Genomic DNA, 243,793 nt, shown 5'->3' with positions numbered 1-243,793 from the left:
TGATGGCGAAGTCATTTTGTGAATAATGGCCTTGAACTCTGGCTCTGCCAATGCAGCTGAAATGTTGTGGGCTGGGATTTGATGGAGTGAGTCGGGTCAACATCCAAGGGGTGGTACCGCCTGCTTGAGAGGGGGATGGGGCAGCGCCACGATGGGAAGTTTTCTGCACTAGCTTCTGGCTTTAAAATCAGAGGACAAATCACAGTGATGTCCTGTTGCTAATACAAAACAAGGGCCATAGATCCATTGCCAGGAGCCCTCTCTCACTGTGGATGTCCTCGGGGGACCAGCAGAAGTGATCATCCCTTTGTAGCCTGGTGAAGCTCTATCAATCAGGTACCTGACCAGTGCAGCAGGAATGCTGTGATTTAAGCCATTAACATGGGTGTAATAAAAAAAATATTTTTAAAAGTGTAATTTTACTTGGCTGGCTTGTTTTGCTTGCACTAAGTGGCTTGATCTGGTTGATGGAAAATAGAGTTTTGTTGATTCAGGCGTGCCAGCTGCAGGAGCCCTTTGCTGGGTTCGTTGATTCATACGCTGGTGCTGTAGACAGAGACACCTGGGATGAAGCTGGGAATGGAGAGGAAGCCGCCTCCTGCTTCGGAGCGTTGTCTGCCCAGACCTGAAAGGAAGACAGGCAGGAGAGGAGGCAGCAGGAACGATCTTGTTCTTCCCGTTTTATTTTAACCAAGAGCTTGCTTCTTGTTCTTTAGAGCTGTCAGCACCTAATCATTAGGATTAATGAACGTGCCCAGAAACATTAGGTTTCCATCATTGCTGTTTTCTTCTAAAGAAAAAGGGGAAGTATTCTTTCAGCTCCTGCTGATAGCATCAGATGTGTGCCGATCCTTTATTTTTTTCACCCAGAATTTAATTTTGCCTAGCTCAAGGTTAACAGCTAAGCCGGCATCGTGGATAGCTGCAGACTTGGCTTCCCAGCAACCAGATGGTATTCAAAGCATTTGAACTTGCAGCATTTCTAAACCAGTTGCTTTTAATGCAGCTTACTTGGTGTTTCACTGCAGTCCCCGTTCTTCCGTATTTAAACCCCAATCCGTCTCTTATTGAGGTCAGCGGGAATTTTACTACTGACTCCATGGGAGAAAGGGCTGGGCCACAAGTTTGCAGTGCTTGGCTTGACCTTCCTTTCCTTTGAAAAGCAATACCTTATAAACTGGGTTTTGCTCTGACTTTGTTTTGTTATGCTTTAGTAAGGCAAGATTCCTCAAGAATTTGGGTTTTAAATGATCGGTAGCACTGCCCGGAGCCAACTGTAACACGATCACAGCCCTGCAAACCAGCTTCTCTCCTGACCCGCAGCAAGCCCGGCCGTCTCCCCAACAGCCACGTCCCTTTTCCTTGAATTGTCTCACGGTTTTACGACGGGAACAAATACATTCACAGTACCGACAATGAGACCACGAACCTCCTCCAGTCTGCGATCCCGGGTGCAGGTTTAGTCGTTGTCCCCAGAGCGGGGGACGTGAGCTCCAGCCCACCCGGCACCTCCGGCCACGTTCACGCCGTTGTCTCCCCTGAGCTCCCCTTCTCATTGCCGAGCGTGCTGACCAGAAACCTCCCTCCTGCCATCCCCAAGTGTCCCCCGATCCATAAATGCTCTTATTTTGTACTGATGGCCTTGGCGGGAGGTGGAAAGGTGTGCTAACCGCACTGTGTGAGGTGGTAGGAGACCCTTTGGGGCCTGGTAATGGACCCAGGGCCCTGCTCTCGGGGGATTCCCTCTCCCGCCAGAAAGCCACGGCTTCCCCGCCCCATATCGGTTTTGCCTTGGAGATCTGAGCGAGGAGGGGGCTCCCCAAGCGTTTTCCTTCCATCAAACACGGCCTGAACAAGGGCCGGGGCGCTGCCCGCCTGCCCCTGCCCCTCCTCAGGCGGGAGCGCCGAGGGGGCGGCGGGCCTGGCTGGGAGGAGACCCGGCAGCGCCCGCCATGGCCGGCGGCGGCGAGTGAGGAAGGAGGGGACTGCGCGCTCTCCCCTGGGCGGGCGGTGGCGGCGGGGCCGGGCAGCCGAGGCCGCGGCCGCCGTTCCCCCTCCCCGCCCTTCCCCTCGCCGCGCCCGGGCCGGGGCCGCGCCTCGGGGGCGCGCGCGGCCGCCGGTTCCGCCTCCTCCGCCGCCTCCCCCCGGCCGCCGCCATGTTGGATGGTGCGTGTGGGTGTCAAACCCAGCCAGAGGCGGCAGCGGCGGCGGCCGGGCACCGGGACGCCCCCCTCCGCGCCTCCCGCGGCCCCTTCCCCGCTCCTCCCGCACCCTCCGCACGCAGCGCCAGGTCAGTCCGGGAGCGGCGGGGCGCTTAGGGCGGGAGGCGGGGGACGGGCGGCGGCGGAAGAGCCTCCCCCCGCCTTTCCCCTCAGCGTCGGGGTGCGGGGTGGGCGCGGGAAGGGCCCCCCGGGGCTCCGGGCCTCCCCGCGGGCAGGGAGCGGGTCCGCCGGCCGGTTGCGGGGCTGGGGCGGCGGCTGAGGCCGCGGGGCCGGGGCAGGTGGGGCGGGGCCGGGGGGCGCCGCGGGGTGTGGGGCGGCCGGCGGGGCAGCCCCGGCGGGGGCCCGGGGTGGCCTTTGTTGTCTCGGCGGGGTGGGCAGCAACAGTTCCTGCCCGTCACGGCAGCCCGGCGGCGGGGCCGCGGGAGCGGGGAACGCGCGTCTGGGCCCCGCCGGGTCGGTGCTGCCGGGGCTGGAGGGAGGGACGCGATCGCCCCGGCCCTTCGCCTCTCGGGGTGCTCCGGCCCGGCAGCCCCCGGAAGGGCTTTCGCTGCCGGCCGAAAGTTTGGCCTGCGGTGCCGAGCCGGGCGGTGGGACCGGCCGCGTCCCTGGATCCACCTGGGGATGGCGGCCTGTGCCGGGGGCTTGTCCCGGCTGCGGGGGCCGCTGCTTCGCCCTGTCCATCACCTCCCTGCCGCCTTACGAACCTTAATTCTGCTGGTGTGGGATTCATTTTATTTATTTTTTTCAGTAATGCAGTCCGTTTGGAAGATGTGTAGTAGTGCTTCAGTTATTCTTAATCGTTTATTTTATGCATACATATATATTTTTTTTTTTCCCCAGTCTTTGCCTGCGGTACCTTTGATGCTACAGATTGCTTTTGGGTAGTCAGTGTACTGCTTTACATTAAGCAGTATTGTTGCTGTGAGGTATATCAAAACGAGAATTATCGCAGCTACCCACAATGGAAGTTTCCTATTTTAAAGCCATATCGATAACATTTGGTCTCGGTTTTATTTGGCCAAGGGACGTTGTAATGCTTCCCCCCGCTTCTTAAGTATGGCTTCATCACTGATCTGAAAAGCTAAGTTATATTTAAAATTTACATCAATCAGATGTTTCTTTTTCTTAATCTACCAAGTATCCTGAATTATATGTGTACCTTTTCAACAGGAGGCCTAAAATGCTTGTTCAGATTGTCAAGGTGTCTTGTGGATGTTATGGACCGTAGAGGCTGACTTTAGGAGTTCAAAATGCAAATCAGGCCACAGGATTAAGTTTTATTATTCTCTCTGCTGAAATACATGTTTTATGGTAATATGGAACTCTTGCATAATTCCAGTGTGTTGCTGTGTTTTGTGAGAGACAAGGTCATAGAAAATGGGATTGTTAGGATGTAAAGTATGGGGGTCTTAGAATGATTTTTGATTATACATTGTAATGTTATCTTTAGCAAAATACAGCCTATTTAGGAAGTACTTTAAATATGTTTGTCTTGGCTGATTCTTGGATACATTATTTTGGACAAACTCATATATAGTGTTTTATTGTGAAGAATCAAAACTTTTGATAAATTTTCTTTTATAAACGCGAGGTAATGGCAAACTAGCTAGATAGAGTTTCAGAGATAATCTTCCATATATTAAATATTTAACTGTGTTATCGAAAATTATCAAGTACAAACTAACCATGAGTATGCATTCCTGGAGACGAATTCTGATAAGGCTGAATTGATGGCAAGTTTTACTTCAGGAAGTTTGACTTACAGGTGCTGATTGGAACTTCCTTGATGCCATCAAGTAACTGTGTGACATCATCCTGCTGCGAGGACGGTTCTTGACTTTTACATGTGCTGACAAATGGAGACTAATATCTGCCTTTAAAGAAATGAAATATAATGGCATACTAGCAGGGTGGGCCTCTCTCTTTAGAAAAAAAAATAATGGACCCGTTCTCTAGGTAAGAGTTAAGTAGCGTTGAATAATATTTGGGCAAGAAAAGTCCGATCTGCGAGTTACCTGGTGATCTTGTCCTAACAGGAGGAGAGATACCTGAGAGCTGGTTGTCAGGTAGCCCAGATGGTAACGCTCATGTTGTTTTTCATGTCCATTATTCCTACAGTCATTTTTAATGAATAGTTGACAAACATCTGATGTCCAGGGCAAACAGTGCTGTGTAATGCAATGAGCATAAATGAATTCAGCTCGTACTGACCGCATCATTATTTACATAACTGGTTAATCATGCTAATTTTGTTCCAGCTGTCAGCCGTTTGATTGCTTTAAAACTTGGAGCTTTTAAGAAGCCTCAAATCTTGGATCACTGCTGTGAAATGCCAAAGGCCTAATTTGCTACTTCATATAAATGCTGATAGTCTTTCTTGATAGAGAAATTGGTGTTTTGTTTTTGTGGTTTTCTTTTTGAGAGAGAAATCATTGAATGATAATCTGGTTTAGGAGAAATACAGAGTAGTTATGATATTCACGATCTTGTTTTTCTTATGTCTCGTATGTAGGATGGGGAAATGGCTGTCGGTTTTGCCTGGTCTAGAAGAATATGTTACTCTAAAATCTTTATTTAATGACGGTACTCAGGAAGCAACTTCCCAGTCTTCCAGTGCCATATTTGCAGAGCGCTAAACTGTCTCTTGGGATCTTGCTAATAGAAAATGAAAGGTGCTTGGTTTGTATAAACATCTGTAATGTGCTTTTTCCACTTTCCCTTGCTCTGATCTGTGCAGGGAAGGTATCGAAACGTACCAGTATCCTGCTGTCTTAAGTGCTTCAAAGAACAGCGGGTTTTTTTTGTGTATTCCAGTAGCCAGGCTGCTCATTAAGAAGGCATGAGACACCATGGAGGAGAACAACACGTATGCTGTCTTCTCGAATAAAACCTGCTAGCTCTAATTGTAGGTCTGTTAGCGCTGGTATTCTGCAGCTTGGTTACATACTGCTATGTGCTGAATAGTAGACCATAAAAAGTCCCAGAATTAATCAGTTTAGGTGGCTGTTACAGAATTGCTTTCCTGTTCTGGCAGGGGGAGGGGGCTGGAATTTAGAATGCTTGTATGTCAGAATAAGTGAATTCAGAAACTAAGCTCCAGGATGACTTTAGATCCAAGTGGTTGTCGCAGCTGAGCCTCTTGGTGAGTGGTGCAGGAGGCAGAAAGCTACAGAAAAGCTGGTATTGCTTATTTATCATTTTGCTGATATTGGGTTTGCCTTTGGTTTTCAAATTTGGGATTTGGTTGATTTTATGACAGTGTTCCAAACTAATGATAAAATTCAAAATAGATGGATCAAACAGTTCTAAGATGTGGGGTTTTTTAGGTAACTAGAGGTCAGGCACTTTTTAAGGAGAGAGTAGCTTAAATTACGGAGATTGAGTTCCTTCAAACTGTATTATATATGTGCAGAGTTACCACAAGAAGTTAAATGTGTGTAAATATCTAATAGTGAAGTTTATATGAAGGATTATACTAATTAGAAAACTGGTATAAAAGTATTTTGTGTTTTCATATGCAGGGACAGGAGTTGGACTCGATCCTTGTGGGTCCCTTCCAACTCAGGACATTCTGTGATTCTAGTTGCAATGTCACTGGCAACTGGCGATATTTACCAGAATTTGGTTTGTAATTCACTGTTGTGTGTTTTTACATGGAAATATTACTTTGAATCACTATGCTTAGTGAAATGCTTTTTTTTCTGCATAGATAATTTTTAGCTCTCTTTTTTATTATTTTTACAAAAATTTAGCTTAAAGATTGATCTTGGAACCAATGCCCTGTACTGCATTAATTGTTAATAGTGTGTATATCTGTTTTCGTGTCACCCAGGCCTGTTAACACAAATGCCTCTTACTAGTGCCTTGAGCTCGCATTCAAGGTCAGACCTGGTCCGTTCACGCTGCCTGTGCCTTGGCTCGCGCTCCGACTTGCAAAAGCCAGCTCTTTCCAGGTGGGAAACATGAGCCCGGAGCAGAGGAGAGCCCGGGCACGCGCTGGTCCCCGCGGGCAGTGCAGCACGGCCGGCTCCGGCAGCACCACTGGGTAAAACCAGTTCCAGCCCAGAACCCGACCCAGCTCTGCCTTGGAGGCTCTGCTTATCTGAGTTTTATGGTGGAGGTGGCTGGGTAAAGTTCTAACAGATCTCCAGCGCTGCATGTTTTGCTGTCCCGATGCACACCATTTATTTTCAGGTAGTTGTTCTTCTGTGGTTAGGAGTAGAACTCCCTGAGCTGCCTAAAGTAATTAGTTGAAATTTTTGCGTGAGACCTCTGCAGTTTTCTTCCACATTGCTGGCTGCTCCTGTCTTTCCTCCAAATGCTGTTATATTAATGTTGTCTACAGTTGCTGAGCCTTCTGTCATGTAACTCTATCATAAAAATGTACTAAATGTGCAAGGTATGAAAAGTAGAATAGTTTGGGGGGCTGACCCAGGCAGGAGAACACTTGCATACAATCTGCTTCTGCAGACACGGTCCAACCTGTCTTTTCTTTTTTTACATCTGGTTCAGTGCTTATTTGAATAGCAGTCCTGGTTCCTCTCCCCAGTTGGGTCATGTACGTGTTTCTTATGGCACAGATTTGATCACCTTTAGACCCAGTATTTTGGTGAATGTTCTTTTTCAATGGGAATTTCTGTTATTATCCCTTGCAGTAAAATATTAATCTGTGAATCATTTGCTCTTTTATGCTTACAGTGCTTGTAGTGCAGGACAATGAACAATACTTCTACAAATTAAGTAATTATTTTTTTTAAGTTCAGAACTGCTTATTAGTTTAAAAACATGCCAGACACCTTACCTGGAGATGTTTTATGGCCATCCTTCAAGATGGAAATCAGAAGACTTGTTTTTCAGAGTAGCAGTAGTTATGGCCAGTATTTGGGCCTGTTGTTCTAGAAGATACCTTGAAGATAGATGATGGAGTCTGAGGACTGGGGCTAAAATGTCACATCTGTTTCTCTAGGGAAATTCAACAGCCAGATGTTGCTGTAATCTCCGTGCAGTATAACCTGATAGAGACCTTCCTGCATCTCTGGATATGTCACATAATGAAATGCCTTCTAAAATTAAACTGATCATTTTCATTATTTAAAAAACAGAACTTGCTCTGCATTTCTGTTTCTTGGGTCTGTTTTCTTTGGTTGAGTTTTGCCACCAAGAAATGCTACAATATACGTTGTACCCATGCCAGGTAAAAATGTCGGCATGCAGCAAAGGTGCTAATGATGTCAGGGACGTTCTTTTACAGATTTTTCTTTGCTCGCTTAGAAATCATGTTCATTTCTAGACTTAATATCAATTTAGTAGTTTCTGAACCTTTACGAGGGCAATGGTCTTTTCATAGCTTTGCTAGAACAAAGACATTTTAAGAATCTTAATGGAGAATAATCTTATTACAACTGCTTCTGACTGTTTAAATCACTTCCTTCTACTTAAATAACAATCTGTCACCAGCTATTTTTTGATGGTAGCTTTTCTCAGATGCATTTTATCCCCCTCTGTGTTTTTGTTATATTTTTTTTCTGATTGTGCAACCCTTAGGTTGGCAAGCAATTTCTTTCTTAAACAGTTCTTCTGACTTCATTGGGACTAATCGCATGAGTAATTGCTCACTAGTGTGAGGATTGTACAGTTCACAAATAAGACCTTTGTTTGTAGGGCCTCATGGTCAAACCCCACTAAAATAACTGATATATGCAGTTCTAGTATTCCTTAGGGAAAAGCAAAACAAAGTATTTTTAAAGGCAACTTCCTCCCCTGAGATGCAGGCATGAGAGACTCCCTCAAACAGCTTTCCTTGTAGGTAGGAAATCTTTTCTCACGTGACTAATTCTGTGTTGCTAACTGGGTGAACAGGCCCCAAGCAGCATTTTAGTTTTGTCATTCTCCTGATTTTTATTTATTTTTTTTCCTTTTAGCAGAATTTCTTCAGCCAAATCCATTGACCCCATTGGTGTTGCAGCTGCCTTTGTACTAACTTTCCACTCTGCTTGGACAGGGGTAAGGCTTGTGACAACAGCAGGAAGGCACAGACGTGTGATCCAGCCTGTTCTCTAATGCCATGAAATCAGCCAAAATTGAAGATCATTAATTAATCCTCATCCTTCAGTTCTAAATAGAACTATTTCAATATGCCTGCCCGTTCTCTGATGGATGGTTAAGCAGAATGTACTCTGTCATGTGCTATATGTAAAGGAAAGCACTCGAATTATTATTTGAAAAACAGAAATTTAATCGTTTTAATTATTCAGTTAGCTAATTAATCAGTGAAACACCCTACCATTTTGTGACACTGCTGGAATGTGAATAGGAATGTCTGTTTAGAGAGAGATCTGAATTGTGCATTTCCAGCAATATTCAGATCCAGGGAAGATCTGGTGAAGCTTTAAAATGGCCCTGCCCAGGTATTTAATCATTTGATAAAAACCTCTCTCTGTAATGACCGTTTGGAAGCATAAGACTCGCATCTGTTCTGTTATCTCATGAAATATTTGCCTTCCGAGCCCATCCTGGCTTATTGCATGGTTTTATGATTGCTTCTTGTAATATTATTCAGCTTGCAGTGATTTTTTTTTTTAAGGGCTTGGAATGCTTATTACTGATGAGAAGTGTTGCTATTTTTTTGCTGCTGTCGTTGAGCAGAGTTCATTAAGTTAAACTTTGTCTACCAATTTAGGAGAGTGTTTCTCAGAAAGTAATGCGTCGTTGGAATGTTTTTAGATAAATAGCATAGGGTTGACACCAAGTACTTTTCTTAGAAGTATGCAAATGCAGATCAGAAATCAATATTTAATATTGTAATTGTTGTTTCGGGGAATCTCTAGAACTTTCTTGTGTATATTTTTAAAGCAGAAGTTTCTGCATGCTACTCAGAAGAACAGGAAGTCTGTTTTTGCACCGGACTATAATTATGCAGCCCATGTTTTTTTATACTTTTTCAGCAAAGCAACTGCTTTCTGAAGGTTTTAAAAGATTAGTACGTGGGTGGCTCCTCTGAAAGATATTTGTGTTTATGTGTTTGCTAATTCTCTTAGGAAGTAAGTAAAATAAAGGAATATTTAGAATTGGTTTTATTTACTTGGTTTTCAGAATTCTTGAATTTTAGAGATGCTGAATTATAAAAGGTTGTGTGACAGCAAAATCACTCTTAAACTGTTTTATTGCAGAGAAGCACTGAGGTATATCATCAAAGGATGTGAGGGGTTTTTTTAGTCTGCAAAACTGCTTAAGTGTTGCATTTAAAATTTACAAATCGCTGACCCCTTTGTGAAACACTGAGACGGACTGAAATGTCTGGTTTTTGGTTTTTTTTTTTTACATTTGACTACCTAGTGAATAATCTCCTTTTGCCTAACTGGCTGGTTTAAGCACACTGAATAGCATAATTGACATTTCGGTGTCTATCTGCCAAATAATAGTGTCTGCATATATTTAATTTCACAACAATACAAACGTATGATGTCTCCAAGAGAGTATTTCCATCGGCTTTAAAAGGCAGAACATGTTCTGTAATTGCAGATGTGCGATGCTGGGGAGGGCTCTGTGTGGTCGGAGCTCTCTTGTTCTCTCCATGTTCCAGGCTGCTGAAATGTTGAAGAGGTGAAGAACAGCAGGATACTTTTGTAGATTGTCTTCATTAGGCTGTTTTTAATATGCTTTATGAGAGGTTTTTTGTTCTGCAGCTTATGGCCTAGATGGAGCAAAGTATGGAAGCACGTACTTGACTTTGAACGTGGGAGGGATCTGGTGATCTGGGACTGGTCATTGACTTACAGTCAATGCCAAATACACCACGTCAGGTTTTAGTACTGTTAGTTTCCCAGGTGTAAATGCAAGAAACATGCTTGAACATCCGGAACGCTGAGGGAGTTTTGTTTATGTACGTGCTGCCACAAAATTGTGTCTGGATGCCTTGAGACAGAGCCAGTTTTTAAATTTTTTTAAGTCAGCTCGAATAGTGTATATAATACTATAGTGCTTTTCCTTGTCCATGGAAATGCTGATTTTTAGTTTTATTTTAAGAAGGGATTTCTTTTTCTTATTCAGAAGAAAAATAGACCTTAGAGGTGGATGAAAGTCTGTGCTTTATTTCTTTTTTTTTTTTTCCTTTTTTAGCTTATACTTTATAGAAAGGCCTGAAATATGCCATCGGAACTGTTTGTCTCACAAATTCAAAGTTTAGAAATGGAGCTGTGGAAGGTGGGGAGGTCTGGAGGTAGCGGGAGGAAGATAAGGGTAGAAACACGCTGGTGCAAGTTACCCTGGTTGTCAGCACAGTGTGCTCACAGTGCACTTTCACCAGGTAGCAGAACTGGTAAATTATAGATATGTGTGCCTGTCTGTGTAGATCATGTATCTATGAATTGGAGCTTTAGGTGACCCAATATATAGCGGTAATGCTGTTGGTACTGGCAAAGTCTACATTAAAAACATATTTTGTGCCTATCAAGCTTGTGCAACAGATGCATCTTTAAATGCTTCCATGAATCTCAACTCTCTTTTGTCAATACTCCTATTTTAACTATTCTAATAATGTGTGGTGACTTTTGCATTTTCTCCTTTCATGGGAAACCAGAGTAAAAGAAAATTAAGCCCCGCCTGCTGCTTGCATGCTAAACAGATGCAAATAAGAGCCCCGTCCCTCCCGATTGCATCCTCTCTCCTTCTGGCTTTCTACATTGTTTTGATTAAAGTGATTCTATTGCCAACTCCCAGCCCACAGGGCAGGTGAGAGGGGAAAAAAAAAAATCCCTGATTACAGCTCAGTGATTAACATATCTTTTGAGTTTGTAATGTCATCATTTCACAGAAAACAAAGTTCCAGGAGCTTCACAGAGTATAGGGTTGTCAGAAAGGCAAACATCAAAGCGGAAAGAAAAGAGGAGTTTATTTAAAATATAGTAGAAAGACTTAAAACATTTGTGCTAACCTATGAGAGCTATTAAAAATTAAAAAAAGCCTTTGAAGCTAAGCATTAAAGATTTAATAGTATTAATTGAATTAAGCCGTGGGAGTTAAGGATATGTAGACACATGTGTAAGTGTATGTATTCTGAGACATTTTCTATATTAAGGAAACTATGGTATTGAGAGTTGAGTTAATTGTACTTGGTTTGTAAAGGCTACCTTAACAACATCATTTTCATTCTTGGACTTAATTAGAGTAGGTACCATTATAACTGAAAGTGTAAACGAAAGTGCCATATACTTACTATTATTTTAAAGACTGCAATGAAACAGAGAAGACCAGACTAGACATACCTGAACACGGCAAAACAAGCAAAATAGTTTCTAATCTAGACTTTGGTAATAATTTTGTTTCTTTATTAAGTCTGATTTTTTTTTTTTTTTAAAGTAAGTACCTTTTTTTTTCACTGTTCTGAGAATAATAACTTAATATCGTTAAACTCCATATTATGGTTTCTTCACTCTCCTTTTTACCTCCGGTGCTCTGCCTGTATTCTCAACCACAGGTGTGGGCTTTTTTTGGTAGTTACACTGTAATCTTAGTCCATAATGTATTTTCTCTTAAGACTGACTGATTATGGTAGCTTTTAGCTTTTCTCATGTATAGAACTCAGCACTGTCAGGAAGACTTCTTGCTGGAAGAAGAAGATGGTCCCTCCGTAGTTCTGTAAATAGATAACAACAAAAAAATCAGAGTCAGGTGTGTGTCACTGTAACAATGGCAGTAACTTTGTTGAGAGAACAGCGTGTGGGGTTTCTTTTGTGTGTGGTTTTTTTTTTTCTTTGCAAATTGAAAACTTAAATTAAGACTTAACACATTTGACCTGGATGTTAACAAGCAGGGAAAAGTCAGGGTTTACAGAAAAATGAGCAGTGAAAGCTGCTTGCAAGTGGCGTGGGTAAGAAAGCTGATGTCCAGAGGGGACCAACATCAGACAGGATTTGATTGTCATGGAAATACTGGTGTGTAGGGACACCGCCAACCTCATCAAGAGGGATCAGAAAATTGAGGGTGATCTTAATACATTCATTTTTCCTCCTTCAGGAAGACGGTTGCTGACAGTGTAAGGCGAGTTGTTTGAGCTATTCTTGCTGCAGATGTAGTTACTAAATGATTCAGAATGATACTGTACCCACACGTTTTAGCAATACTGATGAATTCATAATGCTTCTGTTAGCTGATGGATGTTAATGGACTGGAATTTCTGTCCATTTGGACTAGATGGAATGCTCTTGAAAAAAAAATCAGAAAAATGGAGCGGGTGAGTTTTTAAGTCACTTTCTTGTTCTGTTTATAAATCTAAAGAGAGAGAATGTTTTTAGTGACTTGCATTAAAACAGTGGTTAAAGGAATAATCCACAGCACAGGGATACCAGGCAGCTACAGGAGGTACAGGTAGTAGTAGTACTACACATGGGATTTACTTGCCTTTGCTTTTTTTACATGTCTCAAGCTGTAATCAGCTGCTTCAGAAATATCAGTGTCTTGAGGTTTGGTGACACATGGTAGGTATTGTCTTCTCCAGCTGGACTCTTACAGGGTATGTGGAGTCCCAAGGACACAGACGGGGCTGCTGGTTGCGAAGTATCAAAGCCAAGAGGGTGAAACGTGTTCTCTGCAGGAGCCACCAGGAGGAAAATGACCTTTAATAACGGAACAAGCACAGATGCTTTTTACTAACGAGTCTTTGTCATCCTCTTTGAGAAGCGCAAGCTAACTCCCACTCAAATAGTCTTCCGTCTAAATATCCAGAATAGATAAGAGAGTAGGTAGAATATTACTGCTGAAGGATAGATTCAGAAAACCTGAGGAATTTTTACAATGACAGCTGAAAATGTCTGTGTATCTGCATGGGAGAACGTGAGATTCACTGGGATCTTCAAGCCAGGTTTTTTTTTTTCCCTAATTCCGCAAAAATCAACAAAATAATACTAAACCAAAATAATAACAAATCTTTTCATTTATGAATAGGGATGATTCTTATTAGTGCCTGAATGAAGGAATTAGAAAATTTTAGGTACATAATGAGGAAAAATGCTTATATCAGATGTGCTGATTTTTTTGTTTGTTTGTTTTGTTTTTTGTCTTTTAATGGTTTGCTTCCATCAAAGATGAGCTTAAGAATGTAGCTCAAAATCAGGCACCGGGGCAGCACAGCAGTAGACCAAAGTGACCAGCAGTGGTTCTGGATGCTGTTTCATGGGAAGTGTAACCCAGTCCAAATCGGGGCTGCTGGTGGCGGGGTTGGGGTGTCCTCTCCTCTGGGTGCACGTCCTGTCTGCCTGCAGCGCTCCTTGGGGTGGAATTGCTGTTCCTGCCAAGGCGGTGATGTGAGGAACGTTGGACGGCTCTGTTAGGAAGAGAGGAAAGAGGTAGGGTTGTTTGGAAAAGATTTTGGAAACTATGTGGTGTGTATAGTTCCAAAAGACAAAGATATGGAGGAATAATAGGAACAGCAAGTGTTACAGGACAGATGGCTAAAATCAGTGTGAAAGAGTTCAAGGTTTTAAGATGTTAGCCAGTTTTGAAAGACTAGAGGACCAAATTTCCTTTTTTCTATGCTGTCTTCAACATGTCACAAAATCAATGTGTTACTTTTCCTAGCAGATAGGCAGGAGTAGATTTCCCAGAAAACTCACTGCAGTTCTTGCGCTGTTACCTGCTGAAAACAAGCTCCAGGTCTGAACCATCATCTTTAACTTGACCACCAATTTGATCTTTCAAGGTGCAGCTTTATGTTTTGCACTGTGAAATGCAAATGTTGATGACTGTGGCCGTTGAAATGAACGTTACTTCCCTTATTTGTGGTGTACTTTAAAGTAATTAGAGCGACCTTGGGATTAATTGGTTTGGTGACCTCATCGGTCAGAAAGCCCAGCTATCCATCTCCTCCTCGCGTCCCCCGGTTTGTCAGGTCAGCTCACTGAACTGATTCTATCTCGAGATCTGGCATGAGGGACAGGGAGGTGACAGGTGACAGCATAGCAGGTAGGAGCAGGACATGTCCTTCCATAGCAGCCAGTTGAAGATGAAGTGTAATGTGAAGCCGCATCCTGGATTCCTCCCTAAGCCTGATTGCCGAGCAGTCGAGCCTAGTGTAAAACCCTGGCTTTGAGCCAAAATGCTTCTCCAGCGGGGTGCATGGAGGATTTTAGGATATACGTTTCCTGCTTTAGAATTTTATAGCAACTTAATTAGTCATGAGCACACAACCACATGTGGCTTCATTTCTGAGTGTTAAAGTAACCTTAACCTTACATTAATAGTTACCATTGATAGTTGAATTAAGACCATGTGGTGACTTTTCAAGATGAGTGTGCAAGTGTGGTGGGCAAGGAATGGTGCTCCAGGTTTTATGCCATGAATGTAGGTAGGATAATAAATCAGTCTCCTGTTTCTTTACAGGCTTGTAGTTTGTGTTAGCAGCCAGTACACTTAACAATTTAAATGGAAGAAAATAGTGGTTTGGATGTGTGGACAGATATGTCTTTGTTCCTTGAACAGTCCTTTTCATTAGAAATTCAGGTTGTAAAGTAAAAGTATTAATGAGTCTCTTAGCTTCTACCAGGAGTAACATGGAGAGTTAAAACTATTTTTTTTTTCACCTGATCTTTGTCATGATGAGCATTTGCCTTTGGCCTACTGAATTTATTAATGTGGTTGCCTGCCTGGGGTGTGTAGGTGGAGAGAAAACTGCTCCTGGTGACGTCTGCTTCATAATAATAAAGTGCAAAATGTATGTAGTTAATGAAATCGTTGGGTAATTCTAAGTAGCAGGTACATTCCCAACACATCAGGTCTGATACATGAGCATAGATATGTATGGGTATAGTAGCTCTTGTCAGTTTTGAATTTAAAAATTGCCATTGTATAAGAAAATGCTGTGGCTTAGAGAATGTAGTGAGTGTTTTGTAGTCTTGCAGGCTTTTAGGTTTTATTATTTGCAGTTCCCCCTGTGTTCAAGCTGATCTATTGGGGCTCTGAGCTGTTGGGAGATAAGATCTGATGACTTCCCTTTGGCGGTTGCCTGTCACCCAGTGAGCAGCCTAGGTGACAAGGCTGGATTTTTTCTAATTAGTAATAGATTTTAACATTCATTCTCTGGCAAGAATATCAGGTATCTTCCCCCCTTCCAAAATGAAAATATGGAAGGAGAGAAATGTCTCCTACTGTCTTTAATTCAGTGGAAAATGCTACTCAAATATACCTGGTAAACTGGATTTGTTTCAGATTATTACCTTTTTGTTAAGGCACACATTAGGTGACTATTTTTTTTTTTCTACTCTATTTGTGAGAATAAAAGACAAAGTACTTTCATTCAAGTAGGTAATCCCCAGAGAACAAATTCCTTTTGAGAGTTTGGGTAGGTATTTTCAGGGCCGTGTTGGATTAATTTGCATTTAGAATTTCTGGTTCAGCGCATAATGGCTTGACCTTACACTGTTTTGTAATTCTGCAATATTCTGTTGTGCATTACACACCCGGTACTTGCTGTATTACTAATGAAAAATAAACTGAGATCTGCGTGAAACGCAGGTAGTTCTGTCGATGACATTTGACCCAGCCATAGGAGGAACATGTTATTTTAAAAGAGGTGTTGTCAAAGCTCGTAATCCTAAAATTAGGCCTCCATAGTGGGTAGAATTTGGATGGTTTGCAGTGATCGGCATGGCTCCTACAGAGGTTGGCCCCTTTTGCAGCACTTCAGAGCGTATTTGCAGGTACTTCCCATGCTGTCGATAATTCCAGCTGCGTTAGGGGCTGCGAAGTCGAATGTGACTGCGAAAGTTGAAGCACCAGCAGCTCTGCTTGGTGGGTCCCCAAACCAAGTGGCCAGATGAAAGATTTGTGCTCCTTGCTCCCCCTTTCTGTAGGCTCTGTCAGTAATGGGAGAAACTCTCCACTGAGCTCAAATACTGCTCTGGTAATTTAAGTAGACACATAGTAAGCAAAGGTATTATAGAGAAAACTTAAGCAAATTTGTGTGTCTAAATCTATTTTATAGCTAAGTGGCTGTACAAGCTGGAGTTAGTTTTTCTCTGCGAGTCTTGAGGTATGACTGTAAAATCAGTGTAGAATCTAATCTTGGGATTCATGAATATGCATAAATTTGAAGAAGAATTATCTTTCAGTATTAACTCTTTAAATAAAGAAATAATTTGACCACCTGCTGTCTGTGAAAGCTGACCTTGTTCTCTCATTTGTAAAAGGGAGTGGAAAGCTTCCAAAACTTTAAATTTTGAACCATTTCCTCTTCTCAGAAATAACACTGAAGAAGACTAGCATTTAAGCTGTGAAAAATGGAAGTGAAACCTTTCTTCTGAAGTTAACCCTGTTCTTCAAACCATTTGCCAATCTGTATTTGTAACTCATTTCCTAAATAGCTTTGAAGGTTGAGGAAGGGCATTGATGGTAATTTCAGTGTCTTCGTTTTTCTGTTTTATACACATGAATTGCTGTTTTATCTGCCGTACAATAACGAGAGAGGGCTAATAAGTGTGCTACTTGTTGGCTTTTCTGTACAGTGCCAAGCTGCTTCGCTTCCCTGAGCGCTCTGCTCCAAGTGACCGCTCTGTACAGTCGCCCTTTTTCCTGTTTGGTTTTGGGAACAATGTTTGTATTACAGTAGGATATTATACCCTGGGCAGTGTAATGATATCCTCTGGTCATCCAGTTGTTCTGTAAGAATTATTTATGAATGGGAAAATATATGAAATAGATTTAATTAAGTTTGAAAATTTCTCTAGCAGTGTGGGGTCCAGTATAAGGAAAATGTCTTTGCTGGCATTTTTTTTTCTGGATTATTGTGTTCTTGACTTTTAAATAAAGACTTGTGCTCTGTATTTTTTGTCAAAGGTTTCTTGTTCCGGTTTGTGGAAAGTGAGACTTTCTCAAAGCATGGTGGGTTTGGGTTTGTACATGTAATGAGCTAGCACAAGAAAACTAGGATATGAATTGACAGCAGTAGGCAATAGGAATTGTGGGGTTTTGCCATAACTAACAGCTGACTTATTGTTAGGATTGGGGTTGTTGAGAGGGTGCTTTTTGCTCTATGCAGGTGTGTTCTCAGTGTCCATCTGTCTGGGGAATCTTCTTCCTTAGTCAGCATCTGGCAGCACTTTCCTCTTAGCCTGATTCTTTGCAGCCTGGCAAGAAGCACTTTCCAGGCCCCGGGTTCTTCGATTTACCCTGGAATACAGATCCCCAAGGATTGCCAGCCGCTGTCATTCCACCCTGGTAGCAAGGAGAGCAGATCCAGCTGTTTGTGTGGATTCACGTCTTAGGGTAAGGCACATGCTTCAGCGTTACGCGTTGGAACTTCTCACAGTGGCTGCTTCAGCACGTCTTGGGTAGGAGATGCTCTTGATGGCTCTTAAAGCTTTATATTTCACTTTTGTTCCTTCGAAATTGTCATGGGGTGCAAATATCCCAGATGTTGCTGTTTGGATCCCTTGATACTGAGGACGTGCTTTCGGAACATGAGGCTGTTTGGAAGCACAGCTGCCCGGTGTTGCAGGATTTTGGTCTCTCGGTCGCTGTTGAGGACGGTCCTGTGCACTGAATAAAGGAACCTGCTTGAGCTGTTGGAGTGTATCTTCTAGTGATGACCAGAAAAATCTCTTTGTAGTTGCAGTATGAATCTTTGGATGAAAACTCGTAGTTACCTTTCCATGTATTTCAAGAAAGGGGGGATATTTTTATGTAGATTAAGATGGCTGTAGCAACTGCCTGAATGACAGAATGATGGAATTAATAACTTTTCAAAAATTCAATTTTTATGTATGTTACTTACAGTAAATGCCTAATCTAACATACACTGTTAATTAAAATTTTATGCAAATTGTGGTGAACTTATGTTTAATGTTAAATTTCACAGTTTTTATTGTCCACTTGATATTAGAAACTTTTCATATATTTCTGGTCCATACTTAGCTGGCCTGTGTATATATTTACCTTCAGGCTTGATATGAAGAGCATTTTATCAGTGCAGACAAATCCTGGTTTGGGTTTTACATTCCAGAGGTCTGAATGGATTCTGCTGAAAGCCTGTCTAAAGGTGGATTTGCGTGGCTGTTTCTTTGAACTAAGTTTATTAAGGACTTTGTGGCTTGGCCTCCTTTCTGTGTTAGTCTGAGCAAATTAAAGATGGTTTCCTCATGTAGATTTCATTTGCTGAATTTAATCTCTTGAGAGAGAGCCGTTGAAAAGTTCAGTCAAGAATTCCTTCTGTCTGCACATAGTATCTAAAAAAGGACTACAAGAATTCTTCTATTTGTGTAATGATACTATTGGAATAGGAAAAAGGGAATGGGATGTTCCCCTCCAAGTTACCCTTGATAGCACAGGTAAGCTTCACCTTTTATTCTACGGAATTGTACGCTGCCTTTTCTATGTATTTAAAGTTCACAAACTACTAAACAAACAGAGAAAATGGCTTGTTAAGGACTAAGGGAGAGAAAATCAGGAAGGCTTGCCTAGACTGAACAAGAAAACAACTCTCTCTTCCCCTCTCTTTAACCTTTTAAAGAAATCTCTTCAAGCTGATCGCCTTTTTCCTGTTGTTAGCAAGGAATAGCAGCTTTAATCAACTGGTCTTACTTTCTGCTTTCTTTGCAATTGTACTGTTAAAAATGCAAACTCAGATTTGTGCTGAAGTTGCAAGTGCATTGTACTTCCTTGTGGTTTGTTGTGAGAAGTTAATTCACTGAGGTCTGTGGAAAAAAAAAATCTAAACTTTCTATGTAAGTATTTAATCATGCGTTAGAAATGGTTTCTCACTTTTATGCAGTAGGGATATTTGGCTTTTTTGATCTCTTTAACCATAAGGCAGGCTGTTAGGGTGTTCTACAGCCTGTAATAATAAAGTAAAATGCATCCTTGGTGTGGTGTAGAAGCAGAGTTTGTAAAGCTGACACTGAAAGGCACAGAGCTCTCGGGGAGAGTTATCTCCAATGTTGGTACAACCAGATTGGGAGGGGGAATAAAAAATCCATTGTCTTTCCACTCCAGTCATCCTTTGTGATTCTAATAGAGTAAAATGAAGTTTAGAGTAAATTATCTTCAATGGGAGGATTAGAAAACATCTTTCCATCAAGAAAAGAAAAAAAATAGACATCAATGTAATTAATGAAAACAAAGGCATTTAATGAGAAGCAAAGCTATGAAGGTAAAGAATCATGCCAGCGAAATCTTTAATTTTCTGGAAGAGTGAAAAATGCTCATTTCACTTCATCCGGTGTATTCTCTTCTTGAAATGTTTGCTCTGAGTTGGTTTTCCCAAAGCACCATCCAGACCCAGTCTCTGCTGGTGGGTTTCTTGAGGAGCTTCACCTTGGCCAGGCGTCCAGTTTGGGTGTCTCTGAGCCAGGTGTGCGGGTTCCTCGTGCCTGTGTGGTAGTTGGGCAGGAATGAAACTCTCCACTTGCTGCTGCTGGTTTTTGGAGCTTGGCAGCTTTATTTTACATTTATTCAACTCCTTCAAAAGTGAAGCTGGGTTTGGGTTGCTTTTACTCTTCTCACAGTCTGCCTTGCAGCAGAGCTTGTGACTGTGTCACTGCAGCCTCATCAGCTAAAAAGCTAATTTTCTGTGAGACCTTAAGTTGATTAGATTTTCTGTGCTGTTGTGCGATTGCCAGATTTGATGAAAGAGGAAGAAAGGGGAAGCGGTTGGAGGGTTGGAGGCCACTGGGTTTCGCGCTGGCCACAATTAGCTCGGGATGGCACGTGAAATTGCACCTTGACTGCCCGTGTGCCTGCTTGTCTTTTAATTGTGATTAATTCTGCAGGTATTTATTTCACTGGCCACAGTTGGTGTTACTTAGGACTAGTAGGTGTCCCCATGTACTGTAAAATTTACCTTTCCAAATATCATGTGTAGCATTGAAATGATTTTTTTCGAAAGCTTATGAAGTTGTAGCAAGTATTAAAATAAATTTTTCTCATTTCTTTACTTGGGGAGGCACAGGTAGGCAAGGCATTTGCTTCTTTACTGTACTTGGCTTTAAAAAATATTTTTAAAAGGACTCTCATCCCTGGCCTTTAAAGAAACAAGACTCTCATAAGACAATAATGTTTTTCATAGATTTACAGTGGGTTAAAAGACAGGAAACAGGGTTAGGAGTAAATGGTTGGTTCTCACAGTCCTGCCAGAAACTAGCGCTCTTGCAAGTACTCCCTTTTCCAGATAATTTCTAAATAATGAGTTGGCCAAATTGAACCAAATTAGTCAAATTTTAAATGAATCTTAGTTGAAAGGAATGGAGAAAGATTAAGATCTCATAAGTGATTAAATGGCAGATGAAATAGCCTCAGTGCCTTTGCAATGGGAGAAGAAACGTGCCTGAGTAGAGGCACAAATACCAAGAGGCAAACGGACTTCTATTTGATAAAGAATGGGAAATCCTAAGCAGCAAATGACTATGTTATGATGTGAACTTTTGTTACTGTCAAATCTGAAATGCAGAACGCTTGGAACTGTGAATATCTCAAGAAATGGCAGTGTAGTAGATGCATGGAAAGACATCAGGGATGATCAGAGGTGTGGAGCAGCTACTAAATGGAGGAGCTGAATTTCAGGAGATGGCCAATTTCTGTAGAATCATGAGTGACATAAAGAAGCCAAAGGCAACTTGTTCTTTGTTAAAAAGCACGCCCCCGGTCTACAGCATGGGGAATAAATGGCCAAATTTAAAATAAGCTGAAGTCCTTGTTTGTGTCACGTGGTCACTGTGCCGTTGTTGTGTTCTTGCTGAGGGTGCAACGGGAAATAAAAGTGGCTTCAAAAAAGGGGTTGGCAGAGACACAGTGTGCCCATTGCTGGCAGTGAAGCCTCCAGCACAGGTTGCATCTAAGGTGCCTAAGCTACTGATAATATAAGGCAAGGGAATATATATGTTCTTTTCTCATACTCTATACGTGAAGATTTGTGTCTGAGGATGCTGGGCTTGGTGGACTTTTTATTGGACTGGTTAAGGAGGTTTTATAGTCCTCATGGTTTTAATTTTTTGTATTGTTTACTGCTTTTCAGGCTGGGTGACAAGCTCAGCCCTTACGGGGGGGTGTCGCATTCTTCTGATCTGGGATCCATATTGTCAGGACGGTTGTGTTCATGCTCAGGCGGGCACTGGTTTCCTCTGCTGACTCCAGTTTGACCAGCTGAAGTTGTCACCTGCAGCCTGCTCTGAGCTCCTTGGGACCATCTTTCTATCAGACGCTGCCACTTCCTTGGATAACTTGTTTCAGCTTTGTCTGGGAACTTGCCTTAATCCATTATTGACAAAAAGTAATAGTTTAGGTTAAATAAGATGTGTGCGTTGTGAGATTATTATATTTTTTAATTGGTGCTTCACTTTTTGAGAGTAATTCATTAAAGAGTGATCACGAGGGCAGGGGAGCCAAGAGATTTGGACACCGTTACCCTCTGGAGCGAAGCAGCAGCAATGAGCACCTAGGAAGGCTTATACAGGCTCAGCCTTTTCGAATTCTGGGTTTATAATGCACAAACCTGTACCTGCTCCTGGAGATGCCCCTTTTTGTTTCTGTTGCTACTGTGCATCTGACAACAGATGGACATTCTTCTACAGCTTGTTTTAATTATTGGGGAAAACACCAGGATGATGCAGTTTCCCTCAAGTTTAGTGTTGGTCTCGTTTAGTTTTCCATGGTGTCATAATAGCTTTTTATTCTGCCAAAAATTAACTTTACTGGAACAAAATAAAATACAGTAACTCCTTGCAGCTGTTCTGCGCTACTTTAACTGGCCCAGAATGGTTTCTAGGAAAGGTAAATGCCGTTATTCTGAGAGGGTCATTATAGAGCTGTACGTTCTCCAAGCTGACACTTTAAATCTGCTTTCATTCTAAATGGCAGGGTAGTAATATGAAGAATGATAACAATGTTAGGCTTGAAATCTGTGCTTCTTTCTGTGTCTTTTGTAAGTGGTACTGTTGCTGCTTTGGAGTGTTTGGAGAAATGTTATTAGAGGATGTCTCGAAGGCACAATCGCTGTTAATGTGGCAAGTTCTGTCACAGAATCAATGCTTAGTGTTCAAGCAACTGATGAATAGCAAAATCTGCCAGTTTACTCAAGTAATGTATTTTAAAGCTTAATAGGCCTCTGTTTACATGAAACAGTGACCTTAAATAAATAACTGAAACAGCTTTCCAGCTTCAAAGCTTGTCCTTGGGTTTCCTTGCCAGTCACTTTGGTTTTCCAATTCCATTTTCATACAATTAAAAATTCTTCTGTGCTGTGCGACAGACACGTGGAGAAGAAACTGTGGATCTGATGAGTGTTGTCAAATGCACAAAGTAAATGCATTTGGAAAAAAAAATTAGATATATTCCTGTCTAATCTGCTTAGCATTAAAGGTCACCTTGAGTTGGAGTGTGTCGTTCTGGTGCTCGTTTCTCTTCCCCAGGCCTCAGCTGAGTGCAGACCACTATTCAAGATCTCTTCCCTGAAACCGAGGGTGCTTTAAACTTACCGGAGGTTTCAGAAATAGCTTGGTTAATTTTTAAGAGGTTTGCTTGTTCCCTGGGTATGCAGATTCCTACAGCGATGGCTGCAAACTGCAGTTGTCAACTGCCAGAGGGAAGCAAATGGCTGCTAAGCAGGGAATTTCTCCTGGGGTTTCACCTCAGCTCTGCAAGGTAGCACTGTAATTTCTAGCATTAAAAATTCTAGGTAGGTTTTACCTTGTTGGAAACTAAATCCATGAGTCGTTTCTTGGACTTTGTTTCTGTGTTGCTTTTCAGATTTTGCATTTGCATGAGCGTGGATATTTTCTTGCTTTTGTCTTGTTCAGCAGTCCAGGTTTTCAATCTTCAATGTTTAATACTACTTGTGAGAAGGGCAATTTGTTTTCAAAATCAGATGTCCTGGAGAAGTTCAGGGAGAAAATTCATCAGTTAACTCTAGCAAAACTTGTCAAAAGTGTATATAGATTGCCTGACATGTAGGAATAATTAGAGACACAACTAATGTGTTTTGTTTTCTTTCCTTATTCAGGTCATGATTTTTGTTTTCTTGTGTCATTCTCTTGAAGAGAGGAAATGGTTGTAGTGGAACGTGTTACAAATAAGCCACTGATACGGAGCCTTCGCAGTTCAGAAACGTTCATAGAAGAGCAGATATAGCCTGTTTTTGTTTGTGTTCTGGAATCTGTCTCATTAAAAAGGGAAATAAAAATGACGACTTCGTCTATTAGACGGCAGATGAAGAACATTGTGAACAATTATTCAGAGGCTGAAATAAAAGTTCGAGAAGCGACCTCTAATGACCCCTGGGGTCCCTCCAGTTCATTAATGACTGAAATAGCAGATCTGACTTACAACGTTGTGGCCTTTTCTGAAATTATGAGCATGATCTGGAAACGACTGAATGACCATGGCAAGAACTGGCGACACGTATACAAGGCCCTTACTCTGTTAGATTACCTGATTAAAACTGGTTCTGAGAGAGTGGCGCAGCAGTGTAAAGAGAATATTTTTGCCATCCAGACGTTGAAAGATTTTCAGTATATTGATCGAGACGGTAAAGACCAGGGCATCAATGTGAGGGAGAAATCCAAGCAGCTGGTGTCTCTTCTGAAGGATGACGAGCGACTCAAGACGGAGAGGGCCCAGGCCCTGAAGACCAAAGAACGGATGGCTCAGGTGGCCACTGGAGTGGGGAGCAACCAGATCACCTTTGGCCGAGGCTCCAGCCAGCCAAACCTCTCCACCAGCTACTCGGAGCAAGAATATGGGAAGTCTGGAGGATCCCCGGCATCTTACCATGGCTGTAAGTACAAGCAAATGCACAGAAAAGAAGTTTCTCTTCCTTTTCTTTCCAGAGATATTATATTCTGATTTGCTGTTAGATGCAAGAAGAAATGGTGCCTACTAAGAGGATGAATATTCTGACCACGAGGGGCTTTTTGCAATGGCTGAGTCTTTGTAGGTCTCCTCTGTGGCACTAATGTCTCTTCAAATGACCGGTTAAATGTTTGTTTTGGAGAGGATGTGTGTGTTGATATAAACCAATTTAAAAAGCAGTTGTTTACTGTCGGTTCCCAAAGGTAGCATTGTTGTGCAGCTTTTGTGACCATATTCCAATGTCTGATGTGATAAGCTCCCAATCTCAGTAGGGAGATTCTTAATCGATTTTTTTTGTTTGTTTCTAGTTTTAAAAGGAGTCCTTGAATATTTGTTGTGTTGAGGGTTTTTTTGTTAAGAATAATTCAAGAAAAAAAGGAGAAATACAGAGTATTTTGTGGATCCTTTTGCTAGATATTTTCTTTAGGTTGCTGCTATTTTATTTTTAGGAAAAATATTAGTATTTAATTTCCTTTATTGCTTGCTCAGCAGTTGTTAGAGTAGTAACTCTTTGAATATGTCAGTATTCGTTTAGACTGTCACATTTGGCATACAAGTATCAGTACTACATTTCATTCTTTAAAAAATTACAATGATGCGGAAAGAATGGATTCTTCATAGCGCTGCTTGGGGGAACTCCCTGCCATGTTAGGAAGAGCCCTGATTTGGCACTAAATCCTTCTTAATGTAAGTAATGGTCTGATGAAAGCTCCTTTGGCTGGAATGTCAGTGATTGTGGTCTAGTTCTGAAGGAAAAATATTTTCTTTGAATGAATGCTTATAGTCTGTGGAGGGCTGTAACTGAGCCAGGCTGGTGAATCCATTGAGCACCAGTTTTAAGAATCTGAAGTTTGTCATGTCCCGTCTTCCAAAGCGCTTCTCAAATTATAAATATATGGATAGTGTCACTAGCCCTGACGTGTACAGTTGTTTTCTATGTAAGGCAGTAGGAGGCAGCAGGACAAATCAAGCCAGGAGGAAGAAAATCTCTGTGCAATTAAAGCTATGGAAATGAGCAGGAAAATTTTTTTTTTTGAAAGGAAATGCTTTTAGGATGAGAGGTTCTAAAAAAGTGCATGAAGTTTCCAGGTATGAAGATTTTTGTCTCTTATTTAACAGTGGAATAACAAACATGTTAGTTTCTCTGTAATAACCATGCTTAAGCATTGATTCAAGTATGAATATTTAAAGAAGAACATGTATATTATTATCAGTACAATAACATTTCTTCTTTTGAGGTCTGTAGACTCTTGTCGCCTACAACAAAAATTCTTAATTTAGTCGATAGCTTGAAATATTGTTGGTTTAAATTTACGCTGATAGACTGAAATAATAGTCATTAAGGTATGCCAAGCGCACCGTTGGTTTGTTCCACAGGGTGATTTCTTCACCAGCTCTTAATTAGTGCAGGGCACTATTGTTTGTTGTGTCCAATACCACCGGTGTCCCTCACAGCAAGGGTTGAGCAGTGCAGGTGTATTTCTGAATTGTTGTCCCTTGGACATTTTAAGAATTTTTATGGGGGACTAGATGTCGAGAAACAAGTTCGGTTATTCTTTTGGTACGAAGGGTTGATTTACTGGATATTCTCATTTGCCTGCATCTGATTTTGCTGTATGTCTCTATTTGCAGGGTTGCTTTTGAGGTAATGATTTCTTAATCCTTTTTTCTCCTCCCCCATAAGCATGTACTTAAGAAGCTTTAGAAATATCAGGCTTGCTTTTTTTTTTCTTTAGATTCTTCCTCTGTTGTAGACTCTCTGGACTTGATTTTTGTCTATCAGCAAAAATACAGATGATTGTTAATTTTTATGATCTGTATCTTTTGCAATTTTAATATGTTTCTTGTATGGTTTAACTGAGTATAACAGAGCAAACCAGCACCTCACAAACAGCTGTGCTACGTGCTTCCTGTAACGGAAAACTTTGTGTAGAGCTTTGTCCTTTATCCTGGGAAACAGGGAAGGAGTTTCATCAAAATCCAGACATTTAGTGTTACATAAATGTAAGGTTATTCTTGTGTGTTCTAAATTTAATGAGAAAGATGCTTTTCATTATTTGAAGTGAAAGAGGTGGTATCCTTGGTGTTTTCTTTCATTCTGTAATGATACCCTCCTTTTGTTCTGAAAATACGGATTCAGTAAAATATATAAAAGGACTTAAGTTATGCTTAGCTCTTGGGAAATAGTCTCCTTATGACAGTTCTAAGATGCAGTTGCTGTGCTGTGTATTCTGGTAGAATTGTCTTTTGTTCCTCTGAGCCTTTGAAGAGGAGATCAGAGGCATGTAGATTTGCAACCTATAGCATGAAATTTGCCTATTAAAAATGTATGTCCACCCTCTCTGCTAAATATTTAGCATGTCTTATTAACATTCAAATATAAATAAAGTTTGGAACAATGTAACAGCCTTTTTACCAACATAGCTAAGTGAAATGTTTCATCTCTCAGTGATGAGAGATGAATCTCTATGATTCTGCGATCTCTCAGTGTTTTCTCAGCACACTTTACTTTTCCCTGCTAGATGGAATGGGTGGGGATTGCAGATTTTGAGAATTCTTAGCTGAATGCGTTCCACTAACTTGAAAAGATCGTGCTTCATTATGAAATATCCTCATTTAAAATACTTTCCTGCAGAAGAAAAGAAGCCTGAGCTGGCTGAAAGAGCTGAGTAGTTTCTCCAGCACAGATCACTAGGGGAACAAGTAACTTCCAGTGGATAATGTGTTGGGATTGTATGTGGAGGATCTCTTCCCCCTTCTGTCAGTTACTGAAAATGCAACATTGGATAAGTCAGGGGCCCTTTTTTGTTCCGTTTCTTCACAATGTTGAATTAGCTGCACAGTGTTGGCTGTAAACACTGCAGTGCTCAAACTGCTCCTCTTGCTGCTTCAGTGGATGTGCAGCCTCGTATCTGACAGTGGATGTAAGAATTGGGCTTTTGTGTTTAACACTGGGCCAGAAAGGTTTTTCTTGTAGAGCTGCTGGTCTTCATGTCCCAAATGTAACCTTTATGAAAAAATAAAAGCAGTATTGATAGCCTGTATAGTGTGGGAGATTTCAAGATGGAAAAGGATCTCTTGACTGCTGTGCCGTCATCTCTCACTGCTGCAGGCAAGACACAGCGGCAAATAAAGACATTTTCCCCGTTTCCTTGTAGGTATTTTCATCTCATCTCTAACAACCATTTAGAAACTGTGGAAAGTGAAATGGTGAAGCATGATAGCTTTTAATAAAATCCTTTCCCCCAAAGCTTTGCCTTAATGACTCTGTTGGACCTGAAGATCTCGGTGCTGTAAAGCTTGTATAATTCTAGGGAGTACGTTATGGCATGTGAATATTACTGACAGCTGAAGCAAACATTTGTGAAAGTATTAGTATGTTTTTGCTATCTAGTCCTGTAATCTGTAAATGGAAGCCAAGAGAGATACTATAAAGCTAAAAGCAAAAATAAAGCTCCTACCAACCTCCATCTTATCAACAATTTCTGCCAAACTGGGGACAACGGGCTATCTTCCAGCTTGAAGCCAGGGCCATTGATGTTCAGATTAAGAGCTATTCAATATTCCATGACAAAATACATCAAAGTTTTTATTTATTTTGGAAGATGTGTGAAGTCGTATGGAGTTGAATGAAATCTGATATCAGGTTTTATTTCACATTAAGGAAATGCTCTTGTGTAGTGCTGAAACAAAACCTACCGGGGAGAGGAAGCAATACAAGGTCAATATTTGAAATCTTTTGGAGCAATAGTTCCCCACCCCTAATCTGGCTTTGCATCTAAAGATTGTCTTTATGCTAGATGTTAGTCACCCAGTTTTGAAAACTTGAGCCTCTTGTTCCGAGCCTTGTTTCATCTACAGCTGCCAACGACCACTTAAATAGGATTCTGGATTTATGGCTGCATGGGGAAAAGTAGGGTGTTCTTAATATAGACCTCTTAAGTCTGAACTGCAGTGCTGTTTACAGCCTGGGAGTGCATTTGTTAGAGTTACTGGTCTTGATAAAGTCCTTCATCTAGTAACTATCTTTTAAAAATTTTCTTTCAGAAGTGGCTCCCACAGGAACATTACTCTGTTGGTACACTGAAGTCGTTAGCACGGCAGAAGTGTCACCCACGGGCGCTGCTGTGAGGCAGGCGGGTTAGACTCTAAACTTTGGAGTATCTGCAAAACGCTGTGCTCGAGCACATCGGGCCTGCAGAAGCTCTTAGGAGATGGGGCATGAGTGTAGGAACTTGGATTACAGGCTAGACATGAGGAGGAAATTGTTGCCCCTGAGGGTGGGGAGAGCCTGGCCCAGGTTCCCAGAGAGGTGGTGGATGAACCATCCCTGGAGACATCCCAGGCCAGGCTGGACGGGGCTCTGAGCAACCTGAGCTGGTGCAGATGTCCCTGCTCATGGCAGGGCTGGCACTGGGGGAGCTGGGAAGGTCCCTTCCAACCCAAACTATTCTATGATTCTATGATACGATTCCCTTGTTCTTTCTCAACCATCTTGGGGTGGGTTGTCTTGTCTTCAGAAGACCCGTCCAGGGTTGTCACAGTTGAGCTGTGGCTGCTCGGGAAGCGATGGCGGCTGCAGCTTCTTGTGGCTGGGATGGCTATGGGAGTCGGAAAAAGGGTGGAAAAATCCTCTACCTGGAGGGAAGTGACTAAGAAAGCCAATTCCTCGGCACCTCTGCCACCAGAAGATAGTGTGTTCGAGTTAGTTTCAACTTGGAAGGAACCCTGGACGATGCTGCTCCTCTCCCTGTACCGCCTCCATGTTTTAGAACCAAATTGACTGAAGCCTCGCTTTTCAAAGATATGCAGTCCTTTTATGCCTAAACCAGCACCTACCTGTGTTATTTTGAGTTGTACATGTGTCATTTTCCATGCCCATCTGCTGCTTTGGGTTTGGTTGCATTTAGAAATGTTGGCAGAGCGAGACCGGTGTGTGTTTTAATGCCCTGATTTCACGTACACAAACAGGGCAGAGTCGGGAACAACACAGCGTTACACAGTGTGACCTGATTTCCGAGAGCACTCTGGATGGGGGTGGGCGGCTTGCCTGAGAAATCACATTCCTTACCCGTACAGCCTATTCGAGAAAAGATTGGTGAGAGACTGAGAAGGGCTTTTATGGATCTTGTGAAATGCTAAGTCTGTTAACCTTACCTGTAAAGATTTCTGTGAGCAATTTCTTTTAGCTGAAATGATGAGTTTTTATATTGCAGTGATTTATTCATATTAAGTGGACTCATCATTTTAAAGCAGTTTCATGAAGCGTCAGCAAATTTGTGTTCACTCATCTGTTTCAGCTTTGTCTTTTTCTTGGAGTGGAAAACAATTCTGAGGAATTGCTAATTTGGGTTTGGCATTATAGGAAATTCAGGATGCTCCTGTTTTTAAAGTTTTCTTACCTGTTCTGCATCTTTGCAAGGTGGAATACATCTCTGGCCTTCCATCTTAGGGAATATATGACGTATCATCCAGCAATGAATCTGAATGAGCTGCATGGATAATTTCTGTAGTTTGAGGTGTAAAAGGAATTGGGTAGATTCCTGTGTTATCAGTCAGATGTCACTCGACAACTTGATTTAATCCTCTCATACTTTTCTTTTTCTGTTGCCCTGAGTAAAGGTGGGAGGTGCCAGTGGTTTAACCAGGCTTCTGTAGTTGCAATAAATTGTCTATTAAGATGAGTGTGGGGACCACTTGAGAGAAAAAAAACGTTCTTTAACCAAAACAAGCCTTAAGGATTTGTTCAGCAATAAATTAATTTCAAAAGTGCTCTGTCTGCTTCTGTGCAATTAGAAATCATGCAGTGAGGCTGATCAGCTCCACCTTGTCATATTAATAGGTGCTGTTAATTCTCCTCTTGTATTTGAAAGATCTCTTTAATTCCCAACAGAAAGGTGGATTACACAATTCCTTCTAGATTAAGCAGTTTGCACATGCCCTTTCATAGTTAGAGAGGTTAGATTGGCTTTTTGAAAGTATCCCACCTTTATTTGAATAGCCTGTCATTTCAAGACTAACAAATGAGATCTCTGCTTGGTTCCCAAGTGAATTGCTTTCAGTTTCTAAGTTCTTACTTTGATATTATTCTAATTTTTCAAGTCAGCTTTGTTTTTTGTCTGCTTTTGTAGGCATACTGATTGAGGAAGCAGCTTTTCTTTCTGAACAGATGTGACTAAGAACTGAAATCTGTTCTTAAGAATGCCACCTGCAAACTACAAAGCTGGGACTTATTGTCCATGGCACTCTGTGCCATTGCTTGGTGTAGGGTGACATTAAAAAAAAAAAAAAAAAAAAAAAGCAGCACCAAAAAATCAAGCACATGCTTCTGAGTGAAAATACCTGCTCTGATTTTTATGCCGGGACTGGTTTTTACCATTAATGTAGGCAACGACTCTGCTTTCTAGCTGTGCGCTGTATATACACTTTAACTCGCTCACCTAACCAAAGCTGTAGTGATCTATGGAGGCCTTTTCATAGAGCCAAAATATAGTAAATTACCAATAAATACATCTGAAAGATGTCGTAGCCTGGACTAGAGACAGATGGTGGAGCGGAATCCTGCTTTAGAGATTAACTGAGGTTGGAAATTATTTCCCTGCCCTGCAGCTCCAGTCTGGTTGAGGAGCCAGCCTGGTCCCCGATCCCAGCAGTCAATCCCACGCACTTGCTTCTGGGCAGCCTGGGGGAGTTGATCTCCAGATTCTCAAAGCAGCACCAAAGCAGGGCTGAACGGGTCCGAATGGATCTATTGAGTCCTATCTCACATAAACATCTGAGTTAACTGTCATGTGCTGTGGGATAAGAGATTCTTTGTGTGGCAGCTGTTCTAAGGCAATAAACTTTATGCCGCATCCTTGCAACTCAACCATTCATACAGGATGAGGCCAATATAGAAGGGCAGTGAAAATACTGCAGGAATTCAGGAGTGAAGTTGCTGGATAAAACATGTCAGATTACTACCAAAACCAGTTTGTTGTATTTCCCTTAATCCTTTTTCAAAAAATGTGCTGGCAGCTATTTAATATACATGGTTTTACAACAGCCACAGGAGTTTAAATGTAAAATAGCGACGTTTTTATAAATGTTTTTTAATGTGAGGCCTAAGGAAGAATTTCAAATTGACAATTCCTGCGCACCCCTACCCCCCCCTTTTTTTTTTTTGCAACAGGAACTCTGAGTTTCCATTTAGAGTTAGTAAAACCAAGTAGAATGAATTGCTGGAAAGCCCAAAAGTGAAAAGAAATAAACTGTATTTGTGAGATGCCTTATTATCCGTGTCCAGCCCCTGGGGCTGCTGAGTGCTGGTTGCTGTTTGGAGCTCGGCCAAAGCAAAACCTGTGGGGCTGGGGGTGAGGACCCCCCGTGGGAGGGCGAGGGAGATGCTTGGGGTGGGATCCGACCCCTGCTGCTGCTTAAATGCACAAAATGCTGTGTGCTGGCAGAAGCTGGAACTGGTGACTGCTTTCAGTAAGTACTTCTTCACGTGGGACATAGGAGAAAAACCGATGGTTAACCTATTTCACATAATTTTAAAGTCATTTTACCATCAGCTTCCTAGTTGTTATGGAATATAGCGATGTTAACAGAGATGGAAAAATGTGCAGGAAATGACAATTGCAGTTAGAGAAAAGGAAGAGCAGGAGGTACCTGCCTGATCGTGGTCCAGTCGCTGTCTGTTCTCAGGTGACTTTCGCTGTCCCATTTGTATGCGCAGCCACTTTCCTCCTATAATTCTTGCTGGAAAGCTGCTTCTGTTTATATCTCAAATTTATTCATGGTCAATTTATACCGTTGGTTCTTGCCCTTTTCTCTTATAGTTTTTCTCACTCCGTAGTATTTGCAAACCCAATGTATTTAGCAACCCTAAACTGCTCAGTGCTCATTTTGCAAAGATAAACACATAAAATATTCTTTGTGCTCAGAAGAAAAGCATTTCCACATTCATTCTGTTCAGAAATAACCTGTCTTGGGTTCGACCGCCTAGAATTGCATGTGGTATGTTAGATGAATTCCGACTGACACTTTGCAGTAGTGCTGATGGCAGTAGGAGCTGTACGAAGTTGGTGGCTGGAGTCGTGTGGTTTAGTACTAAAGAAAGTTCTTTTCATCTCTGTCACTTCCAGTCGATGCCCCCAATTAGTAAGAGATGGCCATCAAATTATTTTTCTTCCTCTTTATCATCCCGTTTCTATTGTTCCTGTCTCAGTCATCTCTTTTTCTGAATATTCCTGTTTTACCCTCTAGTTTGACAATTTTTCTTAGTGTTATCTTTGCGTTTTCGCATGACCTCTTGCATTTCTTTATTACATAAAGCCTTAAAGCCAATTCTTGAGAAGCTGTTCATAAGGCCCCTTGGTGACAGGCAGGGTGGTGTGATCTCTTCTTCAGCTGGTTCTCGACATGTTCCAGTTCTTACACGACCCCGTATTTAACAGTAACATCCTATTTAGCATCATCAAATGCTTTGGGTCCCGATAGATTAACTTTACTACTTTTCCTTTTGACTGAAAAATCAGAGAAGGATCTCAGTTTTCTGTCATGGGCTACCTTTTGGTAACCTCATGTTGAGGTTTATCCTGTGTTCTTTTTATTAATAATTCTCTTTATTTTCATATCTTAAGAATATTCATATTTTACAAACATTTTAAGGTGGTTTTCCATGCTGTCGGATATCCTCTTATCTGATGCCCCGTTTATTCCTACTTTAAGTCTGTAATACTCCATATAATATATTGGAGAGCATGTCTGTGGCTGTTGGAGCAAAAAGTACTCATGAAGTGGGCTAAATTTAGAGCAAGTTTGAAAAAGTAATAGAATTCAGATATGAGGAACATCTTTATATGAAGTTAAGGAGCTTGTCTGGTTGGCATGAAAACTTCAGGATCAGCACAATGTAGAAGGAATTGTTCTGGGTGATAAATTAATTTATTCCATTAGAAACGGAGTGGGATGGGACGGCATGTTGGGCGTGTGGTGGAAAGTAAAGGACATTTCTCATTTACCGAGAGTCACCTTCTGGCTGCTGGATTACAGAGAAGGTTGCGCTTTTTATTTTATGTCATTCTGGCCTAAAAGTTGGGAGGACACAAGACTGGGAAATATCCTTGAGGGTTGAAGTAGAGACTGAAAAAGTATTTTTAAAAATTACAGTTTGGCAATCTAATTTTTATACTCCTAGCTGAACTATTCAGAAGAAACATGATTTCTTTGAGCTTGACATCATAGTTTAAAAATATGGTTCCTTTTTATTAAATGTCAGTGTGTATTTTTGCCAAACTAATTATCGTTCCAACCATTCAATACAAACTTCCTTGCCAAGCTAAAATTTCTGTATAAATTATTTAGATGCTGGAGAATTATTGGATGGAGAGAGGGGGGACAAAAATTGTTTAATTACGGTATAGTGACAGAACTGGTAGTGTTCTCCCATTCAGATGGGAATTTCTGCATGCTACTGTAGTGAAGACATCAGTGAAAGAATATTTGTGGATTGAGCAATTGTGTATTTTAGCTGTCGAGCTTGATTGTTCTTCGGGGAGGAGCGGAGGAGATTACCAGCTGCTATTACACTGTTCTTCATCCAAAGAAAGACCAACCAACAACGAAAACCAAACCACCCCCTAACATATATACCAAACTTTTTTTTTTTTTTTTTAAACAGAATGACACTATTTTTGTGAATTTTGGGTATGAATTACTGGCTTGTTGCTCTCTGAGCCTGCCTGGCAGTTCAGAATAGTTCTTTATCTGCCCCATTAAGACTGTATTATTTTACAGAAGAGTGGGTGGTATCCAATTTTACCCTGGTATTGGCCAACTCCCAGCAAATTCTTACTGACATTGGAAGATGTAAGAAATACCAACAAATGTTTTCCGGAATGATCAGTTCTATAGTTTTTGAAGTCGATGTCTTGCCCCTGAAGCCCTGATACACTGACACAGGGTGTCCAGCGTTCGTTGGTGATACTCCTTGATATTACGACCCCACTAACACAGAAAGCCATTGTTTTCCAGGGACATTTTTGCTTTAAAGCTGTTGAACTGCCTTATATAGTTCTCCCTGCTTCATTGTTCTGACTTGTTAACCTCGGCCTTGCTACCAGTTTTATCTCGGACAGTCCATGGAGCTGCTGGTGGTCGGTGGCCCTGGCACCCAGGGGACCTGTCGCCATGCTGGGGTGCTCTGGTCAGAGAAATAATGAAACCCATGGTGTCTTTTTGTTGTTTGGTGTTAAATTTGCTGGGTTTTGTCTCCAACAGCTACATCCCCTCGAGTTTCCTCGGAGCTCGAGCAGGCCCGGCCCCAGACGAGCGGAGAAGAGGAGCTGCAGCTGCAGCTGGCGCTGGCCATGAGCCGGGAGGTGGCGGAGCAGGTCAGTGCCCGAGTAGGTTTGCCATAGTCTCCATGCTTTGATCATTCAGACTACAGTCCTTTTTTGGGGGTTTTTTCATTGTTTTTTTTTTGTTTGTTTCTAATGGCAGCTTGGCTTTGCTCCGGGTGGAATGGGGGGAGAGAAAGGCCATTTTGGGAGGTGTTGCTATTTTATTTTATTTTATCTCATCTCTTTTTAAAGTAATTGCAGCCTCTGAGCTGTTGAGACTAGTGGGAGACGACAGTCACTTTGCAAAGAGACTCGGTGTGGGAGGATGTTAATCATCACATTACTGAAGATGTTTTCAGTTAGGAAGAACTGAGAATGTGACTAGTCCTGAGAAACCTTCATTAATAGGGCGAGCATAGGAAATGTCAGTGAATTCTGATTACAGTGAAATTTTGAATGGTCTGCTCGTTTGGTGAGATAGTCTGGAACGGAAGGGTGACCTGACACAAAGTACTAGACTATATAAAGAACCTGGTTTAAAATAACTTGGCTCCTAATCTATCACAAGAGTTATATTACTCTGTTAATTTTTAGGAAGTTCATTCTGAATTTGCTGTAAATGATGTAATTGTGGATAAAGTTTAATGCATATTAATATATAACAAAGTTGTTGAACCTCAGCTATGAGTGAAAATTCAAGTCAGCCAGCTGAATGTCTATAACATTTTAGAGTTTCCTGTGACAATTTTAACTTGCTGTTCTATGTTAGACATTAGTATCACTGTGCTTGGAAAGGGAAACTATCACCCAGTAAGCTTTGTCATTATTGAGCAATGAAGTTAAAGAAAATAAAAATCGGAATCTAACAGTTGAAATAGCTTTAAAAATTGCAAGGGAAATACCAGCTAGGGAATTAGTCAACTTCTGACAGACATGATGCAAGCAAAGATACTTAAAGTAGTTGCATGTACCACAAACGTGGTATATTACAGATGTAATAACCTACAAAATATGCACGGAGTTGGCTGGATTAATTCACTTAGCATTCTTTATACCAGTTGTATCAGATGTAGAAGGAAGCTGACAAAAGCCAGGAAAAGTGAAGTTTAAATCACTGTATCCTTCAGTGATGATCTGAATGTTCAAAAATATTACAATAATTTAAAGACGGGATATTTACTTCTGTAGTGTTTCTAGTGTTGTAACTGAATTTTTGGCAAGAATGTTTCATTTATACCTTTCCCATTAGGAGCAAAACAACAAGAGGGTAAATTGCAGTCACCAAACCGGCTGTTGTTATGATCACACTGGTGTTACAGGCTCAGGGTGCTCCTGACCTCTATTTGAGACAAGAACCACAAGAAATATTTTTAACCCCAGCTTGCGTTAGGTACAAATTACATGAAATAATCCTGGCAATCCCACTGTGCGGTCTAGGCTCAGCGCAGTCTAGGCTCATGGTCTGTATCAACAGTGTTGATTTCCTTTGCAGGAGGAGCGCCTCAGACGCGGAGACGATCTGAGATTACAGATGGCTCTGGAGGAGAGTCGCAGAGACACAATTAAAATTCCCAAAAAGAAGGAGGTAGTGCCTTCGACTAAGAAATTCCTGGTTATGCTGCCAAAAGCTGAAATACAGTAACACAAAATAGCTTAATACTGAGCTCTTTAATGCTTTTGGGATTGCTTTGTTGTATAGCTTAAAGCTGCTTCTGTGTGGGTTAAATTTCAAACTACTAGTCAATGCAGGTGTGTAAAAGGAAAAAAAAATTGCTTCTTCACTCTCATGGGTTTGTACTTGAGATTGGTAATGCCTTTGATTAAAGCTCAGATGATTCCTGTCCTCAGCATACCACTCTGTTGGACCTAATGGATGCCCTGCCCTCCTCGGCACCGGCCCCGCAGAAAACGGAGCCTTGGGGACCTCCTGCTGTTGCAAACCAAACTGATCCCTGGGGAGGGTCCACAGTTGCAGCCACTGCCTCTGACCCCTGGCAATCATTTGGTAAGAACAAACTGCCAGAAGGAATGCTTGCTTAAAAGGTTTTACTATTTATTGTTGAGCTTTTCAGAGTTCCTCAATGTACAATGTCCTGCTTGATAAGGACAGTATATTAGTCCATTCTGATTGTTTTCCATACTCTAGAACTAATCTTCCCCAAACTCATTTCCAACCAGAAACAAATGGAAGTTGCACTCCACTGTGGTTTTGTGTGTGCATTTTGAATCTGAAGAGAGGGGAGAAGAGTGAAGCTTCTGTTGTCTTTGTGCTGCAAAAACAACTTGTCTCAGACCAGGCAGATGCTCCTGCTCTGACTGCAAGTCGTGTCCAGTGTCGTGGGTTTAGACTCTTTACCAGTATTTAATGTCGTACTTAGGCAGGGTGCTATACTTAGGAAGCCCATAGATCTGAATTACTGTGTCTTTAGTTGCTCCTAGTGAAATGTGATGCATATCCTGTCAAAACCAAATGGGTTAAATTGTTTAAATGGAGATTTTTATAGTAAAAAAATTGAAGTTACTCGCCGTGCTTCATAAGCTTTAGATGGTCAGTTTGTGGAAACTGTTTCTGAAGTGAAAGATCCAATGCTTCACATCTTAAATAGCAATTAAGTCCACTTTTTGGTGTTTGGGTGTGTGTTTTTCTGCCTGTGCCGTGTGCTGGTTTCTAGGTTGGCCAAAGCCTGTCCAAGGAGTTATTCCTTTGCATAAGAAAGTTGATGGTTCCTCACAGTGCACATTAAACTTGCGATGTCTGTGGAATGGGAACTGGATCTGCTTTTGCTGGATTTGGATTTTTTCTGGTTTGAGGGGACAGGGGGTTTCTGCGCAAACGGAAACTTTTTCATGAAGATGTAAACAGCGTAGTTCTGTCAGTTTTGCTTTAGGTTGGTGATTCTACAACCTCTGCTATAAAGTGCTTCAAAGTCATTTGTGTTTGTGTTCAGCACGCTGCCATCCACGTTCCTGATGAAAATTTTGAAGTTTAATAGGGAAGTGCCTTTTCTTTTTTTTCCCCATCATTAAAAGTGGCATTAAAGGCACCTACACAACTACTGGGCCGACTACAGTTCATTCATTAGTCTAAGTGTAATTGTTTCTTTTTTGGTGATAAACTGCAAGCATGACATCGGGAAAAACTCCAAATTTTGGACCCTAAGGCTGTTCACTGTATTTTTCTGTGGTTAAAAAACCAAACAAAATCCCCCATCGTTGTGCTCGATATACCATCCTCTGACAAGATTTTCCTTGCATCAGTTGCAGCTGTAGCGTTTCCTCTCAGTGGCTCCCAACTTGATTTAAATGCCACAGAACACCCCCTTGTTCCAGTTTGCTGGTTACTTGGCTTCCAAGGATGGTCTTGAAGATGTAAGATTTATGAATTTGCTAAAAAGAGTGACTCATTAAACTGTATTTCTCAAATCCTAGATGTGCTTTGGTATTTCAGTAGAGATAATGGAAGCTACGGGAAGGTATTGTCTCAAATGCTCTAATTTTGTGTGTTCTCTTTATGAAAGAAAAGACATTTTTGAAAGCTTCTGTTTGTGGGAAGTGCTGTCATTAGCATTTCTGGTGTGGCATTGCTCATAACTCAGCACTGAGCGTAGATAAAGGAAATGTAAGTACCGGTGTGGGGATAGCTGTGCTTATTTGGAGAATTTTAGCATTTCCTGGTCTGTCAGTTGTGGTGGCAATGTCTGTAACAAAAGTGAGTTTATTTTCTTGTTGGAACTGCAGATTTTTTTTTAATTCAGTTTCAAACAGGTTTGTTTTATTCATTTGTGTTGCACAGAATTTATTTGTGGTTTTTCAGTATGTATCACACAGATGCTGAGACTTAGCGGAATTCCTCATGTTGAACTGCTTCACCTATTTGTTTGGTATTAATTGGCGATAATGGCTCGTAAGAGGGATCAGTCTCCAAGGAAAGTTTTCCAAAGTAGAGCTGCATTGACGTGTGTTCCTGCCGGCTCTTTTTGCAGGTGCCAAACCAGCTGCTTCTGTTGACCCTTGGGCAGCACCAGCAGGATCCACAGCTCAGTCTCTGTCCAAAAATGTTGACCCTTGGGCTCCTGCTCAGCCATCTTCTACTGGAGCAAAACCTTCTGTGGATCCTTGGGGACCAGCACCTGCAAACAAACCTCTCTCTACTTCTGGTGAGAAACGATCTCATCCTGGATCCATATTATTTGAGTAATTAAGGTGAAATCTGAATGATTTTCTTGCATTACTTGGTTAAAAGAAGCTACGTGCTGAACAATTCGCAGTACTGGCCTGTAAAATAAAGGGGAGTTGTAGTAGCTAGCAGCACAAAGAACTTCAAATGTAATTATTCTGACTTAGAGCTCTGAATTCTTGTTGCTGCTTCATGCTCTGTCCCTTCTACATTCTTTTACTGGGATGTGTGGATGTGTGCTGAGCACTTAGGGCTGCTGCTGCTGTTGGGTTTTTAAATGGGTTTTTATCTTTAATCAGACGAGGACTTAATTTCTGGAAATGAACGATGCTATAATTTTACCTTTCATCATGATAAATAGCTCTGCAGGTGGATGTCTCTGCAGAAGCAGATTGACAGGTTGAGCAGCTCCTCGCTCTGCGGAGACGTTTAGAGGTGCAAATGAAGGTTTGTTCTTTCAGACGGAGGGTGTGAAACTGTCCCTCAGCCCTTGTGTAGCAAGATACAGCAGGTGCTGATGTAATTGTCTATTCATGCTCTGTAACTAATGCAACCTCGATGAGTCTTAATACCTGGTATTTGCATGTTGGCACCGTGGCTAAATGCATCCTAAATGCATTTCCTGCGAGCTGTTCATCTCGGTATATAATAAACAAAGGAGTCTGAGTACTGCAAGAAGTTGTCTAATCAGCTTTTCGCTGGGCAAAGGGCAAAAACTGGACCATTACAAGAATGGTTCTTTAACTATGGTGGGTCTTTTGTTCTTGAGAAGAAGTATTGTTCTTATACACAATCTTCACTCCTCTTGGGTTTTTGTCTTTTTATGCTCTTTATGGAGCTAAGTCCATATGTTGAAGTTTAAAACCAAGTTAGAAAAACATTAATACCAAAAAAAAAAAAAAAAAAGGCAAACTTTAAAGCTTTTCAGGAGTATGAGTACTGTTCATTCAGGTGTGGCTTTTCTTCCTTCATTTTGAGGTACAGGTGTATCCACATTTTGAAAGTGTTACATTCTCATTTGTTGCAAACTATGCGCAAGTTCTGGTGCTTTAGCTAACGGGGCCTTACCCTCTCTACCTGGCGTAGATAACCTTTGCTGTTGCATTCCTGCTCCTTTTAACTTGGGAAACGTAACTCAAATCATCATTTAATTTATAGCAATGATAGTTTTGTCTTTGGACCTGTGTTCAGAACTGTGTTTTACTTGAGGGCTGCTTAACACGCTTTATAGTTTAGGCTCCAAATTTGTCGCTGTTCTCCTTTTCCGCAGCAATATATTGTCTATCCACCTGTCTAGTGCAGACATGTAGTGAAAATCCAGCATGCTAAGATGATTCAAAAGCACATCACTCTGAATTAGTTGGCTAATTACTGTCAGAAAAGACAGTTTTGTGACATTATCCTGGTCCTGGGGAAGAGTAGGAGCACTAAAGCAGATCTGAACTGCTGCCCTGGAACCTGAAAGGGCGGCTTCTCTGTGACGTGAATGGATTAGAAATGACTTTCAGTAGGACCAGGTGTGTGATGCATCCGGAGATCTGTAAATGACGGACAAATGACAACAGTCTTGTTGTTTTGAACAGGAAGTACATCTTTTGACCTCTTCAGTAATTTGAATGGTACAGTTAAAGATGATTTTTCTGAATTTGACACACTTCGAACTTCCAAAAAGCCAGGTATGAATCAAATTCTTAGCATGCGGACAGTTGGGGTGATAGTCTTAGCAACAAATGTCTCTATTCTTAAATTTGATTAAAATAAATAAAATTGACTTTCACAAAGGAAAAGATTAAAGCTGGTGGTAACGCAGCAGTAAAAGCTTGTTGTTAAAATTTTGGCCCGTGCATGAACTTATGGGGAATGGGCCTTTTGCATTGTAAGCTATAGAATTTCACTCTGTAACCTTTCATGGCATTGATCCAGAAATTTGTTTGAGTTCTAAATTTACAACTCCAGCATGTTTGGAGTATGGCTCATGCTCAGAGAGTCAAACAGAACAATGTTGACTGCATTTCTCAAATGTGTACATTCTAGTGTATAACAACAATAGGAAGATGAGAAAATAATACACTTCTACAAATGCTTTATTTTTTATTTGGTTTTTAGTCTGGAAAATAAAAACTGCCAGACCTTAACCTATAAGTGCTTAGATATTGTGTGCTTTCAGGATGGTTCTGCCTGAAAGAGAGGTGACTAATTCAAAGCTGGGCTGGGCTGCTTTAACACAAAAGGGAAAACCTGGGCAGAATCTCACTAGGAAGGGTGCAGCAGTGGCACAGTGCAAGCGCAGGAGCCAAGGCTTTTGAATATTTTTTTCCTTGGAGACCCTTAATCCCATCGGTTGCAGCGTAGTTGTGAGAATATTCATCAGGGAAATTCAGGTAGTGCCTTCAGTAGAGCGCTGCAACTCTAACTGTAGCTTCTTCATGCTCTTCTAAAGAACATTTATCTGCTTGCGTGCTATAAGGGTGTAACATGTACTGAAACATTTAAATCTGACTAATACAAACATTAGATTTTAAAACATTTCCGCTGTCAGAGACTTCCGGGTTTTCTTTGCTTGACTATGTAGATTAATGAGATAAGTTTTGTTTTTCTCTTTGTGTTGTTTCAGCTGAATCAGGTTCCACTTTGCCATCTCAGCATAGCGGTACCACAAGTCCTGATCTCTTTGATTCCCAACACTCAAGCGCGACATCAGGCAAACAAAGTGCAGCTCGGAAAACCCCCGAGTCTTTTTTGGGCCCCAACGCTGCTTTGGTGAACCTGGATTCACTGGTGTCTAAGCCACCACAACCGGTTACTTCACTGAATCCATTCTTGGCGCCAGGTCTGTTTCTGCACGTTCCTGTGATTTTCTAGTTTAGCTTTCCCTTTCTATAGGAAAATTCTGCGTAACTCAGTCCTATTTGATGTAACACAAGCTGGTTTTGGCTTATTTTTCTTGATTACTTCAGCCAACAACAGATCATGACAGAGAGCATAGAATCATAGAATGTCCTCAGTTGGAAGGGACCCACAAGGATCATTGAGTCCAGCTCCTGTCCCTGCACAGGACAACCCCGCAGTTCACACCATGTGTCTGAGGACATTGTCCAGTCTCTTCTTGAACACTGTCGGGCTTGGGGCCGTGACACCTCCCTGGGGAGCCTGTTCCAGTGTCCAGCACCTTCTGGGTGAAGAACCTTTTCCTAATGTTCAACCTGAACCTCCCCTGAGAGCAGGAGGGGGAGGTCTCATGGTTTCAAGGCAAACTACCGACCCTGAACGCGCAGAGTTTCTTCTCTTGCGTCTGCAGCTGATCTGTTGGCTGAGCTTTGTTCAAGGAATTTTTCTTCAGCTTTTACATTTACTTTATTCAAATGATCTGTGTTAGAACGCTTTGGTTTATTCAGAATGGCTGAGGTAAAGCTGATTGATTGTCAGAACAGGTAAGATGTGAATGTGCGCCACCAGAAATCCCTTGAGGGAGGGTAATAGGGGGCAGGTTCTTGTGGGAGCGGGTGGGAATTGCCCTTTTGTTCGCGCTACAGCAGGCACAGCATCTGACAGCAGCCCAAGCTTCAGGTCGCAAACTCTGCAGTATCGTCTAGTGGGTTGCTGGTTAGGCTGTCTTGAGGCTACCATGATAAACTAGTTCTGATCAAAACACACTCTCAGTGTATTTTGGAAAAAAATAGGCTGTTGCAGTTCTCCTGTAAATTGGCCCCTGATAGAAGTGAGTCTTATAGTAGACTTGGATGGTGACACTAAATACGTGGAAGATATGTGTGTTTTTTAAAAGCTATTCATATGTAGTGAAACTTCTCTGTGAAGTGGTGAAATACTTTAAAATGCTATTCAGTATTTACTTTCTTCACTCTTCCAATGGAAAAAACCTGACAGTTTATTAAACTCCTTGGGTAGGAAAAAACCAGTAATTCTGAACAGCCTTGGCAGTGTTTAGCAAGAGGAAGTCTGTGTATCTGCCATTACCGGTTACTACAAAAAGTTTATAAGGGGTCACCGGGCCATCCGAATGACGCTATACATATATGGTAAAAGGAATTTGTAGTGTTGGCAGCAGCCCAGGGGACCTCAAACGCTGGGAAAGTTATTCGCTGCTTTTGCTAGCACCGCTGTAATTCGGAAACAACTTGTTTACTTTATGAATTATTGTCAAAACTCGGTGCCAGAAACATGTACAGCTTCTAAATGGAGTTGGCTGGGTGAGATCTTGAAGTAAACGCACGGATCTGCAGAAGCCAGATTGCAGTAAAGGAGTACGGAGAGCCTGCAGTTCTCTTCTGTAATGCAAATTTTAAGTAGCATTTAAAAAAAAAAAAGAATTAGTGATATGGATGTCACAGTTAGGCATGTTCCAGGTAACCAAATTTAGATCCTCTCTCTCTCCAGTGACTACTGTCAGGAGCAGAAACTTGGTCAGCAAAGGGGTGTTTTGTGGCCTTAGTAGGTTGAAGGAAACAGACTGTACGTGCGCACCAGCGCAGCCCCAGTTTGCTGAATGGCACTCACGCAGGTTTCTCCACAGGGTGTTTTGGGGCTGGGAGCACATGGGAATGTACAGAAGCTGCGTTCTTTGAGAGAAAAGACCATCTCCAACCCCTCATGTTCATGGAGATGCCATCTCTTTCCCCCTTCTCTCCAAACCAGGTGCCGCTACAGCACCGACTCCAATCAACCCCTTCCAGGTGAACCAGCCTCAGCCGCTCACTCTGAACCAGATGAGAGCGAGTCCCGTGATGGGAACCAGCCCTTCTTTCAGCGCCGTGCCGCCGATGAGCATGGAGCCAATACCTCTGTCTTCCATGGCCCCTGTGCCCGTGGGAATGGCGCCAATACCAGCGATGGGCACGCTAACGAGGATGGGCCAGGGGCTGAACGTGAGCATTGCAGGATCAATGACCCAACCTCTCCACAGTACGGGAATCCCACCGTCAGCCTCCCAGGCTACAAATACAACTAACCCTTTTCTCCTATAAAGACCCAATTAAAGGAACTTTTCTTTTCATAGTGTTTCCAGGCTGAAGTCTTTACAGCGCGATGAACGTGGCCTGTGTGGACTGAACGGTGTGTAAGAGACTTGGAAGTAGATTTGCAGTTTACAGTTATGATCTTTGAAGAGTTGTCTCTACTTACCAGTTAATCTAAATCTAGTCTTTGCTACAGATGGTACCTTACTTTGGCTTGTTGAGCATTACGTGAAATGTTCAGACTTTTCACCAAAGTTTAGATTCTGCCCATTTTGTTACTTTGTTAATCATTTCAATACACTTTCTAGGGAGAACCTGCCATTTTAAACTCCAGTTGGCTATTTTGTAGATGTCAGATGATGTGCTGGACCCTGAAATTATTCTATACCTGCATCTGTCACTTCCTATGCCCGTACAATAGACCTGAGATTCAGAGTGCTAGTGAATGTTTTGCACATAACTACACACAGTTCTAGACTGTTGGTTCACCCATAGTCCTTACTCTTAGAAGAGAACGATTCGGAGGGCCCAGGCGGCTGGTTTTTATGCATTAAACATTGCAACGCAAAAATCGCACTGCTTTCCTATCAGAGGTTTGACCGAGAAAGCAAGCTTGTCTCAAAAGGAAAAAAAAAAAAAAAAGAAAAAAAGAAAAAACAAAAAAAAAAGAAAAAACACAGATTTAAAAAAAACCCAAGAACATTCTCAAGTTGTCGAGTATAATGTGTGCTGTTGTATGCGGTGTTGAATTTGTACACTACTCTCTAAGGACTCCCGAGGAACTCTCTGTGAGTGGCATGCTGCACTCGTGCTGAGTGAGTGTCCTGCTCTGTGCTTGTCCAGTACCAGCTTCGTTTGGAAGTTTTCACGTGTATTTTGTTTTTATTTGACTTACAATGTGAGTTGAAAGAGGAGAGAAAAAAAAAAAATACAGCAAGACAACTTTGGATTCAGTTTCAACGGGGCAAGCTTTAAAACTAATTCAGGCTTAACCTTGCTATATGCAGTTATTCTTGTATACTTTTGCACATATTTTGTTTAGTACAGTTTCATATTTGAGTTTGCAGAGTTACCTAATAGTCCTTTTTTTGCTAATTTTTATAATGTGGTTCTTATTTAACTGTCTGGTTTTGATAGATTTATCCAGTCTGGCTGAAAAATTAAGATATTGGCAAATGTCATTTTTATGGTTTTAATGCCCTCTTATTTATGGTTTTAGCTCTTTGTTTCTGTAAAGAGAGTTTAAAAGGGAAGATTAACACTAAAATATTTACTTTTAAATGAAGTATTCATAATGCAAATCAAAACAAATTCTCGTGACTAATTATTTTTAGATGAATTGAATTTGAGCATAACGTGATTTAAGACTACATTAAAAAGAAAAAACACTAAAGTCGCCTTTCCCTTGATTTGTTCCCATTTTCTGACTGCCAAAACGGACAGACCTTCAGCCTTTATGAAGATCACAAGAGAGGCTGTTTTTTCCTTGTAATACTTCTTGAGATGTTAAAAATTCTCATGTACAAACACGACTCATTAATTTTCTTGACTAATTTTTCTTAATGAAAGGTGCGCTCCAGATTATTAACCGGTTCCACTTACAACTATTAATTGTACGCTTGACTTAAGACGGTTTTAACTTGCATGTCTGGACTCATCGGCACTAAACCGCGCTCAGGTTTCGGGCAGCGTTTCTGGGGGGAACTCGGTCTTTTCGGGGACGTCGGAGCAGCGTTGGAGCTCTACCCGCGGAAAGGGACGTCCCAGAGCTCGCTCCTGCCTCGGGAGCATCTCTTCAATGAACTGATGCATCTTGGTGGCCTTTCCCTGATTAGGAGGGGGGGAAGAAAAAAAAAAAAGCTGAAATAAATTGCCAGAGTTGTGTGTTGTGGTGAAATGATGCTGTGTGGGATGGTGCCTGTCGAGAGTTGTGTGCCACAGGAAAAGGGGCTGGTGAAGGTGGAAGGGACCAGGTTCTATCTTCTGGTGGGCAGGGGAGGCTGGAAGACTATCAAATCTAGGGTACAATCACAGGTTTGTAGCTGTGTAGGTCAGTGTAGCTCTGTTAGTACGCGGAATGCTAAACGTGTGGATGTTTCTATGCAGATTGTTCGATCCTCTTGACCGCTGTCGAACTCGCAAGTAGGATTCGGGATATTCATCTGCTCTTGTTTTTATATAGGAGGAAGGAGAATTGCTGTCCACACCCAGTATGTCTTTAAAAACAAAATAAAAAACCATTCATGTTGCCTTTCAGAGTAAGGAAAAATACTTTACTTTTTTTGTTGTTGTTGAAGTTATTGAGAAGCGTAGACCAGGAAGGGTGTGATTCTTGCAGGATGTGGGGGAAAGTGCTTTCCAATTGATCTGTGGCAAGATTTATCCTTCATTATTTTTTCAGTTTAATTTTATCAGCAGTGGAGTTGAAGTCACTTGATGTTTTTCCCTTAGTCTGTCACCTGAATGCGTTTGCAACAGTTAGATGGGGCATTGTCTGTTCAGCCAAAAAATTCTGACCACATCCTCTCGTTAAACACTAGAAAACTGTTTTTGGAGGCAAGATGGGGTTTGTTTAGTAAGTATTTAAAATGATAAAGTCATCTACAGTTCGGAGTCACCATGAATCGATATAAACATGCTGTAGGTCTGGTAGGGAGCCCGAGCTTAATGAAACTGCTGAATGGCAAATTGTTGCTTTTACCGAGCCACTTCTGTAAGAGCTGTATTACTTTGACGTTATAAATATATATATATATGTATATCGCACAATAAGCCATGACAAGGCACTCTGGAGAGCGATCAGCCCAGCCCGTGGCGCTGGGAAGCGTTAGGCTGGGGATTAACCGGGCCGAGATTCCCGGCCTAACCTGGGGTTTGCGGCAGGACCCGAGTATAAGAGGAGAAGCAGATGTTTTGGTAAATCCGCTGGGTTCCTGGGCTGGAGCCGCGGCAGCGACGCTGAGCGGTGGTTTCTGTCCTGGCCAGGAGGAGCTTCAGTTGTACCCAGAGTGGTTCATCTCTTTTTGTGATTATTTACCTGCTCTCCGGAATAATTCTTCCTCCCTCCTCGCCCTCCCGCTTCCTTTTGCGCGGAGGACGCGTGCGGATCCCATTGCGTCTGCTCTGGCGTATTTCTCCAAATGTGTTTCCCCTCTTTCCCCTTCTTTTCTCACTTGCAAATATTCAAAGTGCTTTTGATTTTTAAAAATGTTAGTATCCCGAAATAGCCTTACTGGTCAAATTGACCAAAGATAAAGTGTTAAATATTTTGTAAAAAAAAAAAATTAAAAAAAAAAATTCTTGGCATAATTTTAAACCCAAAATAAGCTCAGTTATTTATTCAGTTTTATACTATATAGAAACTAAACTACATTGAGGGGTCAGGGAAGGAAAACCGTGGTGGGTTGTGGTGTTTACAGTCTTTTTGAAGTCCCGTAGCTAAGACAACTATTGTTATCCATCCTCCCTTTTGCTGTTACAGTTTCTAATGTGTACTGTATGTATTAATATTGCACAAATTGTGGAGAAATCTATGGTTTATTTTTCACAGCAGAATCTCACAAGACTCGCTTCCTTTACAAGTGTTACAATTTAAATATTTACCAAACTGTTTTCATAATACTGGGAGCTGGCTGCTTTTTATGAATTTGTGCTGACTATTGACATTATTTACTGTATAAATAATTTATCATTTGTACTATTGTATCATAATGTCTGTATCTTTGTGTCATTTTTCCCAAGCGATGTCACAAACGTGATATTTAATAACGCCATCAGAACAGTGGAAAGACAAGGGGTTTGTAGGTGACTGGTCAGAATTAAAATTGTATTGCTTATATTCCAGCCGTGTTGCTTTTTCAAGACTCTGTGTAGCGTTTATATCCCACTCAAAAAACTGCCGCGGCCGTGCTTGAGTTAGTTTTCAAGAAAGCTGATGGGTTGATTGCCGTGATTTGAGGTTTGTGCTACGAGTCCGAGGTGCGAGGAGAAATCCGGCCGCTGCCGAGAGTGGTGCTGCTTGTACGTTAGCGATGTGATTTCTTCGCGTTCATCGCTTTCCTGGGGCAGGCCTTGCTCTTGCTGTGAGAAAGGAGAGTTTCTTATAAATCACTTATATCGGAATCCGTTGAGACCTTACTAACTCAATAAAAACGAAGACTTGTTGTGTTGCAGGTGGCTGAATTGCTTCTTTAAACCACATTATCCTTTTAAACGGCGCTTTTGGAGGGATGACGAAGCACCGTCTCAGTGGAGGCTTCCCTGGTTATGTCAAGACAGAAGTCTGGGCAAGGTCTGACTTCCAGAGCCGTCGGTTGTGGAATGAGGGTTGGGGGACTGTGACAAAACTGACTTTTTGAGTCTTCGTTCCCGTTTTTGCAGTAGTTGGGTCTTACCCTTCCCACAACTGTGGCTCTGCCCCATGGACCGAGCGGCTTCGCAGTGAGCCTGGCTCTGGCAGGGAAGCGATTGCAGCTACTAATTCTGGATGGTTTAATTGGAAGGTACTTCATTAGCAGGCTATTTCCAGAGCTACCTCTCCAGAGCCCATCCAGCTTTCCTGCAGTTATTGCTTTTTGCTGCCAATCAGACTCATCACGAATCAAACCCTTAATGCTGAAACTGCAGTGGTGCTCGAGGCCCGACTATCGGAAAGGCGGCCATGGGGAAAAAAAACCCCAAACCATCAGTTTTGGTTTCGGATGGGTGGTACAGAGCTGGCTGGGAGTGTTTGTAAACCCACCATCCTGGTTACACGAGGCCGACTCCACTCAGCTCTTTTGATTTATTTTGCTTCTGTGTTTGAGCTGGTAAGGAAAACAGAAAAACCTCCTTCGCTGTGCTGGTACCTGGTGCTTTTTGTCCCTCTCATTTTTACAGGTGATGCTGTCTGCTCCTGTGCTTTTCTCTGCGTGTTTATTGCTCCTCCGGACGGTCTCTCTTTTTCCGTGTGATCGGTACTTCTTCGCTGTCTCACTCTGGCCTCTTAAAATTGCCCATTATTAAAATAAAGCTGCTCGCTACAGGAAAGACTTAGGAAGGGAAACTTGTGCGATGACTCTGTGATGAAAAGGAGCTTGAACGCTGCAGACTGTTGAAGCCGAGGGGTTGCTGGAGGGAGCCTGAGCTGATAAAGCCTCTCATGAGAGATCTGAGCCTTCCTCTGCCATTGGGCCCGGGTTTCCTCTGGCTGAAGCGAGCTGGGATCTGCTTTTTGCGGAGGAAAGGGCCTGTCTGGATAAAGGGTTATCTAGAGGCTTGCGCTCATCCGCCCCGGTGTTGCCAAAGGATTTTTGCTGAACACGTACGTTGCCGTTGCCTCGTGTTTGCACTGGGCCAAGTGGTGCAATTCTGCTTTTCCGCTCGTTTTCATCGAACTGTGAGAAAATGGTTTGGCTTTGGCAAGACTTCTGCAACTGCCTGCAATCTGCATTTCGGAGAACAGACATGATTTATACAGCCCTTCACATTTAAAACTTCCTTTTTTCTTTTGAAGTTAGCTGGTATCTGCCTTCCACGTAATCTCCTCCCAAACTTGTGAGTTGGGACCCAAGTGAACGTGATTGTTGTAAAGGAAGGAGTTTGGTTGGGAGCTCAGGATTCTAAACAGCGGAGAGCTGGTGTTGTATGCAGCGGCAGCAACCCTGGCTCTTCATGTTTTCCTGGCGATTGATCGTACCCTGTAATTGTGGAGGACTCGAGGTTTCAGTGAGTGGAAGTTCCCTTTGGTGTTTGACATCCTGCCAATTACCCATTAGGGGGGTTCATTAGCAGCAGTCTGGAGATCGATAGGGGATTGGCATCCTACCAGTGCAACGCAACCCAGTGCTCTGCAGAGGCTGAAATAGTAAATTACGGATGGGGGAGCGGGGAGATACCTTTTGGGGAGCCTGGAGTGAGTAGTGAGACCCTCAGATATTTGGTAAATATATTTTTGAGGAGATTAGGGGAAAATCTGTCCTTTCCCCAGTGGGATGGGGCAGGGAAGTGGTGCAAACTGTAGTCCTGAGCAAACCGGTGACCAGCAGAATTGTTAGCTGTGATGTGTATTGAAATGCTGGTAAAAAAACCATTGGAGTGCAAAATATTTGCAAAGCACCTGAACATCTTCCCAACCACCAGAGCCGCTGTGGGTACTTGTAGCACATCCATCCCCAGGCCTGGGTGAAGTGCTGGGGGTGCAGGGAGCAGGTATTAAAAACTCATCTGTGGCTGTTTGGCAAACGCTTCTAAAAGCAGCCTGGACACGTTACCGATCTAATCTCAACACTTGTGCCACTGGTTTAGCAAGTGCGTTCCTGTTCTTGGGTGAAAGAAAATCGATGACATTTCAAATAGCAGGAACGCAGCAGTAGTAAAGGTGGAGTTTGTCTTCTCAGCTGCCTGCCTGCTGCTGCCTGATGTGAAATCTCTCTGGGACACGAGTGCTGCCTGCTTTGCGGTTCCGTTGCTGAAATACGTGCTGGGAGATCCTCACGAGCAGGTACAGCAGTGTAGGCTTAAGCCCTGTTTAAACAGATCAGATCTGAGCTCGATCCAGCCAGGCAGGGGCTAAAGTGGAAAATCACGAGACTCCTTCCTTGTGCATCCCCAGGATGGGAACATGGAACCCATGAAAATCAGGCCATGGGGTTCATGTTCTGTGTGAAGGGCTTTTTTCCTGGGGAATGACATTTTTCTTTTGGTTTAACCAAGCTGAAGGGAACCAGCTCTGCCTCGGTGTAACAGCACATATGGCCTAGGAGACCGTGGGCTGGCTGGGGTTGTGTTGGGTGACGGCGGTGGGTTTTTATTTCTTTTTTTAATGTCTTCAGTAGCAGGTCTGGCACTAAATGTAGTGATATTCTCCAAGGTGAATTTGGGTACTTAAGTATCTTGGCCTGAATAGAGGTATAAAAATAGAAGCCTACAGCAGTTTGATGCTTCTGCTGATCTTCCCTCTGAAGGAGGAGCCGCTGAATCACCCGCGCCCTCTTGGGAAGGGGGGTTGCGTTGCACCCTCGCTTCTCTGCAGCTCCCTCCTGGGGGTCAAGCCTGTATTTGGTGGCCAAAGGGTGATTTCTAAGAGGATTTGTGCCCCAATGATGGGCAGGCACTGGGAAGTTATCTCAAGCCCAGCGCTGGTAATCTGCTGTCCTTGTGTGAAATGGAGAAATAAACTCACAGTATACATTAATTTGGCAGCTTCTCTTCATGTGCTCCACAGCCTGTGTTAATGCTGCAGCGGAGGGTGCCGGCTGCTCTCTGCAGCCCGGCGGGAGCTGCGTGTTTGTGTCGGTTTTCTGTGTGCTGTGCTCCGAACGTGGAGGTTGTTTCTGGGTTTGCAACACCCATGAGTGGTGCAGCTCTGGGGGTTTGAGCTCCTCCGTGTTTGCTTCCCAGGGGACTCCCCAGCTGATGGGAAGAGCCTTGGGGATCCCCTGTGCAGCAAACACCCTGGGGATGAATGTCCCCTGCAGGGACACGGACCAGGCGGCCTTTGCTCAGCTCTTCGCCGTGTTCCTGCTCAGTTGTGTGGCCTGGAAGGCAGTAAGTGGCTGTTGGTGGCTTCTCCAGCCACGCCGCCGGCACAGCCTGGTGTGTCCTGGGCTCCGGGTGTCCAGCCAGGCTGGGTGGTGGCACAGGGCAGGGGTTCGTGGTGCTCTCATGGGGAGCTCAGTTCCAAGAGCATGTTCTAGGGCCACCCCGGAGGTGTCCTGTGTGGGCTCTGCTCGGTGCCATCTGCTGGCCCTGCTGGGCTGGACGGAAAGGACCCAGAGGTGGGTGGTTCTCAGGTGGTTCTTGTGGGTGCTCTGGGTCACTGGTGGTGCCTGGACAGTCGCACACATCGCAGCTGTGGGTACAGGCCTGGGTCTGTCGCTGCTTTTCCTTCTGCGTAGCCCCTACCTCCCACCCCTGCTGTCCTGTCCTACTGTCACCCCACAGACCCCTGGCCAGACCACAGATCCAGCCCTGTGTCCCCAGACAGCAGGTCCTGGCATGATGCTCCGGTGACTTTGGCACAAATGGGTCATCCTGGGGCTGGTTTGCAATGGGCTGAAATGCTGCTGGTGACAAGCCCAAGTAGAACTGGAGCTGAAGCTCCAATTGTCTTCAAATCTGGCTCTTCTGTGGTTTTGTATCTTATTTTGCCCCCCTCTTTTTTTTTTCTCTCTCCTTTGGAGTATTTTGCAGGCGGCTCCTGACCCGACACCGCTGCTGGGAGCAGTTGCTGTCAGCTTTAATCCATCTGCAAGACCTCTCATTTTCAGATGGAGACAAGTTCTGGCTGCTGTACTCCTGCTGTTGTAAAATAGCCTTGCCAGCCTCAGGACAAAGACAGTTTGCCAAGCGCTCGCTCATGCACAGATTCTAGTTTGGTCCCTCTCCCGATGTGGCAGCTCGTGGCCCAGGGAGAAGTTTGCCCCATGGTCTGGGGGCAAGGGGCAGCCATCACCATTGCATTGAGCAATTTTCCATGTAGAAACAGGAAAAACTTGGGTGTTTTTCATGCAGTCTCGTCAGCCAATTGTTGTTAGCAACCTCTAAAGGTTGAAAACTGCCACGAGAGGGCAGGAGCTGATGCTGCCGTTTCTAGTTTTGGCAGAAAGGGCTGCAAATCTCCGTTGCTAAGGGCCATCCAAACGTTTTTTTCTGGTTTGTGGAGGGTTTGATTCCCAAGCTGCTGCTCAGTCCATGTCCTTGTCTGTCTCCCTCCCAGGGTGACAGCAGGAAAACCCCCATGGGTGGGGGGTCCAGAGCTGCTCCCGACCACGTCCTCACAGGCTTCATTCCCCTCCAGCGGGTCTCACTCTGGTTTGGTGGCCTTGAAGCCTCCCCCTGTGTCAGGACACGTGTTGTGAATAAAAAGTTTTTTCCTGCCCGTCTTGAATTAGGAGGTTAATGGCCAATTTCACTGTCTGGGAGAGACTTAAGTGTAACGAAACAGGAGCTGCAGCACCAGCTGACATCCTCGTGCTGCCATCTGTGAGTGCTACACAGGGCTGGGAACTTAGTCCAGTTTTGAATAAAAGGGAGAATGATTAACTAATGAGCAGGGTGGTTCCAGCTGCCTGGAGAGTGGGCGAAGGGAAATTACTTTGAGCCTCGACTAGAGCAAGGCTGGGATTTGGCTGGTCTTAAAGCAAAGGCTCTTCTTAACCTTTAACACTGACTGCAAGGAACACTTACGGGTCATAAATCCCTTCCTTATTAATGTCACCCAGCAGCACAGCGTTGTGTCTGTCTTTAGTCCAGAGATTCTCTCCAGCGTGAAACAGCTGTAGACACTCTGCCGTGCCTGAGCACCAAAGACTTAAACCAGAGAGAGTTTTCCAGAAAATTAGAAAGGTAGCAGCAAAACTGTCTCTGGGAAGAGTGTGTGTTTGTGAGAGATATCAACAGTTCTCTCTTGGAACAAAGGAATGGCATTGAACTGAGGAAACGCTTAAAAACATCCCCGTGTCAGACCAAAAAGCTCCCACAAGCCAAACACAGGGAGGCCTTGAAGAAGGTACGTGAGGGTCTTAAAAACGTACTTGAAACACTGAGGGGGGAAAAAAAATGCCAAAACCCAACCCAGCCCAGAAAGAATAGGCAAAAAGCCCGAACAATGCAGGCAGCAGCATGGGATCTGCTTAGTCATGTATCTTAAAATACTGTTTTATGGAGTTCGGGATTATTTTTTTTCCCTCAAACCTTTGGTTTTCACGGTTTTCTTTCTTCTGAGTGTCCCCGCAGCTCGGCTGTGACTGGTGCCGCTGTGCAAACAGTCACTCTCGGTGCAGTGAACGTCCAACCACTCGTTTGAAACAGGAGCAATTCAGCAGATGGGCCGTAGCACCGCATGGCAAAGCCGCGTGTGAATAAACTCCCTGCGCCCCCACGGGCACAAAGTTTGGGCTTTATCTGGGTTTAACAAGATTCTCGTGACTAGAAACTCTGTTGTGCAGTTTTGCTCTAATTGGGGAGGCAGGTAACTGTGCTCAAGGGAAAAAAAGATATTTAAGCAGTTGTAGGTTTAATGTTTGCCTTTCAGGTATTTCAAACACAGTTATTTATCCTGCTACTGTAGCTGACTGCTTCCCAAATGCTTTTGAAAAGGAAACAAAATTCCTTGCATCTGCTCTGAGCCAACAGGAAATTCTTATTAGTTTGGATTCCAACGTGACTCAGTTCACAGATTACAACAGTTGCCAAAACAACTGGTGGAGGAGCTTACTGGAAGTGTCGAACCAACAAAAACAGGACGGGAAGAAAGTAAAAGACAAAAAAAATCAGCTGTGACCGTGTTTGGAAAAGTATTTGTAAATACTATAAAAGAAGCTAATGCTCACAGAAAAATTACAGTGATCACATTATCCTTTCAGAAATTATATTTATTCAATCACACTGCTCAGCATGAAATAACAACTGTCTCTGACTTTATTTGATACATGTCCTGGAGGCTCCGCAGTTCCTCTCCCTGTGTTATTACTTGTATTTCTACAGTTCCAAGGTCACTTACAGGGTGGTTTCACGCTAAGTCATTCTCACAGTCATCTCTTGGTACTTGCAGTCAAACACAAGAGATTACATGCCCAAATTTAAATATGACAGTGACTAAGCAATTAGTCATTTCATTGTAGCATACGCTGCTTTTGTACCTGTGAGAATTTCAGATCTGGGATGATTTAGGACTTAGAAACGTCTGCTCTGGTGCAAACAAATAAGAACCCAGCAGAACATCACTGTGCTGCTTTTTTACTGCTTTTCTTTTGATAAGAGAACCAGCTCAGGAAAGTCACGGTGCGTTATCTGTTATCTGTGTAATGTGCTGTCTGGACCGACTAAGCTGGGAGAAGCTCCTTTCTGCCCCTCCCTGCTCTCCTGTGCAGCTCAGTCCCTCTCCTACCTGATTTGGGGCTAAATGCTGCCTTACTGAAACTACTTTCTTTGCAGAAACTTTATTTTTAGTCAAGATCTGCAATTAAATGCTATTTGTCCTACCAGAATTTTTTTTTTAGTCTTCCTGAAGCTTGATGCAGAAAACCTGGAATGGAAAAGTCATCATCTTGTTCTAAATGCAAAAGCCCAGGTTGTTTCACTGAAAAAAAACCCCCAACAAACATGGAAAGGTTTGTTTTTACAGTGCCTGAGCTATTTTAATGAGTTGCACAAACTCTAAAGGACTATGTGGGGTTACAAAAACACCGTGCCGTTGCTTTTGCAGAGGCAAGCACATGGCACAGAGAAGTGTGTGTGCATTTCACTAGAATGTTTCCTGTTCCCTTCTTTTTGGAAGGTGTGGTAATTTCAATTTCCTATTTCTAACAAAAAAACAAACAAACAAATAAACAAATAACTTCACTAAAAAGAACTCAGTTTGCAATGGTGTTTTAAGCACAGGAAAACTGCTACAACTACAAACTTTCCTATTCTTTAAGTATATAAGTAGCACACAAAAGGCCGTTATAAAAAATATTTTGTTACAGATCTTATTTTGAGATAGTCTGATATTACTCATAAAAATGCTAAATCTTATCTGATGACATTAATTAACATAATACTTCAACCTGTATGCTTTCTGAAAGCATTATGCTCAGGTAATTATTCCAAAGCCTCACGGGCTTGTGTTTCTTTTGGAATAATGCTCTCAAGTGAAATTTTCTCAGTTTAGTCAACATAGTCATTTCCATTTGCCACAAAAAGCCCCTAAGTGTTTAACTTCTCTGTGAGCCATCGGACATCTCCGTTCCGAGTTCAATACTTGGGGATCCCTTCTGTGGGCACCAGGGAAGGGTTCTGCATGTCACTTGGGCTCATGTCGTAGCCCAACTTCTTCATATCTTTGGTCACCACGTTGAAGGAAATGGTCACAAAGCCTTGAGATCGCACCCTTGTTACTAGAAGAAGATGTAAATAAAGCTGGTTAAAGGAGGTTTTTGAATAGTTGTTGAACTCCTTACGTATCCAAGTAGGACTGTTCTCAACAGGAACAACTGGCCTTTTTTTCAACAGAAGTTAGATGGGCAAGTGCAGGTTCTGGTCAGGAGCTCCCAGGGACTCACCTTCTCTTCCTTCTCCCTGTGCCACCACTCTGGGGTCAGTGAATTCTGGACGTCTCCCTGTGAACCAACTTGGAGAAGAAAACAGAAAATAATTAATTGGATACATCCGCTAGTGTTTAGATTTGATACAGTTCATTATATGCATGTTAAAAAAAAAAAAAAAAACGGGAGGTGGTTAATGAGGCTCCAGCCTTTGTTTGCAGTAGGGTTTTGAAGACTGGTTCACTTTACTGCTGATCTACTTCGACCAAAGATAAGTTTTGTCTAAGGAAAATAAATGAAACCAATTTCATACACGTTATGTTAAATCCAAGAGCAAGAAGGACGTTTTTAAAAAAAAAAGTATTTAATTATTACCTTGTAAACTTCTGCAGCCTAGATGTGGACTCTGGAACAAACATGGCAATGGTTCTTGTGTGCCTAAAACAAACATGAGACACAGAGAACTTAAGAAGTGACCCAAACAGCACTGGCAAGATTTTTATATTTATAAAGGTACCAGAATTTCAGATACATCAGACCACTGAACATCTCAAAGTATAATACTTCACTTTCCACTAAGAAAGGGTTTGTTTGCATAGGAAGAGTGTATCTTCCTGAACTTCCAGTAGTGGGAATGAAAGCTTAGCACGTGCTGAGAGCGATGGGGAAGAGGTAATGTACCGTGCCTCACGTACCTGGGCTTTCTACATGCCCATTTTGACTTTACAGTTATCTACAGGATTACTGAAAATTATTTAATAACCAGGGGCTGCTGCTAAAAAATCTATGTTATTTGTACCAAACAGATAAGACATGATAAGGAGATATGGGAACATTTTTGTTTCTGAAACAACATAGTAACTGCAAAAAAAAAATCTGTTTCAGGCCTGGCCAGGTTGTCACCTCACCTGCCGGGTGTGAAGGGAACGTGAACAGCTCCATAGCCTCTGACCACATCGTTCCCAAAAAAGTCCGGTCCGTAGACGCTCACCACAATCTGTGGCCCTGCAAACAAAGTGGGTGTGAGAGAGGTGCCCGGTCTGCACGCCAGATCCCAGCTCCCAGAGCACTCACAGCCCGAGGGGTTGGTGCTCTTGAAGGTGATGTCGATGGGGAAGTTCCAGACGAGCGTGGTGGGCGAGACGTCGCTCGTGGAGGTGATCTGGGAGATTCCCTCCTCCAGGCCCTGCGGGGAAAGAGGGCACGAGCCAGGGGCTGCGCTGAGCCCGTGCACACACACTGCCAGAGGGTCTGGCTGGTTTCAGGGGCGCACGACAAGGTCTTACCGCTGTGGGGACCCAGTCCTGGCCATAGACGAAGCAGAACTTGCAGTAGAGATCGTCAAATCCGGGGAACTGCGGGAGAGAGTGAAACAGAGAAATAAACTTAACAGCAGAGTCAGTTATACTGTTAAGCAGCATTCTTTATTTCATCAGTGCTGGGGATCATCCTCCATAAGTGCTCCAAAGGCCGGATGCTCTTGCATTGCTTATATTCACATAATTATTATTTATGCATTACAATTTTTGAAAATTTTGACATACATCTATACTAAAAAAAATTTATTAATTTAGTTATAACTGTTTAGTTTCTTACTTACAATACATCTATTAATTACTAGTTAAATATAAACTAAGCACTCTGCTTCTAAACAGTGTATTACTTAATCTTCTGTCTCCCTCTTGTCATGCAGAAGGATCTAAAACTTGAAAAATATCCCCTCATTTTGCAGGTGGTCAGAAAGCATTTATCATGTCAATTGGCTAATGATGGGTATGTCTTTTGTAACTTAATCACAGTATACATTAATTTAGCAGCTTCTCTTCAAGAGGGGATGTGTTGGTGGGAGCTGGGGAAGGGGCTGGAGCACAAGTGTGATGGGAGCGGCTGAGGGACCCGGGGGTTCAGCTGGAGAACAGGAGCTGAGGGGAGACCTTCTGATCTCTGACCTGCCTGAAAGGAGCTTGGAGCCAGGGGGGGTCGGGCTCTGCTCCCCAGGAACAAGCGCCAGGACCAGAGGAAACGGCCTCAAGTTGCGCCAGGGGAGGTTGAGGTTGGATCTGGGGAACAATTTCTTCCCCAAAGGGCTGTGGGGCATTGGAACAGGCTGCCCAGGGCAGTGCTGGAGTCACCATCCCTGGAGGGGTTGGACAGACGGAGATGAGGTTCTCAGGGACATGGGGCAGTGCCAGGGCTGGGGCAGCGGTCAGACTCGATGATCTTCCAACCAAAACGATTCGATGACTCCGGCCGGGACCGGGCTCTCTTAGGGAACCGAGGCCCGGAGCAAGGCCGCGCTACAGGGCCCGCGCCGCTGAGGCCCCGGCCGGGCTGTGTCCCGGGGTACCGGGCTGTGTCCCGGGGTACCGGGGTACCGGGGTACCGGGGTACCGGGCTCCCCGCCCCTCCGGGGGCCCGCCGCCGCCGCCTCCCCGCCCCGCCGCGCTCACCTGCCCGCTCTCGATCTGCCCGTTCACCGCCAGCAGGAAGACGCTGGGGCCGCCGGCGGCCGCCATGGCGGGGCCGCGCCGCTGCGGGGGGCCGCGCTCGGCCGTTGCCATGGATACGGACGGGGCGGCGCCCGGGACACAATTCCTGGGCGGGCGGCGCTTCGCGGAGCGCCCGCTCTAACGGGCTTCCCAAACGCGGGCGAATCGCCCCAAAACGCGGGCGGACACCCCCGGCAGCAGCCGTAACCCCCTCCCCTGCGCCTCTCGAGCCCCTCCATGGCTGCCCCACCAGGCCACCCATGGCCACTCTCCGCGTTTATTCTTCATACTGAGGAGAAGCTGCTAAATTAATGTGTCCTGTGATTAAGTTGCAAAAGACACACCCATCATTAAATAATTGACCTGAGATAAATGCTTTCTGACCACCTGCAAAACGAGGGGATATTTTTCAAGTTTTAGATCCTCCTGCATGACCAGGGGGAGACAGAAGATTAAGTAATACACTGTTTAGAAGCAGAGTGCTTAGTTTATATTTAACTAGTAATTGATAGATGTATTTTAAGTAAGAAACTAAACAGTTATAACTAAAATAATTATTTTTTAGTATAGATGTATGTAAAAATTTTCAAAAATTGTAATGCATAAGTAATAATTATGTGAATATAAGCAACGCAAGAGCATCCGGCCTTTGGAGCACTTATGGAGGGTGATCCCCAGCGCTGATAAAATAAAGAATGCTGCTTAACGGTAGAACTGACTCTGCTGTTAAGTCTATTTCTTCGTTTCATACCACCTCATATTTTAACCTTTCCATATATATATATTTTCTTTTTTAATATTAAGAGCCCAACAAGCTCTTTTTAAAGCGCAGCCAGGGGCTGGGGCCTCCTCCAGGCCTTGGCCACTAGATGTTGCTGCCGGCCGGGCTGAAGCGGCTCCATCATCACCATAGGCTGTTTTCCAGGGAAATAAGGCATTTGGGATCGGGGAAAATGGGGCATTTTGTGCTTTCTGGGGAGTTGCCCTTGTGAGCAGAGGGAGAGGCTGGCGGGGCCCTTAGTGCCCCAGGTGATGGTTCCTCTGGGTGCACATCGTTTCTCGTTAAGTCTGGACGTGGCCACACATATGGTGGGAAGGTAAATGGGATGGTGTTGGCTTAATTAGCCTGCTCTAATTAAAAGGAGGGGGTGAGTTTTGTGAAACGGAGAAATTGCAGCAGAGTCAATTCTACCGTTAAGCAGCATTCTTTATTTTATCAGTGCTGGGGATCATCCTCCATAAGTGCTCCAAAGGCTGGATGCTCTTGTGTTGCTTATATTCACATAATTATTACTTATGCATTACAATTTTTGAAAATTTTTATGTACACCTATACTAAAAAGAAATTTATTAATTTAGTTATAACTGTTTAGTTTCTTACTTAAAATACATCTATTAATTACTAGTTAAATATAAACTAAGCACTCTGCTTCTAAACAGTGTATTACTTAATCTTCCGTCTCCCTCTTGTCATGCAGAAGGACCTAAAACTTGAAAAATATCCCCTCGTTTTGCAGGTGGTCAGAAAGCCTTTATCATGTCAACTGGCTAATGATGGGTATGTCTTTTGTAACCAAATCACAGTATACATTAATTTAGCAGCTTCTCTTCATTTGTGTGTAAAGAAGGCAGACGAACGCGCTGAGGCTCTGCAGAGCTGAAACTGCTGGGTTTTGCCGACCAGGTCTCGCCGTTTCCCCGCAGAGGTTCGATGTGATGGTGCTGGGCCACCAGCTTCATCCCTTCGCCTCCTTTCTGCATCTGAGACGATGCTCCCCTCGTTAGGAGCGACCTGAGGGGTATTTAATTACCCCCAAGATACAGCCTTGTGTGTTGAGAGGGATGTGTGTTTATAGTGGACTGAAGGTAAAGATCCATTACACTTTATGCTGAAAAATACCTCCTGTGTTCCACTAGATGTATTTTCTGGCAATATCTATTTCAACTAGATTTTTCGGGTGGTTTTTTTTGGTTGGTTGGTTGGTTGGTTTTGTTGTGTTTTTTTGTTTGTTTTTGTTTTTTTTATTGTTGTTGTTGGGTTTTTTTGAATGTTCAGCAAACAAATTGGCCAAGAGAAGCATGGGAGAAAATCAGGAGGGATAGGAGGGAATGGCTGAAACTTTATCCTTTCTCCCCCGCCCCTCAGAAATGCTTTGGAAAAAATAATTCGTTTGAACTGAAAATTATCGGGGGGGAAAATAAACCAGTTCTTGACCAGCTGTCCGATGCACCTAGCAAGGCTGTATAACTAACACTTTACTTGGCTACCAGCTACCTAAGAGCCAATTCTAGGGGGTTTTTCTTGCCTGGCAAGTGATATACAGGTGCTGGAGGAGTTGATATCAGCACCAGGAGACCTTGCCCATGACAGGGAGAGGTCAGGGTGGTTATTCGGCAGCAGTGAGTCATCTGTACCTGTCTCCTCCTGGTCATAACGAGACCTTTTTTCTCTCCTCCCTTGCGTGCCAGTCGTGTTCTAATTAGCTGCATTTTTAATCTTTATGAGTAGCATGAAATCCCAAGCAAGGAAGTGTTGGAAAACTTTATTAATGATGCATCAGAGAGTTTGATTTCCAAGCACAATGAAAACTCGCGGATCGCGGTGGCTCCACGGGTGTTATTTAATTATGTTGCTGTTGTTTCTCTTGGCCGTGTGAAATGCTCACCTTTTCTCTGGGACCTGCCCTGAGCCTGTGATATGTGAAGGGACGGAGGGGAATCCTCCCTGGGGTGTTCGGGGCTCTCCTCGTCCTGGGAAAAGCTGTCAGATGGTGACACAGCCGCTGGTGTGTCCCTGGTGCCCATCACCCCGTCTCTGGGCTCCTTTGGTGTAATTGCCATAACTGTAGAGCTCTTGATGCTGCTGTCGGGGACAGAGAGCGCTGGAAATTCCTGTGCTGCAGGGAAATACCAGAACTCAGGTACTTTGTCCCCGTTACGTCTTTAAGAATGATTAAACCAACCTCAGGGCTGATTTACAGTTTCTAACCAGCGCCCGGGGAAGTTGGGCGAGACAGAAGTGACAATGCCGTGGCACAGCGGAAAAGTTCATTTTTGATCCCAAATATTTACGATCAACACCTGCTCGATGGCCGGTGCGATACATTTTATGGTGTCGTTAATCAGCATTAAACCAGTTTTATTTTTGGACTGTTTGCACAGCGCTGCCTGACTCATCCTGGCCCTTGGAACAGCCTCGGCTTCTGTGGCCGGAGCAATTCCCTCCCGCTGCTCAAACCAAATCGGCCTGGAAGGACGATAATTCTCCTGACATCCAACGACACAGCGGCGGAGGATGTTCTTGCTGTAATTCTTGCTGAATATGTTTTCCCAGACACTTATTTTAGTGGGAAGGTAATCGGGCAAAGGCAGGTGGGGTGAATATCTGCATTATGTGTCTGAAGGCTGCGAGGCAGCGGGGAAACGAGGTGCGAGGTGGTGGCTGCACCAGGAGGGTCCCCGTCACCTCTGCCGGGACGGGGGGACACATCGTGCTTTGCAACCCAGGCGTGAACCCCAGGAGCTTCGCTCCGTCCTCAGCCCAAGCGCGTTTTACCAACGTCCCCCGAGAGCAGAAAAGCCGGGCAAAAACCCAAAGCGGACATTTCAATACTCGATATTCTGCTCCCCCCTGTTACGCTGGGTAATTAAGCAGGTTGGGGTCCAGCTCTGATGCCCCCGGCAGAGCCCCGCTGGGTACGGGCGGTGTCGCTGCCAACCTGCTGTGAAATGCCCGCTCTTCTATGAAAAATCAATTTGTATTGGCACTTGTTACCATTTGTGAGATTTTTTTTTTGTTGTTGTTGTTAATGAGGAAAATTAATTAGTGCCTCGGTCTGAGCCAGTCGGAATAAATTAATGTGCTGGCAGGAAGGGGGAGAGGGCGAGGAGGGCTGGGGGAGCTGGTGTCCGGTGGGGTGTGTGGAATAAAGGCAATAATCAGGCTCTGGGGGGGACAGGGGAAGGGAAGCTGCGTTTTTTTGGGGGTGACTGGGGCGGGAGGGCCCCGTTGTGCCCCGGCAGCTGCAGCAAACCCCGGAGCCGTCACCACGGGCCTTCGGCAGCTTGTGCCTCCGAGTGGGGCAAGGCAGGATAAAAAATAAGCTGTTTCAATCAAATATTCAAATAATTAATGTGGTTTCTTTCCTGCGGTGTGACCTGAGGGTCGCTGGCATTTCCTCCTTTATTCCTGGGCAGCAGAGAGACATGTGGAGATGCTTAAAAAAAACCCCAAAAAGACGCAGAGATTTCAGCCCCTCGGTCGGTGCTGCTGGTGTGTGGCTCTGGGAGGCTGCGCTAAAACTGCTAATTAAACCCCCTCGTACGGAAGACGCGATGGCCCCAGCCATTAAAACACAACCACGTATTTAAAGCGTAATAGAGAGGGTTTAATGGATAAAGTCAATTTAATTATTCATCCTAAGAAAGCTTGTACAAATATCGAATGCTTATTAGTATTCATGCGACCTGTATGATCTCGCGGCACTGACAGATTAAAGGTTGTCTCTGATTGCACTGGGATGGAGTCAGATTGGGTTGTGTTTGGGTTTCTTTTCTTTTTTTCTTTTTTTCTCCCCAGCCTGACTAAGAGAATTTCAGATCGATGCCGTCTGAGATTTAACCTTGATCAGAGACCATCTGAAGGCTCTTCAAGTCACTTAGAGCTGGTTTCCTCTGCCCCTTCCTCAATATGATCGTTTTTAATCCTCATTTGATCCCGGCTCCTCAAAAGCTGCTGAACTGGCTCTGGGCAAGCCTGGCCTAACGCTGCGTCCCTGTGGTTTTGCTCTAACTGGGAGCGCTGGGACAGAGTCTGGTGACAAATGGCTGAATTGGCATTAAAAATGCAAAATAGAAATCGATCCAATTAAATAATGACTTGCATTTACCCGCTGCTTTTCACTTTTCACTGATCGTAAGCTACGTAGCCTTTGTATGTAACCCTGGTGGAAATTGCTTAACGTGGCAGAGATTTGATCAGCAGAAAAACGAACCCTGGTGATGTGATGTTCCTCCGTGCGGTTGCTCATGGGCAGGTGTGGGCTGAGGACACGGCACCGGGGTTTTGTGCCCGTACGTCCAGGTGATTGTCCCCGGAAGAGACATCAGGGAGCAATTCACGGTCACTAGCTGGTCTTGGAGAATTCAGGTGGATTCTCCCCACACTTGTCCGTCAGCTGCAGATGGATCGTGGCTGCAGCGCACGCCCCTCGGCCCCCCATGAGTTTGGGGAGATACTTTGGGAAGGTGCTGGGAAAAGGCTCTTTCCTTTTGTCCCCACTCCGGAGCAGGAAGGAGCAAATGTCTTTTAAAGTTATTACTTTTTTTTTTTTTTAAAAAAAGCTTTATAATTGAAGTTACAAATACTTTTTTTTTTTTTCCCAAAGCTTAATAATTGAAATTTAAAAAACCAAGAGACTTGCCCTCCTCTGCTACCCCCGGCAGCAGGACAGCTCCTCAGGAAGAGCTGCCTGATTTTCTTCATAATTATTATAATAAACTCCTTCCCTGGCAGCAGCTTGCTCAAAAAAAAAAAAAACCCATTTTGGTTTCAACAAATTACATCTTTATAAAGGAGATGGTTCATAATATAAAACCCGCTCCTGGCACTCGCTGTGTATTTTGGGTGCTCGCCACAGGTTTTTCGTCCTGCAGGACATGCCCGTCCTGTCCTGTCCCTGCTCCTGGCCGGGTGACAGGCAGAGAGAGCACCTCTTCTTTTCCTCACTTTACATTTCTGCTAGCATGAAATAAAATAATAATAAAAATAAATGGCCCCTTGGCTGCTTTTTACCCAGCTGGAGCCTCATTTAATCCACTGCAAGCTGTGGTTCCTGCTGCAAAATCGAGGCTTTGGCACCTGCATGTTGATGTCCCCGATATTCAGCCAGCTCACACCAATGTGGTGCTGGCCGTGGCTTGGGGCCACAGGAGGGGAAAAAAGGAGAAAAAAAAAAAAAAAAAAAATCTGAATTAATCCTCAACATGCCGCTGTGTCCTCAAACCCTCTGACTGTGCCACAAGCCACCTCTGTCACCACCAGCCCCACCACCCCGCGGCGAGAGGCTTTTCCTCCAGCTCCGGGGCGCCAAGAAGGGGGATTCGGGTGCAGGGGATCGTTCCCAGCAAAACGAAATAATTCCAGCAGTAATTACACCCTGAGCAGCTGCAGGTGCAGCCTCTCCCATCACCCGCGGACACACCGTGACGTCCCGGGCAGGATCCAGCCCACGCCGGGGACTTCACCTCCTTCCTTCCCATCCATCTCCTGCTGAAACCGCAACACAAGGAGCTCATCGTCATCCCCAAAGCGCTATTAATAGTGACTTTTATGGGGCTTTTCTGGAATTCCTTGCTATCCCACCGAGACAGAGTAATTATTTACAATAATCCCAATGACTCTTAATTACAGCGGCGCGGGTGCTCGGCGGCAGCGGCACGAAGCTGCTCGACATCTGGCGGCTCTTGCGGGGAGGGACTCGCCGAGCGGCTCCCAATGCCACGAACGGCACAAAGTCAGGCCAGGCTTCCAGTTTATACAGTTTAATACATGTGAAACAAGATACATTTCCTTTAGAGTAATGGATGCATAAATAACAGAAGATATATGTGAATGCATAAATATGAAGCGGCATGGAACGAGCCAAACAAAAAGACTGTTTTAATTTTTTTTTTTAATATTTTTTTTTTTTCCCGTTTTTGTCTTTTTGCCGCCAGCGCCCAGTGATCCGTCCTCGCGACGGAACCGTTGTTGCTTTTATTTAGCATCAGCTTTCCATGGTGAAGCTGTCCCGTGGTGACAGGGCCTGGATGAGGGGTGGGGAGGGGGCAGGGACCCCAGGCTAAAAAAAAGAAAAATCAATCCCAAAAACTGCAAAAAAAAGACAAGGAAAAAAAAAAAGAAAAGCGGTGTTAACAGGTGACCTGAATTCCTCCAGAGGCTTCTCCGTGGGAGCTGGTGACGTGTCCACGGGGGGTGCGGAGGGGAGGCCGACAGCGAGAGCGCGGGCGGGACGGTGACGGTTTCGGAGGCGTTTCTGCTCTGAGGGGGACAAACCATGAGCTGAAAGGCTCACGGAGGGCATCACCTAAGACAGCTCTTTATACCTTTACATACTGTATCAATAATTTACTTTGAACTGCAGTAAACAAAATACATTTCTTAAATAATTTACTATTTATTTGTTTTTCTTTTTTTTTTCTCTCTGTAAATTTAACTTTTTCCTTTTTTTCATTTTTTTTTTTTCATTGTAACACAAGAAACCGTGTTTGTGCACATTAGTTCAGATTATTGCGACATTTAACCTGAATTTCAGTTAAAAAAGGAAAAAAAAAAAGCAACAGGACAGTTGTACAGACAGGAAGAATGAATAACTTATTATTGCACTGGCTACAATTCAGTAGTGATTTGGTTTTTTTCTGTAGGTAGAACAACCTCTAAAGTACAAAAGAAAAATGAGAGAGACGTCTAAAGCATCAGCTGTGAAAAGAAGCTGGTGGGATGATGGTGGAGGGAAGGAGAGGAAAAAAATGAAAGCAAAGAAAGAAGAGAAACATTTGGAAAACAAATGGCTGGAATAATTAGTTCCACGTAAAACCCAAGAAAACACCACCCAGTTGCGGAGTCACATGTAATGCAAAAACCAGTATCGTTTCTCTATAAAAATATGTGCATTATGAAGAGAGAGTTTTTGTGGGTATATTTTTTTTGTCTTTTTTTTCCTTGTTTTGTATCTCACAAATACATTATTTCTATTTATATAACTGCTGATATACAGACAATATACAGCTCCCATCTCCTGGGCACTCCTGCGGAACGTGACATCTCCAAAAAGGTGCCTTGTTAAAAGTTGAGCATCTTTAATAAAAACCCAAAGCCAACAAAACAACAAAACCCAAAGAGAATCCCCCAAATCCCAACCGCCACCACCTCGAACCCGAATCAATGTGATTGAGGCCACGGAGCGGGGTGGGAGGAACAAAGCGACCCCCCTGAATTGACTCCACCTTCCCTTTAGAAAAAAAACCCCAAACCGCTTTGCAAATCTGCTCCCCCCACCCCAAACCCCATCACTGTTTCATCCACCTGTTTGTTTGGTTTCCTTTAAATTTTTTTTTAACTCCTTTTTTTCTGTGTGTGTGTGGGTGTTTTTTTGTTTGTTTTTTTTTTTTTTTTTGCAAACCTCCACAGCGCTTAAGAACAAGTGACTGCGAGAAAAAAAAAAACAAAACAAACGACCTAAATGAACGAGAGAGCAGCCACCCCCGGACCTGCGGCCACTCAATCCCTTCAGTTCGCAAACCCACGTTGGTGTCAAGCCCTTGAGACCCCCCCGCTCCCCCCTCCCAGTCAGCTATACTGGGTCATCTATGTCTTCTTCTGTTGCGACAGTCACGGGGACCAAGTCCTGCTTGCGGAGGGGGCTCTTTGCGCCGCCCAGGAGCTCTTTGCTTTTCTCGCTGTTGCTCCACTGAGTTTTTAAGTGATCCATTTTTTTCAGTTCGGAGGCGCCGGGGTCCGGCGCGGACTGTCCGCTGTCCAGGAGGAGATCCGAGAGGCTGCTCGAGGAGCTGCCGTCCAACTGCTCGAAGGAGAAGTTGGGGATGGTGAGGTGCTCCCCGCGGCACGGGGGCTGGCCCCGCCGCTCCGTTTTGGAGCCCGGTTCCCCGGGCTGGCTCTCCGCGAGCTCCAGGGACTCTCGGTACGCCGGGAACTCGCAGGACGGGGTCCGTCGCCGCAACATGCTGTTCTCGGAGGGTTTGGTGCGCGAGGCCGCCCCGCCGTCGTCCTCCATAGGAGGATCTATAGAAATGCAGGGCGGGCTCATCTTCTTCTTCCTCCGGGCTCCGTGGATGTACTCGGACTCCGTCTGAATGTGGGCAGGGGAGCGCTGCTTGTCCTCGGCCGCGTCCTCGAAGTCCCTGTCGCCGATGGAGGGGCAGATCTCGATGGAGTGTCGCCTTTGGTCGTCCGCCCAGCTGGGCTTGGTGAGGAAGCCCTTCGGATCGATGCTGTAAAACTTCTTCAAGTCTTTCTCCTTGTTGCTGCCCCCGGAGAGGCTGGTTGTGCTGCAGTTCTTGAGGGGCGCTGGAGATGGGGCTGGGGAGACGAACGGCGAAGTCGAGCGGCTCCCAGCGTTCGAGTGTTCCCCTCCCCAGTCTTTGGCCGAGCTGTTGATGTGCCGAACCTCCTCGTCAGCCAGGTCGGAGGACTCGAAGAGGCCGCCGTCGGGGCCGGGGTGGCTGCTGTCCGGGCTGGGTGGCCGGCTGGGGACGCCGTGCTGGCCGCGGCTGTGCTTCCGCGCCAGGGTGCCGGGGTGGCGGTGCGGGGAGGCCGGGGGGGACAGCGGAGGGGTGCCCGGGAGGGAGGCGGCTGTGGGATGGTGTGGGCTGGGGTTGAAGGTGCTCTGAGGATGCTTTGGGGACGGTAGCGTCTCTCCAGGCTCTGCTTGCAGGCTGTCCTTGCGCTCTGGAGCATGCCCGTCCACGGAGTCCGTTCGAATGGCCTCCTGGAAGGTGAGGCGAGAGAGAGATGGGGAGAGAGCCTGGGGATCTGCTGGGCCAGCGGCACTGCCGGTGATGGAACATGGCATGTGGCAGAAGGGTTGGTGGGTCTAACGCACCCCGCACCACTCCATCATGCCAGCCCCCGTCAGACCCTCCCTCTACAAGACACGGTTTTATCAGCAGACAAACCCACAGCCTAGATATGCAGGTCTTTTATCTGTGGGGCCCTTCTGCGCAGGCTTGGCTTGGTCTAAATTAACACCAAATCATAGAATCGTAGAATAGTTTGGGTTGGAAGGGACCGTCCCAGCCCCCCCAGTGCCCCCCCTGCCATGAGCAGGGACATCTGCACCAGCTCAGGTTGCTCAGAGCCCCGTCCAGCCTGGCCTGGGATGTCTCCAGGGATGGTTCATCCACCACCTCTCTGGCCAACCTGGGCCAGGCTCTCCCCACCCTCAGGGGCAACAATTCCTTCCTCATGTCCAGCCTGAATCTCCCTCCTTTAGTCTAAAACCATCACCCCTTTTCCTGTTGTAACAGGCCCTGCTAAAAAAAAAAAAAAAAAATCTGTCCTCATCCTTCTTACAGGCTCCTTTTAAATACTGAAAAGCTGCAATAATGTCTCCCCAGAACCTTCTCTAAATCCAAATCCTGAGTCAGTGTAACCTGTCCAAGGTGACAGGTTGTAGTGCTGACTGCAGGATTCTCACAGCACTGGTAAAATTGAATTTGGCATCTTCTCTCTATGCTTTAGCGATTCTTTCATAGAGCAGTACCCCCACAAAGATGAAAGTAGGTAAAAAGGGCCTTCCCCTGTGTGCTACTAGCTCAGACTGGAGTGTATTAAAATTTATGTCACCAGAAATGTTTTGTTTTAAAAAGGGGAATTCTACTGTCAGCTCCAAGAAAAGAAACCCAAGAGGGGCCTGAAAAAGAAGGGAAGGACCCAGGTGACTCCGACAGCGTTTACCTCTGCAGGCTCTTGGCCGCTCACCTGTCTGCACAGCAGTTTGTTGAGGGTCGGAGATCGAGGCGCGAGGTGGTGGGGAAGGACCTGCCAGCGGTCACGGCCCTCGTGGTTGGGAGAACGGAGCGGCAGGAGCAGGGACTCCGCTGGGACTCGCAGGGAGGAGCACGTTCCCACGGGCTGGGAGCGGACGGACGTGATGGACCCTAAAAAACAGACACGGAGCAGTCAGTCCCACCGCTGGCGCGGGGCTGCGAAGGTTTGGGGCAGAACTGGTACCCACAGATGCCAGGAGGGGAGCAAACACAGGAGAGGAAAGGAAAAGCCTGTCTGGTCTGGCTGAAATCATGAGCAGTGCCCAGATTAAAAACCAGGGGTTGCTTGGCCTGTCTCCTGCTTTGAACACGGGGCCATCTCTCATCAGGGAGGACACAAGTGAGGTCTCCTTTGCAATTCAGCGGCATCGTACGTGGCTCTGCCTGCTCCACGATACCGCCTGTTACAAACTTTACACTCACAGCCTCTGTTTTCTGTTCCAGGTAACAGGAATCTCCTCTTGCAGTGACACTGGGGGTGGATGGCGGCCACCAGGACCTCGTGGCAGCAAACGAAGGGCAGGAGGGGACAGTTCTCCCAGAGGTGACACCACTGACATGCACAGGGTGGTTTGCCATGAATTACAGCCCCAACGCTACCACTACCATCTGTCCACGAGGAACCTTGGCTGAACATGGTCCCATCAGCAGCACAGAGACCACCCGAAGTGCCCTGCCAGCCCCCGAGCTCACATATCGGGCAGGGATTATTCTCCTCCTGAAGGCTCCCAGTCCCCTGGCTGAGTCTAAAGGCAATCCCTCCTCCCCAGCCCCTTCGTGGTGCTGCTTTCCTGCAGTTCTGCCTTGTTTGAAAGATCTTTTGCTTTTTTAAAAAAATTTTTCTGGCTGCAGGATTTATTGTCCTCATTAGCTTGAAACCCAACGTCTGTTTCTGCCTTGCTGCTCCATGTTAAAAACACAGCTATCCATCACTTCAAGAGATCTCGCCCAGAGGTCAGGGAACTTGAACCTATGACAAAAGCCATCCAGACAGATTGCAGTTGCATTTCGGAAAGAGATTTGTTGTCGGGAAGAAAGAAAAGTTAGTGTTTAATCATTTTTCTTTTGGAGCTTTTCTCCAGAACATCACAGAAAAAGCAGCGAGCTTCCCCCCTAGCTCTTTTTTGGGCTCTCCTACAGCCAGAGTTTCAGACCGAGTCTGTGCCGTCCATGTGCTAATCCAAGCTCTACAAAATATTCTTTATGATGCAGAAAAACTTTGTTGTAAAATCAGTTGCAAACATGGTCATAAAATCAGCCTCCCGTGCTCTCCTCCCTGTCCTTTGTTGGAATTTCCTTCTGTTGGAAACTTTCCATCTAGCTCTCGTATAGGAAACCAAAAACCCCTTGGAATTGCATACTCAGGAACACTGAATATCTCTGGATTTGTAGATTTTTTTCTCTTGTTTTTATAGTAAATCAGGAAACTGCATCTAAGACCAAAATAATACAAGATCTGATCGTCTCACAATATTTTCACTGTGTAGTCACCGAAGTACTGGGAGGAGACCAGACATCCTTAACTGCCATTGGGAGGTCCAGGAAAGCACAAATGTGAGTCTCCACGAGCTCAGTTTTACTTGCACATAACTCATGGGACTGTGACTGAAATCAGAGTTGGGTCAGCTCAGAAGCAGTGCAGCTCTGGGTGATGTTGGTTGGATGCATCTACCAGACCAGGTAAAAATTAAGTTCCATTGCTCAAGTGCTCTTGGACAGAAATTTGGGAAACATGAGAAAATTCTTGTTCAGCCCTTCCCAACCCTGCCAACATCACAGCAGTTTTATACTGGTATAAATCCTGATTTACACCCACTACAGAGATGAAAACCATCCCCAGTAGTCAAGCCATGAAACTCAACCTGTGTTTTCTTTGCTTAGCAAAGAATTTGCAGGTGAAATAATAATAAATACTGAGCAGAGAACATTAACTGGTATCCGGAGAGTTTGAACAAATATAGAGTTACTTCACCCAAGGAAATCAGAGCAGATCTTGCCAGCCCCACCAGGGTTTGCAAACCCACAACTCATCTGTCCAAGGGGTTCTTGCATTTCAAACAACGTCGCATCAAAGGAAACTGGGCTGCTAAGTTCTTGGGAGCCACTCAAGAAGCACACGCGCTTTTATTTAGGGAGGCAGATATTTTCTTTCTTATTGATTTCCCCTTCAAACCAACTTGCACAATAAAAGAGATAGAAAGGCATTTTAGGGGAAATGTGTTTGGTGCAGTTGGGTAAATGCATACTCAAAGGCTCTGCGTAGCTTCTGATTTTCTGACCGCGGGGCCTCTGCACAAGATTCATTATAAGGCCAGGCTGGGGAGGCACCGGAGAGTGGTTTCTAATCTTTATGCTCCCAAAGAAACCCCTGCATCTCTGAAGTCAATACACCGTGCTAAAAAGATACTGCTCTGAGACTGCCTGAAACAATAGCTGTACAGGAGCTCTGGCAGGAGGTAACGCCAACTCCGGCTTTTATTCACGTTGGTTTTATTGATTTGTAGTCATGACGTCAGGGCTGATCACTTCAGGAGAAATGTGCAGCTCCTGTCCTTTCCCTCAGCCAACAGCCCATCCTCGAGACCCCCGACACGGCTCGGGAGCCCCACTTCTGTCCCCCAGAACACCCCAGCCGCCAGCGCTCTCCTGAGAAAACATGGTGATGTGATGAAAACACAACATTGTGCAGCACGTGGGAAACCTCAGTGATGTTGACGGTATCAAATCGAAGCAAACCACGTTCGGCACGCGTTGCTTACCCCCCATGTAACCCCCACGTGTAACCCCCGCCCCATGGTTTTGGGTAGGAGGAGGAAGGGAACACTCCACGAGCGGTACCTCTCTGGGATTTGCAGGGGTACGTCTCCATCTCCACCTCGTGGAGGGGGAAAGGGGCTTTTGCTGGCATCACCGGCCGGAACATGTAGCTGTCGTTGGGCAGCGAATGCATCCGCGAAACGGAGATCTTGCGAACCGTCAGCAGGTTTTGAGCGTCCTGTGGCCTCAGGGAGGCTGCACCGCCCTGCGAAGCAAAGACACGGGGTCAGTCAGCATCTCGGGGGAGAATTTACAGCGATCTCCTTCTCGTCTGCTTTTTGGTTTAAAACCTCGTGCGGACGTTCATCTTGGCATCTTACAGAGAGTCTGCAGCCCTGGTGGGACAGCAAAGCTCTGCCGTGCTGGCTGAGCGAACAGCTCAGGTTGCGGCTGGAGTAAAATGAGCCATCAATGACCCACCGCTAAGGCAATTAATTCTTGGACACCGCAGAGAAAAATTAAGGTCCAGGAAAATGGAGCCCACTCTAAACGCATGAGAAAAATTAGCATGTCTCACACTGTTCTGCTTGGATTTGCCCAGGGATGCTCTCAGCCCGGCCTGGTGGTGATGCCCTTCTCCTCAAAGCTTCTCTGGGCAAAACTGGCCAGTCCTCGGCCACGCTGAGCGAGGGTACCAAGCGTTTCTGGAAATTCACGTATTGTCTCCCCAAAACACACACACAGGCAGACATTTAAACATACACGCTAACACCGCTGCAAACCCTGCAGCCTCCCTCCCACAACACGGAGCTTTTTGGGCACCACTGGCCCCAGAAGAGGAAAACAATATGGCAGGAGGCAGAGGGAAGGAAAAGACACCGCGACAGCACGTGCGTGGGTGTGGAGCCTATTTGGGGGCAGAAAAGGGATTTCTCTGGGTTTGGTCTCGCTGTGAAACGGGTCTGTTTGGAAATGCCTGGACAGAGCAAGTCACAACCTTAAACACGACCCCTCACTGCTTCTCCGAGGCCCTTGCCACTTCAGGCAACTTATAGCGAATTTATCCCAGGGTCTTAGGAAGCATTAGGGACACAAACAACGTCCCTGCGATGCTGATGGAGCAGACGTGAGGCCACGACTTGGCCAAGCCTTGGGGGAGCGGGAGCCCTTGGACCTGCGACCTGGCTCCCAGCCCCGAGGTTTTGGTCCTAGACACACCCCCCTCGCAATTTACCACGTTATCTAAAGTACGACTAATCGCTCTGGTTTTCCTTCAATGTCGGCCTCCCAGTGACTGACTGAAAACATTTTCCCAGCTGCACGTCTCAAATTAAATGTATTTTGCTTTGCTCTGCCAGGCTGTTTTCCCTCCCTGCTCGCAAAACCCGCGCCTGAGATCCCTTCGCTGGGAGGTCAACAAGGATCAGGTTATATCTTTTCTTTTTTTCCATATGTTTCTGGCTTACAAATTTATTTCCTCAGATCTCTAAAGATACACATCCCAAGACAAATTATTATACTCGATGCTTTTACTCTGTTGAGCTTGGGTAGACGGGGGGGGACCAGCAGCGGTTATTTGCAGGCAGTTAGCACCCAGCGCTGACCGCAGCCTTGCCCAGCAGCCCTCCGCGTGCATCCCAGGTCTCTCCTCCGATATATTAATATATCAGGAGTGTGGCCGTGCCAGTTGGCCCCTGGCCATGACGGCTAATAAGCCACCAGCATCGCAAAACCCGAGCTGAACACAGGCGGGTGATTGTTATCACCCCGGTGCCACACAGAGAACAAAAGGTCTCGCTCCACTTTCTCAGTAGTCTAACAGAAAGATCACAGTGTTTTTCTACTAAATCTCAGCTCATCTTTATAAGATCTTGTATTTGTCTTCTCTGGCTGGGACAAATGAACAGAAATCTCCTCTTGACATAAACAACTGCAATTTTTAAGGTTTCAGCTGTTGAGACCCAATTGACTCAGGGATGTGGGCACATTTCAAACGGCTTCAAAGCCGCTGTAATGAGTACCCGAAACAGGAAACATGGACAGGGAGCTTGTGGGCTCACACTTGGTGAGCTGCTCTTGACACCCAGGAAGGTCTGGAGGCACCGCCATGGATGCTGCTGCTCCTCTTTGGTGGGAAACGCCTGACGCGCTCGGGAGCCGGATCCCACGCCCTGGAAATCCACGTGGCTCCTTCAAAACCCACGAAAGCCCAACCCGGACCAGTGCTGCTGAGACTGCGCGTGCTGAGCCCTGCAGGCACCTGGGAGCTCCGGAGGATCCCAGGCACCTGGTAAAGATGTGCAAGGTGGGAACCTGCTCGTCCTGGGAGCCCTTTCGGGCCAAATAAAAAAGCAAAAGATCCATAGAGGGTCTTGGTGATGCAGTTCAGAGGCTCGGTTAAGCATCTTTAATCAGTGAGTGCAACTCTCTCCTCTTCTGTCTGGAATCAACAGCCTGCTGGAGCTCTGATTTTGCTGTGCTGCGGAGGGAGCTTGAGAAGAAATAATCCTGCAAATACCTCTGCAGGACATGGCCCTTCCTGGGTGATTAAACAGCCAGAAGATACTCTGTAAGCAAAGGTGACTGGCAGGATACCCTGGAACAGGGAACACTGGAAATTCGCAGAAGCCTGGAGCCAAGAGCCTGCAAACAAGCCACGGGCAAAATTCCCCAATTCCCAGAGGAAGGGCTCTTCCCCTCCCTCTCCGAAGGTTTGTGTCTGTGCACGGCGAGCGAGCTCAGCCATTTCCACAGCCCCTGGAAGATGCCTTCCCTGTGACTTGCCTTTGAGGCCCTGCAGCTTGCAAGTGGCCAAGATCATGGACACCTTCCAGAGCTATGAAGCGGGACTGCTTGAGGATTATTATAAGTTCATATCACTCATCTTGCTCAGGGAAAACCACTTGGTCATCAAGAGCTTAATGTGAGCCCAGAATCTGCTTGGAGATGCTCCGAGATGCTTGCCACTAGAAGGTGCCTTGATAATCATGCTAGAGGTGTCATAAAGGGCAAAATGGCCCAAGTCTACAGCAGATTAATTTTGGGTGGCCACTGCAAGTTCTCTGATGACAGCAAACGTGCTCCCCACCTTCATTGCTGTGGCTCGCGTGTTCTCGTGCCCAGCAGAGGACAATTTGGAGCTCACTCGCCGCCAGGAGGGCACCGTGCTGCGGCAGGACAAACCGCACCATATGCTGATGGGATGGGGTGAGCAGGACACCAGTTCATGGTGCGACTGGGACGGACCGAGCAGACGTGGCTACGGCCCTTCTGGTCTGCTGGGTGATGTTCCCTGAGCATCTCCTGAATCCACAGCTGTGGTCCTTGCTGAAAGCCTAAAGTGTTGATCTGCTCATGCCTTTGTTTCCTCAATACTGTATCATGAAAAGGTTCTTACAGTAACAGTAAGAAAACCAAACCGGGCTGTGTTTTCTCCACAAAGAAAAGACTCTGCCTGCCTCCAGCTCCTGGTATGTTGTTTGAAGACAGATTGCTCACACATCACATTGCGCATCAAATGCGAGACTTTCTTTTGCCTAAAAAGAGTATTTCGTTTGTGTCCCGCTGGCAGAATCAGCTGGGACACGTCGTTTGCCCAGCTCCTGCACAAGCAATACAAAGGACAGAGGATGGAAATGTCTGTTGTGGCTGTGAAGACACAGGTTTAGGACAATTCAGACACCACCGCTAGCTGCACAGCACCAAAGCACAACGGCACAACGCAGAAGCAACGGCGCAGAGTCATTCACCTCAGCCTGGTGGCCTGGGGTTTTGTGGGAAGGTGTCAGGACATGGTGGGAAACAGAGCAGAAGGACGGGGATTCCATCACGGGAGTCTCTGCCCCCTCCAGCGTGTCTGAGTCTGGGATGGCTAAAGACACATTCTCACAGCTCAGCGTCTCCTTCAAATTTGGGAGATAAAAAACATCAGTAGCAGAGCAAGGCTGGGTCTTAACGCTTGAACACGTTTGCCCCGCAGCATTTGCTAGTTGTCCCATTCATCCAGAGCAGGAAGGAAGAGAAAAGGAAACGTGGACTGCAAAAACTGGCACAAATGTCAGGAAAATACAGAGCATCTTGCCATGCCTTCCAGGGTGCCCCTGCCACCATCAGTGGCACGATCATAGAATCATATTATAGAATCATAGAATAGTTTGGGTTGAAGGGCCCTTCCCAGCTCCCCCAGTGCCCCCCCAGCCACGAGCAGGGACATCTGCACCAGCTCAGGTTGCTCAGAGCCCCGTCCAGCCTGGCCTGGGATGTCTCCAGGGATGGTTCAGCCACCACCTCTCTGGCCAACCTGGGCCAGGCTCTTACCACCCTTTGTGTAAAAAATACAGAGCTCTATGTATTTAACCTCTTCAGGGCAGCTCACAGGGAGGGCGGCACCGACCTGCCAGAACCTGCCTGGCCGGCTGAGATGTGAGCGAGGACGTGGCCACGACCAGCCCCACCGCGGTGCCTCTGACTCGATACCGCACAGCGGTATCACCTCACCTGCACTTGAGCAATCTCATCGGCTGGGGGAATCTGTGGCCAGCTCCTCGCTCGCGCCGGTTTCTAGGGCTACAAGGAGGCTGTGCATGGCTCCTGATCTGATGAGGAGGTGTTGGAAGCTGAGGATGAACTCAGTTTGTATCACAGCCTATGTGAAAAGATGTGTCCTCTCTTCCTCCAGTGAGAAAAGCAACCTGGGTGTTTATGGTGCATTTTCCTGCAGAAATCTCTATTAGGAACTACATCCAAATAGTGAATTCCCCATTGCTGTGTAACTAAATTTCTTTTTACTTGACTTAATAGAGTCTGATGGATTTTACAAAAATCTAATTTAATGTAATTTAATCTCGAATCCCCCATTGATTTTGTAGTAAATTTGTGATCATAGTGACAAAGCAATTTCATATTCACTCTCAATCATCTGCTGCTGACATGGGTCATACGCTCATGCCTCTCCTTCCCCTCCCTGACTTCTGATTGCCCCATTTTTCTAGAGGACCAATAGAAACCAGAAAGTGGGCAGTTATCTGGAAAATCAAGCCAGGAACCTCCAGCTTCTTGCTGAGGGGCTCTGACAATTCTCAGGGTCCAGGTCAGCCATGCCCTAAAGCAGAGCACGAGCCGGTGGGAAGCTGCATCCTACAGCAGCGCCAGGCATGCCCTCCTGAGCTGGGCACTGTGGTTTGCTTGTGTTGTCTGGAAGAACAGGAGAGGGACCTGTGGCTTTATGCTTCCGAACTTAAAATTCGTGACCTTTGAATGAACTGGAAATGGCAAGAGACGGACTTTCAACCCTTCCCCAGAACAACGGTCAGGACAGCGCTAGCCCTGGAGAACGTTTCAAGCAGCCTTCCACCTCAGGAGCCCTCCTGAGATGACTCAAGATGTGGAGCTGGCGGTGACATATCTGCCACAGGGGGACCCAGGAAAGCTGCCTTCCTCCCACGCTGCCTGGTCTCCTGCCTCCTTGGCTCTGTGTCACTCGGGATCTGCCTCCCTGACGAGCAGACAAGCAGCGACCGGTGAGAACTGTCCCCTCCCTACCCTGAGCACAGAAGAGCAGACGCTTTGTGTGAACTATTACCAGGGCTGGGTGCTTCACCTGCACCGCTGAGTCCAACTTCGTGGTCTCTGGACTTCTGTAGGGTGCTCTGCTCTCCGGGGCCACGACACCTCCCCTGCTCCCACAGCTGGCTGGGGTGGTCGCTCCTCTGGACATCTCCAACTCAATCTCAGCATCCATCTCAGCATCCTCCTTGGCCTCCTTGTTGCTCTCCTCCAAGTGCTTCATCAGCACGGCCACCACGACGTTGACGAGGACGAACTGTGCGATGAGGACGAAGGTGACGAAGTAGACGGGAGAGATAACGGGCAGGTAACTGAGGCAGTGCTTGTCTTCCCGAGTGCATTCCCGGAGAGTGTCCTGCAACGGAGAGGTGAGGGATTAATAGGGGCTGGGGGTCTGCTTGGCCTCCAGATACAGAAACATGAAAGATAACCTGCTGAGGACTGAAAAGCACATAATTACATATCCCAGACAAAACAGCTTGTAGGTTCAACAAAATGGATAGAAATAAATAAGGACACCAAGAATTACATCAGTTACAAAGAGGATTGTGTAACATCTCAAAGGCACAGCGCACAGGTTACTTCTCTCAGCCACAAGAATTGTCATAATTTTCCTGAAGTATCTTATATATGTTAAAAAGAATGAAGTTTCAGGTAGGGCGAGACTTTGGACAGATCACCCCCTGAAAACAGACTTGGCTTTTAAATGGCAAAGTTTAATTTTTTGACGTTTTAAAAGGAAACATTTTTTGTTTTCACACAACAGATGCCTAAATTTGTTTGTAATATCTATTTATATATTTATAGTGAGAAGAAAGTACTTAAACAGGGATTGCACATACCTTCATGATCCCATTCCAGTTGTCCCCTGTGGACACTCTGAAGAGGGTGAGAAAGGCCATGCCGAAGTTGGTGAAAGTCGCGTGTCGGCTCAGACCTTCACAAGGGTTTTCTTCACTGCAGTCTGTGGGACGGAGAAGCAGAAGCAGGTCAGTGAAGCCAAATTTGCCAATTCTTCTTCAGAGCAGCCCCCCGAACCTGGCAGTGAGACCCTGAGATACGTCACATTGATACGTGGCGTCAGGGAAGACGCCAAGAGGTGACTTTAGGAGGAAAGGCTGAGAGAGCTGGGTCCGTTCAGCCTGGAGAAGCTGAGAGGGATCTTATTGATGCTGATAAATATCTCCAGGGTGGGTGTCAAGAGGATGCACCAGAGTCTTTTCAGTGGTGCCCAACAACAGAGTGAGGGGCAACAGGCACAGACTGAAACACAGGAGAGTCCACCTGAATACGAGGAGAAACTTCTTTCCTTTGAGGTGCCAGAGCCTGGACCAGGCTGCCCAGAGAGGTTGTGGAGCCTCCTTCTCTGGAGACATTCAAACCCGCCTGGATGCGACCCTGTGCGATCTGCTCTGGTGACCCTGCGTTAGCAGGGGTTGGACTGGATGACCTCCAGAATTCCCTTCAACCCCAACCATCCTGTCATTCTGTGATCTCATGGTGGCCTGCAACGACTGAAGGGCAGCTATCGAGACCATGTTGCCAAAGTCTTCTCAGTGGAGGCTTTAACGGGGCTTAGGAGGTCCATGTTTTCATCTGGAGGGCCCAACAATCCCAGGACAGGTCACCAAGGTGGTTTTTGTTGGAAGTTTTCAAGATTTGGCTGGACAAAGCCACAGCTACTCTGAGCTAGTGATGGGGCTTCAAGTGGGAGGCTGGGTGGGGGTCTCCAGAGGCCTCTTCCATCAACATTTCTGTGATTCTCTTGGCTTTACCCCAACTGGCAGAGCCAACAGAAAGGGATCTAAAAGGAGGTGGAAACAAGTAGTCTTGCTGGGCTGTCTCAAGAAATACTGCTTTACAGTATCCTTTGTTGTCCTCTTGATTACATCCTTGTCTTCATTATTTTTAGAGGGTACATCTACCATGAAGGATATTTCACTGAGATAAAGTGGAGCAATTTGACATTTTTCCCCTGAGAATTAATATACTAATGAATGTAAATTGAACATATGAAATATCCCTCTTTCCATAAAACACAGGCTCATGAAATATTCATTAGGACAGGCAGCAATGTCTCTTGCTAGGGCATTTCGCAATTAGGTATTTTTTTTCAGAGGCAAATAGAAAGAAAACAAACCAAACAAACAAAACCAAAAAAACCCAAACCAAACCACAAATGACCAGTCTTGGGGAGTGAGCACTGATGGCTCTTCTGGCTGACATGGACCAGCTGTGATTGGCAAAAAGAAGCGAAAGTATTTCCCAGTTAAACCAGTATGGGAGGTGGTGTGCTCCAGACAAGATCAGGCTTTCCCAGTCTCGGACCACACACTGTGGTTACCTGGGTCTGGCATCAGCAAGGTGTGTGTGTGTGTGTAAAAACAAAAAGGATTCAGAGCAGCAGAAGGTGCCTCTGTGAATAAGACATTTTTCACCTTTGTGGCTGAAGGAATACACACCTATATATCTAAATACGTAATATATAGCCCACAGTATTTCATTTGGGGTGGATGCAGAACCAGTATTTTTTTCCAGAATTTGTTGAAGACTGAAAAATAATTTGTCTTTGCTTGAAAGAAATATTTTGCTTTCAGGCATTTGTAAGCCGAGCAGAGGGCTGGACTCATAAAGAGGATTAATGACAACTATAAAATCAGTGCGGAGGAAGGGCCCTTCTGATGCTCTTGAAGCCCTAACTGGGACGCAAATATTGAGGAGGCAAACACATCTCCTTCCACCAGCATGGTTAAAGGCAGAGACGGCCTTGGCCTGGCTAAGCTGGGCAAGGTGGGGCTAAAGCATTTTCTTTCTGATTCCACCTCATTTTCTTTTTAGTGGTGGTCATATTAATGACCAGCTCTGCAGTACCTCAGGCTGGAAAACAAATGAAGCTGGACAACGAGGAACCAGTGGCTGCTTCCTGATCTACGTAGAAAGGAGAAGGTGATGCTGAGAAGAACAACGGACAGACCAGACTCGGGCAGCTGGAAGAGCAATGTCAGCCAAGTGCAGAAAACTAACGGAATGCGGCGGGAGCTCTGAGGAGGGACATGTTTACGGTGGCATCTCTCCAGAACGAATCTGACTACCATCCAGCTTTACAGACTCATGTTCTGTCTTAGGTAGCAAACTTCCATCTTTGTGAACGTAGCCACGCCGGACAATTATATTTAAACAGTAAATAGTTCCTCTACAGCCAACAGCGGCATTGGACAAATCTCTAAATGTGTGTGTGTGCGTGTGCACGTTAGACAGGTTCTGTATTACATCCCCACGTGTCACCCGTGACCCTGCGATCAAGAGGAAACTTTAATCTTCAGACCATGAGCTGTGAAGCTAAGGAAGGCCCGAGAATGAGAGAAAGAAGAAAGGAAACAGCTAGATACCAAATAAATATCAACCGGATGAAATAAATCGTGTCAGGCACATTACTCACCTAGCTTGCCAAACAATTCCACTCCCAGGGCAGCATAGATAAAAAACAGGAGCATAAAAAGTAGGCCAAGGTTCCCTACCTACACAAGGAGAAAGCAGAACAAGGGTCAGGCAAGTCGAGGTCACGAATTAAATTGCTCCATCACATTTTAAACACAAGCAAAACAGGGACTGGTGGCCAGAGGCTAATCATCATCTCCCCTGGCTTCCAACACCCCGGTCCCCACTCATGGTTCTGCTTTAACAGACCCAGAGAAGTCTCCCGTGGCGGGGAAGGAGCAGATGTTCCCACATACAAAGCCGTCTCTGTGCCTGGTGCCTCTCCATCACCTTCCACTTACCGGGGATGCAGCCACAACCTGCAATTTGGCCAACTGGTATAATAGCTCAGCGGCACCTCACGCTGCCGTGGTAGTTTAAGTGACCTGGTGCTCTGGTTTGAGTTTTATGGGCTTTTCCCTTCTGTTCACCAGGTTTGAGACTGAGCATGAAGCTTGAGGGTTTCAAGACAGCGACATCAGCAAGAAACATCTCAAGCCACAAGAGGAATTGCCTGGTTTGTGAAGGTTTTACTGGTCAGGACGGCTTTCAGAAAAAGAACATATGATGTAAAGCTCTCCTAGCCTTGCCACTTTATAGATATTTCTCAACAACAACTACCTGAATTTCAGCTTTCAGTGCCTCAAAAGAAAAGTCTTACTCCATAAAGAACACTTCAATGCAGGCACCTTGCAGCTCGAGCACGGCGTGGTGTGCTGCCATCGGGTATTAATGTGCACTGCAAGGAGGCTGAAGGGGATGGTAACAGAAGTGCAGTGATGCTAAACGGAACACAAAGGTTCTTAATAACAATGGCATTACAGTTATCTGCACTGGAGTCAATCACTGCATGGTGTCAAAGCCTTTAAAACATCTCAAAGAGCAGATTTTTTGCGATTCAGGAAAAGAACATGAAGGGCAGAGTAACCTGCCCAGCAAACTACCTGCAACTAACTCTGCTCGCATTTACCTTTCCTGCCACCGTTAAATGCCTTGTGTCTATCACCCTGTAATGCAGATAGAGCAACCGAGTTCTGCAGTTAGACACTGTGTTACACGCATCAATTTATCTCTACATAAAAATGAACTAGGTGGTGGTCCAGGTAGTCAGGCCAAGGGATTTATGATCCCCAAGGTATCTTCTAGTGATTTCTTCAGTTTGAGACCTTTCTTCTCCGAGGCAGCATGACCCCAGTGTTGCTGGGTATTTTGACTATGCTGCTTAATTTCATTAGAAAGGTTATCAGTGTGATACCTGTTATCATAAATTTAACAAAGATATCACTTAAGAAGTTTGTTTTGTTTTGTTTTTGTATTAAAAAAATGGGAATAGTCAAATCACCCAGTAGAGACTGTGCTATAAAGCCTAAACTGGCTACTACTCATAGAGCTTTGCAATTCCACTAACATTATTACCATACTCCAGGGAATAATAGAGATAATACAGTGATGTGGATGGCTGGTCTGGATTATTTCATTTGCCTATACTGTCTTCTGGAATAGTGTTTCCTAACTCACGTCTGCCGGACCACTGATGGTTTGTAAGACATTAGAAAGCAGCCTGCAAAATGACTGCGAATTGGAAACCACAAGAAAACAGACACACACACACTGCTGGGGAGGCAAATGAGCAAATAATTAAAGGGAAAGAAAACTGAAGTGATAAACAAGTTTTCTAGGTTGAGTGTATATTAAAGCCTGATGTTGTAGCACTGCAGAAAAGGGTCTTGGACTTTTTTGTTTCAAAGCAGCCTACAAATTGAATATTTTACTGCTATTTTAATGCCTAATAAATCAGTCTGCAAACTTTTGACATTGATGAAATTCCAAAGAATTTAGACTAACATCAAAGTTAGCACCAGGTCATCAGTCAAAACTATTACCTATCTCTCAACACGCAAAACATGTTATGAGCTGACGTTCGCTCATAAACAATTTGCTTACTCTCTAGTGTGCATTAGTAAAAAATTCTGTATCTCATATAATGACCAATTACATTACTGAGCCAACGTGTCTCATAACAAGTCCTTTGAAGACCAGTTTACCCTCCTGGGTTTGCTGTACAGGCTCCAGGCATCACAGCCACAGACATACTCTAAAAATGGTGAGAGCGCGATGTTTGGTAACGTGGTGGTTGCTCGTGTCTAAGGTTGCACCTGCCCTTGGCTGAGGATCTCTTGGGAAATGACTGAACATCTGACTCTGACTTGCAAACGTGACTCTGTGAAAGAGAGATGTGGGAGAGAGCAGCAAGGGAAAGGTCCTGGGATGGGTGATGGGACCTGCTTCACTATTAAACTCCATCCCACCCTGTATCTAGACATCCAAAGCTGCTCCTTGTGTACAAGAACAACCTGTTGTCCCGACCAGCCCCTGCAGATGCAGATGCAGCATCCACATGGATGAGGTTGGAGAGGGCAGCCCACAAACACCTGATGCTCAAGAGAAACCACCCACCTCTTGCTTTGGCAAAACCGCTTGGACTGTTTGTGTAACTTCTGGCTGCACTGAATCAGCACAAACCAGTGCCATACTTAACATTTTGTCAGTGCTAGCTCATGGCTCTCTGGTATGTGTCCTTCAGGAAAAGAAGGTCCTCTTCAGCCTGTGGACTTCAGCAGGGCCTGAGCACAGAGAAGGACCCAAGGCATGTCCTCAGAGATGGGTCAAGGTGGAGGCAGCGAGGTCAGCCAGCGGCTGCCGAGCAGCAGAGCAGGCAGCCTGGATGTGTCTGTGGCCTTGAGTGAGTCATTCCTCTCCTGTAACCCAGCGTACCCATCTGTAATACCCTTGTGGAGAGGTAATTAATGTCTCTAAAGCACTCTGAGATCTATGGAGCCCAGGCAAGAAAAAGATCGTGCATGAATCATGCTGCTGGGAGGAGCGGGAGGGAGCAGGAGCACATCCAGGCTGGGATGCCTGCGCTGGACTCTCCAACAGGGACAGAGCTCCAGCTCTGCTCAGCAACTTCAGCTTTGGCAGCCGGTCACCCAGGCAAGCTCTGAGAAGTGGTTCTGCTCTAGCAGCACTGAACAGGTCAGCCCATGCTCTGTTAATCCATCAGACTCCCCCTGACTTGGGCTGGTGCCTTTGGCTGGGCAGAGAAAACTACAGATAACCCGTCTCTCTGGCAGCCAGGGACTATTCGTCATTTGTTGTGACTCCAGTGTCGAGGGAGGCTGTGACCTGTAGGGAGTGAAGCACAGATGAAGAACATCTTGGAGATGTTCTTGGTGCCCTAAAGTACCTCAGAGAAGCCACAAGAGAAGATGCTGGTATCTGTGAGTATCTGTATGTCCCACCAGAGTTCAACCTCTGACCTGTGCCACCAAGTAAAAAGCCCGTATCTGCAGGCACTGGGATGCAAAGCAACGATGGCAGGTTTTGCTGGCTCGATATGCAGATGCGTTGCACCGATCTCGTACAACAGGACAGCGGCCACCTGGGCACCACCACTCCTCTGTTGCAGTGTCAGCTGTGCGATCCCACCCAAATCCCTCCAGAACCTGCTGGCTTCTACTCGCCCTTCTCTGGGAGAGGCATTGATGAAATATGTGTCTTGCGCTGCCTCACCCCTGCAATGGCTGCCTGAAGCTCACTGCAGATCCTCTTGTGCCTCTTCTTGCTCTGACGTAAATTATTTCTGCATCACTGGCCCACACCTTGGCATTTCTGCTGTCCATGCAAGCAATGTACGCAGCTCCCTGGGATGCCTGTCAAGAACAATTTCTCACAAAACTAAGCCCCTGCCAATCCTTTCCAAGGACATGAGTCCTCCTCGTCTTTCTTCCAGCACTCTCCAGCCAAAGCAGTAAGTCTGGCAGCAGGAAAACACAGCCTAATTTATACGCCACACCCAAGAGAAAACGGACGTGTTTATCTGCTTGGGAAGGGGAGGTTATCTGTGTGAGCTCCAGGACTAGTGGAAAGGACCAGAGAGACAACCTTGGAGGCTAAAGTCATCTCATCGGTGTGACCACAAGGCCACCAACTGAACTGTATGAGCTCCCTGTTCTGTGTATTCCCCCGGAGACCCGCGCTAACAGCCAGCAGAACGCTGGTTTCTGTACCTAACGGTTTCTGCCTCACTCCTCAAATCGCTCGGGCATCTCTGCACTTCTTCCCAGAGTGCAGCACAGCACACACATCCCCGGCTTCCAGAACCTGTCTCATCTGCAACGCACGCTGGTGAAACATTTCAATTCTTGCTCTCTGAGCTTCACAATCGCTGTGGGTTTTCAGCGTCTGGCAAAAGCAGGCTGTTGTTTATGTCCCACAACTGCTGTCACACAGTGCCAAAAAAAGTCTTCAAGAGCTGAATTTGAGACAAGCACAGGAGTTACAGCACCAAGAAGAGTTAAACTCCTGGACGGGAGCAAACTACAGACTCTGTCCTTCACGGCACTGATAGAACGTGGAGTTCTTCTCTTTTTTTCTTGGCGCAGAGTCCATCTGTGGGGAGTTTCCAGCTTTGAAGACAGAGAAGAGGTATAATGTACAGTTCTGCATTTAATTAATGTGCCGTGCACAGAACAAGTGAGGAAGAAGAAGGAAAAAGAACCCAGACCTTTTGATAGGAAAGTCCCCCATTTCACTGTTGTGGGCACTCCAGAGCCAGGATGGCAATTGGACCGGATTCCACTTTGTTCTCTCCATCGGGAAGAGCTGTGGCAGCTCAGCACTGACTACAGGTTTTCTTCCTGGCCATTGATACCAGGAGTGCGGTGCAGACTGAGCTGGGCTGCTGGGTATGATGATTCACTTTAACCCGGCCAAATGTGAAGTTACAAATCCGAGAGCAAAGTGCGGGCCGTGCTACAGAAAGAGCGATTTGTATGTTGGAAAGCAGAGGACGTGAGAAGGACAAAAAGATTACCATCAAATAGGAGTCTTATAGAACAGATACTGCTTACAAAACCGATGCAGCCAGCAGATGTGTAAGGAGGGGGATATTCAGCTTTAGCATAAGAGTAGTATAATTCATTATATAGCCTTAACGGGGCCGGAGCTCATAAAGAAAAGACTTAAAATCAGTCTTTAAAACCTGCATCATACTGAGCGATTAAAGGGCTTGGATGTTTTTCTGTTTGCCAGACTGCAAGAGATTATTTTACCCAAAAGAGAAAGAAAAAAAGTGTATTGCAATACCTTGGCATGGTAGGCCCATAAATGGACATTCTACATATACCACACAAAGAACTCCCCCCAAAACCCTAATGAATAAACATCAAATTCATTTTTCTTGTCACTTAGCAGACACAGTCAATGAGGATTTTCCAGCTGTGGTTTTAGGCTGCTGAATTAATTGGGGTAGGAACTCTTCCCCTGCCTTTGAAATGAAAGCTGTAGCTGTAGGAAGAGTGACTGCTGTTGGAGAGATCTTCCCAAACTTCCCTTCTCGTTTTCTGAATTTCACCGGAGGACAAAATGGCATTTTTATCTGCGCAAGATCTGCTTGGAAAACCCCTGGGGTTTTCCCTTTATAAGAGACTTTGGTTTGAATGTAAACTGCAAAATCCCCCCAAGGAAACGAAAAGTCTGGCTTGCAGCCGCCCTATTGTTTCGTGGGGAGAGAAAACAAGGAGAGAGAGAAAATATGCTCTGTAATCACAGCGCTTTCGAAAGAAAAAAAAAATAGACACAAATCAAATGCTTTCTTGAAATGCCAAAACAGGGGTCAGATTGGTAAATTCCATGCTTTCCTCACAGCCAAAATCTTTCACTGCAAAGGAAATCTAAATACCAAAGGGCAAATGTCTCAGATTAGAAACATCTTTATGGCAGTGATGAAAAGTAAACGGGTCTTTCCAAAAAAATAAATTCCCCTTGTTTTCCAGTGCATTTTGAATAGATCATGGACTTCTTCGCACTTAGTAACTAACTCACAGGAGCAAATGGATCCATAAAATGCGGCCACAGGAACTGCATACTTGAAAGATTTTATCAAATATCATTAAGATTGGCAGCACCATTGTTCCTCTTGCAACTCATGAGAATACGGTGATTTCAGTCTCCACTTCAAGTTTTTAACACTCAGAAAACATCTCCCCTACTTGGCTTTTAAAGTCTGCAGCTCCTCTGTCAATAGATGTCACTGAAGACGGTTACTCCTGCCTCACAGAGAAAACTGCTGAGCTGGAACCTGCCTATTTCTAGTGCTTTCACCAACAGCTTTCTCTGTCTATCCCTCCGTTTCTTGAACTTGCCAGTGAAATCTGTGTTTCAGAAGAGTTCTGCCTACAGCAATCGGCTCTCTGTTAACTCTTTTTCCGTCATCCTCCTTTCTCCCATCTAACACACGCTATGTGAGTAGGATGTGCCATGACAAACTCTGCTACCGAGGCACTGGTGGCAGCAGAGAAAGCTGATAACCTCCCCAGGTGGCTTCTCGTGCCAACCAAACCTGGTAGCACAGAGCTGTCCCCAGGCCTGAAAGGCACAGTCCACCAAAGGGAACAAACTGGGCATGGATGAAATCTGGGGGCTTACCTGGGGAAGCGCTTGCACCACTGTGTCCAGGAGAGCTCGCATCCCGGTGGCCATTTTAAGCAGTTTCAGCACTACAATGAAGAATCAAATCCTGGTCAGCAGGGCTGGGAAATAATTCAAGCAAAATGCATAAAGGAAATCTAGCTTCTGGTCTTGTAGGGAGAGTTTAAATCTCTCTATGCATCTACTCATACAGATGGCAAGCTCACTGCGTCCTGGCAGGGCCCTCAGAACTTCTGAACGTCCTGACTACTTCCCACACAAATTAATGTTAAGGACAGCAGTAAAACAGACTGAAAGCCAGAAGAACTCCAGTATGCCCTAGCAGGAAAATGGGAGAGTGATGGGGAGACACTTCATCAGTGAAGAGCATCATCTCAAGCTATGATCCTCCCTTCTCCGCTGCTTCCCGCTCTTGTTTGGTATCAGTATAAAAGGTCTGCGATCCCAGGTTTGAATCAGAGACCAATCTAAGATGCCACTGGAAACACCAACAAAGCCCCTCCTAGCTTGTCTCTGAATCGACATTTTGCAGCCTAACTGTTCTCAAGCTGAACTGAAACAGCAGGACTAGAAGAACAAATGGCCAAACCGTTTCCTGATGTGTCTGGATGGACGGTTGGAGACCTGGGGAACAGGCCGTACCTCTCGCTATTCTCAGCACCCGCATGATGCGTATTATTGTGGGATTGATGGGTAGTGCAGCATTCATCTCAATTTCCTCCAGTGTGATTCCCACAATTGATAAGAGAACTATGGCCAAATCCAGCTGATTCCACCTAACAGACAAAGAGAGGAAGGACAATTAAAAAAGTCATACATGTAGAAAATTACTGGTTAAGAACAATCACAAGCAAACCCCAAATGCCGCTCCTCTCTCGTATCTGGGCCCATGATATGTCACGTGTCTTAAATTACTCCAGTTGAGTATCTTCATTGATTTATAGCCTAACACTTGTAGAGGACCAATAAGATGTGAAGAAACTGAGTGACTTTCCTACACAATTTCCCTCACAAGTAATAGTGCTCATAGCAGCTTCCAATCACTCCGTCAAGAGAAATGAAGTGAACAAGCTGATTTTGTGGAAAAGTGTCCAATCTCACCCCGCTCCCCAGCAAGCTGTCAGACCACAACGTGCTCTCACACGTGTTTGCTTCTGGCTAAATGTGAGGCAGAACGGGATCCGTAGGTCTCTGCAGCTGGGACTGAACACAACCACTGCTGCCTTTGCCAAAGGCTTTACGAAGCCAGCAGTCTACCAAAGGACTGGTTTGGACTGCAAAGGAGACTTGTTCTGAGGAACTCTGTGACCTTAGGCTGCCAAAACTACTCTTTTGAGGACTGTATTGATGTCAACAGGTTGTTTCTAACCTCTAAGCTGAGCTGGTCAGACGCAGGGGAGAGGGAGATACGGGGAGAAAGAATGTATCTAGAATTCTGTAAGATTTCCTGAATTACCTCTGCAAAGCAGCACCAGCAGTTCTTCAAATTTTTAGTTCCTACATTATAAAGTTTGCACCAATGGAGAAACAGCCCTTTGCTCTCCCTGGCACACAGTGTGTAGTGCAATCATAGTAACGCTACATTTACCCAGCATCTGGCTTTGAAACTGGGTCAACCCAGCTCTATCCCAAATGCACAGCAGTTGAAAATACTCTCACCTGTCCTTAAAGAACCTTCGGAAACCAAACGCCACCAACTTCAGAACTGCCTCGAACACAAAAACAATGGTGAACACATAGTTGCAGTACTTCAGGGCTTCATCCAGGGACTGAAAAGAGAGACACCAGTTAGACCAGCCCAAGTTATCCTTTCCTAGAGCCCCTGCGGAGGGACGGGCAGGCACAAGGCTGGCATGGGCACGGAGATATAACAAGTCTAATATAATAGCTTGCAGAGCTCAGTCACAAAACTGCAGTAAATCACACAGCAAAACTCCAAGGATTGGACACTGATGCAAACAAAAGCCTCATATGCACTAACACTAGTTGTGCTAAAAATGTCAAGAGAGATTAATCCTCCAACTTCAGGGCACAAATTGTTCAGTCTGGGTCAGAGAAAATTTTACCCCTTCCCCATCTAATAAAGTTTACTTCTTCTGAACTGCACAGACTTGGGCAGAATAAAAGACTTGAAGGATCATTTTTGATACCAGCATGGCAATCCTTAGGACAATTGCTTCGCTTGAAAGACTCAGAAAAATAAATAATCTTGGAGATGGATTAAATCTTGCCTTCTTGAAAAATGTTACATCTCTAGAGCTGGGCAAAATATGTCCATATTTGGTGCAATGTTCACGCTCTCTATAGAGCTGCTCTCGGAAGTCAGGAATCCGCAGTGTTTATACTTTAAGATGATGAGTGTTTATAATGGATTTCATTGGAGCTGTAGGCCAACAATAGCAAAAGAATCTCGCTAGGACTTTAAAATAGATAGTTGCAGAGTCAAACAGTTCTTTGGTTGGGTAGGGATTTGGGGAGAGAGGGCAGGGAGGGGGAAGTCAGCTAAATGTAGTATATGTCTCTTACAATAAGAAAATGACAGCAATGAACGTCAAACCAGATACAATTGGAAATAAAATGCAATAGAGGAGTCTGCAAAGTAATGCCTGCTTTGTTGTCAGAGGAAGCCTCGGGCCACAGGAGAGCTCTCCTTGTCACATGTGTGTGATGATTGTGCTTTGGTGACCCCAGATCTGTGGGATGACCATGCACGGTTTTTTTGGGAATAAGAGCAAAAAGTTTTTCAGATGTAGGCGTTCCTCAATAAACCACTATCCCTATTTTTGTTCCAGTGCCTAAAATAAAATGGCAACTTAAAAGCGGGACAATTTACTATTTCATCTGAAGCACGCTGCCTGAGCCTGAATTGTCCTACCATTTCTGATGCTTTGCTTTCAGGTTTACACTGCTGTGTTTTACATGAACATAAACCAAGTTTAAACAAGACCTAATCTGGATAAACAACATTTACATGCAAAACAAAGGCTATTATGCAAAGGAATTATGGGGGCTGAACAGCACATGGTCAGCTGGTGTAAAACACACATGCGTTACCCTGTGGCTTGGTGCCCCTCTGGCTTAGCTTCCAGGAGGCACTTGCAGGTTACCTGGCAGACCATGCGATACTAGAAAAGTAAATTCTGGGCCTAGAGCTCCATGAATGATAAAGCGATGGAAGATAAATATATGCTGCAAGTATACAGGCTGTAGGATTTATGCCAAAGGTTTTCTTGGGAAAGAAGGATTTTATGATACATACGGGAGGGTTGTACTTAAGAGATGGTTTATTCTAAATGCACTGAGGAAAAGAAATGTTGCTGTTGCATACGTTAACTTCTGTTTATATCTGTTAATGGAATATTCTAAAACTCTGGACTGTTTTACAGTCTGACAGTCAGTCACGGCTGGGATCAGGAGATGAAATATTTGGACTGGTCTTTTCATATTAAAAGTTTAGCTCACTCTCCGTTAGCCGTATTCTGCTTTTTTTATGCAAGAGCAGGGAAATCAAGCTTTTGGCTGGGGCAAGTGACTCCCAGATGGTAGAGCTGGCCTAGAGTTAGACAGAGCTGGCCTAGAGTTAGATAGAGCTGGCCTAGAGTTAGACAGAGCTGGCCTAGAGTTAGACAGAGCTGGCCTAGAGTTAAACAGACTGCAATGCTGAGCCTGGAGCCTGCTGAGGCTTTCAGACACCAGGGAATGGACCTCACCAGTCAACGGCAGCCCGAGGGAACGGTGTCCTCAGGTCCTCTGCTACCCCACCCTGCTGTGTTTCCCAGCCAACACACCCATGGACAGCTCTTACCTTTGGCTGGTTGTAGTGCTCCATGGACATCGTGATGACATTGACCCCAATGATGAAGGTGATGAAGAGGTCAAGGTAGTGGCTGGTGCAGAGGGTGTGAATGTACTTCCGCGCGGGGGAATAGTCGGCGTAGTAAGGCCTGCGCTGGGCTTCTGCGGAAAAGGAGAAAGAAAGGCAACGCAGTGAACGCAGGCCCTGCTGCATGGTGGGCAGCCGTCTCAACACGGCCTGAGGGTCATGTCTGGTACAAGCCCAGATTCAGCACGTGGGAGAACTGATTCAAGCAAGCCACAGGAAATGGCCAAACGCTTCTACCTAGAACCTTCGAGAACCAGAGTGGGGTTATCAGGCTGAGCCAAACCTCTTGTACCTGCAGGAGGGACCTCCACAGCTTTGACAACCAGGTCCATCTTAACCCCAAGTGCTCTCTGTCCTTACTGCTCTCTCTCAGGCTAGAGGACAACCTTTTCACTTAATGGGACCCTTGTCGCAAACCAGGAAGGGTGAGAAGCAGGATGGAAATGAGACCCAAAGCCATGAAAAAAGCTTCAAACCCAGCAAAGATTCAACTCTAGTTCCAAACGGCTGAGGGCAGGTCTCATCGGTCTGGACTCTGATGTGCATCTCTCCTAACCCTGCTGATGTCAGGCATGCTCCTCATAAGTTAGAGGTGAACATAACCTGAGCTCGGAGGCTTTTGGTGTATTCCAAAGGTCTAAAGAAAACGTAGCGATGCCCGTGGCAAAGAAGGACACATGCGTGAGGGTGAGCAGCACACAGGAGAGCATCAGCAGCAATGGAGCGGGGTGCTCAGCACTCGTCTCGACAAAGACTGTCAGCACAAGCTCCTCTGGAAATATAAGGACAAGGCTGCATCTCTAAAACCATTCAGGCTACGACCACGTGAATTTTATATCTCTGCCTCTGGTCATGACTCTTCCCTTCTCCTCTTTGAAATGGGGAAATTTCTGCACACGACCGAGTTCCTAGGGCTGTTCCAAGGAGAGTGTTTGGACACTGCCCCGAGACTGAGCTGTATTTACTGTGTGTGTCTCTCTTAAATTAGACTGTGACCACAAGATGGTTGTGGGCACTCAGAGGGAGTCGAATTATTTTCAAGCTTAAGAACTGTAAATATTCAAAGAGTGTACTTAAGGTCAAAGTCAGCATTACTGTAGATTTTGCAAATGGAAGAGACACGTTAGGTCATTCTAAGTCAGAGCAGGGTTCTTCTTAATAGAGAGGGATTTTTTTCAAATGTTTCAGCAAATTCAGCTCTAATTGCACGAGGAGCTGGAAAAAAGAAGGTACTTCACCTTAAAAATAAGGAGGAAAATAGGTTCGAAAGTACTCAGTGACCCTCTGAAATACATTTTCCGCTCCTCTCATCTTGCTAATATCTTTCAGATAAAGGGACTCTTGAATTTTTTTTTTTTGTAGTGCAACTGATGCCAGATTAGAGTCCAAAACCCTAAAATAAATCGGATGAAGGGAAACTGAATCTCCAGCTCTCTTTTAATTACTATTTTTTCTGGTAGTTAAAAGTGAAGTGAAGGCATTTGAAAAACATTTCCTCCTGACTGGGGTCATCTAGACTTTTTTTGTGCTAATGGGTGTGGAAAAACAAGATGAAAGCAAACACGATTGTTTTTAAATACATTTTTCTGTTGCTTTCATGTGTCTTAGTCCTACCAGTGATCTTGGACTGGTAGGGTTGTCTTTGCTACTGAGCTCAACTAATCTTCCGGTATGTCTAAAGAATAATAAAAACATTGCAGTATAATATTTATTTAAGTCTGCACAATGTGCTTTCATGTGTATTCAGGATTATGATATACTTTAAATTTTTTAAATGGAAATGTCTTCTTGGGAATGCAAAACCTCGGCTTGTTGGGAGGTCTGAGCATACCCCAAATAGTCAAACTTTATATTAAGGGACTATTTACTAATGACTAATGGTTGATTAATGGATCTCAGAAGAACATTAGCAGTGATGGGCAGTGTGTGGATACACTGGCAGCAGCACATAAGAAAAACAGGCTGTAGGTGACTGCAACTAGTGTTTGACCTGCCCAAATGCAGCCATTGATTTTTGTGTTTTATAAACTACCTATATAATTCTAAAGCATAATCACAAAAAGACATTTTCCACTGTAAAGCTGCTGAACAAAAAACCTCCCAGGCTGCCTGTCAGCAACAAAGCTCTCTCTTTCCATGGGCTGGATATACGAAGAGCAAGGAGGAACCACCTTTACTGTTAAAGTTGGGTCTGCTTTACTGTGTAAAAGTGTCTCGGAGCTCTGTGGCTGTACACTCTGTGTCCGTACACCCTGACAGTGCTCAGTGTTGGCTATGCCTGATCAGCTCGTTGCTCAGAAAACTTAGGATAGGTTTATCTTGACCCGGGATGCTCTCGGAAATGCCTTATTCATTTCAGATGCACTACATCCCTGAAGCCAGGTTAACAGATGAAAAAGAAACTTCTCCTGGGGGGAACACATACAAGGACAGTCTGGGATAAAGTCGACAGTGCTTCGAAACACATGCAACAACACGGTCATGCTCGGTGCAGTAACCCATGCAATGTCCATTAGAGGAGATACCGCTCATGCGAGGCTCGGGGCAGTGAGCAGGGGTGTGTGGAAGGACAGGCCAGCGGCTGCTCTCGGCGATGCCGGTGTTAGGCTGGGGTGACCTGTGAAGGCAGAGGGTTTGCAGCAGGGTGACAGCGACGAGACATCAGCCACACGGCTCCTCTGAGCCCCTCAAGCAGCAGGGGGGGCTGCGTTTCAGAGCCCCAAGGCTCCCAGCTCTGCTGGGTCACCATTCATTCCTGGTCCCTTTACAAACAGTTTTACTTCAGTCAACAGCACAGCAAGCGGCTCTGGCCTCCTTCCAGTTCACACACACATTTTTACACCTCTTAGTGAGAATATACGATGTTATTCTCCCCAGTTTGGGGCTAAGTGTTCACTGCACACACCTATTTCTACAGCTTGCTCAACCAGAGCCATGGAGTGTGAGAACAATGGACCATGGGGATGTGGGCACAGCAAACAGAGGAGATCTAGTGCATCGTTAATTACAGTAGGCAAAATGTAACCTGTGCCTGATTTCTCCAGGGAAATGGTTTCTGGGATGAGACTCTGATCAGCCAACTGGCAGAATGATATCAAACACAGCCAAGTATCCCTTCGGCTGCAGCTGACAGTTTGAATTGGTGGAAATGCAAGAGGGAAAGGAGAAACCATCAAACATGTGCAAAAGGAAAAACCACAGTCCTTTCTCGCCCTCACTTCTAGACGTTGGCTAATGCTTGAATGTCGCCTCTCTGAAGAGTATTTAAACTTCTTTGCTATGATTCTGCTGACATGAAAATTAATGAAGCACTGTCTCCCAGCTTAAAAGCATTTAGGTTGGCATTACAATCACTAGCTACAGCTTCTCCATTATTCTCCTCTGCACGAAACATTAGAAAGCCCTAATGGGTTTATATGCATGCTTGGCACAGAGTAGCTTGATACCTGCAGCTGCCTGGAAAAATAAGCAAGATGGTTTGATAATTCCCTAGTTGGAAATACTAAACACTCAGATATGCAGCGCCTAAAATTTTAGTTACAGCTCAAATGTTTCTGCTGGATACAGAGATGGTTGTGGCATTGAGAAGATGGACTCATTTAAATACCACTGAGTGCTGCCCATGATTGCTCACCCCTAGGGAGAAAGGCAGCTCCGCTGGGTCTTACAACAAAATTCCTTCTGCAATGTCCAGACGCTCAGCTCTGTACTGGGAAATGCCTCAGAGCAATGCAGCCATGGCCACACTGTCATCCAGAGCAGAAATCAGGAGAAAGAATTTGCATTTCCTCAGCTTTTGGGGTCTTCCCAGGGACCAGTGACTCGGTGACGCTATCAAAAGGCACTTTGTGCTCCCCAGCTCGGGCCTCCCTGGGGCTGTGTCAGGCATTTCCAGCTTTTGGCACAGGGTCACCCAGACCCCGCTCGCAGCCTTTGAAGCCCAGGGTACCGCCTGCGTTTGACCCGACACCGCGCTCTGCTCGGCGGGCCAGCGGCTGCTGGAGTCACAGCACATACGGGCGGGTTGGATTCGGCCCCGTATCCTGAGTGCAGAGGAGATCAAACTGATCCGTGTGGTTTTAATCAAAAACTTTAATCTGGGGAGGCTGGTTTCAGTCTGTGTCTTCTGAGAACCTCATTAAAAGGTTAGGAGCTGCAGGATTATTAAATTACGCTACACTTATTTACATAGTAGATATAGCGGATGGAGGTAGTGACCGTGTCAGAGATGTGGGCTGAAGGGGACCTTCCTGCCAGGCTCCTGAAAGGCCAGAAAAGTACCCCGAAAACAAACACGTGATGATTCCCCATCCCACCTGCACAGGGCCCGATGAAGGAGCTGTGTCCTGCTGCAGGGCTGTCCCCTCCGCGGAGCAAACCCTCTGCCAGGCTCATAGCTTTGCACACAGGGTCCAAATCCCGGACCCAGCCTGCAGAGCCTGGGATTCGTCCCAGGGCCAGCACAGTGGGACCGTCCAGGCACAGATAAGCTGAGGCTTAACCTAGTTCCAGGCCTGAGCCCAAACCTACGATGGCTCAATGGTGCATTTCTGTGTGTGCAGGTACCTACAGGTGCCCAAAAACCTCAATACACAGAAACACGGGGTTGCTACACACAGAGGACATTACAGACAGGAGACAGGACACAAAGACAAGGTGCCAGGCAGACAGGGCGAGTCCAGATGGACAGGTGTTGCTCAGATAGTACACCTGTTAGCTACGCTGGATTTTACTCTTGTTAACAGCCCTAATTCTTCCTCCCCATCACTGTGCAGCATCCTGTGCCTGCATGTGCACAGAGACACTCCCCCCTGGAGACTCTGCCACGCACGGCACCAACCACATCTCATATCTTTCTGAGTCTGCCACGTTTTTTCACCAAATACATCATCTTCTAAATTACCCAGGAGATGAAAACTCCTCCCACTTAAATTAAAAATATCCGTTAAAATGTAAATAGTAATCTTCCAAAATTTGTATCAGATATTCAATTTTACCTTGTTAACAACTCAGATTTGGATGCCAAGCTGTCCATGCTCAACAAAGGCAGGTAGGAGACCTCAGAGCAGACGATCTGGGGTAACCTCCTCAAGCTCAGCACACGGCCAAATGTTTAGCCTCTGCGTTGCTATATTGGACTTGATCGGCTTCCAGCAAGCTGTCCTCCTCCCTGCGCGCTCTCGGTGAAATGTTACAACCCACACCTGTGCAACGCTTGAGTCTGCGGTCTGAAATATCTCCTTGACTCTATCCTTCCAGATAGCTGGATAAAGAGGGGTGATGTAACTTCGACAAGGACTGGCTCTTTTTGGTGTCTAAGCAGCAAGCCACGGACAGGCTTGTAATAAGACTTACTTACTAATCAGGAACATCAGCTGGCTGTGGCTAAGTTATCCCTCCTTACCTGTGCCCCAGTCTATTTTGTCTAAGGATGCTTAATGTTCTTTGTAAATAAGCTTTTTTTTTTTTTTTTTTTGCTTATGAACTTTGAGTTTATCTGAATGTCTACTTGGATCAGCACATTGGGGTAGAAATACTGCGCAAGCAGGAGGACTCTTGAGAGCCCAACACTGGTTTTTCTCTTATTGTGCTGGAAATGCTGCCTTCAGGATTTCTACTTCTAATCCTAGCTGGAGCCTCAAACTCAAAAACCACGATGGGAAAAGGGAAATGCACTTGAACTCTTCTAAATCTCTGAAGAGATTCAACATCTGTTTGCAGCTGACTAGTTTGATCTTGACTTCATTTTAACCCCGCTACTAAACTCAGAACTAGCTAAAGTGAAATGGGCTTGGCCTTCGCTGTAGTGTCATGTCAGTCTGTCATTAAGACCCTGTGGAGACCATGGTGCAGATATTTAGTGCTGAGGTCTCCCACAGCTTTAATAAAGACCACAAGAGCAGGACAGGAGCTGTGAGGGACGCAGCTGCCTGCCTTCTGACTCAAGCGTGGATGGATGGAGGAAATCAGTTGGGGTTTCTACTAGCAAAGCCTTCGACTGCTGTGTCCTTAGAGCCAGGGAAAAGACTACGCAATCTAACTGCAGTTTTCCCAGCTGAAAATGGATACCTATGGCTTGATGTCTGGGAGACAGCTAGCCATTTGTCACAATGAGATATTAGGTCCTTGCAGGAGATTACAGAGGGCGGCACAGCGCAAGGCAAAGAGCCGCAGGGCTGCAAGCAGGGCCAGAAGCACTGAAGCCTTATGCCTGACTAAGCTCATCCTTGCTCACAGTGGCCAAGCCATGTTCCCTCACTTGCTTCTCAAAATGCTTAGCACCATCTAATGCAGGCCATCCCTGTTCACTCAAACCGGCTGGGAGGTTGGGGTGGCCGTTTTCCTGGCAGTTTCCCTGGGAATACCCACCAGATGCTACGGGCAGCTTGTCCCTGCCAAGGAGCTGGGGAGGTGAGAATTAATACATGAGATCCCCTGGGAAGTTTTGGGTCAGGAAAGGAGCACGAGCTCAGGTGTTTCTCTGGGCTGGTTGATAGTCCCTACTAAATCCAACTAAGAAGCAGATTTCTGCTGAAGGCGTTCTTTTGCACCCTAGTGGCCCTGCATCTGGCCAGTATTTCCATGTAGACCGTTTGCAAGGACAAACTGAGTCCCAGCACATTGCTCAGCACCGAAGGGCTCCCCCGGCCTGATGGGGCCAGCATCTCTTGTAATGGACATCTCCCAGAGAAGAACTGCTCTGGACAGCCCCATTTTGGGGCTCCCTTCCTCTCCCCAGGGCCTTCAGTTTGTTCATGCCCTTCATGCAGCATGTCTGTGGCATGCGGGGCCATGCGCTAGGACTCTAAAAAGCATCGCAACTATTTTGCCTACGAAAAGAATTAATAAATCAAACCACCACCGTCATCAGATGCAAGCAGCACATTAAGCCACAGGGCTACCCTGGGGACTGGCCTTCACGCACCCGGTAACCAGTGCAGCTGTTTACTCACTGCATCCCTCGGTCACACCGCAAGCTCCTGCTCGGTGCTTGGGACACGTTTGCTTTGCAGAGCACGATAGAGGCCTCTGCTCGGAGGAGGATCTTCTCCCCAGCCAAGTAAACAGGTAATGCTTTACACCAGGCTTGTAGAGGACAATTCCAGGGTGTTGGCAACCCAAGACTTAAGGTACCGCCAAAGAGGTAACGAAGCAAAACAACCTCTTGAATCCCATGGAAACAAAACCGAAGGAAAAAACGAAAGTCTTGCTTTGGGAGCAGGCAGGGCTCAGAAAGATTTTGGTTTGTAACGCAGTCTACCGACCAGACAGGTATATCTCCTTACTCCTGCGCTTTTTCTCCAAGCGTCTCAGGCGCTTCTCCTCCCGACGCCGGGCCTCCTCTGCCTCCTGGTGCTGCCGGCACTTGTGGAAGTTCTCCACCACCACCCCGACAAACATGTTGAGCACGAAGAAGCTGACGATGAGCAGGAAGGAGATGAAGTAGAGAAGCATCCACGGGTTATGGTTCTGGATGGGCTGGTGGGGTGGAGAATTAAAAAAACAAGAGAGTAGAGAAGCGGCACAGACAAAATGTGTGTAAGTCAGGATATTGGGCTCTCTGTAGCAACAGGACAGCACAGTACACTTTTGTGGGGAGGATGAGAGGGCTGTGATGAGTTAGGAGTTTTTTCCCAAAACAGTTTCCTCTCATTCACTTTCTCACCAACTAGAATTTTACTTTTGTTGTAAACCCCATCCTAGCCTCTGTAAATTGGTTTAGAGGATTTAATTATTTTGGCATTTATTTCATACAGCTTGAGATAAATCTCAGTGGATGCGCATCATCCCACCTGCGAGATCATTTTAGTTAAAGATAGGCTCCAGATTATTAAGTTTTTTGAGATGTGGGCTCATGCTTAATGTTTCTCGGTTGTTATGAGATCTCTAGAAGCAGAGGAAAATTAAGCACAAAGTGTTACTGTAGCTACGATGGGGCACTACTCATCTAAGACTCTTGACTTTCCTTTGCAAATGTCACATAACATGCAAACTTAACAATGTCTCTTTTGCAACATTCCTGGTTGTTTCCCATCTCACGTGAGTTTGCTCTTGTCATGCTTTCCATGAAGCCGCAGTGCAATGGCACGTGTGGCCCTCCTCAGGTACCATCACTCTAATTGAAAAGTCCATCATCAGTGCCTGTTTGCGTACTACATGGGGTGCAGCCACTGTAAAAGCTACTCACTGGAGCACGGAAAACCCTGGCAGCCCAATGGGTAGTCAGGACCTCGAGAAGGTCCTATAGCTCTGCTCCTTCCTGGACTTTAAAAACATCTGAGTCACCCAGGCGTGAGGCTTCTGAGAGCAACACATCTGGACTCTGCAGCACATTTACCTGTTGGTCAATGCCCACGGCATCCAAACCATCGTACATGATGTTCACCCAGCCATCTTTGGAGGAGAGGACGAACAAGGACATGAGGGCCTATGAGAAAACAAACAAACAAATAATCAGAAAAGACCGATCTTGCATTTTAGTCTCCAGAAAAGAAACTAACAACAGACAATGCTCAGCAAAACCAGCCTACAGCTGATAACACATCATCTGGCCTAGAGCTGGTGGAGAAATGCAACATATTGTGGCTTGTTTTTACCTATTTCCGTATCTGGCTTGAAAGTGAGCAAACTACGGTTGTTAATGGTCCTTTTCCTTCAAATATAGGCTGACTTTTGCTCAGACACATCAGTCTTTCTGGTCTCCAAAGCACGATTAAAACTCAATATGCCAGGCTGGCCCAATGTCCTGGGGTTTTAAAAAGCAATAATATATCCCAGCTCCTACTATGGGCTGTCCTGCTTTCCAGCCAGTATAAAGCACCTTATTTTTTTTCATTTGCAAACATAACAGCTACAAGTCAAGACACTAAAAGTGACAGTTGAGGTCTATACATGAGGGACTGCAAGCAAAGCCAGTGGCTTTAAGACAACACTCTCCTACAAAGAAGGAATTCTGTAACCTTAGGAAGTCTGGCTGCAAGATATCAAGAGATGACCTGAGCCATTTTGACCTACTTCTGATAGAAGGATGCCTACATTGTTTTTGGAAACTTCCTATGATGGAGGTTCTGCACCCTCCTCAAGGAATACATTTGAAGTGCTCATCCACTAGAAACCGGTACAGAAAATCCCTGTGATGAGGACTTTACCTGTCCCAAATTGTCAAAATTGTACTTCCGCCGAACCCATCTGTAGCGTGCGTTAGTGCAGTCAGTCTTGGTAGTGATGTTTTTTACATCGGGACCATCACAGTAGTAGAACTTGCCTTTAAAAAGCTGTATTTGAAAAGCAACAAAAAAAAGAAACAGAAAAGGAAGCAGCTTTGAAAAGTCTGGCCCCTGATTAATCTTTCTTTCCCCTTGTAGAGTTGTTTGCCAAGTTCAAATTCCTTTCTCTCCAGCTCAGATACTTGTCTTAACACACGTGGCATGAAACTTTAGGCCCTGAGACATCGTTGTGTATCCCCCCAGCCACAGAAGCAAGGTGATCCTGCAGGCCTGCCCGGTCTTGTTGGGAAGATGACAACCTCTCCTCTGAGGAAGAGATATTCTATACATCCCAGCACACAAAGCTGGGAGGGATCTAGGGAATTAGTCTTTTCCTTCCCCATCCCTCGGGCAGGCTTGGCTGGTGCTGAGTTGTTTGTCACCCCGGCTCTTCTTTCCCAACACCTAACTGAATTCTTCCTTTGGAGAGATTTCAGCTCATTACTTCCAACTTAGCCCCAGGTGGTGAGAAAAGACAACTTCTGTTTTGCAGCAGTGACTTACAGGTGGCCGTGGTAAGGGAAATACTCTACCTGGACCCCTAAAATCCCAAATATAATGAAGAAAGCACAGCAGATGAGAACAATATTCCCAATAGGCCTCAAGGAGGAGATCAAGGTTTCTACCACCAGCTTCAGTCCTGGAGCTCTGCTGATGACTCTGGAAAAAATGGCAAAACAACAAAACTTTTAATTTTTATGCATGTCCTGTTATCACAGTTGCTTTTCCTCGTCTGCTTGGGCCGCAGCAAAGCTAACACAACCCTCCCCTACGTGCGGGCAGAGTTCAGAAACCATTAGTGACTTAGGTGGAAAACCAGAACATTCACAGTCCCATTAGATGGAACTGAAGAGTGTGAGACGCCCTGTCAGCAGAGTGTTGGGCAATTGCTTACCTGTAACAGCAAAGAGGGAATAGTCTCTATGGGCGGAATATCACAGAGGTTCCCACAACAGGGTTATTAACAAACTCAGATCCCCTCTGCGGTCTCTCTGACCCAAGCGGAGGGGCACACACCAGGCAGGAGCCTCTTTCCTACACATCCCGTGTAAAAGCTGCACAGTGGTACTAGAGAGTGCATCATCCTCCTCCTCCAGCCATAACCGCTCACCTGCCCCACTGGCCTGAGCCCTGTGCCAACTTTTCAAACCAAGTAATTTCAATTTCTTTCCTAATTAGTTCCCGCACTGACTCTTAGCTAACAGGAACTTGTGATCAACAGCTCCACAGCCAAAGGGTCACCCCACTAAAGAGCAGCTCGCTGGCTGGGAGAGGCCAGGCATGCTCTGAGCACGGCCTGAAGCAGCTCCTGGGTACTGCAGAGAACAAGTATTTTCCTTTCCTGTACGAGTGCCCGGAGAACGGTTCTCCCATGTGCGTATGCAAAATGTCTTTGCACACCTAAGTGTAACTAGCCCAAGCAAGCTTTTCTGGGAATGTGGGTGTTTTGACTGAAGAACATCAAAGCTTTTTTTAGGAGTGGTCTGTAGACGGGAGAAGGTACGAGTCCTTGTAGGCAGCTTGAGCTTGCACGGCTAACGATGCTTTCATGGCTGCCAAACACAGAGAAAGAGGAGATTTGTATGCTGCAGGGACAAAGAATTTCAACAAGGTCTTGTTTGGCAGCAAATAACGCGGAAGGCTGAACCGCACCTATCAAGTGTTAGGAACAGTCCCTGGAGTAACCCTAGAAGAAGCTGTGATAAATGAAGCTGTCGTGAGAGGTGATGAATTCCTCTCTATTAATAGGATCTGGCCTAGTTATTCTCCAAGACCAATTCTCTTTCTTCCCCTTACATTTACTTATGAATCGCCTATGCCCCGATTTCAGTTCCTAGACAGGTGTGTTAGGTTCCCCAAGGTGCCACCAGGCCAAGGCTTGTCCAGAGTGACCCCGAGTGGCTCCTGGTGACCCAGCACTGCAAGAGGACCCTGATGCCACCAGGAGAACAGAGCACGGGAGCACGAGAGGAGACAGAAACACTGACACAGTTACGTGTCGCTAAGGAAATACAGAGCAGCAGACAAATAGCTGTTGTTCTTGTCGTCATAAGCCCAAACAAGATTGCCTTTTCCTATTATTCTCACAAGCAAGCAGCTTTTCATCAGAAAGCCTACAGGTCTCAGAAGGCGCCGATCTTATTTCCCCTGAAATTTCATGAAAAAAGGCTTGTACTTCTTGCCAAGCAGGATGGAAATAGGAGCCATGAGCTGATAAAAATCCCCCAAGCATTAGCACTCTTTATTATAGCATAATCGTAAACAAAAACACAAGTTCTCTTCATTCCTTTTCTCAAATACGTAAAGTGTCTCCCCTTCCTCTTCCCAGCTGAGAGCTAAATTGTTTTGCAGTAATATTAGATATGCGGGCACGGGAGAGCAGGTATAGATGCTGCAGCTTATCAAATTATTGTCAGCACCTGTTCAGTTGCAAATTTTCTCCCAGCCAACGCGACCTCTTGGGTTGGGAATTACTGGGGGGTTGTGCAGTTTAACAAGGAGCCAGACAGATTTGTAAAACGGTGATAAAAATGCAGCGTGGAGGAGGCATTCACTGCACTAACTGCCTGAGAACGGTAACACCTCTCACTCCAAACTCCATCTGCTCTTTTCCATGCTGGAGAAGATGAATTATATAATAACTAATTTAACTGTTTTCAAACAGTTTCACTAGATAAGAGCTCCCCAAAGATGATTCCACCCATACTGTTTTTCAGCTCTTTGTGTTATTGAGCAAGACCTTGATGGATCATGGGCATTTTTTCAAACTTTCTGATCTATCAACACAAAGAAAACTCAGCCACCCTCTTGGTGATCGTACCGGAGAGGTCTCAAGGTCCGCAGAAGTCTCAAAACGCGAAGGACACCCAGGATCTTAGCTCCGCCTGCCGATGCCATGGAGACAATAATGTCAATGATAGATACAAAGACCAGGACTCCATCCAGGACATTCCAGCTGCTCTGCAGGTAGGTGTTCTCCCCAGAGAAAAAGCCAAGAGCTACCACCTACAGCCAGGAGAAGAGAGACATTTAATCTTCACCTGGATCACAACTATGTCATGTTCTGGTCTTTGCCAGGACTCACTAAGGGCCATGGGATGAAGATGTAATTACCTTAACCATCATTTCAGCCACAAAGATTGCAGTGAAGATGTAATTAGAAACACTTAGGAATATCCTTTCCTGTAAAACACAGAACAACAAAAAGAGGCAAGTTATTTAAAGACATTAGAAAACAAACATGTTTCATCTTGCAGGGTCTCGCCCTGACAAGACTAAGAGCTGGATGCTGGATCAAGGAAGAAAATGACTCAGGTACTCACCGTGCTGTGTGGGTCTATGTCTGGTCGCTCCAGTGCTATAGTGATGCAGTTGAGAAATATGAAGACCAGCACCACGTGATCAAACATTTTGTGAGCAATGACCTTCTGGCACGTCACTCGGAACCTGAAGAAATGGCGGGGAGAAGAATATCCTTCAGATACTTGGGTCAGCAAGAGACTCCCACCCGAATGGCAGGTCCTAGAAAACCTTCAGCAGCATCATCCCAGGTGATGAGCGAGTCTCTCCACAAGCTTCAGCCGTTAAAATCAATGCAGTACACAAGTTCTAATAACAGCTATTATTAATGCTGGTTAAACCACACTTGTTGGACAGGCATGGAGCGAACCATGCAACATTTCTGCCCACATGCAACACAAAAAGTCACCTAAAAATCAGGGATTTCTAGAACGGTGCTTCTGCATCAGAGAGGGATGTTTCTCGAGGGAAGGCTAGCTAGAAATGTAGGATTCCATTACCACAAAAATCTGGTGGGCTGGCATTTCACCGGGATTTCTTACCGATTCTGCGGGGAAAACAAGTAGAGGGACCAGTCTTCATGAGTCTTGCACCACTGTGGTTTGTAGGGCTCCAGGACTTTACGAATCCGGTAGCAGTAACTCTAGACAGAAAAGAAAAAACACCTTTTCTTCCTCTTTTATTTTCCTGCCTCTTCAACTTTCACAGTCCTTTTGTGAAAGGGGGCAGTACCTGGCATTTCATAGTGCCTGTAGGCGGTCGTGGCTTTTGGGACAGAGCTGTGGCAGGAACTGTCACACCGTCCAACAAAACGGGGAGGAAAGGGGTGCAAGAACAGGGCTGTTGTACAGTGAGATAGGGACGTAACAAAGCAAGACTTCTAGGCTGGCACCATTTTGAGATCCAAAGTTGTGTCAAAAACTCAAGCAACCAAAAAGTTAAGTAGAAAACACTCTTTCTAGGCTTTCAAGCCTAGATGCCAAACAGCTCTTGTTGAGCAAAGACACCAGCTAGCTGTTGTGCCCACAGCTCATTTCTGGAGGCATCCTGGGCCAGTGGGACAACCTCTACCAGTCCAAAAATTAGGCAAACGCATGTACAACCCCTTGCAGTTTGAACTTGTAAGAAACCACCGCAATGTAAGAGCCCAACTCATTAGCTGAAAAAAACCAACCTTCTTAGGAAGTGGAGGCCCTTTCCTTGGATCAGGATTCATGTTGTTTACACCAGCCATTCGGCAGTAACACATTATTTCCAAGCTGCATTTTTAATCAGCCTCCTTGGAGTGGTAAAGCCACTTAACGCGCGACCACCCAATTTCCCCCTCAACTCACATCCTCCATGTCATCCTCGTAGTCCACGGCATCCTCTTTGTGGCCATCGACACGCAGGAAGAACTCGCTGGGGACGTGAACCATCTTGCCGTTGCAGTCCTGGTACTCGGCGGGCAGAACGGCCACGGGGCTGATGCTGAGCGAGTGGTGCATGGTGGGCAACTGGAGCAGCTCGGGCAAGTCCAGGCTGCTGCGGTAGTCCAGGGACTCTGCCCGGCGGTGCAGCGAGGGCCTACTGACTGTGCTAGACTTGGCATCATCCGAGTCATCGTCTGTGCTGCCTTTCCCCTCCCCAGAGAGCAAGGACTCTCGTTCTCCCGACTGGTTCTTCTTCTTGAGGCTCGGGGCTCTGCCCAGGCTATTCCAGCTCGAGCGTCGGCTTCCCCAGTTGCTGCTGGTGCCCCAGTTGGCGCAAGGGGAACTGCGGAGGCTGGACTGAGAGAGAAGAACGACATTTGAGGGTTTGTTTGCAGGAGGAAGCCAAAGGATATGGCATTTTGCCCAGATTAGAAGAGCCTTCTCGTTGCAAGTCACGTCTTCCCCTTCCGGCTTTCCTCACTGCTCTGATTTCATCCCACCAGTGCCTTGAGCTGGGAGCCAAGCACCCAGCTGAACCCACACTGAAGGAACTCCTTGAGCTACACCTGTGCATCAACTACCAATCCTCTGTCCTGCACGACTTCCTACTGTCCTAAAACATGAATTGCGCATAAAAACTGAACCCAAGGACACTACTGCCAAAGTGGCATTTACTTTCCTCACGTTGAAGTGGTTTGAGCCCACAACCTCCCTGGCTTCCAAAGCGGGTCTGGCATCCGCGTCACCCGAGTGTCTGCTGGAAGTTGTGCCCCCGTTTGCATGACGTTCTCTTCAATTCGCTGCATAAGCAAATGGAATGAATGTTTCTCTTACAGTAAATTTCTGGCACTGAGCAGTGTGTCAGTGCACTTTGGCTGGCAGGTAGTTGCCAGGAAGGCAATTAAGGTCAGAGCAGAAAAGCTAGAAGAACTCCTTTTCCCTCCGTGGCTTCCTCCCAGCACAAAATGGGGCAAACCGCTTTCCTCCTCCTTCTCAGTGTTGGCCAGCTCTGCTCTGACTGCTTCATCTTCCTTTGGCTGGTGGCACTAATGTGCTCTCAGACAAAGGATTCAAACCATGAACAACCCTCTCCAGCAACTCACAATCCCATGAAACCCCAAGGCAAACAACAGTCATGTCTATTTTCTTTTCAAAAGCATTACCTTGACTAAGCAGCTTACCAAAGGGGATAGTGGCTCTGTCTCTGTGTGAAGTGCCTTCACGGTCCGCTGCCTTGATTTGAACATGATATTGCAGCTACAGAGCCGAAGAATGGGACAGATAGGCAGCAGCAGAAATCCACTTTGTCTATTAACTCTGCTGCCTCTGTTTTCACAGAGCTGCCCTCCTGCTTTCCCGTCGCAGGCAAAATGCAATCAGCTGCCACATCTCTGCTCCAGGAGCTGTGCCTGGCGGCAATGGGTCAGCTCATACCTCCTCCCTTCCTCTGCTTCCCTTCCAATGGGGCTGCTGGACTGGAGCTGCAGCTCAGCTGCTGTGTTGGTGAGGACAAATGCTTCATTTCCCTTGACACAAAGTGGATTCAAGATGCAACCCTAAAACGCCGCAGGGGGAAACAGGCCTCATGCTCACAGGAACACTTTAGAGCTTCTCCAAGGCACCACAAAATGGCCAGTGTGGTTTGCAAAAGATGCCTCCTCCTCCTTAGAGGTTTGCTGGAATTGCTGCATGAACTTACAGCTTGCCTCAGGTTGCATCTCTCTGGTGAGGTGGCTTGGCATAGAATTCCAATCAGATACTAGGCAGGAAAACACTGAATGCCAGTACATCCCTGTCTCCCCTCTTCATATACTCACTGTCCTTGACTGTTACCTTGTCACTGTCCTGCCCCAGCATTGCGCACTCATTCATTTCTCCCTCCTGACTCTGTTCTCCTCCTGCCTTTCCACATACTTCTCACATCTATTGCCCTCCTTTTCCTTTTCCGCACACACACATCTCTCATCTGTGCCGCTTGCAAGCACTTGAGAGTTTTTAGCAACAGGAACCTACCAAGGACTTCTGATCGCAGCTCAAGGGGTCTAGCGAAGCGTTACTCCCTCTCCTCGAGTCCACAAAAGTGTGCACTGAATCCATGTGCGGGGAACACTTTGGCGTGGGCATTGGCGTGGCGGCGGTGCGCATGATGATGGGCGGTGGCATGCTGCCCCTGCCCTCCAGGTGTCCGTTTGGGGTGACCGTGAGCGAGTACATCTTCATCTCTGCAGAGAAGGGGAGAGAGAACACGAGGTGAACGCTCAGCTACACAAATCACCCTTCAAAACGGACATTGCTCCTTGGGCCTTCTAGGAACTCCGCCAAACGGAGACGAAACGTTGTGGGCAATAAGATCATCCCCACCACATTGAAAGGTGTAAGGCAAATGTCACAACATTTTAAGAGGCCTTCAGCCCTGCATGGACTTGGAACCCATTGCCCTCCAAAAGGAGCTTCTTTTGCTCACTGTTTCTTGGGATTTAGAGTGGAGTTACAGTTTTGCGGGGCTGGGAGAGAGTTTCCAGGGAAAGGACATTGTGGACTGTCTAAAGTCACCCTGGGAAATTAACCTCTTCTCCTTGTCATACAGTCTTGCACAGAGATTTTTATGCAGTTCTGATGTGCTCCAGGTTCCTACAGGGGGAAGGCACTAAGCAAACATCAATTTTTGTCTTCAGTCATCTGTTCAGGGGACAGGAAATGGAAGCTGCTTTTACACATCCACCCATCTAGAAGAATAAACCTCCTGTAACAGGAAATCTAATGGCACATTGCTGTGGTAATTGCAGAAAGCATCTATTTTAGCTGGATGGCAAGTTCGGACCGCAAAAACCATATTCACACTGAAGACAAACCAGACATAACACTACCAGCCCTATGAAGTGCTGTAATACTCAAAACCAAAAGCCTAATTTCAAACACAAAACTAAAGCTGAACTAGCTCCTGTCTTATCTGGCTCAGTCAGTTTTAGTTTAATAACTGCAGAACCAGTCTTAAGGAGGGGGAAGGATGGGAGCATCTGCGAGCAGCAGCAAACAAGTACAAGTCTGCAGTGAGAAATCCAAGCGAGTGCATTACCCCTCCTATTTTTCTTCCCCTGGCTGCTTTTGTAATGCAGTGTGCTTTCACTGTATCATCTGTTTAGTTGCTGGCTTGGGCACAAATACCTGATGTGCACCACAGAAGTCCACAGGAACACTGCCATTCACTTTGAGAGGTGGAAGATCCAGCTCAAAATTTGCTAATCTGCAATACACGTTCCTCTTGCCAGTGTATCTGTTTACAGACCAGCGGCATTATAACAGAATCGTTAACGTCCTTAAGCTGTTTAGTCACCGCTTGGCACCTATGAGGCTTATGGAGACACACAATTACTCACGGACTTTGACTGATGGCAATTTCAGCCCTGTTTTCTATTCCTGTATTACATAAGAAGAGGTGACAACATTTCTTTCACCTAGAACTCTCTTCTCCTTTGAAGTGGCTTGGCAAATAGTTGGTGCAAAGCTGGTGCACAGTTGATGCTGTGGGTTCCTTGCCAACTATTTGCAACGGGCATTCATTTAATCACTTGGCGTTTGAAATTTGTTGCTTTATCCACAGACTAAGCAGCTCCATCACCTTGCTGTGATCCAGCTCTGTCTCAGCTTCCCCAACAAATCCCTTCTGCCGCTTCCTTAGCTGAATTCCATCTGCTCACCACAATCAATATCATTTCCTTAGCTGAAATGAATCCTGGTTTAGAAGCATGTAAACTAATCCTAACAAGAGCGCAAGCTGAAAATCAAAGTATAGAGGAACTCAACTGGCTCCTGTTTACCATTGGTTACTCACTCCATTAAAATATATGATCCCTCCCTGTCCCCTATCCGGCTGCAAACTCTACAGAGTGAAGACTGTCACCTATTATTCCATGTTTCTAGTACACTACTACAATGTGGCCTTACCTCAAATCAATTGCCAGGCCCTCCTGTAACACAAATGAACACCAACATTTCCATCAATCAAACCTCACCTAAATGCATTTGTGTGAGAAACCAAAAAGAACAGATGAGCGCATGATTGATTCGAAAAGCTGCCGAGAAGTAGCGTGAGAATATTGCTGTCAGCAAACCATTCTGTGGTAATCATACAGAAGAAATGATGAGAAGTATCTAAATATTCTACTGCAGTTTAAATTAGAAAAGCATCTGTTTAAAGGAAATATCAACGCTCGTTTAGCTTTCCCAACATTTTTTGCATAGCTGCTCTGTTAACATAGCTATCGGGTTAACTGCCAAGTAAAATGGATTCTTCCCCCATAAGTTTATATGAAAAGATGACTGTGGAAGTAGAGCTGTAGCTCTCAGATTCCCAGGAAAATCTAGAGATAAAACCCTACCTGTTGCTTGGAGGTCTTTTAGCTTCTCAAAATCATCATCGAAGTTGGCAGATGTCTTGTCCTCATCTGTGTCTGACCTATTGGCATCACCCTGCAGAGAGGAGAAGGATAATTAGCAGACCAGATTCATTTAAACTTTAGCACAAAGGCCATTTGGATTACTTAGCGGCTCAGAGATACCTCAGCTCCCCATGGTTAGTTTGAGTGTGGCCCCAAGAACGAGGAGGGCAGGATGGCCAGCTCCCTCTGACACTGCCCTGGGTAGGTCCATCTTCCTTGTTTCGATTCATTTTCATACTTGGACAGAAAGGATGATCTTGTAATGTCATTGTGTTTCCTACACTGCACCCAGCCTCCCCAAACAGGGTATTCCAGGGGAGAGCACAAAAGTGCCGCTGTAATCGGAGGAGTGACTAAGACAAATCGGCACCGTGGGGTTCCATATTTGCACTCTCCATGATCCCAGCTGAAAACACTCAGGTTTTAATGTCAAAGGATGTCAAAGGGTTTTTTCTTTATTTGGCAGCACTGTAAATTTGACTTAGATCTGAAAACCCAGCCCTGATTTGCTTTCTTCATGCTGGCTGGTAATCGAGATTGTGTTGGGAAATCTCTTGGCAGCATCGAAGCTGAGGCAGAAGAAACGAGGCCAGTTTGCCTGGCAGCAAAGCATCATCTCAGGACAGAGAACAGCCAACCGCCCTCAGACTGGCTTTCCTCCTGGAAGTCCAGTTATTTTTTTTTTTTGCCTTTCATACATATCTGCCTCTGCTACCAAAAATGAGCAGCCTAAATAATGCACAAGCCTGGGAGAGAAGAGCTTTTGTCAGGTTCTCCTCTGCTGGGGGAGGTCGACACAGAGGAGATGCCAGCAGGCTGTCGGCATGACACTGGCTTGATCCATCAGGACTGCAGAAAAGCTGTGCAAATTGATAGCAAATGGTTGGATTAAAGCAGCTGATCCCAAAAAATCAGGAGCGCAGTTCCTTAACCGATGTCTGAACGAATCGCCGTGGTTTCTAGAGACATGGTGCTGAAGTGGCACTGAGCTTAATTTGCTCTGTGATGTATTGCAGCCAAACAGACAGGATGACTGAGAGCCTTAAGCTCCCTTATTCATCTTCTCTACTTTTGGAGCAGAAGCACTAATGCAGAGTAGATGAAAGATTTGCATAATTTTGGAAGGTTTTCCAGAACAGCTCTGGGGTAGATTGCAAAATGACATGGGACCAATGTAAGCACAAATATGCAATTATGACCCTGTTCGAAGCCTGGCTGCTTGTTGTCCTATGCACAAATATACTAAAAATGGTTTCGGGGCCACTTAAGCCTCTTGTCTTCTAGGGATACTCCTGCCAAACTTGCTCCACAGGCAGATCAGAAACTGAGATCAAGCTGAGACTATGTACTGTGATTCACAGCACAATTTTTAGTGTTTTTGCTGAAACACTGCTGATGGTTTGGAGCTTAGAGCAGCTCTAACGTGCACCCTCTTAGCTGCACAAGTCTCCCAGGAGTCTCTCTCCATCAAAGTAAAAGAAATAACTGTGGAGAGGGAGGAGAAGTGGACCTCAGTGTCTTCCACAACTGCTAAGAGCATCCCCCTGTAAGAGAGCAAATTCCAAGAGGTCAAAACAAGAATTTCTGCCATATTCCCAACGTACCAACAGAGCCAGGGATGCAAAGGAAAACCCAGCTCCACTGATACTTCTTCCTGGGAGTTGTCCAAGGAGACTGTAAACATCTTTGGTTTACAAACACAGCTAAGTTATGCATTTATAAGAGCAAGACTTGAATCGAGCCCTGGTAGCTGAAATACAGCCTTGAGAAGGGTTTTCTGCAACACAGCTAACACCTCACTGTGAGACAACTGACAAGCCCATAGGCTTAATGTCAGCATTAGTAATAAATGGAAGTGGAGAGCAAAAAGTGCCCTGCAAATGTCACACCCGTGGCTGTCGGCCTTTTCTGAGGCAGCGCTGGCTGAATAATACAAGCTTTGAAAACTACTCCTTACACACATGTAAATCGAGGAGCCATTAAACCTGAGCAAGAAAACAAGAGCCGTTTGGCCAGGTCTGTCATCAGAGTATTGCATGAGGCTGCGCATTTCTGGCTTTACATTAACAGGTGATTCAACATCCAAAAGGGCAGGTAAGGAACAGGATCTGTACTGTACAAAGATACCTGCAAGCTGCCAGGTTGCAGAGTGGAGAAAACTTTCTTCTGCCTTAAAGCAATGAGGAACAAAGGATGCAAACTGTTGTACGAGGGCCCTTTGTGCCTGAATGCAGGATTGCTTGAGCAGGAGCAGCTTCCAGTTAGTTGAGTCACACATGCTGGTTATCGTCCGTTTGGATTTCCCTGGCATTGTGTCCTCTTTTTCCACCCAGATTTGCTGGTTGGTGGAATCTGAGGATATCTGACACATCTGGCCACTGAATAACTTGGGGCTGCCGTATGGCCAACTGAACTGGTTGCTTCTGCATTAGTTCAGGAAAATCTACAACTTTAGCACAGACTTTAGTCTGCTAAAGCCTGTGTCATTTTCTAGCAGAATTGGGTTCCAGCACAGACACTCTGAATACGGCTAAAGCTCTCCTAGAAGAAAACCCCTCTGGGCTGGAAGATAGAGGCTACTGCAAGCCTGTAGAAATACCGGCAAACCCTTTGCTTTGGTCTTATTAGGTTAGTGGCTAAAATGTCCAAATCCATCTGTGACAGCTTGCACTAGAACAGGAGTATGGCAAAGGCGCTACAGTATCCAGAGCAAAGCCAGGAGATGCTGAGATCAGTAACACTGAGAAAAAGACAGGAATTCGGCAACAAACAGTGTCAGCATGAGCTCCGGTCACTGACACATGGAATGTAGGCTCGTTCTTGGAAAAAGACCTTCTTGCGCTTCTTGGTCAGCTGTGCAGGATCTTCAGGGCCTGGACCACATTGTACAAGGCACCAAGATGCCCATTAAAGCAGTGCGGAGCTGTGAGGTTGGGAAGCCACGAGCTGGACAACTTGTCTTCTCTGCGGGTGCAGGTGACACTCACCACCCTCAGTATCCATGAAAGAGCCTTGAGTGACGTAGATCACGATTGTCTTTTTCCAAACTGGGGCTTGCATCCTGTTGTTTCAATTAATTTTCCTCTGCTAGTGCTGCGATGAAGCTAGGAGGGATGTTTTAATAATGAATCTATGCAGACATCCTTGAAAGACATAAATGTGGCTGTGCTGGCTTGAGAGAAGGGAATTTTTAGTCCATAAATATTTCAGTTATATTCCATGGTCAGTGAAGGTTCATCTAAGTGTGATCTGAACATGGCAAAGGAGAGCACGATAACCATTTCTGGGGAAAAAAATGAAAAGCGGAAAAAAAAGCCCTATAAAAAGAATTCCTTTCTCCTCTTTCCCTTGGGAGTTAAGGTAATGAAAACTGAAGCCATTATCTCATTTTCCTTCTGGGTCTGTGCATCTCTGAGTCAATCCAGCACTAAGCAAACCTTCCCTTCTTGATGGTTGCAGAAATAAAAAAGTAATAATTAAAAAATCCCAAAGCATGATGCTAGCCCTTTCGATACCACTATTCTTAGCTTTAACTGGGACTGGATGATTTTTGGTAACTCTCAAAAATTATACCCATTTGCACCAGGACTTTGAAAAAAATCTTTTTAGTTTTTATATGTCCTACATATCTCAAAATTTAACATTTGTAACCTTGCAAGACAGCTTTTGAACAGCTGTGCTAGTACTCTCAAATAACTCACAAGAGACTGAATCACAAAGAAAGGCCGGGACTGAGAGCCAGCTCACATCTGACCTGGTCCCCGCGACCAGAACTGGCTGGATGCGTTGAAGACCTGAGGTCCACCACAAAGAAACACAAAACGCAGGACATATGGGAGATTTGGTGAGTTAAATTAATCCTCAATTATTTCTTCCAGGTCACACAACAGACCCTGCAGAAGATCAATCCAAGTGCTGGTCTCCCAAGCCCCATGCCAAGTCCAGGGGGCCTTATTTGCAAAGGTAGATTTTCAAGAGCTTCACATGCCCAAGCCAGCTCGTCTACACCCCTGAACTTTAAATTCAGGGCTGCTCGCATGGCTCGATGTTTGCACTGACACGGATTCAACCCTGCACGTGCTTCTCAGCCCTCCCTCTGCTCAGCTCTCTTACCTCTGCCTGGAAGCCTTCGACCAGAATGGCAACAAGAAGATTGAAGAGCACGTAATTGCCGAAGGTCATCAGGGCCACAAAGTAGAGTGCTGCCCATGAGGACGTAGATGCCATCCCGTTGTACAGGACCACGTTCCAGTCCTCTTGAGTGAGGATCTGCAGAGACGTGAAAGGGAAAACTCTCTAATTATTCCACTCCTCTCACGCACAGTAGCCGCAAATACGGGCTTATCCATTTCTTCCTCTCTTTTTGACCTTTTCTGAGCACAGTCATTAGCAGGTCTCATGAGAAGAGACCACAAAACATTCCTTTATTTAGATGTCTGCATGCGAGAGCTCTCTCCTGGCCAAACCTCCCGCTCTCAAGGCAGATCTGGCACAACGGTGCCCACAGAGATGACCAGTTCAGATCCTAGATATGGTAACACGAAAGATGCACTGATACGAGTCCCGTTATTTGGTGGCGGAATTGCCTCCTTTGATAACCATCAGAAGATAACAGACCTGAGGCCAGAGCTGTTCTCTCCTTTCGGGCTGCTCTTTATAATGCATCTGGAGCTGAAGGAAAGGGTAGGGGACGTGATATTTGATGACATAAATGACATTGGGTGGCTCAGGAAACTCAGGGAAGCAAAGTGGTTTCCGTTAGGTAAAAGCACTGACAAGCTGGGCTAAAAAAAATGCATCTTTGCAAAGTTTTCCTGCAAGGATCCTTCCTCAGGGATTCCCACTCTTCTGGGTTTCCTGGAGTTCAAAAAGCCTGGGGCCTAAGAGAAATGGATGACAGATTCGTGCTCCACATTAGTTCACACTTAAAATGAAAATGGCCTCTAACCCTCCTAAAAAAAAAGGTAGCTTTGGGGATAGGAATGCAGTCAGCTGCACTGAGTCACACCACTCACACAGAGATGGTTTTTAGTGGATTGCTTCTCTGTTAGGGCTTATAGAGACCAGCTAACTCAGGAACATGATCATTTTGCCCTAATAACTCTACAGTGCCATTTCAGTCCAAATTTGACACTTACTGAAAGAAGGGTGGGGTTTTTTGTTTCGTTTTTTGTTGTTGTTGTTGTTGGTGGTTTTTTTTAGCTGAAATAACTTGTCTAGGTGGTCTACATTAAAAGCTCTCAGAGGATCCAAAGCTTACCTGAAATACGGTCACAATGGCCCAAAGTAAAGAATCAAAATTCTTTCGGTCTGGAACTGTGTCTCCCGTATCAGTTTTCAGGCTGAACTTGCATCCAAAAAGATGCATGCCGAGAATGCTGGAGTGGGAAAAAGGGAGTTGGAAGAAATACATTATTGTGTGAAATATGGTTGCAGGGAGGACCGCAGTGATTTTTGGGACGCTTCCCCCCTTCCAGTGTTTGGTGTGCCAGTGGTGTGTCCCAGGAAGAGGGGCTCTGCTCCACCACTGACATGATCACTGAGCAAACTGCCATTTGGTTCTCCTGTGTCACATTTCATTACAGTTGTCTACACTACGTCAAATCAGGGACCTCCTCTGTCTAGAAAATGACAAACCGTGCTGCCAAAACAGGCAGAAGTCTTAGAGTCTCTACAACCTCCACCTCAAACATAACCCTGGTAGAGTCAGTTACTGACAGGTTCCTGAGACACGGCTAAACGAGCCTCCCAGGAACTCCAGAGCAATCGTTGCCTGTTTGTGTACTTCATTAATCTACGGAATTACAGTAGTTCATGAAAAATAGAGATCAAAAAGAGGTAAATAGCCTGTTGAGTGTCTGCTTGCCAGTCTATTGTGAGCACTTCTATCATGTAGGTAGCCTAGCAAATGCAGCGTATCGTTATTCTAATCTACATATTACTTAAGCAAGCTGGACAATTAATCAAAGAAGAGCTGCAGCCTCTGGTACCTGAAGATAAAGATGAAGAGCATGAGCAACATGCAGAAGGTGGCTACGTTGTCCATTGTCTTCATCAGGACCACCAGCTGGCGACGGAGGGCCGGCATGAAACGCACCAGTTTCAGCACCCGGAGCAGCCGAAAAGTTCGTAGGACAGAGAGGCCTCCGTCCGACTGGCCGATGATCTCCCAGACACTGCGGGAACAGCAGAACGGCTACAAACAACAGCCCTGAGCAGGCCGGTTTCTTACAGGATATCACACCATTGAAGCCCTAAAGGGGTCGTTTATTCGTTGCTACCTCCTTGCTTCTGAAAAACACCTTCGCTTCCCAGTTGTGCAGACGCACATGCTCGTGCACAACCTATATCCTTCATAGCTGGTTTCTTGATTCTTTAATTCCCTCGCTTTCTGTGGCTCTTCACACCACAGCCTGTCTCCTGCTAGTCTGCATCACTACGATCGGCCACAAGGCTTGCCACAAAATGTGGATCGTAATTTTGCTAATATCCAGTGGGATTTACATTTGTTAGGGTAGGCCGGTGTGATCAGGCCACAGACTGGCCTTTGTTCTGGGTCTCTGTTGCTCCTCACTTCTCTGAATCAAAGTGATGGGCCAACTGAAGTCAAGAGCACTCTCCTGGTTTACACCTTCTGTGCCTCCCTGAACTTCTCTGCCCCAAACTACTGATCGAGGGGTGACCAGCACTGCTGGAAAGAATCCCAGCACAGGGGCGTGCTGCACGAGCTTCTCATCCACAGGCCGTGACATCCCCAGTTTAGGCTGGGACAGTGATCCCCTGGGAGAGGACAGCAGAACTGTGCCCTCTTCTGCTTGCCCTACCCTGGCCTGAGTTACGTGTTAATTTGGGAGAGGGAGGACACGCTGCTGGGACACGGACACCCCCAGCACTCCTTTCCCAGGACCAGCCACTCCGCGCTTCAGTGGAAAACTGGCTGCAGTGCCAGCTGTGTGGCGTAAATAGACTTTGTTCTCCATCTGCCAGGTCCATTTGCTTTGGACAGCCCTTCTAACGACAGGAATCTAAAAGGCCAGCATAATTATAGCACATCATAGCCAGAGATCCCTGGATTAACACGTCATTCCTATACCCCATCCCGCTCCCCAGCTGGTCTGAGCCCTCGGCAGAAAAGCCACAGTAGAGAAAGAACTGGCAGTGACCTGATGACAACTATGATCCCATCAAAGATGTTGTACGGGTTCTTGATGTAGCCAAAGAGGCCAAAGGCAAGGAGTTTCAGGAGCATCTCCAGGGCAAACATGCTTGTGAAGACGATGTTACTGATCTCCAAGGCGTTGGTCAGCTCGTCCGGCTACGGGGCAAAAAAGCAACATGGTCAAACAGAGGGAATGGCTAAAATGCAGATACGTTCCTGCCGCTCTGGGATTTGTGCTAATGATGCACAGGTGCTACATCTTCCTGTGTTCCTTCCGGAGAGCCATGGAGGCAGGTAAGTGTCTGAGGGGAACAGCAGACAAGCCTCATGGACACTCCCCGTGAGTCCTACTGGAAACACAGAATCCCAGCCCATTTCTGGAGCGGTCGCAGAACAACTGTGCCGAATACATGGGCCCAAAAAACTAAAGCTATGCAAAGGAGAGGGCTTGTTCACTGGTGGCCAGGTGAGTGGCTATTATGGTTTGTAAGGCTTCTATTTGGACTGGCATTGGTCAGGCTGTTTTTATCACACCAACCCCAGCAGAGCTTTACGGATACTGTTATATCCATAGCAGGATCCCTGTCAATACGGCACAGCTCTATTCATATATAAACAAAGCACTTTTCTTGCAGGCATCTCTTAAGAGAATTAGGAAAACAAATACCCATAAATGTCAGTAGGATCAATAGTTTTATTTACCTTGAGATCTCCATTTGGAAACTGTCCCCAAAAATCCCCAGGATCATTTTTCCTTCTGAAGTCCTAGTTAATAATATACAGCAGATTTTGTTAAAATGACAGGATGGCCCTGAGTGTCAGGATTCCCTCCAGGATCAGCATGGGCTTCTCTGAGTGTGCAAGACTTCATGCAGCTTAAATCCAAGAACCGGTTTTTCCATTCCCCTCCTTTATCACCAGCACCAAATCACCCTGGGCTACAACCCTGCTTTTCAGACAGAGCCTCAGATGTTCCTTTCCTGGGAAGCGCAGCAACGTCTGCCCGGTGCCCACGCTCCAAACCGTGGCACAGCAGGGACAGATGCAAAAGGTGCGATGCGGTTTGCTCACTTATTACTACTCCTTCAAACAGCACCAGGCTCCGCAATGTGCATTTCTAATGCTCAATGCCTGCTCCTTTGCAAAAGAAAATGAGTCTTTTTCATTTCCTCACTGTAACAATATTGTCTAGAAAAAGGTGTTATTTTCATATCTGACTCATCTCCTGACTGATAATAGCTTCCTTTATTCCCCATCCGTCATTGGACACCATGTTAAAAGTTGGCAGTTTCTTGGGGATGTTGTTGCATTATTTGAGGATCCGAAGGGAGAAGATCATTGTAATGCTGTGGCACAGCCACATTGAACTCCACACTCTGCAAACCGAATCCTTGGCAATTGAAGGTGAAAGAGTTAACCTGAATGCATGAAGGGCCCACACATCCCCTACGACAGGCAGTGACAGTCTGTGGGCTGCTAATGAACCATCACTCATAAGCTAAATTACTTTATGCCATAGACTGGCTTTGGCTCAAGCAGGAGAAAGAGCACTAAGAGCCTCAGTCCTCATGATTATAATCCATATACGCTCATTACTCAGGGACACCAGGGGAAGGACTGTGCAATTTTCGGTTCTTTAGTCTCTAGCAAGGGGTGGCCCAGATGGCTGCGCGGTGCATTGAACAGCCCGGTCACCGGGTTGTCCTCCTCACACCGTCCCTGCCGCAGGGATGGCAATTCCCTCCCTAACCTCGATCACCGCTCGCCATGCTATTCCCTTCCAACGCCAAGCCAACCTGGGCCTTCCTTTTGCAATGAAAAACCCAGCTGAAGAAAAGGGCTGCTCTAAATGGCATCTAACCAGCCCCCCACAGAGACTGAGCCTGAAATAGTCCCACTGGAAGCCACAGCGGTGACAGGACACGATGCTCACAGTGTCCTGGAGCTGTTTGTCAGGAGCAGCATGTGGCTGACGTGCTGGTCTCCCCTTGGCTGGGGTTATACAAGAGCGTTCTTGACAAGGAGCGAAATAACTTGCTAGATTCTTGCATCCCTCCAGGCAGCAGACTGAGGGCTCCTTGGGACAGGGTGCTCGGGGCAGGCTGAGGATGGCTCGTTAGCGTGTTGATGCTGGGAAATTAATGACACAGTCATCAGCAGGGAAGCTTTAGCTTGGGCAGATTTGAAAGGACAGGGTTGTTCTGTAGCACTTTCTGCAGGGAAACAGAGAGAACCTGGCCAGTGTGACCTGCAGTACCAGCAGCAGACTCATCTGCTGAAGTCCAACTTAATTCAGAGTTCTCCAAATTAGCCTTGTTGCTGCCAGATGTGCTGCCAAGAGTCACAATTTTACCGTGAAAATTGGGATAGCTGGTGATCATTTCAAAATCCCTAATCCTGGAGTTATGTCAGTATGACAAGACAATCTCAGGAGTCATGACCAAAAAAGCCAGCGTCCAGCCTGAAAAGCCTTAGCTGAACAAACTTAAAAACACCCTCAGGCAAGCAGAAGGAATTTGTAAGTTGTTATTCTCTAAAATACCATGTTTTCTAAGCCAACCTCAAGATTTTTCTGTGGCCTGTTGAAGTCATGACAGTGCAACCAGTTAATCTGCCGATATAATTGCTTATAATTCCTTATTGCTCACTCTCCAGCGCTGTAACTTTCGTTTCATATAAGAGTTTAGAAGAAAAGACGCAGCCCCCTCTCGAGGGCATGAGGAGGAGGGGAGGACAAGGAGGTGGCCCAGATGAGATCACCGATATCTCCGATGAGGAGCTGACCCAGCAGATCAAGACGCCGGGGGGACGCCTGGGCAGGGTTGAAGGACAGCAGATCTTCATTACCATTCAGTGGTCATATTTGGTGAGGGGCAGAACTAATTCGATGACAAGGGCTGCTGTGACGTGAGAGGTTTGGAGCGCGAGTGACACGGAGACAAGAGCCATCGGGCACAGACGAGGACGGATGGCCCTGCATGCTGGCCGAGCTGCCGATGGGAGCTTTTGTGTGATTAGAGTGGAAGCTGAACAGCAGATGAGGCAAGCATCCAGCGCTACAGCCTTCCAATGTAATCACCGTCTTTCAACACCAACCGGAGCCTAGAAAACAGCCTGCCATAGATATTTTGATGGCTTATGAAACGGTTTGTTGCTTAGAGCACAATTAATTTCCCAGTTCTCTCACTCCCCGATGAGCAAAGATCTCGGAGGAGGGTCAAGGAAGAGGCGTTTGAAAGCCGAGATGGATTTGGCCATTCCCCTGGAGTCAACCACTAGGAGACACTGTTGTTTTGTTCAAATTTAAGCCAACCTCAGAGCAGGAATTTTTCCAGGAGCCTTTTTATCTGGGAAAAACAAAACGCTGATTTGCTGAAAACAAAACTTTTCACGGCGAGGATTATTTTTGTTCAACTGCCTGGCTGGAGGAAAATGAAGTTGCAACAAAGCTTTAAAATTGCTGCAATGCCTTGTTTTGACCTTCACAACATGCAACTTCCTTTCTAGCAAGGAATGGTTAACAAACAAAAATTGACATCAAAACGTTGTACTTCCAACAGGGTAGTTCTAAAGTGGTATTTTTTGCTTTTTGCCAAATACATCGTAAACCTTAACAACTCTGACAGAACGAAACTACTTCCCCACCACAAGGCTCCAAACTATACCAGTGAAAATGATTCAACTGAATCTTCATACTTTGGGCTGCAGGAGTAAGTTTCCCTCCATTCAAGAGAAGGACAGAAACTGTGTGGGATCCATTTCTAAGATTTCAGCATCCTTGGATATGAGTTTAAAGCAACAGCCTTGACTCCAGGCAAAACATGTCCCAGGAAAGCACAACCACCTCTACTCACGTTGAAGGCTGTCTTTATGCTGTGGAATATTTCAGCGATTCAAACCCATGTTTTCATTAGGGACAAACCTCAAACGTTTCAGCAGTTCATTCCAAGTTCAGATAAACAGACCAAAAAATCCTTTTCTAAATAGTTTGGGTCTGAAAACCAAGGAAGAGTAGTCTCTTTCTGAGAATCTGATAGTTCTGGTTTTAGCAAGATGCAGCACAACCCCACAGTCTTCCCGGAATCAGGAGAGATTCAGTAAAAGAGAAACCCATAATGGTCAAATTATTGATGGCTCCTACAAGCAGAGGATGAAGAACAAGAGTGGGACTTTGCAGCCTCAGATTCTCTTTGTGCAACTGAATTACCACAGTTCTTCAAGCAAGACACTGTCTCTTTGTGCCTCTCTTTCTCCTCTCACTTGTCTTCTACCTTGTCTCTTTTGATTGCTGCATTCACAACCGTGTATTTTACATAGCTTGGGTTGAATCACCAGCAGAATAGCACCCAGCCTTGGCTGGGGCACCTTTTTGTTCTGATATCGAGGAGACATAATCATGCCTGCATCAGACTGGAGAAAAGGGCTGCTAGACACCTGGTCCCTCCTGCTGAACGACCAGGGAAGGAAGTTTTCAGCATAAAAGATGTGCTTTGCTTCAGAAATCCCTCACCAAGCCCAAAGCAGCCGTTCGACTCCTCCTGAACAGGGAGAGCTGAGGCGGCAGAGACGCAGAGGAGTGGTAAACAAATCCAGAACATTTAGTCTCATAAACATCCTTTGCACTTGTGTTGTTTTTTTCTCTAGTCCTGGGCCTAAAGCTGTCAATGGGATTTTGAGCACTTGTTTACACTGGCTTTTCTGCTTTATATTTTTAAGTTGGGTCTGCAGAGACTCTGACCGGGAAGAGGAGAGATAACGAACTGTCAGTTTGCGCTTTGCTTCCGGACACTCTGTATTTTCTCTCTTCAGCCCGGTTTTGAGGGGCTGTCATTTTCCAATTTCTAGCTATCCCATCGCAACAGATTCCACCTGTCTGCAGCCTCTGGCATCATCCCCATTTCACAGAATTAACAACCAAAGGGAACGCATGAGAGAGGGAGGGAGCGCGGAGAAGGCGTTCAGGCTAATTACAATGAGGTGGAAGAGGGAGGGAAAATCTGACACATGCAACTTTTTCGATTAATAAACCCAAACCACAGCAATTAGTGCAATACTGGATAACCCACCCAGCACTAAGCAACTTTATTTTTTAGTATGCTCATAGGTCGCGAAGCCATTTGTGACCTGTGCCCAAGGACTAAAGGCAGGACAGGCTCCCGATACTTCCTAGCAAAGATCCACAAACAGCGATGCACGGAACAACACCTGGAAGGAACAGGTCTAACTCCAAGGACTTCTCTTCCCTCTGGCCCTTGTGCACAGCCTGCACCTCCTTCCAAATACTAACACGAGCTCCTGCCTTGCAGGAGCCAGGCAATGCTGTCAGCTGTGGCTGAACAGGGTGAGAACACTCTGCTCCCCCCTATTGAAAGGAGACCTAATTATGGGGATTTTAAGATACAAGCAGGGTCAAGAACTCAAGAATTTCTGCTTTTCCAAGCGGCATCTACCTGCTGCACAGACACACGGGGTACCAGGACACTTGCAGCCTCGGTCGCGATGTCACCAGCTGCAAAAAGGGCGACGGCCTCAAAAAAACCATGTGAAGTGATACCGACCGCAGCGCAACTCCCCTCCTCTCCCAGCGGAGTGGGGAGACGGTGCCTTTGGCAGCTCAGCCTCACGCTTCACCTTTTCATCGCACGACTGACATCTGCGCTTGCTCGTCCGAGAGGAGAACCAAGACACCGCAAGCAGCCGCCCTCGGGGTCCCATCCCCGCCACGGGGTCCGCAAGGCAGGGAAACCCTCCGCATCTCCAGCGCACACCCATGGCAGAGCACAGAGCTGTGCTCCAGCCAGCTTTTCCTCTATGGAGGGAGAGTAAAGCCTGCTTTGCTCTACTCAGAGCCATACAGCCGTCTACATAACTAATCTGTTTAACCGATGGATTACTGGGCTCCCTACTACATTTGTAGGGTTTATGTGCCACTGTGAAAGCAATCGTGAGATGAAAGTCAGTTTTCTGGGACAGATTAAAGCGATGGTTTGGGAGGGATTAGACTTTTTTAATAAGAAGGATTGTTCAAAAATTGCGGAAAATAGCTTAAATGAGTTTGAAGCACTCACACCACAGGAGGGGAGCAAATCAATGAAATTGCTAAAGAGAGCCTAAAATTACGAAGTATTCCTCTAACTTTTCCTAAAAAGCTAGAACACGTACAGAATGCATGTATAATACTAATGTTATAATATAATGTTTGCATAATACTGATATTACAGGCAGACTCCCACTGCACTTGGCGGTGAGCATCAGTCTGCAACCCTGGACCTGTGTGCCTTCTGAACATAGGATGAAAGTTTGGATAAAACATTGCATGGGACTGTTGGAGGCTGGGTTTAACCCACGGAGAAAGCGCGGGGATCTCTGACCCACAGCCTGTCTCCATCTCTTCCTCTCCTTGGGGGTGGCTGGTTTATCCCAGTCCTCACAGCACCCACGGCTCCCCCTCCCCACAGCTCACCCGCATCCAGAGCGATCCCCAAATCCTTGCACTCTTAACAAGCTCGAGCTTTGTATTTGAAACCCTCAGCTGTTTTTCCTGCACGCTCACACCTCCGGAAACTTAAATCAAACTCCAATTTCCTGCCCGTATCCTTTTCCTACGGCAAATTCAACTGAAGAGGAGCCTTAGCCTTCTCAGGTAGACTCTGCTTATAGATGAGGAGCTATAATTAACAGTCACATCACAGGCGTTTTGCTACGGAGCAAATTTTGGACACAAAGACATTGACCGTACTCCTGGGCACAAGCTCAGGCCCCTCCGAAGTCAGCCAAGCAACCGGACACGGCACGGGACCGGCCCAAGCTGAAGTTTCTAAATGCTTAATGGAGTGTACAGGAGAATCTGTCACCTCGAGCATCCCTGTGGCTATTAATTATTTATCCTGTCCAGAACAATGTAATCAGCCATTCGGCAGGAGAGCGGATGCTCTACGTGCAACTGGGGGCTGGTCTCTTCCCTCGGTCGCAGCGGGGATTTACCGCCCAGGCACAGGAATTCTGTCCTGCCTCCCCCAAACACCCCCGGCGCTGCACACCGGGACAAGAACAGCCCAAAGAGCACCACAGATTTACACCGGGATGCAGAAACGATGCAGTTTGAGAGGCCCACGTGTCATCCACAAGCTTTCGCCCAGCCTGTGCGGGGGCTGAGCGCTGGTGATCGCGCAACTGAAAACACCGGTAACTGAAAATACTGGTATGAGCCCGAAACCCCAGAAATGAGCAGCTCGAGGCAGACAGCGAATTTCACACCTGAATAAGAGCCCCATGTGCTCCGGGAGCATCTGCAGGCTCTGTCAAAACCAGCTCTGGCTGGGCTGGGATGTGGAACACGTTCCACACACCGGTAATGAAATGTAAGTGCATAACGTGGTGAAACTGTAATAATAAACTTGAACACCCTCCGGCCCAGAAGCAGGTGGAGGAGCGAAGCTGCGACATCTCGCAAGCAGGGGCTCAACACCGTGGCATTTACATGCAGAAGGGACAAGGTTGCCCTGAAATCTGCAGGATGCATGCTTGGTTTTTTTACACCTATTTCATTCTGATGTCTCTGAAGCACATCGCGAAAAGGTCCTCTTGGAGGGAATTGAAAGAGGCAGAAGCTTGCAGCCGAAGCAGAGACCCATCAGGGAATGTGACACCTCTGACGACTGCAAGCAAATGTGAAGGCTACATTTTGACCTTTGTTTTCCTCCCCTCCCTTTTTTTTTTTGCATGTCAAAGACCCAAGAGAATAATTTTGATATTTCTAATGTAAGTAAACAAACAACCAAACCAACCAACCAAATGAACCCCAAGCAATTTACGACTTGGCTTCTCTCCTCCTCCGCATTCCCTGCTCTTTTAAAAAATATGAAGAATAATGCAAGTGTGCCCTTCAATTTCTGTATTTTGAAAACATTTCCTTTGTAAACGTTTCGATGTAGTTTATTTACTACAACATAGGACTCTTACTGTCCTAAAATCAACTTCAAGCCAGTTTAGTCAATCTAGACTATGGCTCCAGCCACGGAAACTGCCTTGCATTCATACGAGATAACTTCTCTTACTAGAAGAAAATGCTTTGGATGGCACTTTCCCATACACACGAGCACAGCCGAAAGTTATTTATGCTCTCCGGCCTTGGAAAGGGACCAGGGACTTGAACCAGGATGCCCCAGCTCCTAGAAAACCGCCCTGGACACCAAGATATTTGCTATTCCGAGGTGCCTTCTGCCCTGCGTTTCACGGCCAGACACCACAAGCTCTCAGAACCAAAGGCCCTTCTCAGGAAGGGTTTAGACGTCATTAGTGTCTCCACTAAAAGCTGTGACTTTGATGAGTTTGTGCTTTCTGATGAAAAAAAACGTATTGCTGCAAGATTTCCAAATGAGCCCTACTTAAAAGCGGGCTGGAAACAGGAGAGGGAGATCTCCTCCTCATATCTACTGATGAATGTTCACTCTCTGGCTTTCGAATTAAAAATGGAGAACTTATTCTCTCAGTCACCTCTACTCTCAGGTTTTATGCCTTCCTCTAAATGAGATCCTTCATGTGGAGCGAAAACAGTTTAATTGAAGATAGCCGATGGTAATTTTTCCTCCTTTCAATTGACCTACTTGATCTCCTAATGCTCTTATGGAATTGCTTTTACCTCTCTGCTCTGTGGCATGAAAGTCACTGCCAATAATGGCTTATCCAACTCCGTATGGCCAGAGAAATGCAAAACACGCTGCTCCTTTCTGGAGCTGCAAATGGGGCACCAGTGGAGGAATGGAGCAAGCTGCATACAAGCATGGTATATTCCAGCATTAAAAAAAAAAAAAAAAGCCATTAGAATTAATATTATCCGGCAATGCCAAAGTCATATACTCTCTGGAATTTTTGCGTGAATCCTTCAAGTTCACTTGGTGTTGACTCCTGGCTGGGGGTTTTTCCTCCAGAAGAAATCTTGGCTGCCACATCTCCATCTCCTGCAACAAGAGCTACAGATCCGAGCGTTTGTTCTCTGGGATAATCAACTCTGCTGGAGCTTCCTCAGGAAGCTTCCCAGGCAGAAGGTCCCACATGGCACAACAGATTTGCAGTATTACTTTCCCGTTCCTCAGTTTCATTCAGCAAAACGCAATTTCATTTCAAGTGGCATAAACACCAAGCTGGATTAGATCAATTGCCGTCTTCTCCACCCTCCGGAGGAAAGGACCTGGGCAATCTGAAATGCTATCAGCGCACAGCACACAAAACTAAAGCTACTATTCTTGAAAAGTAGGCCAATCAGCTGGATTATGTCTTGACGGAGGATCGCTTGGTCTGACAGATGGCTGCAAAAATAAGCCTTAAAAAAAAAAAAAAAAAAAAAAAAAAAATCAAACCCTATAAAATAACCCCGTCCCCAACAAGGCCAGAAGTGCTCAGGTTTAGTTATTAAACATGAATTCACAGGGGGAAGGAGCCGACTCCCCAGATACCAACCGAGGCCGGACGCCTCCAGCAACACCAGAGCGCCGGGCAGCTCACCTGGGGACACTGGGGACTGCTCACCCCTGTCAGCGCCAACACAACGCGTACTTTCATTGAAAAACAAGAAAAACAGAAATATGCCTGAACTGTGGACATCTGGAGACGCATCTGGCAACTTCCCGGTGTCTCAGAAATGGACCCGTTACTTGTGCCCCTTCCCTCTTCTCTTAAGCAGCTGCTAAATGTGAGCAGGGTTCTCTCTGCCATCCCACCCCACGCCGGCTCGGATCTTTAAAGAGCCTCTGGCGAAAGTCCAAGGAAATTATACGGACTGAATCATTCCCAGCCACATGCTGGTGGAGTCCTTCAAAGAACCGGCAGATCTGCGAGGCATGACATCTCTTAGCAAGGCCTGTGTTGACTGTCATCCAATATATTTGGCTTATCCCTGGCTTTAAAAAAAAAATTTACACTCACACAAGGAATTATATTCACACGATTCTCGCCCGCTGCAAACCCTTTTTTTCGTTGACCACTATCTGTGCTGAAATCAGTAACAAATGGTCAAAAATCATCAGCCTAATGCCTGAAATCAGCTTTGCTGGCTAATCACAAAGCAAGCATTAGAAAAAAATAATGCATCATTCATACGGATCTATCTTATTTTTGTTTGTTCGGTTTTGGTTTTGTTTTGGTTTTTTTTATATATATATATATTTAAGCTGCAAATATCTTGTAATCCATACCATTAACTAGAAAGAAGAGCAAGGCTCTACCTTTTCCTTTAAGATGTAAACTGAATCACAATATTTCAGGAGCTGGCGAATTTAAGAAAAAGCATACAATCTCGTGAGACATGCTACAAAAGGATAGACACGAAGAACATGGAAATGTGCTGCAGCCCTTTCAGACAAAAACGAACACAGGGGCCCTGCCTCAAGGAGTCTGCAAAAGAAATCGAGGTTCACTGTTGATTTTCTTCGCTAAAATCTTGCAGCCAAGCTACAAGCGCGTGTTTCTGACCGTGCACAGAGGTTCCGCGATGCCCATCAGCGGCGGCTCCGACAACGGCCATTAAAGGTGGCAGGAGGGTGACCATCGAGAGAATAAAGATCCGCTTTCAACCTCTCTGTTCATACTGCGAGAGGCACCTTTAGCGATGATTACATGATCTTTATCCACATCCAAGCGAGAGGTTTGCTCTCTGATAACACAGAGATCAAAGGCCTTCGGGTTGCCATTAGCAGGCAAACTCAATAGAAGCTGTTTACTTCACCCAAGCTAATGGCACTGGAAATATTTAATCAAAAAATGGACACACTCTCCCTATTACTGCCAAGATGATTCAGAAGGGGCCACTTAAATCTATTTTGTCAAACCATTACTCATCCCTTGCTAATAGACCTTTATGGAGAGTCCCTTTGAAAAATGCGCATTCGTGACTTGCGGGTTGTGTACTGGTATTAAGAGATGAGGCGCATCGAGAAAACACGACAGAGGATTGCTGGGAAGAACGGGATGGGGAATCTGTTTAGTCTATATCTGACAAGGACCTTGACTTAGTCATCTTTTAAGCCCAAGGACAGGAAGCTGAAGTGGCCTGAGGGGGAAATAAGTTCAAGGAGAGGATAATTCTTGAGAAAAATTGGAGCAATCTGCTGTAACTGACCTCTGAGTGCTAAGCGGAAGGCGGAAAGATGGAAGAAGATCAGGAGACCTTTTCTGAGGTTCAAGGACCTTGGGGTAGAAGAAAGAAAATACGTTGGGCGGACATCAGGAGAAGGTTTGGTGGTGTGTCTTACAGAACAGCGGGGTGTTGCCTGCCTGAGCCTTCATTCTGGGGTCACCAAGGGCAGGTTCAGTGTCCACAATGACACGTCAGATGTCAGGACCCCCAAACTCTTTTCTAAACTTCTAGACTAATGCCTCGTCTCTCCTGCGGTCCTAAACATGTATCAGACACTTGGGCACAGGCGGATGTTTATGGGCTTCCCTTTGGGATGTGTGGAGACTTTCATTAACCAAGAACGTTCACTCTGAGGTAGCCTTAAAAGATATGAAACCACTTAGGACCCTCATATAGGAAGAGTTGATCCTCCCTTTGAGCAAGAGGATGGATTAGGTGAGTTGAGCTCTATCTGCTGTGATTTTTGTGACACTGGACCAGAAAGATCCCTCGGGTTCTTAGGATCCAAGCCACTGCTAGGATGGGTAGCTACTTCTTATAACTTCTTTTCATAAGCTGATGAAGATCTGTCCTCAGGGACATCCTGTGAGGAACCTCCAGCCCTTTTTTCCTCCAAGACAGGACTGCACTTGGTACAGACTCTGTTTTGAGATGGTTTCTCTGCAGCTTCCAGAAACAGTCATGAAGAACTTAAAAGCTTCATCAGCATGGAGACGATTATCTGCAAATCCACATCTGTAATAGAGGCAGCAACTCCTCTCTGCTCCACATCAAAGGTGGGCTAGGAGCCAAGAGAACAAATTCAGAGAAAATCCACCTTTCCTCGCCTCTAGCAAACCTGAAGCAACCCAAGCAATTGTTACAAGCTTATTTTTGTCCCTGAGAACACAATGCAGCGAAGAGCCCAGGGTGCTCTACCCTGCAGCCCAAGCAGGCAGATGGGAACTTCAGAGCTGCCACGCTGTTCTTGCAAGTGAATTATTGATACATCCTTCTGAGCCGTGAGCATCAGACTAAAGTGGCAATTAAAACCATCCACAATGATCAAAAAGGAAAGGCAAAGACAAGAAGATACAAACCCAGAGTCCGTATATGCCAGCAGCCTGCAGTATGTGCTATTATGACCGGCAACGAAGGCTTTTAGGTCCTGATTTTTCAGCTGGGTCTTCAACAGGGGTTTGTATCAGAGCAGGTGGACAGTGGTGAGCAACACACCGTCACCATTTCTGCTGGAGACAAGGGAATGAGCTGCTCCTGGGACCTCACTGCCCCATTTTAGCTTTTGCATGTGCGCACGACAGACATTCCAACTCGGAAGTATAAAAATAGCAACTACAGGCACCGTCATCCCTCTTGCTCCCCGAGACAACGGCGCTTTATTTCGCTACGGCAAGAAAGGACAAGAGAGGTCGGGAAGGAACCACAAGGCAGAGCTGCCCTTTGGCTCCACGGCATCACTTGGACCTTGCAGGGAACGAAACGCTGGAATGACTGGATGTGAGCACAAGCCAGCGGGAGAGCTCGGCAACTCCTGTTCCTCCTCACATGGGCTGTTTGTACCTTACAGACAGCTACAGGATTCTCACCTGGCAGAATTCCTTCATTTCAGTGGAACCGCCACTGAGTTTGGCCCAGTGCTTCCACACTTTCACCTTCTTGACAAAAACAAAACAAAAAAACCCCAAAAGAAACCCAAAAAAAGCCCAATTAAATGAAATTATCTTAAACCACCACCAATATAACAACCAAGGAATAAAATTAACAGAAAATAACTGTGCTGGCTTTGCAATGTGTTTCTCTTGTGTAATATTTATTTCTAATACTGGGAGAAGAACACAAAAATCTGGAAGGCAGGACCTAAAAACGAGGAGCCGACTTGCCATTGCTTTTTTCTCATTCCTTTTGCATGAAATACGCCTCACCCCCAAGCACGCCCTGGATCTGCAGTACGTCTCTATTGTTATGGGAACAAAATTATTCAGAAAAAAAAAAGTGTAGCCGTTCTGATTATATATAACGAAATAAAATCACTGCTAAAATAATGAAATTCAATTATATTAGCCCTAATAACAGTAGTACTAATTACAATTATTGTAATTCACTAGTACTACAAGGCTGCATAAGATGCAGAATTGTTGAACACTCAAGAGTCGAGACTCTCTCTCCAAGCTGGTGCAGTGGATATATTTGGTTTTGGAGGTTGTTAGATCAGCCTTGGTGTGTTGGGTAAAGGGGACTGTTATTCTAACACTAATTACACTGCTAATGGCAACAATAATAACACCTCTCGAATCATCAGCACCGGTGCCGTGAATGCCAAAGCCATGCAATTATGCGCTGCTGTCATTTCAAGCGGAGCCGCGAGGCAGAGAAAAGCAAAGGTAGAAGAGGGAGCACACGGTCACGTTTTCCTCCCGGCAGCTTTTCACATCGCTGCTGTGGCCCTGACGAGCAGGAGCGAAGCTTCTCTGGCAGCAAGAGCTGCCATACTGATCCATACCCTTCCAAACAGCTGCGCCGGTTCTCAGGCGGAACAGGCAACGCAAGGTTTTATTTGTAGAGAGAGTGCCCGAAAGAGAATTCAGATGCAATCTCCAGCGTAGTGGCTTTAATGAACTAGTAAAGGCAAAACACATGCAAACGGCGAGTCCTTGAGAAAGCAACTGAGCTCGCAAATGTTTCTGCCCCGATGGAAACTCTCCTCATGGGTTCCCAAAACGGAGAGATCACGGTGAAAGCTGTCAAATTATTTTATTTCTTAGTCCCCAGGTGTCTCAATGGGTGGGATACACAGTGGATTTCAGGACTTGCTCAAATGCTCTTGCTTGAGAAGGTGGCGAATGTTTCCATGGCAATGAGCTATTGCCTTGGTGACCGTGGACCTGGACCGGTGCTGCTAAACCACTGGGACCTTTGGACATCTGAGCACAGCAAGGACTTTCCTCCTTTGCTGTCTAATGATTTTTTTATTATTATTATTATTTCTGAGTTCATACACATCTAGAAATTGCCTTAGGTGGTTGTGCTAGAGACAGAAAAGCATGAATTACTACAGAGAAGCATCCTCTGTTCACACCTGCCCCTCTGCAACCCAACCCAGAATTAACTTTTCTGTCAGCCAAACCAACCCCAGGTCCAGTCCTCGCTACTCCTGAGCAGTGCTGAGCTTCTATCTATAAACTAGAAAATTAACCAGAGGAGGCAGAGGACTTAATCAGCCCAGACATCAAAAGTACATTAATCTATATGCATTCAAACCTTTTAAGAGAGCTCAAACTGAGAGGCCGCTGTGTTAAAGAGGTGAAGAAGTGAGCTTGCACATAAAAAAGCAGCTTTGTACATAAACAGGTATCCTCCTAGGCAAGAAATGTACCTAGATCTCTGCGGAAGAGTAAAAAATGTGTCTGTCTCCCTCCAAACAATCTTCAGATAAACTTTGTGCTATCATAAAAGCTTTAGCCTGGGCTCATGCAGCAGAAAATTGTTGCATCTCTGCCTTTGAGAACTTGCGCTGCTTTTCTTCCCAACTTTATCATAGGAACACACGCCCCTTCCGAGTGACCGGCAGTATGAACCAGATCAAACGGAAACATTACATGAGTTTCTTTTTAAATTTGCACAAACTCTGCACACTCTGCCACTCCAAAGTGGTTTCTATGGAGCTGCTAAAAAAATGGAACGGCACCCTCTGGGTGCCAAATTCCGCACGGAAAAACTTGGGTGAGCTGCAAACACTGGCCGAGAGGAGTGAATTAGAGACCCAGAATACGACTGCTTACTCGGAGCCACAGATAATGGGGGTAAAATTACCGCTTTGGCTGACAGGCATTAACCAAACTGACACGCTGCATCGAATATCATGCAGAGTTTAATTAACCGCAGGCAATGGGGCATTAATACAGGAGAGGACAGCCTGCCCGATTTCCTTACGGTCTGCATGTGATAGGGAGGGACGCGGGCATTTGCAGGGCAGAAGTGATGCTCATGCGTTAAGAGGTTTCTCCGGAGCTGGAGCCACACTTGGTCGCCTCTCAGAGCTGCTCTGGCTCCTTCATCTGCAAAACTGGGCAGAGGAGCCCAAATCTTGCAACTTCCTACACAGTCTATATTCGAGTCTTAGGAATAAAAGCAACAAACAACAGGAAGGATGAGATTACTAGAAATAAGTCTGAACTCTCCCACACTCCACCCCATCAATCTTGACGGCTTCACCATTTGTATCATTAAGACGGAGCCGTCCCATCCCATCCCATCCCATCCGTACGGTCCTGCTGATCTGAGCTCTGCTGCCCAACCAGCTCCCTCAGCACCAACGGGAGGTCCCAGTTTGGCTCCGCTCTGCTTTTCCCAGACACCAAAAAGCCTGTAGGCAGGGCTGAAATGTCACATCTTGTGTTGACACAACTACCTTGAGCCCAAACCTGAGCACAGTGACCCTGGAGAGACACAGTCACGAGCCCTAAGGCTCTAACCAGACCTTCTATGCCAAGTACACTATTCCCAAGTATATTCAATACTTTTCAGACCAAAGTTCTCTTTAAAACAAAGCTATTCTGTCTTATTTAAGCAAATCTCCATTAAAATCAACCAGCCAGGGCTTAAAACCTCAGATCGTGCACACACAGGAGGGAAGAATCACACAGAACCAGTGCAAATGTGGTGGGGGGGACGGGACAGCCCGGCGTGTCCTCGCTCGCTGGCAGAGAGGCAGAGCATCCCTTCAGCCATGGTAATCGGGAAATCTATATTTAAGTGAACACAAGAAATGGTACAGAGCATTGTCTGCCTCCTGGTGAGCGGTCACCCCTGCGATTTGAACATATGGCAGCGTCAAGTCTGGCTAGTGCCAGCCTGATTCTTAAACTATTAAACCATCCCTGCAGGCTCTGCTTCCTGTTCTTTCTGTGTATATTGTACAAGGGAAAAGAATTTGATTTGGGGTTTCGAGAATTTCAAACAAGGATATACAATTAGAAAAGTATTTGCTTCAGATGATGATAAATAACCCTGGACTGGAGAACCTCAGAAAATACCTGTTTTTCACTCCAGTGTGATGACACTAAGTCTTCTGCAGTGCCGTTTTACATGCTTTCCCGAGAGCCCAAGCTTGTTAACCTTCATTTCACTGCATGTTTTCAGAGGAGTGACAGCTTCAGCCATAAATACAGCATCCAGATTTCATGCTATAGTTAAAAAATCAAATATGTATGAAACCCTCTGCTATTACACACTGACTAGCGAGGGGGGGAAAAACAAGTGGGAGGAAACCCATAGCATTAAATCACGTCTGAAATACTAAAGGACTTCTGCAAGCTCAGGTGTGAAACATCCGCTCCACTGTTTGCTGCAGGGTCAGGATGTATCTGTTGGTCTCAGCCTGTCTGTCCGTCACTCACGGGTTAAACTTAGTCTCAGGACCAGGGAGAATCTGCGCATGAGAAAGGCAGGAGCAGAGGCACATCCTCAGCTATCAGACTGCCCAGACTACAGCACGGGAGCGATTCCTGCTGCTCTGGGCCAGTATCTGTATCCGCTGGTACTCCAGCAGCAGGAAGGAAGGGATGTAAATAACAGAATTCCAGCCTGAACCTTGAGATCCCAGTGGCACCCTAAAGAGGGGACACGGCTTGGGAGAGAAGAGCGGGGAGCAAGAAGAGGAACGGGAACGCACGCTTGGTTACCTTTGAAAAGCGTTCTGGTGGGTCATGTTGTCCTCCGAGGAAGCGGGGAGCAGTCCCCCCCTCACCTCGAGCTCCAGGGGCTTTCAGAGGCATTTGCAGCTCCTAATAGTCCTCAGCATAAACTGGGATTTCTGGCATTTAATCCCCCTGCACTTCCACGCTCTGCAGTTCAGTCCCTTGTACTTTGGCACACACACCAGCTAATACCTGCCAGCGCTCCGATGTACCACATTAGTAGATGCTGATCTCTTATCTTGGCCGCTTCAAGAGACCTCAGCACAAGCGAAAGATCTTCTGCAACATGGCCCCCATAGCACAGGCCATTTGCAAGGAGACAACTGCCAGGCAACCCACGCTGCTTTCAGACTCTCTGGCTGAAACTAATTTAGGCGAATGACTTTAAACCATTTGCAGTCCCAGGCAGCAGTGACCTGGGACGAACAATGCTGACAGGGTGGATATTTTGTCACTGAACCCTTCATGCACGAAAGGAAAACTCTGATTCTCTCCCATACTGACCAGTGCCCTGCGGTTTGATTTATTTACACTTATTGATGAAATCTGGGGCAGGTTGGAGCTGTAAAGTTTCTGCCTAGACACTGGAAAGCAAGAAGCACCCAGGGAACACAGAGCCAGGGCTTCGTTGCCCTGGTCCCATCACCAAGCTCCAGGTAGAGCTGGCTTCATAAACCACCTGAATCCAAGCTAAGTTTAAAGCATAGACAAGTCCTTGTATAGTCATGCTGAGAGCCAGAGAACTACAGGATCCGTCTGTCTGCAGCAAAATCAATTCCCTTTGGAGCACATAAAATAAATAAACCACTTCTCTTTCAGCTGCTTTCTCCAGGGACACTATAGTAAAAACTTTTGGATTTGTGCATGGGACAAAGACAGGACAGGAAGAGAGGAGGTATTATTCATTTGTACAAGCATCACGCAGGAGAGAAAATTCCTGGGAAATTTCTTTGTTAGGGGAAAGAAGCCAAGAGGTGTTCCTGCCCCATCCTCGGTGGCAGACTCCTGCTCTAACAAGCTTTACCACTGATGCTACCAGGCCTGTGCACAGTGTTTTTCCCAAATTGGGAGTCAGGCTGTCTTTAAGGCTGTAAACCAGACAGACCAAACAAAAATAGAGCTTTAAAAGAATGCATGCAGGCATGCCAAATCTCCCTCGGTTTCGAGTAAGAGTCTCTCTCCCTTCAGATGCAGCTTTCTCCCCTCACCTCTCAAAATCATTTGTCAAACAGCATCCTGATCTTGTAACAAAAGATCCAGAAGGAGGTTTCAAGGAGACATTTAAAGCTTCATTCATAATTCTGGAAAATCTCACTGTCCCAGCTGGAGAACCCTGGTTAAAACCTGAGGAAAATTCATGACCTGCTCTTTTTCCTTGTGGTGGTGGTTCTCCTGTGCTGTACGGAGCTGGATTGCTACCCGAGCATCTTTAATCCTCTGCTCTGCCCCTCAGCTCCGCGGTACCCAGAGAAGGGTGGTACCCAGGACACCTCAGCAATACCACTACATCTCCACACAGAGCTTTCAGACTAAGTTCCCATCATTTCGTATGTACTGTCAAATACCAACCCCACTTTGCCCTCGAGTGTGGCATGACTGTCTTTTCCAAACCTTCCTAACATTTTCTCTGTTAAATCTATTTTTTAAGCCTTTCTGTGTTTTCCATGTCTACAGAGAAAGCAATTACCCACAGGGAGTGGCTGGAAACGCACAAAAGTATTACATTAAACATGATTTTGCCTCCTAACAGTTGGGAACCACCAATGTATAGGAACCGTCAGCCCCTGGCACAGCGCCATCATGTACTGCCCTCCCCATCCTCTTATCTGCACATCCCCTCGTGTTACATTCCTGTTGCATTTGGTTTGAATTTGGGCTGTAAACTCAGTTTCACAGAGTCTACCTGCAACTTCCAGGCATTAAACTGGTGTCGGGAGAGGTGCAGTGCTCTGTTCCCATTCCCACTGGTATTATTTCTAATAACATCTACCGGGAGCCCTGCATGGCGGGGTGATGTACACAGAACAAAATGCAACCCTTGTCTTGAGAAATAAATTCCAAGAAGACAAAAGATGGATGCAGACAAACCAGGGGAGTGTAAGGAAAGAAGGAGACAGCTTCTGCTAATGTGGGAGGCGGTGTTCCTGTATCCTCCCCAGAGCTCCTGAGACAATCCAATTAATTCCTTGCTTCCCACCACTCCATGGCACATCCCTCTCCAAGCCTGGCCAACGATGCCTAAGCACGTTTTCCTGCCGCCATCAGTCGGTTTGGCTCTCGTTTTTTTGCATTTCCTCCTCTGCTGTTCTGTGCTAACCCTGCTCGTGTCCCTGTGGCCCAGCGGAAGGATGGCAAGATGCTGCCGTGCACGGTACCAAAGCGACGCGGGCTGCTGGGAGGGACCTGACTGGGGTTCCGCGTGTCGCCTGCAGGCACCGCCACGTCTCTGGAGCCGCCGATCACAGCTGCCATGAACCAGACACTCCAGCTCGTCCTCGAACTGCAATCTTGTCATCGCTCAGCACTACCAGGTACGCCGGCGTTGGAGCACAGAGCGCGTTCACCCCGAGGCTGGCTTGCCCGACCAAAGCCAAGCTCCCAGATGAAAAGCATTCTGCTGACAGCCAGCAGGAAGGCACAGGCTCAACGCAACACCAAGCTCTTTGCTTGTGAAAGCCGCCTTCTCCATCACAGGCCCTCTCTCCTTGCGGTTTCCCCTCGTGGAAAGCAAACACCCCACTGTCCAGCTGTGTCAGGCTTCCCTGCCTTGGAGCACATTAGAGCCATTGTCAGTATAACATCTGAAGCTGGCCGCCCGTGGCTGCGATTTACGCACATCTTTGTGATGAAATGCAGCTGGCAAGTGCACTCTGCTTTCATTCTTGGGGCTATATTACACTTGGTTTATTTTACCTGCCAGTTGAAATGCAAACAATCTGTCTACATTCTATATATAACCGCCCGTTGCCATCATGTGTGTTTATGAAGCATGGGGGTTTCATGGATTCGGTCTCGGAAGCCCTGGAGGGCACCGCGACTGTCTTGGCCGACTCGCTACATGATCCAGATGGAAGAAACGCAGCTGGTGGGTCCTGTACACTGTGCTACACGGCGTGGGGCTGTTCCTGGCACCGTGCACATCTCCAGTCTCCATGCGACAGCTTGTGCCGAGAAGCACGTTACCATCACCTGCTTAAGGAGTCTGTCATCGTGGCAGAGAGCAGATGTGATTTATACAGCCAATCCCTCACTACAGAGAACAACTAATGGTGTAAGCGCAGGGAAGGAACTGAATCATCGGTGGTGGTAAAACGTGCCTACAGTTCCACGGGGAATATCTTGATATTATTCCCTAGACTAATGAGCACATCTATAGGAACCAGATCAGACTGCAGCCCCCCCGGCCATGACTAGCTCTGTTGTTCCCCTGATTCTGCCCTGACTGCTCAGTATGTCAGCACTCGAGTGAGTTATTACCCTCAGTTTCTGCACTGGAGAGGTGCTGTTCCTGTCTGGTAGGAGGCAGAGGAATGGAAGGATCTCTAGTATGCTTTCCCTTATATAGTAAAAAAAAATATACCAAGAACATACAATCCAGCAGAAGGAAAACAGAGGAGTGGAGGAGTCAGTGAAATTGCAGAAGAGAGTGAGTGAGAGAGAAGGCTCTATGAACACCGCTCACAGGAGCCTCCCCACGGAAAATGTGATTTACACCCTTTGCCATAAAAGTTGCTGAGGTCCAGCAAACAGTGATCCAGCCCTGAGCCAGGACACCTGGTTTTTGACTGCAAACATTTGCCATCGGTTCATGCTATCTTGCCTCTGATCCTTGATTCCCTCTGACACGGGAATGACACCTTGCCAGGTGTAAATGCTCCATGTAAGAGCTGCTGCTGGCTCTGATCAGAAGCCTTGCAGCCTGACCTGTGCAGAGGGGATCTCCAAACTGTTTCCAGGTTTGTTGAGGTCCTGACAGAGTGGCTGTTTGCAGAAAAGGGAGCCTGGATAAAGATGGTCTGGAGAGCACGAAAAAGGTGGCGTGATCTTGGGGCACAAAAGATGGGAAACAGCTCTCTTCCCCAAGGCCCCCAGACAAAGCCCTTCTCTTCCCTCCCAAGAGGCGGGGACAGAATTCAGATTAGCACAAGGTGTTTGTTGAATGAGCCAAATTTCTGTCACCCTACTCAGAAGACCCACCACACGTTCTCAACCGACACTGCTTCCCTACCAAAGCAACGCTTGGGGAAAGCCAACCACCCCATTCTTCCTGCTGGGACCTCGGAGGGGGAGCAGGGAGGGACAGCTTGGTACGCAGCTGACAAAGCCCCAGCACATAAAAGAAAGGACAGCTAAGGGCAGAACGAGTCTCAGGCCATTTATGCAATAAGCGTAACACAGTGGGCTGAATTTTCACGTCCTGGTCTAGGGGTATCTGCTTCAAGTCCAGCCCAGTGTGTGAGTTCTCAAAATTGGATCATGCAGAAAGTCTGAAGAGTCCCCAAGTTTCGCTAGCTGCAAGTGAGAATCTCAGATCAGGATAATGTTTTATTGACTCACAACTCAAGAGGAATTTAAGCAATTTGCTTTAAACTGCTGAAAGATTCTCCTCTGCTTTCTGAGTAAGTGCTGAGCTTTCCAGGCCAAACCAATTTTTCAAGCCAAAATTGACAAATGCTAAAATGGAACGTCACTAGAGAAGCTAGTTGCTACCTTAAATCACACAGAATTGCTTTAACTCTAGAATAATAAAACGTGCTACTCAAAACCAACACTTTTTTTGCACTGATAAGGAACGGACCACTGTGTACCCCCAAGGTCAGCTCCAATCTACCCCAAAGACAGCTGCTCTGGATGAAACGCCATGGATGAGGGATCGGAAAAGCAATTAAAAGCTCTTTGAACAGCAATAGCTTGGAACAAATACTAATTTGTACTTCTCGTCTGAGAAGTGAATATAAAATAGCATTTCTGGTGCCATTTGATGTAAATTGAGCCTTTTATGTGGAATCATTACAAGTATCAACAGCTACTTCTGCAAATTCCTCTGGGAAGCCAAGTGTGGGTCTCTCCTTGCAAGTTAAAGCAGAGGTCCTAGAGATGAATTCAGAGCTCACCCTTCAGCAGAGATAACACCAGCATCTCTCCTGGACAAAAGAACAGGACTCTGTCCTTCTCCTGGACAACTGGGGAGCTGGGAATTGAGGCAGACCGAAGAAGTACAGATGAGGTTCTTAGGGTTTAGTGCCAGAGTCAGGTTAATGGCTGGACTCGATCTTGAGCGTCTCTTCCAACTAAAATGATTCTATGATTCTAAGTAGCAATTATTTCTTCAGACCAGTCAGTGAAGCACACACAGGAGCTGACTCTGGGACAAAAAGTTACTGGCTTTCAGTGGCAGGGAAGCACTTGGAAACAGCTCCTGGAACGAGACCTGCCCGTGCTGGGCATCGATCCCGCTGCCCCAAGGCACGGCAGAGGTGGCGCTTTCGGGGCGCGCTGCTCCTGCTCGGTTGCTGCAGTGCCACGGCATGTTCTCGGATACTCCGGAGAACTGTCAGCTGCAATGAACGCATAACAAAATCATCCGACGTATTGAAATTGCCTGGAAGATTAATGCAAGGATTGCCTTCTTTGTACTCGGCTTGCCTCATCTGTGGGAGTGCCTATTCGTGCTGGAGATAGACAAATAAATAAATAAAGCACAAAAGGAGGGGGGAAAAAAAAACCAAACCAACAAACCAGGGACTTCGAACCAGCCAATTAACCTTTGAAATACAAGTTGTGCTGCTGCTAACTAGCAGCATCCTGTAACCTCCTAATTACCAGCCATGTACAGGGTGGCAGTTGGAGACAGAGCCGGCTGTTAACCCCGCGATGCGCTGTGCGGGAGGATCCGATTGCTGCTAATGACCCGAGTCCCAAAGAAACTCACTTCCCACCATCAGCTGCCTCTCGTTACCCGGATCTCCTGCTGCAAACCGGCTGTGCTGCCACGGAACCTTCAATCTGCCTCTGAGAAGAGCAGGACTGCTAAAAGGCAGCTCTGTGCAAAGCAGTTCTAGCATCTCCTCATCGTTCCTGGGAGTCAGGTAGCTGCTACGAGGGCCATGGCTTTAGCCATAGGACGGGATCCTTTTTTAAAAGGGTGTTATGTGGGCTACATGCATTAAATGGGGTGGTGCCAGTTTTGTTAGCCCAGAGCAACCGTGTGAGCAGACGGCTGTGAGCTTCAAATTCCCGTAAAAACACATATCGAAGCCTTGAGGGCATTTGGATGCGGACAGGTCTCTCATCTACCTAGAGGTAGCATGTGGGACTGCGGCAGCGCACAATCACCTCCCTGCCTTGTCAGAGGGGGCTACCAAAGCGCTGCTGCGGCACTCCTGTCCCCTTGCCCCGTGGCTACGATAAGGGCCGGCAGAAAAGCCCAAAGCCCGCTGGGTTTTACCTCCAGCCCGGCACCTCGCAGTCTCAATTTCCTCACCCAGAAGACATGGACAATAATGCTCGCTTGCCTCAAGAGGGCTCCGTGAGACTTGTCTGCAGAGCGCTGCCACGTCCCGGGATGAAAGGCGAGATAACGCACCAAGGACCTGTACTGCTCTATCTTCCACGCCATATGTTGTTCATACCCTCCAGCCCTCCCACACACACAGAGGGATTGATGCCTTGGCTTTGAACAGCACTCTGAAATAAAAATGAATATGGTGTGCCCATCTAATTGTGAAGCCACTGACGACTATGAAGCCTGAGAAGCTTGAGAAGAAAAGCGAGCAGCCATTAATAATTTTTTATAAAAGGGATTGGGCATTTCCTTACAGACAGTGAGGTTTGGGGAGGGCTTCCCTGAGGCTGCTGCACCGATTGCAGCCCAGTTCAATAAAACCAGCCAACGGCTGAAAACAAGCAGCACAAGTTGAGACCAAGGAACCTGCTTAAGCTGTTCGACCAAGAGCAAATGTCTCCGTCGTAGGTGATGTTCTGAAGGCTTCAGGGCGCAGGAGTCCCCTGCCCACGCTGCTGTCAGCAGGCACAGAGCACCGGTGGCCTCAACAGAAGCCCCTGAACCCAGCTCTCTGGGTAACACTGAACAGCGCGGTGGGAGCGAGGAAAGCAGAGACACAGGGTAGCTACCCTTGTAGGCAGCTCCTAAATCCTTATGACTTGCGGAATGGCCTCCAGGTTTGCCCTTGGGAGGCTGGAGAAGGAGACAACGGCAACACCCAGGCCTGGTTAACAGCCTGGAGAAGGCTCACGCCTTGTAATACCTGCCCTGAGCGGAGGTGCAGAGTGACCTGGGCAGCATCCATCGCTTAGTAACCAGAAAGCTTTGATTAAACCGCTTTTCCTGACAAGGATCGTGGCATGCCCAAAATAAGCCATTCTCGTCTCCCCTCCATCCCAACATCATGCTGTGGGTTTGTGTCGGCTTTGCTCGGGGATCTCCTCCTTATCTCCACACAAAGCCCGTCCCACACCACGAGTCTTGCAGCCAATTCTCACACCAGGAGGGCGGCGGGTTCTGAAATCACCCCGCTTTGCTCACAGAAGCCCCAGACTTTCACGCCAAACAGTCTGGGAGTCTAGAGCCATTTTCTATGGCTTTCAGACAGTGTTTCAGGCTCAGGTGATGCCCCAGAGGTCACTCGGTTGATAGCAGAGTGCTTGGGTGAGCTGTTTCCAAGCTGGGCTCTGACAGCTCCATGGCTTGTTATCCCCGCCGCATACCAGAGCCACTTCGCAGTCAGGCGCGTGGAGGAACTTTTACAGGTTTCACTTCAAAATTCCTCCCTTTTTATTGGGCCCACGTTGGGCAGGGCCTGCAAGCAAAGCTGGCGGGAGCCTGATGCTCCGTAGCCAAAAGCTTCAGAATCTTTATTGCCATTGGCTTTGAGACGGTTTAAAGCAAATCTTTTACAAGGTAAAATCAAATATAAACCTGCTGGCTACAGTTTTCCTTCGTTAGCAGCAAGGATGCAATTATCACAATTTACCTTTATACGAGTGACTGTGGACAGACTCCATATGATCCCTGAGCGTTCTCAGTGCAGCCTGCCTAAGGTTTTCCCCCAGCACCCGTCACGCAATATCCAAGGACTGACAAAGCTGTATCCGCCTGACAAAAGACTATCCATGCAGAAACGCAGCCGCCACGAGGAATGAATGGTCTATTCAATGACTACTGACAAGGTGTATTTCCTAATTTTAAAACTTGCTGTGGAACAACTAACCAGACAGAAAGCTGACAGCGACAGCTATTTCTTTGTTGGCTTTGAACGCTCTCTCCTGTAAGTGTGAACTAATTTATTGTTGCACAGCTGAGGTTCGTGTGTTTTAGCTGAGTAGTTGCTTTTCTGAAAGAAAAAAGTCTCAGCATAGAATATAGGGGTTTAAAGCACATGAGCAGAGAGAAAATAAAGTAGCAGCACTCTGGAGGATTGTTTGCAATGGTCTTGAGCAGGACCTAACCCTGGGAAACGATGGAGAAGAAAATGCAGAGCCTCCTATCGTAGAATCATTTCGGTTGGAAGAGACTCTCAGGATCATCGAGTCCAACCATAACCCAACTCTAGCACTAACCCATGTCCCTAAGGACCTCATCTCAACGCCTTTTAAAGCCCTCCAGGGATGGTGACTCCAGCACTGCCCTGGGCAGCCTGTTCCAATGCCCCACAGCCCTTTGATGTACCATGCGACTCTGCCTGCCTTTCCTCCTCACTCCTGAGCAAACAGACCAAGGCAGAGAGGAGGAATAGCTGTAGAAATAACCTTGACCCGGTCCTGATCCTGCAGTGGAGCTTTTGGGGAACGTTGGATGAACCTTTGACTATCTACCTCACAGATGATCAGTATGAGGATCTCCTGGTCTCACTAGGATGCATTTTCTGCACCTGATACAGAGGCGACACGAGAAATTCCAGAGCACGTCTTGAGAAAACTGTTGAAAGTAACAGCTCTTCTGAGAAAGCAAAGCCCAGAAAAGCGTAGCTTTCCCTAGAGTGACCAACTGGAGATGCTGAGATGACTCACCTCCCTCTCCCGCTGCACAGCCCCTCAAGCTTCCATCAGCTAACAAGGACAAGCTGTCCTCCGCCGCCAGCGCCGCCTTCTGCCATCACCATGTTCAGACTAATACTGGGAACAGCATGATTTCTCTTTCCTCCCTCCAAACACTTAACAGAAAGACCTACTTGCACCTTATGAGATAAAATGAAGGGTTTTGGAGCCTTCAGGGAGAAACTAATTTTTTTTTTTTTTCTTTGTTGCTTTTAGCATTGCCTGACAGTTCAAGTCTTTAGTTAAAGGTCCAAGATTAAAAGATCAAAGAAGAAACTCCTGCGTGGGTTTCATTGCACTACAAGGTCCCCTGTGCACCACCACCATCAGAGCAAAGGGGCATTTCCACCAGAACAATTCACACTTATATGAACAATTCACACTTATGTGAATAATTCGCAACAAACAACCCAAGCAATCGGGCTCTGAGCCGCGTTGCGACGAGTCTCCACACCTCAGCAGTGCTGCCAGCCGCCTTCTGTGGCTTTTTGCACACAGAAGGATGCTCCTGCTCATCACACGTCTGCAGAACCAGGCCCTCGGCCCCATTTGGTGCTTCCAACTTGCATGAAAACCACTTGTTTCTCCTCTGGCATGGTTTCAGCGTCCCCGCAAGCCACCACGCCGTGAGCACATGAAACCACGGACCCCCAGGGCTCTTCGCGCCCGTCCCACACTCACCTGCTCGTGGTACTCGATGCCCATGCTCAGCGTGTTGATGAGGATGGCTATCATAATCCCCCGGTTGAAATATTTGCTCTCCACAATCCTCTTCAGCTTGCTGCCAAAAGCCTTCCACAGGCGGGTCACCTTGTTCCTCTCCTTGGGTTTTTTCTTCTTCCTCTTCCTCCTGCCCGGCTGCTGCTGGAGCTGGTCTCTGCGGTCGCCGTGCCGCAGGTCCTGGGTGAACTCGTAGACGCCGTTGCTGTCGGAGTCGCCGCTGTCGGACTCGCTGAAGGCGAACTCGGGGTCTTCCAGGAGGCTGGCGCAGAAGGGGCAGTCTTGCAGCTCGCAGGTCAGCGTGCCGCCCGGCGGGCCGGGCAGCGGGCAGGCCACGCTCAGCCCCGACAGCCGGCTGGGCGTCCGCCGCAGACCTGCAAGGGGAGACGCGCCGTGAGCCACCTCGCACCCCCGACACGGCGGGCAGCAACGCAGACCTGCAAGGGGAGACGCGCCGTGAGCCACCTCGCACCCCCGACACGGCGGGCGGCAACGTGTCCCCGCCCGGGCGGCGCTGGGCCTGCCTGAAACGGAGAAATAAACTTAACCGCAGAGTCAATTATACTGTTAAGCGGCATTTTTCATTTTATCGGTGCTAGGGAACACTGGGGATCACCCTCCATAAGTGCTCCACAGACTGGATGCTCTTGCGTTGCTTATATTCACATGATTATTACGATTTTTGAAAATTTTGACATACATCTATACCAAGAAATAATTGATGATTTTAATTATAATTGATTAGTTTCTTACTTACAATACATTAATTACTAGTTAAATATAAACTAAGCACTCTGCTTCTAAACAACATATCACTTAATCTTCCGTCTCCCTCTTGTCATGCAGAAGGATGAAAACATGAGAAGGATGAAACATGAAGGATGAAAACTTGAAAAACATCCCCTCGTTTTGCAGGTGGTCAGAAAGCATTTATCATGTCAACTGGTTAACGATGGCTACGTCTTTTATAACTTAATCACAGTACACATTAATTTAGCAGCCTCTCCTCAGGGCGACTTCTGCTGCATCCTCAAATCAATGTAACACCCTCATACAGCCTTCAGGCCCCCCACGGTACCAAGTGGCTCTTGCTTTGTGTCACTTTCCCCCCTCCCCGAGGCTCGAGGCCCACCCTCGAGCCCCTCCATGGACGCGGGGCCAAGGGGCCTCTCTCCACAGAACGCAGCAGATATTTTGTGTTCTTCTGCTGGGTGAAGACTGACTGGCACACCCCTCACTTCCAATTATTTTTGATTATATCTGGCCAGGCTAACATCATTAGCGGTGATCTGAGCGCTATCAAGCTGCTATACTCAATTTAGATAGCGCTTCCATTTAGCTAATAATGAGGAGGGAGATTGAGAAATGGACCGAAGGTGGCTACAGACCACGGATCACAGCTCGGAGAGTCACGTAGTCCCTTCGGTCTCCTTCAGACTTTAATAAAGCTCAGGTGAATTCTTTGCTTGAGGCACAGGACTGAGTGTTCAGGGTGTTTTAAAATCAAACACGTTGCCACATGTTTAGTGGTGTGAGGAGAAATGCTGACTGCCCTCACAGAGCCAGGGTACGGACACGATACGGGCAAGTGTAATAACAAGGATGATGTGGGTGCAACGGCAACGAGATTTTATTTCCTCATATTTAGGAACCAAATTCCGGGTTTCCTCATATTTAGGAACCAAATTCCAGGTTTCCTCATATTTAGGAACCAGATATCAATGGCAGAAATAAAAACCAACATGAATGCAATACTGTGAGCATGGGATCCATCCTACAAAATACCCATTGAAATGTCAGTGAAAGCTTTCCTTGAGAGTCAGGGAAATAAGGTGAGGGGACAGTTTTCCCACACAACATGCCCGTGTCTGGAGGTTGGATGGGAACCCTTGGAACGATGTTGGGGACAGCAAGCAAAAGGCAGTGGATGCTCCCGGCTCCGGATCCAGGAGCCTGGAACTCACCCAGCAGTAATGCTGCTGATTTTGGTCACTCCTGCCTGATACTTGAGGACATCTTTAAAGAGAAGGCAGCACCGAACAAAATAAAAGCACCACATTAACTCGAAAACTGGGTTGTGACAAGAGTCAAAATGTATTTTACTTGCCTGAATGTCACTCAGATATCGCTGGCCTTCCAAACAGCCTCGCAGGAGAGGACTGTCCTCCTCCTGGTCATTACATCAAAGATACCAGGAGGATCAGAAATATTTGCCCCCTCACTCAACCTGCAAGCAGCACCGGTGCAGCACTACACGTTAGCACGGCGTTTCTGATCAGGACCCATCTGACGAGGAAAGGCTGCAGCACAGCCACGGCAGCACGGAGAGCAGAGGTAGTGGGCTTGCAAGACATCTTTTAATGCTACCAAAGTGTTAAAAATTATATGAAAAACACTGGCGCCGCAGACGTCTTCAAAATACCAGAGTCTCCTTGGCTGCCTGCTAAAATAACCTCCCAGCATTGCAGGGCACAAGAACACGGAGGAACAGGCTGTACTTTATGCTGTTCAATTCCACAACAAAAGAAGGGAAGAGAATACTCTCTCCCACAATTGCATCTTTCCCAGCAGACACCAACCTTGTTTCCAGCTGGGGCTCTGAGTGCCCTGGCTGCTAATGCCTCCTTAATGCTCTCAATTATCACTTGTGTGCTCTCCTTGCACAAGTCTTGCAGTGAACAGACTCTGCTTGTTGACTTGTAAGAGCTGAGGGAGAATCAAGCGAAATAGCTCTTTGTTTGCCCAAAGAGGCTGAGGCCGGGAGGGTCAGGCGAGCTTGTGAGCCCACCTCACCTTCCCCACCTAGCACAGGGTAGGCATTTAACACGGCTCCTTTGCTATGTTTAGGCTAGGATGGAGAATTGTGAGTTGGGAGCTGCGCCTGGCAGAGCTACACCCTCAGGAGCTGGCTTATGTGGCACTTCAAGAGCCTCCTGAAGCCTGCAAGACACATCCTTCATCCCAGCTGTATGAAGATGCTTGCGGTGCAGAAGTGAATCCGACTCAGCCCTGTTGGTGTGGCAGGAGTGGGAAGGAGGGTCTGGAAAGCGCCAGAGCCACGGAGGGAAGAGCCGAGCACCGGCACGTTGTGTGACAGGGTCTCCAGATGGACCCGGCTGACTCTGCTTCCCTTGCCAGTCCCTGTGCTCCCCAGGGTGCCAGAGAAGCTGCCGCTCAGCGGCCAGGAGCTGCAGCGCCCACCCCTTCCCCTAGATACAACACTTCTGACAGAGACAAAACAATCTCAGGAGATCTGTTTCAAGCATTTTGGCGTCCTCTGGGCTGAAATGCCTCTGTAAAAAAAAGGATAGTATAATTGCATAATGAACAGCAGCTCCATCTAACCTCCAGCTTTCAAAGAAAAACCACGGGTTAAGTGAAAATCTCTAAAGTCATTGAAGTGGCCCTGGGATGTCACACCTGGGACTGAGATCTGCGGCTTCCTTCTGAAGAGGACCCAGCAGCAGATCCCCCCGCAAGCACAAAGAACCAAACCTCTGACTTGAGCACTGCCTTCCAAACAACAGCTCTTCTGCTCATCCTTGCTTTCCCGGTTCCAGACTTCTGCAGAGCCTGGGCTTTTATATCAAGGTAAACACACATTCTCATAAAAACCTGCATTAACTTGCAGAGTTAAAGATGAACCAGTGATTCGTATAAAGCCCTTGCTTAACGACAGAAGAACGTTGCAACTAACCTTGCCCCTTTCTGCCCCCCTGCTAAGCTCCCAAGCGTACAGAAATGTCCGCTGAAGGCAATTTCTATAAACAATCCACTTTACCATTTTGTATGGTCACTTAAAAAAAAATACATTAACAAAGACAAGGCACCCAACCTATCTGGCAAGCAACCTTTACTGTGACCTCCCCCTGTGCCCCAAGCTAGGCTTGGTATTTTTTCAGCACATACATCACTAGGATAAATATTTGTGTCCATGCACACGCAGATAAACAGTTTTGGAAAACACAGGCATTGAAAAAAACAGATGATGAGTTTGGCTTAAAGAGATTAAAAAATAGAAGCTAGATCTTTTTGACTTTTTACTGTTTGAGGGCTTAAGACTCTATTTTCAGCCTTTAGCTCCAGTCATGAGGACTGGAAACATTTTGCAAAATAGAAACCTAAGTGTTGCATGTGATCACCGCTCCAGCAGTGGGGGATTTATACATGAATGGAGATAAAACTACACTAACTAGCAGTGCTGGTGTGGCTGCAGTATGTACAGACAGGGACCGGACAGAGGTACAAAATAGTCCCCAGGATGTTCCTCGTTCATTCAGACTGAATGGAGCTCCAAATCTGCAGTAACGCTCAGTCCAACACTTCTTCTGCACATGGGGAAAGATGAGAGGGAAAGCCTGAGATCTGCAGCTCTCCTACACACCTCCCCTCGCATGTGTCCTCTGGGGACCAGCACGGAGCAAAACCCTTCAGCGGCCACGGACCGTCCTCCAAAGCTCCTGCTCCTTCTTGCCAGAAAGAAATCCAGAGTCCCAGAGGCCTGTCAGAGTAGAACTAGGGGTTTCTAGAAGTGTCTGGTTTGAATTCTTTCAGTGCCTCCCTGTCTTAAACTTCTTATGTTTCCTATACCTTATGCTTCTCCAGCAGCTTCCACCTGCTCTTCCCTCTCAAGGTACCATCTCCCAACAGCTGGGGCTTCTCTGCTGCAGGGCTGCGGCCGACAGGTCCGTCATTCACCAGAGATGTAATTCCAGGGGCTGCACAGATCTGTTCTTGAGTGGGAACAGAGGGAGAACCTCCAGGATATCACTAAGCACATGAGAGGAGCTCAGAAACACACGCTTTGTAACCGCGGGAAAGAGGCCACCCCAGTGGCCTGAACTCGCTGGCCGGACCAACCTGTATCTTGCTTTACCAAAAGACTGCAAATACCAGAGTAGAAGGAAAAGAGCACACGGTCCCTCAACCTGTCCTACTTGAGCGCTCAAACAGCATTCACAAACAGCCTCTGTCTTCAGCACCATCCATGGCTATCATTAACACCTTAACTCTTGAGCAATTTGCCCTTTGCCCAGCTTTCCTAAGCAAAAAAAAACCCCGTTTGTTTGTCCTTACCATGTTCTCCCACAAGTTGCTGCAGCTTCCCGTAAGAATCCGTGCCCAAATTCACAGGGCTATTAACCACGGCCACAGGTGAACTGCCATTCTTCTTTCCTTTGGGAACCGCGACAGAACTGGCTTTGCTAGTCGGAGAAGGCAGGATGGTAGGATAGTTCATGTTGCCATGGTTGGAGAGTCCGGCAGTCAGTTTAATGCTTGCAGGGGCATTGGAAGACTTACAGTTCACTTGTGGTCCTTCGACATGACAGTCTGCATGGTAAATGCTGTGCACAGACTCCGAATCTGGAGGAGGAGCAGGGCTCTGCAAGTTGGGTGATGGAGAAGGAAGCATCAATTGGCCTCCAGGTTTCATGACCTTGAGTTCCAGGTCGCAGATCTCAGGGTTGGAACACGGTCCCCGAGGGCTCCCGTTGCTGATGTGATAGTGGTGGTGGTGGTGGTGATGGTGGTGGTGGATGAGGTGGTGTATGGAGGTGATGCGCTTTTTGCCTCGGTGGCTTTGCCCATTTGTGGTGCTGTTGGGGTTCACTTTTTTCCGGCGCTTACTCTGCCAGTTATTGTACAGGCGTATTGTCCGCCGTTTCATCTTCCTGAAGATGTGGCAGATGTACTTGAGCAGCTCCTCGTAGCAGCTACCTGGCTCCGAGAAGCTGGCAATTGTGCTGTCGTTGGAGAGATAACGGGCCCGCTGCTCCTGCATCAGCTGGTTCTCCCGCTGCTTTGTTTCAGAAAACTGTGTTGCTATCACAACCAGGCACAAGTTAATCATGAAGAAGGAACCAACCTGGAGAAAACACAGGGAAAGGAATTAGCAGGGACTTGACAAAGGAAGACACGCTCTTCACCACCACATGCTGACTGGACTTGAAGTGTGGTTCCTAGAAATCCTGAGACTTCCAAACATGCCAAATCTCAGTGTCTGCTCACCAAATGTTATGTCAACATGTGCCTGAGCTGCTAAATTTGCTCCTAAGCCGTGTTAAATTATCCTGGCAATGGCGAAGCAAGCTGCTAACAACAGCCTTCACCGCTTTCCTCCCCTCAACAGTGACGACATTTGCTACTAACACAAGGTGAATGAAACACAACGCAATCAGTTACCACCACAAACCACATCAGTAGGAAACACCTGGCCAACCTGCAAGGAAAGATAGTCTGAAGTCAAATTTGTGCTGTACTGAAACTGTCTCTTCTTCTATCACTGCACACCCTGGCACAGTGCGTCCTCATTTTGAGGAGGACAATCAGGGTCCATGCATTTATGACCTTGTACTCTTGTGTCTCTCTGACACAGAGAAATGCATCTCCAGGAGACTCAGTGCTCCTAGAAAAGCCTGATTTATCGTCTGGTTGAACTGATGTGTTCTTGGGTGATACCAGGTTCTCAAAATGAAGTCCCAAGGACAAGAATGCGAAGTGACCTGAGGCTACCTCCTTCCCTCAGCTGTTGAGTCCACAAACTGGATTTTTGACACTTGGCTTCATAAATCAGCTGAAGGAAAATGTCAAATATTCCCATCAGAGAATCAGGGCCTGTAGGCGTGGAAGGGACTGACGTCAAGAAGGCACCACTGTCTACATGGCCAAACCTCTGCGCTAAGCTCAGTAGAAAACGTATGGATTTAATCTAGGCCATTGTCTGGTGAATCCTCAGGGGAAGCCATCGGGAGATGGTTTGCAGTGCTGTTCTGCAGTTCATAATATCAGCCTGGATACTCTTTGAAAAGCAGCAAGGGTGCCGTTCCCAGCTGCAAGTGACTTGGAAATTAGTCACCTTCTGGCTTTTCTGCAAGGATCCGTATGTAGGGAAGGGTTCAAAAGAGTGGAGCATAAATCTCTACTACACGTGGCCCATTTCTAAAGGCTCAAAAATCACTGGCTTCAGCACACCATCCATCACTGGGAAACTCTCACGCTGCTCTGATCCGCGCCTTTCCCACTGCGGGTGGGAGCTGTGGTGGTTTGACTTCCCAAGGCCTTCAAAACCAGAGAGACGAGGATGGAGTTATATGTAAAGAATATCCAGCCACAACAGCACTTCAAAGTGCCTCTGTCCCCTGTCCTACCTGATACCTACACGGTACTTTTCCCTCTGCTCTTCTCCAGACTAAAACGCTTAACTTTTCCACAGATGTAGACCTCTGGAGAAGGCTTTGCCCATCGTAAAAAAAAACCTTTCTAACATGGGATGGCAGCTTCTGAAGGCAACCTCCAGCATCTCCAGTGAGTAACATCTCGTCTTTAGGAACAATAACACTGTGAGACCGTGAAAAGGTGCATTACTGTCATTTAAAGGGCTTTGGAGAAGTTCGATAGTTTGAAATGAGGTGTCCCCTGGCACATTTAGGATGCTAAAGGAAGGAAAGCTACAGCCTCTCCGCTTGCTGTTCTCATTAGCGGTTGCATGGCCAAGGCACAGTATTTAGGACGTATCAAGGTGACAAGACCAAGACTGGGAGAGTAAGAGGGAGGGAAGACCATATGGCTTGACAAGCTGTGACTATGCATCACATGTGACACTAAAAGGGACTGTTGTAGCCAATAATCTGTCCGCACAGCACTAATCACAACCTGCATGATTATGCTTTATGGCTGGAGGAGGGTCTCCCACCCCAAATCCCAGCTGGCTTTCCTCTGTGAAAAGCCCAGGGAACAACTTTACCCCACAAGGACAAGCAATGGGAGCATCTCACAGTTCATACTTACTATTATAAGCAATATAAAATATATAAAATTGTAAAAAGAATGTGCATCCATCACATAATACATGATGTCAACCCATCCTTCCAGGGTTATAACCTACAGGAAGACAGAGAAAGAAAGTGTAAGAATAAAAGTGAACCAAAGAGTTAGTAAACATCAATATTCTGATAGTGCCTGGTACTCATCACTCGACAGCATCTCTCAGGATCCTGCTGCACTTCTTTTCCCACTTGGCTTAGGAGAGCAGCAATGTGTGACCAAAGGACTGGCCTGAGGTTTCTACAGGAATTAAAATGGTTAAAATGATAAAACATTTCAATAAAACATCTGGAACACTGGTTCTGAGCCAGTGCAAAGAAATTCCAAGGAAGGATTATGAAGGGAGCAAAAGCCTCTCTGTGCAGAGACCTGGGCTTTTACCTTAAGTTCCTGGTTTGTTACTCCCAAAATTCCCAAGTTTTTAAAGCCCATTTTGTTTTTGTAAACCCAATTTCTTTGTGATTCCTACTGGCTCATCATTACGACCGCACCACCAATATCATAGTGGGAAAGCATCTGAATGGAAGAGAGTTACTTTAATTAAATGTAGAATTGATTTCATACTCGTTTTCTCAGTCTTCCTTCCACTAAAAAAGAAGCTGAGGATTTAATTAACACCACACAGGCTGTGTGCAGAGCACAGCGAATTCTGCCATGTAATTTACACTTTTTATTTAGATAAAACATATCAAACTTCTGGTGCTATCTTGCTACTAGTCCTAGAGCTGAAATTCTAGCACAATTTCCAAGAAAATCAAAGCTCCTGTCTGAATTTACTTACACCGACGTACCTTATTTGCTATGCCTGATGTGTCGGTGGTTCTAGCATAAACCCAGAATTGCTGCCTGCCTCCCATTTTGGTGGCATCACTCTTGATTTAAACCATGTTTGCAGTGAAGGAACTGTGAATTATCTTGCTGTGAACAAGAAAACGATCAAGATTCATTGGTGTAGAAGACTTTCTGCATGGCATGTGCAGAAAAGCTGATCCATAAAGCCCTTGCTGTTGAGGCAGTGAATAAAACAACGTTCTTGTCACACCTGGAGCATCAGGGCAAAACACTGGCAGGGAAATCAGACATGAATCTTTGCCGTTTTCCTTCTTTTCTTTTACTCAAGCGACTGTCAGAGCCTCTCGCATCAGCTCATGGGTGCTGGAACAGAAACACCCCCGACTCCGGATTCCTCACACCCTAAAGTGCAATGTGGTGGTTTCTTACCTGCAAGTTTTCAAACCCACTTCCCACGTTGAAGCACACACAACTTACCACCCACCGTGCCGCCGGGGGAGAAGCGAATGCAGCTCCACGCTAAAACCAATAAACATGATCTGCCAAAGAGCAGGTAAAAATTGTCTCTGCAGCTGTTTTATTCTGTCGGTGTTGCTAAAGGCTTGGAGCAATCAGGTCTGATGAGATGCTGGCTGCATTTACACAAACTGCCCCCACCTCTCCTGTTCCTCATTACACACATTAGATGTTGTTTCGTATCACATCCTCGCTGCTGGTTAGTGAAGCACGGATATCAGACAGCAACGCTATGCTGCCAGTGGCATGGGTTTAACAAAACCAAAAAGAATGCTTTTGGTCAGCAGGAACACCAGAGATCAATCTGCGGTACAAAGTTTTCAGCAGCAGAAGCATTTTTTTGTGTAGATGCAAGTGCTGTTATTCACCGTGGAGTCTCGGGAAGGGGTTAAGCTGTCTGAGCAGACACAGGCAGTAACCAGTCTGTTCAGTGGCGTGAGACGGACAAGTAATCAAACTCAAACTGCCCTTTCCTGCCTTCCCTTTAACACGGTTGAAACATTTATAGCGAGCAAAGTTCTTTTCGGCTGCATTCCTCACCTGCCTGGGCTGCGCAGCGCAGCCGATCGACTCCTGCACTCGATCCCTGTGCAGGTTCACGGGGAAACTGGAGGGATCGAGTTGGAAGGTGACACAAGGCTAAACCAAATCGGCTACCTAAGAAACAGTCTCCTTCGTGCTGTTGGGAGCCCTCTCTCCCTTCCTTGCCCTCTGTTTGATGGGCATTTCCGAGTCAGGCTGCCACAGCTGGCACAGCAGATGCTCCAGCCGTTTACACTTGGGGATGACAAATGAGCCCAGGGACTCTAAACATATTGGATCCACCTCTTCACCAAATTTGCATTTGGCTTGCAATCCTCAAATTGAATGTATTAAAACGATTAAACACGGAGCCCTCTCTACAAAAGCAGTTACCTGAGGGCTGCTGCAGGCGCTGCCGGCTCCCCACCTGGGAAACAGCTGCTGGGATAACAGTCAGGGCCAACCAACACTTAGAGAGGGATTTTTCTTGCGTGCTAGACAGCATTTTCAGCAAGAATCAATCAACGCACCACACTTCTGCTCTGGAGGGCTGAGCTCATCCGGCTCTCAGATTATTTAAGGTGTAATTAGAATTTGCATTATTTACTACTCACTTGTAAACCAAAGGGATACAGGAGGGATAAGCAGACTGCTGGGCTTTTGTTCTCCTGTTTGACATCTTTGTGGATTCATTCTTGGGCTCACCACCCAGTATAAATGCAGCAGTACCTAGGAGAAGGATTCCTGAGCTGCCGAGGATTAGCGAGCACTAGCAACCCTGTAAGACAGTGTGCTCACAGACATCTGCCTTCTTTTTTTAATCAAATAGCTCTGGAGAAATGCAGGACGACACACATGCACAGCCACCTGTCTGGAGCGAAACAGTGCCTATGATTTTTACAGCCCAATTCTTGCCATGCTGTGGTCTTTCATGCTGTCTTTTGAAGTGTTTTGAATGACTTTACGAGTACATTTTTACCTCCCCCGAGATTTCACTGCATATCCCCAGCAAGGCCTTGGTGTAAATGGGAACCGGAGTATTCGAATTTGCCAACAGCTGGTTTACGTGACATGAACTAAACTCTTTATTTTTGGAACCAAGACAAAGGCACCTGCACTGGTGCAAGGTTCAGTGCTGCAGTGCACAGTTTGATCCTACACATTTATTCTCAGACCAGATGAACTCAGAGGGAAAGCCAGCAACTCTCGCTATTCTCCCAAGAACACGGATATATTTTTTCAGTGCTGCTTTGCCTCATGTGCCTCCCTTGGGGCAGCCTGAATGCAATATCACCTACTTCACTGAGCAGAAATGACTTCTTCCTCTCTTCAGTTTCCAATCTGATTAATCCAGTTGACTGCAGCTCCAGCATTTGGCCCTCCAAGCCTTTTATAGATGTCTTCCAAGGACCTGGAGCACCTTTCTTGTGCTTTCCAATCTCAGAAATCCATTCTCAGTAATTAAATTCTGTTCAAGCCATGGCTGTTCACAGACAGACATATTAAACAGCGTCTCCAAATGTACCAGTTCAAAGCTTCCAATAAATGCAACATACAATTATTTATCAACAGAGATAAGATGGCAAGAAACACGTCTCCTAATTGTGTTCTGATGAAAAAGATGTGCAGGATACGTGGCACGCTAAAATTGGCAGCTGCAGAGAAATAGCTGAAAGATTCAATTAAGATGATTGGCAAGGTTGCCCCGGAGGCTGCTGCCAACTGGAATCACACGCTCGCAGACCCGCTGGGAAAGGAGATGCTGCCCCCTCAGTGTGGGGAAATGATTTTTGCCTTTGACGGACAGAGCTGTCCCCTAAGCCATGGGAGACCCAGCGTGATGCTCAGTCTGGTCCTTCCTGCCTGCTCATTCAGTCCCTCACCTCATACACAGCGTGGGCAGGGATGGGATAAATCATTTGTCTCCCATTAATACCTATGAGGCTGAGTGCTAAAGCCCCGAGCCTTGCGTCTGATCCTCCCATCACTGCAAGGATTCAACAGAAAACTCACTGGGGTGAACGTAAAGACAAATTTTTGACTTCATTGATCGTTGGCTTGGACACCACCCATGCAGTCCCCAGCCAGGCACTCCCTGATCACCACACTAACGTGAGCAGGACGAGAACGGACAATCAGACATTTGGGTTTTTTATGTCTTCTATTCTGTGATTCTGATCCTCTCGGTTTGCTCACGCCACAATAATTTTATCAGTTGTAACAGAGATGCTCATCTGATTTATGGTAGCATAATAGGGGACAGAATCAGGTCTCCTAGTCAAGCTAATCAGAATCAATCTAAAACTCCAGAGTGAAAATCACAAGGGAGATGTAGATTAAAGATGCTGGCAATTAACTCAGACCTCCTCATTGTTCCCAGGGAGACAGGAGGTTTACATTGTTTTTTCTGGGGTCACTTCAAAGGTCTCTGCAGAACAATTTCTTTTATTATGTCAAGAAAATTTCATCATAAAAATCCTTGTCTTTGAGCTCTGCCAAAATTTGTGCAAGTTCTTGGCTATAATCCATTAATTCAAGAGCAGGTTCTTTTTTGCTCTAGTGTCAGTTAAGAAAAAAAAGAATCATCCGGGGGGAAGAAACAACACCCAAACTCCAACTCAAACTGCTTCAATTACTGAAGTCAAACACAGGATTGCTTTCTGTGTATTAGAAAGCACTAATGGCTAGTGCCAGATGGACCGCCGCAGACAGAGATCAACCTTGAGGTGCCACTAATCAATGGGAAATGAGGAAAGTTTGGAAAATTACTGTGTGAAGCGAAGCTGAAAAGATTCAAAGACCTGAACGCGCAGCACAGAAACCCCCAGCCTGGCTCTGGTCCTTCTCAAGGCAGATTGTGCTGCTGTGATTACCTGAACAAACTGCATTTGTAGAGACGGCCTCCCTGAGCCTGGCGACCAAAATCAGCATCTCACGCTTTGATCAAAACCCCTAAAACGCAGAGCTCTGGCGAACAGAAATCTCCTTGGTGGCTGATTTCAGGATTGCAGGTGCTTGTGCAACTCAGCGCCTGGCCCGAGCAGGATACAGAGCAAGATATAGAGAAACCCAAGCGTTTCCAGACCATTTGGAGTGTTCATCTTAATTGACACCTATAATTTGCAGGCAGACTATTTCCTTAGCCTAAATTGAGTCCTTTGGGGACAAGATGGGCATTATCTGCATCAAAATCAATTATCCTGAACCGAACAGCAATTTTGAGGACTGCCATGATTATTTGGTTTTCTTTACTTTTTATCTCATCATTTCCCTGGCCCTGCTACAAGGTTTTCGTTTTGGTTTGGTTTTTTATTACTTATTTTTATAAAGCTCATCAAGACAAGATCCAATGATAGCATAAATTGCAAGAGCTATTAATTACTATGATGGTCTCGGTAAGTTTTATCAGGCCTTTAGTATTCATTTCTGAAAGGCTCTTATCTCTGTATTGTGCCCTCTTGGGCATATTGAATTGGCCAGCAAGCCCTGGTCAGTGAATAATGGAGTATTGCCCTTCCGTATGCCGAGTGCTTGGCAGCTGATCAAATGACTATTTTTGAAGTCAGCTTCACAATTTTAATTATTTCCTCGTGACACATGTTGTTAAGTAACCTCTGTGGTCAGAAAAACAGGTTTTATTATATTCTCAGCGATGTCCTTTGAACAGATTCTCTTCCTTTCACTTTGAGGACCTGTTTACTTTCCAAAGCGACTTCAGCCATTTCTTTATAAATTGAGCGTCTTGCAAAGCATGCATCTGCTCCGAAAAGTGCAAAACGGAAAAGAAAAGGCAACTGTGCAACCTTGCACTTGTCTTTGATTCGTGACGTTTCAAATTTGTTCCACATAAATGTGATCTCTGGTCAGCACTATCAGTCCACAGTGAATCTCGAAAACCAGAGTGCAGCCAGCGTGCAATGAAGTTGGACGCTTCACTGATGCTGTCGTTGGCGGCCCAGAACCTCACAAAAGTGAATCTATAAGCTTAAAAACAGCATAAAACCTCCACAACTTTTGCTACAAAAGGGAGGTTAGTTGCCGTCTCCATTTCACACTAAATAATGCAAGATCCCCATCTGATAGCAAAACCATCACTGATTTCAGATGACTGCTGCTTATAACAGATCACATCTCAGTCCATATTCATGAGGTTTGATTTACTGCGATAATTATCCTGTCTTCATTGTTTGTGTAAAGTATCTCATGCACAGGGAATGTATTTAACTGTTTAGCTTCAGCAATAATGAGTCCATTATCATAGAGGGAGCCATAAATCAGAGTTTCATAGCAGAGCAAAGCTGCAAGATGAAGAGTCTGCAATGAAGAGAAGGGAACCGAAGCCAGACTGAGATCTTGCTTACAGATGAAGGCACCGTATAGCAATTCTGTGAATGACAGCGCTACTCCAGACACCACTGTCTGGAACGCAGCAGCAGCTTGGGGTACCGACCCAATGCAAAAAAGCAAGGATTTTTGTTACTTGCATTGTTACACCTTGTTTCAAATTATATTAGAGACTATTGACAAAGGGTGCAGAGCTCCAAGCACAGCCAGCCCTCCGTGCAGGACTGTGACACACGACACATTGCGGGTGACCAAGTGTCTACGCTTTGGGGGGTGTTTTGTTCTCCTGGATGGATCTGCCAACTCCACACAGTCTGTAGACGGTTGTGTGGGGACGTCGGGGTGACGGAGCTGAACCTTTGGCTTGGCATGGGCTATGTAAAGCTCCTGCTGCAAGGTGCAACAGCAACAACTGATCACGGAGCAGGTTTGGGGCAACCCACTCAAATAAAGATTTCCCTATAAGAATTGTTGACGTACCTCAAGACCAGTAGCTTTTTCATCACCTAACTGGACTCCAGATCAGGCCATGGCTTGCTGCAGACACCCCTTTTGACTCTGAATACAAGAATCTATGATTGAGGAAGGATTAAACCCTTCCAAAACTAGAGTTTGCAGTAGGTTTCTGTGCCACGCTGGGTCCCTCCAATACCTCCCATAGGTTAGCAGGTCCAGACCTGGAATCAGGATTGGTGTCTCTGACTTGTGCTAGATTGGACTATTTCTTCTAGTCTTCAAAATGAAGGAGATTTTTTGAAAAGCAACTAATCCGCTTGGAAGCACACTCTGAGATGCTTTAAAGGGGATGGATATTTTTAGATTGGGTATTCAGCATGAAAGCTCTTCAAATGCAGAAAATGATGTTTATTTGGCTGACCAAATTAAAAAAAGCAGCAGCAACAAAACTCAAACCCCATCATTCAGAGTGAAATATTTTTTGGTGATCCAAAACAAATTCAAGTCTAGTGACAAAGCATCATCTTGAAGCGATGGAAATTAAAAGCATAGAATTCTTCTCCCTTTTTTTCTCCCCAGCCAAAACTTCTTGCCAAATTCAGCACAGATAAGCATTGTTGACACATATCCTCAGTTTAAAGAATGAACCATTTGACAAAAAAGTCCTTTTGGCCAAAAAATTATCTACTCAATGAACTCTGAAAACATGGGCACCCAGTGTGACAGCTGCTTCTGAAAAACAGGGCCCACAAAACTAAACGTTGCACGCATAAATGCAACTGCAGTCAGAAGCCTCAGGCTCTTTTCCTCCCTTCCTTCTACCTCAGTGGGCCTTTGGCTGTTCCCCAAAATATTTAAAACTACTGCAAGTGGAAGAACAGAGGTTGCAGCAGACAGGCAAGCAAACGTATTAGTAGCATCTTGGGTACAATGTCCATGTGAGTGACAGCCGCGAACCGAGAGAAACAACCCTGCGGATTCTGTCCTGCCAGCAGGTTCCAGGGCGGAGGTTTTGCTCATATTAAGGGAAAGCAATGGTAGAGCTTCAGGTCTTGCTTCTTTGAACGAGATCTTTTCTTGAGCGAGTGACAGTATAGATGAGGAGGGGCTTCAAGTTCATTCTTGTGTTTGGTCATAGCAGAAATGCATTCAAGTGCATGTCATTTTTCCTTTGATTTGAACAGAGGATATGGTTCGCATTACGGATTTAGTGGAAAGATTTCCAGGCAAGGAGAAATCCTCAGAGAAGGATTTCCACCATGATGAACAGAGGCAGAAACTGTGGGAAGTGGGCAACAGCCGTGGAACAGAACAAGGTACCAAACCACGGGGAAATGAGACAAATGAACCTTCCTCTTTCCAAACCTGAGATCTCGCCCTCAAGCTCTGCACCTCCCAGCTGGTCCATCTCCGGGGCTGCAGATCCGGCCAGAAGCAGAGTCAGCAACACGGAGACAAAACAAGCTCCTCATCAGCACGCAGCACAGGGGCAAAACGAATAAACCCTCGATTGGATGGAGATAGCTTACGCCAGCTTGCAGGGGCTTCGTTTTTGACAAGCTCAAGCACAGAAGAGGTAACTGCACGTCAAAACAAAAGGGCTGCTTCTGCAGCTGTCCTGCCTGCTCCGGCAGCCTGCCATCGCCTCGGGAGGAAAGTACCCGCAGAAGGACAAACGCAGGAAGAAGTGGGTGGCACCAATTCCCCCACTTTCCCACCCAAACCTGTTCTCCCTCCTGAGCTGGTCACCCACACCTTCGTGGCTGTGACACACTCCTAGTTTTGGCGAGACCAAGTGCAAAGAGAAGTTCTCCATCTAAGCACAGCGTGGAGACAACACCTTCAACTCTTGCTGAGCAGACAGTTCCTTTAATGCTGCTCTATTTCCAGACATCTTTCTTCAGAAGGTGATTCAGCTTTTCCTTTGTTGGGCATTCTTATCATGTCGTGTGCCTGCTGGGCTTGTCTTCAGCTCTTATGAACGCAACCGGGCTTTCTTTTCTTTTCTTTTCTTCTTCTTTTCCTCCTGACAGCAGCAAGGGGGCTGCTGAATGCAAAGCATTCTCCTCTGAGAATTCCCTCGCTAGGGCCTTCTGATGATGGGCTAGAGATGTGATACTTGTATGACTTGATTAACTTGTTAACTGAGATGTCTTCTTAAGCAGAACCTCGTAGAGGCAATAGGCACCCAGAACAACTTAAGCCAGAAACGGAATCATTAATCTGAGAACTGCATTCAAGGACTAATTTCAAGAGGGTCTTTCATTAAGGAAGGCCCTTAGAAAATGCAGCTACTTCTGAAACCCATGTGAAGAGGCCACAGAAAAGGTAAGGTAGCCATCACCAGAAATGCCAGAGCCCCTCCGAATTGTCAGATAAACCTTCTCTCTTATACTAGATGGACAATTCCCGAAATGTCCATGTAATTTTTTCCTGTTCGTTTGCTCTCCAAGTTCAGTCCTTCCAGCTACATCCTGGAAGGAGGCACAGAAGAACAGCTTGTTCCCTTGAACTTGCCTTGGTTCTGCCCCAGCTGATGGTTATCGCTCCCCCAACTCTGCCTCACCAGTTTTGCCAAAAGCATTGCTTCCTGATGTCAAGTGCTATTAAAGGTTTTAGTTTTCTGCAAGTCAGACATGAAGTCATCCAAGCGATTATTCTGTGGTTTGCAAAGTAGCTTAAATCATCTCTTCTTCCCAAACTGAGTTTCTTACCAGCCACCCAACCCCCTTTTATTTTATCGGGGTTTCTGCATTCAGGTCTGGCCACACCGAGACTGATGGTTAAGAAGGTGGCAGCGTTTTGGTTGCTCCACTGAGAATGTCAGTAATTCAAATTAAATTGGACTTTGGTTAGGTGGGTAATTCATCATTTGCAGTGTGACAACAATACCTGTAATTACTGCTCTTATTGTTGCGGCTGAAATTCATGTGCAATAAAGGGACCTTAATATCATGCCAAACTTCACAGTTAATTTAGGTTCCATCTCCTTTCATTTATTCTGTAATAAGCTAATTAGTTCACATAATTTGCCAATGAACGTGCCTTTGTAACAAATATATACATGAATTAGCCTATTACACAACAAATGAGGGGAGTCAAAACATGAATCATTTGCAGGATTACATAACGAATTATTATCCTTTCAAACACCTATGGATGCAGCCATCGTCTTTATTACTTTAAGATTTTATTATCTGTACTAAGTTGGTTCTCCTGTCTGATGCCTCTGACTTACTCTTGTGTCTGGAAGGTGAACAGGACAATGCCTTTGAGTGTTGTGGACACCCCGCTGCCACATGCCGGCCTACTTGCAAATTCAAGATCACTACCATGAAGTTAAAAAACGTCTTTCAGCTCAGCTGCTTAAATCCAAATCCTGGCAGCTGACAGGGCTTGGCCGTGCTGCCAGCCTCCTGCCTCGGCACACCCTTCGCAAGGACGTTTTGGAGCAGAGATCTTCAGATCTCCCTGTCAAACTCTGCTTTTGATTTTGTTTGTTCACAGTCTGCGCAGTGTCAGACTGTGCCCTTGGAAATGCATGCGGACAACTCGCAGCCACTGCACTTCAAAGCTTCCTTTGGAATCACCTGTGGGGCTCGGTTCACCAGCCTCCCTCCTGACAGCTCTGACGCCACGCTGGGTTCCCAACTCATCTCGGATAAATCGCGAGGGATGCTCCATCCAGCTGAGTTCTGAGATTGCCATTATGCAAACTGGAGGCTTACCAGACCTCCAGGTCCAGTCCATTATAACGCTTGCAAAGAACCACAAATTCATTATTCCGCAGAAGGGACCAGGACAACTGGACCCGTCTCATCCAGAACACAGCACAGGACTTTCTGCCCACTAATTCAATATCAATTCACAGGGAAGCTCCTGAGGTGCAAAACCCATCAGCTCTACTTTGAGGCCTCATCTAACTGCTGACCTGGTGCTCCCCAGCCTCAGCTGGTACTTGTAATGAGAGCACAACTCAGTAGCTTTATTTGTTAAATGTTCTTTGCTTACAACCATTGTTTTGATTTAGCATCCAACCTCTTTCCATATCAAAGTCAAGCAAGCACCTCACTACCAACAGCTACTTCTTTACCTGGACTCATATTGCTTTCAGATTCTAAAAGTGAGACCTTACTTCTGAAAGGAATAAAGATGTAAGAAGAGTTTTTGGCTGGAAATATTCTTCAGCATTTGGATGGCCTAAGTTGCACTAAACCTCTTGGCAGCTGCCAAAATGATCTACAGATACAATATCCAACTTTGTCAGACACTCTGCTCTGCCCAAAGGAATCAGTTGAAACCTCTGCTGTGGCTTCTGTGCTCTTCCTGGCTTAAAATTGTACATTTTCAGGCTGAAGAAATGAAATACCAACATGAAATGGAAACTTGCAGCCTGCGAAAAGGCTCAGGGAACGAAAAGGAAGCAGGAGCCCTCGAGATGCACCTGTTCATTGCCGATGCGCTCGCACGGGCGCTCTGCAGCCCATCGCCCTCTGCCCTGTCCTGGCAAGAACATTGCCGGGAGCCGAACAGGACCTCCTGGGCACGTCCATCCAGCTCTGCCAAAGAGCTATGCAAGAGCAGAAAAAAGAGAATACAAGTGCAGCCCGAGACCTACCTACTATTCTCGCTTCAATTTCCCCTCTTTCCTTTAAGCGACACCCCTCACCAGTCAGGAATATTCAAAATCACTACGGCAGCTCCTCTCTTGACACACTAATTCCAGGAAAGAACCAAAGCGTTTTTAAAAACATCGCCTAGTAGACACTTGGGATCTGTCTGGACCCTTCTGGATTTGGTTTCGAGACCCTGACACCAGCAGCACTGTGATTCAAGGTGTGCTACTGTGACAGCAGGAGAGCAAACAAGACGCTCAGAGCAGGCAATTGTCCCTTTACAACTCCCAGGTGAAAACTGAAAGTTATTAAGTTCATATTATAATATGAAACTGGAAGGAAATCCTTAAATGAAACTGAGAGCTCTGAATGAGTAATTATTCATCATTAACAAAACTAAAAGGAGAACTTTTTCTCTTTTAGGAATAGATGTCACCTACACTTCAGGAAAACTAAATAAAACAGGGCATCTAGCCAAAAGCATGAAGAAATTTGTATTAAAAACAGAAAGTGCAAATTAAAAATGGAAAATAGCATATTTACATCATAGATCATTTAAACTAGGCCAGCCCTAAGAGACCACAGCCTCTGGACTGTGTAGACTAGTTAGCCAATGTTCCAGAGCTACAAACGCTTTGGAAATGCTTCAGGTGCTGGTGTTTCTGTCACCTGTAAAGGCTCCTCCAGTCTGAGCCACAAGCACTTTTGTCCCTGGTGAAGAGCTGTACAGCTGTGGATCGAGAGACTCCAATTCCACATGAGTAGTATCTCTTCACAGGTATTCCACCCAGAATAGACCATGAGGATTCTCTCTTCCTCCATCCAGCACACCATGTTAACCAGTATAACCCTGCAATTCTAGAATCGAGGCCAAACCACACCATCCAGCTAGTTCCTACGTTTTAGAATTATATGAAGCCTTGCTTAAGGACTTGGACGACACTCTCAGTTTCCTAATACTACAGCAATAAAGACCCTAACTCAAAAATCCCTGGGATTTATCCAGGTCTGATTTGTAGTGCTAGAACTTGCCATACTTTTGTCAGCTCAAGAAGTGTTTTCCACTTCTTCTAAAATGCACTGAAACAACAACTGTTTTCTTCAAATGCTCTCTTGCAACATTTGTGCAGGTTATTGTCTGATTCATTTACTCGATGCGTCTTTATTTGCAGTTTCACACAGGTGCAAGAATGTTCCTTTCTCCTCTGACGCATCTGTCAAAATCTTCCCAAGCAAAAGATGAAAAAACAAAACCAAACCCACCAAACAAAAAGAAACAGAACAATCTTTAGGAGAATCCTACCTGAAAAATAGCTATCCAGGCGTATCCAATATTATCAAAATTGATAGCTCCGTTGTGTGGGTTTACGTCCCCTGCCATGCATACGTTGTAATACTGGTTCCAGTTTATGCAGGCGTTCCTGCTGCTGAAGTCAGGGTTGTACAAACTGGGGGTGTAGGAGTCCATGCTCAAGGTGCACTCCACCTTGTACTCCTTCCTGGTTGGGATGTTGGAGCATTTCTGCATGCCGTTCTCACGATGCGATGAGCAGATGAACGGGTTCTCCTCTGCTTCGTCTGTCCGGTAGTACGGATGCAGGAAGGTCAGGTTGTATGTCCTGGAGGAGGGAAAAATGAGAAGGATGAGAACAAACGATGCCCGCCTTGTTTCAGCAGCAGCAAAAGGTGCTGGTTCCTGCTCCTGGTTTGGGTGTGTAATTTCTCCTTTGCCCTTCAGAGAAGGGAATGGAGCTGGGGAAGGGGCTGGAGCACAAGGGTGATGGGAGCAGCTGGGGGGTTCAGCTGGAGAACAGGAGCTGAGGGGAGACCTTCTGATCTCTGACCTGCCTGAAAGGAGCTTGGAGCCAGGGGGGGTCGGGCTCTGCTCCCCAGGAACAAGCGCCAGGACCAGAGGAAACGGCCTCAAGTTGCGCCAGGGGAGGTTGAGGTTGGATCTGGGGAACAATTTCTTCCCCAAAGGGCTGTGGGGCATTGGAACAGGCTGCCCAGGGCAGTGCTGGAGTCACCATCCCTGGAGGGGTTGGACAGACGGAGATGAGGTTCTCAGGGACACGGGGCAGTGCCAGGGGTGGGTTAACAGCTGGACTCAATGGTCTTGAGGGTCTTTTCCAACCAAAACGATTCACGATTCAGCCCCATCAGACTGGGGACAGTAAGTCACAGTTGAGATCAGCCCCTATGTCTGTGTCTACAAAGCTTTTTTGCATCCTGTAAGGCATGAGTTATCTTTCATTTAAAAGATCAGCCTGAGTTTTCCCAAGCCAACGGGGCAGCTGAAAATCGAAACAAGAGGGTATAGAAAGAAAAATCCCAGGAGGCCAGGTGCTTCCCAAAAATCTAGGGAACTTTTTGTTTCTATCTAAGGATTGTTAAAATAGCTCTTCTGATGCTCAGAACATGCTTCAGAAAAGCTGATGGCAAAGCAGCTTTCCAATAATTTGCCCCTCAGCACCTCTCCAGGATGAGCGAGCTGAACGTTAACGAGGAGGGACCCAGGCACAGGCCATCTCAAATTCCGTCGGTACTTACATAAGAAAAGAGCGAGCCCATGCTAATAGGAACTGTATGCTCACTGCATATCTGATTTAATTGGCCTGGATAAAGTTTATGGCTCTGTTACAGCTCAGATAAGCAAGTGCTCTAATTGCAGCGTGGCAGGGATGTGCCTTTTCCCAAGCCTGGGGCAGACCAGGGAGCAAGCAGAGCCCAGGACTTTCCATGCTGTTTGATTAACATCGGTGAGACCCACCAGCACTCGCACTGCTCGAAATGTGAAGGTGCAAAGTCCTAGAACCGACTTTATCTGCTGCGTTCAGAGCTGCAGGGATCTCAGATGCTATACAATCAGTCAGGAGATAAGGGAAAAGGCAACACACAAATTACACAACCAGGCAAGACGCGGGGAGAAGATAAGCAAGTCATTCTTCAAGATAGGACAGCTGTATTTTTATCTGCTTCTCAATGTACCTAACTATTGAATAAATCTGGCTCTAATGAGTGCCAAACTAGTGTTATTCCATACAATTGCTTGAAATTGCTCCCCAAAATCCTTGAGTCAAGTAGGAGTCACTCAGCAACTGCACTTTAAGGCGAGAGCAATTGCTGCAGAGCAGAGCTGAGGGGAAATTAACCCTGAACAACTTTCCTGGAGAATTTGGTTCTCCTCCATCAGGGAATTACTTGAGATGGGTGTTGAGGGTTCATCCAGCTTCAGGGAAAGGCACAAGTGGCACATCACAGGAACTGGGCGTTGTTTGCTGGTGATTAAACGTATTCGCCAATTATTCCCCTCCCATTGCAGAGTGATCCCACACCTCTAGATGAGACTGTAACATCTTCCTCCCAGTTTCTATGCCTTAGATTCAAGAGACAAGAAAAACTTGAAAAATGTTTTTCCTCCAAGACTGCCTGAAAGCCCTTTGCTCCCCCTCCCACAGATTGGTTTCACTCGGAAGAAACTTCCATATAAAACAAGCTGAAGAAAAGGCTGAGTGCTACACTAGCATCGTGCTTGCTAGAAGCTCAGATATTACAACCAGCAGAGTTTGTTAAACAGAGCGGGGTATTGCAGAGGATTAAAATGCACCAAGGAGCAGGGATGTGTCTGGGAGCACTACAGATTTGGGCAAAGGCAGCTGGGGAGCTTGTGAGCAGCAGCAGAGGGAGGAGGAGAAGAGACTTTTCGTAACTCCCAAGTGACAGGCAGAGCCTCGTCAGCTCCGTTTTGGCCTTAGCAGGTACGTGGAGAGGGCTCTGTTCAGATGCGAAGGGCTCCTGCACCCTCCTCCCAAGAAACTCAGTACCAGGTGCTCAGTAGCACCGAAGTCTTTCAGATGGGACATTGGGATCATGGTTTTCCACAGCCTGTGGTAGTGACAGCGGTCTAAGAGCCCCAGAATCCAGCTCGAGCCTGGGCTACACTGTGCACTGCCTGATGGAGCAAAGTCGCATGGCCACAGGACTCTGGATACAACCAGCTTCCCCAGGGCTGACTTCGCCACCCCTGAAACCAGGACTCTGCGGGTGACAGGCAAAGAGCTACTCCTTGAGTCCCTAAGGGGATGGCAGGAGAGGTCTCATTTGGTACCTCCTCATCAAAGCACCTGGACCTCCAGCTCAGGCTCAGCAGATCTCCGCAGTGCTCAAATCCCCGATGTGACAAATCATGCAAACTCGAAACTTTGCCTGCTTGAGCAGAGCCAGCCACAGAGGTGAACCTCAGACAGTAACCTGCACCCCTGACACCGCACGTTGAACACCCAGCCCTGTAACAACCCTGTGCGATCTTGGGAACATCCCTTGATCTTTCTCATTTCCCTTAAAACAACACTGACCAAGGCTCTTTGATCTGGATGCGACACCCCAGCGACACCCTGCTCCAAACTACAACTGATCTTCCAGGAAAACCTGCTCCAGAGCCAGGTGGAGCTGTGAAACCAGGCAAAAACTTGTTTTCTTCACCAGCCTGGAAGCAACGTCCCACCACAACACCAGCAGCAGGAATTTCCTGATCACAAGCACCTTTTGGCAGCGTGGGAAGGCTCAGCACACCACAGCTCATGGGCCAGTGTAATTAGGATTCTACCCAGAGCAAAGCTGGACTTGCAGAGGGAGATGGACCATCTGGAGGGATGATTGTGTAATTAGCAGCTATGGCTGCACAAGCTCCTTTCCTGGGAGCAGCTCTGTGTTTCGATGCAGGCACACACATGCCCGTGCCAAGAACACTGACCGTGGAAGAAAAGCTCAGATAGAATGGCTGAGGCACCAGCACGATGCCCCACTCCAACCTCCCACGAGCCGCCCCTCCCACCACGGCACAACGCACACAACATCCAGCGCCGCGCGCGACCCCGCCGCCCTCTGCCCTCCCAGCTGCAGGACTCCGATCCGTGTTCATTGTCCCAGATTAATCGGCTTTGTTTCAGCCCCCCAGAGCTGATCGCTGATCTCCTGACGTGCCCACCCCAGCTGGGCAGACTGGACGGGGACACAATTCTGCCAGAGCCCACGCACCCAGTTTTGTTGGAGGGAAGGGATGCTACCAGGCTGGGGACCGACGGGACCAACTCCCCTCCTGTGCAACGCTTCTCCGTTCACTGCACATTGCAACGGGAAAGGCCCTTGATGAGCCACATACACAGATTTCAGAGGCTGCTTGTTTCCCATGAGTCACAGATTCAGAAGCCTTGGGCTGAAGGAGAAATACCGCCTGCAGACATAGCGCTCTGGGCTGTGATCTAATAAGCTGCGTAGAGAAGATCTGGGCACAAACCCTCCGGAGAACCAAAAGAACGACACACTTTGGTGGCCGTGGGAGGAAAATAAAACCAGGAAAACAAAGCACAGCTTGACTGCAAAGGGTGGATGAAGCTTCATTTGTTTCTGCTGCTGCTGCTGCCTGATTTTATCCTCCCTTTTCTCTGCCTTGCTCCTTTTTGCAATTACCTCAAAATCATTTACAAACTAAAAGTCCTCCCTATGAGAGGCCAAAATCAGTTGCACGGGGGCCACTTTCTGCCCAGACCTTTTCCAGCCCGTCCCTCTTCCATGTCTGCCCTGGGCACAGAGGCACCACGAGCATCCGTCCCGCTGGGGGGACCCGCACCTGCGTGATGCTGTCACCACCGAGGTCAGACGGGACGGGACACGCCAACTGGCAGCAGCACTGCAAATTTAAGACCTTTTCTTTATTCCTCTACTTGAAGACTTTTCTGGCAAAACCAAAAAGGGGGAAGAAGGAAGGAGAGCAAGAATGAGAAACGAAAGCATTGCAGGATGAGGGAATCCCCAATATTCACAAAATAAATGAAGTAGTTCTGCCAAGACCATCTACCTCCACACGCAGGAAAGGTCAATCTGACTTCCCTCTCACTCGCCAACGGGTATAGCCCAAATAACTTATTAATGGTAATGAATCCACTAATCACAAGACCCTTGTGCTCTGGGGAAAACACATGAGAACCTAAGCCCCAGAATGGATCTTGTTATCACATTAGAAAGGATTAACACCCCTTTCTCGGCCAGCTGCCCAGTGCACATCTTTCTCCAGGCTTGCAGCAGCTCTGCAGTGTGTTTTCCTTTCTCTGTCCCTGGACGTGTTCATGTGCAGGAGGGACAACAGGGGGGTAGGAAGGTCCATTCCCTCCCATGCCAAAGGTAGCTGAACGATTATTCTCTGCTCCATCCTGCCTCCAGCTGAGTCCTCCCAGCCCAACCATCACCCACGACCGCTGGCGTACGGTGTGTGCGCTGAGCACAATCCTACTGCAGCTTTCCGAGGAGCGGAGGGAAATGTGGAGGAAGCTCAGCACCAGGCGGGATCCGTTCCCTGCAAGCGGAGGCTGCTCTCTGGAGGAAATCCTGCTGACAACCCGACGCCGCGGCACAGAGCGATGCCGGGAGGAGCAATTAAGCAGAACTCAGAAGTACCTTTCAGACCAACTCCGAGCTGTCTGCCTTGGCCATGTGTGTGTGCCTTCTTGCAGCCCTACAAAAGCCAAAGAGCCAAAGGCGGTACAACGCCAAGCAGGTACGGAGTTAATTAAGACTGAAGCGTTCACATTATAAATGTCCTGCAGCATTAGAAAAAAACAAAGCACTTCACAGCTCTCTCTCCTCTCTCCTGCTTCCAGCCCACTGAGTTCCTTGAAAGGTTCCACGAGCAGCAAAACACTCTCCTGCATAACAACACACAGGCAATGAGCAGCCCCACAACCCAGACAAGCTGGGGGTGGCCCGATTATTTTATTTACAATGATAGCAGCTCATGATGGCAGCAGGGAGCCAGAGGGTTCGCGTGGGGGAGACGCACATCCTGGAGATCTTACAGATAAATGGCTGGCTTGGCTTGCCCTTCCCACGCACGCAAACCGAGCCTTCCTCCCTCAGCCCACACCCACCAAAAAGCCCCCGTGAAACTCCCCCTCCAGCTCCCACTGCCACTCATGCGGGGGTGACGGTCCTGGCACCGCTGTTCCCTGCCAGGGGACGCTCCCCGGGGCTCCGAGAGGTGTCTGAGCCACCCGAGCCCCCCGAAGCACCGCTCTGGTCTCCAGAGCTGGCCAGGGAGCGACAGCTTCTCACACGTCCCAAACAGCAGCAACCCACCCCAGCTCATCGCTTGCCAACCCGCTACTGCAACAGGCCAGTAACTGCCTGCCATTCCTTCAAAGTCACTACTGAGCATCCTTCATAAAACAATCTCTTCCAGCGCAATATCGCATTGCCACAGCGCAATTTTCTAAGAGAGAGAGAAAGCAGATATTTCCGGTGCACCTCAAAGAAGTCCCCAAATTTCCGTCAGAATGCACTACATTTAAAAGTAGTTTCTTTTCTTGAAACAGCCACCTTTCGAGGCAGATTTAAGAGAAAAGTTTTCCACAGGAAGAAGAATGATGGCAAAAATCAAAGTTGCTTCTTCCATCTGATGCCTGCTGTAAAGCTGAATGGCCCAGAAAGCCGCTGGCAGCGAGTGTGCAGAGCAGCCTGCAGCAGGTAAGGAATTAGATTAGAAGCACCAGTCTCTGCTCGCTTACACTTGCTTTACTCCAGAAAAGCTCTGGGGCTATGACCCTTCCCTGCCTGGCACCCTGGATCGTGTTCAGATGCTCACCCTCACTTTAAAGCAGTTTTGCTTTCATCTGGGAGAGTTTGACCCCGTCACCAAGGTGAGCACCAACAGTAACTCGGGTCTCTCCCTTTATGGGGCTGTAAGGAAAATCGGAGCCAGGAGCATCATCTGCTCAGCCCCAACCTGGGTGCACAGCGTGCCTGTCCTTCCTCTGGCCCCTCACAGCCTGCTGAAGGGCTGGTAAACTTTATTTTAAGCTGAGGACAACACCACTGGGATTTAGTGGGATTGGCAGACAAAACTAAACGACCAGAATCTCATTCCCCCTTTCCCGCAGAGCTCTGTTCTGTTTACTTCTGACCAAAACCAGAGCTTAACTTTAATCCTGCAATCCTGAAGGTTTTATTGTTGTTTTTGTTCTCTTTGGCAGCTCTCCCTGGAAGGGGATGGACCGTCAGGGCTCTCCAGCACCGATGCCAAGCACAGCAGCTCGGCACAGGGATGGAGGATGAGGACACAGCAATGGACCCGCTCTAATCCAGCTCTAGGCTTGACTTTGCCTCTCTCTCCACCCTGTCTTGCAGGCAGATGGCATCCTGCTGCTGGCCAACAGGACCTACTACTTTGGGCCTAATGCTGAATATTTTGGTCCACTTGTACAACAGCTGGAAGATGTAACCCCAAAGTGCTTTCCCTAGTACTGCCACTCCATGGCTTTTTACCCCTGTACAACTTGTTGTATGGGTGTTAAAGGCCACTGCAGAGGTGAACCATATCCTGATACCTGGAACTGTGGATTCAGGAGAATGAATCAGGAATGACAGAGAAGATGGGAATGGTTCCATCTGTGTTCCCCAAAACTTCCACACCAAGCTCCAGTCAACCTGGGATAGTTTCTAGCTGGAAATAGAGGGACTGGTTCAATGCAGTTGGGTTTCACAGGTCTAAAACTAACCCAGCAAAACACAGACCAAGACAGTAGCTCCAGTCTGGGTGATGATACCAGAACAACTCACATTTGTTACACTGATACCGACACACGGACATGCCAGAAGCCTCATTTCTTCACATTTCTCTGAACGCTGTAACTTTGTTCACAGAGTCCCAGAGCACATGGCAACAACCAACAGGCAATGGATAACCCAGAGCCACCCAAATTCACCAGTACCTGCTGCTGGAGGAGATCCAGAAACCAATGCAGAGCTGTGGTGACGCGGGAAGGAGAAGACCTCTTACAAATGATTCTATCAGGCTAGACATGAGGAAGGAATTTTTGACACTGAGGGTGGTGAGACCCTGTCCCAGGTTCCCAGAGAGGTGGTGGCTGAACCATCCCTGGAGACATCCCAGGCCAGGCTGGACGGGGCTCTGAGCAACCTGAGCTGGTGCAGATGTCCCTGCTCGTGGCAGGGGGGGCACTGGGGGAGCTGGGAAGGTCCCTTCAACCCAAACTATTTTGTGATTCTATGATAAATCTCCTGCCTCTTCAAACACAGGCCCTGAGGATTAGCCCAGGGAACCCAACTCTGCCTTCAGTGACCGGGACCAAGACCTTGATAAGAAAATCCTGCGATGCCTTTGATGCTGCTAATGGCCATTACATAACAGCCTGCTTAATATCTCTACTTAGCAAATGTTTCCCCCTGCGGTTAATTTTAAAAGCTCCACTTCACGGGAAATCACAGAGCATTTTAGAAACCTGGCCAAAGAGATGAGAGGGACTCGCTGAAGCTAATTACAGTTCTGCGCTCCTTGTGCTCAAAGCACTGCCCGCACACGGTGTCTGCTCCCTGCGACGGGGCCACCCGAGCAGAGCTTTAACACCGCTCTTCGGGCTTTGAAATGGCAGCTCAGGGGTTACTCTGAGCAACCGAGGGTCTTGGTGACCAGCAAACACCTGCCATGGGTGCAGGAGAGAGCTTGCAAGGTTGGAGCATCAAGATGCAGGAGCAGAAGCAGACACACATGGCAGACTCATCGATTTTCTGCCTTTCAGCAGCTCTGCTGGGATGAGTCAGTGCCATCAGAGATGTTCTGCAGTACAGAGAGAGGCTCAGATTGCTGAAAGCCACCGGGCTCATCAGGGAGAGGCAGGAACAGGACCTGGGGCAGAGCTGAGGGATAATCTCTGCGTGTCTTCCAGAACAATACAAGTTGTAGACAGCGGATGATTACAGACAGATATAATTACAGGCTCTATCTTCTCTTACAAGGCCAGAGTTGCCCTGATTAGCTGGCCTCGGGCATTTCCTCACCTCTGAGCCACTGACATCTCCAGCAGCTGCTGACAGGAGCCCTTTGGAAGGGTTTTCCCAGGCAGATCTCTCTTTCCCACAGAAGCTTCGCTCGCTGTCGATCTTTTTGTTTTGCTGATGGGTTTGAAGGTGTGCCCTTACATCGCACCTCTGAAGGGGCAAGTGCAGAACAGCCCGAGCTCAGTATCAGGCTGAGGGATTGTTGGGGAGCAGCAAGAGCAGGACTGGCCCATGGCAGGGGATGAACCGGGAGCCAAGAGTCATCCCAGTGCCAGCAGCATCCACACAGAGCTGGTAGGCAGCAGGGGCCATTCAAAGCCCCAGACATGGCAAGTGATCAATCAGATCCAGGACTCATCCAGGGAACTCAGGCAGCAGCCAAAGAAACCAGGAAGGAAACCAGAGCTGGAGACCGGCACACCAACATCACAGCTCAAACCAGGACTAAAACCCACAGGCTGAGCTTAAATAGAGCCCCTGGGCCATGGACAGGGTGTGGGTGGGGGTCCCAGGTGAGGCTTATCAGGGCAATTAAGACCTATTAGCACCCTCAGCATCTGTCAGGGATGCTGGTCCATGCAACTGCCTATCTGGGAAGAAGCAAACCTAAAGTTTGCATCAAAAAGAGTAGGTGATCAAATGTGCTGCTCATCCCTGATGCCTGTGCCAGACTGAGAGCCGTGCACAAATGTCTTTAACGCCTCTCACATCAAGCTTCTTATCCTAATACACCTACAAGGATTTGTGTTTCAGCAGCATCTCCATGGTGCTGCCTGTACCAGCATGCAGAGGACCTCATCAACCCCCTGCCAGGCGCTGAGGTGTGCTAGGTGACCTCCCAGACCCGGACAGTTTTGGGAACTGGCAATTTTAGGAGAGCTGTGATGCTTTTGTTTGTTCTAAATCCTTAAATTCCCAGAGTCAGGGATCTCAGCTTCCTCAGACAGAGATAATCCAAACCACTAACATCCTTGTCCTTCAGGTGCAGAAGAAAAACATGAAAAAGCCACTCCAAACCCTCAGTAACGTGCTGACAAGCGGCTTTTTTCGTACAAAAAGCACATAGCCAGCCTCAGAGTCCTGCGCATCAAGATGACAGCCCAGTTAGGAGCTGCCGTTGTAGCTTTGCACCACGGCCACGTCGTGCTCTCAGGCGCGACGCTGCTGGGTCTGCCCTGGCTGATGTAACTCTGCTGGGGTTTCTCTGGCAGGGGAGAAGGAGAAAGGAAGAAAAAATGGGGATTTTTTTTTTTTTTTATTGTACTTACATTGCAAAATTCCTGTCTAGGAAACACCTGTTTCTCAGCAGCCCTGCCCAGAGCTGCACACCGACAATCCCAAAGATGAAGAAGACAAAGAAGCACAAGAGGAGGACGTTGCCTAACATAGGCAGAGTATCTAACAGCAGGGTGACGAGTATTCGCATACCTGTGGGGAGAAGGAGAAAACAGGTTAGAGGAGCCCTTTGATGGAAAAAGAGTGAATGCCACATTGATCCCAGCTTGGTTGTGCAGCCAGCGCACCCTGGGCAGAGAAACTGGGATGTTTATATCTTCCCCTAAACTTTAAGGCTTAAAAGGAAGGTAAGGAGGGCAAAAGGCTTAGCAGCAAATGGGAACAAACAGCGCATCTGCAAAGGGTGGACTCAAAGGTGGGATTTTCAGATGTTTTCAGTAACAGAGCACTCAACAACACACAAACACGGGCAAAGCTGCAAGACAGCCTTTCCTGGAGAAACGCCTCCGCAAACCATCAGCCTCCCGAGAAACTGTCAAAATATATATTTGTAAACATATTGAACATCTCTCACGAATCACACAAATTGTTCCCCTAAAGAATATAGAGCCTGTGTAGGACGATGGCTGCGCTCCGGACAACTCCTCTTCCATGGGGGATTCCTCTCCTTGCTGGCCACAGAACTGCCAAGCAGGGGAAGCAGGTGAAATTTTGACTTTTTTGAGGGGGGGAAAGCAGGATGGAAATGTTTCTTCCCCTAAGCAAAGCTCTCAGCTCTGCTCCCTTCCCCTCGTGCTGCACAGGCTGCCGGGAGCCCTTCCCAGCCGGTCCCGCACGGCTCTGCAAGGCTCCCCATGAACGGGGGTGCAGAGCAAGGGCTCCCCCGGCACCTTTGCTGCCAGGGAAATGTTGATTCCTGTGCCAGATCTTCCACCTTAAATTAGAAGACTGAGGAATGAGTCAACTTTGCAGAGCCTCAGCTAACCCTCGCGTATCCGTCCAGTATGCTCCCAGTATCACTGCCCAGGAGAGACTGGGCAAGGAGGCAGGGACTGGGCTGGCACCTGGGGTCTGTCCTGTGCCACACATCAGGGCACCTTCAAACTCAAGGATAAAACAGGAATAAAAAGGGAATAACAACTTGCAGCTCAGCACTTCGGCAGAGGTTAAAGGAACCGCTGAGACACCAACCAGCCATCATTTCAACAACTGAGAATTGATGAGAGACGAACTAATGAGAAGAGAAAGAGACAAAGGCAAATTTAAAATTATAGAAAATAATAAAACCAGAAACTGAGCCTCAAGAGCCCGGTGCTTGGCAGAGAGCAGGGCTGAAGTTTGTGACGTGGTGGAACTCAATGCGGCTGCTGGGTACGGTGACACTGCTGCCTTTGGAGGTGGTGTATCCCGCTAAAACGCTGCCCTGTGAACACCTTTTCCCACCTGTGTGGAGCTTTTTCTCCCTCCATTTCCCCTTGCAGGATGCTGCTCTGCATTAGTCATCTCGTTTGAGCACAGAGCGGCGTTTACACTGACGCCGTCTCTCTTCCCAAGTCGTGCCTGATGCCTCTCCTGCGAATCCAAAGACGACGCTGGGCTGCAGCCCGGCATCCCTAGACCCCGGGGATGGGTGCTGGGAGGAGCAGTCTCCAAAAAAGCAGCGTCTGTCCAACCCAGCACCTCCCAGACCATGGCAGGCGGCGTTAGCAGGAGCCGGAGCCCCATCGTGCCGCTTTACCCGCCTCCTCATCTCGCTCTGCCAGCGGAAATCCAGCCCAGCCAAGCGAGGATGGAGCCGAATTTACCTCGTCAGCACAGCACGAGTGGATAAACCTCCCCGGCCAAGAAGCCCGTGCTAATAAATAATGAGGTGTGAGTAATAACCTCTGCATCCCAGGGCAAGAGCCTTTCACGGTCTCCATGCCCAGCTGTGCTTGGCTCCGGCGCGGCTCCCCGCTGCTGGCGCCGGGAGCGGATGCTTCTCCGGAGGAGCCGTGATCCTGGCGCGCAGCCCCGTGCCGGCCGCCCACCAAACCCTGTCCCCGTGCCACCCCGGTGCCAACGGCGCCCCGCAGGGAAGGGACAGGGCACCGGCAGCCAGGCTGCGTGGGCGAGTGCCACGGGATGCCAGCAGCATCCTTGCCACCCCCTGTAACCACGGTGACAGCCATGGGGACACCTGGGGACAGGGGGAAACCCAGAGCTGGAGGCAAATGGGGGTTTGATTTGGTAACGCGTGTTCCCAACACGTGCTGTCATCGCGAGCCCCTCAGGAGCACATCCCACAGTGCTGCCCTTCAGATCATCCTTGCAAATCTATCTTTGGAAAAGCAGAAAAGCCTCGCTTAATTCCCACTGGGAAGCCGATGCTGGGCCTTTCTTCTTCCCCCCTCCTCCACTCTCATTAATATCCTCCTTCTTATTTTTCCAAAAATGGTTAAAATGTATCTCCCCGTGCCAGACAACTTTTTTCTGCTCAGCTACTTTTGGTATTTTGGGTTGTTTAGTGGCACCGTTCTGGAGATTGAATCCATCTGTTCGCTATCCGCTCAGGGTGCTCCGGGCTCCCAGCAGAATGTCAAGTGTGCCATGGGAAAAGAGCGTGAGCATTAGGCTGAAATGAGGATCAGGATTTCTTTTCATTCCCATTCCATGTGATGCCCGGTTTAAACCACACAGTAGAAAAAAATAAAAATACAGCAGGGAAATGGATCTGAAAAAACAGCGACCACTACTAAAAAAAACCACCCTAACTACAGCCCTTGCCAAACATATAAATCTCAGGGATTGTATTTTTCCAGTCATTTTCAAGGAATAATTTCTAATAGAGATGATGTTTTTATTGGCCAGGGTTCTCCTTTATTTTCTTAACAAATAAAATAGAAATTAAATTATATTGCGGGTGAACTTATTGTGCCTGGAAGCGAAGAGCTAATGGCAGTGGCTGGAACCCAGGAAAGTGCCCGGGCATCCCAGGGAGAGATCACCAGGCGGTTTCTCATGGGTCCTGCTTCCCTGGGCCGTGACCGAACACCAGGCTCGTCTCTTCTGACCCAGCCCTAAGTCTTACCTGCTCGACGTCCTTTTGCCATACTAGAAATGTAACTGTTATTGCTGGAAACCGCAAAAATACAACAGAATGGAGGGTTGTTGCTCTCCGTTCTCCGCAGACCGTGGATAATTCCAGTGTGAAACAGTAAAAGGACGAAAGTTAAAAGTGGATGGAGTTAGTGGCTCATAAGTCAAGTCTGTGATTATCTGCCCTCCAGGAACTGGGATATTTCTGAGAACACTAATCCTGCGCTGGCACTTGGTCAGGACACTGGTAGGGTTGTAAGACCGGCCGAGCTGCTCGTCAAGATGGACAACTCAACACCAAACATGGACTGAGCATTTCGGATTTAGTCTCACACCCTATTAACAAAAAAATTGAATATTTTCTACCGCCTGACCTCTGAAAAAAATAAAGAAAATCAAAGTGGCAAGTGTAGCAGGAGACAGCCTAAAAGGCTTACTTCGAAGGTTCAGTATCGGGCTCCTAAGGAATTAAAACACAAGCTGGATTTGGATCAAAATTTCACCTGGACTTGGAGGAATTTGGACCCTTGGGCCTCACTTTAATAGGCACATAAATCCTCAAATTCCCCCAGCTTCTGCTCTCAGCCCAGCTGAATCCCAGCTTGAGACTCCCACTATTTCGAGGGAGAGCTACGAAGGGTTTTGTGGATTGAAATAACCTCAGAGCGAGCCTGACCCTGGCCCCAGCCTGACCCCTCGGCCGTGTCCCCCGCTCCCCCCCGGACCCGTGAGGCCACGGAGCCGCCGCGCTCACCGTCCCGGAGGAAAACTCCGTGTTGTGCCTTCGGGCTGCTCCGAAACCCTGGTAACAAAACCTCCTTCGAAAAAACAAAGCTCTGGGGGGGTTTTGCGGTCCCTTTCAGCCTCTCATTTCTTTTTGTCTTGCTCTTAACTTCTAATGATGTCGCTGACAAATTCGCATTTTTATATTTTTTTTTTTTTTTAAAAGAAAAATCCTGAAGAATTTGAGCTCAGAGAGAATCTTCAAAGACTCCTGTGCGTAAACATCCATCTGTTTCCTTGCATGTTCATCTGAGGTGCTGGAGCCGAAACCCTTCTGGGGGAGTTTGTTTTGCTCTCCCTAGATGTGCCGACACCATGGGCAATTAATCCAGGCAGGATGTTCGGCGAGGAAGAGCGGAGCTGTGTCATTCAAACGTGCGTTTAAAAAGAACAGGAAATGTACTTTTCTGGCAAGGAACCTCTATGATTTCCATACAATGCCGTTGCATTTTGAATTGAGTGGATTTTGGTTAAAAAAAAAAGAGATGAAAGCGCTATGAAATTAGTACCTTGCAAAGGATTGCTCAGCAGACGGCTGATTCTGGCAGGAAATTATTTCAACTTGTTGGTTTGTCTTTCAAATTGGATTTAGAAGACAAGCAGCTGAAGCCACTTGAAAATGGATTTAGGGACCACTTGAACTTTCTGTCACGGATGAACCCAATTTTGTTCTACATGACAGCGAACCCTCTCTGGTATTTTACCAGCAAGTGAGGCTGCTGCGCTTCTAATCCTGAACACAAAGAGATGGAAAGCCCTGAAATAGCTGAGAGAGGAAAACGAACCCACCCAGGGCAAGAAGATCCTTCTTAGAACTGACCTTTCCCCTTTCTTTACAGAAACTTTGTTATTTACTTCGCACCAGGAGCGGAGTTACTTTCCTCAGAGAGTTCACAAAAACGTTGGAAAACAGCCATGAAAATTTGGCCTCCCAGGTACAAAATCTATTCCTTTGCCATTTACTAACATTGATAATCATAATAAATGATCGCTAACTTGCCGTTAAAAATTAAAATAAATGAATTTGCTCTGAGCAGCAGGATTGCAGACTACTACAGCCAGGGTTAGCAGCCCAGTGCGTGGCTGCGGTGAGCAAAAATGTGTTTTACTTACTTGGGACCCTGTTAATGGCTCGTAGCGGCCGAAGTACCCGGACGGTGCGGATTGCAGACAAGCTCACGTTGTGTCCGTCCAGAGAATACTCCATCATGCTGCGGGGGAAAGAGAAAAAGGCGTCAGGCCGTGGGATGCTCGGCTTGGGGGGTGAGGGTGCTGGGGCTGCCTGTGTGCTCTGGGAGCCACAGCCCAGGCTTGCAAATCCACCCACTCCGTGGTTGCAGCTCACGATGTGCACCATGCTGTCGGTGTGGGTTATACGGGATATTTCAGCCTCTAACAGACCGAAAATACCCACGGGGATGGTGCTCCTGGGCGGCGGGTGCAGGTAACGCGTGGGAAAGCAGGACTTGGCACGACGAGGAGCTGCAAAGCGGGGGCCACAGCGATCGGGGCAGAAGGGGAGCCCCCGATTATCTGCTCAGCTCCCCCAGCCGTGCTGCTCTCCCTTTCCATTAGTTTAATCGTGCTCGGGCCAGCGGCGCATCCGCGGGGAGATCGCCGCACAGCTCCGCATCAATAGGACGTTTCTGACATTATACCCCCTACTAGCACCCCAGAGTATTTCCACGCCAGCTTCTCTCTCCCTCTATGACAAAAATGTGAATAACCAAGCTGACAAACGATGTTAAAGTAGTTTGGCTTCCATTTTATTATTAAGAACAGGGAACATTTTCTTTTTCATGCTCCGTCTCCATTTCACATAAACATTTCTCTCCCGGGCTGGGAAGGACGTTAAGTCAGTTTTCTTGCTCTTTTATAGCAATGAGCGGCAAATGTGCGTAGTGTTGTTTTTTTAATGGGGTTATGGCTAGTTAGCATGGCTGTAATTACAATTTATGAGTTTAACTACAGGGAAGCACTTGTAAATATGTCACAAATCTCTCACCACGCCTGTTCAAATAACATAACGGCATCAAAAGCAACCCTGTGAGTAAGCTGCTGGATCCTGTGGAAAAAGAGCTTTTTCTTTTTTTTCTTTTTCTTTTTTTTAAATAAACAAACAGATATGGAAGGAGGGAGGCAAATACCAGCTGAACTGCCGCAACCAGGCGCTTCAGTGGAAAGAGAGATTTTTATTTGAAGCACCCTGCAGCCAGGATGGACCAAAATCGCTACGTGCCATCAAGAAGCAACAGCCGAATGGACTGAAACAACAGCTGAATGGATTTCAGGTGACGGCAGAGGGAGGTTTGGTTTCGGGCCGGCCTTGCTCAGGCACATCCTTGTCCATGCTCCGCTCTGCCGGAGCCTTGCACTTTGTATTTGATGCCTTGCTCCTCTCTACAAACTTTAATTGGGAATATCCAGCTGTTCTGATGTTTGCTTCTCTTTTGGCTTTGTCCTGAAGCTGTTTGCTGTAACCCTGTGATATCACTGGCATCGCACTGAGGTGACTTTGGCCCGTTAACCTTAATTTGCCATGCAGAGACCCTGGTGATTTTGAGCTGGTTTTAGCGATAACCTTCCAGAGATTTTTTTTTTTTTTTTCCTGAAGTAGTTAGTGAGTCTTTATAAATCAAAACCACCTTAAAGCTGGTACGCAGGAACTAAGCCGAACACGATGAATATCTTTAAAACTCAGCAAGGCACAAAACCAGGTTTTAAATCGAACGTTGTGTTCATTAAGCAGCCGGAGCTGCGCGAAGGACCACACAGCAGGAAAACCAGGGGAAATGCCCGTTCCCACCTGCGCCGAGGGGCCTGGAGCCAGGACCAGGTGCCTGCTCTAAACAGACCTTGCAGGAATAGCCAAAGCATTGTTTAAAGTCCCCGAAGCGAACAGCGCCGAAGCCCGAATCTGTTCGCTGGCGTGGTCCCAATACGGCGCGCTCACAATTTATCGGGTGGCTGAGTAAGTGGATTTTAGTGTAACCGATCCAGTTTTTGAACTACTAATAGCATGGAAAAGGAGTATGAAATGCTCCGGTGGGAGCTGGTTTTGTACTCCAGAGATCGTGTGCAACTATTAGCGTGTTAAAGGGCCAATTGACTCCTGGGGCCTCACTTTTACTTGGCCCTTGGAGTTTCAATGGGGCTGATAGAAGTTGAATAATCCAGGATTCGGCCAAGGAAACAGACTTTCTGACCCCGATACTTTTGACTTCTGTGATACTCCAATTAGGATTTGAAGGTAAGTCCCAGGGGGATCTACCTTGCCCACTGAAGCCAACCTGAAACACACAATGAATTCCAGACTGGACCTTCTACAAGTGGTGAAAACATTTGAAACCTTCATAAAAAAGTCAAAGGTTTCTTTGTCAAGGCCAAGCTTGGGTCCTGTTCTCATATCACACCTGTAAACTGAGAATACCCTGGAAATGCCCGACAGAAACCTGCTGGAGCTGGAAATGTGGGGTATGCAGGGACTGGAGGTCTGGGTGGACTGGCACTTGGTAGGTGATTCCTACAGCCTTTGGGTATTGAAAACAAAGGAGCCAAAAGCCTTCGTGATGTCTTCTCCCACCAACAGTTTCCAGTCCTTCTGCTGTCAAGTTAAAGATGTCCAAAGCACATCGCATGAGCCTGCAACATCTCCGGGGACTGAATGCACAAGAAACCTCTCTGGACAACATTTTGGATGCTCGGGAAATTCTTTCAACTTGGCTGCTAGGCAGACTGCAAGGTTGTAAGCTCTGTTCCATCTGAAATTTTCCAGGGTACATTTCTGAGACGAGCAAAACATGAAAGGGCTTTCAGTGCTGGAACAAACTTCAGACACAATCTGTTGCTAGAGGCAGAAGATATGTTTATTTTGTAGTTTCCCTGCTTATCCTCCGCTCTCTTTGGTGTATTTGCTAGTAAGTGGAATCAGCTTATTTGAGGAGACTGAATTGGACAAACAAAGCAGGCAGCACTGCCCATCGTTTGTTTCCCTTCTTATCAGAAAAAGCCTCCTAATAACTTCATCGCATCCATCTGCTTGCTGGGAAAAGCAACTCCTGTTACTCCAGCAGCGTGCTCCCTGCTAAAACCAGCTCCAGTTTTAGGAGCAGATGTTGGATCGAAGGCGGTGGTGGGAGAGGTGAAGAACCCCAGCACATCACACAGCTTCTCCTTGGCCTCCACCAGCGTTACCGGTCAGCCCAGCTCCCAGCCCAGCCTCTCTTCTGAGAGACGGGAAATAATGTCCCAGGTATGGCTCAAATACACCAAAACCATTTGCGGATGGCCCAGGATCAGACAGAAAAGGGCTGTTCCTTCAGCCTGAGTAAGGCCAGACTGGCAGCAGAGCTTCCCATGGGGGTCTCCTGGTGCTTCGGCCGTTTTCATCGTTCTCAAACATCTGCCAAGCACAGAGGGTGGGAAAATTCCCTGGAAAACCACCCAACTGACCCACCAGCTGCCTTGCTCCTTGTCCCAGGTGAACGAAGATCCTGGCGCCAAACCTGACTCTGGGGTATGAGCAGAGGACTCAGCCTTTCTGCCTGCATGTGCTATTTCATTCTCCTGCTTCGCTGGGATGATCTGCTTGATGACGTGGGGAACCTCCACATCAGGAGAGTTCATCCTGCAGGTCCAGCGTGGGCAAGCGCTGTCGGCACGTTGGTGATGGATGGCAGGTTTCGGATCCCCAGCTCCCCCTGCAACCACAGCCTTGCTCTTCCCCTGCTACTTCTGGCTTAAACTCTCCAGCAGCTTTGGAAAGAAAAAATAATTAACCGCTTCTTCTGTTGTCCCTGCTGTTCTTTCCTGGGCTGTAACCGCACACGGGTTCACAGGAAGATCCGCTCAGGAGAGCTCATGTTTTATTCAAACCAGTAAGGCCATTCCTAATTGTATTCCAGACAAATAATGTGGAGCAAAACAAAACTCCATTAGTGCAGTGAAGATCGTACATCACTAATGTAAGAGTGAAAATGCCCCAACATATTACAGGAATGTTCTAATTAACCCCAGGCTGGTCATTACAAACCCAAGAATTCAGAAATAAGGCAGAGCTCTGTAATTAAAGCAGTCTATCCCTTTCTAGGGTATACTAAGCAGGTAGGAGAGCCTGAGGTTTCTAAAATCGATTTATTTACAGAAAAAAGTTTTAGACTCGCCAGGCTTTTAGTCCACACAGTTTTTCCCTACGGGTATGAGGAAACTGGTGTCAGACGCACCCACATCTTCCTCATATCTGTTTATTAACACATCCTGCACAAATAAGCAGCTGTGGGAGGTGGTATTAAAATATAAACCCTGAGGAGTTTACAGGAGGCATTTGCATGTACTCGTAATTTGGATCACCTTCTGGCCAGCTTCTACCACTGGGATTTCAACCTTCTGAACCAGATTTTTTTGGGCTAGATTCTCCTTGTTTGGCCAATTTCTGCCTCTCTCTAATGGTGTCACATAAAAGGAGCGGGCTGAGCTGCTGTGTGCTTTTTTCCACCCGTTCTGGAGACAGCAGTCTTAACCACGAGCACTGGGACATACTGGCCACCGTGAGGACTAGATCAGGTGCGCTTGATTTGACACAGGTGACACTGGTGAAAGGATGGCTACTGAAAACCCCATGGTTTTTGTCCTGACATTCATACCCCACCCCATAATCTGGCGTTGATGCCAGAGGTGAAACCAAATGAGACTTGTGGGACTTTGCCTTGGCTTGAGCCTGGCGGCTTTCACAAGACATTATGAAAACCAGCCAAGCCAACCTACAGATTTGGCTCTCTGGGGTTTTCTTGCTTTCACCGCAACGAACAAATTTATGAGGTTTTGTTACTGACCCCGCCATCACGATGAAGAAGTCCAGGCGATTCCACGTATCTCCAAGGTAACACTTCTGCCCGAAGATCCCCAGAGCCACCATCTTGATGACCATCTCCACCGCAAAGAAAGCGAAAATGAAGTCGTCAAATGCCTGGAGACCAGTAAAAGATTATTACAGTCAGTTCTGCTGTGCTCTCTTACCAAGGAAAGGGAAAGCAGAGCCACGAGCACTCCCATGGCAGAGGCTCCGTGTACCCTAGCAGATGCTGCCTGGCAAAGCACCGGCACCAAAAAAAGCACCTACCAAACTCAGAAATAAAACCTGCAACACTTGATGGGTGATGGCAACCCCTGAGTGCAGCTCCTGCCTGGGAAACATTAGCATCTTCTATTAATCTACTGACGAATACACAAGGACATCACTGCTCTACAGGCTGGATATTTTTCTTAGTTTTTCAAGCCTATGGATTCAACAGCAACTTGTGGTTGGGTCTGTGAGGTCTCAGCAACTTGCGGTAGAAGCTGTGCTTCCAGATGGGGCAGCTCATACCTCCTAGAAGGAATTTTTCCCATCTAACACAGGGTGATGTGCGTCACCTCTGATGCCTTCACGGACTCCTGAAGGGACCAGGTTCCTGCCCCCAGACCCAGACCCAGCTGGGAGTGAAGCAGAGGCCGGAGCGGTGACTCCAAGGGCAGTTCTGCACGTGAGGAACAACAGGAGCGGTTCCTCATGGTGCAGAAATCCCGGGCATCCCGCTGGCCAAGCACAGGAGCCTCTTGATGAAGGTCAAAATTTGGGGTTTTAGATTACTGTGAAACAAGGAGAGAAAATAAAGGTGCGCCAATTAACCCAGTGCTGCCCTATAGAACCTGCCTCAGCCTTTACTTAAATAATGACTTCTGTAGGGTAGTGGGGACGTGGCCAGCTGTGATTTATTTCTCCAGCCTTCCTGGAGACAATATGTACATGCATGAAATGTGGATGTGCTTGAAGACACCGTGAAATGGACTCTATTGTAAGTACTCTTCTACATGTTCTCTGCAAAACTGAACATCAGGAGATACAGATTGCTTTTATATCACATGCAGAGGCTTTGTTGTTCTGAATAACAGACTTGATAAAGCACAGGAACTTCTCAGTCTACAGACATGCTGTCCAAACCACTCTCTTAATGCCCATACTGTTTGGTATTGTGTCTCTGGCACTTTCAGTTTGAGACCTGAGTGGATTAATGGTAAAATTAACAGAACATTCACATGGCTGCCACGTTCCCACTGCGCATCCATGTACCTCTGCGGGTGAGCACCATCTTCTCAGGCTGTTGGCTTGATCAACCAACCTTTCCCTTGATAAACTACACTGAAGTTTTGCTCCATTATTTCAGTTCATTTAATAACTGCCGCCCAAATGCCTCCCTAAAGGAGTTGAGGCTTTCCTACCTCATGTTCTGGCTTCCATCCCCACCTGCAAGCTGTGGCAGGTGAGGGATAACAATGGCTTCACTTGCAGCCCTTTTCTGCCTGCAGACCCTTCCGGGTAACGCTTTGGGTTCTGCAAATGTACGCTGTCATCATTAAGCTGATATTAGAAACCAAATTCAGTGCCTGGACTCCTTGCAGTGTCTATTCTGCTGCCTACAGTGTGACATTTTCTGGTGCTCCCTCTGGATGCCGCTTCACACCGAACCTGAGCCTGACCCTCTGAGACGTCCCCATGCTGGGTGCCCTGGTGGCAACGGTTTCTCCAAAATTGATCTCATTCCATAACAAATCTCTAGAGGCTTCTTGATTAATCTGGTTTACTTGGCTCTGCATTTAATGGATCCTCTTTTAAGGTTGAAAGAGGGTTTGATGATAAACTCTAGTCCAGAACTGCCTGCAAATACCAGGAATAGCAATCTTTGAAAGAGGCAGGAGAGGCTGGTTGGAAGGATCCCGTATGGCTGAACCGCTCAAAGGGAAGTCAAGCAGCAGATCAAGCCCGTCACACCACCACATGTCGGCAGTCCCTGCCTAGGTTGACGTCATCCATTAGAAACAAGGAAAGTTGGTTCCGAGCCGGAGAACCGAGTTGCTGCGGGAAGCCCCGTGCCAAGGTGCAGCCCACACACCAGATGCTGCCGGGACGCGCTTCCAAACTGAATCCTGCGGGCATATGGCAGCGAGGGGACTGCCAGGACGCGGCGAGGGATGAAGGCACAAGCGTGATGCCCCACTAAGCTTGGGATGGCCAACAAGGGTCTGTGAGCTTTGCGCGGGAATGCATTGCCCAAAGGTCAGTTATCCTGGCATGGGCCCGTCCTCTGCTTCTTGGTCCAAGGAGAAGGGAATGAAATGGCAAAGTCACCGGTGCTGTATTGCACAGACCAGACTGCAGCAATTGAGAGGAGATGGCCTCAAGCTGTGCTAGGGAAGGTTCAGATTGGATAGCAGGAAAAATTCCTTCACGGAAACGGTTGTAAAGCACTGGAAGTGGTGGAGTCACCATCCCTGGAGGGGTTTGAAAGACACGGAGATGAGGCTCTTAGGGTTGTGGTTTAGTGCTAGATTTAGGTTATGGTTGGACTCGATGACCTCAAGGGTCTCTTCCAACCAAAATGATTCAACGATTCTATGATTCTAATCCAAGAGATGCCAGCAGTGACCTGGCTGAGGTGGGACCGCCTGACTGCGAGCAAGAGGTTCCTTGTAGCATTGGCCACCCTGTAATTAAAAAGTGCTCAACACCTCCAGTGGGAGCTGGATGCCCAGTTTGGAGCCGTCCTACCCTTACTGGTTGTGTGGACAAAGGATCTTGCTGGGCTAAGTCCAAATTAGCCTTCAGGTCTCACCTAGGGCCGTGGCAGCAGGTCTCCTCGGAGGACAGACTTTGCACGCCGCAATGTGGCTCTCTAGAAAAACCATCCCTACGGGAAGGCTGGATGGATCCTGGGGAAAAGGGACAAGACGGGGGGCCCAGCTCCCGGGATGGCCACCCCCCTGCACCCCGCAGGTCCCGGGCACGCGGGGCAGCATGGGCTCCTTACCTCCAGGATGGTGCACCGCTCCGACTGGCACTCCACGTCCTCGCAGGGCTGGAACATGCCCAGGGTGACGCAGTTCAGGAGGATGACCAGCATGCTGACGTGCTCGAACCAGGTGAAAGGAGGGCGTTAAGGAGAGCACACGCTTCAGCGGCCATCAGGAGGGGGGAAGCTGAAGCATCACACTAGTTACACGTCAGAAAAACCCTCACTCCTCCCACAAGCACAAAAGAAAACACTGCCAAACATCCCAGACTTGCTAAGGTTTGAAGTTTCTGGCCACTGAGGAAAAGGTGCTCCTGTTGAGATGAAGGCACAAAGGATGCTTTTTATTTCCAACACAGCAGCAAAGCCAGGGAAGTGCAGGGAGGTGCCCGGCTACGCATTCCATCTCCAGTCCCCCATGCTCCATCTTCTGTTGTTCTTGCACACCCAGCGCATAGCACCTCTGTCCTCCTCCCACAACAACCTTCATCTCCAGATCTCAAAGGCTTCACCAGTCAACCAGCCCAGCATTAACTCTTTCATTACCACGCCAAAGAAAGCTAGGCAAACACTAATTAATTCAGGCACCACCACCACCAGAAGCCCAGCTTGTGCCTGGTTCCTTGCTCCAACCAGTGAGGTTGTTCTCCTTGGTTCCATCCGGAGACATGGGAACAGGTGTCAAACACACATTATCTCCTTCCTACCTGGCTTCTAAGCCTCAAGGAGCTCTAGGGTCCGTTTTAAACTCTACATCATGACTGAGGATGAAGGCAAAACAAGGCCAAGGCAGCAGCACGAACTGGTAGGGCCAAGGATGGCGGCACGTGGGATACGGGATGTCAAGCAGGACCCACGCGCACAGCACAGGCTGCGAAACGGAAGGAAAAGGCTCACGGCTGGATGTCACCAGTCACCAAAAAAAAGACCATATTCTCTTACAGGACCCACCAGTGCTCAACTGCACTAACATTAATAGTTTCCAGTAGTTAAGTGGCGATTTGCATCAGTGCAAAATAGGCCCAGAGCTTAAAAATAATTAAAACAATGTTTGGGAGAACTAAACAGGAGTTTCACAAATTAAGCACGAATGAGGGAAGTGTTCTTAGGAAAATAATTGGAAACATCTGTGTATGAATAAACCTTTACACTTTCAAACACACAGGCGTATGTGAACAAGGGATCACAGAGGAAACAGCACACAGACACTGTTTCATTTCTGGTAACAACAATTCTCCTGCTTTGGAAACCTCAACAACAACAACAACAAAACCGATTGTATTTATCCCTGCCGCTTGTAGAAGTATTTTATCTAGCATTGTAGCAGTTCAGCATAAGATTTATCACAGCATAAGATTTGGCAAGTGCAGGGCTGAAGTCTCAAACTACTTTTGCACACATGCTCTCATTTATCCAGGTTAAAAGAGAGAAATGAACGGGCCAGGTCCTGCAGCTTCCCTAAAACCTGAGCCCAACCCACTTCTTGTTTGAGAAAGGGCTTTAATTTGTAAATTCAGAGCTAGGAACACCTCGGAGCCGGTGCTGGAGACCAAACACGTCAGACTTGGAAATGCACTTGTCTAAAATGGAAATGCATGAAATCAAATAAACAAATGAAATAAAAATCCAGGTCATCCCGTCAGCAACGCAGAAGGAGCTGGAGCAGGCGAAGCTCCTGGCCACAGCCCCAGAGGGCTCGCGCATCGCTGAAATACCAACGGCGGTTTAATTTCTCCCTCCCTTCACTGACTTCTTTCTGATTTTGGCACCTTTAGGGGCTATTTGGATCCCTTTTGCCTAATTAGAAGCAGAGTGGTAATCCTGCTCCATAGAGAAAACAGCCCACATCAGACCCAACCAAAGCCCAACCCATGGCTGCATCCTACTTACAATATTTGCATTTCTCGATGGGATTCATGTGGAACTCCCTGTAAACAGGGCTCCTGCGCTATTCCCAGGGCACCCGCAGTTGCATTCATTTCACTTATTATACTTGCGGATTTTCTTTTTCCCTTTAAAGTAATAAAAAATGAAAGCATGTGAACTCTGAACTGTTAAAAAAAGACATAATGATGCTGATGAATTAGGCCTCTTGCACCTCGTGGCTCCAGCCTTGCACCTTCACCCTGCCCTGGCTCCGTCCTCTGCTGATCCAGCGATGGGAAAGTCAATAATCTCGCTTTTCCCTGCCACACGAGTGATACGGCTTTTGAATCCACCACCCACCAAGGGGTGCTGGTTGCGTTACTGTTCTCCATCCCGCTCGCCACTGCCTGAGCCCTTGTTTCTAGCAGAACCCATCAAGAATTAGACTTTGTTTTCCATTAGAAAACACTGATTTGTCAAAATAGAATCATCGGCGTGGACTGGTTCGGGATACCCCTGGTTCTCCGGCAGCAGAGGTGGCTGCGACCTGCTAAAACCGTGACCGTGCAAAAACAGGTACTTCTGAGTTACCATGGCAACCGCTGCTCTCCAGGCCACGGAAGCACCACCCGGTTTAAAAGCAGCCGACTTCGCAACCAGGAGACTTGAAAAGGAAAAGACGCAAAGGGGAGATCTGGACTAACTGCCGGAGAAAGAGATAATTGCAAAAGATTTGCTTAATATTTCTTCCTCTGCTGCAAATTCCTGGGTAATGACATCTCCAGCATATCTGGGCTAAGCTCAAATCCCCTGGACACCCTTCGGGCAGGAGCTGGGGAGCAGCAGAGCCCTGTCTGCCCCGGGGGGCTGCTCCGGCCCCACAGCACCGACCTGTGGGATCAGCACAGTCCCCGACACTAAAATCCAGCTCCGAGTTCAGAAGCGGCAAGACAGAAACAAGGCTCTGCCCCAAAATGTTGTCGGCCCCACCTGCTCTTAGTGCAACGGCTGATGCTCTCCTGATGCTGATGCTCTCCTGATGCTGATGCTCTCCTGATGCTGATGCTCTCTGGCAGCTTTTCACATGGTTTTACTGAAATTGCCCCCAGGGAAAGACCAGTGGCTTGAGGATGAAGAGCTCTGGTTGCCAGAAGATGCCTCAGCGTGGACAAGAACCTCTTGCCCCGCGGATCTCTGCTGTGCCAGTTTAGCTGGTAAGGCCTTGACTTGATTTAAAAAGAGAGGTGGGAATTCAAGGGTGTGTCGAAGCTGTTGCTCAAGAAAAGCTCGAGCGTTTCCAGCAGTGAAACCAAAGGGCAGGAGCCCAAAGCAGAGAGCTGGGGTTGGGTGGCCACTTGTCGGCTCCACATCACCTGACACTGGTATCAGTCCCAGCTCACGGATGATTTTTCTCAGTGCAACAGGGGTTTCCTGGAGGCCACTTTGCATCTGGCCTCTGATTTGACATGTTCTTTTCCTCCCTCCCTTTTTAAAGCAGTGCACTTGTGACTTTTTGCGTTGTTGACCTCAGGTCCCAAACCGAGGAGCAGAGGAACGAGACAGACCCCGGTGTCACCACCACACAGACCTGCCCACGGGTCACAAGGATGAACCCCGAGGGAGAACTTTCCACCCTGACCTCCGGACCCTCACATTTAAACTTTAAAAGACACTTAATTCTGTTAAGTTGATGGCAATAGAACAAACTTAAGCAAAAGCAGAAATAAGCTGTGTTCTGGCTGAGCTCACAGCGCTCAGGCTGTGCTTCGCGCTTCTTTAGTGCAGCTGCTTTAGGCCCAGATCTAATTAAACTGGCAGACCAGCTCCGGCCAGGCCTGATGGCTCCATCTCCTGAGATGGTTCGTACACCGTGACACGGATGGGTGCAGGCAGAAGAAAAGAATGACTCTGCTGAGCTGAAAACCACCAAACCCAACATCCCCCAGCTCCTTCCCACCATAAACCTCCGATTCTTGGCCCAGAGAAAAAAGTAAAATGAACTGCAATGATGCACCTTGGATCTCAGTTTCATGCATTTTAGCCAGCAAAACAATGTGGACAGTTCCTCTTTCCAGAAGACTTTCAGGTCCTTACATATCTGTGCAACGCTACAAGGGGATTTCTTGGCCTGCAGGTCAAAGTATAATATTTTATTTAAAAATCTGAAGGCTCTCTTAGAGAGAAAAAGGAAAGAAAAAGAAACTGCTTGTCTTCTTAGAAAGCTCGGGTTTTGATATCGCTTTTAAAATTGCATAGGTGCAGAACCGGCTGCCGTGCCCGCAGCCCTGGTTTGTGTCTCGTTCGCTTTGCACCCGTCGTTTCCCCACTCCAAATAACAAGCCCAGAAACCTCAGGCTCGGACGTACCACAACACAACCGGTCCCCTTCCCTAGGCAGCTCAGCCAGGCTGCACCTCCCCGTTTTCAGGGAGATAATCTCTACCATCCGTCACTTTAATTTTAAAAATATTTCTGCAATAAACACAGTAAAAAATGCCAGGACTTTAGTAGCACTGTTTTGCAAACTCCCTTGCTTTCATCCCCTGCCTTGTGATGCAGGACATGCTGCTTCAAATTCCAAGGTTCTCCAGCTTGATCGGTCTCAGCTCCATTTAAAAGTTCCCCTCCCCAACCCTCATTTCTAAATGCTCATGTTGGAGAGAGGCAGGAGCCGAAAGCCTAAAACACCCAGCAACTCAAAAGCAGCAAGACGAGATCATGGAGCTTACTATTTTCACATAATCTTATTATTTTTAAGCTAGTCAGGGGATTTTGGAGACTTAACCCATTATTTTAAATGCTCGGATTTGGTAGTATTGTGATTATTACTGTTATCGTATCTGTACGTACTGCACACGATGCTGAGGAATAACGCAAAGCAAAAAAAAAGCCAAGTTATAGTTACAAGGAGAACATATGTTTACAGGGGAAGCAGCCAACTGAAGTTTCAGTTTTTATAGTCTAAGCTGTGACTAATGCACTAAATATACACACACACACATACATATATATATACACACACACATATCTGAGAGACTGGGATTTTCAGAGTTCTCTTGGTGAGCTGGGCAGGCACTTCTCATCGGAGAGCAGCAGGACTCGGGTGTGTAATTCCACCTTTGCAAAATCATGGCCTTATTTACCTTTAGAAATAAGGCTGGCTGGAAATCTGAGCACCTGCTTGTAAACCATACAATCCAGCATCTTTTCCCCAGCAACCGGCTGCAGGAGGAGAGTTTGGGGAGGCAGGAGTGGGGTTCAATCCTCCACCCAAGTGCTCCAGCAGACCCAAGGATGTCTACGTGTTTGGTCAGACCACAAAACAGCCACTGCAGCTCCAGTGTAGAAATATTGATTTTAAAGTACCTAGTGCATGTTTTACCAACGTTTAGGGGTGCTGCCCAAATACTGGCAAATTACGGCAAAAATGCTTCCCATCCCCTCATGCCACCAGTGACAAAAATACCTTTAAAAGTCTGCAATATCCACCTCGTCCTGTACGCTAAGTAACAGAAAACAGTCCAAACTCAATGATATTGGGTAAATAGAAACAGGGAAAAAATAAAAATAAAGGAAAAGAACAGAACTAGAAGAAAAATGAGTCAGAATAAAATTCCCAAGAGGCAGCGCTGGCTGGTGCTGGCATAATTTTGAGGAACATTCTTATTTTTAAAAAGTTGATTGATTAAAGCTATTTTTAGTGCCCATATTGCACTGGATCATTCGGGTTCGTTTGCCTACGAATTGTAAAACAAAATGAAGCAGCTGCACTTCAGAAATACATATCTCCCCAACAGCACCACAAACATGCAGACCAGAAGCAATATTTCAGCCCGAAAGACTCCAAGTTGGCACATGTCTTTGGAGATGAGGCTGATTGCAGAGAATTCTTGTTTAAGAAAGGATTAGCCCGAGTTACTGGAATAATTGCATCCCACCAGTTTGCTATAAAATAACCATAATGGGACTCCAACCCGGTACCAGCCCCATATGGACCTTGAGCTGTTCCGCTGGGCTACCGCGGGATGTTCTTTTCTCCCCCAAAATGTGAGTAATTCCCTTTGCCAAAGACCGAGGAGCTAATTTTGGGGCAGAGCTCCTGGATCCGGCTGATTTTTGGCTGAAGCATGGCAGGTTGCAGCCCTGGGCCTCCCAGATGTGCCACATGTGCTACGAGCACGGCATCCCAAACCTGGAAGACTCTTCTGTCGTGATGTTCATCATCGCGCGACATGGAAACCTTAGTGCGGCTCCAGAGACACTTTGCACAAGCCCAAATCTCTGCAAACCAGAGACCTGCTGCACAAGTGCCCTTTGAACGCATTCTCTTTGGTTCTGGCACTCTGGGCAGCACCAAAGGTATTTATCTGCTCTGAAAGCACCAAGAAGTTGGCATTTGCCCTGCTGGGAAAAAGTCACCAGTGTGCAACCAAGTAAATGACCAGTGGTCCTCAAATAACCCCCCCCACTGACAAATCTCGGTAAGGACTGTAAAGCAGAGATCAAAGCTTGTTCACAGATCACTCCCTGGCAGTAAAAGGAGGCTAAATCCGTCTCATTATGCACCTTAAATCATTCACCTTGCTCAAGCCAATCTTTCGGAGCCATAAAGAATTTAAAAGCGGTTAACTCCGAGTCCTTGTCATGCATCGTTTGTCAGACAGCTTCATTTTCCCTGCCTGTTGTCACGGCTTTGTAAGGCAGTTACGAGACAGGCGATGCAGCAAGTTGCAGCTACCAGGGATTAAACTTCAAACTAAAAGGATGATACAGGCATAAAAGCACCTCGAGGGGTGCACGTGCCTCCCGAGGCGGCTCAGTCGATGAAACACTAATCCCCCCTGTTCTTGGGGCTTTCCGAGCATAAAACCAGGATCCGTAAAACCCGATCGCTCATCCCTGCCACGTGCCTCCCCAGCACGAACGCGTCCCGGCGGATCTCGTACCTCCCAAACCAGCTCAGCAGGGAAATCAAAGCGACACAAACCATTGCTATGCCCGAATCCACAGGAAAACCTCCCCACGTCAGCCCGCCAGCGTGCATCACCCTGGAAACATCCCCTGCCCGTGTTAAAATAGTGTCTGTTAATGCCCCGAGTGATGATGGCAAATGGATTTACCGTGTTGTGAAGGCATCCTTAACTTCTCCAAGATGCCCCGAGAGGAAACAAGGTTGTACCGATTAAAGTGACATAAATGAACGTCGGCACAGCCGCTCTGTGCCGGGCCGGCTCACGAGCTGCCCTCTGAATTTTCATTTTTAGCATATGATGGAAAACACCATTTAATGTGGTTTAAGCTCCGCAGCTGGAACGCCACAGCTGGGCTGTGCCAGAGGAGTTGGGGTCAGTGTGATTTTCCCTCCTATGCCAACTGCTCTGAAGCCCCTGAGTGCCGGGTTCAGACCATTCAGGAAAGCCCCTGTTCCTGCCGTTCCCACATAGCATGGTAAAAACCCTCCGCAACTCAAAGCCTCGGTGATCAGTAATTCAAAGGTGCTATTCCTGACTGACAGTGAGATGCCAGGGCCAGAGATCAAGTCTCTACTGCTTCACCCAGAATAAACCCAAATGATCTCTAAACACATTACAAGCCGTTCAGCCACCGAATCCACTAAATCCACCCCAATGAGAGCATTTCACGCTCACTAAATTCCCAGCCATCATTTACCCAGCAAGGAGACAAGGACAGAAACAGTGTTTTGCCTGGCCCCCTCCGCCTGCGTGACTCACTTGATTAAAATACATATAAGCACCTACCTAAGCAGTGACATGCGAGGGCGAGCAATCAGAGCAGGTAATTGCTTGAGAGAGACGGGTGCGTGGGCGAGACGCCAAATACTCGGGGAAATGGGTCACGGAGGGCAGAGAGCTGCAGCCGCATCCCCGGGGGGCGGCTCAGTGCCGTGAAAATTCAGGGTGCAGCTCAGCTTCCCGAAATGATGGTGCTGGGGCTGAACCCCGGGCAGGAGGTTGAATCCTAAATAGCTCCCGTGCCAGGTTTGCTCGGTGGCGGGTGATGCGGGAGGGGGATGCGGGGAGAGGATGGGGAAGACGTGGTCCTGCCTTTGCTGAGTTGGGCTCGCGCATCGTATGAAGCGACGCGGCAGCACTTCTGGGGTTTATTTTGCCCCCTTTTTAAAATTCTTTTTTTACTTTCTGTCTGTGGGTAAATGCAAATCTGCTTCTCCTTCAGGGAGACACGCAGGTGGGGTCAGAGCAAACGCTGGCAGCTTTGGACCAAGCACGGCTTCTCCCATTTACAGCAGAATCCCGATGAATTTGATGGGCTGAGGAAGGGAAAGCAGCCTTCCCTCATTGCCCTTTTTTTTTTCTAAAAAACCCCTGACCTGCTGCATTTTGGTGACATCTCTCCATAAACCAGGTCCAGCCCTTGCTGGTTTTGCCATCGGGGTCCCCGCTGAGATGAGGTGACACCCAGCGAAGGGGTGATCCCCCATGCCGGCAGCCAGGGTCCATCTTGTCACAGCATCAGAGTAGCCTGCGGTGTTTTTAAAAGTCTTAAAATATTTCGGTTACTATCAGCGTTGATTTCTGTTCTAATGAGCCAAACTGCACCCAGAGAGAGGGATGTTTCCATCCACCTGATCTGGCTTTTTCTTTTTTTTAACAGTATCAGCATCAACAACAGAAGCTGCCCTTCTTGTCTCACATTGTTAATGCTGTGCCATAAACTTGGCTGCCATTATTGATATCAATATGACGTCGGTGTCCATGTAAATGTCACTTGGAAGCAATAATGTCAACGCCACGGTCCCCAGGGTCAACAAACAGCAAGACCAAATGTCATCCAGCCGGAAAGCACTGAGCAATTGGGAAATGCTAATACAAAGGTGAAAACTCAGGGATGCACAGAGGGCATGAAGTTTGTTTAGAGGAAGAAACTCATTTCACTGTAGTTCTGGATTAGGTGCTGCTGCGGCTCTGGCTCTTTGCTGCTGCCGTGGGCAGGGGCTGCCCGTGATTTTAAAATGGCAAAATGTTTGACTTACTGTCTGTAACATCTGCTGCTGCATGTGCTGTGCTGGAGAAGACGAATAGGTCCAAGAAGCGTGGCTGATCCGTGCAAGAAATGCCCTTTTAACCTAACTGATGATGTTCAGATGTTTTCACTGGAACTCTCAGCTCACGCTCGATCTCAGGGCGCAGAGTTATCTCCTCCGCCTGGTCTCTGCGCAGGCTCTGCACAGCTGTGACCGCCTCGGGAAGGCTTTCAGCCTCTGCCAAACGCCTCAATGCATCCAAAATGAAAGAGGTTCAGTCCAATTTTGAGTAAAAGAGCAGAGCTGGGTGTTTGCAGAAGTACTGGCTTTACCTGGCTCTTCTCTGCCTCTGGGATGTGAACAGCAGCCGAGCCCTTGGGGCTCGCTGAGCTCCTGGGCTGTGCACAGAGCTAACCGAGGCAAAAATAAAGGACAGTAAGAATTGCAAGCATTATCAGTTGATGTTGGTACCTTCCATGACTTGCTATTCACTGCCTGCTCATCCTTGGTACCCAAGCACCATAGCTGCTGCAACACTGAGTTCTAGGAATGATCTTGCCAACACTTCCAGCACTGCAAGTCCCCAAAGTCTGTCCCCAAACAACCTCTACCCTCACTCTTCTCAGTCAGGATAGCTGCATATTTTAATTCAGCTGCAGGAAAGTAAAGTCCGAATCCCAAAGAGCCAAGAACTATTGCAGGCAGAGTCTCGTGGTGGATTTGCATAAGCAGCAACATCCATCACGGACAGATAAAACTCAGCTATCTCAGCACTGCAATTTGATGGATTGACTCGCTCTGTTAAAGGACAGTATCACTGGGAGAGCAAAGAGTTTGGGTTTTGTTTGTTTGTTTGTTCTTTCCTGACCACAATATTGAAAAAAAAAAGGGAGGGGAGAATAAAATCCCCAGTCGAACACTTCATGTTATACTTGGATCCATGGCACATTCTTCTGATGAATAGAGGAAATTATTTTTCAGAATAATTTAAGCAGCTTTGATTCAAGGGGCAGTTTAGACTGACATCTAAATGAGCTCAAATTTAAACCGAGCTGTATTATCAGCTGGTGATTTTCTACTTACTGCTTTAAATAACTCCTTGTCCTACGTGTACAATGTAATAACTCCTCAAATTACAATAATCTCAGAAGACAAAGGACCTTAACGACGGAGTGACCTGCCTTGTCACAGGAGGTGCCCTGGGCTTGGGTCAGGCTCAAGCTTAATAAAAGCGAAGCAGCATCTAAACCCACCTTTGCCAGGGAACAAGACCAGGCACTGCCCCAGCATCCTGGGGAAAGCAAGACTTAGTGCCTGACAACTGGACTGTGCTAAAAAAACCACTGAAAATGGTAATTGCGCTCAAGTGCAAAGGCCAACAAGCCAAATTCCAGGAGCCTCAACCAACCCCCCCGTGCACGGTCCTCCAGAAATCGCACAGCGGGGACCGCAGGGCCATGGGGAGGGGATGCCCAGTGGCTCTGGGATGAGGATGCTGCAATGGCAAGAGGCAAAGGTCCCTGGAAGTGATTTTTGCAGCCGTCTGCAACCAGCTATGACCCTCACAGCTGGCCACATCAGTACGGCCAGGCTCTTGCAAGCCAGAAAAGAACCCCTAACAGCCTTAATTTTTTTCCTCTGATCGTCTCTACTATCTCTTGCTTCTGACTCCAACTGGAATATGATCAAAATAAATAAACACTGGATCTCAAGATGCAGCTGACAGCAAAAAAGAATGAGTGCTGGCCATCCTTTTCAGTCTGATGGAAGAGGAGCCAATTTTCGGCAGATTTTCAGGCCACACAAGGTTCAGACACACAGTCTCTAACCCAGACCTCCACCACCCGGTTGCCTGTCTGAGCTTTGATGGAGAGCTAGATTTTTCTGCAGCCTCAATTTATTATCAGTTGGGGTTTTTTTTAATAATTTATTTCTTTATTTCTTTTTTAAATTTTGGTGTAAAATAGCTTCAGTTTTGCGGATTTGTCTTTTCGAGGTTGCTCCGCTCCGCCTCCTTGGACAGCGACCCATCGGGGAACAGCCCCAACCACCTCCTGCTCATGGCTGACAAGTGAAATTACTTCATATCCTCCCCAAAATGCATGGAATGAAACCAAGATCTATTTTAACACATATTCAAAGGGACACTGTCAAGTACTTTAGCTCCAAAATGAGAGATCTTGCAAACAAACCAACCAAACAAAAGACTTACAAAGCTTGATATTAATAGAAAAGTTATTGGGCTGTTCTTTTCTTTTTATTCACACAGTAATAAAAAAAAGCTTTTTGAAAACTCCTCCTGCAGTGTTTGCAGCCCAAACAAACCAGCGTTATTCTGACACACGAGAAACGAGCCTGACAAGGAGCAAGAGTGGGAGCTGCAGATGAGGAACGCGGAGGGCAACGCCAGGAGAGGTGATGAAAAGCTTTAGTCCCCTTCTTCCCCCACCTTTTCACCTTCGTCCCCCAGCTCTCCTACCTCGGCTGGGCAGACCCAAGTGCCCTCACAGCCTGGAGACCCCCAGCATCAGCGGGGCTCCCTGGGAAGATGCTCCTGTTCGGTGCAGAGACCTCCCATCCCGTGCAGGGGTCCTGGCGCGGGAGCAGCAGAGCCCAGAGCAGGGATGAGCAAAGAAACTTGGGGTTGTAACCACGAGAAACATCAACGTAGCTTCTCCCTCTCCCTCCTGAGCAGGCCAGGTTGGAGAGCAGCCACCTGTCTCAGGCTTCGTTAAGCCCCTGCTCATTAGCGGTGGGTACCAGTAACTGCAGCTGGCAGAGAGGACCTGCCCCATGGTGGTGTCACCATCACCACAGCCACATTTCTAAGCCCTCCTTGCAATCCTCAGCCCACAGAATCACTTTGTGGAGGTGCGAGAACCCAAAATTCCTCCCAAAACAGGGAAGCTTCGCTCCCTCCCTTTCACCTGCTGGCACCTCCAGCTCTCTGGTGTTGGACACGCACGGGAGATGCTCGGAGAAGCCACAAGCAAAGCTTTGCATAGCCGGGTCCCACGCTGGAAAATGAAAAAGGAGTTGCAATTTATACTTTGAACGAGTTAATGTTCACAGAGTGCTCTTGTATTGGTGCAGGCAGTTGTCAGAGCCAACGCAACAAAATGCTAATTCAGCTCTGCAATCAATGGTGCCTTTCTTAGAAGTGGATAGATAATTATGCCTAAACAGAAACGAGTGTTTTCTAAAGAGGTAAACAGCTGAAATTCATGACCTTCCTCTCTGGTTATCTGGAGTAAATTGGTGACATTGGCAAATGCAGGAGGTTTCTGGGGGCTGCCCATGGGCGAGTTCGGGCACTGCTGGTAGCCACGATGCAACAGGGAAGGGCGCGATGCTGCTCTCCATGCTGGATTTCACCGGCATGAAGACGACTTAGAGGACCGGAGGATGCAATTATAACCAAGGGTTCGTCAGACGTAGTTCTGACCCGAGTTGGGCAGCGGTCGTGTCCCCAGCCCTGACCCACGCAAGTCCCCACAGAGGGATGTGGAGTTTGGGCCAAGGGAGACCGAGATTCAGCCCACCAGCTTATCTCCTGATGCATCAGGTCCCCAAAAGGATATTTATTTAGCAATGTCTTGCTAACAGAAGAAAAAAGATCAGTTAAAGGTGTTTGGAAAGACTGCAGCAAACTATGGTTTTGCCTTGAGAGATAATTACTCATCTGGTTTCCACATCTAATAAACACAGTTCGGTGTTAATGAGGACCCTCCTCAACACCACTTACAGCTTTCAAAGGAGCGTCTTGGAGAATCACCAGGAAAAACTATCGCAGCCCTGGGATGTGCACGGACATTAGCAAAGCTTTGTGAAAAAATGCATAAAATTCAACCTCTCAATTATTTTTCAGTGTGCACAGAGGCAAATAAGACCCACAACGCCCACGGAGGGCAGACGGGCACTGGGCTGGGCTCAGCATCGGGGATGCACCAACCTACTGCATCCCCACCACATAGGAAATCCAGATTTTGGGAGCGCACATGCCTGACCCAGGCTCTCGGCAAGTGCTATTGCCAGTGGAACAGAAGAGCCGATTGGAAAAGCAGGACTGGGAGAAGAAATCAGACATCGGACTCGTGTTCGAAGCAGAGGGTATGTGCGAAGCACCATGGGGGTGTCGGGGTCCCCCCCGGGGAATTGGGCATCTGACCCCAACCCGCTGCTGCCTGCAGACTCCTCCTGATCCGAGCAGGATTGCAGTGAGCCAAAGGAGAACAAATACTGACCTGCATGCTGAATGGAGCTTGCAGAGGGGTTTTTTTGCTGCTAGCTGCTTTTTGCTCAGGCTAAATGGTTATAAAATTCAGCGGATGTTTGCAATGGAGAGCGACAGCTGCCAGCCAGAGCGAGGTGAAGGCCGGGGAGAATCTCTGCGAACCGGGCTTTAAATTTTGATAGAAATCGTCTGGCTTGGAACCGGCTCCTTTTTGTGTTCGCCTCCTGAGGGTGTTGCAGGGAAAAGGCTTTTTGCTCAGAGCGCTGACGGACATTTTAACATTAAGCCGCAACAGTGATCGATGGCGTTGAGGGTTTAGTACTTGGTCAGGCACGTCTGTAAACTCAACCAGCTCTGGCCCCAATCCAGCAAAGCACTTAGAAGTGCCTTCTCCTGCGGATTTCGCCCAGGTTTAAAGAGCGAGCAGGGCGGTAAATGGAGGGTGAGCCCGAAGCATGGGAGGGAAGGACGCGATGCTGCCCGGTGGGGCAGGGGGACGATGGGGCCAGCAGCGAGCGACGGGGTGCGAGGGGAGTTCCCAGGACATCACCAGTGGTCTTATTTACACCTATTTCACAGGCAAGTCGGGACCAAAGGAGCATATAGTGACGATAATTAGCAGCACGAAGATGATTAACCCTAATTTCTCAAGTTCTGCCAACGCAGTTTTCTTCATCGCAATTTTCTTCTTCTAAAAAGCACTACCTTAGGTTTATTTTCCATCAGCGAACGAACCCAGGGCTTTCAGCTTTAATTGGGCAACTCTGTGGCACTGCAGCTCGGCATCTTAACCAGGTGGGGTGCGTGCTGATGTCTGGAGCTTCCAGAAAAATCCCCAGAGGAGGAGACACAAAAGGAGAAGCTCGGAAGAGCCTGAAGCACCCGTGTCTGCACAACGGACTCGCCGTAGCCCTTGGTCCTCACCGTGATCTGATATTTCCCAACTGATGGACGTGACCCCTCTCCCCGGGGCAGGATGGCCATATTCGAATACAAAGCCTCTTGCTGTCAACAGCTGTGACCACTCTAGAATGAACCAGTTCATCACATGCCGAAGCAACGTTGTCGGTCAAGAAACCAGTTTCTGGCATCGCGCTATTTCCAGTCACTTTTGCTTTCTCTGAGAGACTGCAAATAATAAGATGTAGACACGAACACCTCGTGAATACATTTAACTTTCCATTTAGCTATAGCTTTACGCAGCATGACTGTAGATAAGGGTAGCAGCAAACAATCACTGAAGCTTAAAGAACATTTTTAAAATAAGTACCAAGGCCTCATATCTTTTCTGAAACTGTTTGTTTTATTTTCAGGGAATACTGTTTAATTTAATTGTCTTGATTTTGGTTCGGTGCTGAGAGCTGTAATTTTTAGTGTTGTTCCTCTCCTGTGTTGGATAATCGGGACTTTGCCGTGGCCGTCGTGGGGCTGCGGCGACGGTGAAATTCGCTCGGCCGTGCTGAACAGCCAAACAACTTTTCCAGAAAGAAAAATATTTTGCCGTCTCCAGATTCTGCATTGAGTAAAAATAACCCTCAATTCCCCTCTCAATTAGTCAAATGCGGTGAAGGGCTGAAATGTGCATCTAATTGTGTCTTTCTTGCCTCAAATTATCTCTGAGAAAGCAGCTCCGTCCCTGCCAGTCCCCCGGTACCGCAGGGCACCAGGCGGGAGGGTGGCCAGGACGGGGACAACGTCCAGTGGGGCCTGCAGGGAGACAGGAAAAAGGCTTTTTGGGGAAAAAAAAGGGAAAAAAAGAGCTTGCAAAGGCAGATGAAGGGAAGGCTCTGAGCCACGGGGTGGGTGGTGGGGACCGGAGCAGAAGTGGGGTGCAGAGCTGTCAATTCAAGGCTGAAAGTTCGGAAGATGCTCTAGCTCTAAAGCAAATGGAAAAATATATTTAACTAAAAAAAAAAAAAAAAAATCAAGAGAAAAAAAAAAAGCAAGCATTTGCTTGCGGACTATAATTCATTAATTGCGACGGACATAAATTTGGGAATTGTGCTCCATTGCCCAATAAACTGTAGGAAAATATTTAAGCGAAGAATTGACAGGGGAAGCCCCTGACGCCCACTGTGGCAAGACACAGCGACACCGCACACGGCCGCTCCCCAGTGCCGTGTCCCCAACGGCGGCACCGAGCCATGCGCAGGAGGTGACACTGTCCCCCCCGGCGGCACCGAGCCACGCGCAGGAGGTGACACTGTCCTCCCCGGCGGCACCGAGCCACACGCAGGAGGTGACACCCACATCCAGCACCACTTGCTCTTATTCTCTCTGGCTGTCGTCTCTTTTTTTTTTTCCCCCTCCTTTCTCTCTCTAGGCAATGAATAATGAGAATAAAAACGAGAAAGAAAGCAGTATGACGGCCAATTACTGCCTTTGTGATTAACCACCCAAGAGCAGCCCCTGCTCAAAACACCACTTGATGCTCCTTTTAAGCAAAACCACTCCGCTGGATCCCACGATGGACATTTGAACAGGAAGACAAAGTATCTGCTGATTTATTTTCTTGTTTTCTTATATAATCGCAGCTTCCTAAATGTTAATGACTCCACGCTACACAACTGCCAGCAGCATTTGCATACAAGCCTCGCTCTCCTGTGCGTGAACGCGCGTCGCTCTCGCTCGCGGAGGTGTCGGTGTGTTGGGGGAAAGAACAAATTGCTGCACTTGGAGCTCCCGGCTCCAGGAAAGGAGATGGCAGCTCTTTGCAGATAAAGGCAAGAAACTCAGCTGCTCGGCCCTTGAGGGTTTCAGAGCAAGGTGACAAAACCGGGACAAAATGCAGCCTCCCAGGATGCAGGTGTGAGCCGGCAGCAGGAGCCGGGGGCTGCGGGGGGATGCTGAGCCTGGACCGCAACACCCAAATTGACCAAAATCCACCCTTTCCCTGCAAATGAACACCAGCAAAAAGGAAAAAAACCCTCTCCACGGAGGGAGGGAAGAGCTCCAAGGACAAATCTTTCCCCAGCATCCAATTAAAGGTTTCGTTATTCCTTATTAGCACATCAGGAAGAGCAGGAGACCTAAAGCAAAGGAAGCCTCCTGCATCCGGAGCCTGGCGCTGGCTGCACACGTTCAGATCGCACGCTGAAGTTACACAAAGCTCACGAAACCACCTGCCCAGCACACACTTATCAAACACCCCGACACAGCACCGAGCCCAGATGCAAAGAAGAAAACACGGGACCTCCATTCGAGGCGAGCGAAGTATTGGACTCCGGTTATTTCACTGCGAATTTCTCCTTCTCTTTACATTCATTTCACAAAGAAACCTCATTTCTATGAACTTGTTTTTTACCAAACCAGTTGCCTGCCCATGTACCTCCACCCGGAGTGCATTCCCCTCCACCCCGCGCTGCTGATTTTCTCTGTACAGAGAAGTAGAGCTGACGGGCTCAGGACCAGCCCAGGACGCAGAAGACAGGGCTCTGCTTTACAGTGATGTTTGGGAAAAACACTTTGCCATTTCGTGCCTCAGTTTCCCCATCTCTACAACCAGGAGGAAGCAAACAACCTCTTTCTTCAAAGTGCTTTGAGATCAATTGATAAGAAAAAGTAACTAAAGCCTAGATATCATTGCTTAAACTTCAGTAGTTCACCCCCAAAAGTTCTGACCTTCCCCCTTCTCCCCACCTAAATTTACCATTCTGGGACCATACCAAAGTCATGTAGCCCAGCTCTTCTCCCTGGATTTGTCCAAGTACACGATAAAATCACATTACGAAGAACCGGGACCACCACCAGGACCAAGTGCCGCTACGAGAACCCTCGTTTTGGGGCTACAACAGAGTTTCAAATGAAGTGTGATCCCCTCTCCCAACATTCGGGTAACAAGGCAACCTCTCTGTATTACAGTGGCTTTCCCCAAGGTTTCTCCTTTATGAAGTCTCGAGGATTCTCTCTGTAATTAGAGATTCGGTTTTCAGACAGATAAATGTTTGTGCCATACTGGGCGATCCTATTGCCATCACTAACACTTGCACACTCGACAAAGAAAACACTTTAACAAACAAACCAAACCCAAGTTATTTTAGCTCTGCCTGAAGTTATTTTAACACTTTGGGGAATCCAACCAACGTTGTTTTCCCTCCCCACAAACCAGCTGCCCCAGGTTTCAATGCAAAGCATTGGCTGAAGCTCCCTGACCGCTGCAACACTTAAACACAGCTTTTTCTCTTAATTTTTTTTTTTTTTTTCCCCTGGAGAACTGCACCTCTGAAGAAGTTAAAGGTTACCTGAAGATTCACAGCACTGCACCGTGAGATGAACAAAAAATTATTTCTCTTTATCAGACCCTGTGTTGGTCTCGCGCAGCTCAGGAGACTCCAGCCCGCGTGTCGCTTCCAATAAAATATTGGGAATGAAGGTACCATTTAGAAATGCTTTATGAATATGTATTAAATGATTATTAGAAGCAATGACTGTGCATTCTTTAAGAGCTCATTGTAAATCATCATGCAATAAACCACATCAAAAATAAACTCTCAACCACTGATGCTTTAATAAGCTGCAATAAAAACACATATCAGAGCTTGTAATGCTAATAACTACATGCAGCTTTAAGGAACTAATTTAAGTCTGTTTGATACCTTCAGCCTGCAAAGCATTGGCTGCACAAGAAACCTGTTTCCAGGCAGGTTTTTATCAGAGGAAACTCCAAAGCTTTTGGGTTTGGAGTTTTTGAGCCTGGCACATCCGAGCCCTGCAGCTCGGATGGCAGGTGATGACAGTCACATTTTGGGCAAAGGGACAGAGCTGGGGACCATCCCCGCATCCCGAGGGACCTGCAGCCCTCCCGGGGCGGGGGCTGAGCCTCCTGGAGGGAGCAGGGGGAGAACAGGCTCCCACATCCCCCTAAAACCGAAACACGAGCAGACAAAGGTGCTTCCCAGCGCACGTGCTGCCCGCAGACAGCCCTGCTCTTTCCAAGCATTTTGCTCCCACGAACGCCCCTGGCCCGTAAACAAATCCTGCACGAGCAACAGGCTTTGCCTCCATCCCAAATGCAAATTTGGGATGTGCCCGAAAACATCGGGGCGCAAAGAGGGGCTCTGCTCACCCCTGTGCAAAGTCCCCCCGAGCCAAGCTCCCCACAGCCACCGTACACTTCTCCTGCCTCCATCCCCTCCTTGCTTCACTGATGACAATAAATCACTCTATTTACTATTTGTAGCAAGCCTGAGGAAAGGAACCGCTTCATTTCACTTAGAAGATCTGCTGTGCCGATCCCTCAGGGACACCCGACACGCCGCTGCTGCATCGCATCTCGGCTGAGCCACGGCTGACCGCGCGTGCTGAACGTGGTCCTACCTCCAGATTTTTACCTCCTTCTGGGAAATCATAATTGGGTTTGAATTCTTGAAATTAATGGCTGGTGTGTCCCTCGGTCCCACTTTGCCGAGAGCGATCGGCAAATGCAGCGAGAATGAGCAGCAGAGTCCACTGACATTTCCCTGCTTGAACTTTTCTCTTTTTCCTGGTTTCTTAGCTGGCAAATTAAGTTTCTACAGATGACAGTTGTTTCGATAACAATATAAAAATCTGAGTTGCAAACAAAGAAAGATGAAATTCAAAAGATTTTCATCAATCGGTGACTGAGACTCGTGGGATGGTTTGGTGGGAATTTTCCTTCAAATCCAAACCACTTCATCCTGGGTTTCATTCTGCTGATTAGTGGCTCTTTTTCCCTCTCTGGAAAATTCATCTACAAAGTCCACTTGTACAGAAGGGACAAACCCCGTGGTCACCAACACCCCGTGCTGGGCTGGTTTCTGTTTATCCCAACCACTGCTCGGGAACAAACTTTTGACTTTTTAAATTGCAGAGAACAGCGAGATTCTACCAATACCGAACAAAACCTCCTGGCGTTTGTCTCCAAGGACCCTCCAATTTCCAGGCTGCCTCTGCAAATGTTTGCTGGGTGTTTCAAGAGGACAACATCAATTTTTTAAGCTCCGAGGAGGAGATGGGGCCGGAGCGAAGGGAGAGTGAGGCAGAGCCTGTCACCCAGGAAAGCCCCAGCACTCGGGTCATTTTCAATTAAATTATCTGTAGAACTGCAGCATCTTCCTTTGGCAGGAGTGAGAGAGGAGCACGCCAAATTTCTAGCTACTCTGTAACCCTAGTTTTTACGAGTCTTTATTGCAAGCTCCTCTGAAAACAAACAAATAATTTGTAAGAGCAGAGGAGCTGGCTGAGATGCTGACGGCTGCCCTGGATGTGAAATAGAAATGAGAAATACCTGCGGACTGTAGTAATTGACTCCAAGTAATTTTCGCTGAGAGACAGAGGGTTCAGCAAAGCAAAGGGAAACTCAGGGCAGGTGGCTCATCAGAGCCGCTTTCATGTTGCAAAACTACTTTGCCTCCGTCGTTTCTCTGAAGAGGGAATTTTGCCTCGCAGGGAGGAGGAGACCGCGTCTGAACCTGGATGCCAAATTGCATTTTGATGATAGCTTTCGTTCTCCAAAGGAAAAAGACCGAAGTAGCACCTGTAATCTGGCCCTGATGGCTGAGCCCACCTGCCGGAGAACGCAGCCCCATCGCTTCTGGTGAGCCCAAACCACTTCTGTTGCCGTTTGTGCAGGAAGGGTTTCTACACCAGGAAATCAATCCAGAGGAGGAAAAGGCATTAAAATTAGGCAAACAGCTTCCATGGCTGAGAAGGGCAGCTCTTGATCTCTGCTGTCATTTGCTGTTTATAAATAAGCCAGTTCTCTACATGCATGGAGACACCAGCGAGAACCTGCCCAGCGCGGCCGACCGGGACTTACACACAAGGAAGGGTCATACAAAAGCCAGATGTTAATGGCAAAAATCATTAACCAGCAATCGGTCACAGCCCAGCACAGGACCTGCACGGCACCGAAGCATCATGTTGGTCCCTCTGGGACTTAAAAAATGCTCTATCATGCATTACAGCACTAAAAGTCAAGGAGTTATTCCCTCAGAAATAGGTCTCCCTGAGCCTCCTGTTCCAGCAAACAATGTGGCAGCAAAGAGCGCGTCTGAGCCAGGGATTTAGTGGCGCGCGCTGGGGTGGCGCTGGTCTGTGCGGGAGGCGGTGCTGGTAATGCCCAGCACCAGGGAGCTTTTAGAGTCGGCAGCGGCGCCGCCTCCACCAATTAGCACTCTGGTAATTGGGTAGGCAAGTATGGAGCACCAGCAGGCTGATCTGACGCTTGTACGGCCCGAAATTGGAGGATGGGATGCAGCGAACAAAATTTCCTGGCAGAGCTTTTCCACGGGGCAGCTCTGCAGTCAGGAGTTGTGCTAAATTCAAGTGGGAGCCTCCTGACTTCCAGCACATCCTGGAAATGTCCCCACGTTTCTTGCCTGGGTGACCAGGTGGGTTGCGATGGACGGTCCTGATTTACTGGACAAAAGCTGCGGCTTTTGCACATTATGTCCAATTTGCACCACAGGCACTTCGCTAGGACGTGGGCTGAAGGCTGAGGGCTGGGGATACCTGAAGGCATCCAACACCCTGATATTAAAACCAAACAAAAATGTAGACCCAGAAAACCTACGTGCGCTTAATTTTCCATATTTATATAATCTGACTGAGGTCAAATCATGAACCAAGTGCAGAGCAAAGGCTTGTACAGTAGGACCTCCCGGCCCCCGTGCTTCCAGCCCAGTTTTGTGGACTCACGGACAGACGGCTTTGATGAGCATTCACATTTGGGGGCTTCCATCCGAGCACACAACCTGACCCCGCTCAAGCACAGACCGAGAGCCCCCGTGCGACGCCAGCCCGTTGGCGGGAGCCTGAATCAGACTTCCCGGCTTTCTGAAACGCAAGCCAGCGGGAGGCTGGAGCGCGATGCCCGGGGAAGGCTGGCGGAGACACAGCCGTTTCACCTCCGTTCACGGCAAACCCATCAATCCCGCGGAGCAGCAAACGCACAACTGCCTCCAAATCTATATTAACCCACGCTAACGCGGCAGCCCTGGACGGCACCGGCGTACAGCTCCATCAAAGTGTCAGAATATGAATGAAATTAGGACTTGATGAAATTGCATTTGCGGCGTGGCAGTGACAGCAAGGGCATGTGCATTATGTATCCTTTTCTCATCTCCCATGCCTCGGAGATAAATTTACCGAAGGCTCCAGGAGCTGAGCAGGAACAATACATCTCGCTTTTCCATCTTTTGTAAGGACACAGTGATGGCTCATTCATGGGAGCTTAGGAGATACCCATTGTTAATTACCCCTAAATATCTGCCAAAGCTTCTTGAAATCCCGGAGGCTGTAAAGAGAAGAGGACAGAAGGAGGACAAACTGCTCAAATCCTGGATCTCACAAGAGAATCTGGCCTCGAAGGTCACGTTGCCCAGTTATCCTCACCAGGACGGTGCTGGTTTCCATCAGCAAAGTCATCAACCCAAAACACCCTGCCGAGAGGCTGCTAAGAAGACGTGGTTGCACCACGGAAGATAATTTTTGGTGTGGGAGCTTTTGCCCAGGGATCCATCGCCCTGCGTACACGTCTGACACCTCAATGACCAGCTCGAGATCTCCATCGCTCTCATTAAAAGCCTCAAGTTCAATTTGCCAGCGTGCATTTAGCATGAGACTAAATGCAGAGCCGTGCCAAGCAAAACCTGAGCTTTTCGCCCTGCGATTGGCAGGCACGAAGCAGAAAACGCTGCTGAGATAAACATGTGGCACAGAGCCCTCCACAGCCACCATAAATTCTTTTGAAATATTAATATTAATAATTAACTATGTTCCACTGCATTATCTCTTCTCATCCCCTTCAATGCAACTTCCTTGTCTCGTGGATTTGAAAGTGAATGTGAGTGGCATAAAATGTTAATACTTGGGGACAACATCTAAGTAAACAGATAAAAGCATCCCACCCCTTCCTTTATCCATCTCATGATTTATTCTGTTTTCACATTCTCCATACAGTTGTTTTGCAATGACAAAGTTGCATCTTTCACAGAACACAGAAACACAAGTCGAATCGTGACTAAACAGCCCCTTGAAGGATTAAAAATAAGAGGGAAAATCTGAGGTTTTTTTCCCCACCGACCGAATCCAGTGTATTAAATTTGAGACGAAGGCCATGGTGGAGAAGAACATTTTGAAGCCGCAGAAAGTACGTGCCAAAGGAGATGTGGTTGTTTTGAGGCAAGCGGGTGGCCAGGGAAGAATGGCTTTTTTGTTGTTTTCCTCTGATTTGAAGAAATAGCTTGAAACTGTAAGAACAGACTCAGACTGAATCACCGCGAGACACTCGGTGTGGATCAGGCATCTGCTGTTCCTGAGTTAGATCAGCAATTTGAAGCCCATCTCCCTCTTTCCGGGCTCCAGAAAACAGGGGCTACACGGTCAGACCTCCTGAAGCACCGCATTGCTATGTCAAAAAACCAGTATATGCCGTTCATTTAAAAACCAGTCAGCAAGATAATCCTCCCTGCACAAAAGACAGCGGGTTTGGCTGAATCACAGCAAAAATCAGCATCACACGCGGTGGCTCCAGCTCGCTGAAGCTGATCCCACCGAGTCCTCACGTTGTCCTACTTCAGATGGTTTATCAGCATCGTCATCAGGAGGGAACGACTTTGGTCTCTCCCTCTCGGCAGCTCTTATCTGCCCTTCGCGTTGCTGAAATCTGGTTTGCTTGTTTGTTTGCTCCGTCTCTCCAGCTGGAGACAGAGGTTGAACTGAAAAATATTTGCATTCCAGCGCAGAGTCATCACAAAAGCCTCTAGCCCTGAGACACGGAAAATCTTTACGTTTCAGATCTGAGCGGTTGCAGAAAACCCAAAGAAACCCTTCAGAGCCACTTGTCTACGGTGCCTCGCGAATGGAGCACAAAGCAAAACACACGTGAACCCTGCAAGCCCACGGGCCTGGGTGAAGCAATCCCGTCTGCTGCTTTCTGCGCGTTTCCACCCTAATTGTTTCTCTAATTAAAGTGGGATTGCGCCATTGCGGCCAGAGGGAAGCAAGAGCCTGGTACCCTTTCAAGGAATTCCAAGAATATTTGCAAGGGAGCTCTGTTTTTCTTTGGTTTGCAAGAAGCTCGTGCCTACTGAGCAATTTTACTAAAAATACTGGGAGTGTTTTGACATTGAATGGTGCCAGAAATACACCCCGTCCGTGGCGCGGCGAGGGAAGCATATGCTCAGCTCCATTTCAAGGTCTTCTCCAAAAGCTGGGCTGGGAGGTTGGGGGTGGGAGAACACGCTTTAAAATAGCATTTTGCAAACTTCTGGGGAGGTTATTGGCAATAGAACATGTAATTCTGGAAACGTCTCAGCAATTAAAAGTGACTAACGGCAAGAGGGGGGTTTCCCCCGTTACCTCATCTGGTTTTATCGACGTGGCGCCTTCCCCTGCTTGCACCGTCCCCACGTCCCCGTGTGCTGGCACCGCCAATCTTCTGCTTAATTGCTTCTGACAGTCTAGCCATCACTGCCTAATCACTTGTCATCTTCAAGTGACAATTTTTTTCCTCTTTTTTTTTTTTTCCTTCCCCTTTCCATAGTGCATCACCAGCTCAATTAAGGCTCAGCTGTTTGTCTGTAAAAATTAACACCCACATAGATAGAGACGGATCCAGCAAAGGGGCTTTGCTCCCCGATCTGCAGAACAGGACTTTGGTGGAGACCCAAGGAGAGATCCTGTCTTCTCGCTATTCCCTTTATGTCACTAAAAGCAGCCGATTTTCACGCAGATGGAAAGTGCTTCCACTGAGAAACCCCATCAAACATGGTTTGTAGCTTTGCACCCAGTTTAGCACCTCTCCTGCAGCATCCCCCGATCCAGTTACGAACTACAAGGGCACAACAAGCTTTTGCAAATGGTTTTGCAAACAAGTTTACAAAAAGACGACCTGAAGCAAGGGGGAGCTGAAGCCCCGCGGGCAGGAGAGGATGCGCCGCACCCCGACCCTGCAGAAGGCACCTCGGCTCTGAATTCGCAAAGATTATTACTGCCTGGCACTAATTATTTTTTTATTTCTTTGTAATTGTGGGACAAGAGTCTCAACGCAACTCACCAGAGGGGAAATAGCAACGCTGCAGCCTCCCTGGTCTCCTCGGCCCTAAGATTTGGGAAAGAGAAAAGGGCAGGAACAGCCGGGCTCGCGTTAGAGAACCGCGCGGGGAGGAGGAGACACGGAGAAGGGGACTTTGATTTCTCCGGCCTTTTATCTAAATCGAAGGTCACTGGCTGATAGCTCCAAATGAGGAATTGCCAAACGTTGGTCTCCTCGTCGTCAGAGCCTAAGAAAGCGTGACAGAAGTGGTGGGTGTGAATTTTAATATTTTATTTTGCCTGATCTTAGGAAAGCTTCCCCCATTTGCATTTGAAGTTCCTCAGTAAATCATTCTGACTTAACCTTTTTCTCCCTGCAAAGAGCAACATCTGGAGTGTTACAACCATCACTTTAATTTTTAGGTGACTCTGAAGGATGGGAATGGGTAACAAAGAGCCTCAAGACAGACCTAAGGAGCAAAAACCATCCTTGTGTCCTGAAATCTGCTATCCGCAGCCTTGTGAAGCACAGTTCAAATACCATTTATAGGCGTTTTGGGTTTCGGTAGGATGTCAGCTCAAAATGCTCTAGAAAAAACCCTGCGACAGCACTGTGCCTGGTCCGCTCCCGACGTTTAATTACACATAGACATTTTCTGTGCCAGGTTCCTCAAACTGCAGGGCTTCAAAATTCATTAACATCTTCAAGCAGTTCCAGTAAAATCGGAGCAAACATGCATGTCAGGCTCGCAGGAGGGTCAGAGCATCCGCAGCACGTCCCGCATCCCAACCCACGGAAAGGCTGCGGCCACACAGGGACCTTCGCCCCGTGTGTTGCCCTGTTGGGTGCAACTTGCTTCAAAAAACCGTAAAGAAACAAGGTCGTAATGGAAAAAAACAGAGAAAAGCTATCTTCATCAAGATAAAACTGAAGTTATAACAGCTACGCCCCGGCTCAGCACATTCCTCCCATGGCAGAGCCCGCGACCAGCCGGCTGCATCATAGGGACAACAGCAATGACCATTCTTAAAATCTGCTCCAGCCCTGACCTTTTGCCATTTTAACTCAGCCCAATGGATGTGTTAAATGCATCCCTTGTGATCAGTCCACTTTTGGATGGAGCAAGCAGCACCGATTGCTCCGTCATGGCACCGTGACTATTTTCTCCCTGTAATGCCCTTATCTTTTCCATAGTATTTCCTTTTTCTGGCTTAAGAGTCAATGCTACCGAACAAAAAATAGCAGCAGCCAGGTCTAATTTATTGAACCAACTCATTTCCACGGCTCTTACTGTGCACTCTACTTCAGATGAACAATGAATAAGCTTAAAGAACAATACTCACTCTTAATTAAATGGCGCTGCAAAAAAATATGCATTGGTGTTGGCCCACGGCCATGCTGCCTAAGATTTATTAAATTTGACAGTTTAATATGCTCTGAATATCCGTGCTCCTTCATAAGTAGTGCTCAGAAAACAGTTTAAATATGCTTTCAATTTAATTATACTTCGTGCCTACTTCCCTCGCTGTCAGCAGAGCGGCGTGCCATGAGCCGGCCTCGCTGGCAGAGCCGCGGGGCACGCGGAGGTTGGTGGCCGTGGTGGCCACCTCCATGGAGCCTCGGCCAAGGCTGCCCAGGCTGCCCCGATGGCAGGGTCCTGGCCGCCCATCGGCCCGTTTTCACAGAATCCCAGAGTGTCAGGGGTTGGAAGGGACCTCGGAAGCTCATCCAGCCCAATCCCCCCGCCGGAGCAGGAACACCCAGATGAGGTTCCACAGAAGGTGTCCAGGCGGGTTGGAATGTCTGCAGAGAAGGAGACTCCACAACCTCCCTGGGCAGCCTGGGCCAGGCTCTGGCACCCTCACCATGAAGAAGTTTCTTCTCAAATTTAAGTGGAACCTCTTGTGTTCCAGCTTGAACTCATTACCCCTTGTCTTACTGTTGGTTGTCACCCAGAAGAGCCTGGCTCCATCCTCCTGACACTCCCCCTTTCCATATTGATCCCCATGAATGAGGTCACCCCTCAGTCTCCTCTTCTCCAGCTCCAGAGCCCCAGCTCCTCAGCCTTTCCTCACACGGGAGATGCTCCACTCCCTTCAGCATCTTCGTGGCTGCGCTGGACTCTCTCCAGCAGTTCCCTGTCCTTCTGGAACTGAGAGGCCCAGAACTGGACACAATATTCCAGATGCGGTCTCACCAGGGCAGAACAGAGGGGCAGGAGAACCTCTCTGACCTACTGACCACCCCCCTTCTAATCCCCCCCAGGTCCCATTGCCCTTCCTGGCCACAAGGGCCCAGTGCTGGCTCATGGTCACTCTGCTGTCCCCAGGACCCCCAGGTCCCTTTCCCCTACACTGCTCTCTAATAGGTCATTCCCCAACTTATACTGGAACCCGGGGTTGTTCCTGCCCAGATGTAAGACTCTGCACTTTCCCTTGTTATATTTCACTAAACTGATGTCAGGAGCAGCTTCTGCAGCCACGCTGGTGACGAAGCTCTGAAACGAGCTGCTGGACCAGGACCAGCATCTTCCCACCGCTGGCAGCCGCTGGTGCTTCCCGACTCAGAAACGCCGGGAGATGAACATCGACAAAGACACATCCTGCACTTTGCTCAACAGGAGGATTCGCTTGTCACGCTTCCCTCCAGCACCTCTATTTCAGCTAAAAAAGGGAATCTAGTGGCCAGACCTATCGACCACGAGATGTGGTCTTGGTTCAACAAAACACAAGACATACGCCTCGCTTCAGCGTTAAACGTGCCGTCCGCCTCACCGCACGCTAAGTCAAGGCTTCAGAAATCAAACATTTTCAAAGAGAAGATGCCCCAAGGAGTCGTCTCAGGATTCATACAAATAAGGACTTGAAAACAATCTCTCCCTTCCCCAGCCACTTGGAGATGTCTTTGAGAGCTGACAGCAAAGCGACAAAGTTGCCAGCACTCAGGTCACCGATAGATTAATTATTCCTACTTCTGGAAGAGGGATATCTAATTTAATCAAACACACTTCAGAAAGCACTAATTGCTGTGGAAGTGACTATCATCTACCTAAAGGGCAACTACACTCAGAGAAGCAGAAGAAGTGGCTTTGCTTTCATCCCACCACCATCACCTTCCATTATCTCTGACAGCTCCTAATGACACCGCGGACACGGAGAATCTGCGCCATCACTACCAACCATTTTCCAGGGAGCCGGGAAGATAGGACGCTGAAGACATGCCACAATATTTCCCTTTGGTTTTTTGAGTTGGTGGCAGACGTGGCAATGAGACACAGTTTGACGGGAGTCGTGTCTGCCTTTCCAAACTGACCGTGAGCTTTGGGGACACGGGTTGAGAGTCCTGGTCCCAAGCCTGGAAGACACACAAACCCTCGCCCGATCCCTCGCAGCTGAAGATAAGCCTCATCTTTCCTAGGGACTGGCAGGACTGGGGAAAAAAAAAAGACCTGAAAAATTGCACATTTTTACAGATACATGAGGAATTTGGATTGGAAGAGCTTTAAGATATCAGGAGAGACGTGTGGGTTTATGCCAAGCAGACACAATAAGCCACGTCCCTGGATTACTTTCCACCAGTGGAGGATTTTGGCAACTTACAGTGCTCTGCTATTACGAGGTGTGGCAATAATGATAAGTAGGCGCTTCATTTTTCCCAGTAACTTCTTTTCTCTGCTGTATTTACGTGTTTCCGCCGTGCTCGGTGGGCTCAGCGCCCATCGACGCCGTGGGCTCAGGCACATCCCTGCAGCACAGCACCTTCAAGATGCCAACAGGTTGATCCTATAGCACCTCACCAAAAGCCAGAGATTATCCGCTGATTAAGCACAAAGAAAGCGGGACATAACGAGGCTGAGGGACTGGCAGGAGATCACACAGGGAACTAATCGCTCGTGGGTGCTTCAGCATCTCCCTTCCAGAGCGGAGCAGGTGTGGGAGGTGATGGAGGGAAGACGGGAGGTGCGATGTGTGATCCCAAGAGCTTTGCAGAGAAGTTACTCAATGATGGACAAGCCCACGGCCATGGCAATGCAGAAGTCACCCCACTCCTCCTCCCATCACAACGAGCTTTTAAGCAAGGAAACCCTGTGGCTTTTAGAGGTCCTGCATCGCGGGCGGGGAGCGCGGCGCAGCTTAGTGTAATAGATCCCGAGATGGGGCTAAAACCGATTGAAAAAGGCTCTTCTTTTCCACCCTTTAATTATGGAGCACTTGTACGACAGCGACCTTCAGGGAGAACACGGGGGTTGAACTCAGGCCTGCCCGAACCAGCCCACCAAAATTCTTCCTTTTATGGCCCAGCAGCCTCGCTCGGTGCTAAATCCAATATACTTTGGGAAACCGAATTGCTCAGTGTCGTCACAGGCTGTCCTTATTTAATCACGTTAAAAGCCATGGAGATAGTATTATTCTGGATTAGAGATGAATAAGGCTTTTAAAAACAACTCAAACCAAACCAATCTGCTTACAAAAAAAGCATTACAATAAGTAAAAGTCAAATTGTTGCTATCAAACGCACTCTAAACCAATAAAACTTGCAAATGCAGGACTGTCAGGCCATGGGAAGGCTCGTGGAAGAGACGATCTTTCCCCAAGCCGCAGCGTTCCTAATCGCTTATAGGACAGATAGCAGGTAATTTGGGTCAATGCTTAAGACATTAAACCATTGCTACAAACCTTTGGATTTAACAAGCTTTGGGACTTAGCGGACAAGGGATAAAGCAGCAGAAGTTTATAGACTTTCAGGGACATTTGTTCTCCATACAATGCTACACCCTGGAAAGTCCCGTAATACGGCACCCTCTGAAAGGTTTTGGAGCAACGCCTCATCTTTGTGCAATAATAAAATTCTGTGCTCTGCCACTTCTGACACGCTACGAAACAGCACGAAGAAACACGTGGGGAAAAAACCTCCGAGGAAAATTCCCAACAAAAAGCTTCTAGGTCTTAAAGGAAAGCTCCGAAACACCCAACAAAATCAAACTCAGAAAAGAAAAGGTGTTTATTTCATGAATCCCCTTCAGGATTTTTCTAATTGACACGTTTTGGAAAAGCATATATATTAATTTAGAGAAAACAAACCAATTTTACTCAAAAGAGGTGGACTGAAAAACTCTTTCCGGCCCTGCAGTCCCCAAAATTGCCTTTTACTTCAAAATCTTGGCTCAGCCTGAGCCTGCAATACCGCAGAATGGCAGCGGTCTGATTTTACAACCAACACTTGTTCTGATGCTCAGATCATCAATTTAAAAGCACTTTAACGCTGCCAGATGATCTACATCAATATTATATATTACTCTTATCGGCAACGGGCGTAACAAGGCTGAAAACCCTATGGCGACGCACACGAGGCATCACAAGATGCCTTCTGCAGGGAGGCTGGAGAGAAGTTAGTGGTGTCCTTGGCCATAGGGCTGGGATAGAAGCCTAAAGCTTGGAGAAAGCCCAACTTCGTTGCAATTTAATCCAGCTCTCTGGGTCCCCTCTTAATCACATGCTGGGTAGGAGCAAACCGCTCCAGCCCTCGCAATGGGATAGAGGCATCAGGCACTTCCCCGCAGGCTCATCCCACTGACCGCAGCATCGCAGCGGGATGCTGAAGGTAAGACCTGCTCCTCTGGATGCCGCTAAATGATGGGAACCCACAGAGAGGGGATTTTTTTTAATTATTCAGTGTAAAAAGAGAAGGTATTAAGTTCCTTTTTGTCAAACATAGAATCACAGAACATCTCATGTTGGAAGGAACCCAGAAGGATCACAGAATAGTTTGGGTTGGAAGGGACCTTCAAAGCTCATCTAGTCCAACCTTTGCCATGAGCAGGGACATCTGCACCAGCTCAGGTTGCTCAGAGCCCCGTCCGGCCTGGCCTGGGATGTCTCCAGGGATGGTTCAGCCACCACCTCTCTGGCCAACCTGGGCCAGGCTCTCACCACCCTCAGCACAAAAAAATTCCTTCCTTATACCTAATCTGCATCACTCCTCCCCTTTAGTTTAAAACCATCACCCCTCGTCCTATCAAGGAGTCCAGTTCTAATGCTTTGGGTCTAATGCTTTATCTGCCCACCCCTTGCATGGCCGCTATGGTAGAAGTGCTGGGTGGTTCTGATTTCATCCTCCTTGCCCATAGGGAGATAGGCACATAGGGTGCAAATCCCAAAACCTACAGCTCGCTCCTTATTAAAGCTCTCCAGCGTTTGCTGTTCAGAGCTCCCAGTCACCCCTCTGCTTGCGAGGAGTCCCCCCGGGTTTCAAAAGCTGGTTTCACACCAAAGAAACGAGAAACCCAGCAAAGAGCCAAGAGCTCTGGCCGGCAGATGTGTGCGTGCCTGCGGCCGCCGAGCTGAGCATCACGGCCACCGCCGAGCTCCGGGGCTGCGTGTTTCAACAGGAATTCACAGGGGAGTCCCACAGCCTCCATCTCTGCTGCTTCTGCTGCCTGATGGAGCTTGGACAACCACCAAACCCCTCTGCAGCCTTTCCCAGGGACGCCCAACCACACATCGGCACAGGCTCAGCCATTCAAAATGACATTTACTCCCACCGATATCCAGCAACAGCGAGGATTTAGAGATCAGCTGGGTGTCTGTGATGGTTTCGACCTAAAATGTTTTGGCGCTTACACACTCCCATGGGTTCCCAAGCACTTATGCACGTGCACAACACTAAGCATTTTAGGCTAAAATCTGTTAGGCTGGGCACATGATAAGCTAAATGCTTTCTGAAACCATAATCCTGCCGTACTATAGCAACAGAGACACAGAGAAGCTTTTCACTAAAGTAAATAACTGTGGTGCCCATCTACCTCATCTCTGCTCCATCAATACACGATGCAGATGGAGCTGGAAAGATGGGAAATTGCTTTTGCACGCCATAAAGTTCATCATTGCCGGGAAGCGGCAGAATGCAGGCAGCTGAGGGTGCACATCTCACCCCACTGTCAGTGCCCCAACATCTGCCGCTGCCTGATGCTTGTCTTTCGGGGAGGCGGCCGGCAAAAGGGGGACCCACCAGGGGATCTTTGGCTCTGACTCAGTCAGCAGCAGCGCCGGGTGTTGGAGCAAAGCTCTCTGTTGTGTGACGCACCATCTCGCCCACTGCGCCAGATTTGGGGTGGCGGGGAGGACACCCCAGCACCCTGGTGATGCGTGCAGCCCTGCACCAGCTGGGCTTTACTGCGCTCCCTTTGGGGATTTTGCAGGGGTCTCCAACGGCACAGGAGGACTTGCCCAGCCAAGTGGCAGCACCAGGATGGTGTCCGTGCGTCCGGCAGTAGCGCAACCTCCATGTTTGACCCACCCCAGGTCCCTCCTGCCTCAACATCCCACACCGACCGCCAATCCCCCCGGTATTCCTGGGGACTTTGACCCTGAGAGCCCCCAGCACCGTGCACCCACGCAGTACAAAATTCAAACATTCACGAGACAGCAATGGGGGAGACAGAGCAGCAGCAGATGAACGCTGGAAATACTGCTGAGAAAAACGCTCTGTGTCCATCCTCAAGCCCAAAACTTTGCTTCAAAGCACCAGGGAGCAGCAGAGGGACAGGTACATGTACAGAGAACACAAACAGAGTTTGGGCTTTCCCCTCACTCCCAGCCTCCCAGCGCCTGAGCTGATATTGGTCTCCATTTTTGTCTGCTAATAATGGATTTCCACGCTGGTACTGAGTTGCGGGGCAGCTCTCAGCACTCTGCCTGCACCCTGGTGCTGGGGTGCCCTCTGCACCCTGGGCTGACCTGCATCGCTGCCGAGCTGCTGTGCTCATGCAAAGAGCGGCACCATTCCATCCCTCTGCATGCCATCCCTGTGCATCCCATCCCCATCCCCATCCTCCTTCCCCAAACCCGCTTCTCCCCTCGGGGGAGGCAGCAGCAGCCCCAGGCAACGCGCTCTGAACAAACGGGTTGGCTGTGCTCACACAAGTCCACTTGTGTTGCTGTGGCTGCTGCTCACCAGCCCCTTTGGAAAACCAGGGAAACAAAACAACATAGAAACCAGACAACAGTGACAACAATTGCCTCCATTAATGGTCAGGGACCTCCCTACAATGGCGCAGATGAGGTTTGGCTTCCAAGTTGCAGAAAACATTTCTGGCTGTCAGGCGGTTCCCAGTCCCCAGGAGACGGAGGTGCTGGTGATGTCCCATGTCCCCTGTGCTCCAGCGGATGCTGGGGGACAAACCATGCAAGCTCTCCGTGGTGGACACGGGGACGGGCTGCTCTCAGCCACCTGCGCCCAATATTTCCTCCTATATTATAAAACACACTCTGCGGCATCATAACCAATATCAAAGCTGACTTTAAACATATATTTACTGTGCTGAACAAATACCAAGCAACCCACGGGTGGACTAGCAATAACACTGCCACCTTGTGAGACCTTGCAGGGATAACAGACAGGCTGGGGGAAGGTGGAAAAATCCACATTACGGGTTTAAAGAAGGTTCAGATAGAAAAGGGTGAACTAATGTCGGAGAGGGCACGGAGCGACACACAGAGCACAGGGGATCCGTGTCTCTCCATCCTGTGGGAAACAATAAACGGGCACCCCACACCAGGCATCCTGTGAGAGAAGGGAACCGTGAAGGTTTGGGCTAATGACACCACTAAAATGAACCATAAGAGGCTGCAAGCGCCGGATTCAGAGCCTGCAGGGAACGAGTTTCCACCACAGCACCAAGCTCTGGGTTTGTAGGCAGCAAAATCCAATGGAAACCCTCTGGGGGTAAAAAGCCAAGTCAGAGTGGCCATCGGCTGGGATATTTGGGGCAAAACCCCCCCACAGTCTGGCCTTCAGCTTACTGATGTGTTTATTCCAAGGCCAGGGATGCTGTTGGGGCAGTGACGGGCACAGGAGAAGGGTGGATGCAGCTTGGAGAAAGGGACGCGGCAGCATTTGCCAACAGCCTCCCCACGATGCTCGACGTGCAGAAAAGATTTCCAGCAAAATATCAACTATCAGGGTGGGCTGCTCGGCTCACAGGGCGCAACCCCTGCCAGCACATCGTCTTTGCAAAGCCCAGGGATAAGCAGCCTTCCTACAGCGCCTGCCCTGGTCCCTCTGCAAACGCCTTTCAACTGCAGCAAATGGGAGTAAAAAAGGACAAAACCCCACGGATAAAGCTATTTTATGCCCAACTTGCTGCTGAAGAACTATTATCAGCATCCTCTGCTCTCACCTCCCCTCTGCGCCTGCTTGTTCCAGGTGACTGAATAAAATAAAATCAAAACAAACTCAAAAGAATGAGACCAAGAAAGAAATGCCCACTTTCACATAAGCCCAGCTTGATGGTTTCAAGACCCAGATCGAGCCACAATGGAATGGCCTAGATTTCCCAGCTGATTTTTTTTCCTCCAGTTTCCCAGACTGAAAAAAGAGAAGAGAAAACCCCTCGTACCACCGCACTCACTTCAAAGCAGATGGACAAATTAATACAATGAGCGGCTGGTAGAAGGAGACCAGAGCTGGCAGGGAGGTATAATGAACCCAGTTTGCCACGGATTGAACAAAGTTCATTTTTTGCCCCCCCCATTTGCTTTAAAACCTTCAGCATAAGTAATTTTGCACAGTGTCGGTCATTCCTGGGGATGGGGAATTCTGCATGGAGCAGGGCGAGAGGAGCCTTGTTGCACCCATGGCCACCTGCTGGAGGTGGCACCAAGTTCCCAGCAAGTGATGCTGGGTTGGACCCCCCCAAACACCGGGCAGAGCCACCGCAGATTCTGGGACCAGTCCAGCCCAACATCCGAGCAAACCCAAACCCACCGGGAACGCAGCGGCAGCCGGTCGGGACAGAGGGAAACCCAGCCTCACCCTTGGCAGCCGGGGCTGCTCTTAACTTACACGGTAAATCCCAAGGGTTCCCCCATGTGAATTCCCCGGCACTGCATCGAGAGCACCCGATCCTGCCGGTCACTTGATACTTGCGACGTGTCAGAGCTAAAAATAACATCTGCATTTGAGAAACAGGGATGGCCGCGCATTTAACGTGCTAATGGGACGGTGCTCCCCGTGTAATTAAGTGGGCTGGATGCAGAGTTCGATATTTCTCCTACACACATTGCGATCTGCATCTTAAAGTGTGAACAAAGGAACACGGCTGAAGCATTTTTAAAAGTACCTGGCAGCTGCCAAAATGGAAAGGGCAACCTGCGTCTGTGGGCGAGACGAGGCGGCTGCTGCTGTCACGGGTCCCCCGAAGGTGTGGGGACGAGAGGCACCACTTGCACCTGAGCATCCCTCAGGTGAGCCCTGCACAAGTCTTATCGGGCGGCTCTTTGCACCATGAAATAGCCCCACGAACTGCTGCAGGAGGTGGCGGGCAGCCCTGGATTCTCCCTCTCGGCTTCTCTTTTCTGGTTGCTGAACTAAACACACGCTGCCTTCCTCCACCTTCGCGTGGTGAAGAACGACTCCAAAGCACCAAGAACAAGCCCAGATAATCAGGGATCATTTTTCTTCCGCTCACAGGCAGCCCCTTGTTTTATTTCTTAAACATCGGCCCAATTCACCCGCTATCTCCCGGCCCCCAGATTCTGTTCTCCTCCACCGGGCCCTATTGGCGAGTCCATCCAAAAGCAGCAGACGCACACACCTATCCCCAAATAATTCAGCTCAAGTCTCCTGCTCAATTCTATCCACTGAGAAAAATGGAAGCAACGACCCTTACTTCCTTCATGAAGCACTGGGAGATGCAAAGCTGAAAGGGCTGCAGAAAACCTGCGACTGCTGTTCAAGGCTCCCGCTCGCCACCCGAGCTCACCGTGCGACACGAAATGGCTCCATCGTGTCCCCTCCTTGCACGGCTTTCTCCTCAGAATAATTTTGCAATCTGCCAGCCCGGCTTCATTATTAAAACAGAGCTGGCAGCACTTCCAAGGCTGGCAACCACACGGAACATGGACTTGAAATGCTCTTATTAATTCAGGAACGTCACCGCCATCGATGGCGCTGGAAGTCAGCGGAGCTCAGCCTTGCCTGGCAGCAGGGAGGTTTCTCTCCAAGAGGCATTTTAGCGATAGCAGATGTTGAGTTGCTGGTCTCGGTAAGGGCAGAGAGAGGCATCCAATGCCGTCGTATCTCAGCTGACCACGCAGGTGTGGGAAGCGGAGTCCAGCACCTCTAGCGTGACCGGTCTTCTGGCTTCTCCCATCTGCTGTAAGGAAACCAAGGAGCCCCACGGACGTGTGCGGTGGGTGGTCTGCAGGTCCTGGACGGCGGCCTCCAGCTCACAACGCATCGACGGGTGGCTGGTGAAAGCTGGATGTTCCCAGCGACAACGAGCTCGCGCGAGCGAACCCAACAGCGCGGAGCTCTTCGCGCCCCTCCGCCGACAGCCCTTTGGGTACCCTGCTCTTCCAGGCGCACTGGGATGAAGAATTCCAAATTTCCACTTTGCCAGTCACGCCGGAGGGCTCCGCAGCTTCCCCCAAAAGGCGGCCAGCAGCGGGGCCGATGGCAGCGAGATGTGCCGGGGCGCGAGCAGGAGCGCGGGGCAGCGCGGTGCCACCGCAGCCGAGCACGAGCCAGATGCCTCTTCCCGACGAGCAGCTGCAGAGGCTGCAGCCCTCATTTCTCTCCATCATCACATTTCTGGGATAACAGAGCTGCAAGGCAAGTCTATCACTCTGGATGACATGTTTTATAGCAGCCTGCACTCTTCATAATAAGCTGCTCTTTAGGACTTGGCCACACAACTCTTATTAATGTTAAAGTGACTAATGGACAGAAACCTCCCTGGGCATAAAGATAGGAATTATCTCCTCCTGTAAGTATCTCTTTCCATCCTGGGCTGTCAGGCGTTGTCTTTTCTCATTGCTTTACCTTTCCCTCTCACTGTCACATTCTTATTGTATTATCTTCCTCTCCCCAGCAGAGTTTCCAAAAGGGGATCCGGTATCTGCACGGATAAAAGCAGATCCCGCCGGGCCCGGGGCATTCTTTCCACCCACTGGAATGGCAGCGGGACACGGCAGGTGGAAAACCGCAGGAGCTGGCACTTCACCACCCTCTGCCCAAGCACTGGGCTTTACGCTGAACACCACGGGCAGCAGCCCCGGCGGGGCGATTCCTGCCATGCACAGGGGTCCCGGTGCCGGAGACGTGCGGATGGGGTCCCACCAGCTTCTGCAAACCAGCCGCTCTTCTGGGTCTTTCTGTTCTTGACGGCGTTGTCTCACTCCAGGAAAAAGTGATGGGCTTTGATTTGTGTCTTTAGGCAGGCACACTCCTAACTTCTATTGAGCAGGGAAGAAAAAAGCCTGATATTATACCCTTATCTCAGCAACAAGGGTCAGCAATTCTTTCTACTTGACTAGTGACGTAACTTTTCCTTAAAGGCTGAACTAGATACCATTTCATTTTGCTAAACAAGCCCAGAACAGCTTTTCAGTTATTTCTGTGACACTGGGAATGTGAATGTGCTTGGTGGCAGAAAAGTAGCAGCAGTGACGGAGAAATTACTTCAGCATCCTTCCCCCTTTGAAATGTCAGCCCAGGAGAACCTGGCACAGGGGCAGGGCAGGGACTCTTCTGCATTTTGGTTACAGTCGCTCCTGTGAGCCATAAACCTCAATTATATATATAGCTCACGTGTGTAGCTCAGTCTTCAGGATGGACTTCTTCTGGCTGCCCAAAATTTATGAAATAACGGACGTATTTCGTTGCTTGCCTCCTCATTTCACCTTTTTGCCTATTATGAGGAGTTTGTCCTTCAGTAGCTCATCTCCCACCATGGCAAAGGTCAGAAATTTTCTGAGGGAGCTTTTATCCAAACAAGGGAAAAGTGGGCTTGTGAATGAAACAAAAACACCCCCGAAGAGTTCTCTCTCCAGAAAGGAAACCCATTTCCCACTTAAAAAGGTGAAGCCATTCTCCGTAGGTTTTGTGTGATGTTTGGAGGCTCAGGTTTCTTATAGTCAACCTTTTTTTTCCCGAAAACATGGAATATTGACTCCATTGACCCCTTCCCTTTGAGCTGCAAATTTCTGCAAGAAGAAAACCACCGTGACCAACTGTCCTTTCTGGGGCACCTGCAGCAAAAGGGACCAAGAATTCTCTGGGGTGCAGGGTGACTCAAGGAGCCAACACTTTTTTAGGCAAATACAGAAAAAAAACTAGGCTGAAGCAGCTTGGAAAAACTGAACATCACATAAAAACGTAGTGCGTGGGAAAAGCCCCGAGCAAGCACAACTCTGGCAGCAGCCGTGGATGTGGCAGAGAAGCTGGAGTTCAGGGCACAGTGTGGATTACACGGGTTGTGCAGCCACCCGGCCCCAGGGGCAGGTGTCACTTCGCCATCGCCCTGGGGGGGTTTGGATGCTCCAGCTCTCCCCCACCACCTTGGCTGGAGCACAGTGGGGCTGACAGCACAAGGAGGGACCTCTTGGGTCACGAAGACGCCCCATCAAAGGCAAACACATCCCGTAAACCCTGGGGAAACCCTGACGTGTGTGCCCCAAGAACAAAAGCACATCTCTTGCCCCAAGCCATGCAGAGAGGAGACGGCGGCGACCGCGGTGACACGGTGCGTGAGCAGCTCCCTCCACGTTCTCAGCTCCGCCGCTGCCAAGGGTGGGAGCGTTACACGGTGCCGCACAGCGTACGCTCCGTTTACTCTCCAAACTCGACACGTAACGGCGAGATAACAACTCGCTCCTGCGATAATCAACAGACAGTTGCATCTGTGAAAAGCAACCGGCACTTCGGAGGCATTAGGTTGGGTTCGCCTCCTTACACACACACAGTTTTGTTTCCCACGAACGCGCAGAGAAGTCTCAGCCAAGTCGAGTGGTTCCCTCTGCGCGGCTCAGGTTTGGAAACACGCACAAATACAACGCGCCTTCCCCAAATCCATTTGTTATTTTGAAATTCGGAATTTTTTCAGGACCCCCCCAGCATCACTTCTTCCTCAAGAGGAACTTAACGAGCGCATTGGGAAACAATTCGGTGCTGAAACGTCTCCCACCGCACCTGGGAGAAGCGCGGGCTGTGGCGGAGAGCTGTGACCAGCCATGCCGCACGATGAATGAATGAGCATAACTCTGAGGTCAGGAGAAACACTGAAAAGGATCCAGCAAGATTAGAAAATGGCAGGAAATGATTAACACATTACTTCCCAGTTGTTGCCTGAGGTTGCACAGCTGTTTAAGGTATTAGAGGACTATGGATACATTGGTTGGGCTCAGATTTTGGGTCTTAATCCCCCATCCCTTGCCTTGATCTGGACAAGAAGGCACAGAGGAGCAGGGTCCTGCTCCTGAGGGTTCACATCTCAACGGTAATTCAGAGGAGGGGACACGAAAGGACCAAGGGAGCGGTTTGTGCCTTGAAGATGTGAGGACCTCCTTTCCCAAAAGGCACTGGAGCAGAAAGAACAACCTTAAAACATGAAGAGATGGACAAAGACCCAGGGTCAACCGTGGCCAGCAGCTCCTCCGTGCTGCCAGGTCTCCTTGCAGCCCATCGCCACCACCCTGCCCATCACCGGGCAGAGCTCCCGGGCAGGCACCCGTGACACGATGTGCAAAGCCGCAGGGCAAGAGAAGCCAAGGGCTTTGCACCAGGATACTGCGTTTGGAAGATGCAAAGGGGACAGAGAAGCTTTTGCCTTTGCTTGAATCTTGCCCAAGCTCTAGAAACACAGGAGAGCTCCTTCAGTGCCTGTAAGGACTGATGGACCGATGTACCGACAGCCGCCTCCGAAGACAAATGAACTAACACGAAAAGCCGGGGGAGCACAGGTGGGACCGACCTGATCAGGGTTTCCCTCCCAACAGCACGTGAAAGCCACTCAGCAGCGTGAAAGGTGCCGGGTTTATAAAAGCAACTAATAGGAACAACGACAGCTATTTAATTAAAACCTCTCACACAGCCAGATGACAATGATTATTGCTGCCGCTTTTCTTTCTCTAGTTAAATAAGCTTTTACTGCCTCAAAATCGAACTGAGACCAACCTGCAAGGCACGCGCTTCAGAAATGTGCCCAAATGACACCATCTCCTTCCCAAGGCAGAGCCCAGCAGAGCATCCCTCTTGTGCCACGGCTTTATTCCCGTTCCCCCTTGCAGAGGATAAATAAGCAAGCTGCAGGTTTTGGAAAACTTTCTGGTCAACATAAAGAATCCTCTCGGAGAAACTCAGGTTTTTGACTCCATCAGGAAAAGAAAAGCATCGACTCGCGGAGCCGCAGGGGCACGGCCTGATAAGCAGCAATAACAACAGGCTGTTAGCACGTGTGGCTGAGAGCGGGATGCCTTCGGATACGGAAAAGAGGAAAAAAAAAAAGCAGGTTAAAACCAAATCTAACAGTAACTGCACACGGGCTTCCCAGTAGATTAGAGAGGCGAGGAAGGGAAGCAGGTCCTCATTCATCAGCCTCGCGTTGAACACAGCGTGAAAAGCAGCAACCGCTCCGGGAGCACCAGGATTTGTTAGGAATCGAGCCTAAGGGGATCAGTTTCATTTTACTGGTCCTTCCCTAATTAGGCACCTCCGAAGAGCCACGTTTTGTGAAGTGAACGTGAGCCGTGCCAGGCTCGCAAAACATAAATAACCACCCCGAGCCATTCGATTCACCGCTCCCTTGGAACCCAGGCACTTGGCTGTCCCTGACGCGCAGCTGTTCCAGCAGCTCGGGGGCAGCTTATCCCAGCCATAAAAAAAAAAAAAAAAAAAAAAAAAGGAAAAAAAATTGAAGCAATACCTCTGCCCATGGAGCAGCAGTACTGCCTTCTCATCCCTGACAGCAACACGCTACAAGAACAGCTGAGAAACGGCTGAGTAATTGGCTGGAGAAGGGACGGAGCAGGGGAGCCGCAGCGGGGGAAAGCCCTGGAAGATAATACAGGAGCGGGAGTCTGGTGCACGGGATGGGAGCTATCCTGCAGGAGAGCACATTGCTGTTATATCACCCCAAATTATAAGCTTGCAGAACCTAATTCACAAATGTCGATGGCCTGACTCGCACTGAGTAGCGTGTGATTATTCTCTAATAACAAGTTGCTCCGAAAGTGGCCACAGTGAAATGAAGTGCTGCAAAGCCACCAGCGAGCAAACCAGAACCAGCCTGCTCTTAGGATGGTGGGCTTCTCTTTACGCAAACCAAATTTTTTTCTTCTGTGCTAAATAGAGACATAGATTTTAAAGAAGTGTCTCCCTCAGCATCCCGCAGAACAGACCTACCGCAAGGCTACAAACCCAGCCAGAGCTGCCCATCCAGCTGGGTGCTTGACTTCAGGTGATGAAGAATCCAACGCGGATTTGTTTGGTGGCGGGGGAAGCAAAATTTAAGCCTTTTCGCTAACTAAGCCGTCCCTAAATTCTTCAGATAATCCCAACAGAAAGCATAATCATTGGAAAAACAAACCTGTAAATGCACAAAAAGACCTGAAAATGGTGGTAGTTTGGACCGTGTCCAACCCCACCTTTTAGACAAGGTTATTATTTTATCTGATAGTCACGCACCATCCCACTGCACCTTCAGTTCATCCAGTTAAGCTCATCCTTGTGATCCACACACACGACCCTCCTCTCTACCAGCAGTATTAATGTTTTTCCAACATGTCTACACCTTCTGCACATTCCCTGCCGCCACTTTGTGAAGCTCTCATAACCGAACCCTCCTGAACCTTCCCCTCTGCTTAATCTTAACAAGATCTCACAAATTTTCTCCCTTTCGTCAACACCCGTTGGCCACAGCAAGCCCTGGGGTGGATGCAGCAGCTCCCAAAGGAAGGTCCATGAGCAGCACTGGTTTTCTGCTCCCAACCTCTGCTATTTAACGTGTTGGGTTAACGGTTGGACTTAATGATCTTGACAGCCTCTCCCAACCAAAATGACTCTATGATTCTATTTCTCTGGGCTGCTCCTGTGCTCTGTGACAACATATTTTGTGTATAGCCTCCGGCAACCGTGTTCTGCGGTAATTACAACTCTTCAGCAAGGCAGCTCCAGTGATGTTTAATGCCAATTACTTCATAAGCGCTCTTTAATTAATGTTCCTTCCATGCTGCTCCTGCCACTCACCCTCCATAGAGCTGCGAGGACTGTTGCCTTCGACAGGCTCACGGTGGGTGCTGCTCCATGGAATAATTTTGGTTGAAAGCCTTTGGAACTAATCTCAAGCCTGCACACCTGAAGGCAATATCAGGGTCCTAATATTTTTTTTCAGGTGCTTTCTTGGGGCTTGTACATAAGAATAAAACCACTACTTTCCTGCATTCTCAATTAAAAGCTCTGTTTTCTCTTCCAGGTACCGTAAGCATCATCTATCTTCATTAGAGGACCTCATAAATAAGTTCCCAACTGAAGACCATGCTCCCACTGAGCCAAATGAGGTTTCTCATCAGTTGATCAATTGTCTAACAGCTTCTGAGAAAAAAACCAAATGTGAGCATATTCGCTGTTTTTCTGTTCAATCAAGGGATGATTAAACATCATTTCCTGAGCACAGCATCTGCATGGGAACGAAAAGCCCTTCAGGAGAAACACAAATAGATTAAAAGTGGGGGTTTTCAATTTGCAGCTCATCTCTGCTCGTCCTTAAAGGGCGAGTGTGGGCGGGTGGGAAATGACACCTGAGAACCGGGAGCACTTGGAGGGATCCTGGCTGGTGGGAATAGTGGAAAATGCACTGGACAGAGACCCAGTCAACACAGAAAGCAAGGTATGGTGGGAACAGCAGGGAAAATACAGGGGCTATACAAATAAAAGGAAGATTATAGGATAAGGAAGAGCAAAAAAAGCCTCACGCTGGTCTGACGGCACATAGGAGACACGAGCGGCAGCAGCTCCTGCCGGCGTCTGCAGTGGGTTGGGGAGAAACCCCACGGCCAGAGGGGCTGGAGCTCCGCAGTTCGTTAGTGGGTGGCTGCCCTGACCTTCAGCGTCCCCACAATTCAGAACAGGGATGGCAAGGCTTGCTGAGGAATACAGCCAAATTCTTTGTGGGAAGGAAGTGGATCCGCAGCCATATGCACCAGAGAAGAATTTGGCCCTTCACGTGTTATTCTGTTGTTTAAACTCAATTTGACATTTACTCTCTCTAATGTCAGATCTTTAAATCTAAACACTTCAACAAGGTTATTTCTCAGCCTTTCATTTGCCTGCCTTGATTAAGGTTAACGGGTCCCCCTGGTCTGGGTGAAACAAACACACGTGAGTGGTGTCAAACGATGGAGAAATTCAAAGGGACGAAGAGCTCCTGGTACATCAGCCAGCGACAGAGAGAGCACACAAATAGCTGGAAAAAGCACACTGGAAAAAGAGGTTTGAAAATGGGTACGACAGCCGGCGGGGCCTGGGCCGGAGACCCCGGGAAGGCTGGATGGAGGAAGGGACACGTGGAGAGAAGTTGCACTTCCACCCTTCCGACACCGCAAGGGGAACAGATGGCCTTTCCACTGGTCATGTTTTATCATCCTGGTTATTTAAAGAAACTGCCCGAACGCATTTGCCGAGACTTTAAAACCCATGTTTCACAAGAATACAAATGTATAAAAGATAAAGAGGTTTAACCTTATGCCAGCCGCTACCAAGGAGATCACATCACCTGAGGCAGTTTTGCTCATAGATACCACATTAACAGCACTTCCATAAACATGACTATGTAACTGTAACATGATGGAGAGAGACTTTTTACCAGGGCCTGTAGTGATACGACACGGGGTAGTGGTTTTAAACTAAAAAAGGGTAGATTTAGATTAGATGTAAGAAAGAAATTATTTACAATGAGTGTGGTTAGACGCTGGACTAGGCTCCACAGAGAAGCTGTGGATGCCCCATCGCTGGAAGGGTTCAAGGTCAGGCTGGTCAGGGCTTTGAGCAACCCGATCTAACGGAAAATGTCCCTGCCCGTGGTGGGGCTTTGGATTAGATGATCTCTAAAGGTCCCTTCTGACCCAAACCATTCTACGACTCTAATTCTATAACAGCCCACAATTCAGAGTACCCCCAAATCATACACAACTTTGTGAAAGCGCCCCAAGAGAAAAGGCACAAACTAGCAAGAGACTCACCTCAGCCTGTTCCAGGGCACAGGAGCATGCACATTTTGGGAGCAAGGCTGAGGGAAGACCACGAACCGCTACGAGGGAAGCCGCAGCCTGATTTAGAGCAAGACAAAATCTCGACAACCTCAGTGAGGTTTCACACGAGCATCACCCAGCCGTACAGAAACCAAAGCCCCCCAGCCACCTCGCCTGAGAGCTGCAGGGCAATGCAGCGGGACCAGCAATGGGGTCGAGAAGGGTTCCCATCCATCCATCCATCCATCCCTCCCTCCCTCCCTCCCCATCAGAGATGAGGATTTCCCCGTCTTCAGGAAAAACCAAAGAGGAGATGCCAGCTGAGTTTGCTTCTGGGGAACAGCACAGGAACAAAACTTGCCAATGTCAATTTTTTACATACGCAGCTTTGGGAACTGGCTGTGATTTTACCAGCTGGTTCTACCAAACAAGAACAAACTGACTCCAGCCCAACCCGAACACGGAGCCTTCCCATGGCTGACAATGGAGCTTGAATGAGGAACCGCATCCCAGGGCCATTAACGTGATTTAAGAATGTGCTTTCAATTTGGGGCCCCAATCCTGTCTGCTTCTAGCAAGTGAGAAGTCTGGTTCTCGGCATTTCTTATTTAGTCTCCTGGTAGAAACAGAGCAGGAATCACATTCATCCAAGATTCTTTATTACTCGGCTTGCTAAGGCTCCTTGCAGTTGTATACTCTTGTCAGTTCAAATTTCTCCCCCAAAATAATTAAACTGAGTAAAAAACCCAGTTTGTGCACTGCAAAAGGAAAACAAAACAAAACACCACGTGTTTATTTTAAGGGTTCACAAACTCGCTTTGTCCGCCAGTCCTGCGGGCCGTATCCTGCATTCCTTCTGTCCCAGCACACAGACTAAGTAAGGAGCGATGTTTGCTGGCTGGATTCGCCCCTCTGCTCCCAGCACCAGCTCCCGGCCTGGCCGTGCGCATCCCCACCGGCTCTGCCCGGCGTTTGTCCGCCTGTCAGCCTTGGGAAACTCAAGCCCTGCTAAAAGTGGGCTTTTACAAATTCAAAGGGAGCTTTAAGATGACAGTAATTGTTTACACATGCCACGGGGATGGGAAGCAGAGGGATTGAATGTGATTCCTGTTTCAACCCTGGAGTCACAGGGTGAAGCTTGAAAAACATCCCCAGAGCATCCCGGAGCTGCGGCCACAGGGACGGCACCTCCGAAATGACCCTCACCCTCCCCGACATGCTTACCGCGAGTATTTGCAACGTACTTTGCAAACACGCCAAGGAAATGCAATGTATAAAGGGCAGATGCAGCTTCCCAGCTGCTTCGCAACATGAAAGTCCCTGCAAAAAGCCTTGGGGTCAAGTCCGGCATTCTGCTCCTTGCACAGGTGGAGCTTGGCAAAACACTGTGTTTAAATTGCTTTTGGGATGACTATCTATTTCCCTAAGTTTAAAACAACAACAACTCAACAAACAACTTGTATTGCATTTTCCTGCTCTGCCCTGTGACTTTCCAAGTATGCAAAACATCGCAATCTAAATGACAGGCTCAATTTTGTTAAAAATGGGGGGAAAACAAGAAAGCAAGAGTTGAAATAATAAATATAGTGATCCCAAATGACTTGCCGGGGGGGAAAAACCACCCTGCAGTCTAGCTCAATCTTGCTCTTCAGCAGTTTTTCTATTTGGTGGGGGAAAGAAGTAGAATATATGTTAGGTACTTGTCTGATGTATTGATTTAATCAACTTTCTGTTTCATCTTTGTGTTGTTACCATAGTTGCAAGCTGCTGACAAGGTGTAAAAGCTAAAAAAAAAAAAAAAAGTCATATATGCATAATAATCTACGAAGTTCCCATTTTATTGTTCAGAGCCCAATTAAATACGTTCCCAGAAGGTTTCTAGGGAAGCTGGTTTCTAATCGCACTGGAAGGGAGGTACAAACCCGCTCTCAACCTGGCAGCACGGGCAGGTGAAATACAATCGCTGGAGCATCGGAAAAATTAAATTAAGAGCCAAAACGCCACCTCTGCTACCTCTCGATTGCCCTGAAACTGCCGCATCCCTGTGTTGAAGCCTGCTCCATGGCAATGATCTACAAGCAACGTTCAAAAACAAAGTCCCAGGCCTGGCTTTGCTTTTCTTATTATTTGTGGCTCCCTGCCTAAAACACCCTGCTGGCTCCGACAGGAATGCCACATCCACTGGGAAAACAGGCACGGCGTTTGGAACTCGGGGACAATACAGTTCTGACCTACCTCAGGTCATCATGTGCATATAGGCACATACGTATATCTGCGTGTGTATTCACCTCCAAATCTACATATATAGACTATATTCTTTAAATAATGAGGGAGTGGAAAAGTGGGAGAAAAGATCTAAAAATGAAACATCGGTGCATTTTAATTTTTTTCGTTACAACACCACCATCCCCTTCACTACAAATATGGAAATCGAGGCAAGGAAATCAAGGCTCGTCGAAATCAGAGAGTGTTTCGGACGATTTACGAGTCGTATGTTGGTGCCCTGGTTTGCTGTCATTGCAAAGCCACAGCTGATCCTTCAGAGCCCCCTTCCATCCTTCACCAGCACATACGTTTGGTCCCTATGAATTCAGCAGGACTATTTATGGGCGTAAATGCAAACATGAATTAATCTTAACAGGATGGGGAGTGCTAGCACTGCCTCAGATTAAAGCAAATTAATTGCGATTGTCTTTGTTTGTGCCACTACGATTCCCACTGCCAGATGCATTTTTTTAATCATTATTTTTTCAGTTCAAATCTGGCTGTGGGCAGAGGAAGGTGATTGCCCTTTCGGTGGAGGCGAGGACGGGGCGCTCGGGGCTCCCAGGGCTCCCTCCTCCCTCCCGATGCCTCGGGAGACACGAATTCTTGTCTCCCTTCCAGCCCCGGATCCGACCAGCAGACAACTGCCTGGCTGAAACCAGCCCCGAGAAATTAAGAAAGGAACTAAAGCAACGAACGCCCTCCCAGTGTGTCAGTTTTTGACAGAGGAGGTATCCTTAAAATAACCGCATGGAGCCCGACGAGCAATTAGGGAACGCGCGGGGATGGGGTGACAGCCAGAAATCAACCCCCCAAATCTGAGACAAACCCAACGACAGGCAGCAGCTACAAGCCTGATATTTTAGCACTGAGCCTGCCTATTTTTTGGCTGTCGGTGGCCACGTACGGCTCTGTGCCAGCACCGTGCAAGCCCTTCTGCACCAGCCCAGCACATCTCCGCAGCCCGAAAATCCCGGGGAAACAAATGCACACGTGGAAAATCCCCTCCCGAGCCAGCGGCACCTTCGGCAGCCACAGTTTTGGCAGCAACTCGAACGAAGCATCATCCACCCCCACACCCACCGGCCCGGCCGCTTGCACCATCACCGAATGAAGAATTCATCACGATCCCCCCCGGATTCCTGCAAAATCTTCGCGCTGTGCAGGAGCGTGTTTGAACCCCGCGAGCCCATCACATTAATGATGATGAACCCCTTTCAGCCCCAACTTCGGGACCGTTCCCAAATTCTCCATGCAGTTCTCAGCCACGTTCTCTTATTCAATGTTTCGAAAGTCTCACACGAAGGTTTTTTTCCCCACCCCCAGAGATAAATTTAACCTCACGAGTCTAAATGCACATCTGAATTTTGATAAAAGGACTTGTGCTATTGTGCATCCGAAATGGAGGCAGTCTCTCACACTTCTTGCAAAGCTATTTATTTTACATCTATCTCTGCAATTGCCTATACTTGAAGCTACAATTTTCCAGGCAGCGTTCGAGTTCTCCACCTGGAGAGCTCAGTGTTACCACTGAGCAGAGAATTGCCAAGAAACAGGAAGGATGAATGCAAAACTATTTCATTTAAAGGCCTTTGCCCAAATGTTTTTAAGTAGAGTGTTCAGACATACATACAAATACACATTTAACTTCAACCCCTCTCTAGTAAATTGATAGATTTTAACTTCAATTTAGGCGAAAACGCTGAATTTTAATTTAAAGGATTTATGAGGCCATCAAAGAGAAAAAGGTGCCAGCTGGAACCTCTGGATATTGTATTTTGCGAAATAAATTAAGAAATATAAGCTATGTTAAAGGCAGCACAGTCTTTCTTTCTTTTTATGCTTTTTTCTCCTTACTAAGTATTTTCCAGTGAAGTATTAAAGCCACTCTCTGGGCCAGCGCTCTCAACATGCACATGTGTATTTGTGCAAAACACTCCGAAAGAAAAGCAGGAGACATTTGATTTTCTAACCACCCTCCCGGCGGGGACCAACGCAGGGCACATCATCGGGGGATCAATGGGAAAAGGCCAAACGAGCTGGAAAACTAACTGCAGCCAAGGGCAGGTTATGATTATGAATCATTAGGGCTGGCTCACGCTGTGCAAACCCTAAAAAGGAGCTTTTCGAGCTTGAAATTGTCAGTTTTCTAATGAAACATTCTTAGAGGATGAACCGGGGATGGAGACAGGGGAGAGGAGGGAAGTGATTTAACTCAGAGAAAATTGACTGTGCACTGCACACAGAAGAGATTGAAGCTCTTATTCTGGGCCTGGGGGGAATTTTTAGTGGCTTTTATCAAAAAGTAACCAGGTTTTGGGAAGTCTCCCCGCCACCTGCGTTTTGCTGGGACAGGTTTAATCCAGAGTGCTGCTGTCAGGCTTAACTAAACCAACAGCACTCCCCTGGAAATGCTCCCTCTGGCCCTAAACGTCGGATTTTTCTAACGCTTAACACGTGAGTAACTTAATTAAGAAGTCCACTGTCAAAGAAAACACGCCTTCATCACTGGTGGGTCCTCATACTCTCACTTCTCCCTTTTTTGCAGAAACAAATAAGGCAATTTGGGATGTATTTGGCTGATTCAGTCCCCTTCGATACACCCGAGTCCATAGATTTGCATCTATGGATCGCCAAAGAGCGAGCTTTTTGCTGGCTGTAAATTGGAAATACACCAACATAAGCCTAACTAATTGTGGCACCGCTGTAATTATAGTTATCCCTCATCAAAGTGCAATTTTGCAGAGCATTAATTAAAGAGCCTGGGTGACCAGCAGAATGGCCTCCACTAATTTTTTTTGCTCATCTACCTCCCAAACCCACTGCCCAGGAGGATTAAAGCCATAAATTGAACATTTAGATTTAAATCCACTACACAGAGGAGAGAGGGGGGAATAAATACATCCCAGTCGTGCCTTGGGCCACGTTTAATGACCTTCCGGGGGAAAGATGTCCCTTGCTTGGGATCACCCGGCATCACCATCGGCATATCCATCCCGGGGCATCGCTGCTGCTGCTTGTGCAGGAGCTCAAACGGCACAGCAAAAAAATCAGAAAATATGGGGAAAAAGGGCAAAAAAATGGGGGAAACCCATCGTGTGGTCAAAGGCATGCTAGTGGCTTGCCTTTTGCTGTATCTAAAACCTGAGTGCAGACCCTCCAGATCCCCAAAGGCAGCTCAGCCTGGTATTTCTGTTGTTAGGGAAGAGATTATGATGAGTCACCCTTTAGCAAAAGTTCACGCAGAGAGGATGGAGGGAGGGGGGAGCACCAGGGAGATTTCCAAACATGGCAATGTTTATTGGAAATTCAGGCTGAAGTAGATATTCTGAAAGATCTATAGAAAATATTTTCTTGTGATTAAGCTTGCTGGCTACTGAATGTCACCAGCGGCCCAAGGAAGCAGAACCGAGTGTGCTGCGAAGCGCAGCGCACACAGGCGCAAAAATAACCCCAGCGACATTTTTGCTTTCCATAAGGAGCATTTTCCCAACAGAAGCAGGTATTTCACAGGTTGGCCAATTACGACATGATTATTTGCTTTGTTTAACCAGGCCAGATGTTGTCCATCACCGAAACAGCTGGCTCCTGAGCTGCGGCCACTGCTTTTCCGCTCCAGGACTCATGACCTGAGCTCCCGTCGTTCCAATCCCACCAACACGAGGCTCCCAGCGAGCCCAGCTCAGCAGCAAACTTTTGGCTCCAAGTCACAGAAAACCCCGGATAATTATGGCAGGTACCAAATCGCAACTACAGACTCAGCATCATTTCTGATGGGACAGGGCGAGAAGATGGAGCGACACGCAGCGAAGTATTAATTCATCAAAGGAATTAGGACTGCAATTTTCTTCTCTGCTGGGGGAAACCCCTCAGTCCTAAAATGCTCCTCCAGCGCATCACAAAATGTGCACAAATACAATGCAAGCATTTTGCAGCATGCAAACATCAAGGAGATATTTTGGGCTGAGGTTAAAGCAACGACTGTGCCGTTCCTGCGTGGATTCGCTGCTGTTTCACGGGTGGGCAGAGGTGGAGATGCCCGTGGGGATGAGGAAGGAGCCGTGAGCCTCCCCCATCCCAGCCAGTCCCCGGGCATTCGAACCAGACCCGGGTCTGAAAAGAGGCAGAAGATACAGGAGGAAGCTTTTGGAAAAAGTCTGTAATTCCATCATCAAGACGAATCACTGCGCTGCTCCCCGACCCCAGAACAGCAGCCGAACCACTCAGCTTCCCAGTGCAAGAGGTGAAGCAAAATGCGAGCTCCTCGACCCCGGCGTGTGTGTACACGCGGCAGAGCTGCTTCACGGGATCCAGCAATTAGTCATCCTGCAAACAGCAGTCACCTTGCAATTACGCTGTGATACCTATAATTACTCCTAATTCATTTAACCAGGAAGTTCACTACCTGATGGAGAATAATTACGCGGCAGCGCAGCGTGGTTAACATACCTGGACGATACGTGCGACCGCGGGGCGATGCGAAATGAGCTGCTTGCGGGAGGAACTGCTATTCCAACTGCTGGTAAATGCATAAAGAAAAGCTAAAGTTTAGGGTGAGTGTTACCGCAATTCATAACAGCCCCGAGGAACAGAGCAGAGGCCCCGAGGTGCTGCCCTTACAAAGGACATGGGATTTTGGGGGGTGCCGTACCCAGGATCAGCACTGCCCACCCAAGCTGCCCCCACCTCAGCGACAAACACAAGCCCTGCATCCTACACCCTCTTCTCACGTCCCCGCTGCGCTGCAGCTGATTCATTCCCTTGCAAGCCCGGTGACAAAAGTTTGCTAAACAGAATCTCCTCTAGTTTAATATCAATAGATTTCCCACGCACCGGGCACACATGCTCTCCGCTGCTTTCCTAAAGCCTATTAAGTTACAAATATATCCGGCTCGTTTGCTGAGCAGAAACGCCGGCTGCTGCTGTGCTAAGGAGGGGACGAGCACGGGAGCAGCACCGGGGTGACACGGAGCCGAATGTCCCACGTCCCCGTGTCCAGGCACGCCTGGATGGGACCAGACCATGCTTGCACCAGGTTTTGCAGCAGCAAAACAGCAGCGGATGTTACTGGTTTGCTCAGGAAAGGAGATGATTTCATGCATTCAATCCACCATGTAATAATGCAAAAAAAAAAAAAAAAAAGCCAAAGGCCAAAACTCCCGCAGCTCCTCCTTCCTGACCACAGACCAAGAGTAAAAATACCACCTTGTGTAAAACCTCCACTTTGAGCCTCAGACAAAAAGTGTCAGCACAGGCAGCACATCCGAAGAGGCAGCCACGGTGGCTTTCATGGTGATGGAGGGGGCTGCGGCGTCTCCTAAGTGACACCCCACACCAGGGGCTTAAGGAAATTCCAGAGGGGTTTGGCAGGACCTCAGTGACGCCAACTCCACCTCCGCACGCTGCCGACATCGAACCCCCTTTGCTGCAGGGCTCATCCTGCTGCAGTTGCTCCTTCCCGTGCAGGACTTTCTACGCGAGCAGCGTTTTGGGATCTCGCCCCACGCACGGCGACGGGGGGCTGCGTGTTGCTGCTGCCGGACCCACCTGCCCCCAGCTCCCACGCTCGGGGTGTGGGTGACGGGGATCCCGCTGGGGTGGGAGCAGGAAGGGCAGCCCCCCCGGCATTCCGAGGAGGAGGGGGAGGACACATTCCTCCTGTCGGGACTGCCAGCGACGTGCCAAACCTCCCATGGCGCAGCTGTCCCTGCACGGGATACCTTCCCCCTTGCAAAGCCACAGCTCGAAGCACGCACGCAGCGACGGACAGGGTGGCTTTGAACGCTCCTTAGGAGAACAAGGCTCTGCCGACGCAACGCAGCCCTTCGGGGCCGAGCGTCTGCGCCTGGCAAGGGCTACGCAGACACTTTGGGATTGCTCCGTTGTCTCTGAACGTGATGGGATGCAGCTGGAGACTCCGGCACGCAGGAGTCCGCCGTGCTCCAGCTTCTGCAAGAGTTTCTTGGCCATGCAAAGGGGGAGGCGGGTGCCCCGACGCTGCTGCATCCCCCACGTGCCGTTGGGGACCACTGCGGGGAGCAGCGATGCCTGGCTGGGGGGATGGAGGAGAGGAGGCTTCACGCCGTCCGACCATCACACGTGCCATGGGGACAGAAACGTCAGCTGAGCCCCACCAGCTGGAGAGGAGCCCTGCTGACATATCTATCTCATATAAAAGGAAAGGTTAGAGGAGTGTGGGGGGAAAAATAAAACCTTCATGACAGTGCACATTTGACCTTGATATTTTCACTGTCGCGGCCAGGGATTAAACCGTGCTATCGAGTTCCTCCGCCTGGGCGAGCTCCAGCGTCTTGAGCTGCACGAAGGTGTAGGATGTCTGCGCAGATGTCGGCAGCGATGAGGAGAAAAGCCTCTCCAGAGCAGGATCCCGGCAAAACTGGGAATTATATCCAAGAAACTCCCTCCCGCGCAGGCTTTTTTGCTGGCGGACTCCTCGCTGCCTCCTGCCGTGGCCCTGCGGCTGCTGAGGTTGGACCCGCAGCTGATGTGCTGTGGCCGTTGCAAAAGGAGCAGACCCGGGCTGCTCCGACTGCAAAGGCGGCTCAGGCTCAGCTTCTGTGGAGCTTTGGCATTGGGGGTGACGGTGTCATCTCCCGCAGTTTCACAGTGAGCCAAAAACGTGCTGGACGTGCAGCTTTCCCGTCCCATAACGCTCCCGTTCCTGCACCTTCCTCCAGCCTCCCCTTCGCGTCCCCCCACAGTAGGAGAGCTGCGGCAAAGCCCCCCTGCACCGGACCTTCTGTGCCCCGCAAGAGTGATTCCAGAAGTTGAAACAACAACAACAACAAAATACGTTTTACATATTTTGAAATTCTGAGATCCAAGCCTGCTTTCCCCTCCACAGGCCTTCTTTTGGGAAAACAAGTAAGACCCAAATGATGTACTGTAAATCACAGAGTTATTTTGGTAGAAGAGACCCTCAAGATCACCAAGTCGAACTAATAACCTAATGCTGGCACTAAACCATGTCCTTAAAAAAAAAAAAAAAAAAAATCGTTATCAGCTGGTTCTCTGATCTTTAGTTGCAAGGGGCCAGCAGGTGGGATGATGCAGAAACGGTCCCCGCGCTTCCTACCCAGCCGAGACCTGCTGCTTCGCTGGGCTGGGCCTGGAAGATTTGGGGATGCTTCAAATCAAACCCAAATCAAGGTGAGGAAAGGGTCGTTCCAGCCTGGCCACCTCGGAGAGCCTGGCCCCAGTCCCCGACCCATCTGCGTGCAGAGCTTCTGCTGCTGATTGCTCATTAATGACAGTTAATTACGATTTCTGCAGGTTGGAGCCATACCTGTACTTAGGCATACGCTGACGTTTCTCCTCACACACCCGGTGCAGTACAACTAACACAAACTCATCAATAAAACACACAACGAACCCCTGAGATCGTCACGGACGAACTCGCAGACGCCGAGGCACGAGCCTTCTGCTCCTCCCTTCCCGCCAAAAGCCCCTTTTGAAGCCAAATTTGACATTTACAACTGGAAGCAACCGCTAAGAGCCGGGGCAAAGCCGGCGGCTGCGGCGGGAGCAGGCGCTGCTAAGGCCCGGGTTGTCAGAGGCTTATCCGAGGCTCAGCGCCCACCCCGCACAATCGCCCTCCGTGTCATTCCTCGTTTCACGCCTGTCGCTTCCTTCCCAACCCCTTATTTTACTGCGAGAGATGGGAAATGAAAGAAAACCAGCGGCTTTCCATAACGAGCTGCTGGGCTGCTAAAGCGAGGATGCTCCATTTAAAACCATTGCGCTCAGAATACTTTCCTTTTTGCTCCGTTTCATAAAATGGAAGTTTTCTCCTCTTGTAAATTCATTTAAAAATAGACCCACTACCCATTAATGCAACAAGGCTCAAAATGAGATTCTTTTACGTGTTGCCTTATAAGTCCGTATTTTCAAGAAGTTTCTAGCTCAGCAGTGAACACACATACTCTTGACTGGATTTTTCTGCCTTTCCCCCAACTGTTCCATTAACCACTTTTCAGCTGTATAGGAACCAAAAATAAGGTCCTGCTGCTTCCTCCAGCTCCCAGGGCTCCCCACCATGCCCTGGTGCACCCCAGTAACCACCGTCCTTTTCAACACTCGTTTCAGCATCCACATCCACATCAACACAGAGGGACCCCTGCACTACTGACTGACACGGTAAATAATACGTAAAAGCACCAAAGGAGACATTCCTGCCTGCTGAGTACCTGATTTCTTTGAAAAAGCAAAAATATGTACAATAAACACAGCTATCGAGCGATGTCTCCGATCTGGCTGAGGAGAGGCTGTGCTGGCTTTGGCTTCGCGTCTAACACAAAGTGACATTGTAAATGTATTTTTCAACATCGAATATGTTCCATGTCTTCTAATGGGGACAGAGTGGGTCGGTCTGGCCTCGTTTCAGTCCTATTCAAACTTGACTGCGACTAGGTTTGAACTCGGAGGGTTTGGGAAAAGTGGAGCAGGGTGAAAGACAAGGGAGAGGATGAAAGAATAAGAGGAGGAAAGGAAAAACTGTGCGAAAGCACCGTGGTTGTTCAATGAAAAGAGTTTGCCTGGGGCCTGATAGACACCGATTAGGAAAAGCACCACGGAAAAGCAAAGAGAGCTCGCACCTACCCAGAGCCCCTGGGCTCATCTCCAGGGGTAAATATCATGTTTCTAGGAGGTATCACCCACATCTCAATGGCCAAAGTCCGTTCACTGCCCTCTACCAACTTCCCCCTTTTATTTTGGCTTCCCAAGAGCGAGTTACCCCCGACAGAAACCGCGATCAGTGGGAAGCTCCAAAACCAAAGCCACAAACAGCACCGCGCGTTCCGGCGTGCGGACACCTGTCCCATCATAACCAAAATACCCCGTAAATCATCAGCACCGGTGACGCAACCCCAGCGCACGTATCCCACGAGGGATGGGACCCACCATGGCACGAACTGGCTCCTGGCCCCGAACCCAAGGGTTCCCTCCCGCCAGCACAACCCTCCCACCTTCCACAAAGTCAAGACTTTTGTGGGACACGCACGAGATGATGAGTCGATAGAATTTGATTATAAGATTAACATTGAAGAATGTGCTCGTTAACCCTGCCGCTCACAATGACGGGATGTGTTGCCAACTTTCTGACAAAGCCACGCAAGAATTAATTTAGTGACTAACTACATGGAGAATTGCATTACTCCGGGATGCTCCCTGTATCCCAATGTGTAAACACCCCTAAGAGCACAAGAATTTTCCTTCTGAAAAAAAGGGGTATAAGCTGGGCCACGGTTGTGCTACTTGCTTATGAAGATGTTTTCTTGTTGCTGCTTTTCCTTTTCAAAACCAGTCATTAGACAACTCCTGAGACCTGGGGCTTAGCTAGAACTTAACTTGGGGTTAAATTCCAGGATGGTTTTAAGAAAATACTTATTTTCAGTGCCTGCTCCTGGCTGAACGTTATATCGTGTATCTGGGTATTACGAAGCAGCCAACGCGCTCCATCCTGGAGTCGGCTGCACTTCAGCCACAAGCACCTCTGAAGGTTTTGGGAAGGGATTTGGGGTTTCTGGAGGACAGGACTGCTACATGTGGAACCAAGGGACCCAGCTGGGGCTTCTCCCGTGCTGCAGATCACACTAGATGCAAAGTCCACACCGGTGATGGATATAAGCCCGACTTAAAGCAGGCGGCTTTGTTTTGCTGCCACAGGAAACAGTAAAGATCAGAATAGATTGCTCACGTCAGAGTCACCTTTTAAGATGCCAATTTGCTTTTTCTTGTCTGTATTTTTAATTCTCGGGTACTGCAGCAAGTCAATAGTTCAAGGCTGCAAAGTAAGTTGCTTCAAGTCAAATATTCAATTGTTATTAGACAACTTTGCCTCTGTTCGGCTGCTGTGTGTAGGTGGGTTGCCAGGTTATGCACTGCACATAATGCCTGAAATTACATTTCACAAGGCGGAGAAAAATCCACCGTAGATAGCCAGGAACCGGATTAATGGGTTTGGGTAGGATATTACCAACCTATGAGGACAGAATGAGGAAAAGCACTTGTTTTGACATTCTCTTCCAGCTTTTCATCTTCTTAGGACATGAGCAGCTATAAGGACATAAGAGCTATAAACACCATCCCACCCAATATCGTATCCTGTTCTAGTTGTCATAAATCTGTCTGGTACCAGCCCATCACACGGGCCCTCACATAACCCAGGAGATAATCTCATTTGCATTGGGAAGCTTCACATGGTCCCATCGATCTCCACTAATTAACGCTGTAGCTCACACTGGCCACCCTCCCGGCCTCTCCCTCGCGCTCAAACTGCAACGATTTAAGGAGTTTCTGCTCATTTCCTCTAGAAACAGAGAGTTTTGAACAGAACGCCTTTTAGATGCAAGATTTAAACACACTCTGAGAGCTGTGAAACGTGATGTGGATGGAGCAACTTGGGGATTTTGCCTCCACCCATAGAAAGACATGGCAGATGCCACCAGATTTGGGCACCTCCGCTGGGTTTTTTTGGTCAACTGCTCTTATCCGGCTGAAGATAAGAAGTCTTGACCATGCGAAGGATGGTCCTGAACAAGGACACACTAATGTTCATGCCACAAAACTAGTCTTGCTTTTGCCATCTGCCCCTTGGTCCTTGGTGACGATGTTCTTAGTAAGGCAAGACGGTCTAAAATATCTGCACCAAAATGGGGGGCTTGCATGTGTTGAGGTTATTCACTGTAGCACATTTTAATAAAATCAGCAAAACGGAAATTACTGTTGCTGATAGTGCCTTGGCACTGAAGAGGGTGAAGAGGAAATAAGAATCAGTTCAGGAGCCTGTCCTAGGAAATTATAACATACAAAATTGCTGGCGGTAAGCAAAATCCAGGCAGAAATTCATCGTCAGGTGAAACTGGAGCAATCTGTAAAACCAAAACAGCCACAGGCTTCCCCAAACCCAAACAAAAAATTCCTGAATATAGGCACGGTATAATTTCCATTAATTCAACTGACTACGGGACAGCCACTGTCCAACCAGCTTTGCTATCCGGTCCACAGGCAACGAAAACAAGGAAGCTAAAAATTCTGTGACCAGGATGGATACTGGAGAGGAACGAACCTCCAGAGACCTCCATCCTCCCTGCACAGCAACACCAATAACATATAATGATTATTTAATCTGCCTTCACAGCCCCTGGCCCTGCTCACCCTCAGCACCACCCCAGAAGCACCGGGCTCTGCAAACACGTGGCAGGATTGAGCTGTTGAGTTTCAAGAGCCTTAAAGGTCATTTAAAATTGCTCCAAGTTAAAAAGCATCGTCTAAAAGCGGCAGGCGCTGGAGCTCCTGGCAACAAAGGGGCTGCTGCTGGGTCCTCCCCAGCTCTCCCCTAAATCCGCAAGAAGGGACACAACTTCCCAACGCAGCGGAGGAAAACGGGGAGACAAATGGGGGTGTTCCCAGCCGGATGCAAAGCGACGTGTGAGCCGGGGCACTTTGCCAGCATCTCTGCTCTTTTTATGAAGAGTTTTTATGGTACTGCAAGTGTCCAACTCACCCTTTGCTCCCAGGAGTGTGATTTCTTTGAAACAGGAGAGAATCCGAATCTTATGCAAGTCAGCCTGTGTCTTGCTGCCGGCTGCAGTCCCTCCTGAGCTGCGCCCAGAAGATGCTTTTCATTGCCCAGTTCCTAACTGGTGTTAACGACGTATCTCCTGTTGAAGCTCAAGACAAGAGCAGCATCTTGCCAGGTGGGTGAGCACTTTCCCTCATGCTCAAGTCATGTTTCACCCCACTTTACTGCACTTATTTAGGCATTTATTTTTTCTAACGCACGCTACGCTTTACATTTTACAGCGCCAGATATTGTAAAAATAGTTTACTTCAGTTGAAAACACAGTCCGACTAAAATAAACAGACAAAAGGAATATCTCATTATTTACTGGTAGCTAGAGAAGGTCCATTCACTTTGCGAAGCAGCTGGCTGAAGGAAAGTACTTATTAAAAAAAAAAAAAAAATCACCATTTATCCAATCTTTGCAGCTATCATTTTTTTTCCCAGCCACACAAGTCTGATTTATTTTTTTTTTTCATTTCTTTACAGTACGTCCCCCCATCCCACGTCCTCCTAAATTGCTTGGTGACTACGCACAGAAAGAGAGAAGGGAGGAGAAAAAAAAAAAAAAATAGGAACAGCTGCTCTCCAGAGAAATCCTGACACAGTTCACATAAAGAATTTCATTTTTGTCAGGCAACCCAGCTCAATAAACAACAAATTCATCTGGCTCGCCTCTGCTGCCTGGCAATATTTGCACTAAGTCGCTGCATTTTCCCCTCCTCCTTACTCCTGCAAGTCATAAAGGTGGCAGCTCTTAGCTCCACTCACAGGGAGAGCTGCCAACTAAATAAAATACTGCCATTAAAATTGTATATATATATATATATTTGGCCCAAGGATCCTTGTTTTCCTACGTGCCACTGGTTAAAGGTTCCTCCACCCAAAGCCCATGTCCAGGCATCAGCGTCCAACCTGCTCGAATCAACGGACCTGCTCAGTGGATTTTCATTTTCCACAGTAACCCACCTCTTTCTCTATGCGCTCTTAGTGCATAGTCACTCAATGGGTAAACCCAAAGCCTCATGA

General features: G+C 47.2%; 3 protein-coding genes across 4 annotated transcripts; 1 reads left to right on the top strand and 2 right to left on the bottom strand.

Annotated features, from left to right (window-relative positions):
* The first annotated feature begins 1,942 nt into the window (after positions 1 to 1,942).
* Positions 1,943 to 47,368, top strand: EPN2 (epsin 2). Of its 2 annotated transcripts, XM_065644633.1 has the most exons (9): positions 1,943 to 2,290; positions 23,203 to 23,976; positions 34,314 to 34,426; positions 35,868 to 35,960; positions 36,224 to 36,380; positions 38,359 to 38,532; positions 40,136 to 40,228; positions 41,167 to 41,382; positions 43,206 to 47,368. In XM_065644633.1, the coding sequence occupies exons 2-9, from the start codon at positions 23,382 to 23,384 to the stop codon at positions 43,532 to 43,534; spliced, it is 1,770 nt and encodes a 589-aa protein (XP_065500705.1). In that variant the 5' UTR covers positions 1,943 to 2,290; positions 23,203 to 23,381; the 3' UTR covers positions 43,535 to 47,368. The 2 variants fall into 2 exon arrangements, with proteins under 2 accessions (XP_065500705.1, XP_065500706.1); XM_065644634.1 differs by lacking the exon at positions 40,136 to 40,228.
* A 6,507-nt stretch (positions 47,369 to 53,875) lies between these two features.
* On the bottom strand, positions 53,876 to 58,071 carry B9D1 (B9 domain containing 1). The gene is made up of 7 exons (XM_065644771.1): positions 57,984 to 58,071; positions 56,820 to 56,888; positions 56,608 to 56,719; positions 56,442 to 56,538; positions 55,909 to 55,971; positions 55,552 to 55,619; positions 53,876 to 55,386 (listed from the first exon to the last, which is right to left on the bottom strand). The coding sequence occupies exons 1-7, from the start codon at positions 58,047 to 58,049 to the stop codon at positions 55,244 to 55,246; spliced, it is 618 nt and encodes a 205-aa protein (XP_065500843.1). The 5' UTR covers positions 58,050 to 58,071; the 3' UTR covers positions 53,876 to 55,243.
* Positions 58,072 to 65,279: 7,208 nt separating this feature from the next.
* On the bottom strand, positions 65,280 to 191,878 carry CACNA1H (calcium voltage-gated channel subunit alpha1 H). The gene is made up of 35 exons (XM_065645004.1): positions 191,847 to 191,878; positions 188,170 to 188,319; positions 185,808 to 185,925; positions 182,796 to 182,929; positions 178,078 to 178,175; positions 173,136 to 173,295; positions 163,322 to 163,637; positions 150,737 to 150,829; positions 148,025 to 148,814; positions 142,910 to 143,322; positions 116,346 to 116,497; positions 115,173 to 115,358; positions 114,443 to 114,560; positions 113,296 to 113,451; positions 109,123 to 109,213; positions 106,757 to 106,965; positions 104,666 to 105,100; positions 103,874 to 103,974; positions 103,355 to 103,478; positions 103,146 to 103,214; positions 102,853 to 103,037; positions 100,565 to 100,691; positions 99,915 to 100,040; positions 99,104 to 99,193; positions 98,031 to 98,244; positions 90,688 to 90,839; positions 88,542 to 88,651; positions 87,525 to 87,658; positions 86,880 to 86,950; positions 80,353 to 80,431; positions 77,756 to 77,877; positions 76,930 to 77,268; positions 71,430 to 71,613; positions 68,524 to 68,702; positions 65,280 to 67,531 (listed from the first exon to the last, which is right to left on the bottom strand). The coding sequence occupies exons 1-35, from the start codon at positions 191,876 to 191,878 to the stop codon at positions 66,377 to 66,379; spliced, it is 7,212 nt and encodes a 2,403-aa protein (XP_065501076.1). The 3' UTR covers positions 65,280 to 66,376.
* Between the last annotated feature and the right edge of the window lie 51,915 nt (positions 191,879 to 243,793).

Source organism: Caloenas nicobarica, chromosome 14, assembly GCF_036013445.1.
Source record: "Caloenas nicobarica isolate bCalNic1 chromosome 14, bCalNic1.hap1, whole genome shotgun sequence".
NCBI lineage: Eukaryota > Metazoa > Chordata > Aves > Columbiformes > Columbidae > Caloenas > Caloenas nicobarica.
The sequence above is the reverse complement of the archived record's forward strand: the minus strand, read 5'-3'. Positions and strand labels throughout refer to the sequence as shown.

Excerpts from the sequence above, each read along its gene's own strand:
- B9D1 (XM_065644771.1), bottom strand. The coding sequence starts at position 58,049 with ATGGCGGCCGCCGGCGGCCCCAGCGTCTTCCTGCTGGCGGTGAACGGG. Across the intron at positions 56,539-56,607 it reads GAGCACCAACCCCTCGGGCT|GGCCACAGATTGTGGTGAGC; the intron begins GTGAGTGCTCTG and ends CTTTGTTTGCAG. Across the intron at positions 55,387-55,551 it reads ACAGGGAGAAGGAAGAGAAG|TAACAAGGGTGCGATCTCAA; the intron begins GTGAGTCCCTGG and ends ATCTTCTTCTAG.
- CACNA1H (XM_065645004.1), bottom strand. The coding sequence starts at position 191,878 with ATGATGAACATCACGACAGAAGAGTCTTCCAG. Across the intron at positions 100,041-100,564 it reads TTGGGATTTTAGGGGTCCAG|CTTTTTAAAGGCAAGTTCTA; the intron begins GTAGAGTATTTC and ends TTTCAAATACAG. Across the intron at positions 77,269-77,755 it reads ACTGGAATGGGATCATGAAG|GACACTCTCCGGGAATGCAC; the intron begins GTATGTGCAATC and ends TCTCCGTTGCAG.
- EPN2 (XM_065644633.1), top strand. The coding sequence starts at position 23,382 with ATGACGACTTCGTCTATTAGACGGCAGATGAAGAACATTGTGAACAAT. Across the intron at positions 38,533-40,135 it reads CAAACCTCTCTCTACTTCTG|GAAGTACATCTTTTGACCTC; the intron begins GTGAGAAACGAT and ends TGTTTTGAACAG. Across the intron at positions 41,383-43,205 it reads GAATCCATTCTTGGCGCCAG|GTGCCGCTACAGCACCGACT; the intron begins GTCTGTTTCTGC and ends TCTCCAAACCAG.